Here is a 222,264-nt window from a genome sequence, read left to right as displayed (position 1 = left end):
ATCAATTAGTTATGGTTTTACTACCACTTTAATCACATATTTTTTGGAAAGTCTGTGAAATTTGTATTTCTTAGTTTTGTTTTAATGTTTAACAGACTTGCCTAGATTAGATTGGATAGATTACAAGTGGAGCCGAATTTATCGTGCACCCGTAAATGGGCAAATTCGCACAAGTAGCTGGCTATTGCTACCGCAAGCTCTCGGTTATTGCTACTGCAAGATCTCTGGTTAATTTTCTAAATGTCCCCCCAATTACAGTGTAGGGTAGTTTAATAAAATAAAAAAGAGTAGCATTTTTATTTTTAAAATAATAACTGCATGAAGCAGTTATGAGGGGTTAAAGTGAGCAGATCTGGGATGCCTTTACATTGCGGTCTATGGGGAACTGTGTATTCTTTATACATTTATATTTATATGCTTATATACATATATATTTATGTGTTATTAATATGTGTATATACACATATAAACACATAAATATATCCTGTATGTATATATTCATATACATATATGTTTAAATTTGCTGCCCTTCGCTGCACTAGGTTTTCATGCCGTGTCTCACGGCATGAGAATGAGGCTCCCATTGGAGCCCATGGAAGCGCGTTGTCGTGAGCGCAAAGCTTCCCTGCAATGGGAACGTGAGGTTGCATTCGCATTGCACCTAACTTGTAATACCAGCTCACATTTGCGTGCACTGGTATTACTGACTGGAGGGCAAATACCGTGCTCTCGAAAGCGACATTTTGCTTTCCACTCGTAATCTGGCCCGTGTAGATAACTTGCTGAGATTTTCTCATTCAGAATAAATTACAAACTAATTTTCAGATGTTCGCTTTTAGGGTACAAACAAGAATTGACTTGTCCCTTTTAAATGCCGTGTGAAATTCCATTGGTCCCTTTATCATGATTAATAAATTGATCATGATTTATATATTAGTTTAGATAAAAAGAAATTAATTTTCTGTCCTTTACAAACATAGCTTATGTTTGCCTGTAGCATTATTCACAGGCAATGAGCTCCCCCAAGTGGTTATATCAGTGTTTCTTCTATTTCAGACAATTATTACTATATCATTAGGTTTGTGCATAGGCAAAACATTTTTTTGGGTGAATCATTTGTTTCATCCAAGATTAGCTCCTGGGGTTATTCAGTTTGGCTGAATTTTAACATTATTTGCTTTTAGGGACCGCTCTACAGGTCACTGTATTGAAGAGAAATAATATGTGGGTGAAGAGTAGGTAGATGATGGACAGCACAATACAATACATTTTACCTGATACCCATAGTGACGTCACGCAGTACTCGATTCTAAATGGATGCATGATTCTAACTATTCTGACAATGGAGAGCATGCGTGTAGCAGCATATAGATACGTAGGGCAACGTCTTTGATTGGTTACCCAAAGGAATTTATGAGAGGGAAAAAAGAGACTAGCGAGGGTGGGCTGGTGTGGGACTACTGGACTGCTAAACAAAGGAGCAAATAAAGTACTTATTTTAACATTTGCTGGTAACTTTGAAAAAAAAAAACACAATGCCATACATATTCCTTAGTATAACATCAATTTAATGTAGAACCATACAGTGTGTGAAATATTTAGTAAATAATAACTTACATGTTGTTTTTTTAGTGATGATTGAACACTATAGGAAATTATACCTTTTTTTTTAACCTTCCCAGTATTTCACTCATGCTACTTAACCAAACAATAAACATAACTTCCTAACCAACCAATAAAGAACCACTCAATCCACTTTGGGCCAGATTTCGAGTGGAGTGCAAACGTTTGTGCTCGAGAGATAAGGGATTTGTGCTCGTCGAGCTTATGATTTTTATGTTATTGGAAGCCAAGGGGATAAACTGTTCAGTCGTGAAAATATGCATAGTGGGTCATGGGTGCAGGCTAAGGAAGAGCTTATTTTTTTTAGGCGGAGGGCTATTGTTGTGTGACCCCCAACTACAACCTATTTTCAGTTACCCACAGGTGGTCCAGTATTTATGTGGAAGGCAGCTAGGAATCCCTTGGGCAGAACTACCATTGGTGCAGCAGGTGTGGTGGCACCAGGGCCCAGTTGCTGGGGATGCCCATTGCAGCCAGTCTATACTTCAGTGTTTTCAGCAAATACATAATTCTAATGCAGGGCGATATATCTAAACTCTAAATCATTATACAAAGCGGCATGTATATTATTACTAATGCTTACTAATCAGTTAAATTTTTTTTGGGGGGGACACATTTTTTTGCACCATGGTCCTCTTTTGAGTAGGTCCACTGCTAAACTACCTTAATGTCAGCCATAGGGACCGATTTACCAATATCTGGCTGACATGATACGCTGTAGTGTATCATGTCCATCAGACAATACCGAATGCCGACAGCATACGCTGTCTGGTGAACATACGTTCTGGTGAACTGCTTGTGCAATGCTGCCCCCTCCAGATTCGAGGCCACTAGCAGGGGGTGTCATTCAACCCGATCGGGTGAATTGATGTCTGCAGCTTCAGAGGCAGCGGTTCAGTTAAAGGGACAGTAAACCTTAAAAATAATGTTATATAATTCTGCACATAGTGCAGAATTATATAACATTATTTAGGTGCGGTCGGGCCGGGCTGTGACTATACAGCTGGCCCGATGCGCTGACTAAATATAACAGACCCGCTCAGCAGAGAGCAGAGAGCGGGTCTGTAAAAGCGCCATATTTTTAACAAATTAAAAGGTAAAAAACGCATTTATAGCTATAGCACCTAAATTATTTTTAAGGTTTACTGTCCCTTTAAGGAGCAGCAGTCTTAAGACCGCTGTTTCATAACTGCTGTTTCCATCGAGCCTGAAGACTTGCGCAGAAACAGGGGCATCAGGGGCCATTCGGTCCTTGATAAATCGGCCCCATTGTGTATTCAAGGCTTATTTTATGACTCCTGACTTTAATGTTGGCATTTTCATGAAGCTGCTCAATATATAAAAATATGTGTCTCGGTGTGAGTCAGCTCCAGAACATCCTTTGTGCAGCTTTTCTTATTGCAAGGTGCAGACACATTTTTATAGTATGTTGTCCTGGGAAAATGCTATTTCTGAAGTTTTACAAAACAGCTGTAAAACTTTCACTGCTGAAAACTATAGAAAATGTATAGAAATGATGTCACTTTTTTATTTTTCACTGCCTGTCGCAGGAGTGAGGATTAGGCGGCGCCCCCTGCTGTGACTGCTGCTCATTACCAAGTAAAACTCTTGGTTCTCACAAAATCAAAATGAAAACTTTCCTATAGTGGGGTCAGTCGGAAGCCAGCAGTTATAAATAGGGTGACCTTTATTATCACACAGGACACCTGCACAGCCACATCCTACTGTATGTCCCCACACACTAGCATTGATCCTGCTTTACTAGCCACGTCCACTATAAAATGAGTTTTCTTAAGTGGTGATATCAGAGAACTGAGCAACATGTTCCCCACTTCCTCTATGTACTTTAAACACATTTTTACCTTAATCTTTTTATATGGTGAATTTAACTATTTCTGCTCCCAGGTGAAACTAAATTCCTCTAATGTAATTAATGTCAAATTGTGTTCAAGATTTAATAAAAATGCAGGTCTCTGTACAGTAAGAAAAAATGTTCAAATCTTAATGTTAAATTGATTTACTAAAGTGTGTGGGAACTCAAACCTCAGTAAATCCCATTTAAGGGACAGTCTACTTCAGAATTTGTATCCACCTAATCCCTTAATTACCCATTCCCCAGTTTTGCATAACCAACAAGGTTATATTAATGTGCTTTTTACCTCTGTGATTACCTTGTATCTAAAACTCTGCAGACTGCCCCCTTATTTCAGTTCTTTTGACAGACTTGTATTTTAACCAATCAATGCTGACTTAAAGGGACATAATACCCAAACTAAAATGTCAAAGCATTTGAAACTGATGCAGTATATCCGTAAAAAAACTGAATAGAAAATATCAGCTGAACATCGCTATGTAAAAAAGGAAGATATTTTACCTCAAATTTCCTAAGTAACTAAGTTGACTATAAGAAGCCAGTCAGAATGCTAGTCCCAGGACAAGCTAGGGAGTGTGCATCTAACATGTGCAGACACAGTCATTTTATTTTCCTATTCAAGTTTAGAAAGTTCTACGAAATTTCATGAGATTTCAGTGAAAACTCATGAGATCACAGCAAAGGCAAAGCATTACCTCAGCACTGCTGTTTTTTCAACTTGCAGCTGGACAGCAGCTGAAGTATAACTGTTTACACAATCCTTACTCTGGTGAGCTGAAGCAATTTTGAGGTAAAATATATTTTTTTAACATAGAAATGCTCTGGTGATATTTTCTTGTCAGATTTTTACAGTTATGTTCAGGGCCGTCTTTAATATTGACTGGACCCTGGGCAAAAATTTTCTTGCCCCACCCCATGCAATTTCGCTCTCCACCCGAACATCCCAAAAAACAACTAAATAATTAAAAAAAAAATCAATAAAATGCAATATGTGAAACTGGACCTAAGCAGTACTAATAAGTAAAAAAAATATATAAATTCCTCCACTGTGGATTTATTTAATATTCTTTTGAATGTTATTCTAGTGTGAGGTTAGCTGGTTAAAGAGATTTAGGGCAGCCAACAGGAGCAAAGCAAGGTAAAGACTTGTTCCCCTAACAAACTTCAGTTAGTTGATCTTAGGGCCACAGCAGAAAGAGCAGGGCTAAGGGGACCAGTAGACGGGATGCTGTCTGTCCAAGGTTGCATGGATACAGTGTGAGATGAGTCACACAGCCTCAAGACTGAAGAGAGCAGTGTATGCAGCTGCACAGATGCTCAAATCCTCACGTGCCTGCCGCTACTTTCTGCTGCATGCGCCTACAGTCAGCCCTACCCAGAAACAATCCCCACCACCAGAGCAGTTACCTGGTAACAGTGGTAACCCCAGTAGGACTTTTTCTGATGCAGTGGCATTGGCTGGATGCCGAGTTAGGGCTTAGCATTCAGTACTGCACAGTGCACATCTAAAACAGCACATGGCAATAGCTTGGCATGTCACATGACACCGGCATGGTCTGGCACAGTTTAAAAAATATATATATATATATATATATATAAAATGTAGCAAAGAAGCACTCACTGAACGGTTCCAACTGTGACAAAAAGTTTTAATTCAAACTAGTGACGTTTCGGGACAGTAACAGTCCCTTCCTCTGACAAATTAACAATGTGAAAATGCAGGCCTTAAATAGGCACCAAACTGCCCTCCCCACGAGTTTGACCAATCATGGCCAAAGTTACATAACACACCTTACCAAGTGACCAATAGCTATCTATAATACAAAACTAGTGTATATAGTGATTCAAGTGGATAGTGAAAAGTAATTAAAACATGAAACTCCGTGTTGCCAATAAGGAGGGGGGGCAATCTCAGTCCAACCACACATAAAAGTCAGCTAAATATCATTAAAACTGTAAACAAAACAGTAAATCGACAGTGAAAAAAGGGGATCGTAATTCAACCAATCATTGTCGCCCTGGCCCATGGAGATCGTAATCCCACCAACCAGCAGTGTTCTAGCTTTTAGAGATCATAGTAGCACCAATCAGCGACATTATGGCACTCAGTGCCAGATACGTCATAGCTACATGCGTTCAAGCTACGCCCACCTGTCACTAGGGATGCATATTGCCTCCAGCAGCAAAGGATATCCCATCTAGCTAACTCTCAAATATAGCACTCACCAGATCACTGCATGTCAATAATAAACAAATAAAATAGTGAGGCCGCCCTTAACTAAACAGTGTTAAATCTAAATATGTAGCCAATATTGATCTGAATCAGTGTTAAAACTACCATCTCAAGCCTCTTAGGTCGCACAGATACCGAACTGACAGTGTCTTTGCAGCCAACAGGAGCAAAGCAAGGTAAAGACTTGTTCCCCTAACAAACTTCAGTTAGTTGATCTTAGGGCCACAGCAGAAAGAGCAGGGCTAAGGGGACCAGTAGACGGGATGCTGTCTGTCCAAGGCTGCATGGATACAGTGTGAGATGAGTCACACAGCCTCAAGACTGAAGAGAGCAGTGTATGCAGCTGCACAGATGCTCAAATCCTCACGTGCCTGCCGCTACTTTCTGCTGCATGCGCCTACAGTCATCCCTACCCAGAAACAATCCCCACCACCAGAGCAGTTACCTGGTAACAGTGGTAACCCCAGTAGGACTTTTTCTGATGCAGTGGCATTGGCTGGATGCCGAGTTAGGGCTTAGCATTCAGTACTGCACAGTGCACATCTAAAACAGCACATGGCAATAGCTTGGCATGTCACATGACACCGGCATGGTCTGGCACAGTTTAAAAAATATATATATATATATATATATATATAAAATGTAGCAAAGAAGCACTCACTGAACGGTTCCAACTGTGACAAAAAGTTTTAATTCAAACTAGTGACGTTTCGGGACAGTAACAGTCCCTTCCTCTGACAAATTAACAATGTGAAAATGCAGGCCTTAAATAGGCACCAAACTGCCCTCCCCACGAGTTTGACCAATCATGGCCAAAGTTACATAACACACCTTACCAAGTGACCAATAGCTATCTATAATACAAAACTAGTGTATATAGTGATTCAAGTGGATAGTGAAAAGTAATTAAAACATGAAACTCCGTGTTGCCAATAAGGAGGGGGGGCAATCTCAGTCCAACCACACATAAAAGTCAGCTAAATATCATTAAAACTGTAAACAAAACAGTAAATCGACAGTGAAAAAAGGGGATCGTAATTCAACCAATCATTGTCGCCCTGGCCCATGGAGATCGTAATCCCACCAACCAGCAGTGTTCTAGCTTTTAGAGATCATAGTAGCACCAATCAGCGACATTATGGCACTCAGTGCCAGATACGTCATAGCTACATGCGTTCAAGCTACGCCCACCTGTCACTAGGGATGCATATTGCCTCCAGCAGCAAAGGATATCCCATCTAGCTAACTCTCAAATATAGCACTCACCAGATCACTGCATGTCAATAATAAACAAATAAAATAGTGAGGCCGCCCTTAACTAAACAGTGTTAAATCTAAATATGTAGCCAATATTGATCTGAATCAGTGTTAAAACTACCATCTCAAGCCTCTTAGGTCGCACAGATACCGAACTGACAGTGTCTTTGCAGCCAACAGGAGCAAAGCAAGGTAAAGACTTGTTCCCCTAACAAACTTCAGTTAGTTGATCTTAGGGCCACAGCAGAAAGAGCAGGGCTAAGGGGACCAGTAGACGGGATGCTGTCTGTCCAAGGCTGCATGGATACAGTGTGAGATGAGTCACACAGCCTCAAGACTGAAGAGAGCAGTGTATGCAGCTGCACAGATGCTCAAATCCTCACGTGCCTGCCGCTACTTTCTGCTGCATGCGCCTACAGTCATCCCTACCCAGAAACAATCCCCACCACCAGAGCAGTTACCTGGTAACAGTGGTAACCCCAGTAGGACTTTTTCTGATGCAGTGGGATTGGCTGGATGCCGAGTTAGGGCTTAGCATTCAGTACTGCACAGTGCACATCTAAAACAGCACATGGCAATAGCTTGGCATGTCACATGACACCGGCATGGTCTGGCACAGTTTAAAATATATATATATATATATATATATATATATATATATATAAAATGTAGCAAAGAAGCACTCACTGAACGGTTCCAACTGTGACAAAAAGTTTTAATTCAAACTAGTGACGTTTCGGGACAGTAACAGTCCCTTCCTCTGACAAATTAACAATGTGAAAATGCAGGCCTTAAATAGGCACCAAACTGCCCTCCCCACGAGTTTGACCAATCATGGCCAAAGTTACATAACACACCTTACCAAGTGACCAATAGCTATCTATAATACAAAACTAGTGTATATAGTGATTCAAGTGGATAGTGAAAAGTAATTAAAACATGAAACTCCGTGTTGCCAATAAGGAGGGGGGGCAATCTCAGTCCAACCACACATAAAAGTCAGCTAAATATCATTAAAACTGTAAACAAAACAGTAAATCGACAGTGAAAAAAGGGGATCGTAATTCAACCAATCATTGTCGCCCTGGCCCATGGAGATCGTAATCCCACCAACCAGCAGTGTTCTAGCTTTTAGAGATCATAGTAGCACCAATCAGCGACATTATGGCACTCAGTGCCAGATACGTCATAGCTACATGCGTTCAAGCTACGCCCACCTGTCACTAGGGATGCATATTGCCTCCAGCAGCAAAGGATATCCCATCTAGCTAACTCTCAAATATAGCACTCACCAGATCACTGCATGTCAATAATAAACAAATAAAATAGTGAGGCCGCCCTTAACTAAACAGTGTTAAATCTAAATATGTAGCCAATATTGATCTGAATCAGTGTTAAAACTACCATCTCAAGCCTCTTAGGTCGCACAGATACCGAACTGACAGTGTCTTTGCAGCCAACAGGAGCAAAGCAAGGTAAAGACTTGTTCCCCTAACAAACTTCAGTTAGTTGATCTTAGGACCACAGCAGAAAGAGCAGGGCTAAGGGGACCAGTAGACGGGATGCTGTCTGTCCAAGGCTGCATGGATACAGTGTGAGATGAGTCACACAGCCTCAAGACTGAAGAGAGCAGTGTATGCAGCTGCACAGATGCTCAAATCCTCACGTGCCTGCCGCTACTTTCTGCTGCATGCGCCTACAGTCATCCCTACCCAGAAACAATCCCCACCACCAGAGCAGTTACCTGGTAACAGTGGTAACCCCAGTAGGACTTTTTCTGATGCAGTGGGATTGGCTGGATGCCGAGTTAGGGCTTAGCATTCAGTACTGCACAGTGCACATCTAAAACAGCACATGGCAATAGCTTGGCATGTCACATGACACCGGCATGGTCTGGCACAGTTTAAAATATATATATATATATATATATATATATATATATATATATATATATATATATAAAATGTAGCAAAGAAGCACTCACTGAACGGTTCCAACTGTGACAAAAAGTTTTAATTCAAACTAGTGACGTTTCGGGACAGTAACAGTCCCTTCCTCTGACAAATTAACAATGTGAAAATGCAGGCCTTAAATAGGCACCAAACTGCCCTCCCCACGAGTTTGACCAATCATGGCCAAAGTTACATAACACACCTTACCAAGTGACCAATAGCTATCTATAATACAAAACTAGTGTATATAGTGATTCAAGTGGATAGTGAAAAGTAATTAAAACATGAAACTCCGTGTTGCCAATAAGGAGGGGGGGGCAATCTCAGTCCAACCACACATAAAAGTCAGCTAAATATCATTAAAACTGTAAACAAAACAGTAAATCGACAGTGAAAAAAGCGGATCGTAATTCAACCAATCATTGTCGCCCTGGCCCATGGAGATCGTAATCCCACCAACCAGCAGTGTTCTAGCTTTTAGAGATCATAGTAGCACCAATCAGCGACATTATGGCACTCAGTGCCAGATACGTCATAGCTACATGCGTTCAAGCTACGCCCACCTGTCACTAGGGATGCATATTGCCTCCAGCAGCAAAGGATATCCCATCTAGCTAACTCTCAAATATAGCACTCACCAGATCACTGCATGTCAATAATAAACAAATAAAATAGTGAGGCCGCCCTTAACTAAACAGTGTTAAATCTAAATATGTAGCCAATATTGATCTGAATCAGTGTTAAAACTACCATCTCAAGCCTCTTAGGTCGCACAGATACCGAACTGACAGTGTCTTACAAAATCAGAGTTGTAACTCTATGCACGCAGATTAAAACCAATATGTGAGCCCTGTTAGTACCGCACTCTGTTCTTCAGCTAAAGTCGTTCTGTCAAAAGTAAATGCAATTCCCGAAAACTATCCTATCAGTAGTGTGTCCGCCCCCGTATGGGCGTGTCAAAACATCGCTGAGTATTAACTGTATCTATGTGTCACACTATGACTGATGAGCGCACCTAGTCAGTTCTTACCATTACCACTCATCTGTTTGTAGCTAGCACTGGCTATGTTATCATCAAATGCACACATTAACATACAAAGGGAGAAATGGCATTATCAGACCAGCTCTACAAAAAATAATATAAATATACGTGCTTTGTCTCATAACGGCACCTAAGTGTGATTTTGATCCATCTATATGTATGAACTACCTGAATACAGGCTCACCTCCAGTGCATCAATCACCAACCTAAAGTGAAATATATACAAAAATTATATACAAAAATTAAAGCCAAGTAATAAAGGGAATAAGTCAATTCTATCATAAATTTAATAGGACTCTCAAGGGTATTCAGATGCTTAATCCATCGTATTAGACTATCTTCTCCATCTGACCATATCAGAAACAGGTCGTCTATATATCGACAGTAATACCTGATGTTGTCGTTATTGAAGACCTTCATGATGGATGTTTCATACAATGCCATAAACAGATTGGCCAGCGATGGGGCCACATTGGACCCCATCGCTGTCCCTGAGATCTGTAAATAAAATGTAGAGTCGAATAGAAAATAGTTCTCCATAAGGCATAGTGAGAGGAGACAGATGAGTACCTCTTCTGATGGGCCAATGTATGCTGCCTTCCTAAGTGCCTGTGTAACAGCTGTAATGCCATCTTGGTGGGGGATGACCGTGTTACTGATGATGATGCTGATTCCTCTGTCCCATATTGCCCTTATGAAAAAATCCATATGTGGCCCTCTCAACATTATGTTGTAATTTCCCTGTCCATTATATGGACTTATTGATTTTATCTTGTCTTATTCTATTTAATTTTATGTCTCACTTTTTTTGACACCCCGTGTTGCTTTTCATTTGGGTGGTCTGTCTCACTCCGAACTGACATTCAGCGCTATTTTGATTGTCAGATAGTTTTAAAGCCTGCAATGATTACATAATGTGCTGACAGTGATATACAGCTGACTTATTTGATATCATCATAGCACTAAGTGCAGCTCGCTCCTGTCACAGGAGCGAGCTGCACTTAGTCTTATGGCGCGGTCGGGCCGGGCTGTGACTATACAGCTGGCCCGATGCGCTGACAAAATATAACAGACCCGCTCAGCAGAGAGCAGAGAGCGGGTCTGTAAAAGCGCCATATTTTTTCATATTAAAAGGTAAAAAAAGGCTTTTAGAACTATAGCACTTAAATAATGTTATATAATTCTGCACTATGTGCAGAATTACATAACATTATTTTTAAGGTTTACTGTCCCTTTAAGTACTAATGTCACATGATTTTTGCAGCAAAAGTCCTCTATTTAGCATTGTCAATAAACTACAATTTTATGGCGTCTCCTAGCAACACTTCAAAGGAAAATCTAGTCATTTGGCTTCCTGTAGAGAACCCAGCCCTCTTGTGGGGTTGTGACAGAAAGTAATGGACCCTTCACAAATGTAGTGGAAAAAAGAAAATAAATAAAGGGTACAATTATTTTAAAATTAGAAATAATACATATTGCAATGATTGCTATTAGGTATAACCCACTGATTGGTGTGTTTTTTACTACAACAATGAAACAGTCTGTTTTACATCCCTTTAAGCACATGCCACCTAGGACTAGGACAAGTGCTGGAAATGTGTCTCAACGGTAGACAATAACTTAGTATGTGACCTCTGTACGTCTGTATGAGGTATCAGTCAATGTTTACTTGACCTTCCATACTGTTACTCTTCAGAGGTTCTGCTGAATGTGACCAGATGGATGTGAGTAAAAGAAGCGTGAGGAAGATGGACAATATAATGGGTCTAGGGCATTATAAAACTGAAATCAGACCCCACTCCAAATTCAGTTGGGGGTATATATGTGTTTGTGTATCATGCTGGAGATATCTCTGATCTAAGAACTGGGAACATTTAATAAAGATGCCAGTTGGGCATTGAAACGTCATGGGCTTTCCCTTATTTTAATCATATGTTTTGAATAAAAGTTATTTTTTATCTTTGGAAATCCAGTGAGTGCAATGTTTACATGGGAGATTATATATATATATATATATATACAGTGAGGCCTCGGTTTACGAATTTAATTCGTTCTCCGGGTCGTTTCGTATTGCGAAAAATTTGTAAACCGAAACACGGTTTCCCATAGGAATGCATTGAAAATCAATTAATGCGTTCCGGAGGTCCGAAAAAATTCAAGTAAAGTGTCCAAAAAATGCTCCAAAAGGCTCCAAAAGGCTTAACAACTTGCTGCAAATGGCTCCAATGTCTCCAAAAGGCTCCACAACTTGCTGCAAATGGCTCCAAAAGGCTTAACAACTTGCTGCAAATGGCTCCAAAAGGCTCAACAACTTGCTGCAAAATGGCTCCAAAACCTCTCCAACACCTCTACACTGGTACCCAAACTTCATTAATCCAATCATACTTGAGTATGCAGGGGGCACAGGGGCCACTGGTTTCGTATTGCGAAAAATATTCGTAAACCGAGGGGGGCAAACCGGCATTTTGTTTCGTATTGCGAAAAAAATTCGTAAACCGAGTCAAATTTTCTTCAAATTTCGATTTCGTAAACCGAAATTTCGTATACCGAGTCGTGCGTAAACCTGGGCCTCACTGTATATATATATATAAAGTGATGGAAAAAATTATTTGATCACCTGCTGATTTTGTACGTTTGTCCACTGACGAACAAATGATCAGTCTATAATTTTAATGGTAGGTTTATTTGAACAGTGAGAAAAATGCATTTCAAAAAAGTTATACATTGATTTGCATTTTAGTGAGTGAAATAAGTATTTGACCCCCTATCACTCAGCAATATTTCTAGCTCTCAGGTGTCTTTTATACAGGTAACGAGCTGAGATTAGGAGCACTCTCTTAAAAGGAGTGCTTCTAAACTCTGCTTGTTACCTCTATAAAAGCCACCTGTCCACAGAAGCAATCAATCAGATTCCAAACTCTCAAACATGGCCAAGACCAAAGAGCTATCCAAGGATGTCAGGGACAAGATTGTAGACCTACACAAGGCTGGAATGGGCTTCAAGATCATTGCCAAGCAGCTTGGTGAGAAGGTGACAATAGTTGGTGCGATTATTCACAAATGAAAGAACACAAAATTACTATCAATCTCCCTCGGTCTGGGGCTCCATGCAAGATCTCACCTTGTGGAGTTTCAATGATCACGAGAATGGTGAGGAATCAGCCCAGAACTACACGGGAAGATCTTGTCAATGATCTCAAGGCAGCTGGGACCATTGTCAACCAAGAAAACAATTGGTAACACACTATGTCGTGAAGGACTGAAATCCTGCAGCACCCACAAGGTCCCCCTGCTCAAGAAAGCACATATACAGGCCATCTGAAGTTTGCCAATGAACATTTGAATGATTCAGAGGAGAACTGGGTGAAAGTGTTGTGGTCAGATGAGACCAAAATCGAGCTCTTTGGCATCAACTCAACTCGCCATGTTTGGAGGAGGAATGCTGCCTATGACCCCAAGAACACCATACCCACCCTCAACATAGAGGTGTTTGTAAAGGGATCAGGAAGAGGGAGGTTGGGGGGGGGGGGTAGTGTATTGAGGGGGGGCAGCTACACTACAGAAAATGGGATGTTTAGTATATTTACTAAAAAAAGGCACATATTTTAGTAAACTGGGTACTGGCAGACAGTACCTAAGATTCCGGCCATTAGGTCGAGGGAGGAGGCTGAGCTCCAGTTTGGGGGGGATCATGGAGCTTGGGGGGGTAATGGGTGATCCTACACTTATAATATATATATATATATATATATATATATATATATATATATATATATATTTATATATTTATATATATTTAAAAAAGTACCTTTATTTTTATACTGACAGACTCTCTGCCAGTACTTTAGATGGCGGTGACAATTGTGGGGTGGGGGAGGGAAGGGAGCTGTTTGAAGGGGGGTCAGTGGGTGGGATGTGTCAGATGGGAGGCTGATCTCTACACTAAAGCTAAAATTAACCCTACAAGCTACCTAATTAACCCCTTAACTGCTGGGCATAATACATGTGTGGTGCGCAGCAACATTTTGCAGTTTTCTAATTACCAAAAAGCAATGCCAAATATTGTGCAAAAGTTCATTTATTTCACTAATGTAACTTAAAAGGTGAAACTAATATATGAGATAGACTCATTACATGCAAAGCAAGATAGTTCAAGCCGTGATTTGTCAAAATTGTGATGATTATGGCTTACAGCTCATAAAAAAACCCAAATCCACAATCTCAGAAAATTAGAATATTACATGCAATCAATAAAACAAGGATTGTACATACCTGTAGAACAATATCGGACCTCTGAAAAGTATAAGCATGCATACTGTATGTACTCAGTACTTGGTTTGGGCCCCTTTTGCAGCAATTAGTGCCTCAATGCGGCGTGGCATGGAAGCTATCAGCCTGTGGCACTGCTGAGGTGTTATGGAAGACCAGGATGCTTCAATAGCAACCTTCAGCTCTTCTGCATTGTTCGGTCTCATGTCTCTCATCTTTCTCTTGGCAATGCCCTATAGATTCTATATAGGGTTCAGGTCAGGCGAGTTTGCTGGCCAATCAAGCACAGTAATCCCACGGTCATTGTACCAGGTTTTGCTGCTTTTGGCAGTGTGGGCAGGTGCTGGAAAATGAAGTCAGCATCCCCATAGAGCTCGTCTGTGGAAGGAAGCATGAAGTGCTCCAAAATCTCCTGGTAGACGGCTGCGTTGACCCTGGACTTAATGAAGCACAGTGGACCAACACCAGCAGATGACATGGCTCCCCAAATCAAGACAGACTGTGGAAACTTCACACTGGACTTCAAGCATCTTGCAGTGTGTGCTTCTCCATTCTTCCTCCATATTCTGGATCCTTGGTTTCCAAATGAGATGCAAAATTTGCTCTCATCAGAAAAGAGGAGTTTGGACCACTGAGCAACAGACCAGGTCTGTTTTTCTTTAGCCCAGGTAAAACGCTTCTGACGTTGTTTGTTGTTCAGGAGTGCCTTGACAAGAGGAATACGACATTTGAAGTCCATGTCCAGGATCTGTCTGTGTGTGGTGGCTCTTGTGAAAGTCCACAACACTTTTGAATGGCTTTTTCCTGACAATCCTCTCCAGGCTGCGGTCATCCATGCTGCTTGTGCACCTTTTTCTTCCACACTTTTCCCTTCCACATAACTTTCTATTAATGTGCTTTGATACAGCACTTTGGGAACATCCAACTTCTTTTGCAATTACCTTTTGAGGCTTTCACTCCTTATGGAGGGTATCAATGATGGTTTTCTGCACAACTGTCAGGTCAGCAGTCTTTCCCATGATTGTGATTGCAGGTGTTATGGCTTAATTAGCTGATTAGAGTGGGACACTTTGGGCGCGATCCGATATACAGCGTAGTTTTCGGCGCAAGCGAGGTAACCCGTGCCGCCCGTAATTTCACTTTGCACATCGTGGTATCCAATATAGGGCGCCGTCAGATGCTAAACTAGCGTAAGTATGAAAAACATCATCTAAAATGTGCGCAAATACACATTTTAGTTGTCGCAAGTACTTACGCCAGTATTTTTTCCACATAAAGTCTCAATATAGAGTAGTTTATGCAAATTAGGCTAACACTCAGAAAAAGGAACTGCGATTTCATATAACATTGTGACACGTAATTCTGCTATTCCAAATTCATATATAAACCCATATATAAAAAGATGAAGGTAATACAATTATGATTTCCCATTGTTCTCTCCTCCAAGTTTTGTTGATTGTTTGGAGAAGAAATTTAAAGTAAATTAGCAAGTATATGTTCACAATGTGATAAAATACCTACAAGCTCAATCTATTTGATTATGTTGTGGCTTCAAACTATTTCAAATACACAACTAAACCTTAAAAAACGAATATCATAGGTACCAGTATACCTATGATATTGTTTTTTTAAGGTTTAGTTGTGTATTTCCCTTTAACCTTGAGATACTGCTTAAATGTATGTGTTTGTTAAGGCTTCCAGGGAGTTACGTTGGTTTTTTAGTCAGTGCAAGGGCTCCTGCGCCTGCAATTTGTGGCGAGATTAGAATGGAGTAGATTTTCTGAAATCTGCGCGCGTAAGTCCTTACGCTGTATATTGGATACCAAACTGCGCGTGTTTTGTATGTCAGTCTATGGGTAAAAATAATACGGGCGAGGGCAGAAATATACGCTCGTAACTTCTAGGTTACGCCGTATATAGGATACCAAACACGCACAAAATTTGGCGTCGTCGGCTTTTGCGGCAGACGCCGTATATTGGATCGGGCCCTTTGAGCCTAGAATATTGCACCTTTTCACAATATTCTAATTTTCTGAGATTGTGGATTTGGGGTTTTCATGAGCTGTAAGCCATAATCATCACAATTATGACAAATCACGGCTTGAACTATCTTGCTTTGCATGTAATGAGTCTATCTCATATATTAGTTTCACCTTTTAAGGTGCATTAGTGAAATAAATTAACTTTTGCATGGTATTCAAATTTTTCGAGTTTCACCTGTATATCTGCTATTTCTGAACAAAGGGGAACCTAGAGAAGAATTTACAACAACTTGTGCCATGATTGCACTAACTGTTTGTAAATAATTTCAGTGAGAAACCTAAAATGTTAAAACGTTAACGATTTTTTTTATTTGATCGCATTTGGCGGTAAAATGGTGGCATGAAATATAGCAAAATGATCCTAGTTCAATACTTTGGGTTGTCTTCTACACTAAAGCTAAAATTAATCCTACAAGCTCCCTAATTAACCCCTTCACTGCTGGGCATAATACACGTGTGGTGCGCAGTGGTTATTATTTGCCTTGTGAAAAAGCTAACTAATTTTTTTATTTGACCGCATTTGGTGGTGAAATGGTGTCATGAAATATACTAAAATGGGCCTAGATCCATACTTTGGGTTGTCTACTAAAAAAAATATATATACATGTGAAGGGTTATTCAGGGATTCCTGACAGATATCAGTGTTCCAATGTAACTATCGCTAATTTTGAAAAATAAAATAGTTTGAAAAAGTGCTACTTGTATTTATTGCCCTATAACTTGCAAAAAAAGCAAAGAACATGTTAATATTGGGTATTTCTAAACTCAGGACAAAATTTAGAAACTATTTATCATGGGTGTTTTTTGGTGGTTGTAGATGTGCAACAGATTTTGGGGATCAAAGTTAGAAAAAGTGTGTTTCTTTCCATTTTTTCCTCATATTTTATAAAAAATTTTTATAGTAAATTATAAGATATGATGAAAATAATGCTATCTTTAGAAAGTCCATTTAATGGCAAGAAAAACAGTATATAATATGTGTGGGTACAGTAAATATGTAAGAGGAAAATTACAGCTAAACACAAACACAGCAGAAATGTAAAAATAGCCCTGGTCCCAAATGGTCAACAAATGGAAAAGTGGCCTGGTCACTAAGGGGTTAAATTAAGATTTTTCTGTGAGCCCTTTTGAAATGTGTGTGTCTTTATCACATACTTAAATGCAGAGAACACCCCTTTGAGAGACACACTGTTCTCAAGATAGAAACAGTCTTTAAAGGAGTCCACCAGAGGTGATGGCAAAGTACTGGTGAGATTTCATGCAGGATCTTAAAATTAGATAATCAGGCCCTTAGTCACAAAATGTATGTATTGTACATTTCCACTACTGTAGTTTTTTTTTAGAATTTAACTTTAATGCACCAGAGATCTCTCATATCTTCCTGCAGTGGTGGTTGTGGACACAAAACCCATTTTTTCTTCTTTCATGATTCAGATAGAGCATGCAAAATGTAGCCACCAATCAGCAAGAGCTACAAAGGTGCTGAACCAAATTAGGCCAGTTCCTATGGTTACATTCCTGCTTTTTGAAATAAAGATAGCAAGAGAATGAAGAAAAAATTATAATAGGAGTAAACTATAAAGTTGCTTAAAATTGCATACTCTATCTGAATCATGTGTCCCTTTAAAATTTGGGCGGTATAATCAAGCCCAGGGTGGTCCTTGTGGGTTATTGTCATGATCTACTATTTAATTTTGCTTATTTAAATGTGATTTGTTTCCCTCCTATAATGTGTGAATCTTTGATTTTTGATACCTTTGATATTCGGAAGTACAACAGTAATAACAAGGGATTACTTAGTACAAATCATAAAAGCCATAAAACCTATACTACCCAGCTTGGGTAATTTATTTCAGGACTTTACCTTCTACAACACTTAGCTGTGTTGAAATCTTGATGGTTTGGAGCCGACCATCTACTTACTTTTTAATTATTAAAAATTCTGTTAGTCACTACATTCAGTTTAGTGAACACATGTAACAAAAGGAAGACACAATATGCTTTGTATAAAATTAACCATTTTAATGACATCAGTAATCACAACTAGGTAAATGGTAGGACACATATCAGTAGACCACACAAAGTAGTAGTTTACATGCTCTACTATAACTTCCATATTTTTTATTTTTCCCCCATTAATCTTCCATAGCTTATCATGCTAATGTGTCCAAGTTACCAAAATATAGGTGCTCAAGTTATCAAAATTGTTCTTGGATATCATTTTCTTTTTGATTTTGTTTTTTTATGTGGAAGAGAAAAATGTACAAAGGAAAAGCTATTTATAAATTTTCCCTGCAGAGACCTTTTCCCTGGTGTCTAGTAGCCAGTTGTATCTCCCAGGAGTGCTTCATATAGGTAGGCTCCCCTGTTTTTTCAGGTAGTTCCTTGGTAAATAAATCACGTCATATGAACCTCATATAAACCTCACCACATTAAAGGGCCATAATAGTAAAAAAATAACATGCTCTAATCCATTAGAGAATGTAGTTTTGCAAATATCGACCTGCTCTACTGTGTGTTTAACCCATACAAAAAAATTAAACACACAGTAGAAGTAGTAATTGGGACCTACGGTGCGCTGCTGGTTCCAGGCGGAACATGCCACTGATCCAATCAGCAGCTCTAGTTGCATGACTCAGATGTGCAACTAGTGCTGCCGATTTGATAAGTGGCAGGTCACATGACTCAGATGTGCAACTAGTGCTGCCGATCTGATAAGTGGCAGGTCGCACAACTCAGATGTGCAACTAGTGCTGCCGATCTGATAAGTGGCAAGTTCCACTCAGGACTAACAGTGCACTATGAGTCCTGAGTGGCACTATACAGGGGTTAAATATACAGTAGAGCAATGCCGATAGTTGTAGTAGTCTGTCAGTAATATGATTTGTTTCTTGGAGATCCTCACTGTGTTGTGAAGTTTCTAACTAGTTTCTCCTCTTGTAACAGAATTGTTACTAATTCTGATTGGTTAATTATATTAACTAATCAGGATTGAAAATGGATTGGCTGTTTATCTTGGACTCACTCTTCTGGTTGGTTAAAAATGTTCAATTGGAGAGATGTATGGTTCGAGTTCTTTTAGATGGGAGATTGAGTCAGTATAGTTAGAATAAGGGATAAACCTCCTATTACGTCATACATTCTCTAAACTAACTTATCAATAAATACACAACACAACTGCTTGGGAGAAAAAGACCGGTCACGGTCACGTTTATTAAATAAACTTATTTAATTCTAGCTAATATTGTCCAATATAAGGCAGCTCTTTAATAACTTATAACTGAACTTGTAGCAAGTTCCTTATAGCTGGTGGCGGCATCTTCTCACTAACCTAACCCCTACTGATTGACGGTCAAGGCCCCTTCGATGTTTGCAGCTCTTCGGCCTGCAGCTCTTAAAGGGAGAGAAACCCCTAAGCTGGCACTTAGTGGGCGACACCTCTCCCTGTGTTCGGGCCGCCACTCTGCTCTCTCCGTGCCCGCTCCCAGGGCCTTGCCGACCGCCAGCTAGGGCATACTAAGCCAACCCATTAAGGTGACCCCTCCAGCCGAGTCGTAAAACATGCCTGTGAGAGGTGGATGACTATCTTACAACCCGGGCTTATGAGGCTAGTTCAACTAAACCTACCCCACCAGGGAAAAATCCTCAACTCAATACCTTTCTTGCCGCCACTTTACTTCATCCAGGGACAGGCGAGCGGGGAAAAACTTCCTTGAAGTCTGGAAGCAGGATGAGGCCGGATCCACTGCAACAGGACCCTATAAAGGCAAGAGGTACACCCGCCCACCCACTTGCAACAATGTAACATACACACATTAGAACACTCCAGACTTCAAGTCAGCTATCCATTAATTTTGCTACAGTCCCACTAGAGGGCTCTCCACTGCCATAAGGGATAAACCTCCTATTACATCATATAATCTCTAAACTAACTTATCAATAAATACACAGCACAACTGCTTGGGAAAAAAAGACCGGTCACGTTTATTAAATAAACATATTTAATTCCGGCTAATATTGTCCAATATTAGGCAGCTCTTTAATAACTTATAACTGAACTTGTAGCAAGTTCTTTATAGCTGGTGGCGGCATCTTCTCCCTAACCTAATCCCTACTGATTGACGGTCAAGGCCCCTCCGATGTTTGCAGCATGGCATAGGGTTGTGCACGCTCATTGGCACAGAGAGAGAGACTTGTTATGGAGAGCTCTTTGGCCTGCAGCTCTTAAAGGGAGAGGAACCCCTAAGCCGGCACTTAGTGGGCAACACCTCTCCCTGTGTTTGGGCCGTCACTCTGCTCTCTCCGTGCCCGGCTCCCAGGGCATTGCCCGACCACCACAAGAGAAAAGGACAACTTACTCTTGCCGCCACCTATAACCAACCAAGCCCTTAACTATAAAGTTAAAACTTGCTCTTTTAAACAAGAAAACTCTATTATTTTATATATATATATATATATATATATATATATATATATATATATATTTTTAAATAAACCGTGCATCATAACAGTCAGATGCCAACCATAGCACAGAACTATATTTCCAATTTTTTTTTTTTTAAATAACCAATAACAAGGCTTTCCTAAGGTCAGCCAAAAAGATGTCCAACCTGACATCCGTTAGGTGAACCCCATCCGGTCGGTAAAGGGCCTTTTTGTCAGCCGTGATGGAATCATGCCTAATGACAAAGCCTCCCAAGGCCGTGACCGCTCTTCCCATCTCCCTGTTCACCTTCTTGCGAACGTTATATGCTGCCCTCTGAGTGAGAATGTGACGCCAATGCAGCCGTGCAACCAAGTTTGACCAATCCAATCCTTACATCCTGGAGACACGCACTCAACCATTTCAAGTCCGCACTCATAATCCGGATGAGGTCCAACAGAGGAATGGACCCCAAGTCATTACCCCCCAAATGCACCACAATCACTTGAGGCTTTCTCCACCTTCTGCGTGCTTCCTGCAAAAGGGGGGTAGCTCATTCCAATTTAGCCCCCTGCGACCGAGCCAGTGAATGTTAGCCCTGGATGAAGCCAATCCTAGCTGCTGCCCGTCTGGGAATGAAGCGCCCTGATAGCCGCCAAGTGGATAAAGGAGTGACCAATAATCCACACACGAACTGGGGGAGTTATCTTACCTAGAACAACATGGATAGGGACAATGAAGTGCGGCACCCCAGGATAATACAGAGACCTCCCTTAATCCTCCCCCAGCTGGGAAGGCACCTGAAAGGCCCCCGATATCGCGCCCCACCCTCCCGCCTGTATTCTCTACTCAGTCAAGGGGCAAATGTACCCCCTATAGCGCTCCAATTTCCAGCGCCCCATCCTCTTAATGTCCACCTGTGACGACCCACTAACAGCAGCGCAAGTCACAGCCCCAATCCTAAATGAATGTGGGGCTATCCTAGACGCATCCAAGCCTATCGCCCCCGCAAATTTAGCTAATACTTTGCGGAACTGAAAAGACGAAAGACACCTTTTGTCCTCATGAATGAGAAATTGCCGCGCGCCCACAGGCCGCACCTGGCAAAACGCCCCCACTCTCTGAACCGGGCAGCATTCCGGGAATTCATGCCTCAGTAGTGGCAACCATGCCCCCTTCCCTTCCTGATCCGTTTTAGATCTCGGAATAAGCAGGAGCAGGCCATCCTCTGAAGACCTCACATGTTCCATTTTTATTCCCCCATCATCACCCTTCTTTGAGGTGGACACTACTTCCCCTATTCTCAAAGCACCCGCGAATACCAGCACAAAAGCAGCCTGGAACAGGTAGGCCTCGTAGGATGAAGAGCACACTGAGCCTAATTTTCCCACCAACTGCCGCAACCTTGCCGCAGTGATGGGCTCCCTCTGGTCCTTGGAGCGGGGGGGCCACTCAACCCCACCCCTTCAAGAATTGCCTCAACAGAAAGGCATTGGTGAAGTCTGCCAGACCCAACGCCTTATTAAAAAATGACAGAGCAGCTAACCTACTAAGAGCCGACAATCTGGACACATTCTCCTGCTTCAAGCATGCCAACCATTCAAGAACATGTACCTGAGAAGCCTGGTGAATTAAGAAACCCTTCCGCTCACTGAAGCGCTCCCACGCCTTCCAGTGTGACATGTAAGTTGCCCACGTCTTAGGTGCCAATGATGCCCGGATTAGGGGGACAATGGACTCCCAACCCCCGCCAGCTGCCAAAGAAAGGGTGGGCATGTTAGAACTTCCACTGCTGCCCTAGGAGCCACCCTTCTGAACTGATCCCATTGAAACCTAGAGAGGGCGTCCACAATGACATGCCACTCCGTAAAGCGAACTTTGAGCTGCAAGCAACGCAACACCAGGTGTCTAAGGTAAGTCACCACCACTGTGGAAGCCACTGACAGCCTGTTTATGGCGTACACCACGCTCATATTATCAGACCAAAAAAATCACAGACTGATTAGCCAGACAGTCTCCCCGGATCTCCACCGCCACCACTATAGGGAAAAGCTCAAGTAATGCCATATTATGGGTAAGGCCAGCAAATACCAATTCCGCCGGCCACTCCTCCGCCCTCCAATCCCTGTCAAGATAGGCGCCGTACCCCAGACCTCCAGCCGCATCAGTGAACAGATGCAAGGACTGGTTTGAGATAGGCCCAGCCCTCCAAATGCATACCCCATTAAAATTAACTAGGAATTGTTCCCACACTTTCAGGTCCTCCTTCATCTGTGTCGTGACCTGACACCGCTGATGCTGACCCCTCGGACCTTTCAATTGTCCCTCCAGTCTACGATTGAAGACCCTCCCCATGGGATGACCCTCCCCACAAAGTTAAGAAGGGCCAACAACGATTGCAGTTCCTTAATGGTGACGCAATCCGCCCCCGCCACCGATTGAACCACCTTTAAGAGGCGGTCGACTTTATACTTTGGAAGCCTGCAAAGAGATGCCACCGTGCTAATCTCTATGCCCAAAAACATGAGGTATCTGCAAGGGCCCACGAGCGGGCTGCCAAACTCAGCCATCACACCCTGCATCACCTCCATCACTCTTTTACATTCATCCATTCCTGAACCCCCTACCAGCAGAAAATGATCCAGGTAGTGGGCCAGGGCCCCACCCCCAGATGCCCTCTGCACCACCCAGTGCAGGAATGAACTAAAACATTTAAATAGGGCGCACGAAAGCGAGAACCCCATCGGCAGATACCGGTCAACATAAAACTCGCCCTCAAACTTCATTCCCATCAGCCGAAAGGAAGAAGGATGAAGTGGTAGCAACCTGAATGCGGATTCTATATCCAATTTTGCCATTAATGCTCCCCCACCCTTTGCCCGTACCAGCAGAAAATGATCCAGGTAGTGGGCCAGGGCCCCACCCCCAGATGCCCTCTGCACCACCCAGTGCAGGAATGAACTAAAACATTTAAATAGGGCGCACGAAAGCGAGCACCCCATCGGCAGATACCGGTCAACATAAAACTTGCCCTCAAACTTCATTCCCATCAGCCGAAAGGAAGAAGGATGAAGTGGTAGCAACCTGAATGCGGATTCTATATCCAATTTTGCCATTTATGCTCCCCCACCCTTTGCCCGTACCACCCCCAGTGCCTCGTCAAAGGACTGGTAGTGCACTGAGATAAGGTCTGGATCAATCACGTCATTCACTGAAGCTCCCTTAGGATAAGACAAGTGGTGTATCAACCTGAACTTGCCTTGCTCCCTTTTTGGGACCACTCCAAGCGGGGAGACGACCAGATCTGGGAACGGAAGCTCCCAAAATGGGCCGACCACCCTCCCCAATGCCAATTCTTTGGCCAACTTGTCCTTTACCACGCGGGGGAATTCGTAAGCCGATTTCAGGTTATGATGAACCAGAGGAACCCACTACGGTCAACATTATCGCAATCCTGAAACCGTCCCTCAACCCTGATGACAAGAGGCTCACAGCCCAACTCCACTATAAGTGGAGTTGGGGCCCTTGCCCCCAGTACCCCCTCTGGGATTCTGTGGGGCAGTCCCGTTGTCCCTCCTTTTCGCGCACTCCGAACCTGGGTGCGGTCCGCTATAAAACTTACAGATGTGTCCAAAAGAACAATTCGTTCCCTTGTCACACTGTTTGTCCTGGAACTTCCAGCATTCCCCCGCCTCTTCTCGCACAGGAGGGAACACACGGCACCAGGCCTGGCCCCCGTTGGTGGTGAGGTGGACCTCTCCCATCCCAGCTTGGACCACAAGTGCATGTCTTGCGTCCCAAAGTGCAATATGGGGTTTCCCACCATCTTCTTGCGGAATGCCACATCATAATCTCACCATGCACCCTATTTAAACCTCGTGTGGATATCCCCAATGGTGTCCTGATATTTAAAGAGGTTATGCCCCTGAGTGGTCCATCTGTCGACATACCAAGAGGCCAGCACCCTGAAGCCTGTCTGCCATTCCTCATACATCTCTGGATACCACGCTTTCTTGGGGACTGACCCTTCGGCCGCCCTCTCCTTAGCCCTGCACGCCTCTGGGGACAGCTCATAGATATTTACATATCTACCTTCCTGTATTTTCTTAATGACTTTTGCCTTAAGATGCCCCTATAAAGAGTGGACCAAGCAAGGGTTACATATCCCCGTGCAACGCCACCTTCCTCTGCGCCACCTGGCCAGGCGTCAGTGCCGACGCCTCCAACACCTGCGACAAAAGAGCTCCCTCAACTACCCCTTGCACGACCACCTTCGTCTGTACCTGCGCCGCCACTTACTTCTTTATCATTCTAAACATTTGATGCTGCCCCTTGCCAACTAACCCTAGCCCTGCCTCACTGTCAGAACCTGAGTCACTAGAGGAAGAACCCATGTTTGTGTGTGTGATGTCAGTGATGGTGCACTCACCAGATGGCGCCGTCCGCTGCGTTGTCCTGGAAGAAGCGGGCCACCGGTGTAGGGGCATCCAAGCCTCCTCTGGCTGGTGTGAGCTGGCTGCTTGATCCAGCCTCCATTCTCAGCTCGCCTGCAGCAGATCCCTGTGAAAAGAAAGCAGACTGGGGAGTACTCTGAGTGGCAGTAAGGGCCTCAGGAGGGCCACACACACCCCCTTCAGCCCTCCTCACCCCCACCTGCACCCCTAAAGTGGATTCCACCGCTCTCCTGATCATGTCCTCTTGCATGCACACGACCTGGCTCACACACTCCCTCACTTCATGCTGTACACTGGCCGCAGAGAAACCCTCACCCAAGCTCTCACTCACACTGCTTTGCTGCCTGCCCTGTGCTTCCACAGTAAGGTCAGAGCCCCCAGACACACCGACACAATGACCCTCATGCGCCCTGGGTCCCCCACCAGAAACACCTCCAGAACCAATAAAGTGACCCTTATTAGGCCTGGGTCCCCTTGCAGAGCAACCTCCCCTTGCTGCGTCACTCCCTTCATACGCCCTGAGCTCCTCTGCATCCCTATCTCTCATATCACCAATGTTACTCCTGTGGCTCACCACTGCAACACGCTCATGCTGCCCAGACTCCATCGAGTCCACCCGCTCACTCTCCCGTGCCTCCCGGACCGCCCCCCTACCGTCTGTGGCCGTAACCATCACCTGGAGCCTCCTTAACTTACTAGGGGCGCTTCCGGATGGTGTCCTTGGCCTGGATGCTGCACGACGCCTCCTGCGTGTGCGCCCGCGCTCCTCCCCCAGTGAAGATCCATCAGAGGGGGAGGAGTCACGTAACACGTCATGCGTGGGGGCGTGACCATGCCCCGACAACGAACTGGGCCCAGGAACAACCTGCGCAACACCACCTCTACCAGCACCACCCTGGCTCTGAGAAACACCGGCCGGTACGATCACCACAGCCAGAGACTGTGCCAGGGCCAGGACAGCAGCCAGAGCGGTCGGCGGAAGGGCCGGCAGCTGCTGCAGTAGGGACATGCCAGCTGGATGCTGCTCCCCCAGGCCCCCCACGCTCCCTGGGGCCTGATTTATATCAATATGTGCGGGAGGGCTGCAAACAGTAACAGGGGCTGCCCTTTCTCCCCCCTCCCCTGGGCCCTAGCGCTTGTTCCACCCTCAGCCCTAGTGCTCCTAGAGGGCAAATCTAACTCCCTCCTCACTACCTGCCTAGATGCAATTGTGGGCCTAGCAGATATGCGTGTTTGAGGGGTAGGGGGTACCACATTTTCCCTATCTGACGTCTCCTTCTCCCTTCCAGGTCCCCGCCGCCATGAGGGCTCGCCAGCCGCATCCCAGGACCGACGTGGAGGCAAGGAATTCCGCCTAGCACGATCCATGACGACAGTAGGCCTCAACTTGAAGAGATCCAAGCACAGAAGATAAACTCCCTTGAAGTCTGGAAGCAGGGAGATGCCGCATCCACTGCAACAGGACCCTATAAAGGCAAGAGGTACAACTGCCCACCCACTTGCAACAATGTAACATACACACATTAGAATACTCCAGACTTCAAGTCAGCTATCCCTTAATTTTACTACAGTCCCACTAGAGGGCCCTCCACTGCCACTATTTATGGTGGGGATTGAGGGGAGGGGGGATCATATTTAGGGTTAATGGGCAAAGCACTAGTAGTACCTATGAAAGATAGATACCAATTGTAAGAGGAATAAGGGTCAGAAACTCCCTGGGTGGCCCTTCGTTGCAACCAGCAATCAGGTGTCAGTATAATTTCGTGACCCATATGTTTATTATCTGTCATTAAACATAGAGGCTCGTATGATTCAGTCACAAAAATTGAGTTACCATAAAAAAGTCTGAAGTAAATAGATTATTAGAATAGTCATTACATTACAGCAATGTTTAATCTGTGCTACCATTTTAGAAAATAGTGGTAAATAATTAAAAATATATACATTTTCTACATGGTGTCTACACGGTTATGACATTAGTATCTACAGCATAACTTGTCTTTATTTATGTAAAAGGTAAAAATAAAAAGATATATTTTCTTTTTTGTAATGTTAATGATGTTTAAAATTAAAATAGGAAGATATTTTGCAACGCAATGCAATACATGGGAAATGTGTGATTATTGCTTAAACTGTGATATTTATAGACAGGGTTGTTTGTTTGTTTTTGGGTTTTTAATTTTTACTTGAAACAATGAGTGTCTTATTCATTGTTAAATATTATCATGAACTTCTTTAAATAAAATACTTTCAAGGGAAATTCCATTCTTTTGCTTTACATTAAAAAATGTTGATAGATAATATAAAATATAAAAATGTTATCAATTTAAAATATATTTATATATATATCCTATAAAATAATATTTATTATGTGGCTTTAGTTTACTGCTGTGTTTATATGACTTTTACATATATGGCCCAGCATAGAACATATACAGACAAGTGAGAAAAATCTTATAAAATATTTTTCCCACCAAAATAAAACTTCACCAGACACCACTGACCCTGGATACAAATGTCATCTTGCAGTGGGCAGTATCCAAGCCTAAAAATAGTGCAACACATAGACAGTCTATGACAGGGGCAGAACTACCATTGGTGCAGCAGCCGGTGCAGTGGCACCAGGGACCAGGTGCTGAGTTGGCCCATAGCAGTCAGTCTATATATATACAGTATATGACGTGCAGAATATGTACAATTTCGAATGCAGGGGAGTCTTTTATTGTTGCAGGTCCCTCTATGTAACCTCATAATAATTAAACAGAGCAGCATGCATAGTGTTATTATTGCTTACTACTGAAGTATATTTGGGGTGCCCACATTTTTTTTTGCACCAGGACCCTTTGTTGAGTAGGTCCGCTACTGGTGTATGAGTACAGCTGAATAGCTGAAACATGTTAGACTGAGCCTATTGCCTAAGGTGATTTTATATCATTTATGTTTTTAATGCAGACTGGAATAATGGAATAAACTTTTTTTTATTATACATATGGTGAGCAAGTCTATTACACTATTTTTGGATATTAATAACTACTGCACCAGCACAGAACCATTTTAAGCACTACCCTCAAAGGCTAAAGACTGGAGGTAGATCCAAAAGTTGTGGGAACATGTAAAGAGATTGGCATATATGTTGTTTACTGCATCCTCTAGTTAGAATGGGAGATAGAATCAGATAACAATGGAGACAAAACATAAGGATAGTTTTTAAATCTTTAGTGAAATATTTATTTTAATTTTGGGACATATGTTATATGTCAGTATAGCTCATCTTGCAGTATAGCATCCAAGCCTGCTCTTGCTTGAATGTCTCTGGATGAGGCAGCTATCGATATCTTAGTACAGGTATAACAAGTAGATGTCACAAACCTAGCGAAACATTGAAGATGTATGTGTCAGTCAGAAGTATCTTCTGCATTGTTCAGATCTTCTCTGAGTCACCTTTCAGTCCCTCTGACAACGGCATGTGCCTATGAATCTCAGTTTTACATTATCAGTTTAATGTCAGAAGTTTCTTATCATGATCGCAATCTGTCTTCTTATTTCTGTTACCACAGCCAACCACAGGATTGTTATCAGCTATTGAGTACATTGCACAGAACCCTATTATATAACTTGGGTTGCTACAGCTTAAAGGGCCATGAAACCCACATTTTTTCTTTCATGATTTAGAAAGAGAATGCAATTTTAAACATCTTTCTAATTTACTTTTATTATCTAATTTGTTTAATTCTCTTAATATTCTTTGCTGAAAAGCATATCTAGATATGCTCAGTAGCTCCTAATTGGTTGCTGCACATAGAAGCCTTGTGTGATTGGCTCACCCATGTGCATTGCTTTTTCTTCAACTAAGGATACCTAAAAAATGAAGCAAAATAAATAATATAAGTAAATTGTAATGTTGTTAAAATTTGTATTCTTGAAAGAAAGATTTTGGGTTTAGTGGCCCTTTAAGTGCCCAGGGAATCTTGCATCTTGTGATTTAAACTGCATTACAAAAGCATAATATACATCAACAAGTGTAAACACCCCTGCTTTAAGTAAAAATACATTGGATCTATGCAAATCCTTAGTTGACATCTATATAATTACTATGCCCTAGTTTTCATTGTTCTTGTAAACTGTGTAAACGGGTGTAACATAAAACCTTTCCATAGGCTTTAGTGGATATACCCGTTGTTACCCCAGTTTACTCAGTTTACCACAGCAATGGGAACTAGGCCTATATTTAGTCAGTTGGGTTAGTTTTTGGTTTAGTTGCTGACGTAGATGCCCATACAAAGGCCATGCTATTACAATAAGCTATAAGCTTGTGGAAGTTCATTTAATAACTGCACAGCAAGAGAAGATTTGACAATACCATGGGATAGATTTAACAAATGTCAAGCGGACATGATTCACTATAGCGAATCATGTCTGCTCGACATCGCTAAATGCTGACAGCGTCATTGCTCAAACATTTGTTACTTGCTAGCAGGGGGTGTCAATCATCCTGATTGTATCGGTATGATTTAATTTCTTACAACCGCTGCTTCTTAACTTCCATTTCAGGCGAGCCTGAAACAATGAGCGTAGAATACAGCATGCGCTGCTTAATAAATCTACCCCCATTTATCATATTTTTATTAATAGTTTTTATTGAGATTTAAAATACAAATATTACCTGCAATAACCTATACATTATGCTTTGACCATTGAGTTTAAATATTCATCCTAAAGTCACTAAATTCAACAATGCCAGCAGATGTCAACCATTACAATTGTCTCAGAATATAACACAAGTATGCATATATCAAGAAGATTAGATAGAAAATATTCAAAAGAGCCTCAAGTTACTATAAGAGCTTATGGCATACGGTTTCCCCCACCAACTGAATGAGGCCACTCTTGGACCTTGAGGTTCTTAAGATGAGGAAGGAAACGAAAAAAAATTACAATGTAGGGCACTTTTGGGCCTAAAAACTGAATCATTTTATAAGTACCGTGTTGTGAGTTTTATACAGTATATCACAGAAAAGAAAAAGCGCTAACGTCCAATATTCAATACAATGTAGCAATCCTATACGCAAGTGCAACAATCAGTTGTACTTGATGTAGAAGGTAGAAGTAATTAAATATCGATACTGTTTTGCAATACTTTGCCACTTGATGTTCATTCATACAGTTGAACCAGGCATTCTTGAAAATGCTGCTCTTACAAACGGCTGCTTGTCCTACAGCCAAAGGAAGTGTATCACAAAGAAAGGAATCTAGAGCGCAAAATCAGGAAGCCAAAAATAGTGTAAATCCAAGGTAATAAAGTTTAATATATAAAACTCAAATTACTCACAGACATGATAATCAATAGAGCATATCAGAAGTAAAACTCCTTTGTCCTCTGTGATCAAAGTTAGATCAGAGTCCTTTGTAGATATTCCACAATCTCACTCGCCGGCGTGACATCACCACCCAGCTGAAGAGTGCCAAGGGAACTTCACCTCCTCAGTATGGTACTCACAGAAAGTTCACACTGGTAACCTCAACGCGTTTACCGGCCAATCCTGGCCGCTTTCTCAAGAGTCATCAAATGTCAACTAGTTCAATTGTCTCAAAATATAACACAAAGTATGCATATATCAAGAAGGTTAGATAGGAATTATATAAAAGAACCTCACGTTTTAAAATGTTACTATAAGAGTTTATGGCATAAGGTTTCCCCCTTGAGGTTCTTAAGCTGAGGAAGGAAATGGAAAAAAGAAATATAACAATGTAGGGCACTTTTTGGCCTAAAAACTGATTTTTGCCTTAACTAGATGAAGCAAGATAATTAAATAAACAAGAGGAACATCATATGCATATGGAGATATATTCATATCACGGTAATAATATTATTATAGAAAATATCCCATTTATGGAAATACACTAATATTATATGCAGTTGACTCTACACTCAGTATGTAGCTGCACTTCTAAGCAGAAAGAAAGATTCATTTTATTTATGACAAGTAAGTCATGCATACATTCTAACAATCAGGTCAACATAACATTTTAAAGTGCAGATACTTATCAGAGTAATTATCTGCTACATAACCACCAAAATAATACTTCTTATTAAGAATACACAGGATATTATGTTAGCTTTTACAGAAGCAGAAACATCTAAGAAATCTCAGATCTATCTCCGATCTATAGATCATCCTTCGCTAAAATATTCAGCGGTCTTTAAATGAAGGGCCCAGGTGGCCAGACAAAACTCGCATATTTTTCAATGTGGGATTTGTCTGTTATATGGTGGATGCCAGAACCAAAGTTCAAAAGTGATATGTTGCAGATTGCTAGGAACTCAAAACAGTCAACTTACAAACAAAAATTTACAAAAGATTATCCCCTATTTAAAGTTGCTGGATGCAGTCTCTAAGTTAATGGGGTAATCCTCAATTAGGCATTAGTGTTGGACCACATTCTATCAATAATCAATAAGAACAAGGTCCAGTGGATCCAAAATCTTGTAAACAACATTATATATACATAAAGGCTTTAACCCACACCAACACAATGAAGGAGAAAGTGTCTTACAGCCCATGTCACATGGCTTCTGTAGAATGCAATGCTACAAGAGTTGTTCCCTTGCTCTAAAGCCCCACCATAAACTTGTGCCAAACCAAACAGTGTATGGGACACCTCAGGGAGTGGCTTGAAGTGGAAATAGTTTGCTAGTAAGCAGAATCTTCTACTCTTCACCTATCCAAAGACCCACAATCATTCATGGGTCCTGTTGTCTCCTTCCCTGCAAGGACCGAGTAGCTCCAACTGTGCAGCTGTCCTTTCATCAACTCGTCAAGGAAAAGTGCTCACATAGTGACTCCACTCCCAACATTCAAGAAGGTGAACTTGGTAAAGGCATCACCCATATCTTTTCCTCTCACTATAGCACTTGGCTATCCATCTCTGCCCTGTTTATGTCTTCTTGATTCCTTACTTTTTGTGATAGTTAGAATTTGATCCTGGATAATAATGGAAATCTGTGTGGAGGTTGGTATAGAATAGTAAGGAGGGTAAGCCTGGCAACTGTGTTAATATCATTCTGAAGTGGAGATTGTCTGTTGTAAACCAGTTAGAAGGGTGTTGTCTTAGTCAATATGTGATATAAGTTAATGGACCATTTTGTTGATGAATATAACTATGTAGATGACAATGTATTTCAATTACAACTACCCAATCAAGGATTAAAAAAATCATTGCAAAGGGTAACTATATAAGCATAACATTTATATTTTTTCAGTTGCTGCATTTTTAAAACTTGATATCAACACACATACGAATTCTTCAAGGAATACCAAACATGGCTTAACGGTTAATTGCAATTGAATCACTGTATAACTGGTAGTTCTCCTATGTAGCAAACTCAGCCCACACTTGTTTGAATTTTCAGCATAAATATTAAGCACTGTATTTGCCTCTGAAGTATCTATATTTATGTAGTATATTCAATGCCAGTGACGTATTAGTGGAGATAGACAAACAGATGTAAACTTAATATTTCAGATGTCACAAAATTTAATGATGCTGCTATGTGCCAGAATATACACAAATAATTTTGTACCTTGATCTTCTTATGGATGCCAAAGTTTTCGCCCCATACCGGAGTATAAGGAAATCCGTGATCCTTCAATTCTCTCCGGTCCTACACACCGCAGGAAAGGGGAGGCTGTATAGCAGATTTAGGGCAGTCTCCAACTCTCTAGTAGGTAAAAAGTTATATATACACTGCTATGCAGAATTTATATCTCAATCTCGGTACATGAATTAGTTCCCCATAACGGAAAAAACATATATGTTTTCATATAAGTATGAAAAAATGTATAAAGAATAATACACTTTGATCCGATCCTACTCACCGCAGGGAGGGGAGACTCTGCATAGCAATCTCTGTGTGAGCCAAGTTAGAACGCTGTGCACACCGGCAATCCAGCTCACTAATTGAAAGCAGCACACGGCACCAGCTAGTCAGTGAATAACTTTAGAACAATCCACAAACTTCTATACAGCGATTTCCCAAGCGCTGAGTTACACAGAAATGCAAAAAAGAAGGGTTGGAAGAAGGGAGGCTGCACTTTGGAGTTAAAAGGTAAAAAAACTAATTTTATTTCGTAGTTTAAAAGCTAAATAGCAAGCACATTTTCACAGTGGAATTACCCTAGCACACAGGTATATGCTGTTCTCCGACGAGTTTCCTGCTCAACATGAGCACTTCATCAGGGATAACAGCTGATTCCCTTACACACAATTTATAGCCATAGGCCTGTTAACTGTTGGTATGCCATAACAATGGCTTAAAGTAAACACTTGAATATGTGAGGATTATAATGTAAACCTCTTGTAACCAACTGGTAACTTGTCTCAGGCTATAAACATAACATGACAATATCAAAATTAATAGCGGTAATATATTAAAAATAAGAAAAAATCTATTTACAATTAAATACATTATAAGCAATTCAAGGAAAAACAGAAGTGGTTAGCTTTTACATGTATCTTTCAGTCTAAATATAAAGCAGAAATTCCAATGTACATATAAGCATTAAAGCAGTTAGAACTAGCTAAATTAATACTTGTACTGTACAGAGCTAAAATAACAAGAAATTTAGTATTTTTGATGTGGATATCATATTATAAATTAATTTATAAGACATACATAACAATTCGATCTCCTTAAGAACCATTAGATATATGTTACATCGAATTAACTATTCACTATCATAATTAGTGTGTTCAAATACACTTACATTTTGAGCCTGGTAACATGAATAGTTCTAAATTCTATACGACTAGATTTAGAGTTTTGTCGGTAAGGACCCGCGTAGCTAACGCCGGCTTTTTTCTGGCCGCACCATAAAAATAACTCTGGTATTGAGAGTCCACATAAAGGCTGCGTTAGGCTCCAAAAAAGGAGCGTAGAGCATATTTAACGCAGCTTCAACTCTCGATACCAGAGTTGCTTACGGACGCGGCCAGCCTCAAAAATGTGCTCGTGCACGATTCCCCCATAGGAAACAATGGGGCTGTTTGAGCTAAAAAAAAAACACCTGCACCTAACACCCTAACATGTACCCCGAGTCTAAACACCCCTAGCCTTACACTTATTAACCCCTAATCTGCCGCCCCCGCTATTGCTGACCCCTGCATATTATTTTTAACCTCTAATCTGCCGCTCCGTAAACCGCCGCTACTTACATTATCCTTATGTACCCCTAATCTGCTGCCCCTAACACCGCCAACCCCTATATTATATTTATTAACCCCTAATCTGCCCCCCACAACGTCGCCTCCACCTAACTACACTTATTAACCCCTAATCTGCTGAGCGGACCGCACCGCTATCATAATAAAGTTATTAACCCCTAATCCGCCTCACTAACCCTATAATAAATAGTATTAACCCCTAATCTGCCCTCCCTAACATCGCCAACACCTAACTTAAATTATTAACCCCTAATCTGCTGACCGGAGCTCACCGCTATTCTAATAAATGTATTAACCCCTAAAGCTATGTCTAACCCTAACACTAACACCCCCTAACTTAAATATAATTTAAATCTAATGAAATTAATTAACTCTTATTAAATAAATTATTCCTATTTAAAGCTAAATACTTACCTGTAAAATAAATCCTAATATAGCTACAATATAAATTATAATTATATTATAGCTATTTTAGTATTAATATTTATTTTACAGGTAACTTTGTATTTATTTTAACCAGGTACAATAGCTATTAAATAGTTAAGAACTATTTAATAGCTAAAATAGTTAAAATAATTACAAAATTACCTGTAAAATAAATCCTAACCTAAGTTACAATTAAACCTAACACTATTTAAATTAATTAAATAAAATACCTACAATTAAACCTAACACTACATTATCAATAAATGAATTAAATAAAATACCTACAATTACCTACAATTAAACCTAACACTACACTATCAATACATTAATTAAATACAATTCCTACAAATAACTACAATGAAATAAACTAACTAAAGTACAAAAAATAAAAAAGAACTAAGTTACAAAAAATAAAAAAATATTTACAAACATAAGAAAAATATTACAACAATTTTAAACTAATTACACCTACTCTAAGCCCCCTAAAAAAATAACAAAGACCCCCAAAATAAAAAATGCCCTACCCTATTCTAAATTACTAAAGTTCAAAGCTCTTTTACCTTATCAGCCCTGAACAGGGCCCTTTGCGGGGCATGCCCCAAGAAGTTCAGCTCTTTTGCCTGTAAAAAAAAACATACAATACCCCCCCCAACATTACAACCCACCACCCACATACCCCTAATCTAACCCAAACCCCCATTAAATAAACCTAACACTAAGCCCCTGAAGATCATCCTACCTTGTCTTCACCTCACCGGGTATCACCGATCGGTCCTGGCTCCAAAATCTTCATCCAACCCAAGCGGGGGCTGACGATCCATCATCCCGTGGCTGAAGAGGTCCAGAAGAGGCTCCAAAGTCTTCATCCTATCCGGGAAGAAGAGTAGATCCGGACCGGCAACCATCATCTTCCAAGCGGCATCTTCTATCTTCATCCGATGAGGACCGGCTCCATCCTGAAGACCTCCACCGCGGACCCATCTTCATCCGGCGACGTCCAACTGAAGAATGACGGTTCCTTTAAGGGACGTCATCCAAGATGGCGTCCCTCGAATTCCGATTGGCTGATAGGATTCTAGCCAATCAGATTGAGCTTGCATTCTATTGGCTGATCGGATCAGCCAATCGGATCAGCCAATCGGATTGAACTTGATTCTGATTGGCTGATTCCATCAGCCAATCAGAATATTCCTACCTTAATTCCGATTGGCTGATAGAATCAGCCAATCGGAATTCGAGGGACGCCATCTTGGATGACGTCCCTTAAAGGAACCGTCATTCTTCAGTTGGACGTCGCCGGATGAAGATGGGTCCACGGTGGAGGTCTTCAGGATGGAGCCGGTCCTCATAGGATGAAGATCAAAGATGCCGCTTGGAAGATGATGGTTGCCGGTCTGGATCTACTCTTCTTCCCGGATAGGATGAAGACTTTGGAGCCTCTTCTGGACCTCTTCAGCCACCGGATGATGGATCGCCAGCCCCCCGCTTGGGTTGGATGAAGATTTTGGAGCAAGGTAGGAAAATTGACGCAATTGACGTAAGGGGATCTGCGGTATGGAAAAGTCGCGGCTGAAAAGTGAGCGTTAGACCCTTTTTTGAGTGACTCCAAATACCGGAGGTAGCCTAAAACCAGCGTTAGGAGCCTCTAACGCTGGTTTTCACGGCTACCGCCAAACTCCAAATCTAGGCCATAGAGTCTACAATAAACCAATATTCTATATGGCTAAAAATAGAAATATTATATTTATGACTTATTATGGGAATATACCCCTCAAATTCATTAAGTGAGATATATTACAACTCACTACAAAATATTGTATCATATGTAGATATTAAATACAAAAATTAAGAATATTAAGGGGAAAATATTAAGGCAACAGAGATATTAATTATAGTAGTGCATCTATCAGTCACTTAGATTATTAAAGCTTAAATTTAGAAAAGAAGTCAAATTTAGACCTAAAATTAGTTAAATTTCAAATCTAAATTAAATTACAGAAAACCCTATTTTTGTGTTTAAATATTATACTCCTGTGTATAATTGTAGATCCCAATTTTTTTTTATTCCTTTGGGAAAGCCTGTTCCTAGTTTGTGAATCCAAAAAGCTTCTTTTCTATTTAATTTTGATAATCTATCGCCGCCTACAATCTTTTTAGGAACCCTATCAATTGCTTGAAATTGAAAATAGGACAAAATCTGACTTAACATTGATTTGTTATAGGATGACCCTTGTCTATGTGTGGCAAAATGTTTGGCTATAGGTGTCTTTGGCTCCAAGGCTTCTAATGATAATAGGTGCTCGCGTATGCGGTCTTTCAAGGGTCTTATCGTTCTTCCTGTGTATTGTTTTCCACAGAAATTGCACGTAACTAAATATACTACATAATCAGATTGACAAGTAAGATGTTGATATATTTTGTATTCACATTTAGTTACATTAGAGACAAAGGTATCTCCCAGTTTTACATAATTGCAACTTTTGCAAAGCCTGACTCCACATCTATAAGTGCCATTTCTAGTTGTGAGCCAATTTTCTGTTTTAAGTCCAGATAGACTATGGGGTTCTGAAAAATTTCTACTGAGCTGCTGGCCAATAGTTTTTGCCCTTCTTGACACAAAACTGATTCCATCTTTAGTCAAATGTAAACTTAATATTTCAGATGTCACAAAATTTAATGATGCTGCTATGTGCCAAAATATACACAAATAATTTTGTACCTTGATCTTCTTATGGATGCCAAAGTTTTCGCCCCATACCGGAGTATAAGGAAATCCGTGATCCTTCAATTCTCTCCGGTCCTACACACCGCAGGAAAGGGGAGGCTGAATAGCAGATTTAGGGCAGTCTGCGATTTTCTTCGTCGCTGATTGCTGTTTCCAACTCTCTAGTATTCTGATAAGGGAGGGTCTATAGTGGTCTTAGACAGAGAAGCATATGAGCTTGAAGCCGCTAATCAATTGAGTGACAAAGACACCTATAGACCTTTAACCTTTAACCCTACTGCAAAGTTTTTAAAGGAATCAGATGCCATTTTGGAAGAGGGAGAAAAACTAGGCATTTTAGATAAGAAGCTGACTGATTCTCTTATGATTAAATTTCCTGTAGTGTCAACCTTTAAAAATGTACCCAAGATACACAAGAACCCAAAAAAACCCCCAAGGAGGCCAATTATATCCACCATAGGCACCTTGGGGGAGAATCTAGGGGCGAATTTGTCAAATTTGGAGCTTCAGATCAATTTGAATTTCCGAATTACCCTAGCAATAAAACTAAACTAATCCGAATGCATTTGTAATGAATAAATCCGAATTAGTTAGGATTTATTTGTTACATACGAATGGCCATGGACTAATCACAATTACACTAGTATTGTACAGTATATTAGGTTATGTCCCCCTGCTAGCTCTGTGCTGGGCACATTATGTAGCTGGTACCTGTGAGGTTGGTACTTAGGTGGGATGTGCTGTGTATTACACTAGTATTATGTACTGTATATTAGGTAAAATACATCTGCTAGCTCTGTGCATATTGTGTAGCTGGTACCTGTGAGGTTGGTACTTATGTCTAATACACAGTCTAATACTAGTCTAATACACAGCACATCCCACCTAACACTTACCGAACTTCTGAATTTACTAATCGAATCCAAACCAAATACATCCGAATTTATTCCAATCCCAATGAATCCGAAACGAATACATTCGAATTTATCCAAATTCGAATCGATCCGAAAACGAAATTCAAAAAAATACAAATCGGTCCGAAATGAACCGAAACTAATTTTTCCGCCGCGCACAAGTCTACCCATGTTTCTTCTTTAGCAAAATACTTTTCTCACTGTTGCAGATAGTTGTCTGGGAATAAGTTTAAATACAAAATGGCTTCTAAGCAGTGTTAAAAGATTTTCAAGTGTGCTCCAGAACATATTTTATATGGACGATATGGTTTAAAAATAGAAAAAATCCTTTTAAAATCTGTATATATGCATATCTTATTTATTTACATTAAAGGGACACTAAACCTAAAATTTTTATTTCATGATTCAGATAGATAATACCCATTTAAACAACATTCCAATTTTCTTCTAGGGGCCTATCTATTAAGCTACGTATGGAGCTTGACACCCCGTGTTTCTGGCGAGCCTGTAGGTTTGCCATAAACAACAGTTATGAAGCAGCGGTCTAAAGACTGCTCTGACAACCCCCTGCTGGCGGCCGATTGGCCGTGAATCTGCAGGGGGTGGCGTTGCACCAGCAGCTGATAAAACAACAATATGAGGGAAACACTTCTAAGACTCAATATAAGCTACACCTAAAAATTACAACCTTCCTCAAGATGTAAATAATAATAATGATAAGATGTCTTGATAAAGGCCACCTGGGCCGTAACCGGTAGAGAGTTCACTGTTACTTTGACATTTGTTTGGAACTTTTAAATAACACTGCATTTAGGAGTCCTCAGCGCAAATCACTTTTAACTTAGTGATTGGCAGGATCTCGCAGTTTACTTGAACTTAGAACAGACACTGTCTGTCAGGAAATCCATTGTTTTACACAGTTGTTGTCTGTAGGAAGTCACTACAGCCTCTGCATTGCTTCATCACCTGTGGGAAACTATCAATCAAATGCTGTCTCTCTGGAATATCAAAACACACACAGACGCTGTCTGTTGGAATTGCAGCACTCAATTACAGACGCTGTCTGTTGAAGCTATTGCTTATAGTAACCCACCAATCCAAAGATTTGGATTGTGAGCTGACTCAGCTGTCAATCTTTCCTCCTATGACACACCCTGGAATGAATTAAACGATCTACGTTCTCCACCTAACCTGCAAAATCAACACTTTTTTAGCCTTGTTCTTTCATTAGTGATTGTTGAATGATATAACTGCTCATCCTAACCTGCAAAATCATCAAAATCAACACTTTTTTATCCTTGTTCTTTCGTTAGCGGTTGTTGAAAGATATAACTGCTCATCCTCGCAAAATAATTGTTTGGACTCCTGGTCTATTAAGGTACTGTTTACGGTTATTTAATCACCGTTCTAAGAGATATTATTTTAGACTTGCATTGTATCAAGAAATACACTTCTAGATTTTTTTAGATATTGTGGTTATTTATTTATTTTAAACAATTTTTTATTGAAGTTTCAGTGAGAAATAATGTACATAGTTCTCCAATCGGCGATAAATATAACAGAGGGTTGCATATAATGTTCTTCAGGGATATAAAACAAGATGTCTGGGTTTAGTGTGTTTGTATAAAGAGGTACACAACTGTGTGGGATGAGCAAGCATGTGTAAATGACTTTGCATATCATGCCCTGATGATGTGGATGCGAGGCTATGGGCTATATAAAATGGAACTTCATTTTTTTTGTTATATTAACTTTGTGATGATCCCGACATCTATAGCAAGAATGTCCTGTACCTTTCTATTACGATAATATTAAGATGTGGGGAGTTAGCTTTTGTAACGGTCATACTTAGGCCATGGGGTTTTAAAAGAGGGAGAAAAAGCAGCGGGCAAGAGCAGCTCATATTGTGGGGGAAGATAGAGAGGAGGGGCGGAGCCATCCAGCATAAGACAGCTGAGAATCTATGAGTAAGGGTAGATAATGGGAGTAGAGAGGTAGTCATTCCTATTAGGATGTGCCTGCAGTCAGGGATAGAAACTAATTATTGTTAAAGCTAAAGCTACATTTCGCTCTATCCAACCCAGACTCTCAATCAGGGAAGTAGCTAGTGCAGTAACGTGAAGAGGGTATCTCACCTAATACAAACACATAAGTATAAGCATAGTACCTAGTCCTAGCCATAGATTTGATGAATGATGACATAAGTGTGAGTAGCTGCATCTAATACTAATAATGTGTCATAATATATGGCCAGAGGAATAAGAGAGACATATAGAGATGTGGTGGGCCTCAAATACCAAGATTAATAGAAAACAATACCAGCATACATTCTGAAACCGTATATATACCTGCTTAGTTACATTGGTGTATGTTACATATATACATAGAATCTCTAAAGACCATATATAAGTGAGAATAGGTACATTCTACCCTCCCAACAGAACCTTTAACTAATACAGACTCTAAGGAACAATTTACAGGAAAAATTGCAGTCCAACATGAGTTATGGAGGAGCAGAATATAGTAGGGGCTAGATACTTTAAGCTCTGTAAAACCTACGGTCATATTTATGGCTACGCAAGCCTAAGGATACGGAGCTTTCTACTGCCCTTTTGACACTTCATAGGTGTGTATGGCGAGGTTAACCATAGTACATATCCGCAATGCTGTGAAGATGTCTCAGTGATGGAAATCTATTTTAACATTATATATTTTAGCTAAAGATACATTTCTACCTAGTGTTTCCAATCCCTAAAATGATGATCAGCAGTGTGATATGTAGTGAGCTCAATATGAGTGCTATCTTTCTTACCCCTGGATCTCGGATTTACAATGGGACTAACTGAGTGGGATGAGTGACCCGCTGAGGGGAGTGATGCTTTAAGGCAAGTCCCTATACTACAATAGTAATGATAATGGGGCAACTACCGTAACCTGGAGAGCTATATAATATGGTGGCCTTATAGTGTTAGAAGAGTCGCCTCTAGGTTTAATGGATGGACTTAAGATCAAGAAATACGAAAAGAGTAGATAATACAGGAACAACTGTAAAATATTAGGACCTAATGAATAATGCCCCAATGTACATACACCTCCAAACATATAAACAATAAGTAGTGATAATAGGGTTAAGGTTACTTAAAATCTATCTAAATAGAGAATACCCTAACTTGAGGCTTAATAAAATATGCACAATACAGACATAGTATGATGTAACACAAACAAAAGAATATAAGCTCATGTGTCCTGAGAGACAGTTTAGGCTGCTGTGTATATATTTAAAAGCTGTCCTTTAACCTATGCCCGTAACCAATGTTATTCCAATTCCTGACAGCTGCAAGGGAGTGAAGGAGCTGAATAACCAGACAGAAAGGTTCCGTACCGGGCCTCCGTGACACAGGGTTGGGGGATCGCAGACATCTGCCCCGCCATAAGGTGGAAAGTGTAAGTCAACTCCGTGAATCAACCCGTGTGATGTCGTTCCCATATGATCATCTAGGTATGTGCACAACTCCATATCAGCGACTATCTTAGAGTCCAGCTTAGTTAATTCAGGATCTGGCGCTCTCAGGTTATCTTGCAATTCCTCCTCGCTCGGTTCATGATGATGTCTGTATACTCCTACCGGAGCAGCAGTTGCTTTCAGGGGAACAGAAATGTACGAAACATGGAGGGACTGCGAACGTATAGCCATGGTGGGACCTGATTTGTCGTCGCCATCTTGCCTGTCGTGTGGGGTGGAGAACTGCTCACGGAGCTACGTAAGTAACAAGTTCATTTCAGAGCAATGATCTTCCAGGCTCCCACAAACCTGATCCTCGAACTTGTGCAGTGCAGCCTCCAAATCCATTTAGCGGGTGTTAAGAGGAGGGTTCTTCAGAAATGTCAGGAAAAATTATATCCACACCGCCTCGTTAGATAATTTAGGCCCCAAACCGTGATGTCACTTAGAGAGCTGAAAAGTCGACAGATTAAAGATTCGTTCTTCAAAGGGTTAACAGACGTGGTTACCCTCAATCTCTATGAAATTTAAAGGTCCAGACCATTAGGGAATTGTGTAATTGTCCATCTTCAGTCAATTATAGTAGAGGAGCTCCGTGAACACACGTCTACTCTCCTTGCTAGCTAACTCCGCCCCCGATATTGTTGTTATTTTAATTGTTTGCACATATTGTTCTTAAAATTTTATTCCTGACATATTGCATCTCACTCAATGCCATTTTAGTTGTTAGCTAATACCTTGCAAGGTTTAGTGTTTTTAATGTTTGTATGAATTTACTCACCTGCATATTAAAGTGTTTACCTTTTTAAACAGAGCTTTAGGTCTCTTTTAGTCTTTATATAGTATAACAGTTATCATAAGTTATCACATTTTATACTATCTCATTTAGTGCACACCTTATATATTAGGTATCATATACATTTTTTATACATTATCATATATTTTATTTTCTCAATTTGATATTAATTTAGCGCTCACCTTAATGTCTGTTGCACCAGCAGCACACAAGAACTGCTGGTGCAATGCTGAATACGGAGAGCGTATTGCTCTCCGCATTCGAGGTCTGTCGGACCTAATCCGCACTGTCGGATCAGGTCCGACAGACCGTTGTTAAATAGGCCTCCTAGTTTCTAATTTGCTTCATTCTTTAGATATTGTTTGTTGAAGAAATAGCAATGCACATGAGTGAGCCAATCACAAGAGCCATTTGTGTGTAGCCAGCAGATACTGAGCTTATCTAGATATGCTTTTCAGAAAAGGATATCAAGAGAATGAAGCAAATTAGATAATAGAAGTAAATTAGAAAGCTTAAAATTGCACGTTCTTTCTAAATCATGAAAGAAATAATGTGGGTTTCATGTCCCTTTAAAGGAGTATTTGGGATATTTGGGGTATCACATGAGATTTTTCAAAGGTAAAAGTGTATGAATCCCTGATGTACAGTATATTCTACACTAGTTCTTCATGATGCTATTTCTTTTATTTGCCCTTCTGAACATTCGTACATCTATATAGTTTCCTTACCATACAAATATTATTATTTGCTTAAGCATGCTATCTCTGGGATTTTATGTACATCAGAAACCATCTATAGAAAATCCATACTTACTAAACAGTTCTGGAGTAACATTTCTCTTTAGCTCTCGTGAAGCAGGATGTATAATGTTGCAATACTTTGCAAGGTCAGGGAAATTAGCAATGTTCCATGTTTTGCACAATCATTATCTGTTCACGCATTTTAGTTATGGTTTTTCCAGTCTAAGTTTAGCAACATCTCAGTTTTGTTTTTACACAATTGCTGACTCTGATATTTATAAAGGTTGGAAACGTGTTTCTTTACAGCTAGAAGTGAATCTTGCTTTTACAGCAAACAACAAAACATCTGTTTTTAGAAATCTAGCAAATGTGTTGATTTCCCTAATTCTCAGTGATTCACAAGTATGTTTAGTTAAAAGTGGTTTGAGTAGATCAACTTTTTAACCACCAAGAATACATTAGAAGCTTTACAAATTCCAATTTGAATGCTGTACCGCAAACACCACCAGAAGTAAACTTTTAACGTGCATGGTTAAGATTTCGGATATCACAACCACAATAACTTCTCTCCATAGAGTTCAATAGAAAGCGCAACTGCACAAAAAAAAACCAACCTATCTCTCGCATGCTATCCCGACACGCTGTTAGACCTACAGCGCTAATTGAGTAATGAATATTTTACATTCCTATGTTCTTCACATAGGATAAAATGTTCTTTTTATTTATAAATATTTGTTTTTATATATACAGTATATGATGTTTTCTTTTGTAAAATATATATCTATACCTATATATCTATATTAATATATATATATATATATATATATATATATATTTATATATATATATATATATATATATATATAAACAAATATTTAGAAATACAAAAAACATTTTCTTCTAAGTGAAGAAAACTGGAATGTAACATATTTACAATTGAAAGACAGTAAAAAACATAATTGTTATGAATATTCAATAAAAATGATTTTTCTTTTTTTACAGTTATCTGACTGCAAAGGACTCCAAAGTATATAAAGATGTATCTATGTGTATGTGTATATATGTGTTTATAGGTGTAAATGTATATACATATAAACACATAAATACACATGCATACACATACAAGTATATACATATATACACATATAAACACATAAATACACATGCATACACATACAGGTATATACATATATACACATATAAACACATAAATACACATGCATACGCATACAGGTATATACATATATACACATATAAACACATAAATACACATGCATACACATACAGATATATACATATATACACATATAAACACATAAATACACATGCATACACATACAGGTATATACATATATACACATATAAACACATAAATACACATGCATACACATACAGGTATATACATATATACACATATAAACACATAAATACACATGCATACACATACAGATATATACATATATACACATATAAACACATAAATACACATGCATACACATACAGGTATATACATATATACACATATAAACACATAAATACACATGCATACACATACAGGTATATACATATATACACATATAAACACATAAATACACATGCATACACATACAGATATATACATATATACACATATAAACACATAAATACACATGCATACACATACAGATATATACATATATACACATATAAACACATAAATACACATGCATACACATACAGGTATATACATATATACACATAAATACACATGCATACACATACAGATATATACATATATACACATATAAACACATAAATACACATTCATACACATATATACCTATATATACATACATACATACACACATATACATACATACATACACATATTTAGACATGTTTATGTATGTATTTATACATTATAGCCCTTTATCATCAAACACCTTGTTATATACCATATGCCTTTTAACCCTTATAACTTTTTTATAATATTTATATGATTAATTTTTATCAGATAGTGTAATTATACATATCACACTATTTTAATTTGCTTATGTAGTGTTTGGTGCAACTTTTTATGTAGCCCTAACCCTTTATGCAAGGACTTCGGTTGCTTTAACCAGATGAGCGCAAATTTAGTTTGTGCTTGTGCGCTCATGTTCACTTTACACTAATAATATGAGCGCAAGCATACCAGGAAAATGTAGCAAACTTGATAATAAAAGTAAACTGGAAAGTTGCTTAAAACTGCATGCTCAGTCTGAATTATGAAATATAAACAATTGTTAAATGCTAAGTACTTTTTCACATTTTTTTCTGCAAAGGGTGCATAGAGAGAGTAAATTTGACCTTTTTAAATTCTACACTATGGGCCAGATTACGAGTGGAGCTCTAATGTTAGTGCAAGGAGTGTAAACGCAATCCCAAGATCATGGTGTTCTGTAGGCTTGAATCCATACAGGTGACGCACTGTTTAAATTACCGCAAATTAATTTGCACAAACTCGTGGTAATTTACTCTCCCCTATTGGTGGCATTGAGCAGCAATGTCCGCTTGTATTACAAGTTGAAAGTTAATATGCAATCGCATTTAAGACTCAAACTTACGTTTGGCCGGAGGAAACAGTTGCACTAAACTACTCTATTAACCCCTTACAGCCACAACCCCATCGCAAACTACCGCCTACACTATTAACCCCTATAGCACCATAACCCCCATCAGACATAATCTGTAGAACAACCATAATAATTCATTATGGGCCAGATATTACGAGTGGAGCACTATCTTAACGTGTGGCCGTAAAGGGGCATAAGTGGCTGATTAATATGACCACGAGCTTGCGGTTTCAATTTGTGCTTAGCGCAATTAACCAGAAGTCAGACCTCTGGTTAAAAATTAAAAAAAATGCCCCAATTGCCCCCAAAATAAAGAGTACAGCACATTATCATTTAAAATAAAGATGAGTATTTTTTATTTTGTTTTTAACAAACTGCACAAAGCAGTTATAATGGGTTAAAGTGAGGGTATGTGGGGTGTTTGAAAAAATAAAAGGCAACTAAAGTGCCTTTACATGGTGGTCAATGGGGGACTGTGTTTTCACTATAAATATATATGTACTTATATATTTATGTGTTAATATGTGTATGTACACTTATAAACATAAATATATATATGTATATAAGCATATATAGATATATCACGTGACCGATTGGCTTCCTCGCGTTCGCATTGCGCCACACTTTTATAGTGTATGTAGTGGGGTCATTTGCGATATGGGGGTGTAACAGTTTAGGGGTTAATTGTGTAATGGGGTTGTTTGCGATATGAGGTTGTGGCGGTTTAGGGGTTAATAGTGTAGTGTGGTAGTTTGCTATATGCGGGTGTGGTGGTTTAGGGTTAAAAGAGTACAGCACATTAACATTGAAAATAAAGATGAGTATTTTTTAAAAACGGCACCAAGCAGTTATAATGGGTTAAAGTGAGGAGATGTGGGGTGTTTGAAAAAAAAAAAAACCTGGCACCCATGGTGGTCAATGGGGGACTGTGTTTTCACTATAAATATATATGTATATAAGCATATATAAATAAATCATGTGAGCGCTTGGCTTCCTCGCGTTCGCATTGCGCCACACTTTTACGTGTGCACAAATATCGCGCTTATGCAATTGTGCTCCACTCATACTCCACTCATAGCCCTATATGAGCAGAAACAGTTGCTGTTGTTTTGTACCAGATCATTATGATTTTTTTCTGATCTGCTTTGAGATTATAAAACACTTTTTTTCAAAATACTTTAACCAGAACTTTAAGTGAGTTCAGGATTTAATTCTGATTGCATTCCAGTTATTACCTAAAAGGTGGCAGACAAGTTAAGTCAATACGGGCCTCATAGAATATGATCAAGTAGGATTTGTACCAAAAAGGGAAGCTAAGGACAATATAAGTAAAGTCATCACCTTATTAGATTACATCATATATAACAGTTTTCAAGGTAAAACTTGGCTTTAAAACAATCTCTGAGGGGCCATGCAATACTGAGGATGTTTCTAAAAGAATCTCACCCGACCAAAATTCTTTAGAGAATTGGGCCCAAGATCCCCATTTTTACACAACAGAACTCTGATGTAACTATAATTGATCATGAAACAAAAAGTCCTTAATCCAGCACACAACGGCCCAATTGCACGCCACTCCAGAGTTCCACTCCAAACTCTGAGCAAATAGTAAAGGAATCCAAACAGAGTAGCAGCAAACAAAGTATTTATTGTTTAACACAACAACAAATGCAGCAACGTTTCGGTATTTCTACCTTAGTCAAGCTTGACTAAGGTAGAAATACCGAAACGTTGCTGCATTTGTTGTTGTGTTAAACAATAAATATGCAACAAAGATTCACAGTTCAATCAATAGGATTTCAGTGAGAGAGAGAGATGATAAGTGAAATTTAAAAAGTCATTTTATTAAATTCGTAAAAACAGACCTGGCACAGCACATAGAAATCCCCACTGCTGACGCGTTTCCTGCCTCACGGGCAGTTCATCAGAGCATACAGAGATCACCTGAAGCTGCTGTTTTACACACACAGGTACACCAAGAGAGACCAATCACATAGCAGCTAGGTGAGTGTAAGAAAAAAACACCCACCCTTTAACTCCTTCGATTCCGTTAACATATTATACATTATTTAAATGTAACTGAACCAATTGGGTTCCTCAGGAAAAACAGCACAAAAAATACAAAATAGAAAACAAAGTTGATTTAAAATAAAAAAATCGAATGTTTAGAATAAAACATGATTTGGGAACATTATAAATCATAACAATTTATCTATAGTTGTAACGTCTATAATCAAATGTTTCCGAATTGCTAAAGTTTAATAATAGCAAAAGTGAAAACAAAAAAATAAGTGAAATAACCCATTATTATTAAAGTATATAAGATAAATGCAAAATATTAACTGAGGGTCATCACCAAGACTATGTCAGTCAAGAATTGATTATAGAAAAAATAGACAAATAACTTTAAGCAGATGATTAGGCCAACTATTCAGTATTTGATTATATATTCTTGAAAAGACACATACCCAGGCAACATTACTTATGGACTAAAAGAGACACTAAGTTCTAAAATTGCATGAGTTGTAAAAGTATGTGAAAAATATGTGAGATATCTTTACAAGGGGTTAGACTGGACAGAATAACATCTGTCTTTCTACAGTCTATAATCTATGAATGTAGATCAACTCCTATCTATGAAAAGTTTGACATCACTAATTTTATTTATTCCCAATGGATGGCCTGTTTTTAAGGTGTGAATCCAAAAAATTTCTCTTTTTGATAGAGCCTGATATCTATCTCCTCCTCTAGCTCCCAATGTGACTTGCTCAATTCCTTGAAAATGAAAGTGAGCAAGTCCATTGGTATGTGTGAAAAAATGTTTTGCAACTGGAGTCTTTGGAACCTCTGCTTCCAATGACAGCAGATGCTCTCTTATACGATCTTTGAGGTTCCTTGAGGTAAGGCCAACGTATTGAAAATTACAAAATGAGCAACTTATGAGATAGATAACATACACAGTATTACAATTGATCGATTCTCTTATTTTATAAGAAATCCCAGTCTGCATGGAAGTGAAACTATTGCCTACAAGTGCATATTCACAGCACTTGCAAGGTTTAGTACCACATCTGTGAAAGCCAATACTAGTTGGTAACCAATTATTTTTTGTATTCTCGCTGGATTTAACTTTGGAAGAGAAATTCTTTCTTATTTTGTCACCTATAGTATCAGATCTGCTAGCAACAAAGTTACAATTACCAGATATCAATCTGAGATCAGCATCTCTCTCTAGCAATGGCAATCTTGTTTTGATTATGTTGCAGATATATCCAAACTGTCTACTATATTTGGTGACAAAATTAATACCTTTTTTTTGGTTCGATCCATGATCAGAATTAGGGGTAGTGCGGTCTTTTAGTAAATTATTTCTATCAAAGCTTGACACCAAAATAGACTGTTTCTTTAGGGACTCTAGATCATAACCTCTAGCTACCAGACGCTCTGTTAAGTCATTGGCATGCTTCCAATAATCACTTAGATTAGTACAGTTGCGTCTAAGTCTGATATATTGGCCCTTTGGTATCCCCTTTTTTAAATGTTTAGGATGGGAAGAGTCTGCCCTAAGAATGGTGTTGCCACTTATTTCTTTCCTATACGATTCTGTGAATATTGTATGGCCGTCATTTTTAAGGTATATATCTAGATAAGGAATGCTACTGTGGGATGCACTGAACGTGAACCTAAGATTGCCATCATTGGAATTAAGATAGTCTATAAAATGATTTAGTTCTCCCTCAGTGCCATCCCACACCAGCAAAATATCGTCTATATACCTAGTATACATCTTAATGTTGTTATTAAAGGTGTTGCTTTCACTGAAAATTTTGAGAATTTCAAAATTGGCCAAATAGAGGTTCGCATACGAGGGGGCAAACTTTGCCCCCATCGCAGTGCCCCTAAGTTGAATGAAAAATTCTCCATTGAAAATGAAAAAGTTTCTGTTCAATAGAAAGGAAGTAGCCATTAGAATAAATTCTATCAAATCAGCATTATACCCAGAATATCTATCCAGCATTTTTTTCATGGCATTTATCCCCAGATTATGCGGAATACACGAGTATAAAGAGATTACATCTATGGTGACAAAAAGAAAACTCTTTTTCCATTCAAAATTCTGAATCAACCTGATTAGATGCTTTGTATCTCTTAGAAACCCAGGTAGCGACTGCACAATTGGTTGTAACTGGGCATCAACCCATTGACCCAATTTCTCCCCCAGGGAACCAATCGCAGAAATGATTGGTCTCCCTGGGGGGTTAACCAAAGATTTATGTATCTTAGGTAAAAATTTGAAAACCGGTACTCTTGGGTTCTCAACAAAGACAAAATCACATGTTTTGGTAGTGAGTATGGAGTTCTCCAGTCCCAAATCCAAAAGATGTCTCAATTCTTTCTGGAATTTAATTGTAGGATTAAATGTCATTTTTTTATAAGTATTGATGTCATCCAATTGCCTATAGGCTTCTTTTAAGTAATCAGTTTTATCTAAGACCACAATGGATCCCCCCTTGTCTGAGTCAACAATCACTATGTCTTGGTTATTTTTTAAATTCATTAATGCCTGTGTCTCTTTATTACTTATGTTTTTATAAGTGTGTTTGCCTTTTTTTTCATCATTGATTACTTTCTCTGATAAAGAGATGAGGTCTTGTTCTAAAATAGAGTGGAAAAGCTCAATCACATCATTTCTAGCATTCACTGGATAAAAAACACTAGGTTTCGACTCTTTAATCAAACATTGTTTTGTATAACTACCAGTATCTAGATCAACATCTTGTAGCTCACACAAAGACACTATATCACAAAGATCTTTAAAATTACAAGTGTCATTAACTGTAATAGCGTCTTTCTGTGTGCCACTAGGCTGATCATCAGTGCCTAGGTTTCTAAAATGTTTAGTTAAAGTAATTTTGCGGACATTTTATTAATGTCCAAAATTGTTTCAAATAAGTTGAAGTCTCTAGTTGGTGAGAAACCCAGTCCTTTACTTAGTACAGATATTTCATTAGGATTCAATGTGGTTGATGACAAGTTGATTATTTGTCGTTTTTGTTGTTTTTCTTCTTCCATTGTGTGCGTCGACTTGGGTATCTGGGTATCATTAATCCCGGTGCTGTATTTTCCTCTGGTTTTTCTTTTTGTTTTTCTTTTTTGTTGTTGATCACTGGATTCTCCCCGTTTTTTTGGCTTAGCTCCTAGTTTAGAATCAGTATCTGTGGATGTTCTGATCGGTGTGGAAGTAGTAGGAACAGCTGGATCTATTGCAATCGTTGAGGATGAGCTTGTATTCGATTCACTTAAGCCTGCTGTACTTTCAAAGCTTGAAAAAGTGACTTTCCTTGAGTTCTTATCTTTGTTTTTATTTTGGTTGAAATTTTTCTGCTTATTATTCTTATTTCTTCGCATCTTCCTCTCAGTATTCCAGCTGTATACTACACCCAGTTCATAATCCTTACAATCTCTTTCATATTTTTTATATTTATGATCTGACAGCTCCACACTCAATTTCTCTAGAGTCTCATCTAGTTGATTTTGATAGGGTATTAGTTTTTCATCATCCTTGAATAACTCCAATTGTTTATCCATAGATTCTATTTCAACTAGGATGTTTTCTCTTTGTTCTTTTTTGAACTTCACCAATTTCTCCATTAATATCAGGGAGCAATCTGATAGAGATTCATTCCATGTAGACATAAATTCTGGGTATTCTCTATGAAATGCTGGAAACTTTTTCATTCTCAAACCTCTGGGAATTCTTTTCTCTTCCAGATATTGTTCCAAGAATTCTATGTCCCACCAGAGTTTTAATTCCTTGATATGTGTCTTTTCCTTGTTGGCAAAAAAAGTTCCCAAATCAGGTTTACTCTCATTATGTGCTGTGCCTTTAAGTAACTGTTCAAATCTCTCTCTCCTGTGTTTGTCATTAAATACAGCCATATTCGTTTCGTAGTCTTCTGTGTTAAACACTGTAAAGTCTCCACTGGAGATAAACTTATTTGCAACAATATTTCAAAATGTTGTGTTCGACTAATACAGTGTAGTAATAGTGTCCATATAACTTTTGTGAACAACCCCTCATTAGGGGCCCCAACAAATGCGGGAATCACAGAGTTTACAGGTGAAAAGAACCGTTCCTATAATATACACTTCAGACTTATGATATGCATAAACAGCGTGCTTACCACTCCGGTGTCAATTGTTAACTGTATATTTCAGACAGTTCAGCTTGGTAGCAGATATAAATGACTCAAAAGTACTTTTTAGTAAACTGTCTGCCCTCCGGCATAGACGCTGTGTATACTTCACTGTTAATTTCAACAGGTGAGTACCTGTGACGTACGCTGTCCTATATTAGAACTGTTGGAGCTCTCCTGAACTCGTATTAAACATTAACAAATATGCAACAAAGATTCACAGTTCAATCAATAGGATTTCAGTGAGAGAGAGAGATGATAAGTGAAATTTAAAAAGTCATTTTATTAAATTCGTAAAAACAGACCTGGCACAGCACATAGAAATCCCCACTGCTGACGCGTTTCCTGCCTCACGGGCAGTTCATCAGAGCATACAGAGATCACCTGAAGCTGCTGTTTTACACACACAGGTACACCAAGAGAGACCAATCACATAGAAGCTAGGTGAGTGTAAGAAAAAAACACCCACCCTTTAACTCCTTCGATTCCGTTAACATATTATACATTATTTAAATGTAACTGAACCAATTGGGTTCCTCAGGAAAAACAGCACAAAAAATACAAAATAGAAAACAAAGTTGATTTAAAATAAAAAAATCGAATGTTTAGAATAAAACATGATTTGGGAACATTATAAATCATAACAATTTATCTATAGTTGTAACGTCTATAATCAAATGTTTCCGAATTGCTAAAGTTTAATAATAGCAAAAGTGAAAACAAAAATATAAGTGAAATAACCCATTATTATTAAAGTATATAAGATAAATGCAAAATATTAACTGAGGGTCATCACCAAGACTATGTCAGTCAAGAATTGATTATAGAAAAAATAGACAAATAACTTTAAGCAAAATTTCAACCAAAATAAAAACAAAGATAAGAACTCAAGGAAAGTCACTTTTTCAAGCTTTGAAAGTACAGCAGGCTTAAGTGAATCGAATACAAGCTCATCCTCAACGATTGCAATAGATCCAGCTGTTCCTACTACTTCCACACCGATCAGAACATCCACAGATACTGATTCTAAACTAGGAGCTAAGCCAAAAAACGGGGAGAATCCAGTGATCAACAACAAAAAAGAAAAACAAAAAGAAAAACCAGAGGAAAATACAGCACCGGGATTAATGATACCCAGATACCCAAGTCGACGCACACAATGGAAGAAGAAAAACAACAAAAACGACAAATAATCAACTTGTCATCAACCACATTGAATCCTAATGAAATATCTGTACTAAGTAAAGGACTGGGTTTCTCACCAACTAGAGACTTCAACTTATTTGAAACAATTTTGGACATTAATAAATTTGTCCGCAAAATTACTTTAACTAAACATTTTAGAAACCTAGGCACTGATGATCAGCCTAGTGGCACACAGAAAGACGCTATTACAGTTAATGACACTTGTAATTTTAAAGATCTTTGTGATATAGTGTCTTTGTGTGAGCTACAAGATGTTGATCTAGATACTGGTAGTTATACAAAACAATGTTTGATTAAAGAGTCGAAACCTAGTGTTTTTTATCCAGTGAATGCTAGAAATGATGTGATTGAGCTTTTCCACTCTATTTTAGAACAAGACCTCATCTCTTTATCAGAGAAAGTAATCAATGATGAAAAAAAAGGCAAACACACTTATAAAAACATAAGTAATAAAGAGACACAGGCATTAATGAATTTAAAAAATAACCAAGACATAGTGATTGTTGACTCAGACAAGGGGGGATCCATTGTGGTCTTAGATAAAACTGATTACTTAAAAGAAGCCTATAGGCAATTGGATGACATCAATACTTATAAAAAAATGACATTTAATCCTACAATTAAATTCCAGAAAGAATTGAGACATCTTTTGGATTTGGGACTGGAGAACTCCATACTCACTACCAAAACATGTGATTTTGTCTTTGTTGAGAACCCAAGAGTACCGGTTTTCAAATTTTTACCTAAGATACATAAATCTTTGGTTAACCCCCCAGGGAGACCAATCATTTCTGCGATTGGTTCCCTGGGGGAGAAATTGGGTCAATGGGTTGATGCCCAGTTACAACCAATTGTGCAGTCGCTACCTGGGTTTCTAAGAGATACAAAGCATCTAATCAGGTTGATTCAGAATTTTGAATGGAAAAAGAGTTTTCTTTTTGTCACCATAGATGTAATCTCTTTATACTCGTGTATTCCGCATAATCTGGGGATAAATGCCATGAAAAAAATGCTGGATAGATATTCTGGGTATAATGCTGATTTGATAGAATTTATTCTAATGGCTACTTCCTTTCTATTGAACAGAAACTTTTTCATTTTCAATGGAGAATTTTTCATTCAACTTAGGGGCACTGCGATGGGGGCAAAGTTTGCCCCCTCGTATGCGAACCTCTATTTGGCCAATTTTGAAATTCTCAAAATTTTCAGTGAAAGCAACACCTTTAATAACAACATTAAGATGTATACTAGGTATATAGACGATATTTTGCTGGTGTGGGATGGCACTGAGGGAGAACTAAATCATTTTATAGACTATCTTAATTCCAATGATGGCAATCTTAGGTTCACGTTCAGTGCATCCCACAGTAGCATTCCTTATCTAGATATATACCTTAAAAATGACGGCCATACAATATTCACAGAATCGTATAGGAAAGAAATAAGTGGCAACACCATTCTTAGGGCAGACTCTTCCCATCCTAAACATTTAAAAAAGGGGATACCAAAGGGCCAATATATCAGACTTAGACGCAACTGTACTAATCTAAGTGATTATTGGAAGCATGCCAATGACTTAACAGAGCGTCTGGTAGCTAGAGGTTATGATCTAGAGTCCCTAAAGAAACAGTCTATTTTGGTGTCAAGCTTTGATAGAAATAATTTACTAAAAGACCGCACTACCCCTAATTCTGATCATGGATCGAACCAAAAAAAAGGTATTAATTTTGTCACCAAATATAGTAGACAGCAGTGACGTGCAGTGACGTCAGAGGCTGGTGAGGCAGTGGCAGGATACGCCTTCATTCTTTAGATATCCTTTGTTGAAGAAATAGCAATGCACATGGGTGAGCCAATCACATGAGGTATCTATGTGCAGCCACCAATCAGCAGCTACTGAGCATATTTAGATATGATTTTCAACAAAGGACATCAAAAGAATGAAGAAAATTAGATATTAGATGTAAATTGGAAAGTTATTTAAATTAGCATATGGGTTTCATGTCCCTTTAAATGGTGTCTTGGAAAACTGGTCAACTTAGTAAACATCTGATTTTAGTCTAAAAGGATTGTAACAGAAACTCTTGCCAGATAACACAATGCTTGCTCTGATTATGAGATCTAGAAATCCATGCCCATTAAAATATGTTTAAAACATACTTTTTACTTTAATGCTGCAAATTATAGATTCTTTCATTACATAAGGGATGAGAGTCAGAGGAGGAGGAAGAGAGACAGAGAGAGAAAGAGACCATGGGGGAGAACAACACATAAGGAGAGAGATGGCTAGATATATAGAGACACACACACAAGGGGGGGAGAGAGGGACCACTGTATTTTAAGTAATAAAACAGCAGAGCTACAGAGAGTTCATAATATTAGTCTATAATTTAGTGTGAAGTACAGAGGCAAGCTGCTAAGTTAGTGGTTGTAAAGTTTGAGTAAACAAAATACAAAAACGACCCTGCTATAAAAGACTAAAAAAAACACTAAACCACATTCATTAAATTATCATTTTCACTAACAGAACCCTTTTCAGTAAAATCTTACTTTAATAAGATGTGGGTGAAACACTGCTCTCTGTGCCTCTTTTCCTGCTCTGTAAGGATTCAGGAAGTGACAGTGGCACATTCCACTGCACTTAGAGGGGAAGAACAGAACTCTCTTTTTCACTTTAGCAAAGCTAGCAGGTTCACAGGACAGCAACAAAATATATCAAAGTTGTTTTTTTCCGTTTTTGTTTTGTTTTATATGATTTAACATCCAGCCCCAACCCTATGTTCCACTTACTAATGCCTCTCGCTGTATTGGTTCAGCCCAAATAGGACTGCCTCAAATAAGCAGTTAATGGGCCATGCAATGATCTTAATCACTTGCATCCAGTAGATGGCGCAGCATGTTGTGTAATGGTGGGCAGACCTGCTTGTGCCTCTTCATTGCACAACATATAGCTGTGAGAAAAAAAAATGCTGGGAAAAAAAATTACAATTTTTTTTTTAAAAGCCAATAAAAAAATATATATGTTTGCCCATATGAGAGGTGAAGCACTGCCTCACCTGCCTCTAGTGACTGCACATCACTGGTAGACAGTTTGGAGATATCTGCAACATAATCAAAACAAGATTGCCATTGCTAGAGAGAGATGCTGATCTCAGATTGATATCTGGTAATTGTAACTTTGTTGCTAGCAGATCTGATACTATAGGTGACAAAATAAGAAAGAATTTCTCTTCCAAAGTTAAATCCAGCGAGAATACAAAAAATAATTGGTTACCAACTAGTATTGGCTTTCACAGATGTGGTACTAAACCTTGCAAGTGCTGTGAATATGCACTTGTAGGCAATAGTTTCACTTCCATGCAGACTGGGATTTCTTATAAAATAAGAGAATCGATCAATTGTAATACTGTGTATGTTATCTATCTCATAAGTTGCTCATTTTGTAATTTTCAATACGTTGGCCTTACCTCAAGGAACCTCAAAGATCGTATAAGAGAGCATCTGCTGTCATTGGAAGCAGAGGTTCCAAAGACTCCAGTTGCAAAACATTTTTTCACACATACCAATGGACTTGCTCACTTTCATTTTCAAGGAATTGAGCAAGTCACATTGGGAGCTAGAGGAGGAGATAGATATCAGGCTCTATCAAAAAGAGAAATTTTTTGGATTCACACCTTAAAAACAGGCCATCCATTGGGAATAAATAAAATTAGTGATGTCAAACTTTTCATAGATAGGAGTTGATCTACATTCATAGATTATAGACTGTAGAAAGACAGATGTTATTCTGTCCAGTCTAACCCCTTGTAAAGATATCTCACATATTTTTCACATACTTTTACAACTCATGCAATTTTAGAACTTAGTGTCTCTTTTAGTCCATAAGTAATGTTGCCTGGGTATGTGTCTTTTCAAGAATATATAATCAAATACTGAATAGTTGGCCTAATCATCTGCTTAAAGTTATTTGTCTATTTTTTCTATAATCAATTCTTGACTGACATAGTCTTGGTGATGACCCTCAGTTAATATTTTGCATTTATCTTATATACTTTAATAATAATGGGTTATTTCACTTATATTTTTGTTTTCACTTTTGCTATTATTAAACTTTAGCAATTCGGAAACATTTGATTATAGACGTTACAACTATAGATAAATTGTTATGATTTATAATGTTCCCAAATCATGTTTTATTCTAAACATTCGATTTTTTTATTTTAAATCAACTTTGTTTTCTATTTTGTATTTTTTGTGCTGTTTTTCCTGAGGAACCCAATTGGTTCAGTTACATTTAAATAATGTATAATATGTTAACGGAATCGAAGGAGTTAAAGGGTGGGTGTTTTTTTCTTACACTCACCTAGCTTCTATGTGATTGGTCTCTCTTGGTGTACCTGTGTGTGTAAAACAGCAGCTTCAGGTGATCTCTGTATGCTCTGATGAACTGCCCGTGAGGCAGGAAACGCGTCAGCAGTGGGGATTTCTATGTGCTGTGCCAGGTCTGTTTTTACGAATTTAATAAAATGACTTTTTAAATTTCACTTATCATCTCTCTCTCTCACTGAAATCCTATTGATTGAACTGTGAATCTTTGTTGCATATTTGTTAATGTTTAATACGAGTTCAGGAGAGCTCCAACAGTTCTAATATAGGACAGCGTACGTCACAGGTACTCACCTGTTGAAATTAACAGTGAAGTATACACAGCGTCTATGCCGGAGGGCAGACAGTTTACTAAAAAGTACTTTTGAGTCATTTATATCTGCTACCAAGCTGAACTGTCTGAAATATACAGTTAACAATTGACACCGGAGTGGTAAGCACGCTGTTTATGCATATCATAAGTCTGAAGTGTATATTATAGGAACGGTTCTTTTCACCTGTAAACTCTGTGATTCCCGCATTTGTTGGGGCCCCTAATGAGGGGTTGTTCACAAAAGTTATATGGACACTATTACTACACTGTATTAGTCGAACACAACATTTTGAAATATTGTTAAACAATAAATACACTGGCCTAGATTTGGAGGTTGGCGGTAGATGGGCTGTTAACGCTACGCAGGCTTTTTTCTGGCCGCACCATAAAATTAACTCTGGTATCGAGAGTCCCAAAAAATGCTGCGTTAGGCTCCAAAAAAGGAGCGTAGAGCATTTTTACCGCAAATGCAACTCTCGATACCAGAGTTGCTTACGGACGCGGCCAGCCTCAAAAACGTGCTCGTGCACGATTCTCCCATAGGAAATAATGGGGCTGTTTGAGATGAAAAAAAACCTAACACCTGCAAAAAAGCAGCGTTCAGCTCCTAATGCAGCCCCATTGTTTCCTATGGGCAAACACTTCCTACATCTGCACCTAACACTCTAACATGTACCCCGAGTCTAAACACCCCTACCCTTACACTTATTAACCCCTAATCTGCCGCCCCCGCTATCGCTGACCCCTGCATATTATTATTAACCCCTAATCTTCCGCTCCGTAAACCGCCGCAACTTACATTATCCCTATGTACCCCTAATCTGCTGCCCCTAACACCGCCGACCCCTATATTATATTTATTAACCCCTAACCTGCCCCCCACAACGTCGCCGCCAGCTACTTACAATAATTAACCCCTAATCTGCCGACCGCAAAGCGCCGCCACCTACGTTATCCTTATGTACCCCTAATCTGCTGCCCCTAACACCGCCGACCCCTATATTATATTTATTAACCCCTAATCTGCCCCCCTCAACGTCGCCGACACCTGCCTACACTTATTAACCCCTAATCTGCCGAGCGGACCTGAGCGCTACTATAATAAAGTTATTAACCCCTAATCCGCCTCACTAACCCTATCATAAATAGTATTAACCCCTAATCTGCCCTCCCTAACATCGCCGACACCTAACTTCAATTATTAACCCCTAATCTGCCGACTGGAGCTCACCGGTATTCTAATAAATGTATTAACCCCTAAAGCTAAGTCTAACCCTAACACCCCCCTAAATTAAATATAATTTTAATCTAACGAAATTAATTAACTCTTATTAAATAAATTATTCCTATTTAAAGCTAAATACTTACCTGTAAAAAGAAATCCTAATATAGCTACAATATAAATAATAATTACATTGTAGCTATTTTAGGATTAATATTTATTTTACAGGCAACTTGGTAATTATTTTAACTAGGTACAATAGCTATTAAATAGTTAAGAACTATTTAATAGTTACCTAGTTAAAATAATAACAAAATTACCTGTAAAATAAGTCCTAACCTAAGTTATAATTAAACCTAACACTACCCTATCAATAAATTAATTAAATAAAATACCTACAATTACCTACAATAAAACCTAACACTACACTATCAATAAATAAATTAAATACAATTTCTACAAATAACTACAATTACATAAACTAACTAAAGTACAAAAAATAAAAAAGAACTAAGTTACAAAAAAAAAAAAAATATTTACAAACATAAGAAAAATATTACAACAATTTTAAACTAATTGCACCTACTCTAAGCCCCCTAATAAAATAACAAAGACCCCCAAAATAAAAAAAATGCCCTACCCTATTCTAAATTAATAAATTTAAAAGCTCTTTTACCTTACCAGCCCTGAACAGGGCCCTTTGCGGGGCATGCCCCAAGAAAATCAGCTCTTTTGCCTGTAAAAAAAAACATACAATACCCCCCCCCAACATTACAACCCACCACCCACATACCCCTAATCTAACCCAAACCCCCCTTAAATAAACCTAACACTAAGCCCCTGAAGATCTTCCTACCTTGTCTTCACCTCACCGGGTATCACCGATCGGTCCTGGCTCCGATATCTTCATCCAACCCAAGCAGGGGCTAGACATCCACTGAAGAAGTCCAGAAGAGGGTCCAAAGTCTTCCTCCTATCCGGCAAGAAGAGGACATCCGGACCGGCAAACATCTTCATCCAAGCGGCATCTTCGATCTTCTTCCATCTGGTGCGGAGCGGGTCCATGTTGAAGCAGCCGACGCGGATCCATCCTCTTCTTCCGGCGTCTCCCGACGAATGACGGTTCCTTTAAGGGACGTCATCCAAGATGGCGTCCCTCGAATTCCGATTGGCTGATAGTATTCTATCAGCCAATCGGAATTAAGGTAGGAATATTCTGATTGGCTGATGGAATCAGCCAATCAGAATCAAGTTCAATCCGATTGGCTGATCCAATCAGCCAATCAGATTGAGCTCGCATTCTATTGGCTGATCGGAACAGCCAATAGAATGCGAGCTCAATCTGATTGGCTGATTGGATCAGCCAATCGGATTGAACTTGATTCTGATTGGCTGATTCCATCAGCCAATCAGAATATTCCTACCTTAATTCCGATTGGCTGATAGAATACTATCAGCCAATCGGAATTCGAGGGACGCCATCTTGGATGACGTCCCTTAAAGGAACCGTCATTCGTCGGGAGACGCCGGAAGAAGAGGATGGATCCGCGTCGGCTGCTTCAACATGGACCCGCTCCGCACCAGATGGAAGAAGATCGAAGATGCCGCTTGGATGAAGATGTTTGCCGGTCCGGATGTCCTCTTCTTGCCGGATAGGAGGAAGACTTTGGACCCTCTTCTGGACTGCTTCAGTGGATGTCTAGCCCCCGCTTGGGTTGGATGAAGATATCGGAGCCAGGACCGATCGGTGATACCCGGTGAGGTGAAGACAAGGTAGGAAGATCTTCAGGGGCTTAGTGTTAGGTTTATTTAAGGGGGGGTTTGGGTTAGATTAGGGGTATGTGGGTGGTGGGTTGTAATGTTGGGGGGGGGTATTGAATGTTTTTTTTTACAGGCAAAAGAGCTGATTTTCTTGGGGCATGCCCCGCAAAGGGCCCTGTTCAGGGCTGGTAAGGTAAAAGAGCTTTTAAATTTATTAATTTAGAATAGGGTAGGGCATTTTTTTATTTTGGGGGTCTTTGTTATTTTATTAGGGGGCTTAGAGTAGGTGTAATTAGTTTAAAATTGTTGTAATATTTTTCTTATGTTTGTAAATATTTTTTTTTTTTGTAACTTAGTTCTTTTTTATTTTTTGTACTTTAGTTAGTTTATGTAATTGTAGTTATTTGTAGAAATTGTATTTAATTTATTTATTGATAGTGTAGTGTTAGGTTTTATTGTAGGTAATTGTAGGTATTTTATTTAATTAATTTATTGATAGGGTAGTGTTAGGTTTAATTATAACTTAGGTTAGGACTTATTTTACAGGTAATTTTGTTATTATTTTAACTAGGTAACTATTAAATAGTTCTTAACTATTTAATAGCTATTGTACCTAGTTAAAATAATTACCAAGTTGCCTGTAAAATAAATATTAATCCTAAAATAGCTACAATGTAATTATTATTTATATTGTAGCTATATTAGGATTTTTTTTTACAGGTATGTATTTAGCTTTAAATAGGAATAATTTATTTAATAAGAGTTAATTAATTTAGTTAGATTAAAATTATATTTAACTTAGGGGGGTGTTAGTGTTAGGGTTAGACTTAGCTTTAGGGGTTAATACATTTATTAGAATAGCGGTGAGCTCCGGTCGTCAGATTCGGGGTTAATAATTGAAGTTAGGTGTCGGCGATGTTAGGGAGGGCAGATTAGGGGTTAATACTATTTATGATAGGGTTAGTGAGGCGGATTAGGGGTTAATAACTTTATTATAGTAGCGCTCAGGTCCTGTCGGCAGATTAGGGGTTAATAAGTGTAGGCAGGTGTCGGCGACGTTGTGGGGGGCAGGTTAGGGGTTAATAAATATAATATAGGGGTCGGCGGTGTTAGGGGCAGCAGATTAGTGGTACATAAGGATAACGTAGGTGGCGGCGCTTTGCGGTCGGCAGATTAGGGGTTAATTATTGTAAGTAGCTGGCGGCGACGTTGAGGGGGGCAGGTTAGGGGTTAATAAATATAATACAGGGGTCGGCGGTGTTAGGGGCAGCAGATTAGGGGTACATAAGTATAACGTAGGTGGCGGTCGGCAGATTAGGGGTTAAAAAAATGTAATCGAGTTGCGGAGATGTGGGGGGACCTCGGTTTAGGGGTGCATAGGTAGTTTATGGGTGTTAGTGTACTTTAGGGTACAGTAGTTAAGAGCTTTATGAACCGGCGTTAGCCCAGAAAGCTCTTAACTCCTGCTATTTTCCTGCGGCTGGAGTTTTGTCATTAGAGCTCTAACGCTCACTTCAGAAACGACTCTAAATACCGGCGTTAGGAAGATCCCATTGAAAAGATAGGATACGCAATTGACGTAAGGGGATCTGCGGTATGGAAAAGTCGCGGCTGAAAAGTGAGCGTTAGACCCTTTAATCACTGACTCCAAATACCGGCGGTAGCCTAAAACCAGCGTTAGGAGCCTCTAACGCTGGTTTTCACGGCTAACGCCGAACTCTAAATCTAGGCCTTTGTTTGCTGCTACTCTGTTTGGATTCCGTAACTATAATTGATGCCAGTCACCAGAGGCATAACTAGAAACCACAGGGCCAAGGTGCAAGAATCTAAGAAGCCCCCCCAAAAAAAATTTGATACATATATATATATTTTACATTTAAAGGCACAGTCAAGTAAAAAAAAAAAAACTTTCATGATTTAATAGGGCATGTAATTTCAAACAACTATTACTAATTTTGTTTTGTTCTCTTGGTATTCTTAGTTGAAAGCTAAATCTAGGAGGTTCATATGCCAATTTCTTAGACCTTGAAGGCCACCTCTAATCTGAAAGCATTTTGACAGTTTTCACCACTAGAGGGCGTTAGTTCATGTGTTTCATATAGATAACATTGAACTCATGCACGTGAAGCTCCTAGGAGCAAGCAGTGATTGGCTAAAAATGCAAGTCTGTCAAAAGAACTGAAATAAGGGAGCAGTTTACAGAGCTATAGATACAAGGTAATCACAGAGGTAAAAAGTTTTATTAGTATAACTGTGTTGGTTATGCAAAATTGGGGAATGGGTAATAAAGGGATTATGTACCTTTTAAACAACAAAAATTCTGGTGTTTACTGTCCCTTTAATACAGAAAAAAAATGTAAATCATATTTCATGTCTGCAAAAGGGGGTACCCTGTGCCCACAGTCTGTGAAATGGTCTGACCCCCTGTTACTGTATATAGTGACACTGTTTAACCCACCAGTACTATATATAGTGAGTTAGTGACACAGTCTGTAATGTGCCGGTGAGATAGCTTGCCTGAGCCTACCCGCCCCAGTACTTTATATAGTGACCACAGTAGTCTATGACATGGTCCAGTCCCCCATACTGTATATAGTAGTACTGTATAGTGACACTGTTTACCCTCTGCCCCCCCACATGCTGTAGTAACAAGGTCTGTAATCTGCTGGTTCCACAAACATACACACATACACACACATAAATACACACACAGTCAAATACATACATAAACACATACACACACACACATAAACACCAATAGGTAAAACAGAAACACTTACCCCTGTAGTCAGAGACAGGGACACTAGTGAAGCATCACGTCAAACTCACATGATATCAGTGCAGGCAGTGGCAGGTCAACGTTTTTTATTTTTGTTTTTTTTTAAGCTGCCCCCTCCCCTCGGGGGCCGGGTCACAGTTGCGAACCTCAGTACCCCCGGTAGTTCCGTCCCTGCCAGTCACAAAGAGCCAACATTAGTTTATAGGGGTTAAGGGTCCAAGTCTGTGCTTTGAAATTGTATAAAGTGGTGTTTTTGCTAAGCATTAAATAATCTGAATGCTATTTGTAAATGGGCATGATGGGTAAACCATATAATGGGCATGTTTGCTCAATGATGTTTTTAAAACTTTAAGGGTCAGATTACAAGTGGAGTGGTATTTAAAGTTCATGCTTGAGTGCTAATACCACTGAAAGTAAACTTGTAACCGGATAACGCATATCACAAATTGAAAGTTCAGAAGTAGCCACGCGATCAAAACCTGACGTGCGCTTACTGTTGGATTTCAAATATCCATGTTACCATGTTAAAATTTTCTTCCCATACACTTAAAGAGACGGATTTTGTATTGTTTAAAAAGATAGATAATGCCTTTATTACCCATTCCCCAGTTTTTCATAACCAACATACTTTTACCTCTGTGATTACCTTGTATCTAAGCCACTGCAGACTGCCCCCTTATTTCAGTTCTTTTGACAGACTTGCATTTTAGCCAATCAGTGCTGACTCATAAATAACTCCACTGGAGTAAGCAGAATGTTATCTATATGGCACACATAAACTAGTTCTGTCTAGGTGTGAAAAAATTTAAAATACGCTGAGATAAGAGGCAGCTCAACGGCGTTCAAGGGCTTAGAAATTAGCATATGAGCCAACTTAGCGTTCAACAACGAATACCAAGAGAACAAAGCAAATTTGATTATAAAAGTAAATTGGAAATTTGTTTAAAATTGCATGCCCTATCTGAATCATGAAAGTTTAATTCTGGCTTGACTGTCCCTTTAAATATGCATTGCATCCAGGTGGTTAATGACATTTTTGTTATTGAATATTATTATTTATTTTTTAAAAACTAGGGAAATTTACAGGCAAAAAAACGTACGTTCATGCCACTTCTCGGTTAATCACAAAAGATAGAAAATTCTGGGTTTAGCTAAATGTTAATGGAAATTACAAATGTAAACACTGCCCTCCAATCTTTCCCCAGAAACAAATATTTACATTTTTTGTTGTTAAATTAAGTGTTCCTGAGAAAAGTTGTGCAGTAATTGTTTTATAGGCACTGACATGCCGCATGTTAAGAGGCAGATCTCACATTTAAAACTTTCATGAAGAGGTAACTAAAACCAAAGATTTTCTTGGGCTGATCAGGAGATACTTTGGTGGGAAATTCCTGGCTGTGACAATAGTGCTTTTGTTTGATACCTTAGATGTTTATTTGATGACAAACCAGTAACCCTACACAATCAGAAAAAGGGCGAAATGGCAAAAACTCTTACACAAATGTATATTGAGGATAAAATATAACATTTTATTTTCATCATTAAAATAATGATAATAAACAGAAAAAAAACGAGAGCACCTAAATAGAAAAATATATAGTAGTATCAATCACGAATAAAAATATTTCCCCTTGTACGGCTGCTATATATAGAAAGGAAAAGAAACTGAAGAAATTGTGCAAATATTGACAGCAACAAAACAGGGAATAAAAATATATTTATTTTAACTTAAAAATCTCATAACAAAAGTATACAATTAATCGTATATAACAGTGGAAGGCAATGATTCAGTCACTCAACAATACATAATGCAATACATTAAAGGGACAGTATACTGAAAAATTGTTTTTCCCTTTAATGTATTTCCAATGACTTGTTATACTAGCTGCATAGTACTGCAGCACAGCAGAGATTCATGTGAATATTTCCAAAGACTGAGTAACATACCATTGCTATTCTGCTTAAAGACAGCTTTGACCACTCGATAAAAGTACAGGAGTTTTTTGCCAAGGTTTCATATATCGAGGTTTGATGTTTGACAAGGATCAAATTATTATATTTACATCAATATTATATTTACATTGATATTTACACTATCCTTTTTTATAGAACCATCTACAGTTGTTTTTATGTGTTTAGGATACCTGATAGAAGATTTATAGGAGAAAATTGTGAATATACATTGATTGGTGAATTGAAGTTTAGGGCTTTATAGATTGAATGGTTGTTTTAGTAATTTTAACATATTTTATAAACCAATTTACTAATAAAGAATTTGTTCCTTTTACAACGTACTTGATCTGCATCCAGATTATTATTCTACTAGGCCAATAATTCAAATTATTTTAAAGGGATAGAATAAAGGTGGCACTGCATTTTATATTTTTCACATACATAAAATTACACATAGAATTTCATTTTATTTTATCGGAGTAACCCACGGCTTACATTAGCGCCATCTAAACCCATCAATTGTTTAATCCTGTATTATTTTACTACTTAGGAAGAAAGTAGTATTATTAGATTGGCAAGTGGGGAAAGTCCAGCGCTTCACTTCAAAGCAAATCTGTAAAAATAGCTGCAAAGTATAAAATTTATGAGAGATTGCATTTTCAGGTTTATTTGTGCAAATGAAATTGCTGTTTTTGTGCTTTAAAACCACAGCCTATTAAAATGGGTTGAGCTTGCAGGTAAAATCAGATCTCATTATGTTATCATTTTGTGTGCACGCACATGCTTCCTTATCTTATATTTGTCTGTAAACCAAAGGTCAACACTTTGAGAGAACAATAGAAAATTATTATTAGCTAACTCTTCCAGGGCAGCCACTAGAAATTTTTGGGCCCCTTACTTAACCAATGATCAGCCCCCCCCCCCCCCCTTTGACATGTGCAATTTTCGACCAAGTGACTAAAACGTATATGCACTTTATTCTTAAGTGTAGTCAAACTTGGAAATGTTGTGAAGGTAGTAACACACAAACACAGAACTCAGTAGTAAGGTCAAAATGTCCTAAAAAGGAACAGACAATGGACACACACACACTCAAACATAAACTTGCACATACACCCAAGGAAACACCCACAGAGAAAGCCTCAGAAAACACACAAAGACATACACACTCACAGACACCCACAGAAAATATGCAAAGACACACACAGAGAGACACTCACAGAAAACACACAAAGACATACATACATGCACACACCCTCACAGAGACATCCACAGAAAATGCACAGACAGACACATAAACCCTCACAGAGTGTCAGGTTTCTTTGCCTTTTGGTACTGTGCCTTTAAGAGATCTTAATTAGCTGCTGTTATAAGTACCTTCACCTCCCTCACTAAACGGCCTGATATTATGTGATGAAGCAGCTTACTCTGTAAAAGAGTGTGATTGTTTTAACACATGAACCACAGCTACTGAGATACTCATGCAAAAATTAGTACTGTGAAACTGTTTGAAAAGTGAACATAGAAAGTAAAGGTGTGTAGCAAGTAGTAAGAGTTAGCTTTAAAAATATAACTTGATTTAGAAAGTAACTCAAACCATCCAAGCCATGGGAAGAAATTGCTCTAGACTATATAGTTGATCTCCCAAGCTCTTGTTCTAACACTACAATTCTGGTTGTAGTAGACCTCTTCAGTAAAATGATCCACTTAATACCATTTCACAAACTCCCCACTGCTGTGGAAACAATACAACTTCTTCTCTCTCATGTCTTCAAATTGCATGGGTTGCCAAAGAAAATTCTAACGGACCGCGGATCTCAATTCACAAGTGCTTGATGGTTGCACAGGAAATTAGGATTCATTGAAAAACGTCATTTTTGAAAATGGCCACAGGCGTAGGAGATGTTTGCAGTCACGTACGGGTGGTTGTCAGAGTCCGTCCAGAAAATCAAAAAGAAGAAAGCTTTAGCAAAGCCGTTCAAGTGGTTGATGAGCATATTGTGGTGGTTGATCCTAAAGTGGAAGAAGTGAGCTTTATTCATGGCAAAACCATTTCTAATCACCATAAAACTAATACGATCAAATACAAATGTCAAGTCCTTATTTTTCCTGTTTTTGATGATCACTCAACTCAGATGGAAGTTTTTGAAGAGACTACAAAACATGTGCTTGATGGTTTGAGTTACTTTCTAAATCAAGTTATATTTTTAAAGCTAACTCTTAATACTTGCTACACACCTTTACTTTCTATGTTCACTTTTCAAACAGTTTCACAGTACTAATTTTTGCATGAGTATCTCAGTAGCTGTGGTTCATGTGTTAAAACAATCACACTCTTTTACAGAGTAAGCTGCTTCATCACACAGAGAAACCCACAGAAAAGAAATACATACACACTCATAGAGACACCAACAAAAGCACAAAGACATAAACACAGACACCCACAGAAACATTCACAGGAGGTAAAATTTCTGAACATTGCCATCCCCTTAATGAATAGTGTGTGACATGCATGATAAAAAAAATAGCAGAAATTAAGAGATCACTTTTTAAAGAATCATATTTGCAAATGAGCAAACAAAAATACTTATGTGAATTCAAAATTGTACATTATTGATCTGTCAGAAGGGGTAGATGAAGAAAAGTACTTTTGAAAGGTTGACATATGTTTGGCCCCACCCCCCCCATTTTCCCCAACCAAGAGCACCACTTCAAATCTGTCCACTGTACTTATGGATTTTGAAAATGCTGTACTCTATATGGTCTTGGTGGAACCATAATCTGTGGTACTCGATCTCATACCATTAGATCTGGTTAAACACAGGATTTAGGCTTGTTTGTTTGTATTTCCAAATTAAGTCAGCTGTAGGTTAAACTGAACAGTGTTAAGTTAAGCTGTCTCATTTCAAACACTGAGCAATCTTAGCCTGAGAGTACAACATTTTATGAAGATGTAAAAATCTAGATAAAATGCCTCCTGGAATCTGGAAAGTCATCGCATAAAGGGGCAATAAAATGGAATGTAATTAAAATATATATATAAATTAAAAAAATCATATCTGCCAAAAGGGCACCTACCATTTGTGTATTGAGGAGCAAACATTTCTGCATGGTTTTAAATATAGAATTTCTACAGCATTGTCAAATAATCATAAATACACTGCTGCATATTGCAAAAAAAAAAATTGTTTTTATGGACCCCTGGCCCCACCATACAACTACCACACTGAATTTACACTCTGAAATTGCACAAATAAATAAAAAAACATTTACTAATTAAGTCCTACTTACTCTGCAAATGAAAGTGATCTCAGAATCGACAATATAAGAAACTGTAAAATAGTGTATTACAGTGTATCCACTAAACAGTATGAACACAAGGAAATTAATTGTGCTAGGTTTTGACCATGAAATAGTATTTTCCTATATAGTTATTTAAATATATGTACAAACATGCACACACACTCTTATTATATAGAACTTATAGTGTGCCTTAAAATTTTACTCCATAAAGGAAAAATAGTAAAAAATAGAGAATATTGAATTAAAATACAGTTATTGTATAGTAACTATAACTTCGCAACAAACACTTAAATAACTCAAAAAATATTGACATGATATAAGCATAGTTCTACATATTGGCACAATTCTTAATGATATAATAATATACAGTATATGCACACACTTAGTATCCTTACAGTACCTTATATGTTTTACCCGTACAGGGATTTGCAAGTGGTGTCCAAAGAGATTTGTTTGTTTGTTAGTCTCTAATAGAAACAAAATCCCAAAACATCAAATGATGATGAAACAGTAAAATGAAGTCTTTGAAATGGAGCCTTGGGTAAGCTTTGAAAAGATGTTTCTTTAAGAGACAGATGGAGTTGTATTGCCAAATCCGTGCAGCCTTTATCCAGCTAGGTATTCCCAAAACCTTTGCTCAGGTGCAATGACATGTAAAAAAAAAAGAAGAGAAGGCGAACAGGGCAGGACTCAAGTGAAAAGCTTTATTTATAAGTTATTACACACGCAAAAAAAGTTGCACTTACTAGATTTAAAAATGCATTCACAAGGAGCGCTGTGTTCCTACAGAAGTCTTGTCTCCCAAAACAGACTTAGTTGGTTCCCATCAGGCAGAGTTTCTGGATCCTATGCCTGGTTGCTGTTATGGCTTGAGGGGACAGACGAGCTTGTAAGTCACTATTTACTCCAAGTAGTATGCTGAAAGCCTAACGCGTTTCCCCCCGGTCTACGGCCGGGCTTCTTCAAGAGGCAAAATATGTTTTGGATATCCCCGGCATTGCGCCTTTTGTATTTAAAGGCGTAGCAACCAATCCATGCTAAGAAGGATGTAGAGGGCCCAATCGGAGTCAAGGGTGTGTTTAATCACCAATCCTGATTGGAGGAGTATACTATAGTTCAATTTTTGCAGTCATTTAACATATCGCAATTCTGAAACAGCATGATTGTAACACAATATAACCTGTTAAAAACTACATAATATAAAATGCATACGTGCTGGGCTAAAACATTATGCTATGTACCGTAAAATTTGCTTAATGAACTTTGACATATACATATGCTAAAAAGTTATTATATACCTAAAACCATTCTAAAAGATAAACCGCATATTGAAAATGTATATTCACACACCCACAACCAATATACTAAATAACAAATACTTTTCCTTATATTATTCGATATGTAAGCATTTCATGTGACTACCATGTTGTAAACAAACAACATTTTATCAGTAGGGCCAGTAATTATTACAATGTCTAAAACAGCATTCTCACACTAACAGAAATGTTAAAAAAAACCATAGCTCTCTAGTGTCTAATGACTTACACATTATTAACAGATTACATAGCAGCATAATTTGCTGTTCATTTCATATTGTATTTATATTCCAAAGTCCTGTATTTGACTAAAAAGAGAGCATATGTGTTAAATAAATAGCTAACAGTGCTATGTTAAAATAATTTTTAGTATCTAAGATATACCATCTAAATATAAAATTTATAGTGTAAAATTGAAAATGTAAAAATTCCTTGAAATTTAAAAAAAATCAAAAAATGAATTAAGTGCAAATCAAGAAAAAATGGATGAAAAATTGCCCAACACTAGGATAGTTGCAGAAAGTCTAGTGTTCATTGTCATAATAGATTCACTTGTGGATATTCATTCTTGTCTAATAAATAATACACTACCTGTAAATAAATTACCTGTACATAAATTCATATATATTGCTTCTATTTATATTTTATTTGACCTATTCCCTAAAATATATACTATAAAAATTGATACAAAAATAAAATGAAGTTTTTTTTAAATATATCACAAATTTGTCAACAAAAATATAAAAATATGAAAATGGTTAGAAATCATAAAAAGAAATTTGATTACATGAAGGCTGCTACATCTATATGTATGTTTAGACCTAGGGGCTGTAATGTCTTTAGCTTGTTAATCCACTTAGTCTCTAATTTTCTAAATTAAAGTAGCCTATTGGGTTTTGTTTGAGGAACCCAAGCGATAATTTGTATTTTTAAAGAACATGGGTTGCTACCATCACAATCGAGAAAATGTTTAGGAACACTATGTTTAATTAGTTTTTCTTTAATGTTATAAATATGTTCATTAATTCTACGTCTAGCTTTCCTTTTGGTGCGGACAACATATAATAGGCCACCCCCCCATTCCAATAAATACACAATATATATGGAATCGCAATTACTTTTGAACGTGATATTAAATGTTTCTGTGGATTCACTATTATGAAATGTGGGCAATTTATTTATATGTTTGCACATATTACACCTGATCTTGCCACATCTCATAGTACCTTTCCATGCTTTAAGCCAATTGGTGTCTTCTATATTTAATTTTACTTGGGGCCAATATATTTCTTAAACTTTTGCCTTTCTTGTAGGTAATGGTAGGTTTCATATCTAGATGAGGTCCTAACAGGGGATCTGATCTTAACAGGGGCCAATGTTTTTTTAGGATGCTTTCTAATTTTTTAGAACCTTCATTAAAGGAAGTAGTAAATCTTATAGGGTTACTCTTATTTGATTGTGATTTTATTAAATCATTATGTATACTCGTCCCTAATGGTGGATATTCTTTCTGTTTACTAAAGAAGGATTTCCTATCTCTAGATTGTGTTTTGGATCTGTTAAAAGGAATCATGTTAAAAGGAACATATTGAATTTTAGATCTGATACTTTTTAAGGCTAATCAAGGCAAAGTAGCTGTCAAGAATTTTTGAAAAAACACTGACCGAAACAACTTTATACAGGCTAAAAGTGCACACAAAAAAAGCTGGCTAAATAATGTCCCATATAGCCAGTTTTTATGTATAAAAATAAATTGTACCCATAGATTAGATTAAGAAATAGAAGCCAATATTCTTGAAAATAAATTTTTGGATAAGGGATACAGCAAAGAAGTCTTACAAGAAGCTAGATCCAAAGCACAATCTAGAGATAGGAAATCCTTCTTTAGTAAATGGAAAGAATATCCACCATTAGGGACGAGTATACATAATGAACTAATAAAATCACAATCAAATAAGAGTAACCCTATAAGATTTACTACCTCCTTCAATAAAGGTTCTAAAAAATTAGAAAGCATCCTAAAAAAACATTGGCCCCTATTAAGATCAGATCCCCTGTTAGGACCTCATCTAGATATCAAACCTACCATTACCTACAAGAAAGGCAAAAGTTTAAGAAATATATTGGCCCCAAGTAAAATTAAACCATACAAAAAAGGGGAAGACAATGATATAGAAGACACCAACTGGCTTAAAGCATGGAAAGGTACTATGAGATGTGGAAAGATCAGGTGTAATATGTGCAAACATATAAATAAATCGTCCACATTTCATAATAGTGAATCCACAGAAACATTTAATATCACGTTCAAAAGTAATTGCGATTCCATATATATTGTGTATTTATTGGAATGGGGGGGTGGCCTATTATATGTTGTCCGCACCAAAAGGAAAGCTAGACGTAGAATTAATGAACATATTTATAACATTAAAGAAAAACTAATTAAACATAGTGTTCCTAAACATTTTCTCGATTGTGATGGTAGCAACCCATGTTCTTTAAAAATACAAATTATCGATTGGGTTTCTCAAACAAAACCCAATAGGCTACTTGAACTTAGAAAATTAGAGACTAAGTGGATTTACAAGCTAAAGACATTACAGCCCCTAGGTCTAAATATAGATATAGATGTAGCAGCCTATTTAAAAAACTTCATTTTATTTTTATATAATTTTTTATAGTATATATTTTAGGGAATAGGTCAATTATAATATAATGAATAGAAGCAATATATATGAATTTATGTACAGGTAATTTATTTACAGGTAGTGTATTATTTATTAGACAAGAATGAATATCAACAGGGTAAATTTATTATGACAATGAACACTAGATTTTCTGCAACTATCCTAGTGTTGAGCAATTTTTCATCCATTTTTTCTTGATTTGCACTTAATGAATTTTTTGAAATTTCAATTAATTTTTAAATTTTCAATTTTACACTATAAATTTTATATTTAGATGGTATATCTTAGATACTAAAAATTATTTTAACATAGCACTGTTAGCTATTTATTTATTTAACACATATGCTCTCTTTTAAGTCAAATACAGGACTTTGGAATATAAATACAATATGAAATGAACAGCAAATTATGCTGCTACGTAATCTGTTAATAATGTGTAAGTCATTACACACTAGAGAGTTATGTTTTTTTTTTTAACATTTCTGTTAGTGTGAGAATGCTGTTTTAGACATCGTAATAGTTACTGGCCCTACTGATAAAGTGTTGTTTGCTTACAGCATGGTAGTCACATGAAATGCTTACATATGGAATAATATAAGGAAAAGTATTTGTTATTTAGTATATTGGTTGTGGGTGTGTGAATATACATTTTCAATATGCGGTTTATATCTTAAAATAGTTTTAGGTATATAATAACTTTTTAGCATATGTATATGTCAAAGTTCCTTAAGCAAATGTTACAGTACATAGCATAATGTTTTAGCCCAGCACGTATGCATTTTATATTATGTAGTCTTTAACAGGTTATATTGTGTTACAATCATGCTGTGTCAAAATTGTGATATGTTAAATGACTTCAAAAATTGAACTATGGTATACTCCTCCAATCAGGATTGATGATTAAACACACCCTTGACTCCGATTGGGCCCTCTACATCCTTCTTAGCATGGATTGGTTGCTACACCTTTAAATACAAAAGGCGCAATGCTGGGGATATCCAACACATATTTTGCCTCTTGAAGAAGCCCGGCCGTAGTCCAGGGGAAACGCGTTAGGCTTTCAGCATACTACTTGGAGTAAATAGCGACTTACAAGCTCGTCTGTCCCCTCAAGCCATAACAGCAACCAGGCATAGGATCCGGAAACTCTGCCTGATGGGAACCAACTAAGTCTGTTTTGTGAGACAAGACTTCTGTAGGAACACAGCGCTCCTTGTGAATGCATTTTAAAATTTTGTATCTAGTAAGTGCAACTTATTTTGCGTGTGTAATAACTTGTAAATAAAGCTTTTCACTTGAATCCTGCCCTGTGCGCCTTCTCTTCTTTTTCTTTTACATATTCACTTAACAGCCATACTCTATCAATAAAAACCTAAAAAAAATGATAATAATATTATAGAAATTGGGTAAAAAGGGGTAAGCATGGTTGTGCCTATAAATGCTCGCCAGAGAAGGCCAACAAGAAAGTTTAAAAGTGGATAATACAAATATTAACTAAAATGAATAATACAAATATTAACTAAACTAATAAACTGATAAGCAAAGAGATGATCTTCCGTTAAATTGATCTTTATTATATTCTAAATTATACTATAATTAATTACAATTTATAGTATAATAAAGATCAATTCAACGGAAGATCTGTCTCACACTGTGCATAGTGGTTTTGTGCACACTCAGAAATCCTCTCAAATGCTAATGCTTTACTCCTTGTAATGATATTTCCCCATGATCATAGAACTCTGCTGTAGTGCCCTCTGGTGGCTGCCAAAATGTAATTTTAAAAAACAAACAAATAATAGTTGTGCTTGCCTCATGGGCCCCTCCTGGCCCACTGGGCCCCTGACAGGAGTCACCCTATTCACCCCCTGATGGCAGCCCTGATCTCTTCTACAACCCACAGGGAATGTAAAATACAGGAAATATGTACACAAAATATAAAAAAAACACAATTTCCAGAACAAAATGGCTTCTTCAGGCAAAAGTCAGTATTTAGTGTGACCTCCCTTGGCACTAAGCACATCTTGAACTCTTTTGGGGAGACTGTCCTGAAGTTTTCTGAAGTAATCTTCCACTATATTATACCAGGCTTCTTTCAGCACTTCCCAGAGTTCTTCTTTAGATTTAAGTTGTCTTTTATTTCTTTCTTTGTCCAGGTGATCCCATAATGCCTCTATAATATTCAGGCCTGGGCTCTGGTGAAGGCCAGTCCATGACTGTCAGTGTTTTAGCAGCTGTTTTTCTGTCCAAATATGATTTCACTGCATTAGCAGTGTGCTTGGGATTGTTATCATGCTGAAAAATAAAACTATTCCCAATCAGGCGCTTTCCTGAAGGATTGGCATGATAAATTAAAACCGGTCTGTACTTTTCAGCATTCATGATCCCATCAGTTTGCACAATATCGCCAACACCACTGGCACAAATGCAGCCCCAAACCAGGACAGACCCTCCACCATGTTTAACTGAAGGCCGCAAGCACTGTCGACGAATGGACCCAAAAATTGGATTTGTCACTCTTTAATACTCTTTTCCACTGATCTGTATTCCAATCTTTGTGAGCTTTAGCATATCTTACGCCTAGATTTAGAGTTCTGCGTTAGCTGTCAAAAGCAGCGTTAAGGGGTCCTAATGCTGCTTTTGGCCGCCCGCTGGTATTTAGAGTCAGCCAGGAAAGGGTCTAACGCTCACTTTCAAGCCGTGACTTTTCCATAACGCAGATCCCCTTACGCCAATTGTGTATCCTATCTTTTCAATGGGATCTTCCTAACGCCGGTATTTAGAGTCTTGGCTGAAGTGAGCAGTAGACCCTCTACCGACAAGTCTCCAGCCGCAGAAAAAAGTCAGTAGTTAAGAGCTTTGTGGGCTAACGCTGGTTTATAAAGCTCTTAACTACAGTGCTCTAAAGTACACTAACACCCATAAACTACCTATGTACCCCTAAACTGAGGTCCCCCCACATCGCCGCCACTATAATAAAAATTTTTAACCACTAATCTGCCGACCGCACACCGCCGCCACCTACATTATCCCTATGAACCCCTAATCTGCTGCCCCTAACATCGCCGACACCAACGTAATATTTATTAACCCCTAATCTGCCCCCCCCCCAACGTCGCCGCTACCTAACTAAACTTATTAACCCCTAATCTGCCGACCGGACCTCGCCGCTACTCTAATAAAGTTATTAACCCCTAAACCGCCGCACTCCCGCCTCGCAAACCCTATAATAAATAGTATTAACCCCTAATCTGCCCTCCCTAACATCGCTGCCACCTAACTTCAAGTATTAACCCCTAATCTGCCGACCAGACCTCGCCGCTACTCTAATAAATGTATTAACCCCTAAAGCTAAGTCTAACCCTAACACCCCCCTAAATTAAATATAATTTTAATCTAACAAAATAAATTAAATATTATTAACTAAAGTATTCCTATTTAAAACTAAATACTTACCTGTAAAATAAACCCTAATATAGCTACAATATAACGAATAATTATATTGTAGCTAATTTAGGATTTATATTTAATTTACAGGCAACTTTGTATTTATTTTAACTAGGTACAATAGCTATTAAATAGTTATTTACTATTTAATAGCTACCTAGTTAAAATAATTACAAAATTACCTGTAAAATAAATCCTAACCTAAGTTACAATTAAACCTAACACTACACTATCAATAAATTAATTAAATAAATTACCTACAATTACATACAATTAAATAAACTAAACTAAATTACAAAAAAAACAAACACTAAATTACAAAAAATAAAAAAAAGATTACAAGAATTTTAAGCTAATTACACCTACTCTAAGCCCCCTAATAAAATAACAAAGCCCCCCAAAATAAAAAAAATCCCTACCCTAATCTAAATTACAAAAGTTAACAGCTCTTTTACCAGCTCTATTTGCCTGTAAAAAAAACACAATACCACCCCCAACATTAAATCCCACCACCCACATACCCCTACTCTAACCCAAACCCCCCTTAAATAAACCTAACACTACCCACCTGAAGATCTCCCTACCTTGAGCCGTGTTCACCCAGCCGGGCACCGATGGACCAAAAGAGGACATCCGGAGCGGCAGAAGTCTTCATCCTATCTGGGCAGAAGAGGACATCTGGACCGGCAGACATCTTCATCCAAGCGGCATCTTCTATCTTCATCCATCCGACGAGGAGCGGCTCCATCTTCAAGACCTCCGGCGCGGAACATCCTCCTTCCCCGACGACTAGACGACGAATGACGGTTCCTTTAAGTGACGTCATCCAAGATGGCGTCCCTCGAATTCCGATTGGCTGATAGGATTCTATCAGCCAATCGGAATTAAGGTAGGAAAAATCTGATTGGCTGATTGAATCAGCCAATCAGATTCAAGTTCAATCCGATTGGTTGATCCAATCAGCCAATCAGATTGAGCTCACATTCTATTGGCTGTTCCGATCAGCCAATAGAATGCAAGCTCAATCTGATTGGCTGATCTAGGCGTTAGTCTTTTTACCCTCAGTTAATTTATGGATAGTCATATTTAGAAATTGCATATCATCCCTATTTACAGAAAGTAAAAAACAATCTATGCAATTACTCAAATGTTACAATTTCATAGTAGCACTAAATATGAGTAATACAGTTCTGATATATCTTGACCAATGTAACATATGTGCGGTGCAAAAAGCAAATGATTCGCAAAATGCTAAAGTCTTTTCCTAGCAGCCAAGATAGAAGTTGGCATATGTGTACCCAACCAGCAAAGGGGATGGTGTCATACAATGTAAAAGGGTTATACTAGGGACTGTAAGTCCGCTGGTTTGGTAGAGTTAGTGGACCACCAGTGCAGTTACCACTTTAAATAACTGCATAATAAACAGTGGGTAGCAGTGCCAATGTTGAAACTGAGAACCAGAAAGCCCTGGTGCTAAAAATATTTTTTGGACACCACATCCATAATACTTAATGATACTTAATAATAATAACTCAGGGTTACACTGATTAGTACATAAATGTAATAAAATATTTATTCAATCACCAAACATAATGACATTTTACCAGCTCTATGCATAAGGGAGATGTTAGATTATACATACACCTAAAGCCCCCTTTATTACAGCTATATAATGTAAGACCTCTGAGCAGATACATACCAGCTCAGAAAAGGTACATGGTCCTGATGCCCTATATGTACCAGCAGAATACCCAAGTGCTGCTGCTGCCTATTTGTGATGGTTACACTTCATGCTTCTGAACACCCTTATGCTAACGGCATACCCAAACGAGACATCAGGGATGAAACATTGCCCCTGCCTCCACTTTGTGCCAGCAATAATCATAATTTTGACCTCAGAACAGATGTTTAGTAATTTTACCATTTATAACAGCTATGTGACTAAATTAGTTATTAAATCAGCCACTTGGCTGCTGTAGCCCAGTTCAAGTAAGCTTAGGCTCAAGAGGTCAGATGCATGATCCCTACAGCCCCCTCTATTTAGCCAAACTAAATCTCAAATGTTATAGATGGTTCCTACAGCCCACATTTTGTCACCTATTTTCTTAAATTAGATCTCATATCAGATTATGGCTCCTGCAATTATATGACAAAATTAGACATCTGATTTAATGCTTGATCCCCAGACCCATCAGGTAAGCTATTTCTGACATCAGATCTCAGATCAAATGCATCCCTGCAACCTTTAAAGTTCAGCTATATGCCAATATTAGATCTCAGAATAAAGGGACATGAAAGTCACAATAAAACTTTCATGGTTCAGGTAGAACATTCAATTTTAAGAGAGTTTTCAATTTACTTCTATTATCAAATTGGCTTTGACCATACATTAGGTGTTTATGTGCTTCCCAGCTGTCACCTCAGAAGTCTGCTCATTGGTTCAAAATATTCTCTACATAAGAGTGGACTATCTGATCATCTAAAAGGTAATTATCCAGTCTCCAGATAAACGGCAGCACAATGTATCAGGCCACTACAATCATGTAATGGGCAGTATCGATGGCAGCCATTGCCAACCCTATCTGGTCTGCTTGTATGTAGTCTAATTGAGTCTATATAGACTAATTGAGAATATAATTGACGTGGGTGGGTTCCAAAATATGAGTTCCCTCCCTTTCTTAAAATTAGTTTCCTGGACCATGAAAATATCCCTATTCATTTTATGAAATTCTATCATTGCAATATGTAGCTGGGCTATTTAGGCCCTTAGTATTGAAAGTGATAATAGTTATAGTGTTTGATATGCATCATTTACTCATTTGGGACATTATTACTATATGCCTCAAGGCAGCAGCTCAGTATCAGTTGGCCAACAGTAATTGGCAGGAGAAAGAAGGAGAGAAGGCGGTTATAGGAGATTTGGAAAGGAAGGGAAAAGAAGTAAGGTATTACTGAACCAGGCCTCACAGAATGTATCAGAGTTTTTAGGACAGCAAACAAGATGACTGTCAAAATTAAAAGAAAAATACAATAACATTGTAAAAGTAACATATAAAGAACAAATATGCATAGTTAGAGATATTTGACAAACCATGGGAGAAGAATAAAAAAGGGAGGGAGGAAAGGGGGAGGGTAATTAAAGGGTTAAACTGATAAGTGAGTGCTAAGCGAACTAAAGGAGGGGGAAGGAAGAAAGCAGAAGGAAATTTGTAAAATATTGTAAAATGGAATAAAATGTTTTATAAGCATGAAGAAACATAACTCTCAGAATAACTGAGCTTCTGTAGATGTGAAGCAATCACAATGCATTTTACATATGTGTAAGAAAGCAATTATAATAATATAACAGATACAGTTTATCAATTATGGTAATGTCAGTTGTCACTGGGCTAAAAAATACTCCCCAAATAAGTCCAAGTTGCCATTATAAGGGCACCCAGATAGAATAATTACATGAATCTAATACACAGCCGAGCTTATTACAGCTCACATCCAAGAAACCTCTCACCCAGATGGTCCAAGTTATGACACAGAAGGGGAATGTCCTGGTTGAGCTGGATCTTCCTCCAGTGCACATTGAGCCTCTTCTCTGGAAAGTTATTTGGGGCGCAAAATGAATGTAAGTCAGCCAATGTTCTAAAGGTGGCAGCAAATCAGTTTCTCATACCAATAATGCCATACAACATTGCTTTTTTTCAGGAACGGTTGAGCCATTGGTTCAATTCTTGCACAATTGGTGTTTTAAGGAGGAACTATATTCAAACTGGTAGAATTGCTACATTTTCTAGAATTCTATAGAAATTCTGACTCTCTATGGTCAGGCCAATAGTGCTATAACCATTCAAAACACTGAAGGGATTCTTTAGCATTCCTTTTAAAATGTTACCCAAAGTTTCACATCCAAGACAATGCTGTTATTCCAACATAACTGTAACTTATTCTCTCCTCCCAGGAGACCTCGCTTCTATATTCAACCTGACTGGAATAGGTAGAAACAATAAAAAAACCTGAAAGCACAGACAAACAGAAACTCTCACAAGAAAGATCTAAGTGCGGATATAAGTGAAAAAATGTGACACTTTAATAATGCCAAAAACACACTCACAAAGTAAGTGACTAGAACCTTAACACATCAAAACACCACAATTTTCAGGTGAAAAATCTATGTGGAAATAGTGAAGCGATTTTCGGAGCTAATGGAGCAACATTGACTGATCACAAGAAAGGGCAAAATTGTGGTACAGCATTAGCCTAAAAGACACAGTGTGGAGAAAGCAGTCACACACGATAATGTGTTGCTGCTTGCCTGTAAACTTATACATGTTATGTTGTCATGTTACTTTTGTAATCTTTTTAAAAAAACACCAGAGACTACAGTGTATCCTGCATGACCCTGGGTTTTTCTTATAAAGTACAATTCTTAGAGCTATTGAAGCTCTGTAACTCGTAAATAGGATTGCTGAGCTGTGTTGCTGTTATATCATCGAATTTTACATTTTCACAATATGGTTTTCCTTTTCTCTTTTTGAGGAACCAACCTGAAGATTTCTGTCAAAATTGCTGTTATCTATCCACTTTAAATTAAAAAGGACTTATATTCACCTGAAAATTGTGGTGTTTTGATGTGGTTTGTATTTATACTTAGAAAATAGGTTGTGTAGCACAATAAATGGTGCTGCCTTACTATGTTTGGCTTCATACCATGCACTGTCACAGCTGAGCATCACTTCTTCACTTCCATGTTTGTATAAATCATCCAGACTTAGTAGGTAACCCTTGCCCAAAGCTGTAAAGAAATGTTTTGTATTGCATCTCGGTATTCTTTTTTGCAATAAATGGGTTATATCAGTGGGGCAGGTGTGATATTCAGCATTGATTTTCAATGGTTCATTGATGTTGCAGATAATCAAGGTTAAAACCACTGCTCTATGTGTGTTATCCAGTGATAAAAGCACTTGATTGTCTTTGTGTTCTGGTTAACCAAAAAAGTAAATCTATCTATCTATCTATCTATCTATCTATCTATTTAGTGTCCAGTAATGGGATTTATTGTTTATAACAAAACCTCATGACACCTGCATTGCCCTTTATCCTGTGCCCCCCCCCCCCATGGTGTTTAATTCAAGTGAAAATCACAAATATAAAACACTTCACAAGCAGAGACAAAGGGTGCCTCATAGCGTATCACTGATTCAGATGAAATTCAAATAAGTGATTGAAGAAGATATTACTCGCACTTAAAAAGGTGATCAAAAGCAAGCTGGAATCTCAGAGCTATTCAGCAAGCTCACTCCAAGCACAGAACAACACCAAGGAAACCCACACAATGGTATCCAGGTATGACCCAGGTATATGCACTCTCCACCAGTATCGTCTCAGAATGTAGCCGCTGTTAGTCTTAGTTCTGTGAATCAGGTAAATCCATTCTCCACAGGATGTAGCTGCTAGTGGAGTCAATCGTGACAACAGAAAACCGCTTCCAAATTTTATTAATTGAGAACAAAGCTTTATTAAAATTACCAACATAAAGTCAAACCTAAAACAATCTACAATGTGTTTCTCAGCCTAAGTCAAACTGGCCATTTTATCAGGCTGTGATTATTACAAACATAAGGAAGCTTATAAAGACATATATCAATGTTTGATTGCAAACATATGTGGCAGTAAACGTAGATACATATTATAAGTTATATCAGCCCTCTTGTTACTAAATCACATCACTTGTTTACCCTACATCACAAAACAAATGATAAGTTTATATTTCCAATAGTGTAATATATAAATACGATTTTTAAAATCTCTAAATATATATTTACAGCGATATGATTACTTATAGGAGAGCACTCACTTTTAATTAGTTTTTGTGACTAGGTAGTCTAAACAACAAAGAAATTTCTTCTCTGTTGAAACCACCCTTTAAAAAAAGTGTTTTGGATACAAAATATGTGTGTTTCATGATATGTATAAATAATGTAACAGACATACGGTTAGATTGCGAGTTTTGCGTTTTTAGGTGAAAAAGCAGCATTATGGCTCTTTTTTACTACCGCTGCTATTACGAGTCTTGCCGGTATATCTGTCCCGCACACTTTTTTGGCCTTATGCAACATAACTACCGCAGCTTTCAAAAAGTCCTTTTTCAATAGATCCATAACGGAAACTGAAAGTCAATAGTTATGAGTTTTGCGCTACAAATCTGTAACATAAAATTCATAACTAAAGTGCTAAAAAGTACACTAACACTCATAAACTACCTATTAACCTATTGGGGGCGGAAGATTAGGGGTTAATAAGTGTAGGTAGGATGTGGCGATGTCGGGGGCATCAGATTAGGGGTCACTAGCTGTAATGTAGGTGGCGGCGACATTGGGGGTGGCAGATTAGGGGTTAATAAATGTCTGTAGGTGGCGGCAATGCTAGGGGCGGCAGATTAGGGGTTAATAAGTTTAATGTAGGTGTCAGCGATGTCGGGGGTGGCAGATTAGGGGTGTTTAGACTCGGGTTTATGTTAGGGTGATAGGTTTAAACATAAATTTTGTTTCCCCATAGGAATCAATGGGGCTGCGTTACGGAGCTTAACGCTCCTTTATTGCAGGCGTTAGGATTTTTTTCAGCTGGTTCTCCCCATTGATGTCTATGGGGAAATCGTGCACGAGCACGTAAAACCAGCTCAAAGCATCGCTGGTATTGGAGTGCGGTATGGAGCTCAATGGAGCTTTACGCTGCAATATTGCCTGCTAACGCCAGGTTTTTGCAAACCTGTAATAGCAGCGCTATAGGGAGGTGAGCGGTGACAATAACTTGCAAGTTAGTACCGAGCCGCTCATAATGCAAAACTCGTAATCTAGCCGTATATGTTGTAATAAAGAAGCAGCTATCTTGAAAAAATGCAAGTTGAAATTAAACCCTTTGACCAGACAAAGGGAAAAATACAGCGCTAATAAATTAAAATGAAATAACTAAAAAAAAAAAGTTACAAAATATTAATATTTAATATAAAAATAAAAGTGTATAACAATTGGATATATTAAGCAAAATACAAAAGGTACTTGCACTGATAAAAGTTTGGGGCAAGGAGAGTCTCTCTGTTGGGAACAGCAAGCTCCAATTTGGAATGCAGAAACACCAGCCGGTGGAGCCTCTACAACCACTACGCGTTTCAAGGAAACCTCGGCATTGATGGCTTTCTCTTTCCAAAGGGTTAAATTAAATATATGTTTTCATGTATAATGAATTAATGAACTAAAAATAATATTAATAAATAACAAATCCTTAACAAAACAAAAGGAAAATAAAAAATAAAAAGTTGCATAACGCTTCAAACCTGTGGAAGACACCATAGAAAAGAAGAAAACTAAGATATAACAAAAGGATACATAATAATACAAAAATATATCATAAATAATATATACAATAAGATTCGATCCAGTAGAACAAAAGGACTAAAATCTTCCTAACCAGTAACCTTACCATTACTCTAAATTAAGTAATAGCTTAGCACCATCAATTCACAAAATGCCATTCTTCATACATCATATTGACTCCATATAGTATAGAATTATTAATTATTTTAGAAAATTATGGTGAATATAATCCCCAAGATCGTATCAATGCTAGCAAAACAAAAACAAAATTGATGGTTTGCATCTATTACTACATTTAGAATAATGGTAAGGTTACTGGTTAGGAAGATTTAAGTCCTTTTGTTCTACTCAATCGAATCCCATTGTATATTTATATTTTAGTTATGATATATTTCTGTTTTTGTATTATTATGTATCCTTTTGTTATATCTTAGTTTTCTTGCTTCCTGTGGAGTCTTAATTAGAGTAGTGGCTAAGTTACCGGTTTAGGAAATATTATTTCCACCAGTTCAAACTTATGTTACATTTTTTTATTTTTCAATTTCATTTTTGTTTTATTAAGGCATTGTTATTTATTATTAATATTCACCTAGATTACAAGTTTTGCGCTAAACAGGGTGCGAAACTAACGGCAAAAAAGTTGCGTTATTTCACTCTCCATAGCGCTGCCATTACGAGTTACTGAAAATCCTCCTTGTGCGTGCGATATGGTGGCGTTAAGCTCCATACCGCACAAAATCCAAGGGCTGCTTTGACGTGCTTGTGCATGCTTTCCCCCATAGACATCAATGGGAGACACCTGCAATCGCAGAATGGAGATCGCCGTAATGCAACCCCATTGATGTCTATGGGAAAAAAAAAACTTACGTTTAAACCTAACACCCTAACATAAACTCCAAGTCTAAACACCCCTAATCGGATGCTCCCGACATCACTGACATCTAAATAAAGTTATTAACCCCTAATCTGCTGCACCTGACATCGCCGACACTATAATAAAGTTATTAACCCCAATTCTGCTGCTCCCCGACATTGCTGACACTATAATTAACTTATAAACCCCTAAACCACTGGCCTCCCACATCGCTGCCACTAATTAAACCTATTCACCCCTAAACCTTTGCCTCCCACACCACCGCCACTAATTAAACCTATTAACCCCTAAACCTCCGGCCTCCCACATCTTCACAACTAAATAAACCTATTAACCCCTAAACCACCGGCCTTCCACATCACAAAACACTAAATTAAACTATTAACCCCTAAACCTAACACCCCCCTAACTTTAAATTAAAATTACAATATAACTCTATTTAAATAAATAAAAACGTACCTGTGAAATAAAAATAAACCTACAATTAAACTATAAATTAACTTAACCTTACTATTCTAATAAAATAAAAAAATACTACTATTTAAAAAATCTAAATTACAAATTTAAAAAAACCTACGAGAAAATTTTTAAAATCTAAAATTACTAAAAATAAAAAACACTAAGTTTACAAAAAATAATAAATTAAATTATCAAAAATAAAAACAATTACACCTAATCTAATAGCCCTATAAAAATAAAAGCCCCTCAAAATAAAAACACCCCATAGCCTACAATAAATTACCAACAGCCTTTAAAAGGGCCTTTTGTAGGGCACTGCACTAAGTTAAATAGCTCTTTTACCTGTAAAAAAATACAAAGTCCCCCCAACAGTAAAACCCACCACCCAAGCAACCCCCCTTAAATAAAAAAAAACCTAACTCTAAAAAAAAAAACTAAGCTACCCATTGCCCCTAAAGGGGCATTTGTATGGGCATTGCCCTTAAAAGGGCATTTAGCTCTTTTTCAAACACTAACCCCAGAATATCTACTCATGGTTCCTGAAGTCTGGACATCCATCTCCATCCAGGCGGCGAGAAGTCTTCATCCATCGTGGGGGCATCTTCTATCTTCATCCCGGCATCGCGGAGTGGCGAAGACATCCAGCGCGGAGCGTCCTCTTCATACGGTTCCCACCGTACACTGAAGCTTCAATGCAAGGTAGCCGTTTCAAAATGGTGTACATTGCATTCCTATAGGCTTATTTGATTCTTTAAATCAGCCAATAGGATGAGAGCTTCTGAAATCCTATTGGCTGTTCAAAACAGCCAATATAATGAGAGCTACTAAAATATTATTGGCTGTTCAAATCAGCAATACCGACACGACTCGTAATATGCGTTTCTGGCCATTACACTGGAATTGCCATTTTTTCAGCGTTAATAGCCGTAATGCAAAACTCGTAATCTACCTGATTGTTAGTTCATTAATTCATTATAGATGTAAAGATATATTTAAAGATTTTAAACTTGTATTTATATTTTATAATATAATATGCTATTATTATAATATTATAATAATGCTATTGGAAATATACACTTAAAGTTTGGTTTGTGATGTAGTGTCAATACGTGATGTAATTTAGTAACAAGAGTGCTGGTATAACTTATAATATGTATCTATGTTTACTGCCACATATGTTTGCAATCAAACATTGATGTATGTCTTTATAAACTTTCTTATGTTTGTAATAATTACTGCCTGATGAAACGGTCAGTTTGACTAAGGGCAAGAAATGCGATGCAGATTGTTTTTAGTTTGACCTTATGTTGGTCATTTTATTTTTTATTTTTTTTTAATTAACAAACAAAATTTAAAAGCGGTTTTCTGTTGTTACGATTGACTCCACTAGCGGCTACATACTGAGATGATGCCAGTGGAGAGCGATCTACCTGCTTCACAGAACTAACACTAACAACAGAGGCAAAATTCTGAGACGATACTGGTGGAGAGTGGATAAACTTGGATCACAGACGTCTGAATATCGGTGTGTGGGTTTCCTTGGTGTCGTCCTGTGCCAGGAGTGATCTTGCTGGATAGCTCTGAGAGTACAGCTTGCTTTTGATCACCTTTTTAAGGTGTTCTCAAAATGTGAGTAAAATCTTCTTTAATCACTTACTTGTATTTCATCTGAACCTGTCATACACTATGAGGCACCATTTGTCGCTGTTTTTTTTTTTTAAAGTAAGCTTTATTAAGTTAAGTAATATGTGGTACATCCGTAATCAATACAATTGGACATCAGTTACTTACACAATAGATCTAAATGTAGGACCAATAGGGAGTATGGGAAAAGGCAATAAACTTTGTGGAGATCTCAGGTCATAAATGTCCAGAAGGAGTTCAAAGTAGTCCGCATCCACTGAGGGTGGACAAAAGTAGGAGACCAACATGAGGGGTAAAACTCCCCTGAAACATATAGACGGCTTACAAAAAAAAGGAAGTTTTTAAATTTTTAACATCTTTACACATGTGATTTGCATAGCAAAATTAATTTGTATATAGCTATAAAGAACATCAGTTATTTGCTTAGTGATAGTATGAGAGGGCCGGGCCATATTTACCCCGGGATATGTAGAATAAGTACACTTGTAGAATAATGTGAAGGGGAGAGGAAGAGAAGGGGGGGGGGAAAGAAGGGGAGGGAGGGACAGGAAAGAGAACAAGCCAGGCTGTTTTTGAGTGGTGAGTGTTAAGTTGCATCCAGGGGGAAGTTTACAAAGGTGTACCTTCCCACAGTAATCGCATTCGGTCGTGGATGTCTGGTTTACCTAGTTTAAGGTAGTGGTATCTCTCGAGGTGCAGTAGATTGGTGACATGTGCCTTCCATTCTGAGAGTCATGGGGTAGTTGTTTTTTTCCAGTAACGGGGAACAATCTCTTTAGCGCTGTTAATCATAATATTGAGAAGGGATCGCCTGACTTTATCGTTAAGTTTAGGGATGTTGTGGTACAGTAAAAGTTCAGGAGCGGGGTGGAGCATGATGTTCAATATCCTGCCTTGAAGATCTCCCTCCATTATCCGCCCATTTTAGGGCATTGCCATCCCTCCTCTCCGCAATCTCTCCAGCAACTACTGCTAGTTCGTGGGTAGATTTTTTTCAATTTCTGAGGTGTCAAGTACCACCTACTCAGAAATTTGTACTGTGATTCTTGTATTCGAGATGATACAGAAGCCTTTTTTGTTAACTAAAAAATTCTGTGCCAGCTTTTGTCGTCTAACTCATGTCCCAGTTCCTGTGCCACCCATGGACAAAGTTGGGGAGTGATTGTCGGTTATATGACATGGTAAGGATATAAAGTAGAGAGCTGAGGTGCCGTGATACCTGTGAGGAGGAACATAGTTGTTCAAAAGGGCTAAGTGGTCTGAAAAAGGAATGTTTGTGTTTTTGCATGGAAAAGAAGTGGGAGAGTTGTGCCACGCTGTACCAGGATGTGAAAAGTGATGGGTCCCATTCACTAAGTTCAGTCTGTGTCCTTAGTTTCCCCAGTGCTATGGCATTGGAGATGGCAGTAGAATTCAAAGGGTAGGTTGACTTTAACATTTTGGGAGGAGAGCGGAGCCCTATGTCTGGGATTTCCCTAAGGGGTGTCAGTGGAGAGTTTGGTGTCAAAATGTGACTTCTAGTGGAGACAATTCTGTCCCATTCTTGGAAAACTTCCCTCAGTAGGGGATAGGAGGCTAGGATAGAAGGGCGTCGGTTCGGGGTAATACATGCTAAGGATCCAACGTTCCCTCTATTAAGGATGTCAACATCCAGTTGCACCCAAGCCTTGTGGTAAGGACAGTGACACCATTCAACTATACGTTGGAGTAGGATTGCTTGTTTGTAGGCGCTCATGTTGGGAATTCCTAGGCCCCCCACGCAATACGGGTTCTGTAAAGTGTTTGCCTATTGATTCTGGGTTTTGCACCCTGCCAGATATGTCTCTATTGCTGTTTGTATGTGTTGGAGGTATGGGGTGTGAGGTGTCAGGGGGATAGTTTGTAGGATGTAAAGGACTCTAGGTAGAATATTCATCTTTATGACATTAATGCATCCTAACCAGGAAATTGACTTTTTCTTCCAGCTGGATAAGTCTCTGACTACATTGTCTAAGTATTTTATAGATAGCTTCCACTAGGTCCTCCACCGAAGGTTTAATGATTATACCCAGATATTGCAATTCTTCATGTACTATTTTAATGGGGCAGGACTTTTGAATCTCTGAGATGACAGAGCTGGGTTCCGAGATATTTAGGAGTTCTGACTTATTCAGGTTAAGGTGAAAGTTGGAAACTTCTCCATACACTTCAAATTCCTGCAGGGCCGCCGGCAGAGATCTGGCAGAATTAGTTAATGTAAGCAGAACATTGTCTGCATACATGGATAGTTTATGTTCCCTATTCTGTATTGTGACTCCCTCTATATGAGGGTTGGACCGAATTTTACTGGCAAGTACCTCAATGGTCAGGGCAAATAATAGAGGGGACAGTGGACATCCCTGTCGGGTACCGTTTGTTATTTCTAAAGGAATCTGATAAGTGGCCATTTACAAGGATCTTAGCATTGGGGTCAGAGTAAAAGGAGAAGACCATATTGATGAACTTGTCACCGAAGGTCATTTTGTGTAGTGTGGACCATATGAATGACCAGTTGACACGGTCAAAAGCCTTCTCGGCATTTGTGGATAGCAGTGTTAGAGGTATGGATTTGTTGCGAGCATAGGCGATCAGCTGAATAATTTTTAGCGTATTATCCCTAGCTTCTCGAGATGGGATGAATCCAACTTGATCAGTTGAGATAAGCTTAGGTAAGAATCTGTTCAGTCTATTGGCAAGAAGTTTAGCTAGAATTTTTACATCGGTGTTACGAAGAGAGATGGGGCAAAAGTTAGAAGGTTGGGTTGTGGGTTTACCGGGTTTGGGAATTACTATGATGTGGGCTTCAAGCATAATGAAGGGTAGGGAAGCTGAGTTTGATAATTGATTAAACATTTGTAAGAGATGTGGCGCGAGGGTATGGGAGAAAGATTTGTAATACTTAACACCCAGTCCATCTGGACCTGGACATTTCCCTGATGGGAGGTCCTTGATTGCTGTAAGGATTTCAGTGAGTGTAAATGGCTCGTCTAGTGATTCTGCATCTTCTGATGTAAGTGAGGAAAGTTCTACATCTGAGAGATAGCTTTGTATGGCAGATGGAGTGGGTGCAGAAGAATGCCTATCTGGTGGTGAGGAATATGAGGGATGTGTATTGTAGAGTTTATTATAGTACTCCCTGAAGGTGTTAGCTATTTTTTTTGCATCTTTTTGCTTGTGTCCCTGTGCGTCAATTATGTCATATACGTATGATTTGAGTCTCCTCCGTGTGATAGCACGAGCCAGGAGTTTACCGGCTTTATTTCCATGCTCGTAGTATGTTTGTTTTAGCAATAGTGCCTTCCTCTGATATTGCTCTTGGAGGTGTTGTAATAAGTCAGTTTTAGCTTGTTATGCTCAAGTGCTGCAGTGTTTGCAGGGTTAGTGGGATTTAATTTATGTACTGTTTCCTGGTTTGCAACCTGATTAAGAAGGTCTTTCAGCCGTTCTCTTCTCAACCTTGTGTATTTAGCTTTGATTTTAATTAATTCCCCTCTTAGGACACATTTGTGTGCCTCCCAAACAGTGGGGAGTGGAAGGGAGTCCCTTGTATTCAGTTGGAAGTATTTAGTCAGGAGATTTTGTATATCGGTTTGTGTGATTGGGTTATTCAGCATTGAGTCGTCTAGTCTCCAGTTAAAGGGGATGATATCTGGCCAATAAATGGTGCATGAGACTGGGGCGTGATCAGACCAAGTTGTGAGATTTATATTACAGGCGGGGGTAATTGTAAGACCTGTCGTATACCTAAATATATAATCGATTCTGGAGTATTTTTGGTGGGGATGGGAAAAGAAGATAAAGTCTTTAGTGGTTGGGTGTAAAACACGTCATGGACCACTAAGTTTTTAAGCAGTCTGGATAGGGTTTTAAGTGTCTTGGTTGGAGTGCTGGAGAAGCCATCTGACGTGTCAAGGATGGGATTGAAAGATAAGTTAAAATCTCCCCCTAGGAACAATATACCCTTTTGTAGTTCAAGTATTTTGTGGAGTACCTTTGTGAAGAAGGGTATGTGGGAGGTATTTGGGAAATAGAGTTTAGCAAGGGTGATTGGCCTACCATAATGCAGGCCCGATATAATTAGGTATCTTCCCTCTGGGTATTTTTCGATGTGGGAGGGTTGGAAGGAGATCTTCGAGTGAAACAGGATTCCAACCCCATTTTTTTGGTGGAATTAGAGGCAAAATATGCAGCAGGATAATGTTTATTAAACCATCGAGGTTCTCGGCCTGTGACGAAGTGCGTTTCCAGAAGAAACAGGATGTCACCTCTCAACCTTTGTAGGTCGTTAAACACTATGGACCTCTTCCTAGGGTTCTTAAGTCCCTTGACGTTGGCTGTTATAAGTTCTATACCATGAGTTTTAGGGTGGCTAGTCTGAGGGGCCATGTTTTACTGAGAGACAAAAAAGAAAAAGGGGGGGAGGAAAGGAAGAGTAGGGATGGGAGAATAAGAGGGGAGCAGAAGGAAAGTTAAGAAGTAGACAGGGCCTGGTTTAGGAATGAAGATATATCACAATATCTGTTAAAGTTCAGACAATCAAACATGTAAATAAAACAGCAATAGCGTGCAGTGACAACAAGTACTGTTTAACAAAAAAACAAAGTATTAGGGGGTAGTAACCCCAGTGCAACTGTTAGAGTGAGGTTGAAAGTGAAATAAACATTAAAGTTTAGGTTTGGGCGACTGTGCTATTTTGAGTAGTGTGGAGGGTTCCCTATGTCAGTGTTAAGTAGTAGCACGATCCATTTAAGGTGCCTAGTGATTGTGGTTAAGGCATGGAGTGCTATTTGTGGAACTAGTCTCCAGTGTGGCTGGTTCAGTGACTAAGCGTATACGCCAAATGTAACCATCAACTATTTGGATTTGCAGTGACTAAACATGTGTGCTAAGTGTGATCATTAGTAGTTTACATTAGCGTCAGTGTCAGTCATACATTATATACAAGAATCAAACATAAGTATCAGGTATTGAGAGAACCAAGTAGGTGAAGCAAGAGTTCAAGGGAATCAGACTAGGGCATTCTAGTGTCCAAAGTGAGTCTCAGGTTAGGTCAGCTGCCCTCAGGGTTGAGACAGGGTGTTTAGTAAAGTATTTACGCAGAAGTCTCCAAGGGGGGGGGGTGAGCTGTTGGTGCGTTGTTGTCCATTTGGTGTTCAAGAGATGGGGGAAGCTTGATGTCCAGATTCAGTGTTGTGTTGAAGGATGAGAGATCTGACAGGATCCGAAAGGTTGCAGAAGTGTTGTCCCTGGTGGCTGTTATGCATGTTGGAAAGCCCCATCTATATGGGATTGTGTGCTCACGAAGGACAGATGTTATACATTTCAGGTCTCTTCTTTTTTGCAACGTAACTGGACTTAAGTCTGACAATATTTGAATCTTGATGCCTGCATGTGTCAATGGGTGTTTAACACGTGCATGTTTTAAGATGTCTTTTAGAATGACGTCCCTTGGGGGTGCTTTGTTGGATGGTTTGGGGCGTAAGGCTCTGTGTGCCTTCTCAATCTGGACATATGAAGATGAAGGGGTCTCCTTTATCATAAGGAAGAGATCTTGTAAGTAACCCTGAAGGGCTGCAGGGGCTACAGGAATCCCTCTAATGCGCAAGTTGTTCCTCCTGCTCCTGTTTTCAAGGTCCTCTATGCGGTCCATCAGGTTCTGGACTATTTCCATTTGGGTCTGCATATTATTATATTGGTGCTGAATTTTAGCCTGCATGTTTCCTTGCTTTTCTTCAATATACGTAACTCTGTGCTCAACATCTGTGATGTCTTTTCGCAATTCTCCAAACAGGCTTTTGACCTCTTGCATAACTTCCTTGATGTCCTCTTTCGAGGATAGTAGTTTTAAATTCTCCTTGGTAACCTGATTAAGTCTGGTGGTATCTGTGCTGTGGGATTGTACAGGTATTGTTCGGTGTTGACCAGATTGAGGTTCCGTTAATGAGGTGGAGGGTATTTCTGCAGGCCTGAGATATTCACTCATTGTGGAGTTTCTTAGGTCTTTGAGATGCCTAGTAGATTTCTTATTTGGAATTACAAGAAGTAAGCTGAAGGGTATAGAAGGAAGCTAGAGCAACTAGGGTATCTGGGTATCAAGACAGATTCATATCTAGAATGGGTGGTGTCTGATTAACTGTATATCAGGTGTAAGTTGCTTGCAGTGTTGTTGTTCAGGTCTTGCTCAGAGATGGGTAGTTAGTTAGGGGTATAAGGAGGCACAGGGTATGAAGGCTGTTAAAGTTTGATTGTGCAGTAAAAGGCCTTCAGCAGGTTTGCAGCCCCCCAGATAATTATGTGGGATGCATTCAGGAGACCAATGTTATAAAGTCAGTAGCATCTGGCCATAGGGGTTTGGGAATAACAAGATGTGGATTATATATTTGTACGGCTGACTTGAATTGCTTCAAAAATCCTCTTTTATTATGTAAATAAATTAACAGTTGTTATTTTATAAGATTAGCCCTTGCTTTAATTAGATCATGTAGCTGTTTGCAGAGTCCCTTGTACTTTAGGGCTAGCGCTGTGAATACAGCATCTTACCTCCTCTCTGGGTCACGTGGGGTCTTTGCAAAAGTTGTAGGCGCCCCTGTCTCTCACTTCATGGCATCTCAAGGAAGCTCAGGTTGCTGCTTGTAGCGATCACCTGTTCCACCGACGGCACAGCAAGCACTCCTGTTCCGCTGGCTGTGTGCAAAGACGTCAGTGCTGGATGTGCGGTGGAGCAACATTCACTGGTAGGCCACCACGCTAATCATACGGGTATTCTGCAGCTGGGCTGCCACTTACGAGTGGGTGGGTGAAAAGTTGAGTAGGGAACCCTTATTTATGTTGCCCAAATTTGTTAAAGTTGCACTTGAGGTTTCAGAGCTAATCTCTTATGCGGGCCATCATCCGGCGTGACCAAGCTCCGCCCTCGTTGTCTCTGTTTTTTTATCTTAAATTCGCTTGCTTTGAGCCAAAGTACTCATAATCTAAGGAGCTGCATGACTAGTGTTGTGCAACTTATTTTTTTCCAGCGCTTGTATTTGGACTTTATCTAAGGACCTCATGTATGGGTTTTTTTTGTTTTTTTTTTATAACACTAACTTCAATAATAATTGGAGGCACTACTATTAGTATATTATTTCGTTTTTTTACACTTTCAGTGTTTTTAGTATCACTGACTATTTATTTATTTTTCGACTATTTTCTGAAATTTTCGTTTTAGCGCCCCCTATTGTCGTTACTTTATTTGAATGTTTTTTTCTGTATAAAACACTTTGTTGTGACTTTAAGTTACCTGCAACATATTAGAGAAATGATTTCATATTACATTCTCATAAGATTGGAGTTTATTTATCTGATTGGAGTTTATTTATCTAAATAATCATGTAGCTATAACCAGAGAAACAATTTGAAGACAAATGCTATTTGTCTCACATAAATAGCTCACATGCTATTTACTTTCTGGATGTAATAATCAAAACAATACATCTGTTTTCAAAGTTGTTTCTTTATTATGTCATAAAATGTTGTCCACAGATTACATTGTGCATAGACCTGCTGCAATGAGCAGTCAACAACTATATTCTCTGTAATTTACCCACCATATGAACAGTTAAGACTTCAGGGAATTTGGAATTTAACAGATATAAAGTAAAAAATGTCAAATGTAACTGCAGAAAGGTTAACATTACCTAAAGCAGATCCACTCCTAGCTATATCACATTCTGAGTCCTGTACATATTGTATATATACATCAGCATGCAGGTCAAAAGTACCAGGTTCCCTAGTATCTAATATTTGAATGAGTTGGGGTCATAGGGATGTTCATTAAGTGGGTCAATATTATCTACTGGCCACTGAGCAATAAGACAAATGTTGCAGTCAGTGGGGGGTATTAGAAATTGTGAGAAATGATTAAGGTCACCTCAAAGCTAAACAGAGAGGAGAGAGAGAGAGTGTTACTGGTGAGGTTCATTATTATTATATTACCTCTTCTTGTTTTCCTAATTTAAATACCTCACCTACCTTTCATTTGTTGCCCTATGTAGAACAGAGGATATGCATATAATGGACCACCGTAGCAAAATTATGGCTATTAACACTGTTGAGAGTTGGGGTGCTATAGTAGGACCCTTAAGTATATTAGAATTGCATAATCAACAATGCATTATAAAAACACAATGCAATAGCACTTACTCTAAATTCCAAATTAACATTTTCAAAGGTTTCTCCCAATCCCCTGCCCCCTGTATTATTGACAGCCATCAGCCAATCACAGACTCAAATACGTATAAACTGTGCACTCTTGCACATGCTCAGTAGGAGCTTGTGCCTCAGAAAGTGTGTATATTAAAATATTTTGTACAATTTGATAATGGTGGTACATTTAACAATGTTTTATTGCATGGTGTATCTGAATCATGAAAATTTAATTTTGACTTAAGTATCCCTTTGATGGAAGCAATTCCAGCACGTAATGAATGGTTGCAATTAGCGTGTGCCATATCAGGACATACAAAAGACAACAATTTACAATTTGAGGCAATATTTTTGCTGCAGAATATACTTGAACAAAAATATAATTATTTTTAAATTGATGACATTGGAGAAACAGGGAAATCACATAACAATCTCATGATTTTGCAGGTTAACACATAGAGATCCAAATTGAAACAAAGATTCAGCTTTTTGGGCATAGCTGGTTTAGGATCCCAAAGAGACAAGCAAATTAAAGCTTTTGGAAACTCAAAGTAACATTTAGTAATGAATTGATTAACAAGCAATAAACAAAAACAGCCACACTTCCAATAAGCTTAAACCCTTCAGGATGTTCCATGCCGTCCTAACAGTGATGGGCTTTAACACTGTTAGGACGGCATGAAACGTCCTACCTTATATGGCATCCTGCAGCCTCCCCCTTTGACGCAATCAAGAATCAGACAGGGGGAGGGGAGTGCCTAGCTGCGTAGCCAGTCCCCCATGATCCGATCCCAGCCTTGAAATTACATGATCGCATTGATGATCATGTGATATAATTTTTAGAGGAAGTCTTTACATCTGAACTTTGTTCATGTGTTGACACTTTGATACCGACATGAAGGGGTTAAAGGGACAGTGTACTGTAAAATTGTTTTTCCCTTATCGTGTTTCTAATGACTTGTTATACCAGCAGCAGAGTAGAAAATGTATGGGAAAATGTTCCTTTATGTTTATTAATGTATATGAAATAACAGTTTTTGTTCTTTGACACAACAACCCATCAAAATGGGATGAGCTTGCAGGGAAATCAGATCTCCTTATTTTATCACTTTATATACACACAAATGCTTCCTTATATTACCTCTATCTGTATACTAAAAGCCCAATACTCAGAGAGAACAAATGAAAATGAACGTTATTGCTTATCTCTCCTAACGCCCACTGGTAGTGTGATTTCTTCTGATGGCTATGTGTAGACAGATCTTCTATAGCCAACACTTAAAGGGACAGTAAACCCCAACATTTTCTTTTATGATTCAGATAGAACATACCATTTTAATTTTTATAATTTTTATTGAGGTCAAAGTATTGGCATACATAGAAAGTATAATAACAATGCATAACAGTGCATAGAACATACCATTTTAAACAACTTTCCAATTTAATTCTATTATCAAATTTTCTTCATTCTCTTGTTATCAATTGCTGAATGGACAACATTGCACTACTGACAGGAAGCTGAAAATATCTATTTAGCCAATCACAAGAGACAAATGTGTGCAGGTGTTCTGGTAAGAGGGCGAACTTTGGAAAAGAGCGAACCATGTCACTTCCTGTGACGTTACATCAGCTGTTTCACAAATTTTGGACCTAATGCGCATGCGTGCCAGCGTCATCACATACCTGGCCGCATACGTCACTGGTAAAATATTTAGAGCTGTGAAATTCCAGAACCCTTTCTAGAGCGCATGCGTGGGATTTTGTATCATAAATGGTGTGCTCATGGAAAGCTGTTTATTAGGCTCCTCAGCAATATTCGGAACTTCGCCCCCCACTGCAACTACTCCCATTACTACTAATACTCTAAAGCTGAGTCTCTGTGCTCGTGCATGACAAACAGCTGTTCTCTTTGTTAATCAACCAATAGATTTACTGCTGAAACAAATGTTTGCTCCCTTCAATGTCATTGTGTTTCATACACGAGCACGGAGACTCAGCTTTAGAGCAGTAGTAGTAATGGGAGTAGTTGCAGTGGGGGGCGGAGTTCTGAATATTGCAGAGGATCCGAATAAACAGCTTTCCATAAGCGCACCATTTGTGATACAAAATCCCATGCATGCACTCTAGAAAGGGTTCTGGAATTTCACAGCACTACATATTTTACCAGTGACGCATGCAGCCAGGTATATGATTATGCTGGCACGCATGCGCTTTAGGTCCAAAATTTGTATAACAGCTGATGTAACGTCACAGGAAGAGACATGGTTTGCTCTTTTCCAAAGTTCGCCCTCTTACCAGAACACAGGCACCAATTAGCAGCAGTATTCATTTTTTAACAAGGGATACTAAGAGAACGAAGCACTTTTTAAAATAGAAGTGAATTTAAAAACGTCTTAAAATGACATGCTCTATCTGAATCATGCAAGTTTAATTTTGACTTTCCTATCCCCTTAAGTATAAGTGAGGACACCACAAACTTTAATGTAAAATGCCAAATAAAGGTAAATTATCTATTTGTAAACAATTGAATACACTCCAGCAGGTAAAATTAATAATTGGGAACAAATTAAAATGGTTGAAAAAAATATTACAGTACACTGCCCCTTTAAATATTTCAAAACTTTTTGATGAGGACTAATATAAATATAACCCTATACCTTTAATTTAAATAACCATTTTATTGTTCCCACTGATATTCTACATTTTTATTACAGCAATTTTACAGAAAATGTGTTAATATGTACTACTAATATTTAACTTCCAAATGTAGTGGATAATATCTTCATATACATGTAAAATGATTGTAGGTTTTTTTGATCACCAAAATAAAATTTAATTAAAGGACCACTCAAAGCAGTAGAATTTAATAATTAACAAGTGCATAATAAAAATAAAATACAATAACACTTACTCTGAATTTCAAATAAGCAGTAGATTTTTTTCTGACAATTTTTTTATTTTCTCCCATTATCCGGCCCCCTGTATCATGTGACAACCATCAGCCAATCACAGACTAGTATACATATACCCTGTGAGCTTGTGCACATGCTCAGTAGGATTTTGTTCCCCAGAAAGTGTGAATATAAAAATAGTGTGCAAAATTTGATAATGAAGGTAAATTGGAGTGTCTTAAAACTGCATGCTCTTTCTGAATCATAAAAGTTTATTTTGACTTGAGTGTCCCTTTAAAGATAATTTGTATAAATTCTTATAAATCAGAAAATAATTACAGGGCCCTAATTTCATATTGCTTTATATATTGTTGTTGTATTCACAAAGTACATAGTGCCATCCAATCAGTGAGTCAGAATGTTGGTGAGTTGAATGTGCTCTATCCGCAGCTTACTCCTGCATCCTCACTGTGGTTGCAGTTGTGCACGCCCCAATCTGTTTTTGGACATAAATATATGCTCTCCTCATTACCAGTACAAGCTGCATCATCTATGAGAATTTTTCCCTCACCTGTAAAGAAAATCATATTGTCTGTAAAACAATAGTAGTAATAAATCATATATCATGAACAATAAACCTTATTTTAAGGGAGCTTGAAGATGGCTGCAAATCTGTCATCATGACTCGATTCTGAGCCTCTGCAAAGGAAATGAAGGTTTACTTTAAGTAAATGATGGGTGGGCATTATCCTCTAAAGAGTTAAATAAAGATAAAGTCATTGAGTCTTCAAAGGGCAGTGCATTTGTAACCTTTGAATGGGAACCCACGTAATAGTATTTAAATACACTACATGTGTGGGATATATTAGACATCAGACTAGGTGCAATACCCCTTGCATCCCTTGTGCTATATATTTGCATAGACCAAACCCAGTCCAGATGCATGTTAAACTCCATCCATATATGCTCGATAAGTGCACGGCCCACGTGCATTTCACCTCTGCCACCAAGCATTCCTAGTTAAGGGACTGGTAGTGCAGATCCTTGTATGGTTCTCTTCACAGGCAATGTGGTTTTCATGAGGGGGCAGATTTCAAGGCCCAAACCCAGTATAGAAGTAAATACTTGAAGTTAGGAACATAAATGTTCTGCATGGCATCCCTACTTCTGCACCCTAAGGTGTCTGTCTTGTTCGCTCTGTGTTTGCACCTGGCCTGTGGATATGGCTATATATATATATATATATATATATATACATAGATATAGCTAGTGTCATATTTTGACAACTTATCTGTAGTTTCACATACAGATATTTCAATGTAATAGTATTATTTTCCATATTTTAAAGTTATTATTTAATTTTGTGAATCATTCATTAGAACTAATCAGGTTACTAGAAGAAACTAAAAATCCAAAGGTTTCTGCAGGAGCATAAATGATTGTTTGATCTATTAAACAAATGGAAAAAAACCCATCTAGATTAGAACGAAATAACCTACACAAGCTCCCTGTAAAGTATATTTAAGGTGTGAAGCACAAAACACAGCAAAATACCACATTTTACATTGATTACAGTATGTCTAAGGATCCTTGCACCTTTCATAAACCCTTCAAACTGTCATCTTATAATTGTACAGAATGATGTAACAAAAAATATTCTACACAATTTAAAAACATTGTGATTAACCATATGTGTTTAGTCTATTTGTTAGCTGCCACCATTCATGGAACTACCTGAATATAACTGTGCACTCACCTCCTCCTGCAGTGAAAGTCTCAATAACACTGGAGAAACCCAACATTTTGCAGATCACTTTGCCATCTTGCATATCCCAATTGTCATCACAGATAGTTCCCCATTCCCCATTATATTTGACTTCTACACGTCCTCTGTTTCCTCCACCTGCAATTCTAACAACTGGAGAAACAAAAAGACAATAAGCAAGTTCTAGTTTGTTTTATTTATAGAGTCCGACTTTTTGTTTAAAAAAATTACCAACTGTAGGATTCTAAATGTTTATTTATCCATAACGTTTCCAAAACAATAATCCATTTAGAAAACAAAAAGTGTCATTTTTAATGTGCCCATGGATAACAGGGCATGAGTCATTACTTTCTAAATGATGCAATAAAACAAACGGTTCTAAGAGGCATTTTTTATTTATTTTCCCAAAATGCCACGGGATTCTGCATCTTTGTTTTCAGATGAGGAACCAGTTCCTGGCCAGATTCGGAGCTTGATGCCCCGTGTTTCTGGCGAGCCTGCAGGCTCGCCAGAAACTGCAGTTATGAAGCAGCGGTCACAAAGTACGATCGGGTTGATTGACACCCCCCTGCTGGCGGCCGATTGGCCACGAGTCTGCAGGGGTCGGCGTTGCACCAGCAGTTCCTGTGAGCTGCTGGTGCAATGCTGAATACGGCAAACGTATTGCTCGCCGTATTCAGCGAGGTCTGGCAGACCTGATCTGCAGTGTTGGATCAGGTCCGCCAGACCTTGATAAATATGCCCCTATGAGTTAAGCGCAAAATAGCGCTTACGCTAATGCGATATTTACACTTAACTGAGTAATACCAGCGCACACTAATGTGCACTGGTATTACGAGTTAGGTTCAATGTGAACGTGACCTAGCGTTCGCATTGCACGGAAGCATTGTGCTCATGGGAGTGTGCTTCCATAGGCTCCATTGGGAACCTCATTCTGATGCCGTCATACAGTGATGGGCAGAAATTTTTAATATATATGTATATGAATATATACATAAATACGTATTTGTTAATATGTGAATATACACATATTAACACATAAGTATATATGTATAGAAGCATATACATACATATTTACTGACCACAATGTAAAGGCATTTTTCAGTGCGTTTTTTTTTCTATCACCCCACACCCTCCAATCTTTAACCCCTTAAAACTGCCTAGTGCAGTATTTTTGTATGCAAAAAAAAATGCTTCCTCTTTTTTTCATAATAAAATAAAAGACCCTCTATTTTATGGGCATTTTGGGCACTTTAAGAAAAGCAACCAGAGATTAAGATCTGGCCACTATCTATACTTTCATGCAGAAATTATAGCATTTATTTCAAAATTCAGAATATTACCATGTAAGGGTTGAAAAACCTGTATTCAACAAGTTACAATATGGCCCAAAATTAAAGGCTGCCAAGCACTCACAGTGCCTTGGTAATATATTTTATATATACGCACTACCTTTTACGTGAGGGTTTCAGTCGCGTTAACCTGTTGAGTGTAAAATGTGACTGCACTCTCATGAATGCATTTACTTTCAACTATTTAAACGTGCGTAAAAACCCGATATTGCTCGCTCGCAACAGTTAGCATGCCACTTGTAATCTAGCCTTTAATAACTTTACATACAGTGTGTATTGAAAAGATTCACCCATGGAAAGCTGCCGCTCCAGTCCGTCGCTGGCTGTAGACGCCACCGGAAGTCACAGGGGGAAGGCAATAGGTGTAAAGCCACAGGGGGTGCAAGCCGAAAATGCGGCCGGTTCCGCCGCAAAAGCAGCAAAGGAAAAAAGGTAATCAGCTGCACTAGCGGTTATAATATAAAAATCCAAAATTTATTAGTTCAATTTAAAAACAAGGTACAAGCAGGCTAGGCAGACAGAACATCCTAGCATGTTTCGTGCCAAACACGGCACTTAATCATAGGTAGGGATGGGCGAATGTTTCGCAACATTCGAAAAACGGCACGAATTTTAACACATTCGTTCGTTCGAATCGAATTTCGAATGTTTACATAACATTCTAACATTCGATTTTCGAATATTCGGTTTCGAATTTTACGATTACATTCGAAAATATTCGAATTTGAAAAATTCGAATTTAGATTGTAATAGTATTTCTAATGCTTTTTCTTTAAATGTAATATTCGAATTATGCAATATTCGAATTCGAAAAATTCGAATTTAGATTGTAATAGTATTTCTAATGCTTTTTCTTTAAATGTAATATTCTAATTATGCAATATTCGAATTCGAAAAATTCGAATTTAGATTGTAATAGTATTTCTAATGCCCTTTCTTTAAATGTAATATTCGAATTATGCAATACGTGTATTCGAATTCGAAAAATTCGAATTTAGATTGTAATAGTATTTCTAATGCTTTTTCTTTAAATGTAATATACGAATTATGCAATACGTGTATTCGAATTCGAAAAATTCGAATTTAGATTGTAATAGTATTTCTAATGCTTTTTCTTTAAATGTAATATTCGAATTATGCAATATTCGAATTCGAAAAATTCGAATTTAGATTGTAATAGTATTTCTAATGCTTTTTCTTTAAATGTAATATTCGAATTATGCAATATTCGAATTCGAAAAATTCGAATTTAGATTGTAATAGTATTTCTAATGCCCTTTCTTTAAATGTAATATTCGAATTATGCAATACGTGTATTCGAATTCGAAAAATTCGAATTTAGATTGTAATAGTATTTCTAATGCTTTTTCTTTAAATGTAATATACGAATTATGCAATACGTGTATTCGAATTCGAAAAATTCGAATTTAGATTGTAATAGTATTTCTAATGCTTTTTCTTTAAATGTAATATTCGAATTATGCAATATTCGAATTCGAAAAATTGGAATTTAGATTGTAATAGTATTTCTAATGCTTTTTCTTTAAATGTAATATTCGAACTATGCAATATTCGAATTCGAAAAATTCGAATTTAGATTGTAATAGTATTTCTAATGCTTTTTCTTTAAATGTAATATTCGAATTATGCAATACTCGAATTCGAAAAATTCGAATTTAGATTGTAATAGTATTTCTAATGCTTTTTCTTTAAATGTAATATTCGAATTATGCAATACGTGTATTCGAATTCGAAAAATTCAAATTTAGATTGTAATAGTATTTCTAATGCTTTTTCTTTAAATGTAATATTCGAATTATGCAAAACGTGTATTCGAATTCGAAAAATTCGAATTTAGATTGTAATAGTATTTCTAATGCTTTTAAATGTAATATTCGAATTATGCAATATTCGAATTCGAAAAATTCGAATTTATATTCGAATTCAAAAAATTCGAATTTATATTCGAATTCAAAAAATTCGAATTTATATTCGAATTCGAAAAATTCGAATTTATATTCGAATTCGAAAAATTCGAATTTCGAATGTAGACATTCGATATAATTATAAACATTCGAATTCGAAAGTGACATTCGAAAACTGTAAATAACATTCGATTTTCGAATTTTTAAGAATATTCGTTCTTATCGACATTCGAATTTAGAATTCGAATTTCGGTAATAACATTCGTTCTACATTCGAAATTCGAAAATTTGCACATTCGCCCATCCCTAATCATAGGACAGGTGTTCAAGGTATGGTCCCTTCCTTTTAAAGGGGCCATACCCAATAGTATGCCAAGTACAATTTAAAAAAACCAGTACATGAAAACCTATGCACTAAAAGGGAGGGAGATGGAGGCATATGCAAAGGGAAAAGACAAAGAAAAAAAAAAGAAAAAAAAGAGAAAAAGAATTTTGCAAGAATTTTAACATCTTATTGATCACCCCATAATATAGTGCATCAATTAATAAATAGATACAAGAGTAAATTACATTAAATAATAATAATAATATATTATACCTAAGGGCAATAAGACTGCTATTATTCAAGTTTAAACCAAAGGTATTCTCAGGACAACATGGGTGGTAATAATATAATAGTGAAAATGCACAATAGGGCTTACTGTAGCATGTATATTAACTATGCTGCTTTGAATACATGCATATGAATAAAGGAATAATAGTCTTATTCAAAGAAATTTTGATAAATAGATGATCAGTAAGTTGCTAAATTTGAGGCCTATTATAGTCTATTACATATTGGGATACAAAATTATACATTTATGACTCCTCGGTAATATCTAAAATATTAGATATACCCAAACCATTCATTTGGAATAAGTATTATGTACTCCCAACATGAAATACAGTACATCAGAATAGATAATAACAAAACAGAAACAAGGTAAGCCACTTATTCAAAATAGTAAGACATATCCCACTCTCTATTTAAGCCAGAGGGAGTTACAGTTTTGAGTTTGTGTATCCAATATAACTCACGTTTCTGTAATAATTTACATTTATTCCCCCCTCTAATTGGAGCTTCTATTTTGTCTATCACTGTAACAGTTACCAAGGCCTCATGAGTGAAGTGTACTTGATTAAAGTGTCTCGCCACAGCGGAATCCTTATAATTCTTGGTGTCATTAATGTGCTCTCTAACCCTGGATCTGAGTTCCCTCGTCGTTTGTCCGACGTATTGAAGGGAGCACAGACTACATTCAAGTAGATAAACAATAAATTCACTTCTGCAGTTGGCATAAAAATTGACGATAAAATTTTCCCTAGTTACAAAGCTGGAAAAGCTATTACTTTGTTTAATGACACCACAAGTGATGCAGGACCTTGCTCCACACTTAAAAGTGCCTTTTTTCCTTAGCCAACTGGCTGCTTGTTTTCTATTACTGGTAACCATACTAGGAGCCAGTTTGGTTGCTAGGGTAGGAGGTTTTTTAGAGACAAATTTACAGGACTCAGAGATATTACACAAAAGTTCATCACCATTCAAAATGTGGAGATTATTTTTCAAAATCTTACAGATATCGTAAAATTGTTTGGAATATTCTGTAGAAAATACCACAGAATCTCTATTAAATTTGCTCTTCTCCTTTTTATGACCAATAACTTCTGATTGTTTTTTATCTCTGACATTATCAAATGATTTCTGTAGCTCTTTTTCTGAGTAGCCCCTCATTTTGAGCCTATTAGTGAGATGCACTGCCTGGGTATGAAAGTTACTGTCAGAATTAGTATTCCTCCTCATACGAATATATTGAGCTCTCGGAATGGAACGGATAAGATGGGGAGGATGACATGACTTAGCATGGAGTATAGTATTCCCTGCTGTGGGCTTACGGAAAGTATCAGTGAGTATGGTACCAGTCTCAGTATCACCAGTTAGTATTAAATCCAAGAAACATATTTTGTATGGATCTATTTGTCCCGTGAATCTAAGATTCAACTGATTATCATTAAGATAGTTTATAAAATTATGATAATGTCAGAGATAAAAAACAATCAGAAGTTATTGGTCATAAAAAGGAGAAGAGCAAATTTAATAGAGATTCTGTGGTATTTTCTACAGAATATTCCAAACAATTTTACGATATCTGTAAGATTTTGAAAAATAATCTCCCCATTTTGAATGGTGATGAACTTTTGTGTAATATCTCTGAGTCCTGTAAATTTGTCTCTAAAAAACCTCCTACCCTAGCAACCAAACTGGCTCCTAGTATGGTTACCAGTAATAGAAAACAAGCAGCCAGTTGGCTAAGGAAAAAAGGCACTTTTAAGTGTGGAGCAAGGTCCTGCATCACTTGTGGTGTCATTAAACAAAGTAATAGCTTTTCCAGCTTTGTAACTAGGGAAAATTTTATCGTCAATTTTTATGCCAACTGTAGAAGTGAATTTATTGTTTATCTACTTGAATGTAGTCTGTGCTCCCTTCAATACGTCGGACAAACGACGAGGGAACTCAGATCCAGGGCTAGGGAGCACATTAATGACACCAAGAATTATAATAAGGATTCCGCTGTGGCGAGACACTTTAATCAAGTACACTTCACTCATGAGGCCTTGGTAACTGTTACAGTGATAGACAAAATAGAAGCTCCAATTAGAGGGGGGAATAAATGTAAATTATTACAGAAACGTGAGTTATATTGGATACACAAACTCAAAACTGTAACTCCCTCTGGCTTAAATAGAGAGTGGGATATGTCTTACTATTTTGAATAAGTGGCTTACCTTGTTTCTGTTTTGTTATTATCTATTCTGATGTACTGTATTTCATGTTGGGAGTACATAATACTTATTCCAAATGAATGGTTTGGGTATATCTAATATTTTAGATATTACCGAGGAGTCATAAATGTATAATTTTGTATCCCAATATGTAATAGACTATAATAGGCCTCAAATTTAGCAACTTACTGATCATCTATTTATCAAAATTTCTTTGAATAAGACTATTATTCCTTTATTCATATGCATGTATTCAAAGCAGCATAGTTAATATACATGCTACAGTAAGCCCTATTGTGCATTTTCACTATTATATTATTACCACCCATGTTGTCCTGAGAATACCTTTGGTTTAAACTTGAATAATAGCAGTCTTATTGCCCTTAGGTATAATATATTATTATTATTATTTAATGTAATTTACTCTTGTATCTATTTATTAATTGATGCACTATATTATGGGGTGATCAATAAGATGTTAAAATTCTTGCAAAATTCTTTTTCTCTTTTTTTTTTTTTTTTTTTTTTTTTTTCTTTTCCCTTTGCCTTTGCATATGCCTCCATCTCCCTCCCTTTTAGTGCATAGGTTTTCATGTACTGGTTTTTTTAAATTGTACTTAGCATACTATTGGGTATGGCCCCTTTAAAAGGAAGGGACCATACCTTGAACACCTGTCCTATGATTAAGTGCCGTGTTTGGCACGAAACATGTTAGGATGTTCTGTCTGCCTAGCCTGCTTGTACCTTGTTTTTAAATTGAACTAATAAATTTGGGATTTTTATATTATAACCGCTAGTGCAGCTGATTACCTTTTTTCCATTGAAAAGATTCACCCCTCTTGAAAATAATCATATTTTGTTGCTTTGCAGCCTGAAATAAAGACAGACACAGCTTTTGTTTATTCAGTTGTGATTACTCAGTGCAACTTGTAATATCCAAGTAAAAATGTAACACCAACATGTCGGGCAAAAATAAAGAGAATTCAAAAACAGAATCACTGAGTTGGAAAATGGATCACCCCCTCCTAAAATTACTTGTAAACTCAATCAGGTGTAGCTAATCGCCTTCTTAACGGCACACACAAAGCCATTTGACCTTCAACTGTGATCAGATGTGGGCATATTGATTAGCATAGTATGAAAAGAGCTGTCCTGGAGCATCTCAGTCCCTGGTAGTGCAACTGAAGCAAACAATAAACTATGGGTGGCAAGGCACTGTCAAAAGATCTTCTGGATAAAGTTGTGGACAGGCACAAGTCATGAGATGGAAACAAGAAAATATCAAAGGCTTTATCAATGCCTAGAAGCACAGTGAAGTCTATTATTAAGAAGTGGAAGGTATTTGGTACAACACAGATCCTCACTGAATCAGGACGTTGCTCCAAACTGGACGAAAGGGCAAGGAAGAAACTGGTCAGAGAGGCTACCAATAGGCCCACAGCAACTCTGAAGCCGTTGAGGGAATTTATGACAAAGAGTGGTCATTGTGTGCATGTGATAACAATATCAAGAATTCTCCACAAATGTGGCTTGTATGGAAGGGTTGCAAGAAAAAAGCTACTCCTCAAGACAGGCCACATGTAGTCACGACCAAGCTTTGTCATAACACACGTAGGAAATTCTGAGGCCACATGGAAAAAGGTGTTATGGTCAGATGAGACTAAAATTGAATTATTTGGCCTAAACACCAAACAATATGTCTGGAGGAAATCCAATACAGCTCGCCATCCAAATAACACCATGGGGCCAATTTAGCACAGCCCAAATGGAGCTGTAAAACTGTGTCTGTCTTTATTTCAGGTTGCAAAGCAACAAAATGTGATTATTTTCAAGGAGGTGATTCTTTTCAATACCCACTGAAAGTAAAATGATACCTTGCCATACTATCTTAGACACTGCAATTACCATCCTGCATTTTGTCATGGTTTAAGATCTCTACACAGTGACCCTTCCATTTTTTCAGGTCCTATAAAAGTCCTGACCAACCCTGACTCTATGTCACGTGACTTAGCCACCTGTTTGCTGCAACTCTATTTTTGACCTCCATATCTATGCCGCCAGCCTCCCCATCTAACATAGTTTTAGAGCAATGTTGGTAGGTCTAGTTTATAGACTTGTATATCCATTTGAATTTGAATTTAGTAGCCATTGTTATGTAATATAAGTTTACCTCAGGGTGATATCACATTCATTTCCATGTAGATTTACTACATGAGGAAAGATGCTAGTACCAGACTCATCTTTCCCAATTACATTGCATTCGAATTCCTGTGCAAAACATCTCTCATGGCTTTTTGCACAGGGCTTTTAAATTCAAAGCCATGCCAATCCAATAGAAGAACCTGCAATAACTCCATTATCACAAGCTTTTCAAATATATTTGTTTCAGGAACACTCCATCCCTGTACCTTGCATGGATACAATTGGCCTTTTCTATCTACTTTATCACACACAACTTCCTCTTTACTTTTTCTTATTTAGTTCCTCACTTCCCTATTATCCTTGTTGTCATTGGCTATTAGATGTCTTCATATTTCTGCCTTCTGACACACTTTCCATATTTACCAAGCATATTTCTCTAGTTTTTATATATATATATATATATATATATATATATATATATATATATATATATATATATATATAATTTTCCCACTTTTCCCACAATTGTCCCTCATTGCAGCTTGTTCTCCCCCTTCTTTATCTATACATTTTGCTTCCTTATTCACTAACAGTAACTCAAACATAATAACTCAGCTCCTGCATGTTTATTTGTAGCACAATTATTTGGGGGAAGGGGTCCAAAAAAGCAACTGAGATGATCCATCTTTCTAGATTTATATTTATTATAGATAAACTCCCAGCTAGGCAAAATTGATAAAATCACATGAGAGAGTATAATGATATGGACATTCTTACCTTGTGATGAACCACTTCCTTTCTCCCCACGATCTCCTTTTGGACCCTGGAGGCCAGTTTGGCCAGATTCTCCCTTTTCACCAGGAGGTCCATTCAAACCTACAAATGAGAGATCCAGAGTCAATGCACTCCTTTAAGTATCTTTGTGTCTTACAAGAGGAAGAATTTTGGACAGCTGTCTGAGCAGACTTTATGACTTATTGCAAAAGCTCTTTGTGTAGTTGTTTATTTTCTGTGACAAAAGACTATATGGGGTCTGTTTTTAATGCTATTACTATCATGTTATGTCTTTTGGAACATAATGTTTTTATCTGTTGCTTAAAAAATTATAAATCCCTAAAAATGTACATATCCCATCACTACTGATTGGCACTTTAGCAATTATTCTGGCTTGATAAATGACCTTTATCAGGTCAGCAAATTATAATTTCATAAATGAACCTGCACAAAAATACCTGATTATACCTTAACAAAATACTTATCCGAACAGTTAGCCGGTATTAATGTTTAATATTTAGGTATCCTTATGCTAAAATATTCACCTTTTTTTAATAAATCTACTAAAGAAACATTCTTGCCTGTCTGTTTAGAATGTAAAAATAAATTCATATTATAATGCATATCATAAGAATATTATATTTATATATGTGACTGATAATGCATAAAAACACCCTACTTAGCTTAATCATATAGCAGGTATCAGCTGAGTCATTACATCCCATCTACATCCAGATATTAGTATGTGACATCAAACAATATGTACTTTATCTACTACAAACAGGAAAGAACATGCAGAGCTCTGTCATAAGAATGAGAAAGAGACTGAAAGAGATTGCGTGAAAGAGACGGGGAAACCAATATGATTAGGGAAGATTTTGATACACAGTAGAAACTGAGCAGGTGTCTGGCAATAAAAATACCAGTAACCTTATAATAACCAAAATATTCGTATAAAAATACAATTTACACAAATATACAGAACATTGGCTGGATCCACTAAAGCTCATTTTGTAATTTAGCTGTTCACTGACCTCAAATAGGAAGTGCTCATCAGAATGAGGAAGCTACCTCCAATAGAAAGAAGCAGAACGCTACGGTAAGCAAATTCCTAAAGGAGGATGTGAGGTTCAGTATAACAGCACCTAACTACCAATTAGTTAGTTGAATGCATCCTCACATTGTGACACATCACATAAATATAACTTCTGTAGCTGTTTGTGAATTTAAAGATTAATTACATTCAGGAACTTGAGTCAGTTATTTAATAGATTAGGCCTATTTTGGGCTAGATTACAAGTGATGCATTAAATTTATTGCGGGTCATGATAAACAAAATTTGCACTCACAGTGTTAGCGGGTGTTAAGACCTAGGGGCCGAATTATCAAGCTCTGAATGGAGCTTGATACCCCTGTTTCTTAAGACCGCTGCTCCATAACTGGTCCGCCTGCTCTGAGGCTGCGGACATAAATTCGCCATTCCTATACGATCGGGCTCTGCAGGGGGCGGCATTGCACAAGCAGTTCACAAGAATTCATCGATGTCTGTAGGACATGATCCGCTGAGCGGATCATGTCGGACAGACCGAAGATAAATCGGCCCCCTAGCATAAAGTGTAAGGGTTAAAAACAATTTGCACCAAACACAACATATATATATATATATATTAAAATAAACTATTATACTCATTTATACACTTTCTGATTAAAATAGTAAAAAGTATATTTATAGTTATCATTTCTCTCCTTATGATTCCAACACTTAGGCATCAATATATAACACATTACATTATTATAGCTGTCTTACCTGGAGTACCTTGGTCACCTTTTGGCCCTGTATTTCCAATAGATCCTATAAAAGAGAAGAAAAAAGTGGCCTAAACAATCTAAAAAAGAAAACAAGTTTAAAAGACAGTTCTATTCTTGTTTTTTTCTGCTTTGTATTTAAATTCCCCCAAAAATCTCATTGTTTAGGCCAATGGCATATTGTGTATATATAATCATGGAAATTAACCTTTATGTATAGTTTCTCTTATAGATAAAAAATAGGAAAATTATAATTGGTTCAAAATGTTCTCTTTCAGGTTTCAACAATCCAGAAAAAGGAAAGTTCTCAGTCATTACCCTGAGCACTTCACTTAATTTTAATTGGCTAAAGGTGCCTAATGGCGTCATTTTACTAATTAAGCATTCAGGGGACAGCGAGCATCAAGTTGTATTGCAATAAGTAATCAATATTATTTTCTTATTTTTCCCTTTTGTACTGCTAACAAAGAAGAAGTCTTTCTGTAGGGTCCACCTTAGCCTGATGCGAGTTATGGATGAGTGTCAGATGGTATGTGCAATTAGAACCCAAGGACCCGATGTGTGGTTAGAGAAACAAAGGGTAGCTAATTAGATTAGATATCTTATTTATAATGACAGGGAGAGGGTATGGGATGATGTGGTGGAAATGGTACTGAAGGTAACGCAAGGGATAAACACATTATGAAGAGATGTGGTACAGCACAGGGGAGGTGTAAATGTACCAGAGTTTAATAGGTGCTTAAAATGTTAATGGTCATATGTGGCACCTGCAAGCCTTAACCTGGGGTCAAGTCCTACAAAAAAATTGTTGGAACTCACCAATACTTCTACCTCCTCACGATTAATATTGTTTTATATATACACACACAGTATTTATATGTATATAATCTATATACTTTGGTTAATGAAAGCAAATTAAATCCAATGAAGGGTTGAATTTTTGCCTTTGGGCCTGAGAATCCTCCTCAGTCACAGAGTCTAACCCACTTAAGGTGCAATAAACCCATTTCTGCTGAGGGGAGCTAAATATCCCCAGAGCAAGCCACCCAGAAATGTAAGCACCATGTGTTCCATACAATGTGGGATGATCACACAGCAGGACCACTGACAGGCTTGCATTTAGTAGGAAGTGTTAGTAGGGAGTTTTACTGCCTATTACTAGAGGATCTCACTATCTCTCTAACTAGACTGTGCTTGAGCTCCTCCCACCAGCAGCAGCAGTGTTTAATGAAGCATCTCTGTTCCCTATCCAGAGGGAACTTAGTTCCTCCTGTAAAAATAGTGCTGGAACTCCGTTCCCATGCGTTCCCGCTCGACTTGATCCCTGGCCTTAACTGCATAAGGGATTAATGGACACCCGAGGGGATCTTTAGAGGTGGGGATATGGGGCTACGGCAGTATCTTAATATTTGTCTTTAACCTCTTAAGGACATATGACTGAATTTTTCCGTCATAAAACAATTGAGCAAACTGAAAGCTGTGTCCTTAAAGGGTTAAGTATTTATAGTTTAGCTATCTCAGAATAATGGGAGGACTGGAATATATTCTAGTATGTAAGAAAAACATCCACTCTTACACCCACACATAAACATGCACAAACATGCACAAACACACCAACATGCACAAATGCACACACACCCACACATAAACATGCACACACACATAAACATGCAGAAACACACACATACACACACACACACATAAACATGCACAAACACACACACACATAAACATGCATAAACACACACACACACTCACACATAAACATGCACAAAACGGATACACACAAACACAAACACATCAACATGCACAAATGCACACACACACAGATAAACATGTTCAAACACACACACATCAACATGCACAAACACACACAAACACACACACGCACTCACACATAAACATGCACAAACGCGCTCACACACACATAAACATGTACAAACGCACACACACACATAAACATGCACAAACACCCACATACACATAAACATAAACATGCACAAATGCACGCACAAACATGCACAAATGCACACACACATGCACACGCTCACACATACACATGCATACATCACAAATGCCTGCACACACACAAATTCACACCATTCTCTTTCTCTCTTTCCTTTTCTCAAGCTGTTGTTTATGGATTCACATTAAAGGACCACAAAATAACATTATTTGCTAATAGACACTCAGATTGAATGTTACATGCTGAAAACTAGTTTTAAAGAGACAGTAAACCTTAGTATAAAGAATTACTTATAAAATATAAACTCTGCATTTTTACCAATACCCCACTGCACAGTTTGTGTTTTTAATAATATATTTTTTAATGCAAAGAAGCACTCCAAACATCCTGCATGGAAGGACTCTTACTACATGCTATTAACCAGCTTTGGGAGCCCGCTCATACACTGAACTCACTGAATAGCTATCATGCCAATGGTATGAGTTTCTTTACGGTACTACCCCTTTTAGGCATGGTTGCGATAACCAACAGACATGACAATTCCGGTTTTATTTACAGGAAGCTGGAAACAGGATAAGGAAGCAGTAATGCCCACGTCAGACCTGGAGTCAAAAATAGTGCCCACTCTAGGGTCCGGAACAGGTGTACCCACTTTAAGGCTGAGGACTGGAATACCCACTTGAGGGTCGAAGACTGGAGTGACCAACTTGAGAGCCGAGACTAGAGTGCCTGCTTGAGGAGCAAAGGCCGCCAGCAGGGAGGTGTCAATCAACCCGATCGTACTAGATCGAGTTGATTTCTGGCGATTCCTGTCCGCCTGCTCAGAGCAGGCGGACAGGGTTATGGAGCAGCGGTCTTTAGACCGCTGCTTCATAACTGGTGTTTCTGGCGAGTCTGAAGACTCGCCAGAAACACGGGCCCACAAGCTCCGGAGCTTGATAAATGGGCCCCTATGACTGGAACAGGATACCGGTGCTTTGCAGATGCCTTCTGCCCGGCTACGGTACTTGAGCAAGATAGCGGTGCTTGGAAGATGTCATCTGCAGGGCTAGGGCACTGAAGCAGGATACTGGTACTTGGCAGATGCTTTCAGCAGGACTAGGGTACTGGAACAGAATACTGGTGCTTGGCTGGTTCTAGGGTGTTTTTTCCCACTTTTCTTGCTCCATTGAAGTCTATAGGGGAATACTTTAAAATGGTCCCTATATTTGAAGATCTGCATTTTCGGTGCATTGGGTTAGTGTGTGTGCGAAAACTTTTCACTTTCTACTTGTAATATGAGTGCTACCCGGAATAAGAGCAGGAGTGATAAATAGCGATCCACTCGTAATCTAGCCTTTAATGGGTTAAACATGAAGTTAAAGATGCCCTAGGCACTGAGAAACCTGCTGCCCCCCAACTTCCCATCTTCATGCATTTTAGCATATTTGCCTAATTGCCTTACATACCGAGCAGTTATTTATAAATGAATTACTGCCTGAAAACCAATGCTGAAGTGATTATCTTTTGCAAACCACATTTAGACCACTTTTATCTATTTGGAGTTTATCAGTGACAAGACATCATGGAACCAAGTTGCCTCTCAAAATTTGCTGCCCCCTTAAACAATGCTGCCCTAAGCATAGACCTAGCTGGCATTGGCAGAAATAGACCCTAGTTGGTGTACTAGAACACTCCCATTCTTCTAAGATGAGAATACAGCCTGTGATTGGAGCAAACCTGTACATGCCTGCTTTAGATTGGCTCACCAGGTGTATATCTGACTGGAGTGGCACAGGATTACAAATTTGACTATGTATTTAGTCAAAATACTTTTAAATTACAAAAGATTTTGAGGGTCCTTAAAATCTGTTTTTCTACAGTGTATCCAACTTCATGAAAACTGCTTTTCCCCATTATTGTGGAACATTATAAATCTTATGGGACAATTAAACTAATGCAAATAATATGTGTGCTCATGTTAAGTTTACATTTGAACAAACAATTTTACATGCTTATTTTGGCTAGATTACAAGTGGCGTGCTATTTAGCTATCCTGCTCGAGCGTAAAGTTTTCTAGAAGTATTCTTTTTGCACATATCAGGTTGTGCTCATATTACAAGTTGAAAGTAAAACGTTTGTGCGTGAGCGAAACACTACGCACGCTAACTTCCGGACGTCACGATATCACTATCCGTGTTAATGTATTCTCACCATAGAAGTCAATGTCAACCTAACAACTATCACTTGTTAACCTGGCTGGAGTTATGAATTATTCACATTCCAATGTTTTTCCCTTACAGAACAATGTTATTTTTATTGTAAATAAATATATACAGGGAGTGCAGAATTATTAGGCAAATGAGTATTTTGATATATATATATATATATATATACTGTATATATATATTTATATATATATATATATATATACACACAGTATATATATATATATATATATATATATATACATACATAACACACAATGTGAATCCGCCCTCCATGAGCCAACCACCTGAAGGTTCTGTGTAGTAAACAATCTTCAATAAAACAGGAACCAGCCAGGATTTTTTCAAAAACAGGGGTCAAAATTTATTAACGTTTCGGGGAGTAAACCTCCCCTTCCTCAGAAAATCCTGGCTGGTTCCTGTTTTATTGAAGATCATATATATATATATATATATATATATATATATATATATATATATATATATATATATACCTTATATCTATTCCAATAGATATATAGGTATAGATATATCTATTCCAATAGATATATAGGTATAGCTATATATTTTACATTAACATTATCAGATATATATAGAAATATATATTTAATCCTAAAAATTATTTATGTGAAGAACAAAGGAATGTGAAATATACATATCTCGATTCGTGTATTTTGCGCTTGAGGTTTCAGGTTAGCAAACATGAAGAGTTGCTGATCTCTAATATATAATATTAAAAAATATTAATTGTAATTAAAAAATATTATACATACTGTAAAATAAGTATATATACTGTATATATATAAATATATTATATGGATTATTTATAATTGTTTACAGTTTTAGACATGTACATGTATGTATATACATTGGCCTCTAGTTATGAAGGTCTGTCAGACCTGATCCGACAGTGCAGATCAGGTCCGACAGACCTTGCTGAATAAGGCGAGCAATACGCTCGCCGTATTCAGCATTGCACCAGCAGCTCACAAGAGCTGCTGGTGCAACGCCGCCCCCTGCAGACTCGTGGCCAATAGGCCGCCAGCAGGTGGGGGTCAATCAACCCGATCGTACTCGATCGGGTTGATTTCCGGCGATGTCTGTCCGCCTGCTCAGAGCAGACGGACAGGTTATGGAGCAGCGGTCTTTGTGACCGCTGCTTCATAACTGCTCGCCAGGCTGCAGGCTCGCCAGAAACACGGGGCATCAAGCTCTATACGGAGCTTGATACATATGACCCATTATAGCCCTTTGCTGTCAAATACATGGCCATATACTATATACTTTTGAACACATCATTTTTTTAAATATTTACATGAATAATTTTATCAGATAGTGTTTATATGAGTGTAACTGTAATTTTAAATGTATTTATGTTGTGTTTAGTGCAACTTTTTTAATGTACTACCCTCTATGCGAGGTCTTCAGTCACACTAACCCGACAAGCATAAAATGCGATTTTGCTCTCGCGTTTACTACTATGAGTGATATTTTCGATGCACAGAAAAAACAAAATAAAGACAATACTGCTCATGAACCACAGTTAGTGCACCATTTGTAATTTAGCCCTTTGAAAGAAAGAAATCAACAAAAGAAAACATTTAAAAAAAAAAAAATCTAATTAAATGGCCAATCACAATTTTTAGGCTAAGGCATTTTCTTGCTCTTTTTCTGGCCGAAAATTCAACTTTTAAATTTGATACAATCGCAATAGCGTGTTTTTAGCTTTTTCTCGCACATCCCTAAAAGCCTTATTTGTACTACGGGTCCCAAAAGTTCTCAGCAATCACAGTCCTTTATCACACATGTACAAGACACTCTGAAATAGCCACATGAGACACTGTAGAGGTGTATTAATCTCTATTTATCACTATTGCATATGCTGCCTACAGTGGCAAGGGTTCAGATTTACATAGGTATAGGTTCATATACTGTACATATGTATATGTGTTGAGTATGTGATATTCTAAACAGCTAAGAGGATCTGCAAGAAAAGTCAAATCAGGACACCAACATCTACAAATGGTGTGAATTAATCCCATTCTGTGAATGCTTAATTCTTTTTTTTTTTTTTTTTTTTTAAACTTTATTTATAACAAAGACAAAGAAATTTACTACATTGACGGTTACCAGATAAAAACATCAACAGGTGCCACAGTAATTATTAAAAATACATACATAATTAAATAAAAACAGTATAAGCCAGAGTAAGGGGCCAAAAATGCCCGTGCATAAATACAAATCTTACAAACTTATTTAAAGCGAACATTCATATATTGGCTAAAAGTGCATAGTGTAACCATATAAACCTTTGTCAGATAGCTAATCTTTCTTCATCTTAGTTGCTTTTTATCTTTTCGCCCCCCCACCCTTCACCGACTCTACAACACGAGCAGTAGGACAAAACCCCACATGACAGGACCACCACGACTCAAAAAGACACACACAAAAAAAAAAGAGGGAAACGGGGGGGAAACCCCCCCAAAAAACTAGACCTATCCTCTCTTCCCATCTCCTCTCCGCCCCCTCCCCCCCAACCCCTCACTCGATGTCCGCTGCCCATTCACCCGGAAAATGTCCCGCCAAAATATTCATCTGTATAAACTCCGAGTTTCTAATTGGTTTGATTAATTTTCTTTGATGTGTTAGGGGCAGAGATCTTACAAATATCTCCCATTTTTTAAAGAATACCGCTAAGTATTTATCTTGTGGGTATGGTAAATTAATCTGTTCTATTATGAATTGATCAGTTAAAGCCCTTTTAAATTGGGCCATTGTAGGTGCAGAAGATGCTTTCCATGCTTTAAAGATAAGGTTGCGTGCCACTAATATAATAGTGTTTATCAGGCTATAGTTCTTAGTAATACCCTAATACCCTGGAATTTTACCAAGAAGCAAATCTCAATTGGGGATATTTTATGGTCCAATTTCAAAACTACCGTCATCCAAAATATGATTTTCCCCCAATATTGGCAAACCTTAGGGCAGCTCCATAAACAGTGGAATAGGTCGGCTCCTATAGATGAACATCTAGGGCAGATAACCTTTGTTTTGTACCACTTAGAAAGAACAGCAGGTGTAAGGTATCTCTGTAACCCAACTTTTATCTGTGACTCCCTCCATGATGTCGGAACCCAGCTCTGTTGAATTATTTTGAAACTCCCCACAATAGTCTGCTCATCTATATCCGGAAATAGAGTAGCCCATCTATCAACCATCTCGTTTACTTGTAAGTTTGACGCTTTCCGATTTAACAGTAGATACAAAGGGGAAATTGCATATATTCCTGCTGCATAAATTGAGATCCTAGACTGCAACTCACCCAAGGACCAGTTATTCCCATATTTTGTGAGTAGCTCCTGGAGAAAATGTCTGACTTGCAGGTAGGCATAAAACTCACGAGTACCTAAATCAAACCGGATTGCGATTTCTTGAAATAATAATGGATATCCCCCTGCATCCCGTAATTGACACAAAGTTTGGAGACCTTTTGTCTCCCAGTCTTTAAATATCTGGTTGAAAAGACCAGGACTAAACTCTGGGTTGCCCACTATGGGTAAGTATTGTGAGACATAGGGAGATTCCCAATTCTATACAAAGCCTTTGCCAAGCTGTAATGACATTCTTAAAGGTACCTAGATAAAATATATTGGATGGGATTGAGGTGAGGGGACAGTGCAAAAGAGCCTTCAGCTGGAAAGGAGCCACCACCTGCGATTCCCAGGTGAAAGAAGTAATTTGCTCCTTCCCAGTTAATCAATCTAGTGCAAATCTAGCTATAATAACCAAATTATATGACTGGATATTAGGAAGAGCCAGACCCGCTGATATCTTAGAGTTCATGAGCCTATGAGAGGCAATCCGCGGTCTCTTACCATTCCATAAAAATTTGGAACAAGCCTTATTGTATATGGTGATATCTTTTTTATGTAAAAACCATGGGATATTTTGCAAGATGTAAAGAAGCTTTGGGAAAATGACTGATTTAATCAGAGTCACCAGAGCGGTTAACGAAATCGGTAACCTAGCCCATTCCTCCAGCTTCTTCTTGCAAGAGTCCATCGCCATCCTATGATTTAATCTATACCATTCTTCCGAGTTTCTGGATAATCGTAAGCCAAGATATGTAATCTGGGGGACCTCTCGAAAAGGATGGTTCACCTGCATTGAGGGGTTTTTATATATCCACATTAATTCAGATTTAGAAGTATTAATCTTAAACCCTGAGATTTCCCCAAACTCTTGGGTAATACTCTGTAAAATGGGTAATGGAACCTTAAGGTTAGATAGAAATAGAAGAAGATCATCCGCATAGAGGAGAAGAACCAACTTCTCACCTGCAAATGAAATCCCATCAAGTTCTTGCCGTAATCGAATAGCCAGAGGTTCTACACTAAGATTAAACAAGAAGGGGGAAAGTGGACAGCCTTGTCTGGTCCCTCTAAATAGATTAAATCGATGAGTAGATGTATTATTGATAATCACTGCAGAAGAAGGAGTACTATAGATTAAGCGTATATAGTTGTTAAAAGAGCCCGAGAACCCAAATTGATCTAACGCGGAGAACAAATGGTCCCAGCTGACCCTATCAAAAGCCTTTTCCGCGTCGACCGTTAAAATAGCCTTATCTGTACTTTCGTGAGGTTCCAAAGACTTATATTTATTCCAGAAGGATTCAATCAGGATTAGTAATTTCCTCGTGTTCCTTACCGGCTTACGACCAGGCATGAAACCAGATTGATTCTCATGGACTAACTTGCCCATGTGGGGTTTCAATCGTGAGGCTACGATAGCCGCGAGCAGCTTATAGTCATTGTTTAAGACCGAGATAGGTCTGAAGGAGCTTGGTAACTCGGGATCTTTCCCCTTTTTTAGGATCAAAGAAATATTTGCAGATGAGAAGGAGGCAGAGCACCTCATATTCACGGAGAAATAAAAATTAAATAGCTTAGTTAATATAGGTAACACCTGGAGTTGTAAAATTCTATAATATTCAATGGGGAGAGCGCCTGGACCGGCTGCTTTATTAGGTTTCGCATTTTTAATTGCCCATAGTATTTCCTCTTCAGTAATGGGCGCATTAATAGCTTATCTAGCTTCTATGGATAAACGTGGTACTTTAATCTTACCCCAAAATGCCTCTTTCTTATCTGGATTAGGGGGATCTTGTTTATATAAATCCTGGAAGAAGTCAAAGAATACTTTTTCTATATCCGTATGCCTCGTATATCTCGTGGTTCCTTGCTTAATAGAAGCAATTGCGTATCTGGATAAAGACTTAGCTAACCTCGCTAGGAACTTCGCTGATCTACCTGTGAACCCCCCATATCTAGCTTTCATTCTAATTTCTTCCTGGGCACTGATCTGTTTCAAATGTGTATCCCGAAGTGTCTTAGCTGCAATGTAGGCCTCCCAGCATTCTCTCGTATGTCTGGTAATGTAGGCTCTATATGAGTTCTTGACCCGATTGGCTAGTTGTCTAGCCACTGTACTACAGTTTTTTGTCCAATAAAGTGTGTAAGATTTAATCTCTCCGCGTAAAACGGCCTTAGAGGCCTCCCAAAATGTTTCGATCTTGTCCATATAATTACCATTATTATTAAGATATTCTGCCCATTTCAGCCGTAGATGGTTCTGAAATTTGATGTTATTACTTAGATATCTGGGGGAAAAAATATAGTTCTTACCAAGCCGCCTATGTCCGATAGTAAGGTTTAATGCTATGACAGCATGGTCAGAGATGACTATGTCTTCAATTTTAGTGGCCCAATTCCGAGCAAGCATTGATTCTGATACCAGAAAATAGTCAAGTCGATAAAAAGAGCGTTGAACATGGGATACACACGTATAAGTACGAATATCCGGGTTCTGTACTCGCCATAGATCGACCATACCCAGATGTGAACATAATTTCTGAAAGATTCGAACTTTTCTGCCTCTACTGTTTAGCGCCCTCTTGTTGGAGTTGTCCAAAAAGGGGTCTGCTAGCAGATTAAAATCTCCTGCGATAATTAAATTTAGCCCTATAAATCTGTGCAATTTTGCGGAAAGGGCTGACCAAAAATTATGGTCGATTTGATTAGGTCTGTATATATTGCAGAGTATATATCTAATATCTTTAATTTCCATTTCCAGTATTAAGAATCTCCCTTCAGGATCAGATTCAATGTTAATTATTCAATATTCTAATTTCCGGTTCAATAAAATTGCAACCCCCCTCTTCCTTGAGGTAAATGGAGCTGCCACGACTTCCCCCACCCGCTTAGATTTAAGTTTGGGTATTTCAATAGCATTAAGATGTAATTCCTGTAAGAGGACTATGTCGGGGTTAAATTTCCCCAAATGTTTTATTACGGTTTTTCTTTTGATTGGTGAGTTAATGCCCCCTATATTCCAAGATAATAGATTAAGGTTATATGCCATCAACACTATTCATCTTACCAACCCAAAATGCAAAAGCGAGTACTCCCTTAATATCCCCCTTGGGGAAACTCAAGGGACCAATTCCAACGACGGTAAACAAGAAGGGACAGAGAGGGAGCGGGGAGAAGCAGGAGGCGGAGAGGAAGAGAGAGAGAAAGAAAGAAGGAAGAGAAGAAAAAAAAAGGGTCACAACACAACCCCCACATAACCCCCCCCCCAACAGAACCTAAAAACACCATTTCTGTAACTACCATATTCCTAAATTCGAATACCATATTAATCAGTTACATAACTCTAAGTGATTAGATATTCTAATTCTGGGATCAGAAAGCCTCTACCTAGTAAATTGTGTACATGTTCATGGAACCCCTGATTCCCTGCAAAAAGCCTCAGCCTCCATAACATTGTTAAGTGTGTGTGTAGTACCATCTTTCTGCACAATTAACTTTGCAGGGTAAATCAGTCTGATATTGTAGTTTTCTTTCTGCAGTCTCCCATAAAAAAAGACATATCTCTTCTCTTGGTTAGTGTTTCCGAAGAGAAATCCTGAAACAATAGTAACTTATGAGAGCCTAAGGAAAGAGGACTACATTTCCTATAATGTTTGAGGTATAATAGTTTGTCTTGAAAGTTCATAAATTTAAAAATTACTGGCCTGGGTCTCAGGGCCTCGCTATGTTCACGTCGTTGGCCTATCCTATGTACCCTTTCGATCAAAAAGGGAGCAGCAGGAGCTGGAATCTGCAGGGCCTGTGGTAATGTAGTGGTGACAAAATTCATTAGGTCTTGAAACTCAGGTGATTTGGGCAGACCAATCACTTTAAGATTGTTACGTCTCGATCGGTCCTCAAGATCCTCGATCTTAGCTTGCAAAGAAGTGATAATTTTGCTATGAGTATCCATTGTAGGATCAATAACATTAAATCTGTCTTCCAGATCTGAGATCCGATTCTCAATTTCATCTAATCTGGATGAGAACTGCCTGACCTCCAAGGTGAGGTTTGATATCTCATTTCTGAGCTCCTGTTTGATCATATCAAACTGGGGTGTCAGAATTTTTGCCACTTCAGCTGCAAATTCTATCAGATTGTTGGGAGAAGGATTGGAAACACTTTTTTTCCAGAGGGGAAACAATGCTAGTGTCCAAATTCCTGCTGCTCCCTTTTTTTTCTCTTGCTTTGGGAGCCATATTGGAGGGAGAGCTCCTTTGCTGCATATATTTGTCCATGAACAGGACCTAACTGGTATTTGTCTGTATTATGACAAATGTTACCTATGTGGCTTAGAGATATAGAGAACAAATCAAAAAATCTCCAAAAACCTTATAATGCTCTAATAGACTATCTCCAAATAGTATACTTTGTGTAGGACCACCTATATTATGCAGGAAGTATAGTTAAAGACAAAGAAAAAAAGTGCTAACTTTTCTGTTGTGTTAAGACAATTTGTGCTCCAAAAGTGATAGTATTTTACATCAAGTGTCCCTTCTAATCATTAAGTTCCCTAGACTTTAACTTTATCTAAAATGTAAAAAAAAATATCCCTTACTTCTAAACCATTTCTAGTGTATGTTGTACCGTGAGGTTAAAGCTAATAACACAGTACTTATTAAATAAATAAATGTGGATGACTAGGTATAGGTAAAGATAGGTAATTTCTTAACTTATAGCAACACAATAAAAAAATTACCTAGAATAGCTTGTGTATATGCACATACAGTGATAGACAGCTATAAGCTTAATTTGATAAAGATAGAGTTCGATATCCTATAGTTCAGCACTATAAATTTATAGAGACACTCATCAAAAGAAACTGATATTTTATATTTACCTCAGCAGATATGATATAGTGCCTTGTGCTCCAAAAGTGACAGTATTTTACATCAAGTGTCCATTCTAATCATTAAATTCCCTAGACTTTAATTTTATCTAAAGTGTAAAAAGGGTGTTCCTTACTTCAAAACCTTTTCTGGTGTATGTTGTAACGTGAGATTAAAGCTAATAACACAGTACTTTTAACTAAATAAATGTGAGTGAATAGATACATATATAGATAAGTAATTTCTTATCATATAACAACACAGAAGAAATTACCCAGAATAGCGTGTGTTTGTACACATACAGTGATAAATAGCTATAAGCTTAATTTGATAAAAATAGAGCTCAATATCCTATATTCCAACACTGTTCACTTCGAAAGAAACTTAATATTTTATATTTACCACAGCAGGTATGACATAGTGTCCCATCTATATTGATTAGCTAAGATATGTAAATCTCAGACTTAACAATCTCTTTCAAATGCTGAATACCAGGAAGAGATTTCTGCATACTCTAGCCACTATGCTTTAATGCCTAGAAACCTTCTGTGGCCGCATTATATACATATATTATACCCCCATAATTTCGCATTTAGAGGTGCAAAATCCTTGTAATAAAGCCTGAAAAAGGAGAGGATTTTACAATAATACAGCATACACAAAATAGATTATAAAAACGGCTGAGGGTAATAGCTCCCACGTGCTCAGACCTGAAATTAAACTTATTGAGACCAAACAGTAGTTCACATCATTGCCTTCACTGCCACCGCAGCAAGTTGCCCAGTCAACATGAGCTATTAACTCGCTCAATAAATCTACCAGGGAGACCGATGCGTTATGTACTGCAACAACCAAAAGCACTTAGACAATCTGTGCAGCTACGGTGAGCAGAATCAAAGTACTTTGCTCCCCAGCAGGACACCCTCAACCAGACCAGGATACGATACCTCGCTGCCAATGTCTAACATCTCGTCGGGTGCCTTGCCACTTTAATCTTCCCTAGTTGTGGATTGCTGTGGCTGTGGCAAAAGAACCCGCTGTTGCGTCCAGGATAAGGAGACAATTGTGCGGCGGAACAGCCCGCCAGCGTCGAAGAGAGCAGTAATCCAATCGCTCACACCAGACACTCTTTCTCAGCTTGCATGCGGGCCGCAGGAAAAGGAGGGCCTGACCAAGCAGCAGCCAGGACCCGGTGTGCGGTAACACCCCCGACACCTCACGCTAGGCTGTTTGCCCGTCCAGGGGGCTCAGACTTCCTGTAGTCAACTCACCGCTGATTTCAATCCACTCTCGACCAGGGAGAGGGGCTTCGTCACCTTCAGCACCAGGCTCTCCAGGTGAGCCCACGCCGCTCAAGCCCCTCGATGTACAGGTCAGAACCTGCCAGGGGACGAAAGGAGCCGCCGCCTAGGCATCCACAAATCTCAACCAGGTGAGTATTAAGGCCGGCTCTCTGTTTAATATACCCCAGCTTGTATATAGTTTGTTCAGGAAGCAGCACTTATATACGTAAGCCCAGAAATCTCCTTTTATAGTTCAGATTTAAACGGCAGGTGCAATAGGTAGAGAAACTGGTAATCATTGATGTAAAGACCTGGATATAGTCGAGGGGCTTTATCTAAAGGAGTCTTGTTCCAGTACTTAGAAGCCCCTGTAGAAATGGTGTGCACCAGCCACCGTGCACCTCTAGGCTGCAACTTTAACTTCCCATGCTGGATTGAAATCCTAATTCCCAAGCCTGTGCATGGCCAAGGGAAACAAAGCATATGTTGGTGTTGAATTAGGCCTCTCACAGAGGCACGGAGCGTCCAGAGCACCTGCAGCTACCTGCAGTTACCTGCATGCCCCGCCTCCAACAGGAAGCCGTGAATGTTTAATTCTATGTCACACGTGCACTGCTGTGATTGTCTCTTACAATACTGGTGTCTTCATAACCAGGGTTTTAAATGGTATTGCACAATGAGTTAAAAAGAAACCTATTGCAATCTTATTCCATCGTTACCACTGCTTAAAGGGACAGTCTACAACAGAATGTTATTGTTTAAAAAGATAGATAACCCATGTATTACCCATTCCCCAGTTTTGCATAACCAACACGGTTATAATAATATACTTTTTACCTCTTGGATTACCTTGTATCTAAGCCTCTGCAGACTGCCCCCTTATTTTGGTTGTTTTGACAGACTTTCATTTTAGCCAATCAGTGCTGATTGGAACATATGACCTAGCAGTGTTTAACTGTGAAAAATTGTCAAAATGCCCTGAAATAAGAGGCGGCCTTCAAGGGCTTAGAAATTAGCATGTGAGCCTACCTAGATTTAGCGAAGAATACCAAGATAACTGAGTGAATTTGATGGTAAAAGTAAATTAGGAAATTGTTTACAATTTCATGTCCTATCTAAATAATGAATGTTTAATTTTGACTACACTGTTTGGCATGATCTTAAAACAAGATGAAGATTATGGGGTTGATTAATCAATGTCTGGCGAACATGATCCGCTGTAGAGGATCATGTCCACCAGACATAGCTGAATGTTGATAGCATACGCTGTTGCCATTTAACATTGCACAAGCAGTTCTGGTGAACTGCTTGTGCAATGCCACCCCCTAATTCTTAACTCCTGTTTCCAGGAAACAGGGGTATTTGATCCCATTCGGGCCATGATAAATCGGCCCCTATGGCTTTCTATTACTTGGACTTATGATATCTTCTTATATTGTATTTTAACAATACTGAATCTGCAAAGCATGAACTCTCAACATGAAATTGTGCATTTGTGACCATAGTGCCCCAAACACATTTAACACAGTGTGTTTTACATTGCTTGCGCCTACATTATTGAACTCACGTTCATGAAGGCACAATCCTGTTTTGTAGTTAAATCATGTAGGCACAAGCACTTTAACCCCTTAAGGACCACAGCCCTTTTCCATTTTCTGACCGTTTGGACCATGGGGTCTATTTATATATGTGCAGACAGACATGATCCGCTATGGCGAACCATGTTCGTCGCACATCGATAAATGCCAACAGCATACGCTGCCGGCATTTATCATTGCTCCAGCAGTTCTTGTGAACTGCTGGTGCAATACCGCCCCATGCAGATTCGCAGCCAATCGGCCACTAGCAAGGGGTGTCAATCAGCCCGATCGTACATGATCGGGCGGATTGCTATACGCCACCTCAGAGGTAGCGTATGTTTCTGGCGAGCCTGAAGGCTTGCGCGGAAACAAGGGGAACAGGGGCCATTCGGCCCTTGTTAAATAGACCCCCAAGTCTATTTTTACATTTCTGCAGTGTTTGTGTTTATCTGTAATTTTCCTCTTACTCATTTACTGTACCCACACATATTATATACCGTTTTTCTCGCCATTAAATGAACTATCTAAAGATACCATTATTTTCATCATATCTTATAATTTACTATAAAAAAATTATAAAGTATGATGAAAAAATGTCTAACTTTGACCCCCAAAATATGTTACACATCTACAACCACCAAAAAACGCCCATGCTAGATAGTTTCTAAATTTTGTCCTGAGTTTAGAAATACCAAATGTTTACATGTTCTTTGTTTTTTTTTGTTTTTGCAAGTTATAGGGCAATAAGTACAAGTAGCACTTTGCTATTTCCAAATCATTTTTTTTCTCAAAATTAGCGATAGTTACATTGGAACACTGAAATCTGTCAGGAATCCCTGAATATCCCTTGACATGTTTATATTTTTTTTTAGTAGACAACCCAAAGTATTGATCAAGGCCCATTTTGGTATATTTCATGCCACCATTTTCCCGCCAAATGCGATCAAATAAAAAAAATTGTTCACTTTTCACAAACTTTTTCACAAACTTTAGGTCTCTCACTGAAATTATTTATTAACAACTTTTGCAATTATGGCACAAATGTTTGTAAATGCTTCTCTGGGATCCCCTTTGTTCAGAAATAGCAGACTTATATGTCTTTGGCGTTGCTTTTTGGTAATTAGGAGGCTGCTAAATGCCACTGCGCACCACATGTGTATTATGCCCAGCAGTGAAGGGGTTAATTAGGGAGCTTGTAGGGTTACTTTTAGCTTTAATGTAGTTTAGTAGACAGCCAAAAGTATTGATCTAGGCCCATTTTGATATATTTCATGCCACCATTTCACCGCCAAATTTGATCAAATAAAAAAAATCGTTAACTTTTTCACTAACTTTGGGTTTCTCACTGAAATTATTTACAAATAGCTTGTGCAATTATGGCACAAATGGTTGTAAATGCTTATCTGGGATCCCCTTTGATCAGAAATAGCAGACATATATGGCTTTGGCATTGCTTTTTGGTAATTAGAAGGCAGCTAAATGCCGCTGTGCAGCACACTTATATTATACCCAGCATTAACGGGGTTAATTAGGTAGCTTGTATGGAGCTTGAAGGATTACTTTTAGCTTTATTGTAGAGATCAGCCTCCCACCTGACACATCCCACCCCCTGATCCCTCCCAAACAGCTCTCATCCTTCCCCGTCTGCCAGTACTAAAATAAAGGTGTTTTTTTTTTTCTTTTTTCTTTTTTTCAAAATATATATTCTGCTGTGTAGTAAGATTCCCCCTTATCCCTCAACCTTATTTATCCACCCCCAAAGAGTTCTCTAACCCTCCCCCCACTAACTATTTCCACCATTTTGGGTACTGGCAGCTGTCTGCCAGTACCCACCACTTTGCATTTAAATGTGGCTTTTTTAAAAAAAAAATAAACCACAATTTTTCTGTAATGTAGCTACATGGTATATACTTTAAAATAAACCACTGTTTTTCTGTAGTGTAGCTACATGGTATATACTTTAATATAACAAAATGTAGGTCCCTTATCATAACTGGAGTGAGGCAGGGAAATTTGTTATACAGAGCAAAACAGTATATAGTATCATACTTTGCATATGTGTTTTCATGATAGATTCAGTGAACCTTGGCAAAAAAGATCCCAATAACGTCATTCTGGTTTCTTTATTGCTTTTTGGCATCAGATGTACAAATATTAGATGCTACAATACTTATCAGTAGTGTCTATTTTAGGCACAAATGGCATTAATGTATTTTGTAGAAGATAGACTTGAACATTCTTTTAATTCAAAAGTAGAGCAAAAAGCAAAAACAAAAAACACAAACTCCATTTATACTGTTCACAGAAGAACATTGGAGGTGGTGCCCTTATTAAGCTATTTGATAAATTAGTTTTCGTGCCCATCCAATTAGGGGAGCTTATTTTTTTATTACTAAATTATTATTCTGGTGAAACAGAAATATTTGCTGCCACCTTCCTTCATATTGCTCTGGGTGAATTACGAGCTGGAATACAATACATCTAAAACACCCAACCCCTTTTTGAACTCTCATACCTTTGTCACCTTTGTCTCCCTTTTCACCTTGTCTCCCAGGGATTCCTTGTAGTCCTTCAGGAAAACAAAGTTGGATTAGGCACCTTGCATATGGGTGAAGTGCACTGTCAGAGCAACCATAGACCCTCTAGGCTAGGTTGTGTAGCTTAGTCATTATTAAGATAAAGTATATTTAGTTACTACAACTTGTATTTACTGTATTTTAACCATATTTGCTGCAGCAATATTGTTGTATCTTATTTTTGTGACATTCGTGTTGATCTTTAATAAATAATGACCCTCCATTCTCCTATAATGTGATTCTATCATGCCGGCTGCAAGTGAAGATCCTAGTTTTCTATTTCATTCTTACTTTACAAGAATAGTTATGTAACTTATCTATTCTACATGTTTTAATGAAATCAATGTATGTTACTAAGAGTGTAAAGAGTCTGTACCTGTTTTGCCAGAGATGCCAATGTCACCTTTGTCTCCTTTTTGCCCAGGAGGACCAGAAGGACCAGGCAATCCTTGAATTCCAGAAGAACCACTGCTGCCTATAACAACAGGGAGAAAGGAGTATAACATTTTTGAGGAAAAAGCTACCACATGACTCACTATACATCACCATAGAACCACACTAGACCTAGAGAACAGACACCCCTCCCCCCACATAGTTATTGAAACAGAACTGTCGGAATGTACAGTAAAACATAAACTCCACAATATTCAGTCATTTTACAAACAACACCACAAAGTCATCTTAGAATGCAACCGCACTCTAACAACACACAATAATCTAAAAACAAAAAGCTCAACAATATACCCTCATCTGAAAAGTAAACCAAATACACCCTTCCCAACACAGTCACAAAAACACATACCACAAAATAATCTCAACACACCAGTGCTGAGAGTTAGACTACAGCCAATCCACACACATCACTACTCAACCGTCTCAGCAAGACAGAGAGCCTGATTATCTAAACGTCCCCAGCATGGTATCATATATCATCCAGCGATTCCCTTAGAAAGCAATAAAGCTCTCTGGAATGTAGAATCTTACGCCTAGATTTAGAGTTTGGCGTTAGCCATCAAAACCAGCATTAGAGGCTCCTAACGCTGGTTTTGGGCTACTGCTGGTATTTAGAGTCAGTCAGAAAAGGGTCTAACGCTCACTTTCCAGCCGCGACTTTTCAATACCGCAGATCCCCTTACGCCATTTGCGTATCCTATCTTTTCAATGGGATCTTTCTAACGCTGGTATTTAGAGTCGAGGCTGAAGTGAGCGTTAGAAATCTAACAACAAAACTCCAGCCGCAGCAAAAAGCCAGGCGTTAAGAGCTTTCTGGGCTAACGCCGGTTCATAAAGCTCTTAACTACTATGCTCTAAAGTACACTAACACCCATAAACTACCTATGTACCCCTAAACCGAGCCCCCCCCACATCGCCGCCACTCTATTAAATTTTTTTAACCCCTACGCCGACCGCACACCGCCGCAACCTACATTATCCGTATGTACCCCTAATCTGCTGCCCCTAACACCGCCGACCCCTACATAATATTTATTAACCCCTAATCTGCCACCCCAACGTCGCCGCTACCTTACCTACAATTATTAACCCCTAATCTGCCGACCGCACACCGCCGCCACCTACGTTATCCCTATGTACCCCTAATCTGCTGCCCCTAACACCGCCGACCCCTATATTATATTTATTAACCCCTAATCTGCCGCCCCCAATGTCGCCTCCACCTACCTACAATTATTAACCCCTAATCTGCCGACCGGACCTCGCCGCTACTCTAATAAATGTATTAACCCCTAAAGCTAAGTCTAACCCTAACCCTAACACCCCCTAAGTTAAATATAATTTAAATCTAACGAAATAAATTAACTCTTATTAAATAAATTATTCCTATTTAAAGCTAAATACTTACCTGTAAAAAAAACCCTAATATAGCTACAATATAAATTATAATTATATTGTAGCTATTTTAGGATTAATATTTATTTTACAGGCAACTTTGTATTTATTTTAACCAGGTACAATAGCTATTAAATAGTTAATAACTATTTAATAGTTACCTAGTTAAAATAATTACAAAATTACCTGTAAAATAAATCCTAACCTAAGTTACAATTAAACCTAACACTACACTATCAATAAATTAATTAAATACAATACCTACAAATAAATACAATTAAATAAACTAACTAAAGTACAAAAAATAAATAAGAACTAAGTTACAAAAAATAAAAAAATATTTACAAACATTAGAAAAATATTACAACAATTTTAAGCTAATTACACCTACTCTAAGCCCCCTAATAAAATAACAAAGCCCCCCAAAATAAAAAAATGCCCTACCCTATTCTAAAATAAAAATAGAAAAGCTCTTTTACCTTACCAGCCCTTAAAAGGGCCTTTTGCGGGGCATGCCCCAAAGAATTCAGCTCCTTTGCCTGGAAAAAAAAAACCATACAATACCCCCCCCCAACATTACAACCCACCACCCACATAACCCTAATCTAACCCAAACCCCCCTTAAACAAACCTAACACTAAGCCCCTGAAGATCTTCCTACCTTATCTTCACCACGCCGGGTATCCAGGCTCCGATGTCTTGATCCAAGCCCAAGCGGGGGCTGAAGACGTCCATCCTCCGTCTGAAGTCTTGATCCAAGCGGCGGCTGAAGAAGTCCATCATCGGGCAGAAGTCTTCATCCTATCCGGGCAGAAGAGGACATCCGGACCGGCAAACATCTTCATCCAAGCGGCATCTTCTATCTTCTTCCATCCGATGACGAGCGGCTCCATCTTCAAGACCTCCGGCGCGGATCCATCCTCTTCTTCTGACGACTAGACGACGAATGAAGGTTCCTTCAAGATGGCGTCCCTCGAATTCTGATTGGTTGATCGGATTCTATCAGCCAATCGGAATTAAGGTAGGAAAATTCTGATTGGCTGATGGAATCAGCCAATCAGATTCAAGTTCAATCCTATTGGCTGATCCAATCAGCCAATCAGATTGAGCTCGCATTCTATTGCCTGTTCCGATCAGCCAATAGAATGCGAGCTCAATCTGATTGGCTGATCCAATCAGCCAATCGGATTGAACTTGAATCTGATTGGCTGATTCAATCAGCCAATCAGATTTTTCCTACCTTAATTCCGATTGGCTGATAGATGGATGACGTCCCTTAAAGGAACCTTCATTCGTCGTCTAGTCGTCGGAAGAAGAGGATGGATCCGCGCCAGAGGTCTTGAAGATGGAGCCGCTCGTCGTCGGATGGAAGAAGATAGAAGATGCCGCTTGGATGAAGCTATTTGCCGGTCCAGATGTCCTCTTCTGCCCGGATAGGATGAAGACTTCTGCCCGATGATGGACTTCTTCAGCCGTCACTTGGATCAAGACTTCAGCCGGAGGATGGACGTCTTTAGCCCCCGCTTGGGCTTGGATCAAGACTTCAGCCGGAGGATGGACGTCTTCAGCCCCCGCTTGGGCTTGGATCAAGACATCGGAGCCTGGACGGATCGGTGATACCCGGCGTGGTGAAGATAAGGTAGTAAGATCTTCAGGGGCTTAGTGTTAGGTTTATTTAAGGGGGGTTTGGGTTAGATTAGGGGTATGTGGGTGGTGGGTTGTAATGTTGGGCGGGGTATTGTATGTTTTTTTTTTCCAGGCAAAAGAGCTGAATTCTTTGGGGCATGCCCTGCAAAAGGCCCTTTTAAGGGCTGGTAAGGTAAAAGAGCTTTTCTATTTTTATTTTAGAATAGGGTAGGGCATTTTCTTATTTTGGGGGGCTTTGTTATTTTATTAGGGGGCTTAGAGTAGGTTTAATTAGCTTAAAATTGTTGTAATATTTTTCTAATGTTTGTAAATATTTTTTTATTTTTTTGTAACTTAGTCCTTTTTTATTTTTTGTACTTTAGTTAGTTTATTTAATTGTATTTATTTGTAGGTATTGTATTTAATTAATTTATTGATAGTGTAGTGTTAGGTTTAATTGTAGATAATTGTAGGTATTTTATTTAATTAATTTATTGATAGTGTAGTGTTAGGTTTAATTGTAACTTAGGTTAGGATTTATTTTACAGGTAATTTTGTAATTATTTTAACTAGGTAACTATTAAATAGCTATTAACTATTTAATAGCTATTGTACCTGGTTAAAATAAATACAAAGTTGCCTGTAAAATAAATATTAATCCTAAAATAGCTACAATATAATTATAATTTATATTGTAGCTATATTAGGGTTTATTTTACAGGTAAGTATTTAGCTTTAAATAGGAATAATTTATTTAATAAGAGTTAATTTATTTTGTTAGATTTAAATTATATTTAACTTAGGGGGGTGTTAGGGTTAGGGTTAGACTTAGCTTTAGGGGTTAATACATTTATTAGAGTAGCGGCGAGGTCCGGTCGGCAGATTAGGGGTTAATAATTGTAGGTAGGTGGAGGCGACGTTGGGGGCGGCAGATTAGGGGTTAATAAATATAATATGGGGTCGGCGGTGTTAGGGGCAGCAGATTAGGGGTACATAGGGATAACGTAAGTTGCGGCGGTGTACGGAGCGGCAGATTAGGGGTTAATTGTATAATGCAGGTGTCAGCGATAGCGGGGGCGGCAGATTAGGGGTTAATAAGTGTAAGATTAGGGGTGTTTAGACTCGGGGTACATGTTAGGGTGTTAGGTGCAGACATAGGAAGTGTTTTCCCATAGGAAACAATGGGGCTGCGTTAGGAGCTGAACGCTGCTTTTTTCAGGTGTTAGGTTTTTTTTCAGCTCAAACTGCCCCATTGTTTCCTATGGGGGAATCGTGCACGTTTTTTAAGCTGGCCGCGTCCGTAAGCACCGCTGGTATTTAGAGTTGCAGTGGCGGCAAATTATGCTCTACGCTCCCTTTTTGGAGCCTAACGCAGCCCTTCTGTGAACTCTAAATACCAGCGGTATTTAAAAGGTGCAGGGGAAAAAAAGCCAGCGTTAGCTACGCGGGTCGTTACCGACAAAACTCTAAATCTAGCCGTTAAAGCGCAATATGTATTTTGAAACTAAGTTGTCAGTTTTAGTTGGTGAGATAAAACTATGAGATCTGCAGACATAACGTGTTTAGAGAATACGGCCAGACCTGCGAGAAAACTTCAGGCATTCCCAAGGTACATCCCTGTTCAGTCAACTCTTCAAGGTTGCAAATTTCATTTTAAAACAGGGAAATAAAGGAACTTTGTATTTTATACTTTTTGTCAAAATTTAAGTCTTGTATTGTAAAACTACATTACACATGAAATACAATTTGTGCATGTGAATTAGAGTTATTTAATAAGTAAGATGCTTTACACTGTTATATAAATTCACATTTTGATGTGTAATTATATAAATTTTAATGCATACTATTAATAACATTTTTATTGCACAGTTTGATTACTGATTACATCCCTTAGCAAATGTCACAGCCATCATTGTAAAATGTGCCTTTAATGAATCCTGGGAAGGACCTTGTAGCACATAGCAGAGAGCTTTACAAAATCTTGCCCAGTATCACATGAACACAATAACAAGCGACACGGCTATTTTAAGATATCCATTTCCAGTAGCGGACCTACTCAACAGAAGGCCCTGGTGCAAGATTTTTTGGGTCCCCCTGCTCTGTATAATGATTTTGAGGATAGATAGATGTATTTGCTACTTGCACAAATAAAAGTCTTCCCTGCCCTGTTATGGGCCCCCTACAGCTCTTGGGCCCTGGTGCCACTGCACCTGCTGCACTAATGGTAGTTCTGCCCCCTGTTCATTTCATCAGTGCATAGTCATGTACTAGAATCCAAAGCACCACATTGTAGTCTCCTTACAACGCTGTACAGAGACTTCAGCATAACACAGACATATCAGCAAAGACATGCACCTGACCAAACTGCAGCAATCTCAGCACAGCAAGGTGCATGTTCAGTAACAGTGTACAAAACACAAGGAAACTACAGCACTACAGAAATGCCTCAGCACATTCATCTCACTTTCATATAATAATCCTTACATCAGAGTTGTGAGTCTAGTGCTAAATTAGCAACATACATCTACAGAACATCATACAGTGGCCAATAAGATTTGCCATCCAGCACCTGTCAGTCACAACAACACAACTTCCCTAGCAAATCTGAGCCACCACAGTGCCAAAATGCCACCACGATACCACTGTCTTGACTTCACAGTACTAATTTGCCAGGCAAGCATCAAACACCACCACACAATTTCACTAAGTGTCTGAGACCCAGCAGGATCTGCTGTTTCAGCACCACATTATACTCAGCATAAATGAGTTGATTTCAGACATAACTAAGCTGTGACAAGGTAGCCAGCATTAAAAGAAGCTGAAGGATTTTGGTGAGACTACAGTATTTTCATCACTAAGGCTATTCTTACAGAGATACAAATGTGTAATTGGATATAATTAGAGACTGAGTTATATATAGGTCAAGCCTGAAAATATCCTTATAATATTCACCTTTCTGTCCTTCTGGCCCAGGAGCTCCAGTATCACCTTTGAGTCCTGCAAGAAATAGAGATGTAGCAATGTGTGAACAAAGTGATGAGTTACTGTAACCTTGTCTGCCCTTTGGGTTTTGTTTATCATTGATTGTGGGAGTTAAAGGGACATGAATCCCAAAATGTTTATTTCATGATTTAGGTAAAACATACAATTTTAAACAACTTTCCAGTTTACTTCTATTAGTAATTTTTTTCATTCTCCTGGTATCATTTGATAAAGGAGCAGCAATGCACTAGTGGCTTCTAACTGAACACATGGGTGAGCCAATGACAATCGGTATATATATATATATCCTATACAATAAAAGGCCAGGTATGTTTGTCATATGCAGTCATGCGCAGTAGAGACTATGCGAGGATAAACATACCTGGCCTTGAGCAGTAGAGAAGGTGTGCAGACTGGAAGCTGCCATGGTGTGGGCATGGCCAGATGGGAGCGCCATGATGGGGGCGCGGCCGGGCGGACGTGTTGTGACGGGGACGTGACGAGGCATGCCGTGATGGGACATGGCTGGGCGGGTGCGCTGTGATGGGGCGTGGCCAGGCTTGACGTGATGGGGGCGTGATCGGCCGGGCATGATGAGAGGGCGTGGTTGGGTCGGGAGCACTGCGTAATGGGGCGTGGTCGATGGGAGCGGCCATGGTGAGGGTGTGGTCAAGAGAGAGAGAGGAAAACAGAAGGGAGAGAGAGCAAAAGAGAGGAGGGGAGAGAAAGAGCAAAAGAGATGAGGGAGAGAGAGAGAGCAAAAGAGAGGAGGGAGAGAGAGAGAGCAAAAGAGAGGGGGAAAAGAGAGAGCAAAAGAGAGAAGGGAGAGAGAGAGCAAAAGAGAGGGGGGAAAGAGAGATCAAAAGAGAGGAGGGAGAAAGAGAGAGCAAAAGAGAGGAGGAAGGGAGAGAGCAAAAGAGAGGAGAGAGAGAGTGGGCAAAAGAGAAGGGGGACAGAGAGAGCAAAAGAGAGGAGGGAGAGAGAAAGCAAAAGAGAGGGGGGAAGAGAGAGCAAAAGAGAGGAGGGAGAGAGGAGGGAGAGAGAGCAAAAGAAAGAAGGGAGAGAGAGAGCAAAAGAGAGGGGGGAAAGAGAGAGCAAAAGAGAGGAGGAAGGGAGAGAGCAAAAGAGAGGAGAGAGAGAGAGCGCAAAAGAGAGGAGGGAGAGAGAGAGAGCAAAAGAGAGGGGGAAAAGAGAGAGCAAAAGAGAGAAGGGAGAGAGAGAGCAAAAGAGAGGGGGGAAAGAGAGATCAAAAGAGAGGAGGGAGAAAGAGAGAGCAAAAGAGAGGAGGAAGGGAGAGAGCAAAAGAGAGGAGAGAGAGAGTGGGCAAAAGAGAAGGGGGACAGAGAGAGCAAAAGAGAGGAGGGAGAGAGAAAGCAAAAGAGAGGGGGGAAGAGAGAGCAAAAGAGAGGAGGGAGAGAGGAGGGAGAGAGAGCAAAAGAAAGAAGGGAGAGAGAGAGCAAAAGAGAGGGGGGAAAGAGAGAGCAAAAGAGAGGAGGAAGGGAGAGAGCAAAAGAGAGGAGAGAGAGAGAGCGCAAAAGAGAAGGGGGACAGAGAGAGCAAAAGAGAGGAGGGAGAGAGAGAACAAAAGACAGGGGGGAAGAGAGAGCAAAAGAGAGGAGAGAGAAAGAGCAAAATAGAGGGGAGAGTGAGAGCAAAGGAGAGGGGGAGAGAGAGAGCAAAAGAGAGGGGTGGAGAGAGAGAGCAAACGAGAGGGGAGAGAGAGAGAGAGCAAAAGAAAAGGGGAGAGAGAGAGAAAAAGAGAGGGGGAGAGAGCAAAAGAGAGGGAAGAGAGAGAGCAAAAGAGAGGGGGAAAGAGAGAGAGAAAGCAAAAGAGAGGGGGGAGAGAGAGAGAGCAAAAGAGAGGAGTGAGAGAGAGAAAGCAAAAGAGAGGAGGGAAGGAGAGCAAAAGAGAGGATGCAGAGAGAGAGCAAAAGAGAGTGGTAACAGGGAGACCAAAAGAGAGGAGGGAGAGAGAGAGCAAAAGAGAGGAGGGAGAGAGAGAGCAAAAGAGAGGGCGGAGAGAGAGAGCAAGGGGTGGGACCACGGTACTTAAAAAATTGGCCCGTGTACACGAGCTTTAGGACTAGTACAGTATATATATATATATATATATATATATATATATATATACTTCCAATAAATAGACCACTCTCAGGATTTTGTGAAAAAAGGTCAACTTTATTAGATGATGTTTCAGGGAACTCAAGTCCCTTTCTTCAGATAAAAAAAACAGCCACCAATCAGCAACCAGAACCTAGGTTATTTGCTGCTCCTAAATTTACCTAGATAAATCTTTCAGCAAAGGATTACAAGAGAAGGAAAAATATTAAATTATCAGTAAATGGAAAAGTTGTTTAAAATTGTATGTTCTGTCTAAATCATAAATGTCTAATTATGACTTTACTGTCCCTTTAAGCTCTTATCAGTATTATATAATTGTTATTCACATCTAGAAACCACACTCTCTTGCTTATGTTTCAAAAAGCAGAGTTAAATAACTACTTGCTATTGACGAGACAGCTTAAAGGGACAGTACACTTTTTGAGATTGTAATATAACATGCTTGAATATGCATAGTTTTAGAAGTAAACTGGAAAGTTGTTTATAATTGTATGCGGTATCTGAATTATTATCAGAATATTTTCATGTCCCTTTAAGCTTGAGTTTTTAGCATGGCTAACTGTAAAGGATTGGAATGAAGAACACCTATGTATAGATTTGTTGAGATATATAAGAGTTGTAATGTGATTGAAACCTTTAAATAAACATAATAATGCCAAAAAAGAGGAAATGTATTTGATTTAGAGGCTAGAAGGTGCATTGGTAATTTGTAGAAGTAATACTTCAAAGAAAGGCTGACAGACATATTAAATTGTTTTCCAGTGGTAGTGAACAATGGTGAAAATAAGCTAAAGTTTAGTTAGATAGCATGGTCAGGCTTGGTCAGCTTTTTTGATTCCATGTATTAATCAAAGTAATAATAAACACTAAGGGCTAGACTGCAAGCGGAGCACAAAAATATTAGCTGTACTGTGCGTTACCACCGTTCAAACGCTATCAACAGTCCAAAGATATTCTTTATTGCTTGAGCAGTAGTCTAGGGTGCACTAACATCTGCATGTTGGATAGAGTGGGTGTGCTAAATCACTCACATAATAGACTATTAAAAGGCTATGCAGTAAAATTCATTTGGATACCACTCAAGCGCTAAGCTGATGTTGCGCTAAGCTGATGTTGCGCTAAGGCAATGTTGCGCAAGTAGTGTTCTTCATGTAGTTCTGTGCTATATTATTAATAATGGTTTACTTCAGGTCTTAAAAAGGGCAAAAACATTTTCCTCCACACTAGTAATACCAGAGCAATGAGCGAACTAATAGAATTCCCTGCGCCATCCATTATAAATTTAAGGTGTACTAAAACATTTCAGTCATGATGCCATATTGTGTATTATTGTTTGTGTGTAGTCACGCTGAAGATAATAATTCATTTGTAATCAAGCCCAAAATGTATTTAGTGTTTAATGTCCCTTTGAAGAATCACTATGTAATCCTCCTCGTTTAAATAATAATTTAAATAATAATGAGAAGTTCATTAAGGGTTGTCCTTGCTGCTCGCTTCTAACACTTTACTTTTGGAGCTTTCAGTTTACTGGGCATCCCTTACCATTTAGCCCAGGAGATCCATTGACTCCTGGAACTCCAGGTGCTCCATGTGAACCTTTCAGACCAATTAACCCCTCCTTTCCTTTGTCACCTTTTGTTCCTTGAGGACCTAAAATAACACAATGACATCATATGGTCACATACAGCTTAAACATGACCAGGGATTAATATGGTACGATTTATTAAAAGAGAAGCATAAAAAGAAATCATTTCATTACTGTTAAAGGGACAAACTAATAAAGACAGATGTCATATGTAGAAATTTAAAAAAATAAAAGCAAAACGTGGAACAATAGTGGACGCAGTTCTAAGGAAAACCAGTATCATAAAAGGAAGAACCGCTCTACAAACAAGATATGAAGCGGGTACATGAGAGGTTGTGAACAGGCTAAAAGAAAAAATGAAGACTTTGGAGACTGCTAGGAACAAGCCAGAAAGAGGAAATCCGATATATATCCAATAAAAGTTGTCACTGGGAAAGACAGGAAGAGTGATAGAGGGAGAGCGAGTAAGAGACACAACAACATATTTAAAGGGACACTAAACCCAAATTTTTTCTTTTGTAATTCAGATAGAGCATGCAATTTTAAGCAACTTTCTAATTTACTCCTATTATCAATTTTTTTTTCGTTCTCTTGCTATCATTATTTGAAAAAGAAGGCATCTAAGCTTTTTTTTGGTTTCAGTACTCTGGACAGCACTTTTTTTATTGGTGGATGAATTTATCCACCAATCAGCAAGGACAACCCAGGTTGTTCACCAAAAATGGGCCGGCTTCTAAACTTACATTCTTGCATTTCAAATAAAGATACCAAGAGAATGAAGAAAATTTGATAATAGGAGTAAATTAGAAAGTTGCTTAAAATTTCATGCTCAATCTGAATCACGAAAGAAATTTTTTGGGTACAGTGTCCCTTTAACAAAAATAAAAATGTATGACTTATATATGTGTTATAAAACACTCTAAAATAGTATTTGCTGCACATGAGATTTTAATCTACCAGTATTAAAAACAATGCATTGTGGGATGCATGTAGTGTCACCTCAAAAAAGTCACCGCCACTGAGTCATATGAGATAATGAGACAATGCAATATGAAGTAATAACAATGAAATAACAAGTAATTTCATAACTAAAGGTTACTGAATTTTTAAAGTGATAATAAAAATGTATATGGCAGAATGATACAAAGAGATCAAAAATATATACAGGGGTAGAAAAATATCACTATAGTTTACTAGTCAGGGCTTAAAAGTTAATAGCTCAGAGGGAAAAAGTTACTCCGCAATGTTAAATGTGCGCAGGTATTACAAGATAGCTGCAATGCGAATGCAAGCTTGCATTCGCATTGCTAGGAAGCATTGCACTTATGAGAGTCCGCTTCCATAGGCTCCTAGTGGAGCCTCGTTCTGCACCAGTGAGAGGGTAAGTCGGGCAGCAAGTATAAATATACATATATATGCTTATATACATATATATTTATGTGCAACACCCCACTCCCTCCAACTTTAACCCCAAAATACTGCCTAGTGCAGTCATTTTATTAAAAAGTAAAGATGCTAACATCTTTATTTTTAATAAACTACACTATTATTTTGGGGGCATTTGGGGCAGATTTATAAAATTAACCAGAGATCGGATTATATTTTATAAGCACTAATTGCTATCGTGAGCTTGCGGTAGCAATAACCAGCCACAACTTGTAATGGCTGGTTAATTATTGCACTCTCGCTAATGGGCAAATGTGCCCGTTTGCGGGAGTGCAATAATTTAGCGCTCCACTTGTAATCTAGCCCAAAGCGTTTTGGGAGAAAGTCACAGATAGATTGGGACTGACTCCAAAGTAAGTTATTATTTATAGTTTTCACTTGTGAAAAGAAACTGCTGAACAGAAAACAATTTGTGTAATTTGTTTATCCTCTATGTTTTACTCTCCAGTCTTCCTGATTAATGATGCATTATATGGGGCCGAATTATCAAGCTCCGAATGGCCCCTGATGCCCCTTTTTCCGCTTGAGCCTCCATGCTCCCCGGAAGCAACAGTTATGAAGCACCGGTCTAAAGACCGCTGTTCCATAACTTGTTCGCCTGCTCTGAGGCTGCGGACATCAATCCGCCTGATCCTATATGATCAGGCTGATTGACATCCCCTGCTAGCGGCCGATTAGCCGTGGATCTGCAGGGGTTGGTATTGTGAACTGCTTGTGCAATGATAAATGCCGTCAGCGATGTGCGGTGGACATGATACGCAACATCGCATCATGTCCGTCCGCACTTTAATAAATCGGCCCCTATGTATCTTTGAAGTCCTCTAACAGGCATTTTGATCTAGAGTTTTTCAGCATTTCTTCCCACTCGGTAAAGATGATTTCAGCTAGGGTATAACCATCCATTTTCTTAGCTAACTTGGCTACAAGACCCATTGTTGCTTAAAGGGATGTTAAACCCCAGATTTTTCTATCATGATTCAAATAAAAGCATGCAATTTTAAGCAACTTTCTAATTTACTTCTATTATAAAATGATACTCAATATCTTGGTATCTTTCGTGGAAAAGTAGGGACATATGCTTAGGAGCTGGCCCATTTCTGGAACACTATATGGCAGCTGTTTTGCAAGAATGTTATCCATTTGCAAGAGCACTGGGTAGCTGCACTATTTCCTGCCAGGTGCCTACCTAGGTATCTTTTCAACACAGAATATCATGGGAATGAAGCAAATTTGATAATAGAAGTAAATTGGAAACGTTTTTAAAAGGGTATGCTCTGTCTGAATCACAAAAGAAAAAAAATAGGTTTTTATATCCCTTTAAAAGCAGCTTTACTATCAAAACATATATGATTAAAACACTATATATATATGAACCTTTGTTGAGTTTACATTATAAGGATAATTTCTGTCTTGAGTCAATAATTATTTATTCTTGTATTGCTCACTCATATATCAGGTGCAGCAAATAATATTTTTGAGGGTTTTATGGAATCCTTTGTCATGCAGATGTATTTATTTTGCCTGACTAAATCTCAGGTTACATAAGTGAGCATTTAGTGAATACTCATCCCTCTCACTACATTTCTCACTATTCGTATTTGAGGTAACACAAAAACAAAATAACAAATATTAGGAAATGAAATGGTAGTGAAAGACATTATTTTGTGCTGAATTTATATAAGTAAAATATGTGTAAAATAAATGATTTCTTGATCTGCTTATCCCTCCCTCTTCAAATCATAAATACTCAGCTAGAAGTTATCTTATAAATACTCAGCTAGAAGTTATCTCATTAATACTCAGCTAGAAATTGTCTCATAAATACTCAGCTAGAAGTTATCTTATAAATACTCAGCTAGAAGTTTTCTCATAAATACTCAGCTAGAAGTTATCTCATAAATACTCAGCTAGAAGTTATCTCATAAATACTCAGCTAGAAGTTATCTCATAAATACTCAGCTAGAAGTTATCTTATAAATACTCAGCTAGAAGTTATCTCATAAATACTCAGCCAGAAGTTATCTCATAAATACTCAGCCAGAAGTTATGTCATAAATACTCAGCCAGAAGTTATCTCATAAATACTCAGCTAGAAGTTATCTCATAAACACTCAGCTAGAAGTTATCTCATAAATACTCAGCTAGAAGTTATCTTATAAATACTCAGCTAGAAGTTATCTCATAAATACTCAGCTAGAAGTTATCTTATAAATACTCAGCTAGAAGTTATCTCATAAATACTCAGCTAGAAGTTATCTCATAAATACTCAGCTAGAAGTTATCTCATAAATACTCAGCTAGAAGTTATCTTATAAATACTCAGCTAGAAGTTATCTCATAAATACTCAGCTAGAAGTTATCTTATAAATACTCAGCTAGAAGTTATCTCATAAATACTCAGCCAGAAGTTATCTTATAAATACTCAGCTAGAAGTTATCTAATAAATACTCAGCTAGAAGTTATCTTATAAATACTCAGCTAGAAGTTATCTAATAAATAATCAGCTAGAAGTTATCTCATAAATACTCAGCTAGAAGTTATCTAATAAATAATCCACTAGAAGTTATCTTATAAATACTCAGCTAGAAGTTATCTTATTGTTGTTTGTGTACTTTTTTGCCATTGGCAAATTTTAACTTCCCCCTGTGAAGTTCTCCGAAAAGACCAGAAAAACATGAAGGTCAACATAAATCCCACTATAAAGCAAACATATGTGTGCATTTACCGACTAATAAGCAGAAAAATACTGATGACCAAGAAAATCACATTCATAACTATGGGTTCACAAACTGAATCAGGTGTTATGCAAATTCATATAGGGGTAGATTTACCAAAGGTCGAGTGGACATAATTCACTGTAGCGAATCATGTCCGCTCGACATCACTTAATGCCAACAGCATACACTGTCAGCATTTATCATTGCACAAGCATTTCTGGTGAAATGCCTGTGCAATGCTGCCCCCTGCTCACTCGCGGCCGCTAGCAGGGGCCGTCAATCATCCCGATCGTATCAGATCAGAATGATTTCAGTCTCCCACCTAAAAGGAGATGTTAAGGAGCAGCGGTCTTATGACCGCTGCTTCTTAACTTTAGTTTCTGGCTGACCAGAAATGATGGGGCGTCGATGCATCATCCCCTGCTTAATATATCGACCCCATAGAATCTACAGTGGTTCTACACCCAAATATAACCCCATTATATATCCAAATAACAATGGAAAAACAACATGGGGAGTAGCTAGTTTAATCTTTCTTCTGTAAAGATCTTTAAAAGCCCAGAAAAAAACCCATGATGGTCAACAGAAATCCCACAATAATGTTCTTGAAACATACTTATCTGTGCATTTACCTAATTATAAGCAGAGAAATATTGATGACCAGGAATATCATATGCGTAACTATTTGCTTACAAATGGAATTAGCTGGTAAGCAAAGTCATATAGGGGCCTATCTATCAAGCTCTGAATGGTGCTTGATGCCCCGTGTTTCTGGCGAGCCTGCAGGCTCGCCAGAAACAGCAGTTATGAAGCAGCGGTCACAAAGACCGCTGCTCCATAACCTGTCTGCCTGCTCTGAGCAGGCGGACAGACATTGCCAGAAATCAACCCGATTGAGTATGATCGGGTTGATTGACACCCCCCTGCTGGCAGCCCATTGGCCGCGAGTCTGCAGGGGGCGGCGTTGCACCAGCAGCTCTTGTGAGCTGCTGGTGCAATGCTGAATACAGCGAGCGTATTGCTCGCCATATTCAGCGAGGTCTGGCGGACCTGATCCGCACTGTCGGATCAGGTCCGCCAGACTTTCTTAAATAGGGGCCATAGAATCTACAATGGTTCTGCTCCCAAATATACACCCCGTTATCTGTATGCAAGTAGCAGCAGTGTGGCAAGTACAACAAATCTAATGTGTAATATTGTGTGATATAGGCATGATAATGAGGGAGATTGTATAATAGTGTAGCAATGATATATATACAGTATATATATATATATATAAATATTTATAGCAATGATATATAGTGGGCTTCTTGTGACTGTATTTTCACTGTGTGATAGACATATGGTACAAGTGTTCTCAGTGTATATGATTCTATGCTATTGGCAAGATGATAGAAGGGAGGTGAGGATAAGTGGGGATGCTGTTATGGGTCTTGTACAGAGGTGACCTTATGACTGCAGTAGGGAACTCATTGGTGTGATGGTGAAGATATGAAGAGGGGTTTGCATATTGCACACATGCTTGGTAGTGCTGAAGCACAATTAAATGTGCCCTTAGTGCCTGGTGGAAAATGGTAAAGTTATTTTCAAACTGGGAGAGAGACGAGAGTTAAATTGTTTTCAAGATGTAGTGCAAAAAGTGCAACTGATTCTATGCTGTGTCTTCTTACGTCTCACCTGTGTCTCCTTTTTCTCCTTTGGAGCCTGGATTCCCAGGGGTGCCAGGTTCCCCTTTATTTCCTGGCTCCCCATTCATTCCTGCATTACCTATTTATGTTAAAAAATAAATGTATTATATTTTAGAAATATGTCACCAATTGTTAAAGAAGTATATCAAAAACATCTGTGACATAATACCATTTACAAAAGTATAATCATATAGCAAACATAATGTAGATATAGCATGTTATGTTCATATATTATAGACACACACACACACACACACACAAACCAATATATATATATATACAGTATGTATATATATATATATATATATATATATATATATATATAAAATATACTATAACAGTTTACACAAATATAAAATAAATATATAAAAATACATTTATCAAATTTGCTTTTTTCTCTTTTTATCCTTTGTTGAAGGAGCATCAATGCACTACTGGGAGATAGATGAACACATCGGTTTAGCAAATGGCAAGAGGCATATATTTGCATTTACTAAATAGCAGGTAGCTCCCATGGGTACATTGTTGTTCTTTAACACCCGTTGGTATTACGAGTCTTGCAGGTACAGGTGTACCGCTCACTTTTTTGGCCAGACTCGGAAATACCGCAAGTCCACTTACGTAAATTGCGTATCCTATATTTTCAATGGGACTTGCATAGCGCCGGTATTACTAGTCTGACCCAGTGTTAATTTCGTCGACTAAAACTAGACTAAAATGACTATAAAACTAAAGAAATTCTGATGACTAAAATACGACTAAAACTAAAATGACATTTTAGTCAAAAGACTATGACTAAAATTAAATCAAAATGACATTTTAGTCAAAAGACATGACTAAAACTAAATCAAAATTTGCTGACAAAAACATTTTATGCAAGTTGTTATAATCAATCCATATGCAATTACTGCTCTTTTGTAAAATTTACGAAACTTAATTTTATTAAATTTTAAGATAAATAGACATGTTATATTCCCCAACAGTTAAATCTGTTAAATCTGTATTGCATGCTCAAACCTTAATACCATAAATAAAAACAGGTTAATAAACCTTTACTCCAGGAGTATATAATGAGTTTGGAAATTCTAGAGCAGTGCTAATATTGTTGCCAAAACTTTTTCGAATCTGTGAACAATCAATTGATTCTTCCTATTGAAATAAGCATAACCCATGAATATGAGTTTAAGTTATGCTGTGCCTGTGCTAGCTGCAGAAACTTTTTGTTGTGTTAAGTTACTTGATACTTGTTTTAATTATTAACAGAGAACTGTTAAAGTTTTTATATTGGGTAATATGTTCAATACAGCCAATACAGTTTACAGTTTTGTTTTTTTATATTTTAAAGTTGCACTTCTGTTTGTTTATGAAACTTGGTTTTATTTAATTTTAAGTTTAATAAAGATGTTACATATCACAACGGCTAAATCTGTGTCTTTATTGCATGTTTAAACCTTAATACCATAAATATTAATAGGTGTTATGTTTACTCCTGGAGTATGTAATCAGTTTGCAAATGATAGAGAAATGCTTAAATAATGCATTACACTTTAACTAAACCCCTTAGATTTTAGTTGACTAAAATCTACTGGAGATTTAGTCGACTAAAATCTACTGGAGATTCAGTCGACTAAAACTAGACTAAAACTAAAACAATTCAGATGACTAAAATACGACTAAAACTAAAATGTCATTTTAGTCAAAAGACTAAAACTAAGACAAAATTGAAATTTGCCGTCAAAATTAACACTGGTCTGACCAAAAGTGAGCGGAACACCCTCTCCTGTCAAGACTGGTACCGCATTTTAAAGTCAGTAGTTAAGAGTTTTACACTACAAAGCCGTAGCATAAAACTCTTAACTAAAGTGCTAAAAAGTACACTAACACCCATAAACTACCTATTAACCCCTAAACCCCCCCACATCACAAACACTAAAATAACATTTTTAACCCCTAATCTGCCGAACCGGACTTCGCCGCCACTATAATAAATATACTAACCCTTAAACCGCCGCACTCCCACCTCACAAACACTAGTTAAATATTATTAACCCCTAATCTGCCGTCCCTAACATCGCAGACACCTAAATTTATTAACCCCTTATCTTCCGCCCCCAACGTCGCCGCAACTATATTAAAGTTATTAACCCCTAAATCTAAGTCTAACCCTAACCCTAACACCCCCTAACTTAAATATAATTTAAATAAATCTAAATAAAATAACTATCATTAACTACATTATTCCTATTTAAATCTAAATACTTACCTATAAAATAAACCCTAAGGTAGATAAAATATAACTAATAGTTACATTGTAGCTAGCTTAGGGTTTATTTTTATTTTACAGGCAAGTTTGTATTTATTTTAACTAGGTAGAATAGTTATTAAATAGTTATTAACTATTTAATAACTACCTAGTTAAAATAAATACAAAAGTACCTGTAAAATAAAACCTAACCTAAGTTACACTAACACCTAACACTACTCTATCATTAAATAAATTAACTAAATTAAATACAATTAAATGCAATTAAATTAAATTATCTAAAGTACAAAAAACAATCACTAAATTACAGAAAATAATAAACAAATTACAAGAATTTTAAACTAATTACACCTAATCTAATCCCCCTAAAAAAACAAAAAAGCCCCCCCAAAATAAAAAAAGCCCTACCCTACACTAAATTACAAATAGCCCTTAAAAGGGCCTTTTGCGGGGCATTGCCCCAAAGTAATCAGCTCTTTTACCTGTAAAAAAAAAGTACAAATCACCCCCCCAACATTAAAACCCACCACCCACAAAAAGAAAAACCTAACATTAACCGCTTGAAGATCACCTTACTGGGAGACGTCTTCACCCAACCGGGCAGAAGTCCTCAACGAAGCCGGGAGAAGTCTTCATCTAAGCCGGGTGAAGTGGTCCTCCAGACTGGCAGAAGTCTTCATCCAGACGGCATCTTCTATAGTCATCCATCCGGCATGGAGCGGGTCCATCTTCAAGACATCCAATGCGGAGCATCCTCTTCATCCGACGGCTCTTCTCGAATGAAGGTTCCTTTAAATTATGTCATCCAAGATGGCGTCCCTTTAATTCCGATTGGCTGATAGAATTCTATCAGCCAATCGGAATTGAGGTAGAAAAAATTCAATCCAATACAGATCCAATCAGCCAATGGGATTGAGCTCACATTCTATTGGCTGTTGGCATCAGCCAATAGAATTTTTTCTATCTTAATTCCGATTGGCTGATAGAATTCTATCAGCCAATCAGAATTGAAGGGACGCCATCTTGGATGACGTCATTTAAAGGAACCTTCATTCGAGAAGAGCCGTTGGATGAAGAGGATGCTCTGCGTCGGATGTCTTGAAGATGGACCTGCTCCACGCCGGATGGATGAAGATAGAAGATGCCGTCTGGATGAAGACCTGCCCGTCTGGAGGACCACTTCGCCCAGCTTGGATGAAGACTTCTCCCGGCTTCGTTGAGGACTTAGGCTCGGCTGGGTGAAGACGTCTCCCGGTAAGGTGATCTTCAAGGGGTTAGTGTTAGGTTTTTTTAAGGGGGGATTGGGTGGGTTTTAGAGTACGGTTGGTTGTGTGGGTGGTGGGTTTTAATGTTAGGGGGGGGGATTTGTACTTTTTTTACAGGTAAAAGAGCTGATTACTTTGGGGCAATGCCCCGCAAAAGGCCCTTTTAAGGGCTATTTGTAATTTAGTGTAGGGTAGGGCTTTTTTTATTTGGGGGGGAATTTTTAATTTTTTTAGGGGGATTAGATTAGGTGTAATTAGTTTAAAATTCTTGTAATTTGTTTATTATTTTCTGTAATTTAGTGTTTGTTTGTTTTTGTACTTTAGATAATTTAATTTAATTGAATTTAATTGTATTTCATTTATTTAATTATAGAGTAGTGTTAGGTCTTAGTGTAACTTAGGATAGGATTTATTTTACAGGTACTTTTGTATTTATTTTAACTTGGTAGTTATTAAATAGTTAATAACTATTTAATAACTATTGTACCTAGTTTAAATAAATACATACTTGCCTGTAAAATTAAAATAAACCCTAAGCTAGCTACAATGTAACTATTAGTTAAGTATTTAGTTTTAAATAGGAATAATTTATTAAATGATAGGAATATTTATTTAGATTTATTTAAATTTTATTTAAGTTAGGGGGTGTTAGGGTAAGACTTAGGTTTAGGGGTTAATAACTTTAATATAGTGGCGGCGACGTTGGGGGGCAGCAGATTAGGGGTTAATACATATAATGTAGGTTGCGGCAGTGTCCGGAGCGGCAGATTAGGGGTTAATAATATAATGCAGGTGTCGGCGATGTCGGGGATGGCAGATTAGGGGTTAATAAGTGTAAGATTAGGGGTATTTAGACTCGGGGTTAGGGTGTTAGGTGTAGACATAAATGTATTTTCCCCATAGGAATCAATGGGGCTGCGTTAGGAGCTAAACGCTGCTTTTTTGCAGGTGTTAGGATTTTTTTCAGCCGGCTCTCCCCATTGATTCCTAACGGGAAATCGTGCATGAGCACGTTTAGCCAGCTCACCGCTAATGTAAGCAGCGCTGGTATTGAGGTGAGATGTGGAAAATTTTGCTCTACGCTCATTTTTTTGTGGTTAACCCCGGGTTTGTAAAAACCCGTAATACCAGCGCTGTATGTAAGTAAGCGGTGAGCACAAACTGCTCGTTAGCACCGCATAGCCTCTAACGCAAAACTCGCAATCTAGCCGTCAATGAATAAAGATTGTTTTTAGAAGGATAGATCTGCACAAGGACCTAAGTGTGAGCAAGGAGGGGGAAGCAGTAAAAATGAAAGTGAAATCTAAAATGTTATAGTTTTAGTTAAATAAAACTATTTAAATTGATATTATCAAGGTAACTATTAACTATTATTTTTCTTTTGTTTAATACAAATATTTAAATTATTATTAAGGTAATTATTATGTTTCTCCTTCCAATAAATTACAGCTGAAAAGGTGATCAAATTTGAATGATAAAACTATTAAACTGGAGATAGTTCTTCTCCTTATAATTTTATAATTATCTTTGTAATTATAAAGGTATATAACCAAATCAGTAATTTTCGGATTTAACTGTAAAAATAATTTTGAAAAGTTATTCCCTTTATGTAGAAAATCATGAGTTAAATCAAATCTGTAAAAAGCAGTTCCAATGAACCCTTAGAGATTTGGGTAGAACAATAATAATATAGGGGCAGCACCCCTTGCCACTCACTACAATTAACACTAGTTTTTGGAAGGAAATCTTCACACTGAACTAATCCTAAACATGTATATTCAAGCTGTACCTGACTGATATGAAATGATAAGCTCAAAAGACTGGGTTTTTGACCAACTGACAACTTTTTTTCTGACTTATTATGGGGTTAATTTATAGTTACAAATATGAAAGGTATAAAAGCAAATATAGTGTATGAGAGATAAATGGATGTGATAGATGCCTGGTGGGTGTTATGGTAAGGGGTGTGACTAGGGATGGGCGAATGTGTAAATTTTCGAATTTCGAATGTAGAACGAATGTTATTACCAAAATTCGAATTCTAAATCCGAATGTTGATAAGAACGAATATTCTTAAAAATTCGAAAATCGAATGTTATTTACAGTTTTCGAATGTCACTTTCGAATTCGAATTTTTATAATTATATCGAATGTCCACATTCGAAATTTCGAATTTAACATTCTATTTAACAAATACTATTCAGAAGTTCAATAGTTCGTGTGGTAGGGCGGGAATCTAGTAAATTGATACATAAATAGATACAAATATATAATTTCGAATGTTTCCATATAGAATATTGCATAATTCGAATATTACATTTAAAGAAAGCATTAGAAATACTATTACAAACATATAAATTCAAATTTTTCGAATTCGAATATAAATTCGAATTTTTCGAATTCGAATATTGCATAATTCGAATATTACATTTAAAGAAAAAGCATTAGAAATACTATTACAATCTAAATTCGAATTTTTCGAATTCGAATATTGCATAATTCGAATATTACATTTAAAGAAAAAGCATTAGAAATACTATTACAATCTAAATTCGAATTTTTCGAATTCAAATACACGTATTGCATAATTCGAATATTGCATTTAAAGAAAAAGCATTAGAAATACTATTACAATCTAAATTCGAATTTTTCGAATTCGAACATTGCATAATTCGAATATTACATTTAAAGAAAAAGCATTAGAAATACTTTTACAATCTAAATTCGAATTTTTCGAATTCGAATACACGTATTGCATAATTCGAATATTACATTTAAAGAAAAAGCATTAGAAATACTATTACAATCTAAATTCGAATTTTTCGAAAAGAATATTTTCGAATGTAATCGTAAAATTCGAAACCGAACATTCGAAAATCGAATGTTAGAATGTTATGTAAACATTCGAAATTCGATTCGAACGAACGAATGTGTTAAAATTCGTGCCGTTTTTCGAATGTTGCGAAACATTCGCCCATCCCTAGGTGTGACTATACAAGGGGTTGTAATGCAGTAGTGCTATAGAAACAGGGTGACAATATGAAGAAGATAATTGGTGTTATATAAGTAAGGTAAGATATTAGAGAAACAGAGGTGTGATGGATGACAGTGATACAAAAGGATTAGTCTGATGAAGGATTGAGTAAACAGTGATGAAGGAATAAAAGAAGCTGTATTGTTGTGTGCTGTATAATGAAATGGGGGTAAAGATGCAGTGGATGTGTCATGGGGATGAGATTCTAATATTTATATAGCAAACAAATCCATATGCATATCTTTGTTTTCCTTTTAGCTGTATATTTTATGTAGGGTCTCTTCAAAACTCACCTCTATCCCCCTTCTCTCCCTTGGAACCTGGATTTCCTGGAGAGCCATGTTGTCCTTTCATTCCTGGCACACCATTAGTTCCTGGATTCCCTGTTTTGTTTGGATAATAAAACATAGGGCAAGATTACATATGCAGTGTTGCCCGTAAAAACTGGCAACGCCAGTTTTTATGCAGTTTTGGAATCACATATACAGCACCACATATAAAAATGGCACGTATATTTCACCCGTTGCATGCAATTTTTACTCCCAGAAGCTAACATAGAACCGCGTCGCAAATCGGTATCACATATACAGCGTAAGGACTTACCCGGTGAAAATTGAGAAATTTTACTCCATTTTCACCTCGCCATACATAGGCAGGCATAGCAAGACTTGCACTGAGTATGTGAGCACCATAACGCCCTGAAAATAGTAACTAACACCTAACGCATGTGCAATATCTACCTGTCAACCGTCATCCCCCCACCACAATAACTAATAAACTATATTAACCCCTAATTCGCCAATCCCCGCATCGCAAAACATCTAGTTGACCTATTAACCCCTAAACCGCCATCACCCCACAACACAATATACCTTAATAAACTATTAACCACTAATACGCCATTCACCCATATATCGCAAAGTACTTATTAAAACTATTAACCCCTAAACCACCACCCCCCACCACCGCAATAAACTTAATTAACCTATTAACCCCTAATCCGTCATTAACCCGCCAAACCCACACAACGCAAATAACTAATTAAATTACTAAACCCCCTAACCTAACACCTCCTAAATTAACCCCAAATACCTAAGTTAAAAAATGCTAAGTTACAAACAATTAACCCCTTAATGACCACAATGTACCCTGTATGTCACTAGTTGTTAAGGGTCTTTTCTGGACATAATAGCACAAGTCTAGCAAGAACACGCTATTAATGCACTCCCTCCAGCAGGCTTTGTGGAATAGAGCAGTCTCAACGCTGGTGGCAAGACCGTGCTATAAAACAATCAAGTCCCAAAAATATTCCAGCGACATACAGGGTACGTCGCTGGTCCTTAAGGGGTTAAAATAAAAAAGCCAACATTACTTAATATTTTTTTTTATATATATAATTTGGTTTATTAGGTTTTTTAGGGGTTAATAGTTTTATTAGGATTATTGCGTTGTGTGGGTTTGGTGGATTAGGGGTTAATTGATCTATAAGGTTTGTTGCGATGTGGATTAATGGTGGATTAGGGGTTAATAGTTTTAATAGGTACTTTGCTATGTGGGTTAATGGCAGATTAGGGGTTAATAGTTTTAATAGGGATTTTGCGATATGGGTGAATGGCGGATTAGGGGTTAATACATTTATTAGGTAGTTTGCGATGTTTGGGTTGGCGGATTTAGGGTTTAATACTTTTATTCGATAGATCGCAATGTGGGTGAATGGCGGATTAGGAGTTAATACTTTTATTATTAGTTCCGATGTGAGTTTAATGGCAGATATAACGGTTTTTATGTTATTTTTGGGAGGCAGGTTAGACTTTTACGGGAGATTTGACGTTTTTTTATTTTCTTAGGCACCGTTTCTAAAGTGCCATAAATCACTGGCGAATCAAGAAATTTGTATTTACGCTCATTTCTGGACATTGCTAGTTTATTTGACTTACGGCACTTTATGAACTGCCGGTGGTGTATATGTGATTACCCGATGTGCAAGATGAAATTACGGGCGGCGCGGGTTTCAGCAGTTACACTGAAGCCTGCGCGGCATATGTAATCTCGCCCCTGGTGTTTTATTGTAAGAAGATAATTGCTTTAAGAGTTTTAGATCATTAAACAACTATACATATTTGTGAGACATAAACAAATATACATATTTGTGAGACACGGGTCAAGATCAAAATCACTGTGCTAAGATAACAATGTTAAAAAAAAATCTAGTTTTTTGAATAATATGGCATTTTTATCAGATAAAATCAAATAGTTAAAATGTAACCATGTTCCTTTATAAACTTGTACCTTGAAAGAAACGTCTATCTTTTAAAAGCACGAAAAGGTGGCTCAGTAGTTTGGCCAAGACAACTCCAACTCTAACCATGCTCTAAGGTACCCACATACTTAAAGGGATATTAAACCCAATTTTTTTCTTTCATGATTTAGATAGAGCATGAAATTTTAAACAACTTTCTAATTAACTTCAGTTATCAAATTTTATTTGTTCCCTTGGTATCTTTATTTGAAAAAGCAATTATTTTATGCTTAGGAGCCGGCCCATTTTTGGTTCAGAACCCTGGGTACCGCTTGTTGATTGGTGGCTAGATTGACTACACCAATCAGCAAGTTCTACCCAGGTGCTGAGCCAAATTTGGGCCGGCTCCTAAGATAAAATACCTGCTTTTCAAATAAAGATACAAAGAGAACAAAGAAAAATTGATAACAGAAGTAAATTAGAAAGTTGTTTAAAATTGCATGCTCTATCTGAATCATGAAAAAAAAAGTTTTGGTTTAATATTCCTTTAACCATTACTTACATCTTCTTTTTTCAAAATACAGATTTTTTTAATATAAAGCTATTTGTTATATGTTTTAAGTATTTGGGATTATTTAGGGGAGGTTATTGAGTACATACTTGAGGTGAGAGTAAATGAAAATTGGTGACTACCTAAAGGGGAAGTGCAAGATTATTATTAATGGATTTTCGTTCTTCAACATTCGACTGTCCAAAACGAATGTCCACAGAACTATTTGTTCTACCAACTAATTGCACTTTCAGCATATTCGCCCATCCTTACTCCTTTTATACATCCATAGCCTTCAGTTCAGTGAATAATACACTTACCTGGGGTTCCTGGTTGTCCTTTGGTTCCATTTAACCCAGGAGGCCCTAAGATTAGAATACCAAAAGAATCACATGATTGCTAGATAGCATGGATTTCTCATATATACAGACACTTAGTTCAGTATTTTACCCAACTTTACCTAGATGTTAACTTCTTGATCTTCAATGTATTTTATTGGTAAAAATTCCAGAGATCACATTTTCAGACAAACACATAAAGTTTGGGGAGTAACCAAATAAAAGGAAGGACATTTGGAGCTTAAACTCTGCATCTTCCTCTGTTAGACATGACAAAAAGTAAATCTCCATATTTTTTTTCAATCTATACCATTTAAGGGTGGGAAAGTAATGTTTAGGTTTCAATTAGATTGTTTATTAATCAAGAGTTAAACCTATGAGTTTTTCCAGTTTTTTGTGTGTTTCTCTAAGAACTTAAACCTAATGTAATCTATACCAGGCTAATGTGATCAATCACTATTAGGTTTAATTGAGGTTCTAAAGCAGAGTTAGATGTGATTAGAGATTATTGTAGCCAGGTTAGGTAGTCTTTATTACGATAAAGCGACACGTTGTATTAGTTTATTATTGTCCACATTAATGTTTACTCTAGCTTGTAGCTTGATAGGCCAAGTCATAGAGAGAAAGGGATTAGCGACTAGTGGTTCACCAGGCTAGTTTAGCCAATCATTATTAGGTTTGACAATGGTTTTGAAGTTGGGTTAGATGTGAATCTAGGTTATTGCAGTCAGGTCAGGCAGAGAGTGGTCTTTATTATGTGAACAATTTATTTATTTATTATTGTACACATTAACATGTATCCTAGTTTGTAGCTGGTTGTAAGGGATTGAAAACTTGTCATGATTCCATGTACAAATAATTCATGAAAACAGTTAATGTATTAACAGTTTATATTAAAACTTCCATTTTAAGACAATGGGGAGGATTTATGAAAGTGCGAGCGGACATGATACAATGTAGCGTATCATGTGCGCTGCACATCGATAAATGCCAGCAGCATATGCTGTCGGCATTTATCATTGCACAAGCAGTTCTTGTGAATTGCTTGTGCAATGCCGCCCCCTGCAGATTCGCTAGCAAGGGGTGTCAATTAGCCCGATCGTATAGGATCGGGCGGATTGATGTCCGCAGCCTCAGAGCAGGTGGACAAGTTTGCTTCATAACTGCTGTTTCCGACGAGCCTGAATAGTACAGTATGCATATATATATATATATATATATATATCATATATACAGTATATATATCACATATAAACACATATATATCATATATACCTTTAACAGAAATAGAGAAATGCCTTTAAGAAATATTACACTTGCATTTCACTCAGCTGTCCTGTTCTCAAGCAGTGTTATCACATTCCAAGAGATAGTGCTATGCCCTGCTGTGAGAATATGTGGCCAATTTATCAAGCTCCATATGGAGCTGTATGCAGCTGTTTCTGCGCGAGCCATCAGGCTTGCTGAAAACATGAGTTAAGAAGCAGCGGTCTTAAGACTGCTGCTCCTTAACTAGTCTGCTACCTCTGAGGTGGCGGACAGCAATGATTGACACCCCCTGCTAGCGGCTGATTGGCTGCAAATCTGCAGGGGGTGGCATTGCACAAGCATCTCTTGTGAAATGCTTGTGCAGTGATAAATGTCGACAATGTATGCGGCGGACATGATTGCTACAGCGGATCATGTCCGTCCGCACATTGATAATTCGGCCTCTATGTGTTTTGTTTTGAGAACACTCTTAGTTAATTCAAATGCCTGTTATATGAAATATATGATTGACATAACTTTAGAGACGCCTGCTAAACTGTACTTTAATTATTAGAATTGCTGAGAAGGGGCAGGGGAGTTGTGGGCAACATCTTAGAGAGAAGTCTCAGACATTAGCACCTGTGAAATTTGCTGCGTTTGTCTCACTGAATGATGAAGCTGATTGTAGCAGCACTCCTCGGCCTGCCTACCTTTGTAAGCTGACATTAATGCCTTATTTGAAACCCGAAGATAAGTAATATGTTGATAGTATAATCACTGTCTTGCTTTATAAGATGACTTCTGATTTATGTTATTGCACTGTTTTAATTATACTGCATTTGTGTGTCTGTTTTCCTTCCTTTTTCCAGTACTATTATGAGACCTCATTTGCACTTTCCTCAGCATAACACTGATGTACAAGGAGTTTATGATAGGTTAAGTAAGACATAGTGAGAAAAGACATAGAGGCCTATTTATCAAGCCATCAACCATAAATACACCGGAATTCTGCAGCGTAATTGTGGCAAGCCTGATTCGCCCTACTTATCAAAGCCTACAGACCGGCAAAAGTTGAAATTTGTGACGTAACATACGATCCGCCGGTCTTAATCTGACACAGATCGATGCTTACGTCATTACAGATGTTCCGAACACAAATTTGGCACTATCTGACAACTTTTGCAAGTTATCAAACTTCTAACAGGTACGCTTGCCACTATTCCGGCCCAGCGTACCTGGTTTTCAATCCGCCGCCCTGGAGGCCGCGGATGCCATAGGAATCAATGGGAGTCTGAAAGCAGCGAAAGCTTATGTTCGATGCTGCCAGATATCCCATTGATTTCTATGGTAGAATAAAAGTTACGTTTACACCTAACACCTAAACATAAGCCCCGAGTCTAAACACCCCTAATCTGCCACCCCCGACATCGCCGCAACTTAAATAAAGTTATTAACCCCTATTCCGCCTCTCCCGGACCCTGCCGCAACTAAATAAATGTATTAACCCCTATCCTTCCGCTTCCGGACCCCGCTGTAACTAAATAAATGTATTAACCCCTATCCCCCCGCTCCCGGACCCCTCCGCAACTAAATAAATGTATTAACCCCTAAACCCCTGGCCTCCCACATCACATCTCCGGGGTTAGTGTTAGGTTTTTTTAAGGGTTTATTGGGTGGGTTTTAATTTTAGATTAGGGACTTTGGGCGGAAAAATAGCTAAATGCCCTTTTAAGGGCAATGCCCATCCAAATGCCCTTTTCAGGGCAATGGGGAGCTTAGTTTTTTTAGATAGAATTTTATTTAGGGGTTTGGTTGTGTGGGTGGTGGGTTTTACTGTTGGGGGTATTTGTATTTACAGGTAAAAGAGCTGATTTATTTGGGGCAATGCCCCTCAAAAGGCCCTTTTAAGGGCTATTGGTAGTTTATTTTAGGCTAGGGTTTATTTTTATTTTGGGGGGGGCTTTTTTATTTTCATAGGGCTATTAGATTAGGTGTAATTAGTTTAAATATTTGATAATTTATTTTTTATTTTTTAATTTAGTGTTTATTTTTTTGTAACTTAGTGTTTGTTATTTTGTGTAACTTAGTTGTTATTTGTTTGTAACTTAGTAATTCTTTATTGTAGATTTTAATAACTTCAGTAGGGTTAGGTTTTTAAATATGTAATATAGTTAATTTCATTTGTAGTTTAATGTAATTTTAGTATAATAGTTAGGGTAGATTAATTAATAGTTTAATATAGTTTAATGTATTTTTAATATAATAGATAGGGTAGGTTAATTAATAGTTTAATATAGTTTAATGTAATTTTAGTATAATAGTTAGGGTAGGTTAATTAGTAGTTTAATATAGTTTATTTTAATTCTAAAGGTAAGTTTAAATTTATTATAAGATAGGGATGAGGTAATTTTAATGTAAAGTTAACGGGTTGTTAGGTTTAGGGGTTAATAGGTTAATTTAGTTTATGGCTATGTGGGGGGCTGGCGGTTTAGGGGTTAATAGGTTTTGTAAGTGGTAGTTATGTGGGAGGCCAGGGGTTTAAGGGTTAATACATTTATTTAGTTGCGGAGGGCTCCGGGAGCGGCAGGATAGGGGTTAATAACTGTATTAGAGTTGCGGTGGGCTCCGGGAGAGGCGGGATAGGGGTTAATAACTTTATTAGAGTTGCAGTGGGCTCCGGGAGCGGAGGGATGGGGGTTAATAACTTTATTTAGTTGCGGTGGGGTTCGGGAGCGGCGGGATAGGGGTTAATAACTTTATTTAGTTGCGACGGGGTCAGGGAGCGGCGGGATAGGGGTTAAACATTTTAGTATAGTGGGGTGTTTAGTGACAGGGTATAAATAAAGTTGGGAAAAAGCCGAATAGCAGCGAGATCGATGACTGTTAACAACAGTCCGCTGCTCATCGCCCCGTACTTGGTGTGTGGCTTTTTGACAGCTTTTTTTATAAATAGGGAGAGCGCATTCAGGTCCACGGCCACGATGTTAGGCGATGTTAGGCGAGCGTATTGGTGCCGGCAAATGCAGCACAGTTGACCTCTTAGTGACTACTGGCACAAAGTGAAAACAGAGATAGGATACTGTAGCTACTATGTTGTAAAAGTTCTCATACAAAGTAATAGAAAGTAATAGATGTTATATTTTACTGTGTTTTCATTTTAATTACTTTTGATCTGCTTATTTCAGCAACAGGGTTGTCACTATGTAGAATCCCTGTTTATAAAACATGCATTTTCCTTAAGATCTGGGCCAATGCTTGAGCTTTGAAAGCATATGATAGCAAATTACTTAAATTATAAACTGTTGTGGTTGCTTATGCACCATTGTTGATATATTTCATTATATAGAGGCAACAAATAATATATTGTTGAATAGCATACCTATGTAGGCTCAGAAACATGCACATGTCTTGAGAAAAATATAGTAGCAGTCTTTTCAAAAATATATAACTTGTATGACCTTCATACCCCTTTAAATTCCCTTAAAATGAGTAAAACTATCTGCCCTGCCAGCAGATGGAGAAATGACAGAGGTATATTGTTTCTAACTATAAACACACCTTGGATAAGTGTGATGTTGTTTATACTGTTCCGAATAGTTTTCATCTCATTTTCCAGTTGGAACAGTCGCTCAGTTTCCAAGTCCGCAGATGATAAGATGGTCTCATTCAGAATCTGTAGAAGGAACTCCCGAAAGGAACCTGGGTCCCATCCTGACCCTTCTCTCTTCAATGCCATACCTAAAGAGGAGTCGGACTTGTCCAAACATTGCAACTGGCAGACTTCCTCTTTGAATGTCAAAAATTCCTTCTGCAAGGTTATCACTTAAGAAATAAATAAAGAATTAATATACAGAGCATACAATCCTATAAATATCTCTTCTTAAGATGTTGAGAAGTTCTCTTTTTGGCTTTTGAATTTATTTCAGGTTGATTCTATGGGGTCAATTTATTAATGTGCGAGCGGACATGATACGATGTAGCGTATCATGTCTGCTGCACATCGATAAATGCCGACAGAATACGCTGTCGGTATTTATCAATGCACCAACAGTTCTTGTGAACTGTTGATGCAATGTCGCCCCCTGCAGATTCGCGGCCAGGCTGCTAGCAGGGGGTGTCAATCAACCCGATCGTATTCGATCCAGTTAATTTCTGTCTGCTGCCTCGGAGCATCAAGCTCCGTACTGAGCTTGATAAATTAACCACTATAAGTACCAATGCTTAAATTTATATTGACACCCATTTTAGGTACCTGATTAACTAATAATCTATTAATAATATATCTTCAGATCGCTGCTTCATAACTTCTGTTTTCGGCAAGCCTGAAGACTCACCAGAAACAAAGGGCATACGGAGCTTGATAAATATGCCCCATAGTCAGCTTTCATTCCTCAAAGATACGTTAGATATCTTGTTACATATATATCACATGTTCATTGTTACCTTTGTATGTCAAATATCCAGTTAGTCCACTCAGTAGTAACATATAGAGAGTTCTAAAGGTCAACAGATTTTTGATTTGGAATTTTCCTCTTGGTTTCTTATCTGAAATTCAAAGACCATACCTGGGTCAGTGTGAAAGGCTGAGTACCATGAAGAAACACGTGCAATATCAGTGCCAATAAGAGAGCAGGCGAATATTAGTAAACCAATATATGGACATCTTGGTATACAGTTTTGTCTTATTTACTTATATAACTTATTTTAACCTTTTAACCTAGGCAAAGGGGGGGAGGGTCAGTTAGAACAAAATAGAACAGAGAGATCAGTCTGTGAATATGACAATCCCTTAATATCTCAAGGAAGGGATGACTTAAGAAATGTCACATTAGAAAATATAGAGGAAAGCACACCAAGTAGCAGCAGAAAGCACATGAAAATTAAATGTATGACAACAAATGCAAGAAGCATGACAGGTAAAATGGGGGAGCTGACGCTCTTAGTTGCAGAAGAGGACTATGATGTTATCAGTATAACTGAAACTTGGTGGGATGATTCACATGACTGGGCAGTTAACTTAGAGGGGTATACATTATTTAGGAGGGACAGGAATAATAAAAGGGGTGGAGGAATCTGCATGTATATTAAACCTAACCTTAAACCTACAATAAGGGAAGATATTTATGATACAAGTGACAATGTAGAGACCCTGTGGGTTGAAATAAAGAGTGGGGGGAAAAATCCTAAAAAAATATTACTAGGAACATGCTACAAGCCTCCCAACATTAGTGACCTGGAGGAAACTCAACTACTTATCCAAATAGGTAAGGCTGCTAATAACAGTGCTGTAATTATGGGAGATTTTAACTACCCTGATATAAACTGGGCCAATGAAACTAGTAATTCAGCTAAGGGGGATAGATTTTTAAATGTTCTCAGGGATAACTTCTTGTCACAATTAATAGAGGAGCCAACTAGGAGTAAAGCTATATTGGATTTAGTGCTATCAAACAATACAGATATAATATCAAACATAGAAGTTAAAGAACATTTGGGTAACAGTGATCATAACATGGTCACATTTGAAATCTATTTTCAAATGCAGTGTTTTAAAGGCTTAACTAAGACTTTTAATTTCAAGAAAGCAAAATTCAACGATTTAAGGAAATCATTAAATAATATAAATTGGGACAATGTATTTTCTAATAAAAATACAGAGAATAAATGGATAATATTTAAAAATGTGTTAAATAAATATACATATCAACACATACCATATGGTTATAAAAATAAAAATAAAAAAACAAAGCCGTTATGGCTAAATAAAAATGTGTTAAGAGAAATTAGGAAAAAACGTAGGGCATTTAAATTATTAAAAGAAAATAGTACAGACTCAGCATACAATATTTATAAGGAATGTAACAAAGCATGCAAAAAAGCAATCAAATTAGCCAAAATTGAAAATGAAAAATTAATTGCCAAGGATTCTAAGTCTAACCCTAAAAGGTTCTTTAAGTACATAAATAGCAAAAAATCTAAGAAGGATAATATAGGTACATTAAAATGCGTGGAGGGTAGCATGATAAATAATGACAGGGAGAAGGCTGAGGTACTAAACCAGTTTTTTTCTTCAGTATACACAAGAGAGGAACCATTGAATGATACTTTGGAACAGAATAGAACATGCCAGTCCATACCACTAACTGGGTTTTGTTTAGAGGATATCAGGAAAAAACTGGAAAATATTAAGGTAAATAAAACTCCAGGCCCAGATGGAATACACCCAAGGGTGTTAAGGGAATTTAGCACTGTTATAGACAAACCTTTACTCTTAATTTTTCAAGACTCATTATCCTCAGGCATTATCCTCAGGCATGGCGTAAAGCTGATGTGGTGCCACTCTTCAAAAAGGGAAGCAGGGATGATCCAGGAAGCTATAGACCAGTTAGTCTGACATCAATAGTGGGGAAGATATTTGAAGGGATTATAAGGGATTATATTGATGAGCATATTCGTGTAAACAAGATTATGAGTTCTAATCAGCATGGCTTTAGGAGAAATAGATCATGTCAAACTAATCTAATTAGATTCTACGAGGAAGTAAGTAAAAATATGGATAAAGGGGAATCAGTTGATGTGATATACTTAGATTTTGCAAAGGCATTTGATACAGTGCCACATGAGAGATTAATGCACAAAATTAAGGGACTGGGAATAGCTGAAAATGTTAGCTCATGGATAAATAACTGGATAAAAGATAGGGAGCAACGAGTAGTAGTAAATGGATCATACTCAGATTGGACAAAGGTAATCAGTGACGTCCCCCAGGGATCAGTACTGGGCCCTGTTCTTTTTAATATTTTTATAAATGACTTGGAGCAAGGATTAAATAGCGACATCTCTATTTTTGCAGATGATACTAAGTTAAGTAAGGTCATAAGGTCAGAGCAGGACGAACTCTCTTTACAAAGGGATTTGCTAAAATTAGAACTATGGGCAAGTGAATGGAAAATGAGATTTAATACGGAAAAATGCAAGGTTCTACATTTTGGAAGTAAAAATAAGCAGGCTACGTATTTTTTAAATGGGACAAGACTTAGCCAAACACAGGAGGAAAGGGATTTGGGAGTAGTAATAGATAACAAGCTAAAGATGGGTGCACAATGCAGGGCAGCGGCTTCAAAGGCTAATAAGATACTAGCATGTATTAAAAGAGGCATTGATTCAAGGGAGGAAAGCATAATTCTGTCATTATATAAAGCCCTGGTAAGACCTCACCTTGAGTTTGAAGTGCAGTTCTGGGGACCAATTGCTAAAAAAGATATTGCAGAAATAGAAAAAGTTCAGAGAAGGGCCACAAAGCTAATAAGGGGATTGGAGAAATTAACCTATGAGGAGAGGCTAGCCAAACTGGGTCTGTTTTCTTTAGAAAAAAGGCGCTTGAGAGGTGACATGATTACTTTATATAAATATATTCAAGGCCCATATACAGAGATGGCAGAAGCTCTGTTTATTCCAAGAAAATTGTTTCTGACAAGAGGTCATAATTTAAGGTTGGAGGAAAGGAGATTTAATCTCCTGCAACGGAAACGTTTTTTCACTGTAAGAGCAATAAAATTGTGGAACTCATTACCAAAGGAGGTAGTGAATGCCAATACCATAGATACATTTAAAAATAGTCTGGATACATTTCTGTATATAAACAAAATTCATGGATATGATTGCTAGTATTAAATGGGTCACATTTTAATGGGGTTATTTAAGCTTAACTGGAGCTTTTTGTAAGTATTTTAGATTTGTATAGGTTGAACTCGATGGACTTCAGTCTTTTTTCAACCTTATCTACTATGTTACTTTGTTACTATGTTATTTACCAGCTTAATTTATTAGAAATATTTTTTTTTATTTATCTTCCTTTTAAATTTATTTTATTTTATCTCAAGGAAGAAGTATTGCACAGTAGGTCTACAAAAAACTCTACACTTTCTGTATGTGCAGAAAAACTCCAGCACTGGATCTTGGCTCTGTTATGCTCTCAGTTAATGGAAAGAGTGGATGAGAAGTGGTTCTTGTATGCACTGGATGTTTAGTGGTGTATAATATATATATATATATATATATATATAGTATACAGACGAGAAAGGGGGCGCACAGACCAACTCCGGTAAGATAAAAAGTCGTTCTTTATTATCCAAAAAGATGATAAAAACATCACATCATTCCTCCGGTCAGCATAAAAACAAATTGTAGTTCAGGTGTGTGAACAGGAGCTCCACGTATATATATATATATATATATATATATATATACTGTATGTATATATATATATATATATATATATATATATGTGTGTGTGTGTGTGTGTGTGTATATAGGTATAAATATATATTTGTACAAAAATCCATCAGATATATATTTAAATATCTCTTTAAGAATAAATAGAACATATCCTGCTACGTGCAGAACATTGGATTATGAAAAATGCAATATTATCCTATATTATATTATGTTGCTCTTTAAAATAACCATGATCATGTTTATGCAACTTTTTTTCAACTTTTTACACTCAATTGAAGTGTTTTGGAGAATGCTATGTTGCGTTTGCAACTTCTCAAAGTCTTATTGTTACCACAACTTTGCGAATGCGAGAACGTAAACCTTTTACTTTCAAATCATAATATGAGCACCAATCTCTAAGTACAAGAAACTTACATCTAGCAGTTTTAACACTTTAACGCAAACCCAACCTACAGCTCTATTAATAATCTGGCCCATAGTAAATAATAATGTTAGAATAAATAATTTCAATGGAATCCTTTAAACTGATTTATGATAACAATAAACCAGCACTCAGAAGAGAAAAGTTTAAGTGAAAACAAAGATCTGGCATATTTTCGGAGTTTGACTTTATCATAGCAATTACTGGCTCTACTCCCATTCTTAAACATTGGATAGAGATTGCGCAACCTACACTAGCAACTACTCACTTGTATAAGCCATTAGTTATAGGGACATAAAGATGCAACATGTATTTTCCTAATGCACAATCGTTTGCCTATATGTGGGGGATTATGTTTATCCCATAGTTAAAGCCAGCTCTTGAGTGACAATAAAAATACATACACAATGAGTTTCTAAGCTGATGACTAAACAGGGGTTATTCTACAGTTTGCTTTTTTAATAATTTTTAAATACATTTGAGCCAATTGTAAAATGGTATGAATTACTACCCAGTATCTAAAAAAAGGCTTAAAAACAGGGGCACTTAACTCATTAAACTTTACAATGACGTTTCTTTTTTAAAATATTTTCCATTGCGTTATGGTAAACATACCACTGATCCTCCGTCCGCATCTTCTACTGTATTTAGCATATCGATGAAGAATCTGGCTTCCTCCAATCATTGTGTGCCCCCTTTGGTGTCCAGCTCGTGGGGCACGCAATGATTGGAGGAAGCTGGATTCATCATCAATATGCTAAATACAGTAGGAAATGCAGGCCGAGGAACGGCGGTATGTTTACCATAACGCAACAGTAAATATTTATAGAAAGAAGCATCTTTGAAAAGTTTAATGAATTAAAGTGCCCCTGTTTTTAAGATTATTTTTAGATCCTGGGCACTAATTCATTACATTTTATAATCACTTTAATACTATTTAAAGCTGTGCTATAATCGCCCACAAAAACTTAGAGGAGGAGCAAAAACAATAGTAGCAAATCAAACTAAATAAACCATTATGGTGTCAGCTCAGTATATTTGTAGATTTTATAACAATTCAAAAGGTTTAAAGAAGTAAAAAACTGGTATAGATATACATGCAAATGAATCACTGCCATTGGTATAAATAAATTGGTTCTAGAAGCAGTGAGCCCTTAGACATGCGTATTCTGATCCTTAGAGAGGATAGTTATATACACTACCTTCATTAGCATATATTAATCATAGCAAGGTCTGACATAAACATATGTGATTCTTTCTATTTGCTCCCAGCATTACCTGACACATTATATGTATATAATAGTACTAACAAAGACGGATCCCTTAGCTCATTGCCACTAGCACATTACAGATTATAGCGGCAATTGATTAAATGAACACTTCAATAAGAGTACTATGATTGATGTTGCACTAACAGGGTCTGCAACATTACTGTCATTAGTAAGATTTAGTTCTAGCAAATTATTTATTAGTATTATTGGTGGTAGCATTGAGTGGCCACTTATAATATTACTGCTCTCAGGTCTTTTTGGGGTTTAAGCAAATAATGACACATAATTTTAGTCAATTCTCTCAGTATACATTGCCCCTATAATAGACTAATCTTTTATAAATCCCTAACAGTACACTCTATCCAGTTTTGAAAATAAAATTAAAAAAAAAGAGAATAAAGTATTGTATGAAACAGTTACAGACACCTTACAGGAGAATTTACATTACCATCTATTTCAAATTCAGACATCCTGAACGATCCATTACTTTCTGCTAAAATGTCCTTGTCTTGTGAATTTTCACAGTGTGCCATTTCTTTCTTTATTATGCCCTTTGGATCCTCTGGTAGCAAGGGCAGCTCTGAAAATGTTCAGCTCCTTTTATATGGTCATTATTTGAGTTCCTCTATTCCTAGTTTTACAACTCAAATTACAGAGTCATCAGTTCCAACCAATAGATAGAGTTATGAAAAAATTAGTGCAAGCTTGGGAGCCAAAACATATAATATGTTATATAATTCATTTAGTTATCTAAATGATAGTTGACAAAAACATATGAAATTGTTAAATTACAGGTCAGCAGCAGTGGGCTGGGATGTATATATCAATATGTAAAATAGGCAGATGCCTTGGGTGCCTTCACTCAGAGGGAATCCTCTGAAATGGTCAAATGATGCCACTTTGCAAACCACTGTCAATTACCTGAATCTATGTGTGTAATGCAATTGTGCCTTATCATTATTTCCATACAGGATATGTTAAAAGCTTTATAGCCCCTTCTTAAGCAAATATGCATTTGGCTAGATTACAATTGGCACGCTAAATATTTTTTTCGCTTGTGTGCTAACACTGCTCAAAGTAAACTTTTAATGCGGGTGGGTTAGCGCAAGTATTACAAGTTGAAAGTAAATTATTTGTGCATTAGTGTAACCAATGCTAGCTAACTTCAGGATATCGCAACCGTGTTAACTTCTCCCAATATACTTCAATGGAGCATTCTTTAAAAAAACACTTATCACTCACATGCTAACCCGACACCGCTTTAGACCAGCTGCGCTAAACCCGAAGGTAGTTATGAATATTTGCCCCTTTGCAGGAGTGCAATAACTAACCAGTCATTACAAATGGCTGGTTATTGCTACCACAACCTCATGGTAGAAATTAGTGCTCCAAAAAATAACCAGAGATTAGATCTCTAGTTAATTTTCTAAGAGTGCCCCAAATGCCCTCAAAATAGAGGGCATTTTAGTTTTTTATTAAAAAAAAAATATCTAGCCTTTACATTGCGGTCTATGGTAACTGTGTGTTCTCATAGACCACAATGTAAATACAGTATATATGTATATGATTATATACATTTATATTTATGTGTTAATTTGTATATACACGTATTAGCACATAAATATATATGTATATATTCATATATTCCAATCATGAAGACTCAGCTTTATGATAGTCCAGCACAATTTTTATTGTAGTGAGGTACATCAAGCGTTTCAGTCCACACCTGGGCCTTTCTCAAGGTAAAAATCTCACTCCCACCTTCCCATTATATACACACCACTGATTGCATAATGTTTGCCAAGTGTTCATACCTCCTTTGTTTCCCATACATTATAGCTTTTCTAAAACAAGTGCTTCCCGTAAGGAAAGATGATCTGTGCGCCTAAAGAAAAGGTGTTAGTGCTCAGAATATTGCTGTAAACACTATAACAGATATTTCAAAATACCAGTACACATTTGTTTACATATATGTGCATATATCTCTCTCCAAGTGTATGTCTCAATGGTACAAAAACAAATGGGAATGACAGTGGAGGGCCCTCTAGTGGGTCTGGAACAACATTAAGGGATTATGAACTTGAAGTCTGGAAAATGCTAGAATGTGTTTGTTACAATGTTGCTTACCTTTATAGGGTCCTGCAGCAGTGATACCGACCTCTTCCTGTTCCAGACTTCAAGGAGAAAGTTTCCCCGCCCCCCTGTCCCTGGAGAAGAAGAGGGTGGCGGCAGCGATGCGGCAGAGTGAGGGTAAGTTTAGCCCTGCTGGGGTAGGTTTAATTGAGCTAGCCTTAGTAAGCCTGGGTTGTTAATATAGCCTTCCACCCCTATCAGGAGGGTTGCACGATTTGACTGTAAGGGGTTGCCTTACAAGATTGCTTGGAGATGCCCTAGCTGGCGGGTGGTCAAGACCCTGTGGAGCGGGCACGGGGAGAGAAGAGTGACGGTCTATTTTTTTTTATTTTTATTTTTGTTGTTGTTGTTTGGTGCGATTCATTGTGTTTATGTTTTAAAAAAAAAAAGTTAAAACCCCAGCAATGTGTACAAATTTAAGTTTGTTATACAATGTCAATAATTTGACTGTGTATAATAGTTTTATATTTTGTTTTCTTTTTTTTCAAGTCTGTCATAGAATACCTGGCCCTGCGTGGCGCAAATGGAAAAAATTTGTGGTAACTGTATACATTGCTGTATATAAGTAAAGAAATAAAAAAAGAGTGATGGTCTAAAAAGGGGAGGGGATATGCCCACTAGGTGCCGGCCTAGGGGTCCTCTCCCCTGTGGATGCAGACCGAAGATCTCTAAACATCACAGATCTCTCTCTTTGCCATTGGGCGTGAACAGCCGGATGTTAATCTGCAAACATCGAAAGGGGCCTTGGCCGTCTGCTGGTAGGGGTTAGGTTAGGGTTAGATGCCGCCACCGATTTTATGACGAACTTGATTGCAAGTTTTAAGTTAATATATGTTTGAGTGCCTAATAGTAATAATAAAGAATATTTAGGCACTAGTTAATCGTTTATTTAATAAACATGACCGTGACCGATCTTTCTCCCAACAAAGTTGTCTGGTCTTCTTTTATTTATGGTTGTACTAGAGTACATGGAATGGTGTAATGCTAGTTAATATAACCGCAAAGATACCCAGACCAAAAAAAGTGTATACCATAAAAAATGTCTAAAAATGTTTGATAAAAATTGTGTTTATTGTATCAAAGCAGTGTATCCACGGAGAAACACGTCGCTGTCTATGTGTTTGATACAATAAACACAATTTTTATCAAACATTTTTATACATTTTTTTTGGTCTGGGTATCTATGCGGTTATATTAACTAGCATTACACCATTCCTTTGGATCCATTTGCACCAGCCAGCCGAGGAGAAGGAGACCTCTTATCTGGTTCCTGACACGGGAGGCGAATTAGCCAGACTACTCTTGAATATCTGGCCTGCGATTACAGCACTTGAAAGTGCTTCAAGAAATGTGAGTGAATTTTAATACAAATATCTACCACATTTGTCCTTTTAAGACTGTATTACGCTATGGGCGCCTTCTTTTGATTAGTTTTTTTAGGATTATAGCTTTTCTCTTTGTCGGATGTAACTCACTACAATAAAAATTGTGTTGGATTATGATAAAGCTGAGTCTTCATGATTGGAATATTTGAATACAATAGGACTTAGCAAATATAACTTTTTGGAGTGCCTAATCCATTTGCAATATATATATTCATATACATATATATTATAAAATGCTGCCCATCGCTGCGTTACATCCCTCCTTCGAGCTGTGGCAGCATCAGAAAAAGGCTCCCATGCGTGTTCTCGTGAGCACAATGATTCCTAGTAATGCGAACGCAAGCTCGCATTCGCATTGTGATTAACCTGTAATACCAGCACACATTATCGTCCGCTGGGATTACAAAGTGAAGTGCTAATATCGCTTGCATACAAGCGATATTTAGCTCTCCACTTGTAATCTGGCCCTATATGTGCAACATTGTTACAAATATAATAAACACCATTACCATATAGAACACAAGACATATGCATGCTGATAAGTGTACATTATGTAAATTTGATAATAGATGTAAAGTTTTGTAAAGTAAAATAAAGTACACTATATCCTAATCATAACAGATTAATTTTGACTTCCTAGGGCCCCATGTACGAAGCAGCGTAGGTTGCTCCAGAGGTCTTGCGGGGCAGGTTCACAAATGCGGCCTGCTTTCCGCAATATAAGAAGCAGTGGTCATTGACAGTCGCGCGAGTGAATGGGTGAACGTTACACACGCATGTATGTGTAATGCTGCAAATGGGACAGCGGGCGGACAGCGAAGGCATGTGGACAGCTTTGCAAGTTATTTATACATGGGGCCCCATGTCCTTTTTATTAAAACAGACAGGGCCACCATCAGGGGTTCAAAATGGGTCAATGGTTTTAGGTGACTGATAGGCCAGGGGGGCACAGGCCCTATCTGCCTGCTAGACTTTTTTTGCAGCATTCCAGCAGTAGTGCCAAGGGCTGGACTAGCTACCAAGAGACCAGCTAACATTTTAGGGGGGAGGTGCCATTGATGCAGCTGTGCATGCAGGCCTGAAGTGAGTATTAGAGCAGCTTGCATCCATCTGCTACAGCTACAGAACACCAGCAGCAAGCCACTTAAAGTGACAGTCTAGTCATAATTAAAATTTCATGATTCAGATAGGGCATGTCATTTTAAACAACTTTTTATCATCAAATGTGTTTTGTTCTCTTGGTATTCTTAGTTAAAAGCTAAACCTTGGTAGGCTCATATGCTAATTTCTAAACCCTTGAAGGCTGCCTTTTATCTGAATGCATTTGACATCTTTTCACAGCTAGAGGGCCTTAGTTCATGTGTGCCATATAGATAACATTGTGCCAACGCCTGTGGAATTACTTATGAGAGTGCACTAATTGGCTAAAATGCAAGTCTGTAAAAAGAACTGAAATAAGGGGGCAGTCTGCAGAGGATTAGATACTCTAGATCTCTAGATAATCACAAAGGTAAAAAGTATATTACTATAACTATGTTGGTTATGCAAAACTGTGGAATGGTTAAATTAAGGGATTATCTTTCTTTTTAAACAATAACAATTCTGTAGTAGACTGTCCCTTTAATGTTCTTTTTGCTCATTCTCTATCTATCTGCAATATCAGAATGTACATAGCAGTGAATTGCAGCCACAAGAATTTTGCTTAAAAATAAGATTACATTTTTTTCTTTTCTCATCAGTACTGTTGTTGCAAGTGTGTTTAATAATATTTTGTATGCAGCCCATTATGAGCTAAATTATAAGTGTTAACTTGCACTGGTAATACAAATTGAAAGAATACGGGTGTGCTCAATCACTAGGATGAAGATAAGAAGATGAGAAGATGGACGACTGCCGGAAAAGAAGATGGATGAAGAAGGACCACCACCGGGATGAAGATGGAGCGCCGCCGCCATCATCTTCGGTGATTTTTTGTTTTTTTGGGTGGGTTTTTTTCTTTTATAGATTAGGGTATTTTTTTTTTATTGGGCAGCAAAAGAGCTAAATGCCCTTTTCAGAGCAATGCTCAGCCAAATGCTCTTTTCAGGGCACTTTTTAGATTAGTTTTCTTTAAACAGTTTTTTTTTTTTTACTTTCGGGGGGTCAATTTATTATTGGCCAAATTGGGTCAATTCACCATGTTTCTGAGCGAGACTTTAGGCTCGCTGGAAACAGGAGTTAAGAAGCAGCGGCCTATAGACCGCTGCTCCTTCACTCATACGCCACCTCTGAGGCTGCGTACAGCAATCCGCCCGATCCTATATGATTAGGCTGATTGACACCCCCTGCTAGCAGCCGAATGGCCGCGAATCTGCAGGGGGCAGTATTCCACAAGCAGTTCACTAGAACTGCTTGTGCAATGCTGAATACAGACAGCGTATGCTGTCTGCATTCAGCGATGTCTGGCGGACATGATAGGCTACCGAGTATCATGTCCGCCAAACTTTAATAAATTGACCCCTTGTTGTCAACTTTTTGAGACCTTAAGATCTTTTCTTTATTCCCCGAATAGAAAACAAACTTCTGACATTACAGCTTTTATGTCTTCCTTGGAGGACAGGGTTTTAAGATAATGTTTGTTATACTGGTGTTGTCTGATATATCAGGTTAATGTATTTAAAGTGAATGTCAACTTTCACGAATGAAAGCCCTGTTTTTAAAATACTATTAAAAACAGGGGCACTTTCATTCATGGAAATTTACATTGAAGCCGTTCTTTTAAAATACTTACCTTTTAGTCCTAGCAAGTGTGGAACACCGGAGCAGCAATTCCTCCGCCCCAGGACGTCTCTTCTTACTTCAGAAATGATGAATCCGGCTTCCTCCAATCACGGCATGGCCTCAGGCAATGTTTGCTCTGGGGGGAAGCCGTTATTGGAGGAAGCCGGATGCGTAATTTCTGACGTAAGAAGAGACTACCTGGAGGTGGGGGAATCGCTGCACTGGTGTTCCATGCTTGCTAGGAATAAAAGGTAAGTATTTTAAAAGAACGGCTTCAATGTAAACTTTTATGAATAAAAGTGCCCCTGTTTTTAATAGTATTTTTAAAAACAGGGTTTTCATTCGTGAAAGTTGACATTCACTTTTTAGCAGATACAAGCTGTGCACAAATCAGCTGTGATTCGTTTGTTCTATCTACGGTTGGCTCAGATGTTTTCAAATTCTGATTCAACATTGATGTTTTAGATGCTTTTTCCATATTGTTGTGCTTTCTGTGAGACATTGCCCTACGTACTTGCTTAAAGGACCTCTCAATGCAGAAGAATTACATCATTAACAAGTGCATAATAAAAAGACAATGATTTAACACATAGGGGCATATTTATGATTGTCCGAGCGGACATGATCCGATATAGCGTATCATGTCCGCCACACATTGATAAATGCCGACAGCATACGCACTCAGCATTTATCTTGTGAACTGCTGGTGCAATACCACCCCCTGCAGATTCGCTAGCAGGGGGTGTCAATCAACCCGATCGTATTCGATCGGGTTGATTTCTGGCGATTTCGGGGCATCAAGCTCCATACCGATCTTTATAAATATGCCCCTTACTCTTAATTGTAAATAAGCAGTAGATTTTCTTTCTGACAAATTTTATTTTTTCTTTCATTTTTCGGCCCCCTGTATCGTGTGACAGACATCAGCCAATCATAGACTAGTATATGTATACCATGTGAGCTTGTACACATGCTCAGTAGGATCTTGTTCCCCAGAAAGTTTGAATATTAAAAGACTGCAAAATTTCATAATGGGAGTAAATTGGAAAGTGTCTTAAACTGAATGCTCTATCTGAATCATAAAAGTTTATTTTGACCTGAGTGTCCCTTTCATGGTGAATTAGTGCATTCTGCAGATTTAATGTAGCTCTCAGCATTTCACTGATGAGAAATATAGCTCCTGTGTGTAAGGTATCCTAATAAACTGCAAATATTAGGCAGTTGTAGGAGAAGTTGTGTGATTGACAAAAATCACAGATAAACCAAATACCTCAGAGGAGGCAGGTAAAGATTATGCCGTTAGCAAAATCAGAGACGAACAAAAGATCTTGCAATCAAGTGTCTTTCATGCAATACTCGTCTGTCCAAAAGTTAATATGCTTGACTACTTAGGGCAGTTATGTGAAGGGTTAACGATAAATGAGGGCCGCATCAACATAGGCAAAGGTATAGCGACGGTTAGGTATATTTTGTCCCTTTACTCACTGAGGTAGTAGAATCGCACCTCCAGCAGAATCAGTTGTTGTCCCCAAATGTACTCTTTATAGTTAGGCCTCAGGAGCTTACAGAACTCTGTGTGCAGATGGTGGACCAAGTAGTTGTGGCCAATGCGATTGTGATCAGCACAAACAGTGCAATAATAAAGTGGTCGGTCACAATCCTTTAAAAAAACGTATGAAATAGTTATCTACAAAAATCCCCATAGATGCTGTTTTTCTGTTGAAAATTATTAGATATGTTTTTCTAAAGGATCAACTGCAAAGCATAAGAGAATTTACTTTTTTGCATTTTTATGCCCACTGGTTTAAATGAGCAGAAAATAAAACAAACCAGAAAACCAGCTCTTTAACACTTTATTTTTATATTTATTCTATGGGTTGTAATTAATACACATTTCTGAGGGAAAAACTGTAAAGTTAAAAAATGAATAAAGAACTATAGATATAAAACACAATCCCACATAAGCAACCACATTGTGTTAAAAATCTGATAACAGGGTGGACATGGAGACTAATTTTCTCCTGTATTGTACAGTTATACTTAAAAACTTCCCCAAAATAACCACAAAATTTGCTAACTTCCCACAAAACAGATGTGGAATTGTAAATGCTGCTTTTGAGGTTTAAATATATTATTATGTATTCCCCAAATAACACTGCAGATAAGCAATATCAAACTATAGGCACATTTTGTACCTTGTATGATTCTTTGTGAGTGGAACATATTTAAAGCACAATAAATCAGTATTATCATTTTAAATTTGGATGAAAACTCAGATATCTTTCTGTTTAAATAATACATTTAAGTACGAGAAAGAAGGAAATTAACCTCTTTAATGCTGAGTCATATCCCATTGTTGTGCTGATATTTGGAGTTTTCAGATGCTGCTCACGTTTAGGTTCACATTGAGAAATCCATAAATTCAATATTGTTTTGCTTTTTTAATGTCTGCAGAACTAGCAGTTTTATACTATACTATTATTGTATGTATATAGCATGACGTGAGAAATCTACAACAAAAAGTGTAAAAAATATGCATATTTTTCATTAAAATTTTACTAAGCAAGCTTGTTAACAATAGCATGTTTTTTTTCTAAACTCTATAGTAAAAATGATAAGGGTTTATCGTCAAATCAATAAGGGTATATTTATATAACTGAGATACGCAGTTAGGTGCGCTCATGAGCCTCTACTCATATGTACATTTATTTACGTCTATTACCACAGTGATCACATGGCTATTAAAAACCTATATACATACATCTACAAAGTTCTGCGCACTGCGTCTGCAACATGAACCATTAGGACCACTTACATAAAATATCCAAAGTTTATAGTATCCATTTAAAAGCACAATATATTATCCATCATGGTACAAGTAAAACAAAGTAAGCAGGGTAGACATAGAACCACGCACAGACACGTTTCGTGCCCATGCGCATGTCTCACCACAGAGGTATCAGAATCAGGGTCTTCAATGGATCTTAGATGTTCTTAAAATCTGTCCTTTGCGGTTCTGTTTGTTTTGCCAACATAAGGCTAGATTACAAGTGAAGTGCAAACTAATGCTTCTGCTTGAGCGTTAATTGTGCTAGAAATAAGATTTTTGCGCTCATCGGCTTGCGCTGGTACTAATAGTTGAAAGTAAACTGTTTTCACTCTAGCGGCAACCCGACAAGAGCAAAAATCTGAAGTTAGTGTATCACATATTCCCCCATAGAAGTCGATGAAGAAGAAAAAGTGGGAAAAAAACTAACAACCCACTCTCATGCAAATACGATCACAGATTCTTATTTGTGCTAACCCAACATGAAAATATGAATATTTCACATTCTAATGTTCTTTACATAACAGAATATGTATTTCTACATACAGTATATCTGGTGTTTTTTTGGTACAATATGTATCTATACCTATATATAAAGATGATTATATATAGGTATAGATATATACAGATATATATAGGAATATTTATTTATAAATACTTAGAACATATTCGGCTATGTGCAGAACATTGGAATTTCTAACATTTACAGTAAATACAGTACATAGTTAAAAACTTTATTAAATATGAATATTGCATAAATATGTTTTTTCATGTTTTCATCTACTAAACGGCAAAGGGCTCTAATGTACTTACAAATGTTGATATATGTGTACATATGTATTTATATGTGTATATATGTTTGTAAATATATATATATATATATACACATATAAATACATAAATACATACGTGCACATATATAGACATATATATATATATATATATATACATACTTTGTAATGTATTTTTGATGTGTTTTGTGTAACTTTTCTGTTTCGCGAAACAGTTAACCAGCTCTGAAGTCACAGTAATAATTCTAGTGTAAATCCTGGTTGTGCTCACGTGATTGCGTTTACTTTCAATTCATAATATGAGCTGTAAGCCCGATGAGTGCAAACCCTTGCGTAATACCCATTAGCATGTGTGCGCAAATGTTAGTACTCCACTTGCAATCTAGCCCATACTGTTTTAAACAGACTTTACATGTGAGCAAATATATTACACTAGTACTAAAGCCCGTGTACACGGGCCATTTTTTGCAGTACAGCGGTCCCACCCCTTGCTCTCTCCCCCCTCTCTTTTGCTCTCTCTTCCCCCCTCTCTTTTGCTTTCTCTCCCCCCTCTCTTTTGCTTTCTCTCCCCCCTCTCCTTTGCTCTCTCTCTCCCCTCTTTTGCTTTCTCTCCCCCCTCTCCTTTGCTCTCTCCCTCCCCTCTTTTGCTCTCTCTCTCCCCTCTTTTGCTCTCTCTCTCCCCTCTTTTGCTCTCCCCCCACCCTCTTTGGCTCTCTCCCCTCTTTTGCTCTCTCTCTCCCCCCTCTTTGGCTCCCCCTCCCTTTGTCTCTCTCCCCCCCCTTTGTCTCTCTCCCCCCCCTTTGTCTCTCTCTCCCCCTTTGTCTCTCTCCCCCCCCCTTGTCTCTCTCCCCCCCTTTGTCTCTCTCCCCCCCTTTGTCTCTCTCCACCCCCCCCCTTTGTCTCTCCCCCCCTTTGTCTCTCCCCCCCTTTATCTCTCCCCCCTTTGTCTCTCTTCCCCCCCCCTTTGTCTCTCTTCCCCCCCTTTGTCTCTCTTCCCCCCCTTTGTCTCTCTTCCCCCCCCTTTGTCTCTCTCCCCCCCCCTTTGTCTCTCTCCCCCCCTCTTTGTCTCTCCCCCCCCCTTTGTCTCTCTTCCCCCCCCTTTGTCTCTCTCCCCCCCTCTTTGTCTCTCTCCCCCCCCCCTTTGTCTCTCTTCCCCCCCCTTTGTCTCTCTTCCCCCCCCTTTGTCTCTCTCCCCCCCCCTTTGTCTCTCTCTCCCCCCTTTGTCTCTCTTCCCCCCCCTTTGTATCTCTTCCCCCCCTTTGTCTCTCTTCCCCCCCCTTTGTCTCTCTTCCCCCCCCCTTTGTCTCTCTTCCCCCCCCTTTGTCTCTCTTCCCCCCCCTTTGTCTCTCTCCCCCCCCCTTTGTCTCTCTCCCCCCCCTTTGTCTCTCTTCCCCCCCCTTTGTCTCTCTTCCCCCCCCCCCCTTGTCTCTCTTCCCCCCCCTTTGTCTCTCTTCCCCCCCTTTGTCTCTCTCCCCCCCCCTTTGTCTCTCTTCCCCCCCCCTTTGTCTCTCTTCCCCCCCACCCCCTTTGTCTCTCTTCCCCCCCCTTTGTCTCTCTTTCCCCCCCCTTTGTCTCTCTTCCCCCCCCCTTGTCTCTCTTCCCCCCCCCTTGTCTCTCTTCCCCCCCCTTTGTCTCTCTTCCCCCCCCCCCTTTGTCTCTCTTCCCCCCCCTTTGTCTCTCTCGCCCCCTCTCCTGCTCCCTCTCTGGCTCTGTGTTCACATCGCGGGACCCTGCCCGGCCACGCCCCATCGCAGTGACACCCGCCCGGCCACGCCCCTCGCGACGCCCGGCCACGCCCCTCGCGATGCCCGGCCACGCCCCCATCGCAACGCTCCCTTCGGCCACAAACAGCTGTGAGGTCTGGGGAGCGCGTGGCCGCTTCTAACGCAGCAGACCTCACAGCTGTTTGTGTACCTCGCGCTCCCTATCTCACAGCTGCTTGTATGCTGTGTACCTCGCGCTCCCTATCTCAAGGCCAAGTGTTTGTCTCTACTGCGCATGACGGCTTCAGACAAACACTTGGCCTTTTATAATATAGGATGAGTAGTTGAACTGTTGAAACTGATGTTATACTCTCAATCTGTTTCGGTAGATTTGAATGTGTTACCTTCTTTAACATAAGTGTAGGTTTTGCAGATTGGTATTCTACACCTGTAGAAACCCTTTCTGCCTTTTAGCCAACTCTTAGCTAAAATTTTACCTTTTTTAGGAATAAAAATAAATCTCCCTGTATAATTTGTTTAATGATAGTGAATCTATTCCCATATTGTACTCAGATCCTGTTTATGTTACAGACCTTATTGTATTGTAAACTGTAAGTTGTAATACATTTAGGTCTCTGTATTTGGGAATATTTTTATATTTTAGTAATTCATCTCTAGGCATGTCATCTACGTGCCATATCTAGAACACTATCTTGATATCCTCTCTTTTAGTCTTTTGGTAATGACTGATACTTGTCCTTGATATTCTGTTTCATTGGTACAGTTTATTTTAGCTCTAATATATTCACCCTTGGGTATTCCCTTTAGAACATGTCTAGGGTGATAAGAGTCAAAACCCAGGATAGTGTTACCTGCCTTAGGTTTTCTATAAAGAATTGTCTCTACCTTTTCCTGTTCTTTGTTGCATTCATTATTCTGTCCTCCTAAAAAAATATTCCTAAATTTAGTTCATAATGATGTAGTGTCCTATATGTAACTTGATAGATTTTTTTTTTATCAATTGTTACAAAAATTTATAAAATCAGATAGGGGTTGATTAAAAAATATATGCCAGCTATTATAGGGCGTCCAGGGGGACATTTGAGGTCTTTGTGTATCTTAGGAAAATAGTGAAAAATAGGGGTAATTCGAATTTCCAGTATTGTTGATGTAATTAAATTGTGATGTCTATCTAGCAATACAATACCAATAAGATCATTTTTATATTGCTCAATAGAATTTTCTTTTAATTTGGCATATACCTCCTTATCATTAAAGTGTCTCTTTGCTTCACTAATGTAGGCCTCTTCATTCAAAAAGACCACATTACCACCCTGATCTGATGATCTTATCACTATATTTTTATCAATAGACAAGATTTTTAAAGCATGCCATTCTTGGGATGTTAAACTTAACAATTTATTTTTAATTTATCACTTAGGGTTCTTAATCTATCCTCTACCATTTTCTGGAAAATGTCTAAAACCTTTGATCTTACTGAATAAAATTTGCTTTTCTTGTTAAATTATTTTAAGTCAATATCATCTTCGCTAATCAGGCCCATTGAAGTTTGAGCATTTTCATTTGAAAGATGTGGTAGATCAATTATTGTACACCATTAAGAAAATGATACATCGTCCATATTTAAACCATGTTGTAATGTGTTCCTATATTCATTCTTTTCATGTTTTGTTTTTTATGTCATCTCATCATTCTCCTGAAAAAGTGTGATACAGGAATATCTATTTAGAAATACTTAGAGCACATATACCTATGAGCAGAACATGTGAAATATTTACAGTAAATACATAGTTAAAACATCTATTAAATATGAATATTGCACAAATATGATTCTACGTGCTTTTATCTACTTAACTGCAAAGGACTGCACTGCACTTATATATTTATGTGTTTGTATGTGTATATATGTCTGCAAATACATATAAACACATATTAATACAGAAATAAATATGTATATATATATATATATATATATATATATATAGAGAGAGAGAGAGAGAGAGAGAGAGAGAGAGAGAGAGATACACTCACCGGTCACTTTATTAGGTACACCTGTTCAATTGCTTGGTAAAACAATCTGCTAATCAACCAATCACATGGCAGCAACTCAATGCATTTAGGCATTTAGATGTGGTGAAGATGACTTGCTGAAGTTCAAACTGAGCATCAGAATGCGGTAGAAAGGGGAATTAAGTGACTTTGAACGTGGCATGGTTCTTGGTGCCAGACTGGCTGGTCTGAGTATTGCAAAAGCTGCTGATCTACTGGGATTTTCACACACAACCATCTCTAGGGTTTACAAAGAATGGTCTGAAAAAGAAAAAATATACAGTGAGCGGCCTTGTTGATGTCAGAGGTCAGAGGAGAATGGGCAGACTGGTTTGAGATGATAGAAAGGCAATAGTAACTCTAATAACCACTTTTTACAACAAAGGTATGCAGAATGCCATCTCTAAACGCTCCACTTGTAATCTAGGAAAACATATTGAATAATTCAATAATATATTTATTGTTCAGTAATGTGTTAAGAAGCACTGCTGCATTTTTCTTTGTATGAAAATGAATTTAAAATATTTTTTTTATGGAAATGGTAATAAGATCATAAGTTAATATATCAGTTTTTTTTTCTTCAATCAACATTAGCTGATGGCGTTTATGTAAATGTGAAAAGGTGAAAAAAGTCCTAAAACCGGGGGGGGGGTCGCACATAACCTAAATACGCAGCAGCAGCAGGGACATCATTATTACCTTCTTTCTGGTCTTGTCTGTACAAATATAAATAATAAATCATTATTGTAAATCTTCCTTTTATTTTCTTAAAAAAAAAAATAGTTTAAAAGTATTTTCCGGGGGAACTTCCGTGCGGCGGTCATGATAGGTCGCAAGAATGTCTGCTGCTCCAAATATTTATTTAATCTGCACACAATTTCCTTGTTAATACTCAGTTGAGAGTGATTTGTTACTAAACATTTTTTAGCAGACATAGTTCTTTTATATGATACCACTATTTTCAGATTTGGAACTAGATTCAGCCTACCGGAGCATAACGAGGGTTGTTGCCTACTATCTAACCCCCCAGCAGGGCACCTGTGTGGCCCTGTCGTTAGTGAGCAGTGATAATCTGCAAAACACTGCAAGAACTCTTTACTTTATATGTGCCCGCTTAAGCCATCTTATAGATAACCAACATGGAAAGCGCCACTAGTTTCTTTGAGGAGCTGCATTGTTTACTCACAGAACATCATGCTGCTTTTGAAGACATGCTGCAGATTGCATTTAAGCCCAGAAACACCTATAAGCCCGAACAACCTACAACATTCGATCCTGTTGTGGCGGAGGGCGAGGGTGGTGGCGCTTTGGGGCCCCAGCGATCACCAGCTGGCCCTGATTCCACATTCAATAAATGCTACTGAAAGCGGAGTTGCTTTGCCGTGGATCAGTATAGGTGACATTGCAGTGACCAGACCAGCTATCACATCAATACACAAATACAAGCTAAGTCTTCCTAGAAGAATCCAAGCATTCCTCCCCAAGACCAAGAAGGGACACGATCGCAAAAGAAACACTCTTTACTTACCTTGAAGCTTTCAAATGCTCCTCAAGGCGCAAAAACGCCACACTTATCCGGGAGAATTCTACTAGCAAGTTCACTTAAAGATCAAAGAGAAATACAGCTGCAAACAAAACACTCCTCATTTACCTCAAATGCTCAAGTGTTCTCTGTTACACACAGCATTTATTGTACCCGAATACTCTACACTGGACATCTGGTAGACCGATACTGGTAACTGACTGTGTGGACCTGCTTTGGGTATACAGCGTGTGCGACCATGTAACAGTGCTTCAGGGCATTCCATATTATTGTGATGCAGCAAGACTTACCCTGCCTGAGGGGCTATTTCATAAAATAATACAAAAAATAATAACTGCTTTTTATAGGTGAGCCTGCTAAGAAAAACTTGATCAAGATATAACATTAGCAAAAGACTGTTTAAAGAACTGTGAATATGAACCCTTTGGTAGCCTCTACATACATGGTTGTCTCTATACATACTTAAGTACATATGCAAGCTGTGTACCACTGTTACTTTGTTTGCACTCATTGAGGTTAATATTTTTATTTACTTACTTTCACTATATAGCACTACATTGTCTTTTAACTATGCCATATCTACTGTGATAACACATATGTTTTATTGTACTGATGTAGCGGTGTAAGAAGACAGGTGGACCACCTACCTAGAGATATCCTATAACATTGACTTTGAGAGATATATCTAGCTGTACCTTAAGTTTGTAAGATTCTGTGGGTCACTTTTGTTCCTTAATGCATATTACTTAGATGTTTATAACTAATAGCCTTTATATAATCTATAGTATATTGGTTGCCTACAAATGTGCCCAGTAGATTCACACATTCTGTTTTAATGAGGGCATATCTCTAGTTTCCAGTTTATATCAAACTAACATACTTCTTATAGTCATTGTTCTGTGTTGCTTGGCTATTTGTGCTCTCTCCCCATTTTGCCCTGCTGATGGTGGTAATTGTGTTGTTTGTATAAGTTTGGTATCAAGTTTTAATCCTTATCCCCATAAGTTTAATTACCTTTGAAGGCTAAAATGAAAGCCATGCTAACTGCGGCCGGGTGGGCGTGACGTTCCCAGTAACTTCTTGTTTAAAATTTCCCCTCTAATATACCTAAAGCAAGCTAACTCCAAAATGTTCAATTCCCCTTAATTGCTATTGCCAAGCGCACCTACTTCATGTTACTTAGCTTAGCACTCCATGCCAGACTTTATATCTCTAATATATCTTACTATTCTCCAACAGATGCTATATGTTTGGCCTATTATTTCTTGCTTAGAGGATATCTGTATAATCAACAGTAAACTTCAGGGTTTCACAGCCCACCACACTAGAGCCTTGTGACCGATAGTTTATATATCTTTATGCAGCGGTTTCGCCTGTTGCCTATTTTTAGCTTTACCAAATGCTCATTACATCATATAAGCATTATATGTTATCTACCTTGGCATATATTGATATTACTTATGTAACTGCTCTAGACTACTGATATTCCATGCTTGGCCAGTTTCATTTATATATTGTTACTTTAGAGTGTGGTATTTATTATGATAATACTATATATGATAACTTCCAAAAGTAAATGTTTAAAATAACAAAAAAACAAAAAAAAACAAATGAGGTCTGTCAGTAGGAGATCCAAAAGTGGTCGCCTGTGTTAGCAACAACCTCCTACACCTAGATCATTTATTGTGGAGGTCCAAAAGTGGCCTCACATATTAGTTTGGAGGTGATTAGTATATTAGTCGTTACATTTACATAAAATTCCTTTTCTTTTCAAGATTATACTTTAATAATTTATAATGTCATACATTGTCTGTATCTTAATACTTTTATTATGTTACACTGAATAATCTTTCATGTATGCCTTTTTCAAACCTCAAATAAAAGTATTTTCTGAACAATTGATGGTTGCTACATTACACAAAAGATTGAGTTTAGTTTTAATGATTATATGAAATATCTGTAGTGTACACATAGTAACCAAAACAATTTACAAAAAGTCTCAAGCAGTGTTTGCTTTCTGTGAGTAATACCTAGAACAAGGAATCTGTTTTCAAAGTTAATTTTTTAATAAATCCAGAACAGATGGACAAAACTGAGAACACAATGGGCCAGATTACAAGTGGAGCGGTATGTAACACTCCAGCTGACTCCGCTAGAAGTAAACTTTTTGCTCGTGTCTGGTAGCGCAAACCAGACGATCCCAAAAAGCAGAAGCTACAATACCGTAATTGTGTTTTAACGTATTCCCCCTTAGAAGTCAATGGAGCAAAAAAAGTGGGAAAAAAACATAAATTATGCTTACCAGATCATTTCCTTTCCATCTGTAAGAGGAGAGTCCATCGCTTCATACCTTACTTGTGGGAATACTGAACCTGGCCACCAGGAGGAGGCAAAGAAACCCCAGCCAAAGGCTTAAATACCTCCCCCACTCCCCTCATCCGCCAGTCATTCTGCCAAGGGAACAAGGAACAGTAGGAGAAATATCAGGGTATAAATGGTGCCAGAAGAACAAAAAATGTTGGTCCGCCCAAAGGAGAAAAACGGACGGGAGCTGTGGAAAGGAAATTACCTGGTAAGCATAATTCATGTTTTCCATCTTAATATGAGGAGAGTCCACGGCTTCATTCCTTACTTGTGGGAAACATACCCAAGCTCTAGAGGACACTGAATGAAATGGGAGGGTAAAACGAACCGTATTCTGAGGGCACCACAGCCTGCAAGCTTGGAGCTATTACGACCTACCGCCTTTCTGATTGGTTGAAATGATCAGATGATCTAGGAAAGTCAGCATAGACAGTGAAGACGCTGAGTACCCACTGCAGAGAACAAAGCGTGGGGGACGCTAATGGCCACCAAGTCTGTCAGATAATGCGACTAAGCCCAGGGAGATAAACCATATCAAAAGTCCGGTAAGACAAGACTATCCACACAGAAACTATTCTACACTGACCGGTCAGTAATCAATAACTTGAAGTATTTGCTCTACACTTACTGAATTGTCTTTTATTATTGTTTTTTAGTGTTTTTTTATTGCTCTACAGGTGTGGCCACATCACTACATATCTATAGTTTGTGATATTGTTTTTATATTCTATCTGATACACTATTTGATATGTTTTTTGCATATATTATCTGTTTTTATATAAATGTATTAAATATTTAGGGGCCTATTTAACAAAGGTCTGTCGGACCTTAATCTTAATCTCCACCTCTTTATATTCCTTTTTTCACACTTATTTACCTTGGTTTTTTGGATTCTAGACCTACATAGAGTTTACTATTTCATACATTCCCACACACCCCTCTGCTCCCCTCAGAGCGCCACTCAATATCTTTTACAAACAGCATCCAAAACCCTTCTCCCAAAAGATGCTACTGCCAAAGCAAAAACTTCAAACTTGTAAAATTTTGAAAAGGTATGTAAAGAGGACTAGGTAGCCACCTTACAAATCTGCTCCATAGATGCCTCATTCTTGAAGGCCCAAGAGGAAGCCACTGCTCTAGTAGAATGAGCCTTAATCCTCTGAGGAGGCTTATGTCCCGCTGTTTCATAAGTCTGTCTAAACTCCTTAGCGACTTGAAGATAGAACTTCAAGGCCCGAACCACATTCAAATTAACAAGTAACCGCTCCTTCAAAGAAGAAGGACTAGGACACAAAGAAGGAACAACAATCTCCTGATTGATGTTGCAATCAGAAACAACCTTAGGAAGAAAAGCTAACCCAGTATGAAGAGCAGCCTTATCAGCATGGAATATTAGGTAAGGGGGCTCACATTGCAAGGCAGCCATCTCAGATACTCTGCATGCCGAGGTAATAGCCAGTAAAAAAAGAACTTCGAAGATAATAATCTAATGTCAAGGCTGTGCATAGGCTCAAACGGAGCCCTCTGCTAAACCTTAATAACAAGATTTAAGCTCCAAGGGGGAGTGCCAGGTCGAAACACAGGTTTGATTCTAGACAGAGCCTGAACAAAGGACTGGACTTCTGGAAGCTCAGCAAGCCTCTTGTGCAGTGAAATAGGGATGAAATCTATCCCTTAAGAGAGCTAGCTGAAAGGCCCTTCTCCAGACCATCCTGGAGAAAAGAAAGAATCCTGGAAACCCTGACCTTATGCCAGGGAAATCCATGCTCTTCACACCAGAATAAGTAGATCCTCCACACCTTATGATAGATCCAATGAGTAACGTTCAATCTCCACGCAGTCAGCCTCAGAGAATCTAGATTTTGATGAACAAAAGGACCTTGTACCAGCAGATTCCTGCGACAAGGTAACCTCCATGGAGGAAAAGAAGACATCCCCACTAAATCCGCGAAACCCATCCTTCGCAGCCATGATGGAGCAATCAGTATCACTGACACCTGCTCCTGTTTGATGTGGGCCACTACACGAGGAAGGAGTGGTAATGGTGAAAAAGGTAGATTAGACTGAACCTCCAAGGCACTGCTTATGCATCTATTAACTCCGCCTGAGGATCCCTGGACCTTGACCCATATCTGGGTAGCTTGGTATTGAGATGAGATGCCATGAGATCTATCTCCGGCATCCCCCACCTGTTGCATATCTCTGCAAACACTTCGGGATGGAGAGACCATTCCCCCAGATGAAAGGATTGTCTGCTGAGGATCCACTTGCCAGTTGTAGATTGCTGATAGCAAACAGCTGTGGGCCTCCGCCCACTCCAGAATCCGAGATACTTCCCTCATTGCTAGGGAGCTCCTCGTTCCGCTCTTATGGTTGATGTAAGCCACCAAGGTTATGTTGTCTGATTGGAATCTGATAAACTGGGTCGAACCCAGAAGGGGCCAAGCCTTCAGAGCATTGAAGATCGCTTGAAGTTCCAAGATGTTTATCGGGAGGATGGATTCCTCTCAAGACCACAGGCCCTGTGCCTTCCTGACACCCCAAACAGCTCCCCATCCTGAGAGACTCGCGTCCATAGTCACAATCTCCCAGGATGGTTTCATGAAGGACGTCCCTTGGGACAGTTGATCTGGACAAAGCCACCAGGAGAACAATTCTCTCAATTGGCTGTCCAGAGAAATCTGTTAAGACAGATCTGAATGATTGCCATTCCACTGTCTCAGCATGCACAGTTGAAGAGGTCTTAGAGGGAATCTAGCAAAGGGGATGATGTCCATGCAGGACACCATGAGTCCAATAACCTCCATACACCGAGCCACAGATGGCCTGAAGGAGGTCTGGAGGGCAAGACAATTGGTTAGCTTGTAACGTCTCTGGTCTGTAATAAATATCCTCATAGATATGGAATCTATTATCGTACCCAGGAACTCCATCTTCCATCCATGAGTTTGAAGAAGAGAAAGAAGAGCTGCCAGATGACAGGAAGGTGCCTGAACCAAAATATTGTCTAAGTACAGCGCCACTGCAATCTCTCTGGTTCTGGCCACTGCGAGCAGAGCCCCTAGAACCTTCGTAAAAACTCTTTGAGCAGTAGCAAGACCAAAGGGAAGTGCAATGAACTGGAAGTTCGGGTCCATGAACGCAAATCTTAGGAACTTGAAGTGTTACTTATGTATAGGGACGTGAAGGTAGGCATCCTTCAGGTCTATCGTGATCATAAATTGTCCTTCCCTGACTAAAGGACGAATGGACCTTATTGTACCCATCTTAAATGAAGGGACAGACAGGAATTTGTTAAAACACTTTAGGTCCACAATTGGATGAAAAGTACCCTTCTTCTTTGTGACCATAAACAGGTTTGAGTAGTATCCAAGACCTCTCTCTGCTGGAGGTACCGGTACAATGACCTCCTGAGACAACTGTCCCGGTCGGATCAAACAAGACAGGGACTCCCTCACCGGTCTGTCCAGAGATATCTGTTGGGACAAATCTAAATGATGGCCGTTCCATTGTCTCAACATGCACAGTTGAAGAGGTCTGAGATGGAACCTGGCGAATGGAATGACATCTATGCTGGATACCATGAGCCCGACTACCTCCATACACCTGGCCACAGATGTCCTGGAGGATGTCTGCAGGGCTAGACAGTTGGACACAAGCTTGCAACATCTCTGGCTACTGCAAGAAGAGCTCCCAGAACCTGAATGGAACATAAAGGTAAGCATCCTTCAGGTCTATAGTCGTCATGAATTGACCCTCTTCAACCAGGGGCAAAATTGACCTGATTGTCTCCATCTTGAACGATGGGACTGACAAAAACTAGTTTAGGACCTTTAGGTCCAGAATTGGACAAAACATGCCCTCCTTCTTTGGGGCCATGAAAAGGTTTGAATAATATCCCAGACCTCTTTCTGCCGGAGGAACTGGGATGCTTACCCCAAGAGCTGAGAGATACCTCACACACCCCAGGAAGGCGTCTCTCTTTTCTGGTCTTGAAGAAATGTTTGACAGGAGGAACCTGCCTCTGGGCGGATATGATTTGAAACCTATCCTGTACCCCTGGGTGATGATCTCCAGGACACATGGGTCTGTAACGTCTCCCCTCTAGGCCACCACAAAAAGAGATAGTCTTCCCCCTACCTGGTCCAAGGACGGGTCGGGGGCCACCACTTCATGCCAACTTTGACTCGGCTGGCTTCTTGTTCTGCTTGGACTTGTTCCAAGAGTTTGCTGGCTTCCAAGATCCCTTGGATTGTTCAGATTTTGCGGAAAGCTGCTGCCGCTGAGACTTGTCCACACGAAAGTGAAAAAAGTAGATCCCTTAGGTTTGACTTTCTTATCCTGAGGTAAGAAGGCACGCTTACCACCCGTGACTGTAGATATGATAGAATCCAGGCCCGGGTCAAATAAAAGCTTCAAATGAATGTATATCTATCAGCGCCACAATAATACCATACAAGCTATATCTGATATAGGCGGAGTCTCCCAACCAGACTCCAAAAGTTAAGAGTAAAAAGAAATGCCAAGATACAGCGCTACACTACCCTCAGATGAGGGTTGGGTTGCTAAAGATGGTGTCCACGACTAGGAATGTGTATACATCAAGGTTAATATATAATATTGTGTTACACAAAGAATATATATAAAACCATGTGAAAAAGTACTTAAAAGGTAAAAGATTAAAAACAATATATATATATATATAGGATGTGATATTAAAATGTATTAAACAAACATTTTATTAACATAAACTGACAGTTAAAAATACAGTTAAAAATAGATTCAACAATCTAATGGATTGCCCCATACAATGTCCAAGAAGTTATGTCCTATGTAACATACAAGTGTTTAAGTCCCATACCAAAATGTCCAAAGCAAATGTTCAAGGTTAATATCCAAAAAAAAAAAAAAAATGATAATATGTCCAAAGTTGGTGTAAAAATCAAAAAGGTGAAAAAATGTAAAAAATATAAAAAATATATTAAATATTTTTTGAAAAGATGAAAAAATGAATAAAAATATATAAAAAATATATGAGTTGTGATCAGCAACCCATATGGAAGGAATATAATATATGTGATAGTGAATAATTCTCGTGAGGTGTACACCTAAAGAGTGTGTATATAAAAGGGTGTGGTAAAAAATGTGTCATAAAAAATGTGTCATAAAAAAGGATTCAAAATCCTGGTGAAATAAATAAAGTCCAAATTGCTCCAAAAAAATGTGTATATAATTCCAAGTATTCCAAATGTGAGTGTAGAAAGTGCTGGGTTGATGTTCCTCTTCTTAAAAGGTTATCAAATGTAATGGGATATCCTCCTGTACCTAAAAAAGTGTACAGAAAATAGACATAGTGCAATAAAATCACTTTAGAATGACAACAACAGTATTCTACTCACCAGATATATTCTGAGCTGCAATACCAGTGTATAGCCAACGCGTTTCGGTCCTCAGGGACCTTTCTCAGGGAGAAAGACCCTGAGGACCGAAACGCGTTGGCTATACACTGGTATTGCAGCTCAGAATATATCTGGTGAGTAGAATACTGTTGTTGTCATTCTAAAGTGATTTTATTGCACTATGTCTATTTTCTGTACACTTTTTTAGGTACAGGAGGATATCCCATTACATTTGATAACCTTTTAAGAAGAGGAACATCAACCCAGCACTTTCTACACTCACATTTGGAATACTTGGAATTATATACACATTTTTTTGGAGCAATTTGGACTTTATTTATTTCACCAGGATTTTGAATCCTTTTTTATGACACATTTTTTATGACACATTTTTTACCACACCCTTTTATATACACACTTTTTAGGTGTACACCTCACGAGAATTATTCACTATCACATATATTATATTCCTTCCATATGGGTTGCTGATCACAACTCATATATTTTTTATATATTTTTATTCATTTTTTCATCTTTTCAAAAAATATTTCATATATTTTTTATATTTTTTACATTTTTTCACCTTTTTGATTTTTACACCAACTTTGGACATATTATCATTTTTTTTTTTTTTTTTTTTTTTTGGATATTAACCTTGAACATTTGCTTTGGACATTTTGGTATGGGACTTAAACACTTGTATGTTACATAGGACATAACTTCTTGGACATTGTATGGGGCAATCCATTAGATTGTTGAATCTATTTTTTTTTTTTAAATATCTTTATTTAGTGGGGGACCCAAACGGGCATACCACTGCAAGGAATAAGACAATATACATGAAGTAACAAGAAAATAACATAACTTACATAAAGTGATATCCTGACAGGAAACTCGCATCATGCGGCTAATGTAATTAGTGAGAATTTAATGCATTCCCAGAGTGGTTAACACCCGTCCAGGTAACTTTTTTAATTTTCTAGGTGATCCGAAAGGGGAAAGAGGGGTTGGGAGAAGAGAAGGGTTTGGGGGGAAACGGGTGGTACTGATGGGGGGGGGGGAGGGGGGGGGGAGGGGGGAGAGTGGGGTGGGAAGGTGGGGGGGGAAAGGAGAGAGGGGGGAAGTAAGGGTGTCTTAGTAGGGTGGTGGAGGAGGGTAGGCAGAGGGGGGTGGAAGGTAAAGGGGGTAAGGACAGGGGGGGGTGGGGGGGGGGAGGGAAACATATTAGATTCAAACAATCAGGTCCGAACCATATATCTAGTCAGCAGATGTCAGCTCATTTTATCTCAAAAAACAGCAAAAATGCCAAAACAGGCACGGAAGGCATAAATCACTGAAAAGGAGAAGGAAGAGGAGGAGGCACCTGGTCCGCCCACTGTAGCTCTCAACATGTTCTTTCGTATGTCCGTGTGGAAGAAGAATAAGGGAAGGGGGGGATTAGAATAAGGAGTACCGTCAGTGGTCACTAAGGTGTCACACCGCTTGGTTGCCTCTTAGTCTTTCTGTCAGAATAAACGTGCTCTCAGCAAAAGGTAACATTAACTGTGTGTAGCTGCTTACGGGTAGAGACAACAGGTATGGTTCCCATTTTGTGAAAAAGGCTTTGATTCTTCTCTCTAGGTCTCCCTTGACATCTGCCTGTTCTATCAGTAGTTGTGTATGTAGAAGCTTTGTAAATTGTGTGATGTGCGGTGGTTTACTGGAGGCCCAGTGTGTTAGAATAAGTTTTCTAGCAATGAGGATGGCGGTATTCAGAAAGCGGTCTTGTGGGGTACTCTGTGTGTGCCCCCTAAGAAAGAAAGTGTCCCAAGCTGAAAGGACAGACATTTCACCGCATTTTTTCCTCAACCAGAACTGGATCTTACTCCAGTATTGAGCTATTTTAGGGCAGCTCCAGAACAAGTGTGTAATGTCAGGTTTGGATGAGGAGCATTTGGGACAGGTGTCTGGTGCACCCTGGACCCATTTGGCTCTCAGCTGTGGGGTGATATAGCTCAGATGAATGAATTTGAGGTGCATTTCTCTGAAGTGCATTGCTAGTGTGCTCCTAGCTACTAGTTGGAAGCTATCTGAGATAGTGTCCTCACTAACATCAAGATCAGTGCAGCTTTTCCACTTGGCACTTAATTGTTGTAATATTTCAGCGGATTTAGTTTCCAGGATTAAGCTGTAAATGTATGAGATGGAATGTGATCCTTGCCTAGTTAGGGCACAGATATTGTCTATTGGTGAGTGGCTTCTGCCACTGAGTCCTTCAGACATCAGTTTATGAATATAATGTTTGGATTGGAGGTATGCGAATGTGCTATGTCTGGGTAGGTCAAATATGTCCTGCAAGTGTGCCAGTGAGAATGGTTTGTCCGTAAGTGGGTCTATTAGCTGTGCGACTGTATGTAAACCCTTCTCCTCCCATAGAGCAAAAATTTTTGTGGTCATGCCTGGGAGGAAAGCCGGGTTGCCCTGTAATGGGAGATGTTTGGTAACTTTGTTAGGGAGTTTCCACCACCTGCACAGCTTTGCCCATGCTCTGAGTGGATCTTTAAATAGGATGTTGTCTTTAATTCGAGCAGGAAGGGTATGGAGGGGAGCGTGGGGTAAGAAAGCTAGGTGAAATGGGTGGGCCAGGGATTTCTCAAGCTTTTCATCATTAAAAGTCGATGTACGTGCCAGCCAGTCAAAGACCAGCTTGGTTAGTGTGGCCCAGTTGTACCACTCCACATTTGGGAGTCTCAATCCCCCTTTATTAGTTGGTAGGGCTAGCTTTGTTCTGCTGATTCTGTGTTTTCTCGTGTTCCATACGAAATCGCTGAAAGCACTGGTGATAGTCCTCAGGTCCTGCTTCGTGAGTAGCAGAGGGAGCAACTGCAGGGGGTATAGCAGTTTGGGCATTGCCATCATTTTGACAAGACTTGCCCGACCTGATAAGGAGATTGGCAATTTGGCCCAGCTCTTCAGTAATGTGCGTATCTGCGCTATCACTGGAGGGATGTTCAATTTGTAAATTAAGTGTGGGTTAACGTGGAGATGTATGCCCAGATATTTAAAAGAGCCATCAGTAATTTTAAGTGCGGTGTGTGGAAGTGAGGAGGGGTGTGGATTAGTGAGGTATGTCAGCTCCGATTTGTCTAAGTTTACCCTGTATCCTGAGATAACTCCGAATTGTTTGAAAATGGAGACCAGCCTGGGTATGGTGGTGCTTGGATTAATGACGTATAGGAGCAAGTCATCAGCATACAGGGACAAGTGCATAGAGTGAGTTCCTACCTTGACTGCTGGAAGTTTACTTCTTATGTATATAGCTAGGGGCTCTATAGCTAGGTTAAACAGGAGGGGCGACAGTGGGCATCCCTGTCGGGTACCTCTTCCGAGGGAGAAAGGCTGTGACACTTCACCGTTTACTATTATAGAGGTGCGCGGGTTGTGATATAATGTTTGTATGAGGTTATGAAAGTCACCCTTAATGCCAAATTTGTCTAAAGTAGTCAATAGATGGTCCCATTCAACCCTGTCGAACGCTTTTTCCGCGTCGACAGAGAGGAGGCACGCTTCTGGGAGTGCTTCAGTTTTGTTCTGGTCACGGTGTCTTCCCTGCCAGTAAAAGTCAATGAGTGCTAGTGTCTTGCGTATGTTGGTGACTGAGGAGCGATGCTTCATGAAGCCCGTCTGGTCTGCGTGGATAACTGTGCCTAATACACCAGCTAATCTGGTCGCTAGTATGGCTGTGAAGAGCTTATACTCATTGTTCAAGAGTGCTATTGGCCTATAAGAGGCAGGGAACGTCGGGTCTCTGTCTGGTTTTGGAATTAAGCACATCAGGGCGTCTGCGAAATCGGTTGGGGGAGTTGCTGTGCCTTTTAGGTATGCTGTAAATGTTTGGGCCAGCAGGGGGCTTAACTCTGCTTGCAGGAGCTTGTAATATTCAATTGGTATCTTATCTGGGCCTGGTGTTTTGCCTAGTTTAGCTGCTTTAATGGCTTTCAGGACCTCTGACGTCTGAATAGGGGCATTGAGTTGTTCTAAGTTTTCTGGACTCAGAGAGGGAGGATTAAGTTGATCCCAGAAACAGTCTCTGTCATTCTGTGTGCATGTTTGTGCAGAGTAGAGCGCGGAGTAGAAGTTAAGAAATTCTGATGTGATTGATTTGGTGTCTGAGTGGAGTATCCCCTGTTTATGGATGGCAGGGATGACAGATTTAGGGTTAGCCAGTTTAACTACATTGGCCAACAGTCTTCCGGTTTTATCACCAAATCTATAAAAACGGCCCTTCCTATGTGTCTGGAAAAAGTGATTTTGTTGGGATAGGGTATCCTCTCTTAATTTCTTTTTCTCATAGAATTTGTTTCTGTTTTGGAGGGAGGGGTGAGCTAAGTATTGGTTGTATGCAGCTGTTACTGCCGTGGTGGTTGTGGTTTCTACCTTTTTCCTTTTAGCGTTATAGTGGGCAGTGAAGCTAGTGATTTGTCCCCTCATGACTGCCTTGGATGCTCCCCAAAAGATACCCGGGTCATTGAGATGTTGGGCGTTAAATCTGTGATATTCCTCCCACTGAGATTTTAAGTGTTTTCTAAACTCGATGTTATGGTAAAGGTAGGTAGGGAATCTCCAGTTCCCCTGTGTGGGGTTGTGAGTCCGAGGTCCAAGTTGTAGCCATATGGGTGCGTGGTCAGAGATTATGATGTCTGAAATGTCAGTTTGCGGAATCTGTGTGTGTAGTTGTTTGGAGCATAAAAAATAGTCAATGCGTGAGAGCGTCCCATGTGTTTTAGAGGCACATGTAAAGTCTCTCCTGGTCGGGTGGCGTGTACGCCACAAATCAATGAGATTCAGGGATGTCTTGAAGTTAGCCATGACTGCTGTTTCACTCTTCCGTTTCCTAGCATGTGTTTTTCCTTTTCCCTGAGGGTGTGTGTCAGCTCTACGGTCTAATGGCAGGTCCTGGGCCAGATTGAAGTCTCCCCCCAGAATTAATGGCTTATCTGCATGCAGAGCTAGAGAGGATTGTAAGGAGTGCCAAAATTGTGGTCTAAATTGATTGATTGGGTCCGTAGATGTTACATATGATGTATGATTGGTTGTCTAGTTGTAGGTCAGCTACGATATATCTACCTTTTGGGTCTATTGTAATAGGGTTAATGCGGACCGACAGGCCTTTGCGGACTAAAATGGCTACTCCTCTCTTGCGCCCTTCGGTAGGGGTGTAGTATACCTGGTCTACCCATCTGCACCTTAACTTCTCATGCTCTGTTTCTGTGAGGTGTGTCTCTTGCAAGAGGGCAAGATCTGTGTGAAGACGTTTAAGGTGTTGCAATATGATACTGCGTTTGGCCGGAGAGGTTATGCCTCCCACATTCCAGGACACTACTCTAAGGGGGCATGCCATAGTGCTGGGTAAAAAGGAATGTATTTGGTATATAGTTTGTAGTGGATGTGGAGTCCGTGGGTCTATAGCGTGTCTGGGCAGTTGGATAGAAGTCAGCATTGGTTTTGCTGAGGTCACCCAGGAATGTGTAGGTGGGTGCAAGTAGTTCGAGGTTAGGTGTCTGGGATATCAGTGACTTACGGGCCAGTGTGTCTGGAGTCAGGCAACGGGGCGGAATCCAGGTGCTCCTCCATGAACCTATTGAGGCAAAATTGAACAAGCATAAGAAAACGACAACATGATATTCAGTAAAGTGAGAGGGGAAATGGAAGAGAAGTAGGAGGGACAGGCGTAGAGCGAGATGGCTGGAGTAGGACACCTTGGAGGGGAAGGGTCCAACCAGTGAGACCCTGAAGGATTGAGGTAGCAGTGTAAGAATGATAACAATAACAGAAACTGGAACACAGACTAAAACATAAGAGAGCAGGTACTTAGTCCTTAATGTGAACAGTTGTGACAGTCTCTGAGACCTAGCTCTCATTGTAACAAGTAAATGGGATAGAAAATTGCTTGTGCTCTGAGTTCATCTCTCAACCCTCGCCATTGTGAGGTTCAGCGTCCAGGAATTCTTGAAGCTTTTGCGGGTTCAGGAAAAACTTGGGGCCTGTCGGTGTCATCAGTCTCAGCTTGGCGGGGTAGAGAAGTGAAGCCTGTCGGCCCAAAGCATGCAGCTTAGAACAAAGGGGAGCAAATTCTTTGGAAAATCAGAAGTTTATGTCCTTTGTAGGCCAGGTCTGGTTGGGATCTGTAAGCTTTTAAAAGCGCCAGCTTCTCCTGGTATCTGAGTAACTTGAAGATAACTTGTCTCGGTCTCTGATTGGGCTTAGTAGGTGACTGATCTGGGCCTATTCTGTGTGCCCTCTCGACGTCTAGCGGCATTGTCTCTTGGTCCATCTTGAGCAGTTTGGGGAGGGTGTATGCGGTAAATTCTATGAGCTCTTTATTTTTAACTGACTCCGGGACCCCCACAATCCTTAGATTGTTGCGGCGGGACCGGTTTTCGAGGTCATCTAGTTTGTCCTGCAGAATTGAATTGTGGCGTTCCATGCGTTGCAGGGCAATTGTAGATGTATGCTGTGAGTCCTCTACGTCAGAGATCCTTTGCTCTGCTTGTTGCAGTCTTGTAGAATATTGGCGGATTTCAGTAGTAAGGGTGTCCATTCCTGCTTGTAATGTCTCCATTTTGGGGAGAAAGAAGGCCTTTAGGTCTCGGAGTAAGTCAGGAGCTGGTTCAACATTAATGTCCCTCTGATTAGGAGAGCTAGGTTCTGGATGAATTTCTGCGGCCTGTTTCCTGCCCCTTTCTGACGTCTTTTGCTTTCCGGCCATTATGGGTATGGCCAGTGATGTTGATGCCTTAAAATACTTATCGACTTTCATAAGTGGTGCTGCTTTCCCTGTGTTAAATTGCAACTTTTCCACTGCAGGAAGCTGAGCAAGAATAAAGGTCTTGAGTATCAGGCTCCTGTAAGTCTCTGCCTCCCCTGCACTACAGGTGAAGGGTTGGTACTGGTAACAGCGGTATGGAAGACGCTTACTGTTTCTATCTCTTTAGGGACAGCTTACACAAGTTGCAGCAAGGTCTGCCTTAAAAGGGTAAAGGAAGCGTCCTCAGTTGTACTGTTGCAAGGCTTAATGTCAGTGTTAGGAAGTTCTCAGTTCCTTCAATTTCTGCCCTGGGTATGAGATGCAGGTTCTAGACCGCACAGCAGGGAAGAGGATTGTAGCTGCGTGTCTGATTGGGGGCAAGATGGCGCCCGCGCCAAAAAGCAGTGCGTATGTCACTCTCTTACCCCGCTGTTACGGTGTGGCCCGGCTCCAAATGTTTCGGGCAGCGTGTGGTCAAAGTCTCTATTGCCCGGTCATAAGGGCGCTGATATTACCCTTTGTCTTCCGTCTTCTGCCGCTCAAAGTCGCGGCTCTTCGTTGTGGATGATAGACTGTCCGTGGGGGAGCCGTTCTTGGGGGCTCCTGCAATGTGGGATGCCAGGCAGTGTGTGGTGGTCACCTGCTAATGCTAGGGGTTATGCTCGGGGTCAATTACCGACCGCTGGGGTTTTTAGGCAAGAGATGTAGCGGAGCTCTTCTATCTTGCGGCTAGTCGGATCGCCCGCCCACCGGAAGTCGTTGAATCTATTTTTAACTGTATTTTTAACTGTCAGTTTATGTTAATAAAATGTTTGTTTAATACATTTTAATATCACATCCTATATATATATATATATATATATATATTGTTTTTAATCTTTTACCTTTTAAGTACTTTTTCACATGGTTTTATATATATTCTTTGTGTAACACAATATTATATATTAACCTTGATGTATACACATTCCTAGTCGTGGACACCATCTTTAGCAACCCAACCCTCATCTGAGGGTAGTGTAGCGCTGTATCTTGGCATTTCTTTTTACTCAAATAAAAGCTTCCCCTTGAATGGTAGGGAAAGCAAGTGAGACTTAGATGTCATGTCAGCAGACCACGATATTAGCTGACATGCGGGCTAAAACAGAAAACTGTGATCTCTTAGCATTCAGTCAAATAATCTGCATGTTAGCATCACAAATGAACTAATGTGCTACCCTTAGGGCTTTGATTCACTCCAGAATCTCATCGAGGGGAGTCTCCACCTTGTCCATTGCTGATAGTGCGTCACACCAGTAAGTAGCCGCACCAGCCAATGCAGCGACTGCCACCGCCTTTTGGAAAATGAACCCCATCAGTTGGAACATCTTCCACAACATGGACTCCCTCTTTTTATCCATGGTTTCCTTAAAAGAGGAGCTATCCTCAAGCGGAATGGTTGTTCTCTTAGCGAGCATGGATATAGCACCATCCACCTTAGGGACAGTTCCCCACAGTTCAAGCTGCACGTCCGGAGCGGAGAAAAGCTTCTTAAAAGAAGACGAGGGAGAAAAGGGTGAACCCAGTTTCTCCCAATTATTCTTAATAATGTTCGCCATTTTGATAGTAACTGGGAAGGCCTGGGGCACTACTCTGTCCTCGTAAACCCTATCCAGTTTAGGGTTAGAAGATTCCTCCGGGAGTTTTGGTTCCAGAACCTCCAGTGTAACAAGCACTTCCTTCAGCAGAAAACGTAAATGCTCCATCTTAAATTTTAAATCTGGTTCCTCCACGGACAGAGGCCTAGAAGTAGCCGATTCCGACCAAGAAGTGACATCCTCTGATAAGTCAGAGTCGTCCCCCTCAGCGGATAATCTGTCTGAGACATCCAGCAAAGTCAAAGACCCCTGAGATTGATATCAGTGCCGTTCCTTCCGCTTGCGCTTAGTAGGATGAGGCATCCCATTTATGGACATAGAAACTGCCGTCTGCAACTGATCGGCGAAGTCTGGAGGCCATAGGGCCCCTCCCACGGGAGGATTAGTAGTGCCCTGGGGAACTGCTTGTGTAATCGGAAATGACTGTAGGGAACGCACCTCGTGGGGCAGAGAACCCTCAGAGGTGGACGGCTTAGTCGTACTAAATACTTTATTCTTTTTTGATACAGCAATATTGTCTAAACATGTGCAACAGAGTTGTGTCAGCGGTTTGCCTTAATCTCTCTCTAACTGTTCCACACTGACAGAGCCTCATCTCACACAAGTGCAGCAGAAACACAATAAACAAAATTATGCTTATAAAATCCCCCCTGTTCCATAACCCCCTTCCAAGGGTATTACCCTAGATTCTATACAGATAAAAGGAGTCACACTGTGACGCTGTCTTCTTGCGTTATAACATATTTATATAATGAAACAATCTAACCAGAATCAATGCCGTGGAACAGGAACACGGCCCTTCAAGTGTGACAGGTTAGTAGCGTCGCTCCTGACATGGACTTGAGAGAAGAAAAGCAGGCAGCGAAACTAATCAACGCTGATTGCTTAAGGAGCTGTTAATCATGAGTCGGGATGGTTTTGCAGAAAGACTCTCCCTGCATCTCCGGAACTCTAACATTCACACCCATACTCTCACTGAGAGGCTGACAGGACTACTTAAAACTCCAGTCCCATTTGAACAGTACTACCCTCCATAAGAGACTACTCTGAATCTTCTGACACTTCTCTGCCAACCTCCTGTGACGAAAGGCAAAGAATGACTAGGGGATGAGGGGAGTGGGGGAGGTATTTAAACCTTTGGCTCGGGTGTCTTTGCCTCCTCCTGGGGGCCAGGTTCTTATTTCCCACAAGTGATGAATGAAGCAGTGGACTCTCCTCCCATTAGGATGGAAAGAGACTGCTTCTAGGGTGGTAACTAGCCATAGAACAAGCTATTATGCTATTGTTCGTTCCCAGGTTGAGCGCTTCTCTCTTTTTATTTATGCTTTTTTTATGTCACCTGAGACCTCATTTTTTTGAACCCTTATAACTTTTTTGTGCAATAATTTTTTTAAATAATTTTTTATTAGATAGTGTTATTATGAGTTTAACTGTACTTTTAGATGTATTTTTGATGTGTTTTGTGACTCTTTTTTTTGTTTTCCAAAACAGTTAATTAGAGGTCAGAGGACGCAAGATCCCGGCGAGCGTTAACTTCAATTGTGCTCAAGCGATCGTGTTTACTTTCAACTTGTAATACGAGTGCTACATCCAAGGTGCGCAAACACCCGTGATAAACCCCGTTTTACTCAATCGTAACAATTTTCATAGCAGCAGGAAAACTTACTGTAGCATGTGGTCTTCTTTCATAATATATTTTTTTCTGGCTAGGTTATAAATCATCTCTTTATGTTGGTAGCATTGAAATCTGACTATAATGTCCCTTGGTGGTTAAGTATTGTTAGGTTTGCCCATAGTAAGTGGTTTGCTCTATCAAGGGTGATCTCAGGTATGTTAGTCAGTCTTGGCTAACTCTGAAAAAAGGCCTTAGAGATAATCCTGGATATCAGTGGGCTGTACTGTTTCAGGTATTCCTCGAAATCGGAGGTTGTTACCAGGGCCGGATTTACATCTCAGGTGCCCAAAAAAAAGTGAAAAAAAAGATTTTTTTATTATTATTATTTAGGACAACTAAAAATAAATATTAAATGTAAATCATAAAAGGGTAGATTTATCATAGCGCGAGCGGACATGATACGATGTAGCGTCTGGTGAACTGCTTGTGCAATGCCGCCCCCTGCAGATTCGGCCACTAGCAGGGGGTGTCAATCAACCCGATCGTATTCGATTGGGTTGATTTCTGCCCGCGGCCTTAGAGCAGGCGGACAAGTTATGGAGCAGTGGTCTTTAGACCGCTGCTTTGTAACTTCTGTTTCTGGCGAGCCTGAAGGCTCGTGCGGAAACAGGGGCATCAAGCTCCATATGGAGCTTGATAAATCGGCCCCTAAAGCTCAAGGTAATTACATTTTCCCTTTTATGGAGATACACAAACACATACACCAATTGCAATATTTGTTGGTTCCCTTGTTATCTTTATTTAAAAAGCAGGAATGTAAAGCTTAAGAGCCAGCCCCTTTTTGCTTAAGAACCTGGGTTATGCTTGCTTATTGGTTTGCTAAATGTAGGCACCAATATGCAAGCACTATCCAGGGTGCTAAACCTAAAATGGGCTGGCTGCCAAACTTTAAATTCCTGCTTTTTAAATAAAGATAGCAAGAGAATGAAGAAAATTGATAGTAGGAGTGAATTAGAAAGTTGCTTAAAATTGATGCTCTATCTGAATCATGAAAGAACATTTTTTGGGTTTAGTTCCAGCAAGAAATTTTGGGGGTAGATTGCAGCATCCGCTGCTTGTTAAATCTACCCCTATGGCTCAAATTGTTAAGTTCTTTTTTAAAAATCAGCGCAATCTTCCGTAATGCATGATTTCAAATCACCTACTCAATTCGAGCTTCTATTGCTTTATATGTGATAGAGCTGTCAGCTGTATGTTCAGATGAGGTGGGTGATGAGCATCTGGACCATTATCTATGGTGTCAGGCACACTGATATCATTTGGTTGATCCATGTTGAGGGCGGAATTCTGTTTGTTTGTTTGCTTGTGTTGCCTGTCTATCTTTGAGGATTTTCTCTGAGATATTGTGATTGTGAATAAGCAGGTATAAGGGTTGCTGTTACAAGCAACGTGATATGAAAATAGCAAGATCAATCCTGTATTTCAGAAAACTGCTTGTGAAATGCAAATGCAGCTCTGCCAGTGGTCAGGAAGGTGCAGGAAGGACCTTTATACGAACCCTGATATGATAAGGTCTCGATAGACAGGGGCATATGAATGCTGATCTATTAGGCTGGCACAGTATTGCTGTTTAAATGTATGTAATGGCCTTTATTAGCATGGTGCAGCCTTGTGTAATTTTTTTACAGTAGTTGCTTACTTGGAGTGTCTACGCTGTTTTAAATGTGTTTTGTGCTGATTGGTGTCCGGTTCTCTGTGCGCTTATCTCAGCTCTTACGTCAAGGATAAGTGTGCCGCTGCTTACTGCGGTTGCGGTCTCGTGATCCGTGAGAGGCTCAAGTTGCTTTTCACACTGGTAATCAGCCGCTAATCCACTAAAAGGGTGCTCTGTTCTGGGCCTATGTTATCCTTGTGGTGCTGAGTCTGAGCGCGGCATGGATGGTGGTGGCGCGCCGCCGCTTGCGAAGTAGGCCGCAATGTTGATGTCTGCTTGTACAGAGTCTGGCTGGTCAGAAGAAGAGCTACACTGCAATTGCGCTTAGGTCTCAGATGTTTTATGCTGGTTTGAGGTTGTGTTTGAAGTAGTTATGGGGTCTTTTGAGGTACATTTAACCAGCTTGTTCAAGGAGCCTCAGTGTGTTGCGGCCATCTTGGTCTACCACTCGCTCCGCCCCACCTTTACAATATATTTTTTATGTTGTCATTTACCATACAACATGCTTTAAAATGCCTAAAGTGCTTATTCTGCCTTATTTTGTATAACAATGGAGTAAGGCATATTGATTTTCGTGAATTAATTAGTTTTTATATAAGCAATTACCTGAACCAGCTACATATCTTTCATCTCTTTAATTGTTGCTATTAGAATTAAATATAAATGAGCCTGTGCAATACCTTTGTAGTAGAAGTACAGAATCTGAGCTCTAGATAAGCACAGTTTTACAGCATAGACAAGATGTTTTAGAGAATAAGCAAGGGAATTAAATAAAACGTTTATTAAAATGTTTCATTATTTCATTTATGGAGAATTACATTTTTAGTGGGATGTCCCTTTAAATAAATATAAGCTTAGTATGAGAGACCCCCTGCTAAAGGCAGGGGGTACAAAGGATGCTACTATAAAATATTTGATTGACCTGCCTAAAATACTTATTCTGCAATGTATCATTCAACATTATACCAATGAATATTGATTTTGTTGTTTTAAAGTGTGTTGTATGTTGTATGTTACACAGCAACATAAAAACTTCATATTCTAAAAGAACACATGCTATAACATGTAGAAAACCTGCTACTATGAAAATTGTAATTAAAACATCCTTGACAAAGGCTGCACAAAGTCCGCTGAAACGTGTTGCACGCAACTGTCGGAACTATCTTGCCCCACTTGGGCTACCATAGTTTTCTTACTATAGCAATCAAGACTGCCAAAGCTGAGTGAGACGCTAATGCATTAAGAACCTGGTGGCTACGGAAACCGGGTCACAAGTAGAGGGTCTCAATCAGCAAGAGAGGACCTTAAGAGTGAGTAATATACAGTTTATACTCTGAAGCAGTCTCTCTGCAATGACTTTATCTATATGATCGGCATTATTCCTTAGCGTATAAGTTTGTGAATCTTATTTTTTTCCATACGAGTACCAGCATGTTTTGATGTGCTGCTTACATACGGCTAGATTTAGAGTTTTGTCGGTAACGACCCGCGTATCTAACGCTGGCTTTTTTCTGGCCGCACCTTTAAAATAACTCTGGTATTGAGAGTCCACAGAATGGCTGCGTTAGGCTCCAAAAAAGGAGCGTAGAGCATATTTAACGCAACTTCAACTCTTGATACCAGAGTTGCTTACGGACGCGGCCAGCCTCAAAAACGTGCTCGTGCACGATTCCCCCATAGGAAACAATGGGGCTGTTTGAGCTGAAAAAAAAACCTAACACCTGCAAAAAAGCCGCGTTCAGCTCCTAACGCAGCCCCATTGTTTGCTTTGGGGAAACACTTCCTACGTCTGCACCTAACACTCTAACATGTACCCCGAGTCTAAACACCCCTAACCTTACACTTATTAACCCCTAATCTGCCGCCCCCACTATCGCTGACCCCTGTATATTATTTTTAACCCCTAATCTGCCGCTCCGTAAACCGCCGCTACTTACATTATCCCTATGTATCCCTAATCTGCTGCCCCTAACACAGCCGACCCCTATATTATATTTATTAACCCCTAATCTGCCCCCCACAACGTCGCCTCCACCTGCCTACACTTATTAACCCCTAATCTGCCGACCGGACCGCCCCGCTATTATAATAAAGATATTAACCCCTAATCCGCCTCACTAACCCTATAATAAATAGTATTAACCCCTAATCTGCCCTCCCTAACATCGCCGACACCTAACTTCAATTATTAACTCCTAATCTGCCGACTGGAGCTCACCGCTATTCTAATAAATGTATTAACCCCTAAAACTAAGTCTAACCCTAACACTAACACCCCCCTAAGTTAAATATAATTTTAATCTAACGAAATTAATTAACTCTTATTAAATAAATTATTCCTATTTAAAGCTAAATACTTACCTGTAAAATAAATCCTAATATAGCTACAATATAAATTATAATTATATTATAGCTATTTTAGGATTAATATTTATTTTACAGGTAACTTTGTATTTATTTTAACCAGGTACAATAGCTATTAAATAGTTAAGAACTATTTAATAGCTAAAATAGTTAAAATAATTACAAATTTACCTGTAAAATAAATCCTAACCTAAGTTACAATTAAACCTAACACTACACTATCAATAAATTAATTAAATAAAATACCTATAATTATCTACAATTAAACCTAACACTACACTATCAATAAATAAATTAAATACAATTCCTACAAATAAATACAATGAAATAAAATAACTAAAGTACAAAAAATAAAAAAGAACTAAGTTACAAAAAATAAAAAAATATTTACAAACATTAGAAATATATTACAACAATTTTAAACTAATTACACCTACTCTAAACCCCCTAATAAAATAACAAAGACCCCCAAAATAAAAAAATGCCCTACCCTATTCTAAATTACTAAAGTTCAAAGCTCTTTTACCTTACCAGCCCTGAACAGGGCCCTTTGCGGGGCATGCCCCAAGAAGTTCAGCTCTTTTGCCTGTAAAAAAAAACATACAATACCCCCCCCAACATTACAACCCACCACCCACATACCCCTAATCTAACCCAAACCCCCCTTAAATAAACCTGACACTAAGCCCCTGAAGATCTCCCTACCTTGAGTCGTCTTCACCCAGCCGAGCCAAATTCTTCATCCAAGCGGAGCAAGAAGAGGTCCTCCATCCGGTAGAAGTCTTCATCCAAGCGGGGCAGAAGAGGTCTTCCATCCGATTGAAGTCTTCATCCAAGCGGCATCTTCTATCGTCATCCATCCGGAGCGGAGCGGCAGCATCCTGAAGACCTCCGACGCGGAACATCCATCCTGGCCGACGACTGAACGACGAATGACGGTTCCTTTAAATGACATCATCCAAGATGGCGTCCCTCGAATTCCGATTGGCTGATAGGATTCTATCAGCCAATCGGAATTAAGGTAGGAATATTCTGATTGGCTGATGGAATCAGCCAATCAGATTCAAGTTCAATCCGATTGGCTGATCCGATCAGCCAATCAGATTGAGCTTGCATTCTATTGGCTGTTCCGATCAGCCAATAGAATGCGAGCTCAATCTGATTGGCTGATTCCATCAGCCAATCAGAATTTTCCTACCTTAATTCCGATTAGCTGATAGAATCCTATCAGCCAATCGGAATTCGAGGGACGCCATCTTGGATGACGTCATTTGAAGGAACCGTCATTCGGCTAGTAGGCGTCGGGAGAAGAGGATGTTCCGCGTCAGATGGAAGATGATGGCTGCCGAAGAAAGAAGATTGAAGATGCCGTTGATAGAAGACTTCAGCCGGATCATGGACCTCTTCAGCTCCCGCTTGGATGAAGACTTCAGCCGGATCATGGACCTCTTCAGCTCCCGCTTGGATGATGACTTCAGCCGGATCATGGACCTCTTCAGCCCCCCGCTTGGGCTTGGATCAGGACATCGGAGGAGCTCTTCTGGATCGATCGGTGAACCTGGTATGGTGAAGATAAGGTAGGAATATCTTCAGGGGCTTAGTGTTAGGTTTATTTAAGGGGGGTTTGGGTTAGATTAGGGGTATGTGGGTGGTGGGTTGTAATGTTGGGGGGGGTATTGTATGTTTTTTTTACAGGCAAAAGAGCTGAATTTCTTGGGGCATGCCCCGCAAAGGGCCCTGTTCAGGGCTGGTAAGGTAAAAGAGCTTTGAACTTTAGTAATTTAGAATAGGGTAGGGCATTTTTTTATTTTGGGGGGCTTTGTTATTTTATTAGGGGGCTTAGAGTAGGTGTAATTAGTTTAAAATTGTTGTAATATTTTTCTAATGTTTGTAAATATTTTTTTATTTTTTGTAACTTAGTTCTTTTTTATTTTTTGTACTTTAGTTAGTTTATTTCATTGTATTTATTTGTAGGAATTGTATTTAATTAATTTATTGATAGTGTAGTGTTAGGTTTAATTGTAACTTAGGTTAGGATTTATTTTACAGGTACATTTGTAATTATTTTAACTATTTTAGCTATTAAATAGTTCTTAACTATTTAATAGCTATTGTACCTGGTTAAAATAAATACAAAGTTACCTGTAAAATAAATATTAATCCTAAAATAGCTATAATATAATTATAATTTATATTGTAGCTATATTAGGATTTATTTTACAGGTAAGTATTTAGCTTTAAATAGGAAAAATGTATTTAAGAAGAGTTAATTAATTTCGTTAGATTTAAATTATATTTAACTTAGGGGGGTGTTAGTGTTAGGGTTAGACTTAGCTTTAGGGGTTAATACATTTATTAGAATAGCGGTGAGCTCCAGTCGGCAGATTAGGGGTCAATAATTGAAGTTAGGTGTCGGCGATGTTAGGGAGGGCAGATTAGGGGTTAATACTATTTATTATAGGGTTATTGAGGCGGGAGTGAGGCGGATTAGGGGTTAATAACTTTATTATAGTAGCGGTGCGGTCCGCTCGGCAGATTAGGGGTTAATAAGTGTAGGCAGGTGGAGGCGACGTTGAGGGGGCAGATTAGGGGTTAATAAATATAATATAGGGGTCGGCGGTGTTAGGGGCAGCAGATTAGGGGTACATAGCTATAATGTAGCTGGCGGCGGCGTGCGGACGACAGATTAGGGGTTAATAAGTGTAGGTAGCTGGCTGCGACGTTGTGGGGGGCAGGTTAGGGGTTAATAAATATAATATAGGGGTCGGCGGTGTTAGGGGCAGCAGATTAGGGGTACATAAGTATAACGTAGGTGGCGGTCGGCAGATTAGGGGTTAAAAAAATTTAATCGAGTGTCGGCGATGTGCGGGGGCCTCGGTTTAGGGGTACATAGGTAGTTTATGGGTGTTAGTGTACTTTAGAGCACAGTAGTTAAGAGCTTTATGAACCGGCGTTAGCCCAGAAAGCTCTTAACTACTGACTTTTTTCTGCGGATGGAGTTTTGTCGTTAGAATTCTAACGCTCACTTCAGCCACGACTCTAAATACCGGAGTTAGAAAGATCCCATTGAAAAGATAGGATACGCAATTGACGTAAGGGGATCTGCGGTATGGAAAAGTCGCGGCTGAAAAGTGAGCGTTAGACCCTTTTCTGACTGACTCCAAATACCGGCGGTAGCCTAAAACCAGCGTTAGGAGCCTCTAACGCTGGTTTTCACGGCTACCGCCAAACTCCAAATCTAGGCCTAAGGAAGCAGTTTTAAACTAAGCTTGGATTCAACTTAAACTAAACTTGGATACAAGCCGGAACTGTAAACTTTTATGTTTTTTCACATATTTGGATTTTATTGTTGCTAACTAGACTTTTTCCGACTTCTTCTAATATCTTGGATGTTTGTCATTCAGAGACATACTTTACTATTTATTTAATATTTACTATTCATGTGCATTTTAGTTATAATTACAGATTGGCCAATCAATATGTTTGTTTTAAAGTTATATTAAATATTCTTAAAATTTGTTTATTTATATTTAAGCACTTTTTCTTGCTATGTGAGATATAGGTCCAATTACTGTTCTACTTACATATTCAAATATTACTTTCCACAATATCTCTTTTTCCCTGTAATTATTTATTTCACTGCATAAATACTAGCATTGGCTATTCATTATAGTTATATATTATTCTAGTTCCAGAGGTATTGGTTTTTAGCGTGTCCCTAAATAATTTCTTATTTTGTCATTTGCTTGTCTATATATGTAGAGGGACATATATCCTTTTTAGAGAAGCCTACACCTCTCCTTTTTGGCACAAGATACTCTATATTCTACTCTATTGGTGTAGAATGTAATATGAGCTAACAAAATAGAAATGGGGGATAAAAAGTGCATAAAAAAGGAAAAAAAACCTAGGAAAGAAAGACAGGGTGGGGTCACGTGGACTCTCACCACCATGAAAGAAATTTATCAGGTAAGCATAAATTATGTTTTCTTTCATACAGCTGGTGAGATTCCACAATACAATATTCCTGGGAACTAATACACAAGCTGTAGGGTCCACAAGTAATAACAGAAAAGGGTGAGATCTAAGAAACATCTTTTTTTCACTGAGAAACTAAATTTACAACCCTAATGAACCTATAGAAATGGCAATAAATAAATCAACCTGAGACAACTGCCTAAAGGACACCCTATCAAAGGCTGCTTCAGATGAAGCAAGAACATAAATATGGTAGAAAAAGGGGTGGGGGGGGGCGTGCCTAGGCAGCGGCCATGAATGTTCACAAAATCAAAAGCTCCCAGAGCAATCCTGATAATCCGATGGTTATTTTAGGAGATTTCTCTCATCCTATTTTATAACTATAATATCCAACTGCTTTATGAATTGCTGTTCCGTGTAGTATCAATATCAGTATCATGAGCGGCCTCCACTCATGTACTCAACACCCACCCCCGGTCATCCAGCTTGAGCAGCATTTGATCTGCTACTAATGAAGCTATACTATATTTCGCTAACACCTAGATACTGAATTGATAACACAGAGAATACAAACAAAATAAGGCCCTTGCATAAAGAGCTAATAGCTCATCTACCAAGCAAGAGGAAGACTTGTTCTGGAATGAAAATGAGACCTCAGAGACAACTGAGAAAGGTCCCTGTGCTATTGGAAAAAGATACAAAGCTAAAAATGCTTCATATGGAAGTGAGCAAATGGGATAGCAATTAAGGCCAAAAACATTAGACCTGACGCCTCCAAGCAAAGAGCAACTGAAGGAAAAAAAAAGAGACTAAAGGCTAGGAAACAGTGCAATGCCCTGAAAACTGATTACAGATTAAAAGGGAATTCAGTACCTTAGAGAGCTGTAACTAGACCAAACTGAAGAGCAACAAACTGAAAAAGTCTGTCCAAAAAAAGCAAATTGATGATATTCCTAGAAATAAGAATATAAAAGGTAAGCATCTTTAAAATCTATGAGGACATAAACTGTCTTAAAAAGGTTTAAATAGTTTCCATTTCAAAAGTAGGAACTTGAGAAACTTGTTCAAAGTTTCTAGATCAGAATAGGTTGGAAAAGTCCTTTCTAAATATGGAACAATGAATACATTGGAGATATCATCTACCTGAGCCTATAGAGTTCCTAGAACATAGAACTGAAAAAAAACAACCTCGGGAGGGCTTGATCTGAAACCTATTCGATATCCTTGAGACTATAATAAGAATTCAAGGACCCGGAACAGACTAAAACCAAGCTTCTTGGAAAAGAAGAAACTTACCCCATACCAAAGCCTCTCGATTAAAAGCTGTACCTACATGCAAACTTGGATGGGGGATAACATCTTAAATTGCTTAGGCCTGTTCCAATTCAACTAATGGGCACTGACCCTGTCAGAATTCCTCATAACAAGTTAATTGGTCTGGTATCTAGCTTTGCAGCCTTGCTCAAATTCAGTAAAATGCACTGAAACATTTATCAAATACCATACTATTATTACCAGACGGAACCAAAATCTGAGCTTAAAATGTTAATATACCCTAGGAATATTAGTCCTGAGGAAAAAAATCTCCTTAACCCCAGACACTGTAGAAATAATGGAAATCCAACCAGACACAAGAAAGAGATAAAAGTCAGGAATTAGGAATCGCAGACAATATTCTAACTATAATGCACTTCTAACAAAAACAGCTAAAGATATACTCAAGCATTAATTAGAGACAACAAAAGAAAGCTTTTGCACATCTAAACAACATAAGAGATTTAAAAAAAGCTCACTTGCGGGGGCGGAGCCAGCAGCCGAAACAGCAAGACGTGCCACACTAAAGCTCCTGATGTTTGTCTGCAAAATACTTATATTTTTGACATGTCAAGATCTTTTATTCCCCAATAATTGACCATTAACATGTGGTAGAACAAGAGGACACAAGATATAGGTCATTGAAAATAATAGTTGACAACGCAACAAACTCAAAGACCTTCCTGCCTATTGAGACTGCGACATGTAGTGAGCCGCCATATTGAGGATGCCTCAGCACCATCTCTTTACTTAGAGATCCATTTTTACCCTTTAATTGCCTTAAAACCTATACTATGGAACGGCAAATAGTATCCACACTACACAAATTGGGGCTATTACTAGACTACCACCGGCAAGCTCTTACTAGCGAGATGAGAGTTGCCATGAACCCGCAACAGCTTGAGCCGCTACCGGTGGAAACTAAGGAGGTTGCTGGTTATTATGACCTAAATGAGCCGATTCGGAAGCTGCATACACTTTGGGAGGCAGAGGAGGTATATATTACAGCCATTCAGAAGCCCAGCCCTGAGATGACAGAACAGATACCTCTCTGTGAGCGACACAGCGCTCGGCAGCCTCTCGATGTACACACAGATTCTGACCAGCATAGCGCATTGCAGCAGACGATGGCTCAGAGACAGCTGATAGGAAAGAGTTGGGTCAGTAACCGGAATGTCACAACTCATTCTCCCATTGCCACCAGGGAGGTTGACCCGACAGGAAGCTCAGACCCGGAGGTTTTGACGAGTAAGTCACTAGAGACAGAGGCCCAATTGAAGCGGCTTCCCAAACGGCACTCCCCGCCTGTATTTTCTAGGAGGCATGCCAACTTTACCACAGAGGGAAGTACTGACAATCGAGCCGGAATCAGGTAAACACTTTCTCTGAAAGGCCCTGGACAGATCAGGAGAGCTGACTAGCTGTAAAATGACTGTTCCCTATCGGAAATAGGATAAATGCCCGCCAACCGCAACTCTCCGACTCTTTACTTGACTGTACCCACACTTGTTCAGGCCACTATCTCCTGCAGGGTTCATGTAAATTCAAATTACGTTTTTGTTCAAGGTTCTATTTAGGATTACCGTAGAAGTGACCATAGACCATTGGACCTTTTAAATACCAGCATCCAGCAGAACATACCACTTATCGTAATGTGAAACTGAGTCCTCATGTTATTTCTTTTATATGCTCCTTCTTGTTTCGTTAGTGTTCCCCGAATTTGTTATAATCCTAATTTAACATTTATACCTCTGTATATATCTTATATTGACCTCTTTACCACACTACCATATCAGTACTATCTGAGATATGCATGCTACATAGTCTGCCTGTTCTGATTAGCCGGAAAACCCCTTAATAATAAGTTAGTGAATTATCACCAGAGGGATTTCTCTGACACTAGAATTTATCTCCCGAGTGTCAAGCTCTCCAATATAGCTCAGCTTATTAAGTTCGGGTCTTATATGGTTTAGACTAATGTGGTAATACACTAAAAAGGAAAGGGGAAATTCCAAATACCCATGTGCCCACTAGCCCACTAAGGTTTTTGAGAGTATAGGGCATTTGTTAAAATTGAGTCCCTCCTAAGTTTACCTTCTAAGCTCCTGACTTATGCACATGCAACTCTCGCTTTGATCTAGCACTCAGGCTTTGGGACCTACTATTATTACTACAGTGTAGTCCTACTATGATAATGGGGATATAGCGGGTAGGGCTACCCTTAGTGGTTAATCAGCTCCCTAGGTTACAATTCCCTCTTAACACAGCGATGTCAATACATTGATGTTAGTGATTATGCTATAAGGTAGGCTGTTATCTACATATGGGAGTTGACAAATAGATTTTATATGTTCTATACTATTTTATACTAACGGTAAAGAGCTGGCAATATGTAATATTTATAACAATAATACTACTGCTTAATTCCGCAGGTTATCCTAGACCTATTTGAGTATTATTTAGCAATGTATTCTGATACCCCCTCCCCAAGCTACCCTTTTCAAACTAGAATTCTGCTTTCTCATTTTGGTTGATATAGGGGATATAAGAATCTTCAGGCTTTTGCACCACCCTCTCTATGTACTATGCAACCACTCATATAATTGATAAGCATCTAGGGACATAAATGGCTTGTTAGAGGGTTCTATCAATTGTCATGCTTCATAGCTCTCTGTTCTCCACTATGCATTTGCTCCTCCCACTGCAGGCACAGAGTCACTAACATAGGTGTCCGCAAATTCCTAAGCAAATTGGTTGCGAGATTATGTAGACCTTTTAGGCATTGATCATTTCTGCCCTATCTTATTACACCAGTTGTATGATTTCACATGGACTGCATAATTTTACCGCTCTCTTACGACTGTTCCTGAATGTACCACATATTCGGTCAAGGCCAACACAGTCTAGGCCTTAAAGGTTTTGTTGTATGGTGTCAGCTCCCACTACTGCATGTATAAGAGATATACTATCATGTTATACTTAGGTTAGCTCTTAGCTCGTATTGGTAATATGGGCTCAGACAATTACCCTATCTCCTTGTATGGTTTATACTATCTTGTTCATTGTTAATGTCTGTGTCCTATGCGCTTCTATCCATATTTTATATTCAGTATGGTGCTAACAGTCCCATAGCTTTATAAGGGCAAAGCATGCTACATCCTACCCTAAGTATTGTTATATACTTTATGTTTACTCTAATTTCTTATAAGCTTGTATATGAGGGATACATAGCTTTTTCAGGACATAGCCTTCTTAGTACATACAGGGAAATCCCCCTTTAGTTGTATTATTTTACATTAATACCCACTCATCTATCACCTCTATCTGACCCCTCTCCTCCCTTTCCCGCCGGCATTTATTACCTGCGGGTCATATCCCTACTCCTTTTACCCACATCACCTATAGTTGGCAACTCCCCAGGAAAGAGGTTAATGTAGCAATCCTCTGATCTTCATACATATATATATATATATATATATATGTATACCATTACTTTTACATACTCTAGCTTTAATTTTCTAGTGGCGTAAATAGAGGATAACTCCACTAGTAGGGTACCTGAAAGCTCTGAGATCCAATTGCATCTATAAATTCGATGTGCTGACTGGCCCCGCCTTCCACTCCCCCCCCCTACTCTATTTCGAGCGGCTCTCGCCCGCTGCATTCCCCCTCCCCATAAAACTATTGAGCTAACTCCTCCCTGGCCCTAACCTTGTCTGAATAGGCACCCTAATTTACTTTTCACATGGCGCAGAGAGGACCATTTTTATTCATACTTTATTCTATTATAAAACTGAAGTCTCCCTATATAGCCCAAATTTTATAATAATGTTTGAGATAAATAGACACATAATGCTTTTTCTACATGGTTTCTTCTACAATACCTTTTCTAATTATATTGTGTACACACTTATCTGTAAATGTTTTGAGGCATACCCTATCTGTTGTATTTGTTTATGACTTCAATAAAAACCGTTTAAAAAAATAAATAAAAAAAAAAGCTCACTTGCAAAATCAAAAGAAAACTGACCAGAAAGACAAAGATTAAAAAAACAGCCACACCAGCAATAAATATCACTGGGTTGAAAATATAACATGCTTGCAAATAAGCCTTTATAAGGAAGGAAATAAACTTCCTAACTAAAGGGACTATAAAGGAAGGACTACCTTTCAAAGAAATGCTAGAACATAGTATGGCAGATAGAGCTTACTAAGGCTAATTTTAGGCTTACTTCCTATCCATAAAAATGTTTGAAAAGTATGATTGAGAGCTGTCAAGTCTCCATGTCTGAGTCGAAGTGCGAGCATCTGCATTGGATATAAAATTTTAGGGAGCACTATCATTTTGATTATGTGTAATCTTCCCGTGAGAGATAGTGGTAGGTTTTGGCATGTAATTAGGTCAGTCTTGACCTTTTGGAGAATCGGGGTAAAATTGTGATCATACCATTTATGTGGGTTAGATATTATATGTATGCCTAAAAAGGTTAGGTAGGTATCAACTACTCGGAAAGGGTAGGGGGACGGCCCTTCTCTTGCTACACAATGAATCCATAGTATTGCTGATTTATCAATGTTTATTTTCTATCTGGAAAATTTGCCGAACATTTGAATTGCATCAAGAATTTTCGGGACATATTTCTTAGGGTTGGAAATAAAGAGGAGCATGCCATCCGCATATAGGGCAATTTGCAGTTTATGTGAGTTTAAATCAATTCCATGGTTTATAGATCTGAGATATATATCGCTAGGGGTTCCAGGGCAAGGTTAAATAAAAGCATGGATAATGGGCAGCCCTGACGAGTGCCTCTTTGGAGGTATACAGGAGGGGAGTAGAGATTGTTAACCAAGAGGTTTGCAATTGGGTTAGAGTATATATTTTCGATAAGCTCAATAAAGCAGCCTTCTATTCGGAACTGCTCCATAGTATGAAATAAGTGTCCCCACTCCACCCTGTCAAAGGCCTTCTCTGTGTCCAAGGACAACAGGAAGGCCTCCGGTAAATCAGTACTTGCCTCTCCATTTTTGGACATCCAGTAATGAGTAACCGCATGAAGAAAGCCAGTTTGGTCAGTGTGCAGTAAACCCGGTAAAATATGTTTGAGTCAATTGGCTAGAAGTTTTATTAGCAATTTATAGTCTACATTGAGTAGAGAAATAGGGTCAATAATTGTGGTTTTCATATTATCATATTAGTATATACTCCAATACATATTCCTAGTCTCATCATTCAATTCCCTCATATAGTATATAGCCATTTCTTCATCCTTTATGGTAATTGTGACAATTCTATCATGACAACGTATCTTTGTATTTTTGTATTTTTTGTGTATCTTCACACACCTACGTTTACCAATGTGTGTATATATGTGGGTAGATGTGTGTAAACATATCTTTTTATACATATTTATTGATTTTGTACATTTTTTATAGGCAGGACCAATCTTTGGATTCTTAACACCTACTCAGGTATCCATTTATGTCATACTGGTGCCACAAGAATTAATTGTGATTTTAGTGTGAGCTACTTCTATCATGCATTTATTATTATGCTTTGAAAATCTGTGATTGTGCCCTATTTATTTATTTATAGAATTTATGAACATGTTATTTATTCTATTTCGTTGCTATTTCATGAAATATTGTTACTTATCAATTATAACTCTATTTTCTAATTAATTAATTTTTTCTTTAAATTACAAGTGTCATTTTGTTAATTTGTCAGACATATATTCATAGTTTTACATGATTTTATTGACATCGATGTCTGTACAAACTATGGAATATATTTTATGACACTTTATTCTTATAAGAATTGCTGCTAAATCTTATTGTATTCTTTTGTATTCTGTTCTTGTACCTTGTTTTTGAATTTTGCATTCATATATATATATACATATATATTTTGTTTCATCATCATCATCATCATCATCATCATCATCATCATCATATATTTACAAATTTGTTTATATTTTGGTGTTATTATTATTTTATTATTACGTGCTAAGTATTGCCATTCCTTCACAAGTATACTGAGTATGTTTTTATTCTGATCTGTTGTACTTGTTGAGGTTGCACACTTTAGAATCTAATTGGTTGTCTGTGTGATACCTATTAGTTATGTCACCTAACAGACTAAGTATTTCATTGGTGTGCTGCCCCTTTAAATATAACAGCTGTCCTTACTTGTGTTAAGCATCTATGATTAAGCGCGTGTGTGCGAGAAACATGTAAGAATGCTGAATCCCTCCATTGTTTTGTTGTGTCTCTCTACAATTTTTTTATTGGAATAAATACCCTTTTTTCATGTTGCTCAGTAGCCATCCGTTTTTTTCTTATATTTGGCTTTGCGGTAGTCCACCGCTTTCTTGGTTGGCTCCACACACCCCTATTACACGGAGTTGGTCTGTCCTACCCCTCTTCCTGTAACCCAGCGGTAGCTTTCTGCAGCAGCACTCCTCTTCTCAGCAATTGACTCACGGACATTTCCCGGTGCTTGCTCGTCAACGTACGCTGAGGTCCCTAGCCTCTTTTTCTTCCAGCAAGGATTGTCTAGGAATTTGACGAACATTCTAAATTTCTTTTTGTATTAATTCAGGTGGATACCCCCTTAATTTAAAACGATCACCCATTTCAGCCAATCTCTGCTCCACAGGGCCAGTTTCAGACACAACATGTCTCACCCTTTGAAGTTGGCTCCTTGGAAGAGATCGAAATAAAGAAGGGGGATGCATACTATTGTAGTGAAGAAGTGTGTTGCAATCTGTTTCTTTCTTATGTAGCTCTACTACAAGACCATGGGTGTCCTTTAAAACCCTTGTGTCAAGGAAAACCAACACTCTCCTCACTATACGCCAGTTTAAATTTGATGTGGCGGGTTGCAGAATTCAAATAATTTACAAACTTTTCCAGGGTCCCAATGTCGCCCAGCCACACGCCAAAGATGGCATCAATGTATCGACACCAAGTGGCGCTGTATAACAAAAATAATGGATGGCTATATACAAAATGCTCCTCATAAACATTTATGTATATATTAGCGTATGTAGGGGTGACATTGTAACCCATGACAGTGCCTTGTAGCTCTAAGTAATAATGATCTTCAAATAAAAAATAGTTACAGCTCAGGACAATATTCAATAATTGAAGAATAAATTCCCTTTGTAGGGGATCATATCTATCATCCTGGCTCATCATCTTACTCACAGCCCCAATCCCTGCCTCATGTGTGATAGAGGTGTATAATGCTGCCACATCAAGACTAAACATAATGCCCTTAGTACTTTCAAGTGGTACATTCTGTAACTTTACTAAAAAATCCCCAGTATCCTTAATGTAAGAATTAGAATTTACAAAGGGTCTCAATACCCTATCTAGGTAGATAGAAACTTTAGACAATAAAGACATCCAGGAGGGGCCCCAACATTTGTATGAACCTTGGGGAGGGTATAACGGACAGGTGTAATGTCCTCAGAGTTTAAAAGGAAATGTGCAATGTCATTATCAATAACACCATACTTAACCGCAGTTTGAACACAACCCATTACTTCCTTCTTAATTTTAAAAAGAGGATTGCAAGTAAGTTTATGGTATACCTCCTCATCAGAGAGCTGGGTGAGAATTTCATTAACATAATACTGTTTATCTAACAGCACTGTGGCTCCACCTTTATCTGCCCCCTTAATGATCAACTTTGTATTTGTAATGTTACTCTAATATTCTCTTAGAGCAAATAATGTGCTAAATGGTTTAGGAGCACAACTGCAGAATTTAAGACTGTAATTGTATATATCTATATGTAAATAGATTAGTTTTGTATCAGCTCCATGCCAAGATGCACTATGGGAAAAGTGCAAACTGCAGCAGGGAAATGAATTTAGTCTTTGAATCCCCAAGAGGGTTGTAAGAAAGTTAGAATTAACCCTTGAGTATAATCCAGTGATAGATTGAAAGAATATTAACCCTGCAGGAAGTGTGCTCTGAATCTGCAGACTTTTGGGAAACAGACAGAGTATTAGAAATAGTCTCTATTAGAAGCAAGAGCAACTGTTAGGCAGGAATATGACTGAAATTACTTTACAACACAGTAAGGAAAACTTCTTGTTATAAGTATAGTCTATTAGATAATACTCTTACTGTGACTCCGGATGCTGTGCTAGGTATTCCTGTGGCTGAGCTATTACAGAGATTGCAGGAGTTGTCCCTGTGGGTAACGCTTCTCCTAAGCGCTTGTGTGCTACTGCGTCTGACTTCCGTGCTGTCCGCTGAGTGAGCGGAGTTGTCAGTGAAGCAGGTAAGGCTGCGGAATTGTGGTTAGCTGTTAGGTAGTGAGACAGAGTGAAATAGTCCTGTCTGTTCCTGCACAGTTACCAGATTGAGTGTAGGTATGTCCTTGCTGCTGAAAAGGAGGTATAACAATATTAACAGTCAGGGTTAACGAACTCCAGAAAGTTTATAAGTAGTTGAACTGTCCAAAATACAAAGTTCCTTATTGCATGCAAGACATCAGATAGAAGCAGAAGGAAGAGTTAAAGATAACTCTTCAGTTGTTAGAAAAAGCTGTAGAATATTTGTAATCCAAAATGTTTAGAGAGCTTAGAGAAACAGCAGCTCTGAAACTGCTATACAAAATACTAAGCACAGAGGCCTGTGATCTCAGGTGTTTTATTAGTTAGGTAGGCAGGACAAGGTGAAACTGCGCTGGGTCCTAAAAGGTACAGGCTCTGACAGTATTCTCTTTAAGGCTAGATAGGGCCACTCTCTCTCTTACAGAAAGACCACCCTTCTCCTCCTTCATGCGGTTCTGCAAACTAGTCTGATTGCACAAATCCAAAACATCTCTTTCTACCAAACTGATACAAGACAAGTACATATTGCATCCAGACAGCACACTTGTAAACGGATGTGCTTACTTAATATATAATAGAAAATGACTAAAAAGAGGTAATTTCAAATAACAACATACATTTTATATATATATATATATATATATATATATATATATATATATATATATATATATATATAAATATAACTGTCTCAAGGCTATGTACATATATTACAATAGTGATAACTTAAACGGCTTATCTAGTGCCAAGTAAATAAAATTATAGCACTTACCCAAAGGCCCTCTGCTATTGGAGGAAACCAGTCAGACACTAAGACCAGTGCTGAAATGTAAATGAAGAGGTACTGGAATCGGAGTATATCGATAAACCAACAGGGAGAGGCAAAGGACAAGTCCCTGCGACTCCCAGGGCAAGGCTTGTGACTAAATCCCCACTGGTTAAATATATGTCACTTCCAATACTACATACACATTCCTCTGATAAACACTGTACTCTGGGGTGAAATGTGCCTCAACTCAATCTGAGAACCTCTTTCACTGAAGAAACAATTGCACATCTTTATTCTTCGACCATCTCCAGTGCAGGCAAATACAAGACTGAGGTACTGGTGAGATGGGAGGGTTTTTATAGAGTTCTTGGGGTTTGGGAATTTTTGCTTCCTCCTAGTGGTAGGGAAGAGTAATTTCCAGGAGTGATGGATCATGGACTCTCACCACCTGTATAAAAGAAATGTACATTGGTTCACCTTGTTCCTGGTTCACTACATTGAGTTATAGTGTGCCATTAGGGCCCTCTTATTATTTATATATTATAACCATATATACTTGTTAACTGTGCATTGGGTATTTATCTAAATTTACTAATGTAAATATTATTATCTGATTGATATTCTAAGGTACCGTTATTACTGGTTTTAAAAGTAAATAAAAATATAATTTCTTTCATAAAATGATGATGGTCCACAGTCCTCCCAAACATATAGTATATATTTCCTGCCACTAGGAACTTTTATTTATTCAATATCATACAGTTTGATACAGTATCATGGCAGCAATTTAGAGTAATTCATACAAAAAGATAATGACGTTATATACATATAGTGAAAAAAAAAAAAATCCTCCAGTTGTCAAGTTTCAGAGTTCATAAAGTCCTACTGGGATCCCCCAATAAAGTATAGACATTTCTCTAACCGCTATCATTGTCTCTTTTTTAAAAAAAAATTAAACAAAGAAATTGATAATAACATTTCCTGAGCCTTGGGTTGGCGCAGGATCAAATAGAGTTATAACACAATTAATTAGTTACTGTCACAGTTAGAATGTAACAAAACACAAATAACTTGGTGTTATTATCTAAGTGAACAATCACAGTAAACTCATTAAACACTTTACATTCAATGAAACCGTGAGACATGTAACAATTTCCTAGAGTATTATACAAAGTAGACCAATCAGCATCCATCCTCTATTCCCATACATTCCACTCTCTAAGGCTTGCCTCCATCATGTATACTGGGTTTTTGAATGGGTAGAAAATTTGTCTGCTGGTAGGAAAATCTAGAGATTCCAAATACAATTTCCTTTTATCAAGAAAGTATGAGATTCTAACAGAGACATCAAACATAGTGTCAAATTGCTCATATATTACATATTTCAAAAGTAATTTTTTAAAATATGCAATAGAGGGTGCTTCCTTTTGTAACCATTTGCAAAATATACATATCCTAGCTAATAGTATAACATTAGTCACCAGTTTCAAGTTTCGCCTGTCACAAGGAAGTTGTTCAAAGAATAAAATATGAGAAATTGTAAGCCAAATTTGCTGACCCAGCACTCTGGAGAGCCAGAAGGAAATGCAACTCCAGTATCTCCGAATTTTGGGGCAGTACAATAGGTAGTGTAGAAAGTCTGAGTCTGGGAAGGAGCACTTACCACACACATTGGAAAAATCTTTTTCTCCATTTGCTTAATCTATTAGGGGTGATGTAATCGTGGTATATTATCCTAAACTGGGGTTCTCTAAAGTCGCGGTCCAGGTTAGTCTTAAACTATTATATATAGTGCCCATAGAATTAATTCTAGTGGTGCACTTGTTCCATACGCTCTTGATATTTTGCTGTGAAACATTGTATATACGGGGCCCAGCAGAGTGAGGTCCAAAAATTAGTCACAACTGTGCATGATTGGTTAATGTAGTGACGTAGCTAGAAGTAGGCGAAGCATTACTGACTTTGTAGAATTGTCTAACATTTTGCTCAGCTTATCTACACCCAGGTGTTTCCAGTTAGCAAAGATAGGGTATAAGGTGCCTGGAGGGAATCTCAGGTTTCCACATGTAGGTAGGGGGAGTGAGAGGGGTCAACGTTTAAGTGTTAAGTGACCATACGCCTTGTTAACAGTATGTTTTTAAACATCGGATGTGTCATCAGAGAGGGTAGTGTTTCAGTGGCAGTAGCATGTGGCAAAAAGGCAGCAATATCTGTGAAAGCAATGCTTCCTCCAAATGTGTGTGATAGAAGTGTTGTGTGCACAATTTCCAGTCTAGTGCAGATTTTGTCATGGACACCAAGTTGTAATATCGAATATTTGGCAGTCCCAGTCCACCCTTAGAGTATGGCAGATACAGCTTACTAAGGCTAATTTTAGACTTACTTCCTATCCATAAAAAGGTTTGAAAAGTATGATTGAGAGCTGTCAAGTCTCCATGTCTGAGTCGAAGTGCGAGCATCTGCATTAGATATAAAATTTTAGGGAGCACTATCATTTTGATTATGTGTACTCTTCCCGTGAGAGATAGTGGTAGGTTTTGGCATGTAATTAGGTCATTCTTGACCTTTTGGAGAATCAGGGTAAAATTGTGATCATACCATTTATGTGGGTTAGCCATTATATGTATGCCTAAAAAGTTTAGGTAGGTATCAACTACTCAGAAAGGGTAGGGGGACGGCCCTTCTCTTGCTACACAATGAATCCATAGTATTGCTGATTTATTAATGTTTATTTTCTATCTGGAAAATTTGCAGAACATTTGAATTGCATCAAGAATTTTCGGGACATATTTCTTAGGGTTGGAAATAAAGAGGAGCATGTCATCCGCATATAGGGCAATTTGCAGTTTATGTGAGTTTAAATCAATTCCATGGTTTATAGATCTGAGATATATATCGCTAGGGGTTCCGGGGCAAGGTTAAATAAAAGCATGGATAATGGGCAGCCCTGACAAGTGCCTCTTTGGAGGTATACAGGAGGGGAGTAGAGATTGTTAACCAAGAGGTTTGCAATTGGGTTAGAGTATATATTTTCGATAAGCTCAATAAAGCAGCCTTCTATTCCGAACTGCCCCATAGTATGAAATAAGTGTCCCCACTCCACCCTGTCAAAGGCCTTCTCTGTGTCCAAGGACAGCAGGAAGGCCTCCGGTAAATCAGTACTTGCCTCTCCATTTTTGGACATCCAGTAATGAGTAACCCCTCTACTGGAGTTATTATAAGGGGCGGAGACCACTTCTGCTATCCAATTAGTCTTAAGCTTGGTATGTTCAAGATCATTAAGGTGGGTCTACTGCAAGCAAATAATGTCTGCATTCATTTTTTTTAAGGTAAGTCAGAACAGTTTTTCTTTTGATGGAGGAATTAATCCCTCCTATATTCCAGGACAAAATTTTAACTGTCATCTAAAGAGTCCAGTTGATGAATAATAAGGCTGCCAATAGGGAAGTCTCAAATAGTAAATTGAGGTTAGTCTCCAGTAGAGGTGAGCAAACATAGGAACAGTGCATAGCAACTCAGCATGTCTCACAATTTCAACACAAAATAACCATATAAAAATAAACAGCAAACTATCTAATAATCTTAACATATAAAATCTAACATACGACCTTATTGGGAACCAAGCCATATTGGGTCCTCAAAAGGAGTAAAGTTCCTGGTTTGTGGTGGTTTGAGCAGACATTCAGAGTCATTAAGTAGAATCCTGCTGCTGGGGAAAGAGTGGTTGAGAAGATTCCTTGTTCAAAGCTAAGAAGGCCTGGGCATCCTGAGGTGAGTCAAAGAATCTGGGTCCTCTCAAGGTATATAGGCATAGACGTGCTGGGTAGAGCAGAGTAGCTTGGCGGTTTTCCTTATGGAGGAGTGTGCACAGGGGAGCAAACTCTTTCCTACACTTCATGACATCCGAGGAGTAATCTTGAAACAGATAGAGTCTTTTATCATCTTATAGGAGCATTTCCATTTTCCTATAAGCCTTCAGGAGCTGTATTTTAGATTGGAAGTTCAAATACTTGATCATCACATATCTTGGAGGGGCATTTTTATCAGAAGATCTGTCGTTGCTAACTCTATGCTCTTTCCACCTTCATAGGTATGTGTTCAGCTGGAACTTTAAGGAGATTCCGAAAGGAGTGTTCTGCAAAGTTTAGTAGTTCAGATGGGCAGATTCAGGCAAACTCACAAGTCTAACATTATTCCTGCGGGAACAGTTTTCTAAATCATTTACTTTTTGATGAAGGGAGATGTTTTGCTGTATTCGATCCTTTATTTGTATGGTAGAGGTGTTATAACGCTCTTCAAGGTCTGAAATACGTTGTTCCACTGTGGTTAGTCTTAAATTAATTTGCTTAACTTCTGTTGTGAGGGTATCCATGCCTTTTTGCAAGTTACCAAGTTTGGCTAGGAGTAGAGAATTCAGCTGTTCAGTAGAAAGTGTAGGAGCATCCGCAGATGCAGCCGTAATTGCTGGTAATGGCGAAGTAGATTGTTCTTTCTTTCTTGGATTTTTGCCCTGTGTGACTTTTTTGTGATGTTAGAAATCTGTCCATGAACAGGAAGCGCCTCAAGATATATTAGTTTGAAATAACAGGTGCAACGTAACATAAAGATAACAGCCTGATTTTTGACGTTTTCACAATATATTTGTATAATCAATAAGAGCACAATAACAGTCAACAGAGATAATGGCGCAGATAGCGCCAGACAGTATATGTGTTATGTTAGGATAAATCAGATTCTCTCCCTTTGCGCAGTGAGAAGGGAAAAAAAAGAACAACACAAAAATAACTCACTGCAGGCTAGAAAGACAACTCAATGTCCAGGTACCAAAGCGCACAAGAGGGCCACACCTTAATTAAAAATGCATCACTAAGTGATTGAGCAGTATACAGCCATTTTTGTCTTTGGAAACGTTGCAATGTCCCAATTGTAAAGATGCTTTAGTATATGCAGTTGGTTATAAGTTGTGGCGAGATTGAGGAGCAGTGGGTAAAATTAATGCTGAGCAGGTTCTTATGTCTGATAGAATGGCTTGTGTCGCAGTACTTCTATTAGGCCTCAGCCATGTCTTGCTAAGTCACTGATTTGCGAACACTCACCCCTGTAAGCGATCAGCTTATTGTCTGTAGTAGCAACTCACTCGCTATTTGGTTAAGCACTGTGGTGAGGTCGGTCCAGCCGCCTCAGATGATACCCACATGGCAGTATGTAGCCGGTGTCTGTCGGATTTGAATGGTACTTCTGTGGTGAGGTATTTGATGGTTTACCTCTCAGAGGATAGTACTGTAGCTCCATTGTACTTCCAGGCTATTTAGGGATAGCCAAGGTCACTCAGAGGGCCGGTATGACGGATTTAATC

General features: G+C 38.5%; 1 protein-coding gene across 2 annotated transcripts; it reads right to left on the bottom strand.

Annotated features, from left to right (window-relative positions):
* Window positions 1-97,858: 97,858 nt before the first annotated feature.
* On the bottom strand, window positions 97,859-216,233 carry LOC128645202 (macrophage receptor MARCO). 2 transcript variants are annotated; one of them, XM_053698019.1, is made up of 15 exons: window positions 215,928-216,233; window positions 179,062-179,340; window positions 159,924-160,025; window positions 159,039-159,302; window positions 154,215-154,259; window positions 151,399-151,488; window positions 144,533-144,622; window positions 138,649-138,756; window positions 134,956-135,000; window positions 128,906-129,004; window positions 128,469-128,522; window positions 110,677-110,721; window positions 108,873-108,971; window positions 99,848-100,009; window positions 97,859-98,662 (listed from the first exon to the last, which is right to left on the bottom strand). In XM_053698019.1, exons 3-15 carry the CDS (start codon window positions 159,964-159,966, stop codon window positions 98,532-98,534), a joined length of 1,275 nt encoding a protein of 424 aa, XP_053553994.1. In that variant the 5' UTR covers window positions 159,967-160,025; window positions 179,062-179,340; window positions 215,928-216,233; the 3' UTR covers window positions 97,859-98,531. The 2 variants fall into 2 exon arrangements, with proteins under 2 accessions (XP_053553994.1, XP_053553992.1); XM_053698017.1 differs by lacking the exons at window positions 179,062-179,340; window positions 215,928-216,233 and adding an exon at window positions 165,859-165,966.
* Between the last annotated feature and the right edge of the window lie 6,031 nt (window positions 216,234-222,264).

Source organism: Bombina bombina, chromosome 1 (genome assembly GCF_027579735.1).
Source record: "Bombina bombina isolate aBomBom1 chromosome 1, aBomBom1.pri, whole genome shotgun sequence".
Classification (NCBI taxonomy): domain Eukaryota; kingdom Metazoa; phylum Chordata; class Amphibia; order Anura; family Bombinatoridae; genus Bombina; species Bombina bombina.
Note: the sequence above shows the minus strand (reverse complement) of the source record. Positions and strands in the feature narration are given on the sequence as shown.

Coding starts and splice junctions, on each gene's coding strand:
- LOC128645202 (XM_053698017.1), bottom strand. CDS start 165,943: ATGGCACACTGTGAAAATTCACAAGACAAGGACATTTTAGCAGAAAGT. Junction 110,722..128,468: donor GGGAGACAAAGGTGACAAAG/GTATGAGAGTTC, acceptor TCTCTTTTATAG/GATCTATTGGAAATACAGGG. Junction 108,972..110,676: donor AGGTGACCAAGGTACTCCAG/GTAAGACAGCTA, acceptor TCTCATTTGTAG/GTTTGAATGGACCTCCTGGT.